This window comes from Martes martes, assembly GCF_963455335.1.
Source record: "Martes martes genome assembly, chromosome: 2".
Taxonomy (NCBI): Eukaryota; Metazoa; Chordata; class Mammalia; order Carnivora; family Mustelidae; genus Martes; species Martes martes.
Window position 1 is genome coordinate 53,378,505 of NC_137889.1, and position 288,358 is coordinate 53,666,862.

General features: G+C 39.0%; 5 protein-coding genes and 1 long non-coding RNA gene across 8 annotated transcripts; 3 read left to right on the top strand and 3 right to left on the bottom strand.

Annotated features, from left to right (window-relative positions):
* Positions 1 to 15,933: 15,933 nt before the first annotated feature.
* GALNT7 (polypeptide N-acetylgalactosaminyltransferase 7) lies at positions 15,934 to 152,526 on the top strand. Of its 3 annotated transcripts, XM_080797181.1 has the most exons (13): positions 15,934 to 16,124; positions 84,750 to 85,210; positions 122,928 to 123,094; positions 127,294 to 127,424; positions 127,675 to 127,754; positions 129,779 to 129,961; positions 130,103 to 130,285; positions 133,191 to 133,308; positions 135,038 to 135,160; positions 140,808 to 141,026; positions 145,436 to 145,534; positions 146,269 to 146,397; positions 150,074 to 152,526. In XM_080797181.1, the coding sequence occupies exons 1-13, from the start codon at positions 15,999 to 16,001 to the stop codon at positions 150,209 to 150,211; spliced, it is 2,157 nt and encodes a 718-aa protein (XP_080653307.1). In that variant the 5' UTR covers positions 15,934 to 15,998; the 3' UTR covers positions 150,212 to 152,526. The 3 variants fall into 3 exon arrangements, with proteins under 3 accessions (XP_080653307.1, XP_080653306.1, XP_080653305.1); XM_080797180.1 differs by lacking the exon at positions 130,103 to 130,285; XM_080797179.1 differs by lacking the exon at positions 129,779 to 129,961.
* A 6,237-nt stretch (positions 152,527 to 158,763) lies between these two features.
* Positions 158,764 to 164,039, bottom strand: HMGB2 (high mobility group box 2). The gene is made up of 5 exons (XM_080796472.1): positions 162,757 to 164,039; positions 161,997 to 162,165; positions 161,533 to 161,678; positions 161,286 to 161,460; positions 158,764 to 160,739 (listed from the first exon to the last, which is right to left on the bottom strand). The coding sequence occupies exons 2-5, from the start codon at positions 162,144 to 162,146 to the stop codon at positions 160,578 to 160,580; spliced, it is 633 nt and encodes a 210-aa protein (XP_080652598.1). The 5' UTR covers positions 162,147 to 162,165; positions 162,757 to 164,039; the 3' UTR covers positions 158,764 to 160,577.
* Positions 164,040 to 164,657: 618 nt separating this feature from the next.
* On the bottom strand, positions 164,658 to 191,713 carry LOC308338746. The gene is made up of 5 exons (XR_013966429.1): positions 191,544 to 191,713; positions 190,573 to 190,644; positions 172,655 to 172,744; positions 169,118 to 169,239; positions 164,658 to 165,538 (listed from the first exon to the last, which is right to left on the bottom strand). It is a non-coding gene; the product is annotated as an uncharacterized lncRNA (long non-coding RNA).
* A 220-nt stretch (positions 191,714 to 191,933) lies between these two features.
* SAP30 (Sin3A associated protein 30) lies at positions 191,934 to 197,503 on the top strand. Its single transcript, XM_080797187.1, has 4 exons — positions 191,934 to 192,542; positions 194,179 to 194,304; positions 194,745 to 194,843; positions 197,168 to 197,503. Exons 1-4 carry the CDS (start codon positions 192,225 to 192,227, stop codon positions 197,288 to 197,290), a joined length of 666 nt encoding a protein of 221 aa, XP_080653313.1. The 5' UTR covers positions 191,934 to 192,224; the 3' UTR covers positions 197,291 to 197,503.
* An 8,298-nt stretch (positions 197,504 to 205,801) lies between these two features.
* Positions 205,802 to 229,947, bottom strand: SCRG1 (stimulator of chondrogenesis 1). The gene is made up of 3 exons (XM_080797681.1): positions 229,891 to 229,947; positions 208,447 to 208,702; positions 205,802 to 206,349 (listed from the first exon to the last, which is right to left on the bottom strand). Exons 2-3 carry the CDS (start codon positions 208,686 to 208,688, stop codon positions 206,295 to 206,297), a joined length of 297 nt encoding a protein of 98 aa, XP_080653807.1. The 5' UTR covers positions 208,689 to 208,702; positions 229,891 to 229,947; the 3' UTR covers positions 205,802 to 206,294.
* A 48,905-nt stretch (positions 229,948 to 278,852) lies between these two features.
* On the top strand, positions 278,853 to 279,080 carry LOC308338719 (putative protein BRICK1; the record flags this gene model as incomplete). Its single annotated transcript, XM_080796981.1, has 1 exon — positions 278,853 to 279,080. One exon carries the CDS (start codon positions 278,853 to 278,855, stop codon positions 279,078 to 279,080), a length of 228 nt encoding a protein of 75 aa, XP_080653107.1.
* Between the last annotated feature and the right edge of the window lie 9,278 nt (positions 279,081 to 288,358).

Genomic DNA, 288,358 nt, shown 5'->3' on the forward strand with positions numbered 1-288,358 from the left:
GAAGTAAAGGGAACCCTGGACTGGAAATTTGCAGAAATGGGATCAAATCCTTATTACCAGCCCGATGTGCTCTCAGGGCCACTGTGACCCTGGGCCCCCTCTTCCAACAGAGCAAGTAAAAGATCTTAGTTTATTTGCTCGCATCACGGTTCATGAAGCTAGGAGAATCTTGCACCATGATGAGTGGAGGGGAGGTACTTCAGTGCAATGCAGCTACAGAGACCAACAGCCAAACAGTAGTTTTTCCCACAGGGCAGTGTGAGGGTTGCCCTCAGTTATGCAACTGGACCTGCTCCATGTTAGCGGCGGGTCCGCAGCTCCGCCTCTTGGGAATTACTCCCCGCCACCAAACAACTGAAATGTACATTTGTAGGCCTCTGTGATTCCCATCTCAAGTCTAATGAGGCCAGTCAACACGAAGGCCAAATTATTTATTATTTACAATTTACATCCAATTTAAAAAAAAAAAAGACAAAGCAATTCAGAGCAACACATGAAACAGGCTGTTTAAATGATGCCGTAAGAACAGAAAAGGTGCGATACTGTTAGAGGAGAGGGAGAACGGTGCACTAGGACATGGGATCACGGGAGCTATCTATATAGAATAGGAGTGAGGGTCCAAGCATGTAACGCATGGGGTACATGGGAAATTTACTGTGGACCCTCAATCCAGAGTGTGTCATCCCTCTAGGATCTTGCTCTTTACCTTTGTCTTATAGATGTATGATTTTTTTTTTTTTAGATAACAAGAGGGGAAATAAACAATTTATAGCTCCTCACTGGCAGGACAATCCAGAAGAATTGGTATTTCTTCTTAGGTGTCCTCCTTTCCAATTATTCACTTCTTGGCTCAATAATTAAAATACACCCAATGGTCAAATCACATGATGGAATGAGTAATGTATAATAGAAACTCTGTCACATCTAATTCGTAATAATAACAAATAGCCCAGCTAGTGTGTTTATGGCCATCAGTATTCAGGAAAGTGCTTATTCCAGAAGTCTGTGCTTCACAAGGAATGCTAATGTTCATCAGTCAGCTGTTGTTCTACAAAATCCTCCAAAGTCTTTGTAGGTGGGGTTTTTGCTGAAGATTCTCATTTTCCTTTAAAAACACAGGAAAAGAAAATATTGTAGAATTTTCACCTTAACCCACCTAACGGAACCTATAAAGTCGTTCTGCTTGGCTATGCATCTCCACTATAATTTTCCTGACTTTGCCCTGCCTTGACTTGATCCCATCCATTTCTTAACACTTGGCTTCAAAACCAAACCAAAACAAAACAAAAAACACAAAAAAACACAAAAAACTTCCCAAAACTGAGACTTAGTAATAACGACCACAAAGCCAGAAATAACAGAGACCACATCCTTACTTTTGGACAACACATAAATCATTCCAGGCAGGTCTCTATGGTAAGGATTTCTCCAGACATAGATTCTACAATTCCCTCTATATTTTTTATTTAAGTGTCAAAACTCCCAGCTTGTCTTTTCTTTGTCATTCAAAAGGAAACCTCATATAAAGTGCAAAAATTTTACTTTGTTACTTATTTGTTACTTATCATCTCTGAGAGCAGGATTATGACCTCAAGAAACAGTAGATATCTCTTTATTTTACTCATTTCGGCTAGGTGCAAACCAAAGAATTCTGGTCTTTACAAAATGTTCCCTAGAGAGGGTGCCTGGCTGGCTCGGTTGGTAGAACGAGTGACTCTTGATCTTGGGGTAGTGAGTGTGAGCCCCAGGTTGGGTGTAGAGATTACTTAAACAAATAAATACTTCTTAAAATTATTTCTATATATTAACTAACTTATTCTGTTTGCCATGGGATGCCTGGGTGCCTTGGTTGGTTGACATCTGCCTTCAACTCAGTTCATGATCCCAGGAAAAAGATAAAAGAAATATTCTATGTTATGTCAGTGGGCTTCCATTGAAAATGGGGTGGGTGTATGGAAGAGGGAGTATTCGCTGTTTAAAGAAATTGTTGGGCGCCTGGGTGGCTCAGTGGGTTAAAGCCTCTGCCTTCAACTCAGGTCATGATCTCAGGGTCCTGGGATCGAGCCCCGCATCGGGCTCTCTGCTCAACCGGGAGCCTGCCTTCCCCCTCTCTCTCTGCCTGCCTCTGCCTACTTGTGATTTCTGTCTGTCAAATAAATAAAAATAAAATCTTTTTTAAAAAGTTTAAAAAAGTTAACTTATATGTATGACTTATTAAACATTTGCTTTTTGGTACTTATCTATGAACAGAGTCACAAAATTAGGTCATAAATAATAAAACTAGATAGTCTACCTGGTGGGAAAAACCTGTGTTAGTCATGGTCCCCAAACACATAGAAGCTTGAAACTAAAACATGCAACTGGTAAATGTAACATAGGATAGATCAGTTATTTCCGAAGGGTAGTAAGCTTGGGGGTAAAAGAGATGATTAAGTAGAACACAAATTTCATTTCACAGTAGAACACAGATTTCATTTTTAAGTAATTTCTATATTTTTAAGTAATCTCTATACCCAACACGGGGCTCGAACTCACAGCCCTGTGATCAAGAGTCATATGCTCTACTGACTGAGCCAGCCAGGTGCCCCATATATTTTTTATTTTTATAATTATGTGTTTATTTTAATATGCATAGAAAAACTAATACCACAATCCTGTGATTTTACTGGTATTGCTTAGTATGAAGCTAAATTTAGGTTTATAGAAGTATATAATTTTAGTGAAAAATATTAAAGCAATAATATATGTATTACTCCAGGTATGACTAAGAATAGTGTAAAAAGTACCAAGATGAATAAGGTTCAGGAAACACTAACACAGGTTATTCCCTAGTATTAGTATTACATCTAGTATATGATTTAAGTCATAAAACTAAAGTCAAGCTATCCTAAAAAGAAAGTGTGGTAATTTGGCTAATCAGTTGCCACATTTAAATAGCATCATTAGGGAAATAACTGCTCTTAACATTTTGTTCTTAGACTTACATTTAATTATTCTACTCAGTTGTACTGGTTCAATCAATAAATATGTATTAAGTATCTACTATGTATAAGGCTTCTGATAGGCAATTTTCAGGAATAAAGAAATTGTTACCATTTTCCTTCTTTAAATATTTTTGATAATGTTTCTTTTAAGAGGAGAAATTAATATTTCTTTTGTAGGGAGAGGGTAGTTGGGTTATGGATATTGGAGAGGGTATGTGCTATGGTGAGTGCTGTGAAGTGTGTAAGCCTGATGATTCACATACCTGTACCTCTGGGGCAAATAATACATTATGTGCTAATTAAAAATAAATAAACAAAGTAACACTTTTATTATTAATAACTTAGATAAGATAATCTTGAGAAGATTCCCAGCAATCCCACTATTCAGATAGAGATCAAAATGCTAATGACTTATCTGCTTATAATCTTTTTTTTAAAAGATTTTATTTATTTATTTGAGTGAGAGAGAGAGCACAAGCTGAGGGTGGGGTGGGAAAGGGCTGAGGGAGAGAGAGAGAAGCAGACTCCCCACTCAGCAGGGAGCCTGATGCAGGGCTCGATCCCAGGACCCTGGGGTCACTACCCCAGCCAAAGGTAGGTGCTTAACCAACTGAGCCACCCAGATGCCCTCCTTATAGTCTTTCAAAAGTGAAAATATAATATTTCTCTTATTAACAGAGTCAGAACAAGAGTACACTTACTTTTATCTCATTTTTTTCCCCACTTTATTTTCTACTTTTTCCATTTTCCCATGTTACCAAATATTTTCTAAAACATGGCTTGAAGGATCAGGTATACTATTCATCTACCAGTAGACATGTGACTGAATTTTAGTCAATAAAATCGGGCAGAACGACTGTTCACCACCCCTTCCTGACTCTTAGAAACACCTCCTGGGCATCCTGTATGTGCTCTCTTTTTTTTTCCTAAATCACCAGCTTGATGCAAAGAACATAGTAGAGAACTTGGATTGCTCAGGGGATGGTAGAGGCACTGAATGGGAACAGCATGCCTCTAGAAGGGAGATCTGCTTGGGGACAGAGTCCTTTTCCTGCCCCTCAACCAATGCACAGAGAGGAGGGTATATTTTGATTGCATGGAGCCCCTGAAACTTTGAAATTGTCATAGTAATTAGCCTACCCTAATTCATTTATGTTCTTCCTCTAACTCTTGAAAGCTTCCTTTAAAAAATATATATTTTTAAAATATATATATATTTTTTAATATTTTTATATATATAAATATATATGTGTGTATGTATATGTATGTATGTATGTATGTGTGTGTGTGTATATATATATATTCCCCCCCCCCCAAAGACTTCCAAACTCGTGTTTCCTTATTTTGTGGCACTCTTTTCTATGGGCCTTATCTTGATTTTTTCAGTTTACTTAATCCCAGGTGAAGTCATCTGTCTAGTGGTCAGCTGGTTGTGAATGTACTTGATTTCACTTTCTGCCACTTCTCAAATCCAAAGCAGAAAGAATAGATTGCTGTGAATGATTTCGCCCAATAAGGTCTAGAAATGCTGACTTGAAAGTTCCAAGTAGGAAGTGTCCTGTGGTCTAATGCTCCAAAAACAAGTCTGTGCTGAAAGTTTAGGTGTGACAATTATTAACATAAATGAAACCTTGTGAATGGGTCGGTCTATGCAAATATTAAAAATGAAGGAAAAGAAAATAAACTAGAGTGGAGTTCTAAGTGATACTGCTGGGATACCTGCATGGTTCAGTCAATGAAGCATCTGTCTTTAGCTCAGGTAATGATCCCGGGGTCCTGGGATGGAGCCCCACACCAGGCTCCTTGCTCAGCGGGGAGTCTGCTTATCCCTCTGCCCCTCCCCCAACATATGCTCTTTAACAAATAGATTAAAAAATCTTAAAAAAAATTTCTTAAAAATAAGTGATGCTGTCTTTAATTTAGATTATAGAATTAGTGACCAAGACTGAGAATGAGTGGCTGAAAGATGGAAAGAGAGCTAAGAGCCCAGAAAACCAAGGGATGAGAGAATGTCAATAACAATTCTAATATGCTCTTTAATCCATCCATTAACTTAAAATTTTTTATCTATTTTTTTTGTTTCTGGAAATTAGATCTCTTCTCAATTTTACTCATATTTTCAGAGCTCTTTTCATTTCTGAAATATATTAAATATGATTGCTTTATAGTGTCCAATAATTCCAACTGCTAAATTTATTAACAGTGTATTTTGCAGTGTATTTTTCCTGCTAAACTGCCCTTACGGGACCTTGGGTGTTCAGTGATTTTCTACTGTGAGCCACTCATTTTCTTAGGGGCCACAGGAACAGAACGTTTTTCAAAGCATGAAGGACAGAGGGTTCTTTCAAAACAGAGTCGTTAAAAAAAAAAAATGGGGCACCTGGGTGGCTCAGTTAGGCATCTACCTTTGGCTCAGGTATGATCTCAGGCTCCTGGGATTGAGACCCACATCAGTCTCCCTGGTCAGCAGGGAGTCTGCTTCTCCTTCTCCCTCTGCCCCTCCCCCGCTCATATTCTCTCTCTCTCTCTCTCTCTCTCAAATAAATAAATAAAATCTTAAAAAGAAAAACAAAAACAAAAAATGAAAACCAAAAAGGAGTGTATTTGCTTTTCAGATGCCTTGTGAGATGATTCATCTGGGACCACTTTAAACTAAGTTCTTGGTTTGAAGGTTTTCTAGCCATCCAGGTGGTGTGGATTTTGGTTGCAAACCAGCACGATGGTCAATTTTTAATGACTAATTTCTTAGATAGATGGTGTGGGGTATGTGCAGAGGAAGGTTTCTCTTTAGGGGATGAGGGGAATGGGTTTAATTTTAGTTCTCTTTCACCTTGGGGATGAAACATTTTGGGGATCCTATTTTTTTGTTTTTTGTTTTTTTACATTTATTTATTTATTTGAGAGAGCAAAAGTGAGAGAGATCACAGAGGAAGAGGGAGAAACAGACTCACCGCTGAGTGGAGAGCCTGATGCGGTACTGGATCCCAGCACCCTGAGATCATGACCAGAGCCGAAGATATACACTTAACCAACTGAGCCACCGAGACTCCCCCCCTGGGGATCCTAGTTTTTGAGGTACTATTAGTCTTTCCATTTTGGGTAGATCCTGAATTTGTTTTCTGTTCCTAAATCTGTTCCTTGAACTCAGAATATAAGTGATACTCGTACTGGGTTTGGACAAAGCCCTTAAGGCAAAAAGTCAGCGTTGGTGTTTAACTGACCCTCTCTATTCCATGTATGTTCTTAGTGTTCTTTATTTTCTTGTTACCCATGGATGCATTTAGAAAGATTTAAAAAATACTTTACTGTCAGATCAGTTGATTCTGGCATTGTTGCATGGAAGATTTTATTTCCAAATAGAAGTTGTTCCATTTGAAAGTATATTGCATATATGAAATTCTAGAACAAATTGCCAAGTAATTGCTTACATAGCTTCTTAAAATAATGCGTGCTGCCAGAACATTTAAAGAGTTTGTTTCACAGACAATTAATTTAACTACTTACAGAGAGTCTGGAAGCAAAACAACAAGTTCGATTATATGGAACCATAATAGTTGAAGAATAATCAAAACATATTCATATTCTGACCTATTTTCACCAATCGCGCTGTCCTAATCCTAGTTCATGCTACATGATCTCCCATCTGGACTATTAAAAACAGCCTCCTCACTGATCCTTGCTTTTATCTTTGTTCCTTGCCATATTAAATCCAGAAGCAAGAGGCTGTGATCCTATTTAGATGTAAATTAGATCTCACCACCCCTCTGCACGTCAATGGCTTCCCATCTCACTCTAAATTAAAGCCATAGTCACTACTGTGCCCTGATACCCTCCTCTTACTTTCTCAGCTGTAACTCTCCTTTTGTCCTTGCTTTTCCTAAACCAAGAAGGAATGGTCTTGCCTAAGGGACTTTGCACTTGCTGCTCTTTAGGCCTGGAGGCATCTCCCTCAGATATCCATTTGGCTTGTTCCTTCATCCCTTCAGGTCTTGTTCCAGTATTGTCTTCTCAATGAGACCCCAGACTACTGCATATTGAAACCTTCCCTCACTCCCACCCAGCATTCCAAATCCCACTTTCCTGCTTTATTTTTCTCCCTGGCATTTATCTTCTGATATGCCATGTAAATAAATGAGTTAAGCTTGTAAACTCAGACCAATGCTTGGCCCGTGATATTCCAGTTTATTTGGTAATAATAGATAACGCTTTACATATCTCATTTATTGTCTGATTCCACAAGAACAGAGATATCTGTTCTTTTAGTTTACTGTTATATCCCATCATCTAGAGCAATGCCTCGCATGATACATGCTTTAAAAAAGTTGAATAGAAATAGTTATGTATATACAATAAAATATTATAGAAAATGATTCAATTTGTTAAAAATCATTTTACACAGTCTGAGAAATAGATGACATCCTATGAGACCAAGTCCTCAAAGACCATTCTCCAAAAAGAAATATAATTAAAATTCAAATTTCAAAACTCTTTGCAATAGCCAAAAGGTACATTTATCTAAGTGACAGTATTTTAAGCTTCTCCGAAGATCAGCACTCTCCGCTCACATCTCCCTGGTGTAGTTCTCCAAATACTCATTTAATGTAGGACCACACATTCGGATAAAAAGAAAATGCACCTGTTCATTGCTCAGTTGTTAGAAAATAAGTGAAGGAAAGAGAAAGTTATCAGGTCTCAGCAAGATGTAGTATGGCCCAGTGGGGAAATAGAAGGTTTGGAATTACTCCCTGCCTGACCCCTGATTCCTGGATCATTCAGGATAATCTTCCTGCACATGCGGGAATCTATACTTCAGTTTCTTTATTTGCATGCAATTTGGTTTATCTCCTTTGAAATGTCTGAAACAGCTTCAAGGTACAGTCCATTACTAAAAATAGCCCATTTATAATTAATCAAAAAAACATTCAGAAAATGGTGTGGAGAACTTCTTTGTGGTTCCTGTCATGTGCCTTTTAGGCTGTAGTTTGCCTTGGACAAGCATCAAAATGTTCCTTCCTCCTGGTCTACATGTCTTCACATCCTTCTAGAGATCCTGTTTATCCAGCTACACCTACCACAGTCAGGCCAGAGAGATTCAGCAAAACACATCGCCCAGAATCTCACCTTCTTTAATGTGGGAATCCGATATCTTCAAGACAAACTGGCCTCTGTTTTTGTCATACTGATAATCTCTTGGAGCATCAGTCTGATGGCAACAGGGGTGTAATGAAAAGAAACGGGTGTCAGAAGAGGGACAGAGAACCCCACCTGTCAAATGTAAAATGAGAGATTTGACTAGACTCTAATTTCCCTTGAAGTGCTAAAATTTCATGAAATTAAAATACGAAATCCACTGAAGAAAGACTCAAGTTCTCAGCCGAGTGTGGTTAAAAGACATGGAAAGTCTTTAAAACTGAAATTTGTCAAGGAATTACTCTAAGTCCTATTACAGTTTGTGCATATAAACCTCTGCATCAGTGAGCAGATAGGTAGTTTCAAACGGCTATCAGTTTATTATCTAGGAATCAAAGTACTCATTTTTGTCAGATAAAAATGTACAACAGTGTATCCTCCTATCCCAGCTCCTTAAAAAGGGCAAAGCCACTCAACTCTAAAATACTTTTGCAAAACATTTAGCTATTATCCCCTCTTAAGATCTGTTAATTAGAAATTATTAAAGCATGGGGGAAGAAAATGGAGATTTCTATACACATTATCAAGCTATAGAAAGACACCAAAGCTCACAGAGATGACAGAAAACTGAGGTAAAGAATTTCATCGCTGAGGTGGAGTGGGGGCAGTGTGTAGCAAGAAGGGAGCTTCAGTTCCCAAGATTTTTATTTTTTAGTGACAGAACTACCTGACACATTTTTAAATTAGTTATAAGTAAGATTAGGTTATTTTTAGTGATGGTCTATATCTAGAAGCCTTTTCAGACATCCTGGAGGAGATAAGCAGAGTTACACATACTAAAGAAGAAACTGAGGTACAGCCTGCAGAGAGATTGTGCAGAGACATCACCGGAAATGATCCAGGAATGAGAGGCTGGACAAGACTCCGTTCCCAGTAATTAATTCCAGACCTTACATTTCCCCACTGTGCCTTACTGCATCTTGCTGAGGCCTGGAAATTTCATCTTTTCTTCTGTCATTTTCTAACAACTGAACAATGAACAAGTATATTTTTTCTTTATGGGCATGCATGGAATAGGTCTTTTACTACACAATGCTTCCAAACTTCTCTATGCTTAAAACGCAGAGTGAACATATGATGCAGTGAACATAAGAAAGCTACTTGCCCTCATCTATCTCAAAAACTGACCATCTCCTGCGAGCCAGGCACGATGGGCATATAGGAATATAATCACAAATGACAAGAATGTGGCCCTTACCCTTAAGAAATTTGGCCCAAGGTGGGTGACGGACCACTGAAGAAGCAGTAACAAATGCAGGACGCTATGTGCTACAATGGAGAGGGCACGGGGTGCTCCGAGAGCATGAAGCAGAGGCTCTTAACCTCACCAAGGGTGGGGTCGGAAGAGAACATTGGAGAGGTTTCTGAAAGAACTGATGTATAAATTGGACAGAAGATGATCAGGAGTTTGGCAGAAGGGAGTTGGTGCTGAAACAGTGTCCCAGGTAAGGGGATACCATGCAAGAAGGCTTAGAAGTGAGAGACCATGGCCTGTTCCAGAACTGGAGAGGTCAGTGTAGCTGTAGTTTGAGTTGGAAGAGCTCCTGGACCAGCCGTGAAGCTGTGGAGGTAAGAAGAGGCAAGCTCACAAAAGTCTCTATAACACATAGAGAAATTTGGATTTAATGCTAAAAGCAGTGGGACACTGGGAGACAGGTTCCACGCAAGTGTGGTAAGAGATAAAATTTGCTTCAATCACCTCTTAAGTAAACGGTTAAAATCAGAAGAGTACTTCTGAATTGTGGGAGTCCGAAAACAGCGCTGAACTACGAGGAGGTAATGCTCTACAGTGTTAAATCTAAGAGGGCTTTTAAATAAGCATTTTTGCCTTCGAAACACTCTAGGAGACGATTAACCTCATCAAATGGAAGCCCTAGGGACAACAGTTTTTTATTCCAGATGAGCACAATTTAGGAATTATCCAGCTCCTAAACTCATGCTAGAAACAGTGTCAGGAAGAAAAGTATAAAGGCAGAATTTTAGTTTGCCAGATTCCACGCTACAGTATAAATTTAAAAGTGTCAACCATGCATCAACATCACAGGGCAGTATTAGAATTTCAGTATTGAAAGGAATTAAGATCATTTGGTCTAATTCCTTCATTTTATGGTTGACAACAGTCCACAGAGTATTTCTTTGTGAGATAACCAGAAATAAGTAATTATTTAAGATCTGGATTCTTTCTGAACGATTTCAGCATATGATAATGAATATTACACAACTGAATTAACACAAACAGTAAATGAAAAAACTAGTATTCTGACCCAGATACTTGATTCCCAGTGTTGTTCTTAAGCTTCCAAGGTCCCCTACCTCTTAGTATCCACACCCTTGTCTAGTCTGCCCCCACACTGTACCAAACTATGACTTCAGTTTTGGGCTTTCTCTTGCCCTCAGATCTTTTCTTCTTGAGGAAGACAGCTGCCATGTCATAAGCAGCTCTCTGGAGAGGCCCTTGTGATGAGGAACTAAAGTTTCCCACCCAAAGCCTGTGAGGAAGTGAGGCCTGCCTGTTGGCTTTATGAGTGAACTCAGAAGCAGTTTCTCTAAGTCCAGTAGAACCATGAGATGATTATCACCCCAGCTTGTGGCCTGGCAACAACCTGGTGAGAGACCTTGAGCCAGAACCACCCAACTAAACCACTCCTGAATTCCTGACCCTCAGAAACTGTGTGAATTCAGTTTGTTGTTTTAAAATGCTAAATTTGGGGGTAGTTTGTTACGCAGTAAGAGATAACTAACAAACACTGCACAAATTAATATATTCTTTTTTCTTTTTAAGATTTTATTTTTTGAAAGACAGAGATCACAAGTAGGCAGAGAGGCAGGCATAGAGAGAGGGGGAAGCAGGCTCCCTGCTGAGCAGAGAGCCAAGTGCAATGAGGCTGGATCCCAGGACCCTGGGATCATGACTCGAGCTGAACGCAGTTTTAATCCACTGAACCACCCAGGCGCCCCACAAATTAATATATTCTTAACAAACAAACTATCAACACTTTAAACATATCTAAATAGTAGTTCTTTTCTAAAAGGTAAAATACGTTTTTGACTTGAAAGTACTACCACTGGGGTTCTTTGAAAAGAGGTGATTAAATGTTTACAGAATAGGTAATAGGAGATTTACCCAGTAATTTATAAGTCACTGATTCTGACTTAACTTGAGTTCTTGGCAGCCAAACATAGTTAAAATTGAAATTTCGTTGCAGATAGTAATTGCCCATGGCTACATGTTCCCATTTCAATACAACTTAATCTCTTTCTTTGCAGGGGTGGGGGTGTGGGGGATGGGGGGGTGGGAGTGGATTCTCAGTAGATACAAAAGTCTCAATTTTAATTAAAACTATCCCTTTCGGGGCGCCTGGGTGGCTCAGTGGGTTAAAGCCTCTGCCTTCAGCTCAGGTCATGATCCCAGGGTCCTGGGATCAAGCCCCACATCGGGCTCTCTGCTCAGCAGGGAGCCTGCTTCTCCCCCTCCCCTCTCTCTGCCTGCCTGTCTGCCTACTTGTGATCTCTGTCTGTCAAATAAATAAAAATAAAAATATTAAAAAAAAAAACTATCCCTTTCCTCTTGTCTTTAGTTGCCCTAGTAGGATGCGGAGTAAAGGGGAAACAATAGTCTGCCAGCTGCCGCTGTTGATGACAACATGCAAAATAATCGCTTTTCTAATTAGATGAAACCTCTAAAGTTTTATCCTCAGAAGGAGAGCCTCCAGGTAAGGAAGAAGAGCAGTTGACAGAGCTCTGACCCCTCGTCTACCTTTCGTCTTCACTGTACAGTCTCCATCCGATTATTCATTCAACATTTCATCCAAAAAATAGTTACCGAACCTTTCCTACACCCTAGACACAGGAATGCAATGATGAACCAGATAGACCAAACTCCGCTCTCCTGTACCTCTTTATCTGGGAGTGGAAAAAAGAAATTAAGCAATTACAACGTAGTGGTAATTAGTAGAGAAGGAAAAGTGTGGGGTGCAGTGGTAGCACCTAGGGAGGGTACCTAGGGAGGATATTAGTTAGGCAGGGACAGGGGTGGGGGGTGGGGGTGGGGTGGGGAGGGATGTGAGCAGGAGTGTGGAAAAGCTTTTTTGTTGTTGTTGTTGTTAAGGTATTGTTTCAGACCAAAAGAACACCCTTTACAAAGGCCTGAAGGCAAGGGAGATCAAGATACACTTAGAGACTCTCGGGTTCAGCTTGGTTGCACCATAAAACAGAAAGGAGAGATAAGACTCTCCCTCTTCCTCTGCCCCTCCCATTCGTTCTAGCTCTCTCTCTCTCAAATAAATAAATCTTAAAAAGAAAAAAAAAAAGAAAAGAAAGGAGTGGTGAGAGCCCCAGGGAATGCACTACACCTTTAAGCTGCAACCCAAGCTTGGCCACAATTCCTTTCCGTGGGTTCTCCTTTAAAAGAGCAGGCACCAGGAAGAATTAAAAAACCTAACAGATCTTTAGGCCTTGACCTTTTGCATCCCCTCGAAGAAGACTTATTTATATTCTAGGCCCAGAAGGCTAGCAGGGCTGGGTGAGGAGTATGCGTGTGGTGGCGAGAATCCGGGGCTAGGAAGATCTGCTTTGAATCCCAGCTTGAGAACAGCAGAATTACCAACCTCACTCAGGTTGTCAAGATTAAATGAAGTAACGAATGTGAAGCATCTTGCACACACTAGGCATTCACAAAAATTTTCTCTTCTGTCCCATTCCATTACCTTGCTTCTGAGCCCTCTGCTGGCCTGCTAGCCGAAGGCACCGGGTTATGGCACACCACATCGACCCCATGCCTGACAGAGGGCAGTGCTACCTTGGCGATCCTCTGTGTCCCCCCAGTGCAGTTCTAGTCTCTACCCTCTTCCTCGGTGAACCCAGGATTAGACAAACCGGAAAGATTACACAAATCCCTGTCATATAACAGTAGCATCCATTAAAAAAAATGTCCATACACAACTGAGTCTTGTTCTACCACCATATATTTACATTTCTCATCTTTACAAACACTTTATGGCATATGTCCTTGATCTCCATTGTCCCTTTGATAATATTGTGAAATGGGTATTGTAATCATTATTTGGCAGGTAAGAGCCCTGGGTTCAGAGCGGTTAAGTGACTAACCTTGATGTAAGCTTTGCATGTAGCTCATGTTCTAAACAGAGTTGTGTCTCCCAGGCTGCCTCCCAGCAAATATTGCAATGGGCATATGTTTTTAAGGCATACTTTTCGTTTCTTTTAAACACTGTGAGGACTCAGAGAAACATGGGGTTTTACAACTCTACACCCATTTGTCAATTTCCAACTTTGTATCTTTTCGCACATATTTTAAGTTCTCTCTGTGCAAAACTAAAGGGGGATGGCCGGATCTCTGAATCTTATTTCTGCACAAGAATCATTCTCATTACTTTAGTGAGTAATAAGTATCACTTAAAATTTGCATACCTGTGCAACTATGCTAATAGTAAAAATAAAACTTCCTATTTTCTTAATAATAAAAAGCTGTCTTCTCTGTGAAAGTGAGAGGACAAATGAGAGATTCAACTTCAGCAGCTGATTTCAAACAGAATTATTCCCTCATGTGATCAGAGTAAGATCCCTTGAAGGTCACCTATTCTAAGCCCTGTCTTTGTCTAGGGAACTGTCTTCCCAAGTCTCAACTTGGACTCAAGTTGAGTCCACAAATGATCCTATTCCTGCCTCCCAAGAATACCTAAATAAATCTTTCCCCAAGCACCCCTTCCCTGTCACTGTTTCTCCAAAGGTGGTGCACAACTTATCTGGATCCGAATCACCTCGGTACTTACTAGCGGGTGATTTCTGGGTCCCAACATGGACCTGAATTGACCCAACAGTGGGGCATTATTTTTCTATATTACCCAGCAGGTTCATACTTAAGCAATTAAATATTCAGGTCTTTTTCACCAAGAAAGTCTTCAGCAAAATCTCCCTCATCTTAGGGGCACCTGGGTGGCTCAGTGGCTTAAAGCCTCTGCCTTCGGCTCAGGTCATGATCCCAGGGTCCTAGGATCGTAGCCCCACATCGGGCTCTCTACTAGGCAGGGAGCCTGCTTCTCTGCCTCTCTCTGCCTACTTTTGTGATCTTTCTCTCTGTCAAATAAATACTTTAAAAAAAATCTCCCTCATCTTATACTAAAAACAACTAGTTCTTAAGTGACTGATAAAAATGCTGGGTTGGGTAGTGATTTGTGTTCAACACCTGATACCCCTTCTCCAGGTGACCTGTATATTATAACGGCTTATATTGCAACTGTGTACAATTATTCATTCAGCCAAACAAGAATATGCCTAACTATATTGTCATCCATTCTACATTTCCCTATGTTGTTCACAAGGACATCACTTCAAATATTTTGTGGAAATTCTGAAATTATGGCATCTACGGAATTCCTCAATATATAGGTAATGTAACCCAAATTAGGAAGTACATAAATTAGTTTGGTACAGTTCTTTATCTGGATGATTCAAATTCCTTATTTCATTTTTTAAAAATTTAAATAACCAGTTTTTACTTTTTTAAAAGTCCTTTTAGATATGAGGCATTAGGAAAAAGGATGAGCTTTCACCATCCTAAATATTAGGATAAGATATTAAACATTCTGTTTAACTTAAATTAGGCAGTTTAAGATATGGCCCACTGATAACGTAATCACATACGCTTGGCAATAAAGTGACTGTCATCTTTATTGGGAGATATGGACGTAAAATTACTTCCAGGGTGAGGCATTTGGTACACGTTTGTCGATATCCTTTCGTGTATAATTTAGGTCTCACAGGCAGAAAAGGGTTGAAAAACAGAAATCAAGGAACGTCCACCAAGTGGTAAAAATCAGGTCTAAGGGAGGCAATGAAGGTAGAGCATTGTTTAATAAATCCCCAATCCTCGGTCCTCCAAATAGAAACAGCTCATGAACAAGGTTGATATTATTAGCACGAGACAAGCATTCTTCTAATTAGCTCCAGAGAAAGTGAATATTGGCTTTGCAGGTGAACCCCTCCAGTCCAGTGATACGTGCACATCACACCTGGGCCCTTCAGTTACAAATTCACCTCCTTAAGGAGCCGTGTGAAAAAGCAAGAACAATCAATAAGAAAAAATCCTCCCAGCTATAAATCAGCCACGTGGAGCTGCTGCTGCGGCAGCAGTAGCCCTGACTTCCTGGTTTGCTTCCTGCAAGCCTTGCGGCTGGGGGCTCCGGGTAGTGGGTGTTAAGAAAGGGAGGGGCAGCCAGGAGCCGCTCCAGGTCCGCGGGGAGGGGGGCGGCGAGCCGGGGGATCCCGGAGGGTACGGGCGTTAAGGACAGAGTTATGGCCCATAATTAAAACAAAAGTTTGGGAATCTGGAAGCTTTCAGAGCTGAGCAGTGGGGCAAAGGCTAAGGACCAGACCCGGGGAAAGTGTAAGTTAGTTACAAGGTAACAGGGAATCGCCAAGAGGATTCTTGGACATAGTGGGGAGAGAAGAGGAGGGCTACGGGCCGGGAAGAGGGCAGGGACACAAGAGAGGAAGCTTGGAAGAGCGAGGCACACGGGTCGGTTGGAGCTCTGCGGAGGCCGACGGGGGAGGGGGGGGCCGCGGCGGCGGAGCGCAGTCCGAGCCGACGAGCCGCGGGGAGGGGGCGGAGGGAAGAGCCAGGGGGAAGGTAGAGCCAAGGGGAGTTCCGGATCTGGAGCTGGAAAGGGCAGGCGGCGGAGAGGGCGGCAGCCGAAGCGGTAGGGGTGGGGGAGGGAGGAGGTGGAGAGCCGGAGGAGGGGGAAGGAGGGAGGGGAGAGCTGTGGCGGCGGCTGCGCCGGGCTCTGTGTCTCTCGCCGCCGGAGGAAGATGAGGCTGAAGATTGGGTTCATCTTACGCAGTTTACTGGTGGTGGGAAGCTTCCTGGGGCTAGTAGTCCTCTGGTCTTCCCTGTCCCCGCGGCCGGACGACCCAAGCCCGCTGAGCAGGATGAGGGTGAGTGACCCGCCCGCCCCCTCCGGCGGCGGCGACCTGCAACTTGTTTTGTTTGCGCGCGCGCGTGGCGGGAGCAGGGGCGGCGGGGTCGCGGCGCGGCGTTGCGCCGCAGCTCCGCAGGTGGTGCTGGCGGAGCGCGGGCCGATCGGGGGCGCCGAGCCCCGAGCACCCGGTCCCGGCCACCAGCCACCGGCCCGCCCCCTCGCCTCCCCTTCCTCCCGCGCTCCCCCTCCCGGGGCTCCGCTGCCGCCGCCGCTGCCGGCGGCCGCGCTCCACGCCGGGACTGCGGGGCGGAGCGGGAGGAGAGCCGGAGCCGGGGCCGCGGCCGCCCAGCCCCCCGACTCCTCCGTGCCGGGACCGCCGCGGTCGCGGCTGGGGGCCGCGGGGTTGGTCCAGGCTGCGGCCTGTGGCGCGTGCAGGCCTGTAGGAGGCGAGATGCTGCCGCTGCCATCACCGCCGTTCGGGACCAGGCCCCTCGGTGCAGCCTTCCCTCCCACCACCACCCGTCCGGGGATGCTCGCAGCCCCCGGCTCCCCCGGCCCGCCTGCCTGCCGGGAGTGGGAGGGAGATGGCGCCCCGCCTCCGGCTCGTACGGAGAGCGCCGCCTCCCTGCCCCCCCCCCCCCCCGCTCTGGTGGCCGGGAGACGGGGTGCGATGTGCGGCCGCGGCCTCGCCCTGGACCGGCCCTTCCTCCCGCTTCCCGGGTGAGGGGAGGGGCGGTTGGCCGGAGGTGGCGGAGGGGCGTCCCCGCCCGGCTCGCGAGCCCCTCGGCCGCAGTCCGCACAGCGCGGGGGAAGTCCCTTCTTCCAGAGCCGCGTCGCTCGCCCGCCCGCCTGCTCCCGGCCGCTCTGTCCGGGGGGATGTGGGGCCGGTTCCTCCAACCCGGCTGTGGCAGGGCTCCTCGGGCCGGAAAACTAACTTGTGCCGGCGCCCCGCCGCTTGGTTTTGGCCGCCAGCTCGCCCAGCCGGACGCCGAGGGGCGCCGCGGAGCGGAGCTCCCCGCGGCTCCGCTGGGACGCATTTGTCTTCCGCCCAAGGCGCGAGTGTTAGCTTTGACACTCCCTTGCTTTTGAGGGTTTAGTCAGGCGCCTCGGAACGTTAGTTACCGTGAGCCGCGCCGGGAAGGGGCCGCCGCGACTGCAGCTTCGCTGACCCAGTTGGTTGGCTGCACACCGGCTTCTCCCAACCCCCCCGCCCGGATTCCGCTCCCCGAAAATGAGCCGCCGCACCCCTCTCCTTCCTCATCCAGGAGCACGGGGTAGCCCGCTGGGCCCGCTGCCCTTGAGGGTGACGGAGGGCGTGAGGAGTTCAGGGCCACGGAGTGGCCCAGGGGCCTTGGGAGGAGTTAGGCTCTCTAGTAAAGTGCCTTTTGCAAATATCCACACTGCGTCTGTGTGATCTCCTTTATTAACTTTCCTTAGCATTAACTTAGCATCAGGAAGTTGAATGACTAGGCTTCCTTTTAAGAATGAGAATCCTAGGAAGAGATTTCCTTAGCAGTTGCCGTCTATATGGTGATATTAGATTACTCTTACGTTTTAGTATTTGAAGTCTCGACTGAAGTGGAATTTCTTTATAATATCTGGGGTGGGTTCCCATCTAAGTCATCTGAGTACTAATAATAAAAAGTCCCAAGTTTTCCTTTGAGTGTGCTTGTGATTTTAAGCTTCTCAGATCTCGTAGGCTGATGGTGACCTTTTTATGATTTTTGCTTTCAAAGTGATTGACAGGATAACTGAATATCGCAATCGAGAGTGTTTAAGTCATTAAATGGCCTTTCACAGAGAGCTAGGAATGTTAAAACCCCATTTTCTGGGAGAGAAACTGAGGAAAGTCTGACAAAACTAGTCATATTCAGAATGTCCTGTAGTTCACATGACAAGTCTTTTAAAGAGGTGATGGAACATCCACACCAATACCCATCTCTTTTGTAATAAGTCTTTATTAAAGTGGTTCTATAATAACTACCCAGCCACAAGGCTAGTCATTCAATAGCAGGTGACATCTTGATTTTTGGTTCAACTTATTTGATAGTTTGTCACTGGGTCCACTGTCATTGCTATCACTTGCTAAAGACAGAAGCTAGTTTTTTAAGACTTTTAAATGTAAATTAACACTGAGAAGAATCCTTCTGTATCAGGAAAATAAAATACAGGCAGTTGTTAACTGCAATTTAAGGCATAGCTTGTGAATCATTACGAGCATAAATAAGGGACTTTTGCCTCCTTTTATTAAAAACTAGTCTGAGCACTTCTGAGATCTGGCACTAGAAGAACATTTCCTTTAGGGAAGGTTCTGACCAGCACACAGATTCTGACTCCTGAGTTTCTCTTCTGCCTTCTAGTTCTTTTCCTTTGATTATCATGGTAGACACCTCCCCGCACTGTGACGCACCTCCCTTTTCTTTAATGCTGATCCACCTGTAGGCTTTTTTGGATCTCTCTAAATCCCTGTAAATGTCTTGAAAGAGGCTAGAACAATCTACCAAATAAAGGTTCTGCCTCTACTCTGACAAGCTTGTACTTGTGGTTCCACCCTGTGCCATTGTTTGTCTTGCGCTTTCAGTGTGCCTGCCAAGCAATAAAGTCTGTAGCAACCTCGTTTTTTGTTTTGTGTTTTTGTTTTTGTTTTAACCCGGACTACTTCTTTATATCTGCCCAGCTGTGGAGGTCATTATTACAAAACATAATACCCATGGTCAAGATGAGAAACACATTTCTTATCTCCTTCCTCATTCAGGGCCTCTCACTGTTTTTCTTAGGTAAATGATGTGAAAGATGATCTTACCGTTCAAATTGTACTCTGTGGTATATGATGTGATTTAATCAATAAACATTTTTGAGTGCCTGCCATATACTAGTGCTAGTTATTGAGGAAGTACTCCTTACCACTAACCCTGGATCTTACAGCTTTGTGAGGAAAAAAGCACCCCACTTTAATCAAAACTCCACAAATATGCAAATAAAAATTATGCTACATGCTTTGAAGAAAAGCCATAGGGGATAAGAGAACAGAAATTTGGTCATAAAAGCCCCTGAAGAAATGACATAGTGAGTTGAAATCTGAAGATCTGAATACAGATAGTTGATATGGATGTGGGAGGAAGGCACTCCTGAGAGGGAGAAGTATGTGCAAAGGTCCTGAGGTAGGAGGTAGTATGTTGAACTGAGGAACTGGAAGAAGACCAATATAATTAGAACATGGAGAATGAGAGGAGAGGTAGAGTGAGGATGTAAATGTTTGTAGACCATGCTAAAGATGAGGTCTTTAGAGCAGCAGGAAGCCGTGGAAGGATTTTTAAGTGGGGATGGGGGGACTTGATTAGATTTGTTGATTAGATTTGTCTTTTGGAAGGATTCTGATTGTCTGCAGGAGGTATGAATTGATTTACAGCAAGAGCAGAGTGTAGGAGTCCTGTTGGAGGTTATAATGGTTCAGGTGGGACATGATGTTGCAGGGTAATAATAGAAGTAAAGAATTGATTCAAGAGCTATTAAAGATGCAAAGGTATCATGACTAGTGATTGGATGTGGGAGTAGAGAAGGTGTGAGGAGGTTTAGGCTGATTATTTGTCACATTGAAAGTTCTGAAGACAAACATACATTTTCTGTTCTATTTTATGCTTATGAGAAGGCTTACTTTTTTAGGCTTTGTCCTCTGGATATTTTGAGGTCAGCATTTATTAAGACCATCTGTTTAGTACTTGTGAAGTGCAGAAAGTTCCTTTAATTAAATATAGTATCTTCCAAACCATACATCCCAAGTTTCAGCCTTGAGTTTTTAAATTTTTTAAAGATTTTATTTATTAGAGAGAGAGAGAGACAGTGAGAGGGAACAGAAGGGGGAGTAGGAGAGGGAGCCAGATGTGGGAGCTCTATCCCCGGACCCTGAGATCATGAATTGAGCGAAAGGCAGACACTTAACAACCAAGCCACCCAGGCGCCCCTAGCCCTGAATTTAAAATTGAACCATAAGCTCCTGACAATAAAGGTTTGTAATGGAAATGTTGAGGTCTTCAGTGGTTTTATTATAGCTAATCCAGTACTGATGAGAAGCTGCTGGTAAATGGATGATTCTTTGTATGTGCAGATACTACCTTAGTCAAGCCATTAATGCCACTTAGGTTTAGAGCATACATAGCAGGGCTAACTCAGGAATCGGTCCTAGGCAGAGAGGTTTTAAGTGATCAGCTAAGAACCGTTGAAAGGAATATTGCTTAAATGAGGCTGAGTGACTGAATTATTACCCTGTCACAGTCAAATTCCACCTTACCAAACCCTTTTATCTCTGTGATGATTGATGGCAACCTGAAAGACTTTGCCCTTGACCTTAAGACTTTATTTCAAATGGAAGCTCCATTGATATTAGGAATAGAGCTATCACTTATCAAGAGTATAGTTTCTTAAGTGGTAACTGTTGTCTCACTTCCCCAGTTGAATGCCTTGGGATTTGTTTTTGTTCAGTATTGCTGTCCTCCCTCACATCCATAATGAAAAACTCCAAGTCTATGAACTCTGGGCGTTAACAGACCTCCTGAAATTAATGCAGACTTGTATGTACATGTGCTTTCTTGGGGGGAGAGAATCAGAAGCTTTCTCATTTCACTGTAAACCACTGACTGAGTCCTTTGAAGGCAGGATTTAGGTTTCTTGGAGTAGTTCATGGAATATCTCCCCCATTTACCAGGGTGCTGAAGCATTCATTCATGTCACCCCCTTAGGTCTGGACACCCCAGAAATGCAAACATTCCTAAGAATTCAAAATCTGTGCATTTTGGTCAGGCATCAACCTTGTTACAACCCCGCCTCTTCACCTCCCTCCCAGGAAGACCCCATTGTAGAGTGCCAAGAATACCTCAAGTAGAAGTCCCTGCTTTAAAGGGATCTCATCCTAGATGAAGAGATGCAATACTCACACGGCCTGGGTTTCGTTCCTTTCTTCCTTAATCCAAGTAGCAATAAGGAAACACTGAGAGCTGTCACAGAATGTTTTGTCAAGAGCCAAATCCATAGGTGGAGAAGGTGGAAAATAGCCATTCAGGGAGTGCACAGTTATTCATAAGGAAGGAACGAAAACTGTTCAAGAGCAGGTTGAATTTGGATAACTATTTTGTGATCGAGGCTGGCTGCATGGAATAGGAGATAAGGTGTGGGCTGCAACAATTTGGTTTTAGTATAAGCTGCGTTAGATCAATCAGTCCTAAATTGGAGACAGAAGGAGAGAGAAAATAATGCAACATGAATGAAAATCAGAATTCTGAGTGTGGACCATTTTTAAACAGAATATTTGTAAATTCTAACTCCAGAGTTCTAAAAAGGAGTTGGTCAGCAAGATTTGAGTGGCTCTTGAATGTAGGAAAATGATTGTGATTATCTGACTTCAACCTAGATCATCGTCTTTACTCGTGTTTTGAATTCTAATTTTCATGCCTGAAGAATGAGTGTACAATCTGACAGAAGAAGTGGTTAAATTAAGAATTTATAATCTCTAGAGTAAAATGGACATAGCTTGAGTCTATGAAAGGAGTGATTTTATGGTTGGGTTTTGCATGGTGGAAAAGCGGAAGGGGTGAGAGGGTGAACTATGCCTTAACAATGTGAACAGAATTCTTTGTAAGAATTTGGAGATATATTTTTATTAAAAGCATGAATCATTGGGCGCCTGGGTGGTTCAGTCATTAAGCATCTGCCTTTGGTTCAGGTCATGATCCCAGAGTCCTCGGATTGAGGCTTGCATCAGGCTCCCTGCTAATGGAAAGCCTGTTCTCCCTCTCCCACTCCCCCAGCTTGATTCCTTTTCTTGCCGTGTCTCTCTCTGTCAAAAATAAATAAAATCTTTAAAAAGGGAAAAAAGGGCGTGAATTGTTTACTCAACAGGTGTCAGATGAGTGTTTACTACTATGCCATCCGTGGCTCTAGGCATTGGAGATGCTGTACTGGACAGTGGAAGAGATAAGAACTGTTGACATAATAAACGTGTTACTCAGGTTTCGACCTAACAACTGCACAGTAGGTGTTGTGTCCATATTGCAGATTTCTTTTGATATATAAAGCTGGCCCTTTTTATAATACCTCCCAACCTCCAACCTTCCATTTGCTGCAAATAATGTATCGAGGGCTTGCTTTCCGCAAGACACTGGGCTGGGCACTGGAGATGCAGAGATGGCAAGGACACAGACTTGGAGCTCCTTTTGTAAGTGAGATGATCTGTGGCAATATGAACGGTTGTAAAAAGGAGGGGGTTTTTTGGTTTGTTTTTTTAGATTTCATTTAATTACTTGAGAGAGCACCAGTAGGAGCAGAGGGAGAAGCAGGCTCCCCGCTAATTAGGGAGCCCGATGAGGGGCTCTATCCCAGGACCCTGAAATCATGACCTGAGCCAAAGGCAGATGTTTAACCGATGGAGCCCCCCAAGCGCCCCTAAAAAGGAGGTTCTTGCACAGCTGTAGGAGGTGAATGTTCAGAGGCAAGAGCATGACATTTGGCTAGACCTAGAGTGTCCGTGGGATCTGGGAGGGATGCAAGGAAGAACAGTCTACACTAACAGAATAAGGTGAGACCAGAAAAAGTCTTTTTTTACTAGAACAAAGTGTTGGAAATCAAGATTGAGAAAGTAAGTTTGGGCCACAATTTGAATGGAATTAAATGGTAGGCCAAGGAACTGGGTTGGGGTTTTATTAAGTCAGCACTTAGAGAAGATTTTTGGAAGCTTCTGAAGTAGAGTTGGAGTGGTGACATCCATTAATCATCAACTCTTGATTCACTAATTCGCTCGAGTATTTCAAATATTTATTGTCTACTAAGTACCATCCATTGCTGTAGGCATTGGAAATGGTCTAGAGCAGTAAATAATAATAGCATTGATAACAGATAACATGCAAGAGATAAAATACCTTGACTCTTCTTTGCCACGAAAGCATTCTATATGTATTATGTTGTTTAATAGTAACAACAACCCTGTAATGCAAGTCTGATGTAATTTTCACTTTATAGATGAGGTGAACTCTTTGCCTGAGGTCATTTACTTATAGTAAGTGGTAGAGCCAGAATTGTCTCCTGTATTTGGACTTGAGCTTGGCTCTGACCAAACACTATAGATTTTAACAAGTAGGTGTGCTCACGTGGGCTACATTGAAAGGAACATAGAGACAATAGAGCAGTAATTTCAAATATTAACACTGAAGACAGTACAGAGTAACATGAAGGAGAAAGGGGCAGTGGGGACCATGCAGGGAATTTCAGGGGGCCGGTGGTTGAGCTGAGACCCAAAGAATGTTATACCCAAAGTATAACCCTGTAATGCAATTCTGAAGGATAAACGTTCCAGGCAGAGGGAACAGAAGTGCAAAGCCCCTGATGTTGGAATGAAAGGCTATAATGTTTGAGAAATAGAGGGCCAGGATGACTAGAGCCTGGTGAGTTTGGAGGGAATATAGTACTTGATAAGCTTGCAGATATAAACGGGGTCCTGGGTTGGATGATAAATTATATAGTCCTCTATGTAGGGTCCAAGATAAACAAAATGAGTAATGGCTTTTTTTTTTTTTTTTTTTTTTTTCCTGACGACCTGTTGTAGTGGTGAGGCAAGAACCATATTAGCCAAGTCTGCTGGGTCCTGTGGGATCACAGAAGGCAGCATCTAGTCTGTAAGGCCTGGGTGCCGTCAAGAGCGCTTTAGAAAGCATGTATTGGAGGGACAGGTGTGTGAGGACAGAAGAGCCGTATGTGCAAAGTCATGAAAGATTATAGCAAATCCCAGGGACTGCATGGCTGGAAGATGGGATTGGGGTGTGGAAGAAGGGGAGAGCAAACCCTAGAAAGTCAGAGTCTGAGCCCTGAAAGATTGAATACTATGAACGGCCAGAGCTGGGCTATCAGGAATAATCTGGAAACCGTGCAGGCTGGATTTCAGTGAGGAGAGAAATGCCTCCTAGGATATGATGAGGCCTAAAAACTAGGAGGACCAAGACCGTGAGTATGAGGAGAGCGAGATTGTGAAAGTAGAATTAGCTGGTGTAGAGTGTAGGTGGAGGAACCCTCTGGATGGAACTGGAAGGGGAGGATGCTGATGCCTTAGAAGGAACAGAACTGTTTAAAGCTGTGGTTCTTAAACTTCAATAGGCCTCACAGTCACCTAGAGGATGTGTTAAAACAAAGTACTCCAGCCTCATGCCTAGAATTTCTGATTCAGTGGGTCTGAGGTGGGGCAGAGATTTGGCATTTATAACTGGTTCCCAGGTTGCTGGTCCAGGGGCCCTACTTTGAGAAGTGCTGGTCTGGGGGATGGGGAGATTTGGGGGCTGTGAAACAAAACGTTGGCTTGGTTTGGGCGTGTAGATTTTTTTTTTTTAGTGGGGGGGGGGCATGTCACATTTTATAGACCGTGTCTACTGGGTAGGTGGAGTTCAGAACTGAATCAGTACTGGATGCAAAGTGTGTAAATCATTGGCAGGAATACGTCTGAAGCTTGAGGACCAGCTTGGTAAACGAAGGAACTATGTATGGATAGAGGAGGAAAGTGTGGGTAGGAAAACCGAAACCTGGAAAATGCCTCCTTTCAGGTGCCGGGTGGGGGAGAGATGAAAGGAGCATAGGCAGAAGAAGATTTGGAGCCTATTGCCCTGTAGAAAACGTGGGCAAAGATAATTTAAGGGCAGGGCCATCAGCAGTATTGGATGTTGCAGCATTTGAGCAAGAGTTGATCACCATTAGGGATCTGGAAAGTGGCTGCAGAAGCACGCTTACCGGCCTGGTAGACGAACCCATAGCACCTGGGTCCTGGGAGGGACACAGTGGCGTCTTCAGTGGCATCCCTGTAAGTGGGATGACCCAGCGGAACCGCCTAGAAGAGAAAGAAGTTCAAGTGGTGAATAATCACCTTCACGAGATGAAAAATACAAGAAGAGGAAGGGTTTTAGAGAACTTGACTATCAAAGGGGAACTTAACACATGTTGGATTCTATCTGTTCCGCCTTAATTAGGTGCCTCTTTGTACCCTCCCCCCCATGTGTGTATATAGACGCATCTGTACATTTTAAGCTAAACTGTAATCATGTGGGTGTAGTAATATATACTTCATATGCTATACATACGTTCTGTTAAAACGATTAGAATTCAAGGCAGGCATTTTTTTTGCGCTCTTTTGGTCTGAAATCCAGTAACTTATAAGAAGCTGTGACCAGAGCAATACTTTAATATTTGAAGTTGGAAAAGAAACTTTATCCTCAGAATATTAGGCAGTTTTTAGTTTTTAGCACATTAATTTGCCTGACGTGTAATTACAGGAAGAACCAGAGTAGCAAAATTGTCTGCTCAGCATTTCAGGTGATGTTGGTTTTTTGACAGTGTGGTCCACTGTTTCATTCTAGCTCAGTCCTGGGATCCTGAAAGCAATGCTGAGGCAGCGTGAACTGCAGTTTTCCAGGCCTTAAGTCTGTTCGGGAGAGGGAAGGACTACCTTCCGGGTGCTTCCTTTTGCTAAGAGTCCTGAATATTTCAAAATGAGAAATGTTCTCATTTCTGCTCTATTATAAATTCCCTTCTGGGCTTGGTAGCATTTTAAAGCGTTACTCCTAAGAAACATTTAAACATGCCAACCGGGAGACCTGATTTGGTTCACTGAATATAAGAACTGGTACTCTGAAACTTGAGGAAAAAAATTAACTTTGCATTATCTAATTAGTTTTATAGAACTGCTACAGAGCAGCCTGGTTTCCCAAATCTAGAAGGTACAATTAACTGCTGTATAATATCAATACCAACTAGTCTGCTAATAGGTTTCCAAGCAAAGCAATTGGAATTTGTTATTACCAAGAATATTTTAAACTGGATGGATTAAAATTAAATCACATACTTGTGGGAACAGTTCTGTATGAGAATAAAATAAATGACCTAATCATTTTTTAATCTTTAATCTCTTATTGAGTCCCTGGGTTTAAGAATACATCTGGGCCTCAAGAAGTATGCTACTTTTCTTTAATAGTAAACTTACATGCTTAATGATTATCTGGCTTAAATATAATTTTAGCATTTGTAGTTCTTTATAAAATATTTTGCTATATGTGTTAGCACTTCAGTATTGAAGTACTTCGAAGGCTACCGCATATTCAGTGGTAATGGGTAAACCTTGTAAGAAGAATTGGTGTTGAAGAGTAAAGAGCACAGGGTGTTCTATACAACTGATGAATCACTGAACTCTACCTTTGAAACTAATAATATACTATGTTAGTTAATTGAATTTAAATAAAATAAAACAGTAAGTCTTAAATAGACATTAACTGAGAAATTGCGAAAGCTTTTTTTTTTTTTCAATCACTCTTAGGAGAAGGTGGGTGTGCCAGCATTTGTTTTTTAGACTGTCTGTAATTATCCTTGACTCTTGATTTTCCTTTTAATAGAAACACCCCCCCCCCCACACACACTCTCTCTCTCTCTCTCTCTGTGATACGATACTCTTTGATGCGAGCAAGGTTTGCAAATAGCTTTTACAACTGTGTGAATGCCTAACTCCTCCAGCTGGAACCCTTGATTTCAAACCAAGCCATTGAGGCTAGCTATTGAAGTGAGACAGTAGGCTCAGGTTCACAGTGGAGTATAAGAGACACTTTTGCACAGTTTTATAGAATTTTAAGAACTAACACTTGTTGAAGTAATATCGTAATTTCAATGTAATTTTTATGCTTCTAAGAATTTCTTTAATTCTCTAGAAAAGCTAAAGAGAAAAAAATAGAATAGGGTGCAATTTACATTATAAAACATAGTCCTTAAGTCATGATATTTGAAGTGCTCTAAGGGTTCTTTATTTGTCAGCACTTCTGCATTTTAAATAATTTTATCCTGTTGAATTTTAAAGTAAATATTTTATGTGCATTTTTTTAACATCTGTTTTTGGAAAAATAGTTCCCTTAAAACCCTGGAAAAAACCCAAAAATGATCAGTATACTGAAGTGAGTCACGTAAGTTTAGTTTTGCCAGACTGAAATCAAAGGCAGATATAATAGATAAGAGAAAAAGATGTTCAGATACAGAAAACTGGGAAGTAGCAGGATATGTAGACTCCATTTCTGTTGAGATATGTAGTTTATTAGTCAACTGTATAAACATTTCAAAAATGACTCAGGAAACATCTAATAGGGTTAAATCAATTAAATTTTTATTTCTTGATTGTTAAATGCAGCTATGACACATACCTAGAAAAATTTGCCATACAGTATATCAAACCAACTGGAGTTTTTTGTCAACAGCTCATGTACCTATGAAATCAAAGATTCACTTTAAATAGCCATTTTAAAACCTGTCTTAAGATATTTTCTGAAATAGTTGGCTTATTAGCTATAGGTTTCAATTATGCTTACTTGGGAGGACTTAAAACCAAACCTCTTCCCCCAATATTTCCTCTGGCAATTGAATATTTTGCTTTGTAATTCTTATTAGACAATTTAATCATTATGCTTCTTAAAATTTAATCCGCCAGGATTAGTCTTTTAATCTCTAATACAGTGAGGTGTCTTCCATGGAAGTCAGTATTTGTTACCTTTACAATCTATTTGCAGGGTTTTCCATCTTTTCTTTTGAAAGAAAGCATTTAAAACCTCCTGTTCAAAAGTCTGCTGACTCTTGCCAGGGTGATTTAAAATGAATAAAAAATCCATTAGATTTTTGGCAAATAAGCTCCCAATTATGGTACGGAATAAATGACTACAAAGTGCTTTTAAGAGTAATGGAATGGAAATGACTGAAATCTTACTACTTCGCACATGCAGATTTTTCTCCTGTTGTTGAGTGTTTAGTTTAAGCTAAAAGATCACTGTCAAAATTGGAAATTTTGATCATTTAAAATATATAATTACATTTTAACATTTAAGCAAAGGATTGGTGGAAGGCAGAAATACAGGCATGTGGTTTCATTTACTGCTGCTCTCTGTGTGATGGGCCTAGGAAATTTGAAGTCCACTGTTTGTAAAAGAAGGTTGGAGGAGAGTGTTGCATTGTGGTGGTCAATTAAAATAAATTTGCTTATACAGTTCAGGGAGATCCTGGTGGGTGGCAAAGAGAAAAATACTTATAGCAAATAGTTCTCTGAAATTCTCTCTTCTAAAAATGTGCTAAATACGGTGATTTCCAAATGCCTTGGTATTTCAAAGAAATACATTTTCTGTATGAAATTAGGAGAACTCTTATTCTTTTTTTCATGGTTAACATTTAGGCTGCAAACCCTGGCACATACAACTTCTATTTTAAAATAAATGTAGCGTGCATGTGATCACAGTTGTTAACTGAAAATTTTGAAGAGTGCCGTCAAACCTGCGAAGGTAGTAGAGCCCCGAATACCGCACCTCTTGCCAGGTCCTGCTCTTCTCTTAGTTTAAGAAGAGAACTGGCATCTGCAGTATGGTCAAAATAGGTCTGTACTACATGGATGTTCTCAGATTATTTTTTTTCAGCGTCCTCTTTGACGTCTGAGGAAGGTTTCAATGAACCGGGACTTCATTTCACTTTCCATGAATTAGCACGGCAGGAGTTGTTTTGCTCTAACAGCCCCATACCTTTGACTAACCTGAAGAAAATCTCAGCCAGAGAATCTAATAAATAGTTTCACTGTGGTACAGTCATGTTTCATAGAGGCAGGTATCCTCCTTGACCTCTGCTCAATTAACTGGTAACACTAAGAGAAAAGTAAATGTTCAAATCATTATTACACCTTGGCAAGAAAAAATCACTTCTGGAAGATTAAGTGAATGGCTTCAAACGTGGACTCATTTGCCTCTACTTCTCTAGCTTAAACAGGTGCTTGTGTTCAAAAGCAAGTATGTTTTGTGCAATGATTTGTGACTCAGAAGGGCTGATGAAATGAAAGAGTTAGTGGAAATTAAGGAATAGATTTTTAGTATAAAATATCAGAAACTTACAGTAACAGTAAAGGCAATAAGTATATACACATATATATGTGTGTGTATATATATATATATATATATATATAGTGCTTTCTAATGAAATGTGATAACATTCCTACTGTTTTTTTCAAATCATGAAAAACACTGAAATCTGTTTTTTTCCTCCCTTGGGATTCCTTTTGTTGATTGTGAGACATTTGTTGAGCAGTTGGTCAGTTTCTTTGGGTCCCAGTGGGTGCTAAATGTGAGAATGATTCCTTCAAGGTTAGAAAGGTCAGCCACGTAGTTTATTGACCTCAAGGTAGCTGGAAAAACCCAGCCTGCGGTGCAGACAACGCAGTGCGTTGTCTCCGAATGATGAAGCCAGCAGCTTGCTCCTAATTTTCTAACAGAGATTGCATTTTCTGAATATACCCCATTGTTTTTCATTAAAGACAACTAAACCTTCATAGTCCTTTATCATACCTGTAACTCTTGTGGTGAATCAGCACTAATGAAAAAAAAATTTCATTGCTAAAATAGAGATAAAACGAACTTTTTAAAAAGAACTTTGTACTCTTTTTCTGTAATCTCTATACACCCCTACCCATAACTCCTCTTATACGTCTCACTTTAACAAAATGCTCTAAGAAGCTGTTACATCCTGTGAATACAGACTAGGAATGGAAGAAAAATTAGAGTTTTGGTTTTCTTGCAGGAGATTGCTTTCTGTCAGAGACTGCAGATTTTCCTTGGTTGGCATGGGCGTAATTTAAAATTGCCTCCTATATGCAGTGATGAAAATCAAATCAAACTTAAAATACTGTGTGGAACATTTTCCTGATAATGTTTTTGGGAAAAAGATTTAGGATAGTGATGTTGAAATTTTGAAATGCTACTGTTCTAAAATTGAAGTTTCCATTCCTTCCATCTCTCGTCAGGTGACTGTAGACACTGGTTATTTGTCAGAGTTTAATGGTTAAAAAAAAAATCAGAAAATATGCAATGCCTTATGAAGTGAAGTTCCTGTTTATTTCTAGTATCTCCCATTTAGATACAGATTTGATTTACTTGTTTCCTAAATTCATGGGCCAGTCCTGATATTCATAGTTGTACACTTGGGATATCTTAAATAAAAACACTTAAAGACAGTTGTAATAGATGGCTGACACTCAAAAAAGTAAAACAATAAACGTAACCCAAACTGTCGTGCTTTAGCTGGTTTATGGTGAAGCAGAAAGCATGAGAAATTTGCCGTGTTTCAGTCTGCTCATCATCGCTTGGAAATCACCTTTGCCTTGCCCAGAAAAGACGCAGATTGGCTGAATTCTCTTCCCTGTTCTGTGAAAGCATGTGGCAGTGTGCATGCCTTCATGAAATACGTTTAGAGAGTGACTGGTACACATAGTGGCACCTGGAATCTTGAAAGGACAGTGTCTCTTATATGCTTTATTTATTGCTAAGAGTGAAGATGAGTAAGTCTCAAAAAGAAAAATGGAAAAATTCCTTTTGGGGAGGGGTAGCTAATGTCCTCTAGGATTTGGATTACTACAGTTTCTTCACTGAGAGAATTCCTTGATCTTCTAAGAATACAGGTACTACATTTGTATAATTTTACAAATTACTTCAGTGCTTCCTGTCACAGGCAGTGTAATGAATTAAAATGCACAGATATTTAGCACATGCTAGAACTCAGGAATACTCAATATAGAATTTCATCCTGTAGGCCAGATATCAGGAAGTAGTAGAGGTCATATCTGCTGCCTGGGAAAGTTTATTTCCTTGAGTGAGCCTTAGAGCCTGCGGATCTTTGATTTTGCTGTTTTGTGAACTGTAACAGTTTTTGTTCTGTAAATTGCCTGCTAGTCAAGTAAGAGCCAGAAACTCTGTTTAGGTTTGAGAGATTCAGCAACCTCATGGTTTTGGAATAATCTGATATTTTAGTGGGGTTTTCTTGTCACTGTCTCATTGAGATTTTGAAAAACCTACGTAAGTCCATAATTAATCAAGATTCCTAGAGAAGGTACATTCAAGTTGATTACAGTATTCCTTACTAGGAAGGGCAGGGAGTTTGAGCTTGAAGGTGTGGGAGGAAGGAAGATCTGCCGTGGAAAAGGAGGAGGAGCCTTGTACATTACAAGGTCCTGGTTTGGACCAATCATTCGTCTTGGCAGTGGGGAGTAGGAAAGACAGGGATTTAAACCACATACGTGTTTTTAATTTTTAAAAAAATAATTGGGTTGATAACTGACTAGTAATCCCCATAAATAATGAAATATCCTGGGGACATTTTATTATGTTAAATTATTTTGTGGCATGTGGCTCCTCAAGAACAAGGTGGATTAAAAAGAAAAGCTGATGTCCTTGTGTAGTAAAAGTCCACATGGACTCTGACAGGAGTTGGAGTCCTGTTATAAATACTATTACTAGCTTCGGTGAGCCTGGCCTAGTGACTTGACGTCCCTGAGCCCCCTTTCCCCTCTTCTGTAAAGGAGACAAGGCACTGTTCCTGTGTTTGCCTTAGGGTGAGGTTACCAGAGCTCCTAGGAAAGCATTTGACTTGCAGTTTTAAACCTGTTGTTGCCCCTTCTTTCTCTTCCTTCTTGGATGAGTGTAACAATTTGTATATAGTTTCAAGAGTGCTTAAAAGAATGAAAATACTTACATGAATTTGTTATGAATTCATGGCAAGGGGCTGAGTCTTTCTCCTAGACTGTGACTTTTGCCTTAAAAGTTGTGTCTTTTCGAGGAACCAATGTTCTAAAACAGGGAAAGAGGAAAATGCTATTGTTTATTTACTTTAAAAATATGCTCTTTTGGGGGGCGCCTGGGTGGCTCAGTCAGTTATGTGGCTGACTCTTCATTTTGGCTCAAGTCATGGTCTCAGGGTCCTGGAATTGAGCCCCGTGGTGGCCTCTGATTCTCTCTTCTCTCTCTGCCTCTGTCCCCGCTCATGTGTGCCATCTCACTCTTTCAAATAAATAACATATTTTAAAATATACTTTTTTCTGTATATAAATATGTATTCATTGTAGAAAATATTAAAAAGTAAAAACAATTAAACTAAATCCCCTGTAATTCATTTTACTCAAAGCTAATTATAATCTGTTTGGTGTATTTCTTGTCCAAATTTAAGGGTAGACCTAGACTACATGTACACGACTTTGTGGGTTGCCTTTTTTATTTTACTCTAGAAATATCTTAATTTATATATTATTTTTAGGACCTACATTGTCTTGTAAACTCACCTTTTAATGTCTGGTTATTTAGGCTTGGAGATGGTTTTAGGGAAGAGGACTTTGGGAAGAAGTCCTAGAAAAAAAAAGTACCGGTGTGCTGGGAATTGCAGATTCCAAATTGTTGTGTACACCATATGTGCAAAATTGTTTTCCCACCTGCCCCTTTAAAAAAAAAAAATAGGTCTGACTCCAAGTTTTGCTGTTTAAAATAATTTTGGGTGCCTCTGGCTGACCTGCCCATTAAATGGAGTAAAACAAGTGATCTGAGGGAGAACAAAACCGGGAGAGCAACTATTGAAGCTACTTATTTTCACTCTCTTCCTTATTCTTCCCAGAAGCCTAGTCCCCAACTTAATGTTGAGTTGTGGTTGTGGAACATTCCAAAGCTTTTAAACTTCTGCTTAGTGAGTAAGTATTAAGAAATCCAAGTCACTGCCATCGGGTTAATTATGAGGTGTGGTAAATACATTGTTTTCTTGATTTTATTAACTTTGTTCCTATTGTCTCTGTGTTGTGAAAAACAAGTTTTCTTCCTGCAAATTCAACTCAGCCATTCCTGGATTTTTCTTAAATATTGTGTTCCATTTTCATATTTAACGATGAAAATTATGCCCTTTCTTTTTAGTCATTGTGTTGTTGGACTACACTATGTCACTGTGCAGCGATAAGGCTTTTTATTTTCCTTGAATCTTCTTTTAAGCACACACCTTCTGTTTGTTTAAACTTGTATATAGCAACATAATAGGTCAGCACTGTGGGAGCGGAATTCTAGTGTGAAAATTGATTGAACATCAAGTACTAATAAGGAACTTCTATTGAATTCTTGCTATGCCCTCTGCTAGGTGTGTTTAAATTCTCAATTTAGCTTTGTGACATTTTATAGATGAGAAACCTTGTGGCTTAGGAAAGTTCAGTGCCTTGCCTGTCACCTGGCCAGAGTTCAAACCCAGGCTGGCAGCAGAGCCCACCCTCTCAGGCTGGATTCAGTACCACCACCATGCTCTGTGAACCAAGGGGGTTCCTTTAAAAAGGGTTCTTGGGCCGGTAAGGTTGAGAAATGTTGCATGTCCTATCACCCCCTCAGAGATCCACAGGGCACATAAGTATGCTAGAAGCGCTGAAAAGTCCTGCAGGAAATAAAATTTTAAGACTTTTTTTTAGCTCGTCTTTCCCAAATTGACCTGGTCACCGATTGGGTCTGTAAAGAGCTCCAGCATCCTGAGAGAATGGTTGGCTAGTAGCCGAATCAAAGTAAGGGAGCTATTTGAGTGATGTTACTGGTTCATGCTCTGTGGGTAGGTGCACCTGTGTCAGAGGAAGACTTTAACTGCCTGGACCTGCTGAATTCTGCTGCTAGACTGTTATTTACGTGTTCACGGTTGGCACGGCCTCATCCAACGGTCTAAATCATACCATCCTTCAAGGTCTATCCAGGTTTAGCCTCTCTGAAGCTTTCCTTAAGTACCTTAGTCCACTCGGATCTCTCCAGTCTCAGATAGATTCGTCATTATGGGACAGGACTATAAATGAGTGTAATACTCTTTAGTACATAGCTGCTTTCCTAGTTGGTCTTCAGCTCCTTGAGGGTAGGCCCTGTTCTGTAGTGCTCTCTTGGTTCTCTGCTAATTAGCTGCTGGTCCTGTTGTCCTAGAAAAGAGATCCAAGTTGTTCTAGTAGTGGTTTGTTCAGTTGATAAATACTCATTGTCTCCAGGTCGTGACCCCTACTGGAACCTGCATTCATTCTTAATCCTCAAACTTGAACTCATGTAATCATTTCATAATGACATTGGCAATCCTGTTCCCTGTGTTGCTTTCCAGTAGGACACAAACTCACTGATCTTGCTCTGTTTATCAAAAATGACTTCAGTTCTGTTGTAAATTCTCAGACACAGTGAGTACTTTACAAGGCAGAAACATCCTACTGATGAGTTAAAATAGGTTTCTTACAACAGCCCCTGCATTGCAGTCACCTACATCTTTCTCCATTGCTTTAGCAGTCCAGTGACTCTGACAAGTATTTATACTGAGGAATTTTTTTTTTATAAAGGGAATCCCAGTATAAGTGGTTCCTTGACTTTGGTTGCAAGACAAATGGTTTTAAGTATAACTCATATCAGGTTGCTGTTGGTATGGAAATAGGTGTCCAGTGCATAAATTGTGTTTCAGTTACCAGAAACTCCTTTCACATCATGAAAATATCAAAACAGGTCCCCTAAACCAAATACATGCTTTTATAAATATTTAGCAGGCACATAAACCAAAGCCATATCGTGTATGTTACGTGGATAAATTTTTCTGCATAGGCAAGATTGAGTGATGCTTCTTAAAATATGAGTCTAATAGGGTTTGCACCGAAAGCACCACCTTTTCTTTTAGAAACTCCCTATAGTAATTATGGATAGTCTTTCTTTGCTCCAAGGCACTTTTGTGTACAAAATTAACATCATCTATCTTGACTATTTTCACTCTATTTAGTGCCTAAATGCCTCTGGAAGTCTTTGAATGGTACCTGCTGGGAAATGGGGATTTCTACCACCCCCTCCAAACTTCTTTGAGGAAATACAAAAAGGGCAAACCGATGGTTCAGTTATCAGTTGGTTTTGTGGACTCTCTGTGAATTTTAAGGGGTGGTAACTAGATATTTGGGGTTTATATCCATTAGAATATAGATTTGACTATTGCAGAAATCCAGAAAGTTGGATTTTTTTTTTTTCTCTGATGTAAGTAGCCAAACGAATCTGGCAACTCTTCATAGACCTGTGTGACCTCATCAGAGATCCATGCCCCTTCTCCCTTGTTCTTCTGTTATTCCTAGAGATTTGCCCTCCTCTACATGGTCTGAGATTACACCATCCTGTCCACATTCTAGCAGTAGGAAGGATAGAAACTGAAAGGGGAGTTTGTTTCCTTCTCTCCATAGGCACATATCCTGATCAGCCACATTCCACTGGTCAAAAGATAGTCAAAAGAAAATTGGAAATGTCTCCTTATTCTGGGTGCCATCTGCATAGCTAAAAGTCAGAGGTTGGAGGAGGTGGTTAATATGAGAAGAGGAGAGGAAGAACGTCGGGGAGTTATAGAAGTCTTCGCCACAACTTGATAGTGTGTAAGTGTTTAAGTTTTGTAAAAGCCTCTCTCTCTCAAAAAAGTGTAAAAGCAGGGATGAAAAGGCCCTTGTAGGTCAACTTTTAGTCGTACCCGACTCCTTCCCTAGAAAAATCATCATGGTCTTGGTATCTGGGATAAGTCTGGTCTTCTCACTCAAGCACAAAATTTTATTTTTGAATTACTTAATTGTTGATCCCAGACTCTTTTCAGACTTGTCTGCTAAACTCACATCAACAGGACCAGGTTTTAAGTTTCTCTTCTGTACACATTATCACCAGATTGTGCTATAGATGTTCAGTAAACTTATATCACATCGAATCATGGATTATTAAAATTTTGCCTCCTTTGCTTATTTGACAATAGATTCAGTGGTTTCTTGTCTCCCCCCGCCCCAACTGTAACAGTCCCTACTCTTTGCATCGAACTCCCTGTCCACTATCAGAAAGATGGGAAAGGTATGGAGTTTTGGGATTGATGAAGATGTGTTACCAAAAAGTCACTCTTGGACCCCTTTACTGTTGGCAGTCAGGGAATCACGGAAGGGGTAAATGTCATTGGAGGAGTTAGCAAAAATCTGTGGTTTTGCATAATAGTATAAAGAGGTAGGTCTTACAGCGAGCAAGATGTATTAGAGAACTGAAAAAGGAAAATTGGGATATAGAGTAAAACACAGGGGTAGTGATTGAAAGAGCTGCCATAACTAGGGCAGGTCAAGGGGTGAGGGCGTGGTAAAAAGGAAGAGGTTGGGATTGTCAGAGTTTAGAAGCTCACAGGAAGCCCAGCAAGCTGGGGTTCAGATCTCTGGGCAATAGCATGGTGGGACCCTGGCCAGCTGCCTGTTGGATCTCCAGAATATAATGAGGCTGCTTTGGGGGGAATCTGTAACGGAGCTGGGTTGGATCAGTGCTAGAGGCTAGAATCACTCCAGCTGCCCTGGCACAGTGCCCTAACTTTGACAGCAAACAAAGAAGGAATCCGTTCTGCCTGCCTTTCTGTCTCTCTCACGACCCCTATTGGTGAAGCCTAACAGAGGCAGTTGGCAAAGGAGAGATGTTTGCAGAGTTGCAGACCACAAAGCAGAATATAGAAGGAAAACAAAATGGGGGGTGTGTGTGTGTGTGGTGGGTTTAGTGCTGAGACACAATAATTTAATAGCCAACACAGTACTGGACATAGTCTTCCTTTAGAAAGTTCATGTGGGAAGCTTTAGGGCCAAATAGTATTGTGAGAAAAATTAGTTAGATCTGGACTGGATACTATACAGATATGACTTCTTAATATGGATAAGCATAGACTTTCTTTGCGGAGGGCCACTTAACTTGTATACTAAGTAGAACCGTGGTCTGTCCAGTCTGATACTCTTAGCAAAGTACCAGAGTTGTGTTTATGCAAGAGCGCATGACTTTCATTCTTTTATCCTCATGGGTTGAGGATGCAGCTTAGATTTTCCCTTTCTTTCCTTTGGAAGCCTGTTATGAAACTGTTATACATTTCCTTGAGGCTTTTTTGAGTTTATTTCTAGTATCTGTGACTCACTAAAAACTACGTAGAACTTTTTAGGTGTCTTGCGTTGCGTTGGGCCTTGAGGATGCAAAAATGGCTAAGGTATCATCTGTGTCCTCGGGGATGTGACAACCTTGTTTGCGGTACAAGGCGAATGGGAATTATTATATGTTAAAACAGTAAAATAGAATAAATTGTACCTGGAAAGTGGAAAAGAGCAGGCCCATGGAAGAGAATTAACTTTTGGGCTTATCCTCAAAAGTTGGCTGAGGGAGGAGTGTGTGTAAGTGTGTGTTGTGGGGGAGGGCAGCAAGTAGAAACTATATATTTGAGGGGAAAGAAGGAAATAATTATTATAATGGTATTTGGCATACATTTGCCAGTTTCTGTATGAAGTAACACTATTCAGTTAGCTGAGCTGTACAGAGGCCCTTGTTTTGGCTTCGAGGGATTCTCCTTATTCCAGAATTTTGAATTTGATAGGCATCCTCCCTCCTGCCCCCCACCCCATTGTGACTTTCTGTACTTCTGCCATGTTCTTGCTGAGACAGTCACCTTTATAAGATAATTCCTATTTTACTTTACTTTCAAATGAAAGCTGGCTCATTTGTTTTTATATTAGTTGTCCCTCACAAAATAGTTTCAAGTTTCTGTATGTGAGCCTCCCTACCTATAAAAGGCTGTCTTGAGTATCAGAATCTCTAAGCAATGAAAGATTGGCCCGACTACCATATCCCTTTTATGTGCACAGTTGGGTTCTTGAATTGTTGTCATTGTCTTGAAAGGGAGCATAATTGGGGCATCTGGGTGGCTTAGTCAGTTAAGCATCAGACTCTTGGTTTCCATTCAGGTCATGATCTGAGGGAGATGGACTCAAGCCCCACATTGGGCTCCACACTCAGTGGGGAGTCTGCTTGAGATTCTCTTTATCTCTCCCTCTACCACCCCCCACTCCGTTCTGCTTGCACTCGATCTCTAAAGTAAGTAAATCTTAAAAAAAAAAAAATAGGGAAGAGAATTAAATTGTAGAGAAAGAATAAAAATTCACCTGCCTGAGCCTGTCTCTCTCAGTGTTCCTGTTTGTGCCAGTGGTTAATATTATATCCTCTGTAAAACATAATTCAAGACGGGACGCCTGGGTGGCTCAGTTGGTTGAGCAGCTGCCTTCGGCTCAGGTCATGATCCCAGTGTCCTGGGATGGAGTCCCACATCGGGCTCCTTGCGTGGCAGGGAGCCTGCTTCTCCCTCTGCCTCTGCTCGCTCACTCTCTCTCCCACTCTCTCTCTGACAAATAAATAAAATTTAAAAAAACAAAAAACAAAAAAAAAAAAAAACATAATTCAAGACATCTTATAACATCTTAAGGCACGTCCTGGTCTCAGTTCTCTGTCTGTATCTGTGGCATGGAAAGGAGAGGTCTGTCCCACAGACACAGGTAATTGGAACAGGGGTGTCTAACCTAGATCAACTACATTTTTGGTCCTGGGATTTTGGAGTCATGTGGTGTTGTCTACTAGAGATGATGCAGAGCTGGTCTGTAGGCATTGCACCATGGTCAACTCCTTAAGCATCAAAGTCACATACAAAGTAAAATTAAGGGGGAGGGAAACCTAAAAGTTTGCTGAGGAGGCCAGTATCAGAGAAAAGAATGAAGTAGACTTTGTTTCTAGAAGCAGGGAAGAAAGATTTGGAGAGGGATAGACAAAAGGACTACTTCTGCCTTAAGACCTTCTAATTTCATGAGACTACCTATTCTAACTGCAGATTAAGTTCTGTGACATTTGCCTGAATCCTTACAGTAAGTGCCCTCTTACTTAAATAGGTTTCTGCATCTTGCATAACAAATTGGTAGAGTAACATACAGAAATAATCTCCTGCTCTAACCTAAAGGAATTACCATCATAGACATTTCATAGATAAGCCAGAAGGGAAGATTTTGAGTAGGGCCCTCAAGTCACATACCAGAAGTTGTTTTGAGGTGTGGTGATAAAGGAAGATGAAGCGTGTTTTTGTACAAGAGTAAAACTCATTTTGGAATTTAAGATGTCTGCCTTTTTATCCTTTTTTTTTTTTTGACAAAAAATCATTAACTATGATATGTAGAATGACTCTGTGTAGTATGTATAATATGAAATTTGGAGAAATTTCTGTGTAAATGAATGATAACCCAGAGGGCAAACAAAATAGAAAAAGGAATTCATAACTTCCCAAATTTGTTAGCTTTTAGTCTATTGCTGATGAGTACATTTTCTTTAATCAAGATCCCTAAACTTTATTTTATATATATATATATATATATATATATATATATATATAATAGATAGGTAAAAGTTTACATATATATGCATTTTTTTCCCTTGCTAAGGAAAAGTATCATTTTAACTTGATTTCTTTGAAAGAAATTTAGTCATTTACTAAGGAGGTATCTGAGTGGCTTATGAAATAGATGATTGGACCAAAAATTGTAGTCCACTAAGTTAAAAAAAAAAAAAGATTAAACGTATTCATATTCAGTAGTTAACCGTAGTAATAATTTATTGCTGTTTACTCTGAGTTTTGGGTTCATATAAATTTTGTTCATATGCTGTATAGTTATAGAATTGTACTGGGAAAGCAATTAGACTTAGTTTTCAACTTTCCTATTTGTAAATGGATTTAAGTTCTTTTTGATAGTCTAGGAACCAATTAAATATTTCCTTAATGGTTCATCTAATTGCTTCATGACTTTATTATTTTACTGTATTCACTTTACAGAATGTTAAAAGCATTAAGAGATAATAGAATGTTAAAGAGACTTATGATGTAAACTAATTGGAGTTCTTATTGTCAGATTTAATATAGCATGTTAATATACAGTATTTATAGAAGCCTATTTAGTACATGCCTTGGGTTGTTTTAAGGGGCATTTAAATTTAAAGTAGGCAATTTACTTATCAATGTGAAAAGCCTGTCTTATTGCCCGAGGCTTAGTATACAGTGCATTGTAACTCTTAAGAACTGGAAAGCTGTTGGGAATTTTGTTTGCCAACACTTTCACAACCCCAGTAATATTCCATAGCTTTGAGGGTAAATTTAAGGTTTCATTATCTTCAGAAACAGGGAGAGATGATGTTTGCTGATGATAAAATGAAACTAATATCAGGTTTTGAATCTAATTACTTTTTGGGAGGTGGTTTCATGTGAGTCTTTGATTAAGATTTTATTTTACAGGAGATAAATGTAATCTGGCTTTTAGCCATAGGAGCATCTAATCTGAACCCTGAGAACATTCTCTCCATTTTTTGTTGTGATTGAAGAGATCAACAAAAGGTTTTGTAAACCCGGGAACTTCTAGATTAGATCTCCTTAGCTAACTTTCAACCTAGAATCAGTGGCTAGGTAGTAGAGGTTGATTTTCAGTACTGGCTGAGTAATGAAAACTCAACTTGTTCATAAAATTCGGTTTCATAACACACAAAGTATTTATAAAGCCATTTATTTCCTTTAATTTCAAGACCAGAATACAAAGGCTGTCTTTGAGATTTGGAATTGAGTGTGGATTTAATAAAGTGTCATTCACCAAGTGTGTCATACCTCTTACACTTATTTTTACTTGTTCAGCCTCATTTTGGAGTATTTGTAATTAAAATTAGTTGTTTGTTTTTTTTTTTTTTTTCTTGAAGCATACTGAAATGATCTATAGCATGGATAGACAGAATGATCTTCCAAAAATGGAAGGGGATCTGTGATTGGGTTTAGTTCTAGGCTAACTTTGAAGGGAGTTTCGTATTTGGAACCGTACTCTGAACTTAATACCTTTCCATTCCAGCAGGCCTTTAAGTGCTTGAGTTGGTTCTCCACCTTCTGGAGTAAACTTGATAACTCTTCCAGGATCCTAGGATCATTCTACAAAGGAACGAGAGTGGCATAAAAACACCCCATTCCCTTTACCTTCAATATCTGGAGTATAGTCCAAAAACATATTTTCTTCTCTAGGAACATTAGATCCTGAAGACAATTTCTCAGTGTAGGAGCAGAGTTGTCCTTATCCTGACAAATCTCTTTGGACAATCTGTAATGTCCGTTAAGAATTTCTGTCCCATGCTTTCTATGACAGTTGTTCCTCTTAAACAGCTGTTTAAGTTAAATTGATGACTTGGATGAGATGGGTAAAGAACTTATGTTTGGTTTCCTGGATGTGTAGTCTTTTAGACAGTAGACACTAGATCTCACATGGAATCCAAAGAAGCTTTCAAAAATGTCACATGGGACTTAATGAGGGAAAAGAATACATACCACATGTGGCTTCGATTGACGTTTTAATTTAAGCCCTAATACTAAAACACGCCTCTTGTTGATGTTATACAAAGAGTAACTGAAACTGCCTTCAAATTGATAATGGAAATTATGATAACTGTTTATTTGTTTTCAAGTGTGAATGAGATACTTATTTGTTAATTCCCTAATTAATAGGAAAAAAATTAACCCTTAAGTGTATTACATCAAATTATATAAAGCTGGATTACAGTTTCCTAGTTCACATTTTACTGATGGAGAGAATCCTAAGTTGAAATGTATTTAAGTTGTTGTTTAAAGTGAAAACATTTTAGGTGTTCCACACGACCTTCTAAAAGAACTTGGATTTTGGAGCAGGGATAGGCACTACTAGTTGGTACTATGAAGATTGTTGTTTGGTTTCATGAAAACAAATTAATTTGGTGATTGTGGTGCCATTGTGTAATGGACCTAACCTCTGAGCCTTTTCCATGTTTGTACTTTGCTTTGCTTCTTGAACATTATTGTCCTTTATTCCTTTTGTTTAAATATCAGATGGAGGCATATCAAAGTTGGGTTCTTTGCTGGGACAGTCAGAGGTACATTTGAGAGGTATATGTGTTTCAAAGAAGATGAAATTTTTAGATCCTTTTTTGGGGGGGAGAAGGGAAACAGAAGGAACCATATCATTCGGTATTATCAAGATGATACGGATAGTAGGGGTCTAATTCTGTGAATGCTGCCTTTTTACAAACTCTGGAAAGTAACCCCAGAGTTTCAGACTCTTATCACTGAAATTGTATTCTTCTCTTAAACCAAATAGTACTGCTCTGCAAAATTTCTGTAATCCAAGCTTTTATAAATTTATGTTGCATCTGGAGCCTATTTTAACATGTTCTCTTAGAACAGTAAAGAAATTTTATGTATATGGGGGAAAAGAAAGCATAGGGGTGACTTTGATAAACCATGGACCAGACTTTTATGATAAAAGTAATTCATTTCCTAATCAACTTTATTCAGAAATATGGAGACGACCTTTCTCTTCTTAAGTCTTATCTCCTAGAGGGATGAAAAATGGTTGTATTACTTGTCCAAGTTTTTTTGTTGTTGTTGTTTTTTGAGCTTCAATTCCATAGGACCTAATAGTGTCAAATATTACACTCTGGACCCAGTTTATTCTTGTCTGGGACTTGTACACCCTACAGTATAAACGCGAGGGGGAATGCATGATCCTCTCTTTGTGCTACATCTTGGCTGGCCACATCTCACTCGGGGTCATCCCAAAGTCCAGGCCCCGGGCATGTTCATTCAGGCTCTGGTTGAAGAGAAGCTGGGAGATGATATTGCACATCAGTCATGGGAGATGGATGGGCTTTGGAGGCAGAAAGTTCTGAATTTGAGCCCTGGTTTATCTTCTTAGTTCTTAGGTGTAATGGAGTATATGACTTAATCTTTCAGAGCCTTACCCTCATGGTCTGTAAAATGGAGATTGTCCCATCTCACAGAGCTGCCAAGAGGATTAAACACAGCTTAATGCACGTTTCTGTGTTATGGTTCCTGGCCTCCCTTCCATTCTGGGGAGTGGTTGGGGAAAGGAAGAAGCAGATATAGTTGGGTGTAGCAGAAGCGCGGGGCTCTGTGCATGTGAGGAATTACAGGAGGAAAGTGAGAAGTGGTCTCTGCGAATATAAACCCTAACTTAACCCTAGTTTTCATAACTTCACAATGATGGAAAATAATACAAAGAAGTCGCACGTATGAGCCAGTACTTTTAGTTGAGAGTAAAATACTCTTCCCTGCCTTTGGCTACTATTATTTGTTCTTCTCCCCCTTGAGAAAATTATCTAAAGGAAAAGCCCTCCTTTCTTTGGTTGGTTTTGAGTTTTCAGATTAATAAAAATGTGAGAAAGGGGAGGTTCATCAAGGTTAGGTGGGAAGTTTATCAGGTGGGAGATACATAAATAAGTTAGTATTCAGCTTTGTGACCCCAAATTCTCTTCCTTACATTGCTGCTGACTTGCTTCAGTGACCTTACTGAACCTGTTCCTTTAGTGAAAAAAGGCTTGGGGGAAGGCCACTTCTAAAAGCAGCGTCCAGAATCTCTCATAGAGTAGATCTCTCTCTCTGGCGCTTCCTGGAGTGTCCCCCTGTGAGGGGCTCCATTAAAAATAAAAAATTCCCATGGCCAAATAAGTTTAGCAAAAACTGTTTACTAGTTCCCCACCCCTTTAACGAGTCACAAGTCTGAAAAGTCTTGAAGAAATTTACTTAACTTTAACCCTGTTAGTTCAGTAAATACTGTTTGAGAATTTGCTGCGTTCAGACCCTGTCATAGGCTGCCTCTAGGAGGGCTAGGAAGAGACAGGTAAAGAGTGAAATGATGATTTCAGATAACGATAAATACTCTGGACATCTTAAAGCCGTGTGAGTGCCGTGGGTGAGAGGTGAGAACTCCTTTTGATCGATGGTCATAAAAGGCCTCTTGAAAGGGGATGTTTGAGCCAGAGTCTGAAAGGTAAATGGAGTGAGGCAACAGAACTAGACTTGCAAAAATCTTGGAGGGTAGGATCCTCTAGGCAGAGAGAGCATCTGAAAAGGGATTCGTGTTTTCTGGAGCACACTTTGAGGAAAATAAAGGCAAAGAAATACATGTGAGAAGGATTTCGTAATCCCGATTTTGCATGCATGATATATATTTAATCTCTGTTGAGCATTGTGTGCTGGGTACTCTGTGCTATAGACACAGAGAGCACAGTTCTGTTTTAAAGAAGAGAGTCTTTCAAAGGAGAAAGATTCAACAGTTAGGGGACAAGGGCTAGGTGGTACAATGGAGGCAGCATATTGTGGTGGCTGAGGCCAGAGGGAGCCCGACTGCCTAGGTTCAAATCCCAGCTCTGCCTCACACTCGCTTTAAAACCTCCGGCAAGTTACTGAGCCTCTGTGACGGCATATTAGGAACACTGTGGTGTCTCTTTCAGCAGACTATTAGTATATGCAGAGTTCTTAGAATAGTGCCTGTAATGTAGGCCCACTTGCTAAAATAGATGACGATGGTGTGCTATTCCTAACACAGTCATTGTCATATTGTCCCCATCATCAGAAGGCAATGGTGACATCATCATAGTAGACTACCTAGTGCCCCACATGGCACAGTCCAGATGCCCGGATAGCTTTCGTCCCCTCCTAATAGGGCCCAGACTTGCCCATGAGAATCCTATAGTGATCACCCACCATGTATGAACTGTCCTTACCCAGCGAAGGAGATTAAAAGTTGCTTCATCGACTTTTCTTTCTTTCCTTTTTCATATTGATTTATGCATTTGAGAAAGTTAGCACTCTTGAGTGGGAGAAGGGGCAGAGGGAGAGAATCTTTAAGCAGACTCCCTGCTGAGTGTGGCTCCCATACACAGGGCTGGATCTCACCACCCACCCCCACCCCACCCCCCCCCGAGCTGAAACCAAGAGTCAGTCACTTAACCAACTGAGGCACCCAGGCGCCCCTCGTCTACTTTCTATCCAAGTTACCTTTTTTAACAACGAAACGTTTTTTAAGGGTTTGTAAGCCTTAAGTCAGATTGTCTTTCATTTTGGGCAAGGGTGGAGGGTAGGAAGGAACAAATCAGAATCTGCAGTCCACCACTTTTTGGATTAGGTTAGACAAGAATCATAGTTCTAGAATAGTAAGGGATCATCACAAGCGACCTTAAGGCACTATAAGATTCAGCATGTTCCTTCTAAATCAATAAAAGTTAAAATTTATTTGGAATAATTTTAGCGTTTTTTTGATATCTTTGATTTTATTTATTTGTCAGAGAGTGCGAGTGCACAAGCAGGCTCCCCACTAGAGCAGGGAGCCCGATGCAGGACTTGATCCCAGGACCCTGGGATCATGACCTGAGCCAAAGGCAGATGCTTAACTGACTGAGCCACCCAGGCATCCCAGCATTATATTGATTTCTAATTCCTAAAAAATTAGCAATCCCTGTATAAAATAAGAAAGTCCCAGTGGCTGCAAACATTCATAACCTGAAGAATTAATTCCCTAGCCATTTAGATAAAATGAGAGATTTTTATAAAGCTAAAGAAATTATTAAACTTCTATTTTGTACATGGAAGAAGCGATTTAGCTAACCAATTATATATCTAACTTCCGTAGCAGCCCTTTGGAATTAATCTAATTGCATTCATTGAAAGTCACTCACCTTTTGCAACATGACAGTTTTATGCCAGGAGAACGAAAATGTCAGGTCTTTCCATTACAGAGAGCCAGATTTTTCCCTTGATTATTTAAGGCAGAAAGAAAGCCAATGAGATTAATCTGTTTTAAAACTATTTTTAAAACATGCTCCCATGTTCTAAGACCACTTTGTTCTTGGATACTGCTTTCTAAAATCTGTAGGTTTCTATTCTTTAAAAAATAAAAGAAAAAAAATGAATATCTCACTTGACATGCCATTTTATTGTGGGGAATCCTAATTAACACACTAATATCAAAGAGCTGACAACCTCCTACATATTATTTTAGGATTCCATGTGCAAGACTGTGATATTCTAGTTATTTGAATAGCATATATTCTCCATAGCTTGCTAATAGCAGTAATATGTATTCTTTTTTTATTTATGTCTATCTGGTCTTTAGAGTATGCTAAGGAGTGGGAGGTAAATATGTACTCATAAAGGATGTTGCAGGAAATAGATCTTGTAGGATACAGTTATTTCCATTTTTTAAGTACAAGATTCTAGAGTCCCAAAAGTCTATATGGTAGAATATTGAGTGCTACTTTTTATTTCGGTGAAACAAAAGTAATGTTCCAAATGAGAGAAAGATTAGAGGAGCATTTCTCAAATACCATTTTTGAACCTCAGCTTAAAATAGATGTATCACAGAAAATCTTAAGTGAAAACAAAGGAAGAACATTTATGAGACAGCTAACTATATGCTCAGTGTTTTCATAGAGGATATGATTCTTAACATAAAACTTCAAGATCTGTGATCCATTCCAAATTTATTCAGATTGAGTAGTTGCCTGATGGCTTTGTGAATTACTATTTTGACTTTGTTTTAATGTTTTTAAAGTTCAAAGCTAAAGTTTTTGCTTACTTTTAACAATGGTTGTAACACCTTTTAGAACGAAAAAAAATTAAGATTTCATTTTTTTAAATTTTTTTAAAAGATTTTATTTATTTATTTGACAGAGATCACAAGTAGGCAGAGAGGCAGACAGAGAGAGAGGAGGAAGCAGGCTTCCCGCTGAGCAGAGAGCCCAATGCGGGGCTCGATCCCAGGACCCCGGGATCATGAACTGAGCCAAAGGCAGGCACCCCTAAGATTTCATTTTTAAGTAATCTCTGTATCCAGCATGGGGTACAAGCTCATAACCCCAAGATCAAGCTTTGCATGTTCCATCAGCCAGGTGCCCCTAGAATGAATTTTCTATTTTTTCCCCTCAATTTCTTGCCTTCATTTCACCTTTTTGCTTAATATTTTAAAAATTGTATTTTTAGGACACGTTTTTAGATAGACTACCTCATATTCTTTTCAGTATGTGGTAGAATTATTTAATTAAATAATTACAAACTTGACCAAATTTACCCACCTAGGAATTGAAGAGCCAAATATTAATACAAACCCTCCTATGATTAATTGCAGAGTACATGCTGTTCTAAATGCACCTTGCTGCCTTACGGAATCCAGATAAAAATAAAGAAGAAAACTTAAGTGCTCTGAACGAATTCACAGCTATTTGTATGACTAGAATGCAATCTATTTTGAGCAAAGAGAACTGGGTTATATTCTATTTCTATATTGAGCCCAACTAGTAAGTCATCTTCATTCTATAGGATTCAATTCAACATTGTATTAACTTAATGAAAATGCCAACTCCCATTCAGGGGATATGACCAACAAGTGATATCAAATAGGACATCTTAGAAAGAGTACCCTTTTTCTGGTAATTGCTGATTGTGTCCTACAACCTTCCATGTTAATTGGCTTAGAGTGCCTCGTCATGCTTTAGCCAGGTTGTCCAGAACCCTGCAAAAATCTTTTCATCAGCTCTCATTAGGATGCCATTCTCAGTCTTTCTGTAATAGGAAGACAGAGAACTTCCAGACTTCTGTGTCTCTTAGTGGGTTTTGATGTTTGGAGAAAAGTGACAGTCCTATTGTAAGTGGATGTCTGATCTTGCACTTCTAAAGTGAGGAAGAGAGAAAGATCTTTCTGAAAGAAAACAGCAGATCCTGTCTTTATGAATTGTTTATTAGGAAGTCTGATTTTCAAGTTCATAATATGCATTGATTTTTTTTTCTTCTTTCTGGTGGTGATATTGCTCTTTCATAGCAACCTTGATATTGTATGGTATCAAGTGTTTTCATTTTTGCCAAGGGGAAACACTCCTATATTTCCAAAACCTTGAGAAGCAAGCCTTTAAAAAGGGCTTTTCCTGGTTCATCCTTACTGCTGGGCTACACAGACTGCTAGCGTGAATGAGCATTCTCTCTGAAAGATCCTTGTGGGTCTAGCCCTGCACCAGACATCATGGAAGGCAGAAGTCGCCGCCACCTACTTCTTCCTCAGCTGGTGAGCTCCTAAGCCTAGTGCAGATCTACAGTGATTAGAGCCTGAAATATCACTTACAGAGGGATTGGGTCTGTCTTCCTGCCCTGGGTCCTGCAGTCGCGTTTTCTGGGACTACCCTTTCTTTACTTTGTTTCCTACCTCGTCAGTCCTTACCTTGCTGTCAAAGTCTAGTTCAAATCCTCTTCTTCTGGGAAGGCTGGCCTGCCCATTCCAGCTCCCAGCGACTTCTTTTCCTGGCCAGTTACAGCTTTTGTTGCACCGTCTGATGGGACCCTTGACGTGGCTACCGTCTGGTATTTCTAAATAAAGGCTGTCCTTGTGTTGGATACGAACCAGGGAGGAGCTCTTAAGAATTTTTTTTTTTTTTTTCCAACTGAGCTGGAGAAGTAGAACTTCTGTGTTACATTGGTTCCTTGTCCAGAACTAGTCTCACTTGCTCCCAAGACTAGAACTGGAAAATGCAGTACATTGCCAGTAACCCTAACTCCTCTCTGATTCTGTGAACATATATAATATCTCACTGACCAGTGCTTGTGCAGTTCCTTGGAGCCAGAAGGAAAATAATCACATAGCCAATTTCACTATCAATACTACAGGTGGGCTTCCCCTCTCTGGTACCTATCAGTAGACCCCCTCTTTCCACCCCCCCAGACACCTGCTCTCCCCGTCTCTGGCAGTCTCACCCAGCCTCCTTCACTTTAGGAACGTGTACATGCCCTGAGGCCATTTCATCAGGTTCCTTTCTCACTGCATCTGCCAACCCATCCTTAGCGTTCCCCCATAGGGTGCCAGCACAGAAAGTTCCTGACCTTGCATACCTCTGTGCTCAGGCAGAACTGGGCACCTAACAATTCAAGAAATATTTAATTATCCTTACATAGAAACATTGCAGTGTTAACATGACTCATTCCAGCCAGAAGAATGAGCACTTGTTTCCTGGCAGGAAGGATGCCAGGAAACCTATACTTTGGAGTCCCTGTGGGCATGGAGCATGTGTTTGAGGTAGATAGAATTTCAACGGTTGGAAAACTCACCTACACGGACTCTTTCATAAACCTACCTAGAGCAAAATGAAAAATGGCAACCTGTGCCCAAATCTTTATCAGGAGACGAGGAGAGCAGAAAATCACCTTTATTCTTTTTCCTTTTATATTTGCTTTATTAGTCTCACTCTTTTTGATTCTTCAACAAAAATTGAAATGTTAAAAATTAAATATTTTCTGTAGAAGATACTTTATTGAAACTCTATTCTGGTGCTGTCCAATGGAAAAACAAATGCAGGTCACACAATTCAAAGTTTCTAGTAGATGCATTGAAAGGTTTTGAAAACCCAGGTGAAATTAATTTTAACATACGTTATTTAGCTTAATATATCCAATGTCCTGTCAGCATGTAGTCAATGTAAAAAAAAAAATTGAGATCCTTCAAATTTTTTTCCTTTGAAAGGTGTGTATTTTATAATTACAACTCATCTTAAGTTGGACTAGCCTGTATTTTAAGTGTTCAGTAATCACATATCAGATCATTTTCTAAATTTTGGGTGCTTACTTTGTCCTTGAATTGAAACTAACCAGTTCTAGGGGTTCTTAATCTGAGGATGCTTGTCTAGAAACACCTCAGAACTTCAAATTATACATTCCTGTCTGTACCACCATTAGATCTGCTGAGGTAAAAATCTATGAGTCTGGGCATGAAAAAGATACATAGGTGTGGGGTGCCGTGGTGGCTCAGTCGATTAAGTGGCTACCTTGAGCTTGGGTCATAATCCCAGGGTCTTGGGCTCCCTGCTCAACTAGGAGCCTGTGTCTGCTGCTCCCCTTACTTGTGTTCTCTCTGTCAAATAAAATCTTGAAAAAAAAAAAAAAAAGATACATAGGTGACTATAACAAGTACCTTTAAAAACCAAGCTAGTCCCATTTATTCATTTTTACCTATGACTAAACATACCCAGTATAATGAGCTTTTCCACAGGGTAATGATACAGACCTGAGTCTTTGAATGACAAATCTGGTACCCTTTTTGTTACATTACACTGCTTGTCCTTTCTACCATACTGGATAAGAATGTAGACTAATATTCTATGTGGATTTTTTTATAAATAAGTTTTCTTAAAGATTTTATTTATTTATTTGACAGACAGAGATCACAAGTAGGCAGAGAGGCAGGCAGAGAGAGAGGGGGAAGCAGACCCCCACTGAGCAGAGAGCCCGATGTGGGGCTCGATCCCTGGACCCTGGGATCATGACCTGAGCCAAAGGCAGAAGCTTTAACCCATTGAGCCACCCAGGCGCCCCTGTGGATTTTTTTAAGAGGTGGGGGGAGGGGCAGAGAGAGAATCTCAAGCAGACTCCATGCCCAGCCCAGAAGCTATTGAGGGGCTCAATCTCACAACCCTGAGATCATGACCTGAGGAGAAACCAAGAGCCCAAGATCCAGAGGATGCTTAACCGACTGAGCCATCCAGGTGTCCCTATGTGGATTTTCAATAACAAAAGGGATTGGCAACAAAATGGATTTTCAGATTAATCTTCAGTTTTTGAGGAAATTAAGTGTAGAATACCACACTGGTAACGTGTGCAGGTGTGCACACAAACAAATTGCCTAAATACTCTTACTGATTGAAATTTCATTGTGATGGGCATGACCAGATTTTATGTGTACTTCCATTCTCCATGTCTTTTCGATATTAGTGTTAGTCAGTAGAGCACCATGGGCTGCTATTTTAAAACTCCTTTTCAAAATCTGTATCAAAATAGCAGTTGGGTTTATAGTAATTATTTTAATATATCTCTGGACATCATGGTCTAATATATAGGCTCCTCAGCCTATCAGTTTTCAAAGTGTGAAAAACACATTCAACTCTTGTGCTTTCAGGTTAAAATTTTATCTTTAATGACAAGACTGCCACATCTCAGCAGGCAGTATGGTTGACTGCTCTGTAATTTTATGGGAATTCTTTATAGGGTAAATCACAATGGCTTTCTTCTTTCTTTTACATAGAGCTGACAAGGGCAGCACAAGTACTACACTGAAAAATAAATCTGAGAGGTCATCCAAAGGTAATGCCAGGATTATTTTAGATTAGTTGAAGACAAGAAAAATGTTTGCTTTTTAACACTAGTTTTAGAAGTGACTAAACTTTAAAGTTAGATAAATCCTAGGCAAGTGAATTTAACAACTAAATATTTTCAAGTTATTTAATAATTTTTTTCTTAAAAATCATTTTAAGTTTACAGAGTACAAGTAATTAACAAGGCCTATTAAGTAAAGGAATGGTATCCATAGTGCCCTCCTAATAACTATTAGATTTTTAAAAAGCATCTTAAAGTTCCAGATCGTTTAAAGTCTGTTTAAACAGATTTTTTAAACAGTGGTCAGAATGGTTATATGGCTCCCAGTTGAGAGTCTTGAGTTTAGAGTATCTAGACTATATTATATAGTCTAGATAATTTTTATAGTCTAGATAATATATATGCTTTTAATTTCTTTTTAAAGACTTTTTTAGAGCAGTTTTAGGTTCACAGCCAAATTGAGAAGGTACAGATTTCTCCTATACCCCCTGCCCCCACACTTGCACAGCCTCCCCTATTATCAACATCCCCCACCAGAGTTGTACATTGTTACAGTCGATGAACCCCTCCCCCATTGACATATCACTGACCAAAGTACATAGTGTGCATTAGGATTCACTCTTGGTGTTATACATTCTTGGGATTTGGACAATATGCAATGTACAGTTGATTCTTGAAAAACCCAGGGTTAAGGGCCCCAATCCCTGTACAGTTAAAAAAATCCGTGTATAACTTTGACTCCCCAAATACTTAACTGCTAATAGCCTACTGTTGACCAGAGCCTTACCGATAATAAACACTTGATCAACACATTTTATATGTATTATATACTGTATTCTTACAATAAAATTAGGGAAAATAAAATGTTAAAAAAAAATCCTACACAGCACTGTACTGTATTTACTTAAAAAAAAAAAAATCCACGTATTTGTGGACCTGCACAGTTTAAAACCTTGTTATTCAAGGGTCAACTGTGTAGTGACACCCATCCGTCATTATAGTATCCTATAGAGTATTTTCACTGCCCTAAAAATTCTCTGTACTCTACCTATTCATCCCCATCCAACACCTGGCAGCCACTGATCCCCCGCCCCCGTCTAGTTTTGCCTCTCTCTTTTTACAAATGAAAAGTTCAAACTGAGATCCAAAGAGATCAGTGGATTAACTCCAGGTCACACAGAAAGTCCTCTGGTCTGCCACTGCCTTCTGATTCACTTCACTGACTTGTCTTTTATATTGGCTATGATGACCTTTTTTGTTGGAATGTAATAAGTTTATTAAGATGTGATTTGCTATAACAAAATGATTAAAACTATTTTAAGATCAATTGGACTTACAAACACAATATGATGAAGATAATAGCATGACTTCAGTGTTTGAAAATTACATCTGTATTTCCTTCTTTTTATCATTGGGCATTAAATAGAGAATGATTATTTCTCCAAAAATAGGTTTCTTAAGACTGAGTACAGTAACCGAAGTTTTAAAATCCTTTTTATGGAAAATACTAAAACTTGAAAACTGCTTTTCTTTTTTAACATTCTTGATCATGTCAGGAAAAAATTTTACATTAGGCAAATGTGTATAATTGTATATATAAGGTACTGGGACATACAGGTTGCCTAATTGACTTTTAATGTATTAAGTGAGAAAATTTACCTATTACTAATTTTCAGTTGACCAAATGAAAAAATGGATGACTCCTTGTTTAAGTGTTCTGTTGTATTCTTAGTATTCAAGATCCTTAAGCTAAATAAGAAAAAACATGATTTCTCTTTTTACATTCTCTTCTTACTCAGTGGTAATTTTCTTTTTAATTCTGGACAGTGTTTTTACTGCAAAATTAAAGCTGATAAACCTGATCTTTTACTCTGTGTGCTGTTTAAGCTGCTTCAGTAAGGAACTGTTCCCCATAAACCTGGGAATTTGTTAGAAGAGAAGCATTTGCCATTTGAGCATATTAAGAAGAGCTAGACTGAAAGCCGGTAAGAAAAAAGGAATTGTTATTTTTCTGGCAGCGTTTGTAAAAACTGATCAGGCAATGAGCAGTAGTCTCTAACACAATTGAGCTGTGATGAACAAATATGAGTAATCATACATTGTCTTAGAGGAGTCCCGGATTGATACTTTTATTATGCACTGTACTTCACAAATAAAGGAGCCTGTTTGCACATATCCTGAAAACTATAATTTGATAAGTATATGGTGATTACTTCTTAGTAATTTTTGAAGGTCTGCCAACCAAAAAATTTGTAATAAAATTCAGTCTTATGAAATTAAAGATTAAATGACAAAAATGCAGCTGTTTCGATAAATATTAAAGCACTGCTATGCTTAGAGCACCTCAAATGTAGTTGTTTTTACCAACTTCAGTTTTAAAAGGCTTTTTTCGTTAAGTGAATTATATGAACATCCTTTCTCATTATTACTACGAAGGATTCCTCATAATTTTTCATAGTAACTTTGACTTTGGACTCAGTTTTAGGAAAGTTTAAATGGATTCTTCTATACATTTTCAGAAATGTTGACCACTGTACTTGAGTAATGTCTATTTTACTTTATAAAGTTAACTAACTTAGGGGCATTTATATTACTCCAGGCAAATTTGGTAAACCTCAGTCTCTGATTTGGAAAAAAAAAAAAAAAAAAAAAAGATCAGGATACCTCTGAAAATAATACACAACCCAATGTTGTTTATTTTTTGGAAGACCTAGCTAAGATATGATCATTAGATTATAACCTTTAATTTTGATGTTTTAATAGATGATCAGGTGTTTCCTTTAAACAACAAAGTTCAATTTGAAAGACTGAGTACAAAGCTCTTTAAAAACTCTTACCGAGTCCACCTTTGTGACAAGTATTTCAGCCATTGGATTTTGATAACCTAAGAAACTTTCTTTAGAGAAGTCATTAACTTGTGATTTGACCCAGATCACTCTTTAAGGTCATGATGGCTTCAGGCTTCTTATCTCTAACTAGCCCTCTCCGCTGGGACACAGAGTGTGTTCCAAGAGAAAGAGCAAGATCTCTGTGTGATTAAATTGAGTCAGTAGGGGACCAGAGGCACCCAAGAAAACACCAGAGTTTAAGAAATCTTCAAACAGAAGAGAGACACAAAGCCCAGATGAGCCCTAAGGAAAAGTGAAGTATTTGGTGCAGGTTCACCTTAGGTACACACTCAGCAGAACTGTTCTGACCAAGAATCCAAATCCAGGTTCTCAAGCCCCGTATAGAGTTAGATTACCAGCCCTTGGCAGTATAGAGTTTGTAGAATTTCTTGGTGGTATCCGGCAGTAAGTAGTAACCTGTCACCCTGGCCTTTCACTTATTCCCAAATTTGCAGTTTTATGGATTTTTTTTTTTTCCTGTTCTCTTCCCGCCAGCCCCAGGAGCTGGTCAGCATTTTCCAAAGTGCCATTCAACACTAATACCAGAGGCAGTACCAACACATCCTGGCACCTAGCCCGTGTTCGTACTTCAGGAATACCCAGCTGCCCTGGTGATGGCCAAGTGCCAACTCATGTAGCCAAGTTGTGGTTTGGACACGTGGACCCATTCCTTTCTGTAACCCTATCAGAATTGCCGGCTTGCTTTCTCCCCCCACCAGAATCTAAGCTCCTAGAAGGCGGATGCCATGACTTTTCTCTCTGTTACCTCCGGGAAAATGGTGGGTGCACAAAGGAGGTTAGTTGAAGGAGCAAATTCAGCTATCCAAGAGGTTCTGAATTAACCCCTTCAAGACTGTTTTTCCCTTTTTAATACACTCACATACTAGGGGAACTGAATTAAGTAAGGATCAGAGCTGCTAGCCAGGGAAGGGCTGGTTGCTGACCTGAGTACCTGAGAAGTCCAGGATTTGGAGACCTTTGGGCTCAAGGAAGCCTTTCAAGGAGCATACTGGGATCACAATTCCAGCAGCAGTGATATAAGTTCTTTCTTAGTGAGTACAGTAATTTTATATTAAAAAAACAAACAAAAAATGTGTGAATCTGTTTCTCTGGAGAGTCTTACAAAGGCATGAAATTAAAACATGCCTGTGTTTTCATTTACGAGAAGGATAAAATTACATGCAACTGAAATGGATATGAGGAAATTCAGGAAGTAGGGTCACTTAATTATAGAAAATTTAATACTGCTTTAGGTTTAACTATTTTTTTTTTAAGATTTTATTTACTTGAGAGAAGAGAGAGAGTACCCTGGTGGGGCGGGGAAGGGGAGGAGGGCATGGAACAAGCAGACTCTCTGCTGAGCAGGGAGCCCAATGCGGGACTCCATCCCAGGATCCCCGGTTCATGGCCTGAGCCAAAGGCAGACACTTAACTGGCTGAGCCACCCAGGTGCCCCAGGTTTAAATATCTTGAGAGAGTGCCAGTCTCAGTTCTTCAATTATGTGACAATAAACCTTTACCTTTTAAAATTAACTAAGAAGCTCATTTCTACTTAATGAAATGTTAGAATTACAGAACCATCTAAAAACTACAGTTTTTCTTGTCAATTGTTTTGAAGCTGTTGTAGTATGTAGGTTTGAGATAGACAATATCGACTGCATTTTGACTGACATTCAGATATTTAAAACTGGATTACGGAGAATGCTGTTTCTAAGATTATTTTCCTCCTTTAATATTTTTTCAACCACTGATTCACTTTAGCAAACACTTTCTTTGTAAAAAATTCAAAGGTAGAACTTGTAACTAATCAACAATTCCAAATCAGTAGGATCTAATGAAGTGTTTTATCCATCCTACTTTAGTGAGAAATATCAATTTTTATATCGTGGCAGTAGTCCTTTAGTTCGTCTACTAATAACTAGTAAATAGAGCCATGAAATGACAGCGATGAAATTTGCTACACCAATTGACACATCCTTTCATGACCGATTTCTCTGTCGCATAGGATGCTGTTTGATAACATTTTACCCACGACGGCTTGTTTTGAAATTGGAGTCTATCCTCTCAAACCCTCTGCTGCTTTATCAACTAAGTCTGTGTACTATTCTAAGTCCTTTTGTTATCATTTCAGCAATCTTCACAGCATCTTCATCAGGAATAGATTTCCATCTCAAACCACTTTCTTTGCTCATCCATAGGAAGCAACTCCTCATCCATTCAGGTTTTGTCATGAGAATTGTAGCAACTCAGTTATATCTTCAGGCTCCATTTCTAATTCTAGTTCTCTTGCTTTTTCCACCATATCTGCAGTTACTTCCTCCACTGAAGCCTTGAACCCCTCAGTCATTCACGAGCGTTAGAATCAAATACTTACAAACTTCTCTAAATGTTGATATTTTGACCTCTTCCCAGGAGTCACAGATGTTCTAAATGGTGCCTAGGATAGTGAATCTTTTCCAGAAGGTTTTCCGTTTACTTTGCCCAGATCCATCAGAGGAATCACTATGGCAGTTGGAGCTTTATGAAAGGCATTTCTTAAGTAATAAGACTTCTTGATCTGTGGGCTACAGAATGGACATTGCATTAGCAGGCATGAAAACATTAATCTCGTTGTCCATTTCCATCAGAGTTCTTGGGTAACCAGGCACATTGTTAACGGACAGTCATTTTGAAAGGAATCTTTTTTTCTGAGCCATTCTCAACAGTGGGCTTAAAATGTTCAGTAAACCATGTTGTAAACAGATGTATGGTCATCCAGGCTTTGTTGTTCCATTTATAGAGCACAGCCAGAGTAGATCCAGTATAATTTTTTCTTTTTTATATATATAAGATTTTATTTATTTATTTATTTATTGGATAGAGATCACAAGTAAATAGAGAGGCAGGCAGAGAGAGAGGAGGAAGCAGGCTTCCTGCTGAGGCTTGATCCCAGGACCCTGAGATCATGACCTGAGCTGAAGGCAGAGGCTTGACCCACTGAGCCACCCAGGCACCTGAGATCCAGTATAATTCTTAAGTGTCCTAGGATTTTTGGAGTGGCCCCTCACAAGAGAGTCGGCCAATGCTTTGAAGCTCTGAAGTCAGGCATTGACCTCTCCTCTCCAGCTAGGAAAGTCCTAGATGACCTCTTCTTCCAACAGAAGGCTGTTTCATCTATGTTGAAAATCGGTTTAGTGTAGCCCCCTTCATGAATTCTCTCAGCTGGATCTTTTCGAGAACTTGCTGCAGCTTCTCCATCTGCACGTGCTGCTTCCCTTTGCTTCTTCTTTCCTTAAACCTCCTGAACCAACCTCTGTTAATTTCTAACTTTTCTTCTGAGGCCTCCTCACCTTTCAGTCTTCATGGAATTGGAAAGAACTAGAGCCTTGTTTGGGATCAGGCTTTGGATGAGCAGAATGTGATGGCTGGTTTGATCTTCTGTACAGACCACTGAAATTGTCTCTATCTCAGCAATAAGGCTCTTTAACTTTCTTATTCATGTGTTCCCTAGAGGAGCTCTTAGTTTTAGTTTTCTTCAAGAGCTTTTCCTTTGCATTCAAAAGTCTATTTGGGGGCGCCTGGGTGGCTCAGTGGGTTAAAGCCTCTGCCTTCGGCTTGGGTCATGATCTCAGGGTCCTGGGATCGAGCCCCGCATCAGGCTCTCTGCTCAGCGGAGAGCCTGCTTCTCTGCCTGCTTGTGATCTCTGTCTGTCAAATAAATAAATAAAATCTTAAAAAAAAAAAAAAGTCTATTTGGCGCAAGAGACCTAGATTTCAGCCTGTCTTTTCAGCGTGCCTTTCTCACTAAGCTTGGTCATTTCTAGTTTTTGATTTAAAGAGGAATGTGTGCCTTCCTCTCACCTGAGCACTTAGGGGCCTTTTAGGATTAGGTAATTAACTGACCTAATTTCAGTATTGTAGTGTCTAAGGGAATAGGGAGATCTGAGGAGAGGGAGAGAGACAGAGGAATGGCTGGTCAGTGGAGCAGTCAGAAGACACATTTATCAAGTTTGCCCTTAGATGGGTGCAGTTCATGGTGCCCCCGAACAATTACAATAATAACAGTCAAAGATGACTGATCGTAGATCACCATAACAGATATAGTGAAAAAGTCTGAAATATTGTAAGGATTACCAAAATATTACAGGGAGACGCAAAGCGAGCGAATGCTCTTAGAAAAATGACACTGATAGACTTGTTCGTCACTGGGTTGCCTTAAACCGTCAATTTGTGTTTTTATAAAAATGGGGTATCTGTGAAGTACAGTAAAACAAGGTATACTTGGGTCTGACATCTACAAGAACATAAGGTTGAAGTGAATTCATGTTTTAGTTTTACAGAAAATTGTTTTAAAATGCACAAAGAAAACAGCCCAAATCCCCGCGCATAGCCTTCTTATTTAAAGTGGGGTTAGCATCTGTATTGCCCAGAGATTCAGGCCTCAGTCTTCTCTGTTTCTTTACCTAAATGACAGGAGATGGTGGTTTTGCCATCTGTATTTTTTCTTAGACCTGAGGCACAGATACTTTGCAGCCTGACTTCCTTCCCTCTGTCACTGAAGGTGGGGCTGATAAACTTGCAACCTTGCTTACTGAAGATAGTCCCTTGTATTAGATACTGTCTTAATTCGAAACAATGCTAAGAAGGCTGACAGTTGTTTATAAAATACCATCATAAAGCCATCAGGCTCCAGAGAGTTCTGATTACATTTCATAATAGCCTTAATTTCTCTGGCTGAATCACCTCAGTACATTTTTCTCCTGGCTTCTGGAGACAGGGTAGGAAGAAAACAGATTAAATTCCAATACCTTAAGCTATTTGTTGGGCCTGCAGTGTTTCTTTTAAAAGTTTAAATGATAATGTAGATTAACAGATTGGTTTATCCTCAAATCTTACCATAGATGTTTTATGTAGATTGGAAGTCATCTCATTTGTGAATGAAATATGGCATCTTATAGAAAAAAATGAGTCTTATGCAAATCCAGGCTTAGAAGCAATTGTTGGAATTCGGAGGTCGGGTGAGGAGTTTTATTTTAACTCTTTTCTAATGTGAGATGTTTTCTGAAAGCTAAAAAGCTTTATTTTAAATTTGAGAGGACTTTTTCTTGTTTTGTTTTTTAATCATGGAGATCAAGATACTATCACACTTACCTCAATTCTCCCTGAATATTTTGTGTCCTTGACTTTAGAAACAACATCCAAGCAGTGGCCATTGAGAAGGGTATGTGTATATAGTAGATTTTAAGTGCTCTTTGAAGGGAATCATATACATATACTCTAAAAAGAGCAATTGCGCAAGTTTCTCAGCCACTAAGATTTTGTTTCTTTTTAGTTGGAGCATTACTATTCACATTGTGTTAATTGTAGAAGGATGGTTAGTATCCAGCATAAATAATAGAAAAATAAAATTTCTGCTCAGAATTAGAGAGTTAATATTAAATACCTTATGTAGAGAGTGAAAAGCATATTCTTTTAAATGTTGGCAGTTGCCTCATGGTCCCATTCATTCATTCATTCATTTTATTCAACAAGCATTTACCAACTCCTGTTGTTTCTAGCACTAGCTAGTTGCTCGATGTGCAAAGATGAATGAGTTATGGTCCCCCATCACAAGGAGCCACCAGCTTCCAAATGCTTGGCCATTTGACTGTTTTATTTTTATTTCTTTTCATCAATATCCGTCTTCCTGGAGATCTGCTTAGTACTGGAGATGTAGCAGAAAAAAGACAGGAACACTCTCTTTCTTTATGGGATTGTTCTCTAGCCCAGTCATAAGTCAGCATGAATGAAATAACAAACCAACCAGTACTGAGCCGAACCTGTTCATAGAGAGTGAGCTACCAATCATACTAATATAGAGACAATCCTTGGGGGTGCCTGGGTGGCTCAGTCATTAAACGGCTGACTTTGGTTCCAGTCATGATCTCAGGGTCTTGGGATCGAGCCCCACATCGGGTTCCCCGCTCAGCTGGAAGCCTGCTTCTCCCTCTCTACTCCCTCTGCTTGTGTTCCCTCTCTCACTGTGTCTCTGTCAAATAAATAAAATATTAAAAAAAGATAGAGACAATCCTTTGATGATAGTCTAATTAATAAATGAAATAATATCAGAGGGTTTTTTTTTTAATAGACTTTATTTTTTTAGAACAGTCTTAGGTTCACAGCAAAATTAAGAGGAAGGGACAGAGATTTCTCATATACTCCCTGCCCCCACTCATGCCCAGCCTCTACCATCAGCATCCCTCACCACTGATCTTTTTCCTGTCTCTGTGGTTTTGCCTTTTCTAGAGTGTCCTAAATTGCAATCATATAGCATGTAGCCTTTTCATACCGGTTTCTTTTACTAAGTAATAGGTGTTTAAAATTCTTCCATGTCTTTTTGTGGCTTGATAACTTATTTCTTTTATGGCGTTGAGTAATATTCCATTGTTTGGTTGTACCAGAGTTTATTTATCCACTCATCTACTGAAGGACATCTTGGTTGTTGCCAAGTTTGGGCAGTTACAAATAAAGCTGCTGTGAATGTGTGTGTGTAGCTTCATGGGGGACGTTAAGTTTTCCACTCCTCTGGGTAAATACCAAGGGGCACGATTGCTGGACTGCATGGTAAGAGTAGGTTTCATTTCATAAGAAGCTGCCAAACTGTCTTCCAAAATAGCTGTACCATTTTGCATTCCCTGCACAGCGAAGGAGAGTTCCTGTTGCTTCCCGGCGTTGTCAGCCATTGGTGTAGTCAGTGTCCTGGATTTTGATCCTTCTTGTGGGTGTGTAGCAGTGTCTCATTTTTACAGTTTGCCTTGCCTTGATGACATAGATTGCAGAGCATCTTTTCATGTGCTTATTTGCCATCTGTACATCTTCTTTGGTGAGGGTGAGGTTGTTAGCCCATTTTTTGAAATTGGGGCGTGTTATTTTTTTAAGTGACTAAGTGAAGTTATGGCTGCACCAGTACAGCAAAATCACAAATCTAAAATAGCAGTCTTTAGACACAGGCTTGGGAGATTGTTTACTTAGCATTTGAGTCATTGAGAACTTTAATATTTCAGTAATATTTCACTAGTATTAACTCTTAGTTCTTAATTTAATTTTATTTGGAAAAAGGTGAAAGGCAGGTACCAGTTTTAAAATACAGCTCTGACTCAAATGTTGGCAAGTTTCACTGTCACATCAGACTTTATTAAATATGCAAGGAGATAAATTGCAGTTACCTCACTGGTGTGTCAGTCAGATTTATTTGACTCTGTCCACTCTTTAATTACCACTGTTCAGGGGGATTGATCTAGTGAGAGATATACTTAAATTTTAGCATGAGTCAAAAGGGGCGAGGCACTTTTTTTTTTATCACTTCATGCTCTCCAGTACGGCTCCCAAAACAGTCTGTGTTGAAGGGCTGTGTTTGTTTTTTTGGTTTGTTTTTTATTTCTATCAGGTCACAAACCGATACTCTAGATCAGTAAAAGTGAATTGAGAGAAAAATGACAATTTTAAAAGGAAGATGCAAAATATGAGCCTGCATTAGATTGAGAAGACATAAAATGAAGCTACCTGATTGCCTTAAAGATTGTAAATCCTGCCTTTTACCTTTGTACCTGCGTCCTCAGAGAGCGCTGACTGGTCCTTGAGGCTGCTTTTCTGTGGCATCAATACATCCTTAGGAGCCCCTCAATAAACATTCACATGAATGGAGGGCTTGTTGCATGGAGAAGATCTCAACATTAGTTTAATAATCTGTACATTTGGTGTTGCTTTGCCTTTAAATAGGTGATTTTAAAAGTTATGCATATGAAACAAAGATTTTTATATTCCGATTACTTCTTTTAGAAATTTTAAACGGTTCCTACCTCTTCTAGATTAAGTACATTTAAATAGGACTTTATGTAAAGTGCTTTCCCACACTTTAGCTCATATGATGCTTGTGACAGCTCTGCGAGGTTGGACACTTAACTATTTTCCCCATTTTACCGATGACTAAACTGCAATTTAACTGAGATTATATAGCTAATTAGTGGAAGATGTGGGCTGAAAACTAGAATTCCTGACTCCTGTTTTAGAGCTGAGATTGAACTCCTTCATCATTGACCTCTATCAGTGTTTGAAATAAAATTGCTATTAAGGTCAAAGCACCGGACTGTTAGTTTCTGGCTCTGGATCTTTTTGGCAATAGTAGTATAATTTTCTTCATAGAGACACTCATCCTTTAGGGGAAAAAAAAATTCCATCAGCACTTCTCTGAATCAGTTCTGGGAGCCACTTGTACTTAGATGGGGATCCTAAAGACAAGCAGTCTTTCATTTTTAACAAAAGAGGACCCCTTCAGAGGTGTCTAGTAAATGATTCTGAGAATTTTGACCACTGATACTTGCTCTAATCACTTAAAAATCAAGTCAGGGGCACCCGGCTGGCTCAGTCAGTAGAGCATGAGACTCTTGATCTTGGGGTTGTGAGTTTGGCCCCACATTGGGGGTAGAGTAAAATCAGTTCATGGCTTAAAAAATAATAAAAGTCAAATTAGATAGTCTCTGTATTCTGCATATGATTCCTTTCGTTGCATTTTAAATGCAGTAGTCCTTCCCGTCCCTTTATTATATTATATCCTGGCTTGTTTTAACCCATGTTAAGTGTCAAATAATTCACTGCATAAATTTAGTGGAGTTTTTAAAAGTTAGTACAGCAAGATTCTAAGCTTGCATTCTATTAGTTCAACTCTGACCCAAGAAAAACAGATCATACTAGTTCTGATAAAACAGTTCTGTAGTTCTTGAATATATCTGTTCAATAACGGAAATGTTATTACTGAATTAAAAAGAATCGCACAGTATTGTATTTGCTTTCTTTAGGAATTCCCTTACCTCACTCATCCAAAATGTGTCTAATCGTTCAAAGAACTTAAAGAAACATTTTACTCTTAAGCATTTTATAAAGGAAATTTTCTTCAAATGTACAAAAAGGGGGTGGGGGATAGGCAAATGGGTGAAGGGGAGTGGGAGCTACAGATTCTGTTACGGAATGAATCAGTCACAGGGATGAAAGGCACAGCACAGGGAATACAGTCAGTGGTATTGTAACAGCATTGTATGGTGACAGATGGTAGCTACACTTGTGAACATAACAGTGTATAGACTTGTCTTTTCACTATGTTGTACACATGAACTAATGTAACACTATGTCATCTTCAATAAAATACACACACACACACACACACACACACACTTTGAGAGAACAGTACAGTGAACATCCATGTGAACACCTCTTGGATTCAGTTAATATTTTGACAAATTTGCTTTCCTTCTCTTCTTCCCTCTCCCTCTATATAGGTCTCGACTTGATTTAGGTAAAACATGATTGATTATTAAAAATCCCTTTTTGATGTGTGGACTTTATATCGCATCACATCAGGAGGCAAATGATGTCAGATTATTCCATTATTAATGATACTATTTAATCATTTGTATATAGTGGTAAACTGCCAGATCTCTTTTTTGTAAATAACAAATGTGTGTGAGTACTACTTTGGTACCATGTGCATGTCCTGTTCTCCCAACAGCCTTTCACCCAAAGGTTTCAGCATCATTTGGCCCCTGCCAGAGACTAGTGTTCAATCAGGATTGAGTATTTCATCCACATGGTTAGCTGTTTGTTTTTCTGTAAAGGTGAGCATTCCCTCACCTTTAACAGTAGATGATCTGTAGTTCATGCTAAAAATCAGGGTAAATGCTTAATTCTTCCCTTATATATACCTTATATATATATTCCCTTGTATATACCATATATATATATATATATATATATATATATACACCCTGTTTGGAGTAGATTTCACTAAATCAGATCCCCCCCCCCACTTTTTTTTTCCAGTGCTGCTTTTCTTTCTGACACAACCAAATTGGCTCACCTTGTGATTTTCTACTTCAGATCTGGAATCAGCCACTTCTCCAAGGAGCTGAGCTCCTTTTAGTGGGGCATGGTATTTAGAAATCAAGATCTAAGGGTTGGGCATGTTTATTCTTTTGTATCACTGCTTTCAGGCCCTTTCAGCAAGTGGGGCAAGGAAGTATGTTTACTTCTTTTAATCATCATGTTGATATTTCTAATTAAATTAAGTTTAGCTTTTTGAATACATCTGTGTCTCTTATTCTGAAAATCTTGGTTCTTATTTAAATATTTGCTTATTTCCTTCATATATACATACGTTTAAAATTACGCTATCAATATTACTGCTACTAAAAAGAAAACTCTGAAGTTTAAGATTTCTTTGCAGTTTTTCTTATACCTGGGGAGTTTTTAAACCTACAAATTCCCTTACCCCCAGACCATTTGCATGAGACTCTTGGAGGAGAAATTGGTGTCAGCTCATAGGTTTGTGTTTTCAAATAACAAATCCATGACCTACTGCCCTAGTCAGTCTCAGGATTGCTGGAATGTGTGATATCTGTTTTGCTTTGAGTAATATCCCCACCTCCTTTCTCTCCTCCTAAGACTTTTTCATAGTTTGATTATAATGTAATGTTGAATAATTGGCACAGAGAGAAAAATGTGAACAAATGGGAAAAGGTTTGACTGGGGAGCAAAAAATGAACAATAACTTTTTGCATTTTCAGAGTCTCATTCTTTGCAGTATCTTCCCTACATCCCTTCAGGAGGTTTTAAACGGTAATCCTGATTTGAAAAACATTTTAATATTTATTTAATAATGGGATAACATTATGTTGCGTATTTGGTGTTGCTAGGCACTCAGTGTTTTATACATTACCTCATTTAATCTTTGCACTCATATATTCAGTTTTATAAGTGAGGACATTGATTTTAAATATATATAGTGTCTGCTTATGGGATGACTTTTCAGGGAAAATACTCATCCTACCTTCTGCCACACCTTGGGCAGAAGGTAGTACTCCTAGGAAGTACTCCTAGGAAGCTGACTCTGAGATGGAGGTGTGGTTGCAGGTTCTATTGTTTGGGGGGGGGGGTGCTGGTTCTAGGGATTAACACCTCTGAAAGGAGAGATTGGAAGCGTAAATGCACAGAGAAGTTGAACCTCGAGACTGCCCTCTACCCTCAACAAAGCAATACACTGTTAAAAAAAAAAAAAGTTGATGCATACTGTCTCTATGAAGTCCTTAGCTAATCCCATGGTGGGGCAGGGAGAGAGGGAGGCCTGGAGCTAGGATGGTCCTTCAGAGTTGTTCCAATTTGGAGTGGAGAAGCTGGGCTTTTTTACCTCTGCAGTGACCAGTGATTGTGTACAGATTGTCCCTGAAGGAGGCTTGACTTTGGGCAAGGCAGTTTCTTTAGCAGAGATGATCCCAACAAGGGCTGGCAGCAATCTCCACCAGCAGCTGGGGGAGTGAGTCCTTTAGTTCTGGAGGGGTTATGGGAGGTTACCATGGTGTCCACAACCTCTTCTATGGATTTGCTATAGTTTCTCCAAAACAATTTGTTCTTGACAAAAACCATTTTTTTCCCATTGGTTATCTTCTTATTTTTTCTGTTAAAGAATCCATGTTCAAGGAAGTTTGTTCTCATGCCTTTTATCATAAACCAAAAGTCTTCCTTTTTAACCTAGTTTAATCAGCTTTTAGCTCCCTGCCTTGTATGATGTTGACGGGGCCAAAATTTTTACATGCAGATAACTTTTACACTGTTTTTAGACATCACATGTTTATCATCTCTAATCCAGTCACCAGAATTTTACTCTATTTCACTTTGTAACCACACTTGAGAAGGTTCTCAAAAAAGTCCATTCAAGTGATAATCTTTATGGTAACTCAAGCTTCCGGTCTTATGAATTTCAAACCCTTCTTTGTTAAAGCACTCTCTTTGACACTCAGCATGCATCCTTCATCCCATGGTTTTCTTTTTTCTTTTCTTTTCTTTCTTTCTTTCTTTTTTTTTTTTTTTTTAGGATTCTCCTTATTTATTTGACAGAGATCACAGGTAGGCAGAGAGGCAGGCAGAGAGTGGGGGAAACAGACTCCCTGCTGAGCAGAGAGCCCGACGCGGGGCTCGATCCCAGGACCCTGAAATCACGACCTGAGCCGAAGGTAGAGGCTTAACCCACTGAACCACCCAGGTGCCCCACCATCCCATGATTTTCTGATGAAGAAAGTGACTTGCCTGCTCCCCATCTGTCCCAGCTGTCTGTCCCTGTGAAGTTGGAGGTAGAAAGGCAGCCTGGTTCACAAAGATCCACGTCCACCTGTTGGCTTAGATCTGTGGATGGCGAGGGCTGGAATATGGTGTCCCTGACAGCTGACTGCCACATGCCTCCTACCTGGTGTACCTCAGTTCTCTTCTTGGGGGAAGGTGGAGAGTAAGTGTTCTCAGTAAAAGAAATGCTTGATTTTGAGTATTTGAATTCGGTTAGGCTGCATATTGTAAATGTAGTTCTTGTTATCTTACATTAGGGGTGTATCTAGTCTTCATTTTTATTGGAGGATCTCAAAATACTTTCATTATGTTCTGTAAGTTTTAAAACACAGTCATTTCTCCTTTTACTGAACTTTAGCACCCAACAACATAATTCTTTGCTTTACAGTGTTCTCTAACCTACAAATGAAATGCTTTTAATCAGGCAGCACTCTCAGGTTCCCTCCCTCCTTGGGAGCTTTGTAGTATCACTTTGCTATCACTCAGTTAACCTTGCTTTGCTGCCTACCAAACAGAACAAAACAAACCATACACACACACACACACACACACACACACACACCACACAAGAAATGCTTTTAATTTTAACCTCTTTAATTTTTTGATTTAAATAAAAATTTTTAAAATTTACCTGCCTTTAAAAAAGTGTCTTGAGGATGAACCAGAAGCAAGTATAAGAGGGAGAGATCAGTGGAGAACAAGAGTGTGATAAAGTATTCTGTTTGAAAAAAGTGTATGTGTCTTTGCATAAAGCCCTTGGGCTTCTGCCTCATGAATGCCTCATTTTAGAGGATGTCCTACGACATAATCCCTCCTCTGTGCTTTTAAGGAATTGATAACCGATGACCAGGTGATGCTTCATTGGATTCACTCTGTTTTTTGTACTTTTAAAAAACTTACTGAAGGTCTTTTTGTTTTGTTTTCTTAACGCTACCTTAAATTTTTGGTAGTATACTCAAATGAAAATTATTCCTACCTATGTCCTGTGTGTGAACTTTCAGCTTAGGCTTTTTGTGATCCTAAGTACTGTTCTCTGAGCCTTCCATCAGCTGTGCTTGGTGTGTATTCTCTTTATCACCAAATTACTTATGGTGACCTCTTTGGCAATCAACCAACTTCACAATTTATTGTTGTAGAACCTCCTAGCGGAAAACAAAATCTCAAGTTACTGTTATAGACTGTTTTCTAATGAATTTTCATCAGTAAATCTTAAAACAAGTTTGAGAAAAAGGTAATGATCTTTTTAAAAACTTTATATAAGCATATGCTCAAGATAGGAACCAAGGAATGAGAAAATATATCTAAAATCTCCCCACCAGACACAACTACTACTTTTAACTTTCTTGCTAGTCATTTCTGGTTGTTTTTTTCTCTTTCCATATTTGAGATTATATGATATAAGCAGTATGTATCTTCAGTGCATGTATTCTAATTTTAAAAAACATATCATGAGGATTTTCCCCAGGAATTATTTTTCTTAAACATTTTATGGACGGTCCAGCTGTATAAGGGTAACATTCTTGGCCGTTCTCTTGTTAGAAACATTCTGTTTGTTTCTAGTCTATTTGCTAGTGTATGCTGCAGTGGACATTTATGCATAATGTCTTTTTCTGTAATTAGAATTATCTCCCTAGAATATTTTCCCAGCTCCCAGAATATTTTCCCAGAAGTTTTGTAGTTAGAAAAAAATGAATGTTTTTAAGGATTTTGATACCTACAGCCAGGTGGCTCTGCCAAGAACTCTATCAACATTGTACTATTCTTTTTTTTTTTTTTTTTTTAAGAGAGGGTCCAAGATCTTCATGACCCTAAAAAGTTTGAAAACCACTGATACGTTTATAAAAAGAGATTTTATGGTTCCTGAGGCCATCACTGACTTTTAGCTTTCTAGAAGGCTAGCAAAAGCATAGCCTGAAGAAGCTGTGCAAGAAATTTGTTGAAAATATGATCTCAGTGAGACCTGCAGGTGATCAGACTGAGGATGCCTTTCAGGAATACTCTGGACTTCAGGGAGTAGAAGTGGTGGTAACTCTTCCTTCGCGTCAATTTGAAAAGCCCTCTTTTATTTACTTCCTGTTTGTCAGTGGCAGACAAATAGAAGATATTTGAAAACCGTTCCATGTTTCTGTGAAATCAGAAGAGCAAGCATAGCAGCTCTTATGGGCCTTATGTGCCCAACAGACTAACTGAAAATAATTTCTGTTTTTCTCAGTAGAAGTAAAATCATACGAGTGTATCATTCTAATATTCTGATATTCACCTCGGCTAGTGGGCCTCATAGTAAGTCATTACTCCTTTTTGAAGTATGAATTGGATTTCCGGAAATTCACTTCTTTCAAAATAGCTTTTTCTGAACTATCTTATTAATAGCATTATACTGGTTTTGTAAAAAAGGGATTTTTATTAAAATGAACTTCTGAAATGAACAGATTCTAAGGAATATATTTAGGTTTTGATACTTAAAAAATCTGAAAGAAAGCTATCAATTTATATAGCTAAAATTTATGAGAACCTTGTGGATGCCTTCCCTGCTGGAGAGAGTAATGGTTAATTACATGTGCTGTGGAGCTGGAGACCCTGGATTTGAATCCCTGCCACCTCCGGAGGGTACGGCTTTTGGCAAGTTACTTAAACTCTGTGCCTCTATTTTCCTCATCTGCAGAATGGTTCCCAGCTCATATGGTTATTTCAAGGATAAAAAGAGCCAGGTGGAATGCACTTGGAATAGTGCTGGTAACATTGTAAGGGCTCTTCTACCTGCTGTCACCCTACTATCATCATCGTCGTCATCATCACTCTGAGTTGAATCAGCACTCAATAAAATACTTCCAGTGGCAAACTGATTTGCCTCTGTTTTAAAAATCTGTTCCGGTTTCCTGTTGAAGACTTTGGAGGTTCTTTGCTAATTTTGCTAATGTTGACAAAGCTTTGACTGACACCTTGGCAGGCTGTCGTTGGCATGTGCTGTGAAGTAACAGTGAGCATCCTTTTTCCATTCATTCATAGATAGAAAAATAACTGTTTTGCTTACCTTAATTGTGCCAGGTGAAAAAGGAACTCTTTTTCACAGAAAAACAAAAATACTTCTAAATGACTTAGGGTCATCAGAAGATGATGTCAAAATAAAATTGAGGTGTTTCGTGAGACTTGACCGTTCCAAGCACTGTTTTTGCTGGAATTTCGCCTTTAGTTGCAAAGGGATCTCAGATTTCAGTTTACTACTTTGGTAGCTTATGTGAGACCCAGTGGAGTTGACTGGAATGTGTTAGAGCAGCTAAACTTAGCATGTGCCTGACTGACCCTCGCCTCTGCTGTCTGACAGAACCGCTTTCCATGGCTCAGCAGCTGCTGCACGCACTTCTCCCAAGCGTTTCTTGAGCTTATCATCTTAAGGTGTTCTAGAAAGAGGTGTAAGTATTATAAACATGGTTGTGATAAAATTAGGACACTACTTTTAATTTCCAGAAAGTGGTGGTTAGCATGATTAAGAAATGGAACTGGAAAGAACTGGAAAGTTAAAGTGAACGGCATCACATTGTTAACATTCTAATGTCAGTATAAGCTACTTATCCCATGATATATCAGAATGGATTAGGAGAACACCGTGTCTTATTCTCCATGAAAGCAGTGTCTTGATATGCGATTCCTAACCTGCCTTTGGATTTCACAGGGCACATCCTCGTGTCTCCTAGAAAACAGACTGTGGTATCTGTGGGTACCTACTCTGTGAGGCTTTCTTCTCCTCTCCCTGAGTGATCCCTTTTACACCATGAAAAGGATAAAAAAGACCATTTTTTTTTCCTTTCATGGTCTCGTATATGGGCAGCCCATCCTGAAAAGCATAAATAAGCTCCCTGTGATGGTGTAATTCTTTTCTATTATGGAGCCATTTTTGGATAAGTTTTTGGTTAAAGTGGAATATTAGTGAAGCCATAGTCGTGGGCTTATGAATAATTTGGTTTTATTCCATGGCTTCAGCGATGCTTTTAGTCACAAAAAGGCAAAAGTATTTTTTAGCAGGATTTTGAACAGCTCAGAATTTAAAGATGTAGTACATCAGTCAGAAGAGTCAGCCTAACAGGACCAAAAATACTTTAGTCCTTACTTATGAGAGAGGCTGATTTAATTCTTTGTGTAAAATTAGTTCAAAATGTCTTTCCCTTATTTCACATGCTGTCAGGGGAAATCATCGTCTAACACATTAAAGGAGCGAACAAACCGTTGACAAGGCACATCTCATTGTTTAGAGTGTCAGAATGGGCCATTTCTTTGATGTAAGTAAGTTGCCAAAGACAGACTGTATAAAATGTGATAAAGAAGCAGAATAAAGAGACATGAAAGTATATATTAGTTGAGCGTTTTTAAAGGCCTCTCAAATTTTTTGTACATTTCTAGAAAGTAGAAGTCGTCATCAAGCAGTTGTAAGTCAGGTGGCTCAGCACTGGGGCTAAATGCTCAGGAGTCCGAGTTATGCAGACCAGGGTTCAAGTACCAGGGAGTCCCTTCTGAATTACGTGACGTTGGATGTGTTAGTCTCTCTAATCTTTGATTTCCTCAACTATAAAATGTGAAAATAAAATTACAGGACCTGTCATACTTAGGATCGCTGTAAGCATTGGAGAATGAAACCTACTTACCAGTGTCCGGCTATTTTGTTTTTTCTATCAGACTTTTCATTGTTGTTCCCCCAAGATCCATCTAAACACCATATGGCACACCCCCCTCTAGAGACATGGAGCTCCGGGGACATCACGTTTCCTATTGAATCGGTGTTATTTTACATAGGGGGTTAAGAATTAGGAAAATAGAAATGTCAGAATTGAGAAGAAAGGGAGACACATAATACCAACTCCTGCTGCACAAAAGGAGTAAAAGACTAAGACCCTCCTCGGCTAGAACTTTTAGTCGGGGGCGGGGGGAGAAGACGAGCACATGGGACAGATAGGGAATTATAAAAGTATTAAGGAGTAGAAATTCATGCGAGGGAAAATATCATTGGAACTAGAACAGATGGTGGGGCTGGATCCTATCAAAGGACTTGGAACTGAACCTAGAAAGAAAGAGGCGGGCAACAGGGCAGTGCTGTAGGCTAAGGCTTGCTAGCAGGAGCCAAACGAGAGGCCAGGCTGACAATGTGTTTCTATGATCTCCTGAAGGGTCCAGCTGACTAGAGTATGGGGACAGCTTGAGTGAGTAACCAGGGATGACAGAAGGCCAGGCAAAGGATTTTGAACTGACATGTTAGAAAAAGATGGGAAAACTTTCATTTTTTTTTTTTTTTTTAAAGAACTCTCTGATATGCACTGTGAGAGCGTTGTTTGACATAGGTAAGTCTGATTGCAGGAAGTAGAATAGGTTAAATCAGAATGGGTCAAATTACTGTTGGAGTAATTCAGACAGCAGTAGCGAGGGTTTGGGTCCCAAGGAAGAGCAAAGTACATGTGTCTGCCCCAGCTGCATGTTCCCGTTACCGCAGAGAGGCTGCCCTCCTCCTGACCTGGCTAACCCCACCTCTGCTTGGGCTCCCACCAGTCCCCATTCTCAGGAGTGCCTCACTTTTAATGATTCCTCCTCTCACATATATTTGAATGTCTTATCCTTGCCTTTCTTTTAAAGCTGCTCAGAACTTTCCCATTAAAAACAAAACCAACCAAAACCCCTCACCCCACCTCCTTTCCTCCAGCTCCCTCTCCATTGCTGTTCTCTTTACAGGCAGAGCTTTCACAAAGGTAGCCTACTTTTGGCTTACACCATTTCCATACCTTCCAACTCCACACCTCAACACCACTGGCCCTGGGCTCTTGACACTTCCTACCACCGGAATGGCTCTCGCTAAATCCAGTCCTCCTCTCACACGGCCTTTAAGCAGCATTTAACACTGTTGACCATTCCTGCTGTCCCACACGTGCTGTCTTGGTTTTGGTTTTCTTCCTTCATCCTGGGCCAGTCCTCTGTCTCCTTGGTAGTCCCACCCTCCTCCTCCACCAGTCTTCTAAGGGTTAGATTCCTCAAGGTAGGGTCAGGGGGTCCTCTCCTCTTTTCACTTTATGGTCAACTCATAAATAGCATCCGGGTACTTATATCAGTTAGGATCTATTTAAGATGTCTACCAAATTTTTGTCTTCTCTAGTCTAGTCACTGAGATACAAATTCTATGTTTCCATCTTCTTTTGAATGTTTCAGAGGCACCTCAAAGTCCAAATACCCAAGAAGGGCCTCGTCCTCATCTTCATTTTCAGTCTTTTTCAGTGCTTTCCCTCTCAGTGAATAGTATCTAGTCACACCTTAGAGCCATCCCTGAGGCTCCCCATATCTAGTCCATCATTAAATATCTCCATTTCCTAATTAACCCTCATCCACTCTGGCCTCTTTCCAGTCTCTTGCTCCCCAACCAGTGGGCTCTTTTCAGAGTGCTCCTGTCTCTAGTAGGAGCATTGAAACTATTAACTGGCTGCTCAGGCTCCCATATTACAGCCAAAGTCATGACCATCATACAAGAGCCCCACTTGGTCTGGCCACTACTTTCCTCTGCCTCGTCTGGCACCAGGCTCCCCTAGCTCCTTGCACTCCAGCCATATTTAACTCTCCCTACTTACCATAGAACTTCTTGCTGTAGAGACTCTACACATGTTCTCTCTGAATACTTTTTCCTCTTTTTAATATTTATTTTAGGGGTACCTGGGTGGCTTGGTTAAGCGTCTGCCTCTGGCTCAGGTCATGGATCTCAGGGTCCTGGCATGGAGCCCCATGTCAGGCTCCCCACTCAGCGGGGAGTCTGCCTCTCCCTCTCCCACTGCCCCTCCCCTGCGCTCGGACACACGTGCATGCTCTCTTTCTGGTTCTCTCATTCTTGGATAAATAAAATCTTTAAAACATTCATATATTTGAAAGAGAGAGAGTAGGGGAAAGGAGTGGAGAGAGAGAATCTTTCAAGTAGACTTCCCACTGACAACCTGACTCAGGGGTCAGTCCCATGAGAGCATGACCTGAGCCAAAACCAAGAGTTGGACTCTTAACTGACTGAGTCACCCAGGTGCCCCTCTTTCCTCTTTTTACCAACTTAGCTTCTCCTCATCCCTCAAACCTCTACTCAGCAGTCCTTCATTCTCAAGGAAGCCTTTCTTAGCATCTTAGATTAAATTGACTCTCCCCAAATCTTAGAGCACCAATTCTGTATGACTGTCGGATTATATGTCTCCCTCACTGGACAGAGCGCTCCATGAGAGCAGGGATGGGTTTGCTCATCACGTGTCCTGGTAGCCCTGGAGCAGCATAAGTGCTCAACACATACTTGTCATCCATCAATTAGACTATTTCAGAGAAATGCCTAGAGCCGAACAAGAGGATCACAGAAATGCCTCTAGCCTTCTAGCTGAGAGAAAATAGGATACTTCCATCTGCAGCTGGGTAGGAGATAATGGTGAGGAGTCCTGAGTCCACTCTAGATCCGCCCTCCTGGGGCCTCTGCCAACGTTGTAGTGAGTCATGCTGCGGGACCGGGACTAAAATACCTCCTTTGCCTGTACCTTCAGACCTTGGAATTCTCATTAATTTAACATCTTGCCTGCAGTTTTTAGTCTCGTTGTCCACTCCTTGAAATTCTCTCCTGTATTGATTTTTCCCATATTTTCTACATTTTTTTTCTTATCCCACTGCAAACATCTTGGCACCTCTTCCCATTCATTTGCTCCATCAGCAAACTCATTCCAAAATTCAGCTTTGATCTGGCATGCTCCCCTCTCATGGCTCCCATAAAGTCTGAACTTACTGGTGTTTCTTAAGAGGCACTCGCCAGCATCTCAAGTCTCCTCTCCTGCCACCGCCCCATATGTCCCCTGCACTCGTTACATCAAACCATTTTTTCTTTTATGCTTCTGTGCCTTTGCCTCAGCTGCCAAACTCCACTTTCCACCCCCACCTCCTTTACCTACCAACCATTCCCCATCTCATGCTGGGGAGTGTGTGCTGCTTCAAAGCAAGGATTCAGTCACTTCCAGCCCATTCAGACATCCCTTTTCCCAGGCAGCGTGTCCTTTCATGGTAGGGCGTGCAGTGCCTGGCGGGTAGCAGACCTGGAATATTTGGAAAACTGAAAGGACAGCTCTTTTACCTTTAATAATACATTGAAATACTAATCGGAATGCCAAAGAACAATTATGATAAACTAGACTATCCCTGGATAAGCATTCCCTCTTGAAATCGAACCTGCCGATGGTCGAAAAGTAAAATATCCAAACGTTTATTTATGTAAATGACCTCCATCCACCCTGAGTGTATTTTTTCTGTCGCCCACAGTTACGTTTCCTTGACACACCCTCCTAAAGTGGATTCCTAGTCCTGACATGGTAGTAAAATGTTGTCCCACACTATAAGATGACAGCTTTGCCCTGAAAACTTTGAGATACTTTCTTTCTTGAGGTGATTTTTTTTTCCTTAAGATTTACAAGAGGAGTTTCTTATACACCAGTCAAAATGTGTGTGTTCTGAAGCTGCACATTACAGTGCTTTTTCGTGAGCTGTTATGAAAGCCAAGCTTCAGGGCAAAGCAAGGAAGCACTAGAGGAAAGTCTGTTTTATGCATTTCCAGCTGCAGAAAGTAGTAACACTTCATGTGGGAGTGCTGTATTCATTCTAGAATTTCTCCCCTAGAGGGATAATAGGACATTGCTTTTTCAGCTTTCAAAGGGTATTACAAACATTCTCTCCCAACACAAATACCACATTTGACCTCATTCTTCTCTCACTCAGTAAAATGTTTTCCTTAGTGTCATAAGAATTATTAATGGTTGTGTTGGTGACATAATTTCCAATAAAGTTTTCAGGAAGATTTGGAAATCATTTCATGCTTTCACTGGCATTGCCAGATGTGAAGGAGAATTAGGAATTAAACTGTCTGCTTTTGGCAGGTATTAGATTATGAAGTGCATTGTTGTACCAGGAACGAAAATCAAAGGATAGGACTGAATAAACACTTGTCCTGGATTTAAGAAAAAGTGTTAACAGTGTCATTCCCCAAGGATTGGTGCCTGGATTGCTCTTTTGAAATATTTTAAAGATGATCTAGGAAAGAGAGTGAAGAGATTCTTAGCTCTTCTAGGTAAAAAAGTAGAATTGATTGACATAAAGCAAAAGAAGGTTCCAGAACATCATGTGAGTGGGCAGAAGAGGAGCAGATGGGACCTCATTTTCAATCAATTCAGCTTTTAAGTAGTTCCTCATTTCTCCACCTGATGAAATGCCATAATTGTTCTTTTGAAGGGTCCATTCAGCTGGGTTAATTTCTTATTTCTTATCCTGCTAAGCTATTTGGTTTTTAAATGTGTATTTCCTCTCTCCATGTGCATATATCATATGTATGCATACATAAATTATTCATGTGCTAAAAAATCTTCACAGATTTTATTTTATAATCTTCCTCTCCTTGCTTTGCTTTCATTTTTCTCTCCTCTTTAATACCTTATTTTTAGGCAGATCATTTTGTAGGAATAATGTGGTAGAATATTTATTGTAAAATACCAACAATCTTATTAAGATATTTTGCATAACTTACTTACATGCTATTTTTAGAATGAAAATGCCTCTTAGGAGCTTTCTTTTTAAAACTCAGTAATTGCTTAGCTCCCAAACAGAGAGAGTTAAAAATCTACCCACTATATCCTTTTATGATTTCTAAGAGGTATTATAATCTGCCTTTTAGTACCCATGGGAGTTGGAGCTTTTAAATGGCATTGGTGCGCCTTGTATTTATAGCCTTGTCTTGACGTCGGTGCTCTTACCACCGAAATGATGGCATAGATTTTGACAACTATAGCTTCATCACCTTTTGAAACATACTACAAAATGATTTATTGGCCATTGCTTCATACTCATGTTTGATTCTTAAAATTCAGTTCAAATCAGTTAAGGATTTAATATTAAATATTCATAATAAATATTTTTTAAGCCTGTGAAGTATATCTATGACTCAGTTCATGAGCTAAAGCATGCATTTTTCATAAGGTCTCTGGAAAATAAAAATTATTTGGATTGCATAAATATGTTTAAATTTCATGTTTCATAGACTTGGTTAGTTGTGTGTGATATTAACTTTGATCCGGGCCATTAAGCAGTGGTACAAATAAAAGTTTTTTTGTAAAGGGATAACCAATTTGTTACTTTACTATTGTAGACATTAACCTACATTTTGGTCCTTTACTTGCTTATTTCTTTTAATTTATTCCCCCTTGAGTATTATCTGATACTTTCCTGACCTGATTTAGAATCTCTATCTTATTACTGTTTTAAAACAAGCCCCAAATTTAGCAGGAAACCATTTGCAAGATGAATTGGCTTAGAGGACTGAGATGAACACCAGCACATATACTTTCTCGTGTTTAAATAAAGTACTCATTTTCCATGAAGTAACAAATTTCACTTGCAGACACGATTTATCCAAATCTGAAGAAGAGAAGAAACTAAAAAAAGGATTATTCGAGTTTTGGATTGGTAGGGAAAGCAATGTTGTTAGCAGAGAAAATAATGTTTTTAGTTATTTCATTTGGATTCTCAAAATGCTAGCTTAAATCAAGCCGAGCAGTGGGATAAGACAGAGGCTCCAAAGTCCGTTTATATTCTAGCAACATAGTAAGAGATGACCCGCAGCTAGGTGTTCTCCACTTACTCGTCTGTGAAGAAACATGTGCTGAGTACCTGCCCTCCACCTGCCCCCCACTCCCGGCCACTGGGGACACGCAGGCACACACTCACTGTCTTCAGAGAGCCCTTAATCTGACTGGGGAGAAGCATGTACACAGATACTAGGGCAATTCAGGAAGAGCAGTATCAGAAATATTCATGGGACTGTGGGGGAATATACCCGGAGCCAATTGCTGAGTTTAGAACTGCTCGCTTGAACTACTGGTGCTTAATGGTAATTTCACATTTACAAAATAGAACCTTGGAGATAATGGTATTAATACAGAGAAGGATTTTGCATGAAGTCTCCCTGTTTTCAATTACAGTTTTAACTTTGCTGTTGAAAATTGAAAATGTTGATTACTGAGGAGTTTGTAGTTTAGTCTGATACCTTTAAAAATGCAATGTATTGACATGGTTTTTGAAAAAGTAACTATTGTGGGGGGACGCCTGGGTGGCTCATTTAGTTTAAGTATCTGCCTTCCACTCAGGTTACGATCTTGGGGTCCTGGGATTGAGCCCTCTGTTGGGCTCTCTGGTCAGCGGGGAGGCTACTTATCCCTCTCCTTCTGCCCCTCTCGTGGTTCTCACTCTCTTTCTCTCTCTTGAATAAATAACAAAATCTTCAAAAGAATAAATTTTATAATTTTTTTTTTTAAGATTTTACTTATTTGACAGAGACATAGCGAAAGAGGGGAACACAAGCAGGGCAGTGAGAGAGGGAGAAGCATGCTTTCTGCCGAGTAGAGAACCCGAATGGGGCCCGATCCCAGAACGCTGGGATCATGACCTGAGCCGAAGGCAACCACTTAACGACTGAGCCACACAGGTGCCCCTAAATTTTATAACTTTAACCAATTTAGATGTTTACTTTGGTTGAACTAAATTTTGTTTTGAATTTTGAAAAGAGCCCAAGACTTAAAATTTGCCATATCTAGATATTCTATAGTTGACCATGATTATTCAAGATGTGCGGAGATCTGAAGAAAATTGTCAGTGCAGATGGATACTTCTCTTAAGGATACCATATGATATGCATGAAGATCCAAATCTACAAAAACAGACTAGTCGCACAATTATGGGATTTATTGGGAGACTCTTTTGTAATGGAAATTCTCTTCTGTTAAGATGATTAAATGTTCACAATGTAATATAGCTAACTTTTTAGGAAGACACCTATTGATTTCAGTAGTATTCACGACAGTACTGGGTAGATCTGTATTATATACTGTATTTTTCTTATTTGGTTAAGGAGAGGTAGCATCTTAATTAACTCAGACTGCCCCCATATGAACCTGGTAAAATCTTTCCAGTGGGTGGTTAATACTACAGCACTAACTTACACATTTGTAACTATGCTTGCCATAGCGTATTAATGAGTTTTAAGAGAAAATAAAAGGATTGGTCATTAGCTATTATGTAATAGGCAGCTCTCCACAGTCCAGTATCAGTGCTATAGTCCCTAGAGGAAGTCTGGGTCCCTCTGGCTTACTGTGACTAGTGGCTACCCTGCCGAAGTCCAATTTCTAGTACTAGAAGTGCTGACCCACATTTCTCTTGGTGGGGCACTTATCGTGACGCCAGCTGTGCTGTTTTCTTGGTTCTGTTACCTTTTGGTTTATAACCTGGCCTGGGGGGTGAAGGGGAAAAAGAAGAATTGAAGTCCCTGCAATGGGAGTTTATTTCTTTCCTCTTCTTTTTTCTTTTCTTCTCTTTTCTTTTTTTTTAAGATTTTATTTATTCATTTGACACAGAGAGAGAGAGAGAGAGAGGCAGGCAGAGGGAGAAGCAGACTCCCTGCTGAGCAGGGAGCCTGATGTGGGTCTCCATCTCATGACCTTAGCCAAAGGCGGATGCTGAACCAACTGAGCCACCAGGCGTCCCATGGCCGTCTATTTCTTTCAGAAGATAATTCTTCTATCAGAATGTAATGCTGATAAGCCACACCCTTCTTCATTTTCAATTCTGCCCTAGTTGCTAACAGAGGCCTTGCCGTGGGTCTTCAATCTCTTTCTAGTTCATGAGTCTTTACTCGTAGTTGGGATAGGTCTCTCTCCTTAAGGGAGACCATCTTAGATATTCAAGGACTGAGAAGGTCTCTGTTTAATCTTGGGTTTTTCCATTTCTGCTCTACTTAAACACAGAGAAGTCACTTGACCCCTGCCCCTCCTCTCATGACCCCCCTCCCCTTCATGCAGTCCCTATCAGTCCTCTGAAAGGAGCAGGAGCGAATGGTCTTCCGTCAGCACAACATGCCGGCAGGGATGGGTTAGCTGAGAATCCAGCTCTAGCTAAGCAGAGGGAAACAAGGGTACTGAGGGTGGAGCACCCGCTTTCCCACCCCCTTTTTGCCACAGGTGGATTGGAGTCTGGGGAGGTCCAGCCTTACAAGCACACCCAGTTTCTTCTGGGGCCTCCCTGTTTTGCCTATCTCCCTCCCTGATCTTTGTTCCTGTTGCTCACTCACCTAGGAGCAGAAGAAAGTGGAGCTAGAAAGAACATGCTGGTGTCATTCTTCTAATTAAAGGTGCTCCTTGGGGTGCCTGGGTGGCTCAGTTGGTTAGGGCTTGGACTCTTGATTTTGACTCAGGTCATGATCTTGGGGTCTTGGGATCGAGCCCCCATAGGGCTCCATGCTTAACAGACTGTGCTTGAGATTCTCTCCTCCCTCTTCCTCTGCCCCTCCACCCCCAAAATAAATAAAATCTTTTTTTTTTTTAAGGTGTTTCTTATTGAGAGGGTTTTTAAATCATGGTATTAAATTTGACTTATGTTTTTAAGTTCTGTGGCTCATGTAGCATGATAACCAAATAGTGTGAATATTGTTAGCCGTGGCCACTTTCTAAAACTAAATTGTAATTTCTGCAGAAATCATTGACTTTAGGAGCTCATGATTAAGAGCTTAAGTTTTCTAGGTTCACCTATAATTTCAAATCCAGACAAGCCTATATCTAAAAACTATTTTTCTAAATCCCTTTGTATTCCTATCGTTTCTACCAAGGCATGATCATCTTGGGAAAATACCATACTTAAGTAGAATCTGGGGGTGAAGAGGGAGCTTTGTAAGATAGAAAGTGAGTAGTCTGACCTGATTTCTGATCATACCATATTTCCATCTCATGGTAAGTGATTCTGCTTTCCAGTATATTTCCACCTTTATGAACATGGTGATCTTAAGCAGTTATCTACCGATTGTCTTTTCCATTTCTAGTCAACAGTGATTCATTGACTTTTGACTGCAGAGTAAATCAGCTGGTGCTTATGAAGATATTATAGTACCAGTGAGTCACAAAGGCACCTCCTGATTCTCATTCACTCTCAGGATGGAGTGTGTAGTTTTCCTTCTCGGGGGAGTTGAGTATTCTACGGCTTTGTAGCCATTCTTTGAATCCTGTAACATTAAGATTTGACATGATAATTTTTAATTGACTTGAGGTTAGACAGTTCTCATATTTGGTTTTGCTTTCAGATTTAATGCCATACAGGCTTTGAGAAGTGAGCAAATTCAATTTTTCTGGTGACTAGTATAGCATTATTAAGAGTACATTACTGTGGAGAAAGTATGAAGTTACATCCTGTTCTCTTGCCAATTTTGTAAAGTATTGCCTGATGTACTATCTGATCCAAGCCCCTCTTCCCATTCCCATTCCGTATTCTCCATTCTCTCTTCTCCTTTTCTTCTCTCATAACCAAAGCAGAAATTTTAGGGGTCATTCATTTATTCAGTAATATGAGGAATTAGCGCCAGGATAAACATGGGGAATGCAGTGGTTCATATGATAGATATGGGACCTACTTTTTCACAGAACTGACAGTCTAGTGCAGGGGTTGGGAGGGGTGGTGGTCACAGATCCATCCTATTGCCTGTCTTTGTGAAGAGTTTTATTGGAACACAACCATACCCACTCATTTACACATTATTGGTGGCTGCTTTTGCACTATAATGGCAGACTTGAATGATTGCAATGGAGACCCTGTGCTGTGCAGGGCCTAAAATATTTACCCTTGACCCTTTACAGAAAAAGCTAACCAACGCTTTTCCTAGGGGTATGGTGAAGGAAAAGAGTGTAAACTCTCCTTCTTAAAGAATATAAACGCTCCTGAGGGAAGTGGACCGGCAGTGGAGTGTTGTAAGCAGGGAATGTAACATGTTCATATTTGAATTTTAGAAAAGTCGCTATGGTTGCTATGTAGAAAAAAACAATGAAAGCAAGAGTACATGTATGCATTAGAAGGAGAAGCACTCAGTGTAGTGGTTAAGAGCATGGACTCTTTAATAAATGTTCAATTAGCCAACATATAGTACATCATTGGTTTTCGATGTAGTGTTCAATGACTCATTAGTTGTGTATAACACCCAGTAAGAGCATGGACTTTTTTTTTTTTTTTAATGATTTTATTTATTTATTTGACCGACAGAGATCACAAGTAGGCAGAGAGGCAGGCAGAGAGAAAGAGGGGGAAGCAGGCTCCTCGCTGAGCAGAGAGCCCAGTGTGGGGCTGATCCCAGAACCCTGGGATCATGACCTGAGCCCAAGGCAGACGCTTAATCCATTGAGCCATCCAGGTGCCCCAAGAGCATGGACTCTTGAGCCAGACTGCCGATATGCAAATTTTGGACCTACCATGTAAAGATTCTGATGTTGAGTAACTTTCTGTCAGATTTTCTACTGGTAAAATGGGAACGGTAATCACAGACCCTAACTCTTGGCAAAATACATAAATAAATCGATATATACAAAGCACTTAGAACATAATGTTTACAATCATTACTATTATCACTATTGTAGTAATCCTGTTAAGGGGTGAGGGTGGTCTGAACTGAGGGGCAGTGGTGGAAGTGGTCAAATTCAGGCACTACAAAGTCAATAGAATTGACAGGTATCAGGGATTGATTGGACATCAGTAGGCAAGATCAAAGAGAACAAGAAGTTGAGGATGAAATGCAAGTGTTGGATTTGATCAGTTGAGTAGATGGTGGTTCCTGTCCCCAAAGCAGGGAAAGACCATAATCGAAACAGGTTTGTGATGTGAGGTAAATAGAAGTTCAGTTTGGGATATCTTAAGTTTGGGTACTAGGTTGATATAAGTAGAAGTCTAACATGGGACTAGATTAATATATATATAGATGTAAGATAGATTGATAAAGATTGATACAAGTAGAAATTTGAGAAGCAGCCAACAGTAAGGATTAGAGGAGTGTGATGTGGGCTAAGGAGAGGGATGTAGGAATGGTTGATGTAAATCTGGTCATAATGCTTCAAAAAAAAGGACAACCCAGAATGAAGCTGGAATGATAGGTAGATGTCTAAGAGAACTATGAGGAACACCAGCAGTGGAAGATCAGACAAAGAACCCTTAAGTCAAGAAAAGATCTAATTTGGTGGAAGATAAGCATGAAGTTTAAATCCATTAAATATTCTCTTGTTGAGGCGGGTGAATTTGAAAAATATTTAAATTTGCAAGTTTTGCATTAGCATAGGCCAACCTAAACCATAGTGTGTATTTCACAGTGTGGGTCTTTCATGTACTACAATTTCATGTACTGCCATATTCCATTCTCTTCCAGTATACACCATGCACTTTATGGAATTTTAGGCAACGGTAGAGTGGTTGCTGGGGTTACAGATGCTGACATCTGATGACCTGTTCATTCTGCTTTTCTGTGTTTGACATTTCCTACCCCTCATTTTCTTTTTCTTTCTTTTTTTTTTTTTTTTTTTTTTTTTTACCTCCTCTGTTACAGATTCACTGGAGCCTTGATGTGCAATATTGAAGTGGGGGCGATGGTCTTCTTTATGTGTTATACTTGGTTCAGCATCAATATCTTAGGTCCAGTATCTTAGAGTTTTGAGATCTTTCTGTTTTAATTTGCCTACAACACTGCCACAACACTTTTCTTTTAGAAAGAGCTGGGAGATAAGTTGGAGCACCATACACTTTTTCCATCCTCTGAGGCAGTAGGGCTCACAGGTTAGGCTCCAGCTAAGTCCTTGCTACTGAGATGTGTGATGATAGAAGCCTGATCCAGAAGCCTTATCTCCCTTATCACACATGCCTGAAGAAAGGTATCACATTTATACAATCAGGCTGAGTGTTGCATTTTAAATTTGGTTTTGTGTTATAGGAGGAAAATTATGGAAAAACTTCAAAGTGGACCAAAAAGATTATTAGGTATACTCTCTGGCGTGGCTTCTAGATTATCTTGCCCTTTCCTTATCGTTGAGCTATTTGACAGTGGCTAGAAACAGCAGAATACTGAGATAATGCAAAAGATTCTCGTCCATTGAAATGGAAATTGTGTACAGTGAGTGCAGTGGGTTATTGCCTTGTAGGTATTGACCAACATTACCAGTCGTGCATCTGTTTATAAACCCTCTGCAGCATCATTGATGTTTAGATATTTGTTCTTTGGATTCCCCTTCGAACCACTTGTAACACCATACCGGTTTCCTTTTTAAATAACGAGTTAATTAAAATCTATGTCCCATGCTAAAAACAATTGTTTTGTTACCTACACACATGTGTTTATATGTGCATATAACATCTCTAGAAAGATTCCCAAAGTGCTGCCTGTGATTGCCTCTATAGGAGAGGAGGCCAGAAAACATGCTTTTCATTAGATGCCCTTTTGGGTCCTTGGAATATTCTATCATATGCTTATATTACCTAAACAAATAAATTTTAAAAATTCCTTTTTGAACTCCCCCAAATCAATCCTTAGCTAGCGCTTACCAAAACTTCAAGTAAATTCACATTTAAATTAACTGGCTGGGTGATGGACCCTGGGGAGGGTATGTGTTGTGGGGAGCGCTTTGTACTGTATAAGACTGGTAGAATTACAGACCTGTACCCCTGAACCAAATAATACATTATATGTTAATAAAGATTTTAATACTAAAAATAAATTAATGAACTGGCTTTCTAAAGAGATCTTTCTCAATAAACTCCCAGCAGATAGCAACCTACATCTCAGTGTCATACCTAGCACTTTACTTCCGTACTCTTTATGAGACTGACGCGCTACCTACTGCGCTAACGAGGCACCTTACTTCCGTACTCTTTAAAATCAAGTTTTAAACTTTCCTCTTCAAGATAGCTCTAACACTGTAGCCACATTTTGGTCCAATAGCCCTAATTCTATTATGAATCTATGAAGGGCTCCGATAGTCTCAGTGTGGAGGGGAGCTGCAGACCCGTTCGCCTGTTTTGCAGTTTGAAGTTCACCTTGCTTCTTCCCCAGCTGTGCATACTCAATAATCCTCTTGTCTAATTATAGCCAGCAGCTCTTCCTCTGAGCTAAAGGTTCTCAAGCTTGGATGCATATTAAAATCACTTGGGGGAGCTTTTGAAAATGGGAATGCCCAGACCAATTAAATCACAAGGTCTGGGGGGGGGGGGGACACAGACATCAGTATTTCTTAAAGTCACTGAGGTGATGCTAATATTGGAAAACACTGTCCTGTGCAATGAATGGTACTGATTTAGCAAAAACTTCACATAGGATACCTCAGCAGCAAAAGCACTCAGGATTTCTGACCGAAAGATCTGTGCAGGTGGTGAGGAAGGTCCACACGGACACAGGAGGCAGCCTTCCAGAGTATCTGTATGCCCCAAATCTGTTTTAACTTAGACTACCTCTGGAATGGGGCAGACTAGGTATTTGGTGTGGTTTAAAAGCCTGAAATGACTTGGTCAGTCTTTAGCATTTTGTTTTTGTTTGCCTTTAAAAAAAAAAAATAGTTCTGAATTCAGCTAACCTCTCACTGAGTAGAAAACACCGACTGTTGAGTGCATTTCCCTGCCTTTTCCTCTGCCGTGAGTGGCACGAAGCCAGCCTCGTGGTGGGTGACATCTAATACCACTGCCACCATATGGCTGCATTCCTGACAAATAGTTATATTTATCACACACCGGACATCTGGGAAAACCACATACTGTACATGACCTATTAACTGTCTGTTTTTGTCAAAGCTCCTAGAACCCCATTGCTTTCACCCATAACAGTGTACTTTAGTAAGACGTCTTTGGTGGGAGAGCTAGTTTTAGAAGGGGAGAGGTTAAAGAACATGTATCCATTCATTTATTTTGGAATGGTAAGGCAAGGAAATAGTCTATTTCTTGGGATGTCCTCCCCTCGCCCCAAAGATATCTTTTTAATGGGAAGTCCTGATGAATAGCCTGCTTCTGTTTAACATTTTAAATCATTGTATTGTTGCCTCAGCCTTTTATTAAACATGAAAATTCGTATCATAAACTCTGCTGCGATTGCCTTCATGCACTTATTGTATATCCCCCTCCCTTTTGTATAGGAAGACAGAGATGTCAATAACCCCATGCCTAACCGAGGAGGCAATGGATTAGCTCCTGGGGATGACAGATTCAAACCTGTGGTACCATGGCCTCATGTTGAAGGAGTAGAAGTGGACTTAGAGTCTATTAGAAGAAAAAACAAGGCGAAAAATGAACAAGAGCGCCATGCTGGAGGAGATAACCAGAAAGACATAATGCAGAGGCAGTATCTCACATTTAAGCCTCAGACATTCACCTACCGAGATCCTGTGCTACGTCCAGGGATCCTCGGTAACTTTGAACCCAAAGAACCTGAGCCTCATGGAGTGGTTGGTGGCCCTGGAGAGAACGCCAAGCCATTGGTTTTGGGACCAGAATTCAAACATGCAGTTCAAGCCAGCATTAAAGAGTTTGGATTTAACATGGTGGCAAGTGACATGATCTCGCTGGACCGCAGCGTCAATGACTTGCGACAAGAAGAGTAAGCACACATCCTCTTCTTTCTAAAATTGGGGCAGCTATTGTTCTGATAGATATTTATTTAGATTGTTAGACTGGAGAAAATATCTTTGCCTTTATTTCAAGGAAATAAAAGGCTCTTCGGTCTGCAAAATGGCCAGAAGGAAGAGATCGCTTCATTTATGCCGTTAGATTGAAGGTATGACCTATAAAATTCTGGGGGTTTTACATCAGTGCTACTCACGTGTGGTCCCTGGACTGGCACCAGTCTGTGAATTTTTGTTACCAGTCCACAATGAAAAAGTGAATTTGTGCCAGAGTGTAAACCAACCAGTAAATAATTTGTTTAGGACAAGTGACAATCTTTTAATAACAAAACTTTCTCGATGCATTGATTTTCACTATGGATCAAGCACGTTGTCTTGTTGGAATAATAACAAATAGTAACGCTACTCTAGATGAGTCCTGTAATTACCTAGATGTTGATTTTTCCCTTAACTTTTTTTCTTAGTCCTGCACCTGGAAATCGGAACTCTGGGTCTATGCAAAAGGAGTCCCCAAGCACATAAAACTATGGCCTAAACTTCCAAATTATTTTCATGGAGTTTGATTTAAAATAAAGGATCAAAGGATCCCCAACTCTTAACTTGATAGCCAGTGGTTACTGAATGAACTCAAAGCTTTTCTCTTTCAGTTTATTTAATAACCTGTTCTACCTCTGTAGGATCTAAATAGCCTCTATTAACATGATGCAAATTTAATTCTGTGTTAGTAGAAAGCTCTCAAAATGTATTCTGATGATGGATTGTTAATGTAATCTTTGTCCTAAAAGGTTAACACCTTTATGCTCACACACACAGACCCCATTGCAGCGTTCCTTATGACCGTTAAGAAAGATTCTCTACTTAATATAGTGCTACTCAATAGACTTTTTTCCTTTTTAAATTTTTGTTTAAATTATAGTTAAGTTAACATACAGTGCAGCATTGGTTTCAGGAGTAGAATTCAGGGATTCGTCACTTCCATACAACACCCAGTGCTCATCACAAGTGCCCTCCTTTAGCCCCATCCCCCATCTTGCCCATCCCCCACCCACCTGCCCTCCAGTGGCCCTCAGTTCTCTATAGTTGAGAGTCTCACATGGTTTGCCTCTCTTTTTCTTTTCCCCATCCCATACATTCATCTGTTTTGTTTCTTGAATTTCAAGACTTTGGACATTCATATATTAATTGGTAAGAGTGAGAGGGGGTGAATGAAATGTGCAAAGAAAGCAGAGGAGTAGAAGTACAGAACCATCACGAGCATCTCAAGGGACAGTGAAGGAGAATCCTGGAGCAATTGATTCTAAATCAAAGTAGAGGCTTGCCTGGTCACAAGGTTGCCAGATTTAGCAAATAAAAACAGAGGACACTCGGTTAGATTTGAATTTCAGATGAATAATGAAGAACATTAAGTATAAATATATCCCAAATGGTGTATGGGACATACTTTAGAAAATAATTGTTTCTCTGAAACCTGAATATAACCAGGTGTCCTGTACCCCTCCAGTCGGGGGTGGAGGGTGGTGGTTATGGAGCTAGAACTGCCACATGAGTACCCTTTAGGACCCCTGTGAGGCTCTGCAGTCCCTTATCCGGAGTGTGTCCCGGTTATCTAAAATATAATACTTAAACATACTGTTTATCCCTGTGACAGAAGGTTCTTTGAGAACCTATCAATGGCATTCTCATCACTGAGAAGGGAAGGGGAGAGTAACACAGATTGACTTCCCACTCCATGCCAAGTCTTACTATAGGTTCTCTTACTTAAATTCTTACAACCAAACCTTGAGAGTTTTTACCTGTGTAGGTAGTCTGAAGCTTGGAGCTCTGACTTCCCTGTGTTTGCCCAGCAAAATGGCAGAGTTGTGGTTCAAGCCAGGGTGATTTGGTGTGAAAGCCCTATCTTTCCACCATATGTCGTTACCTCAAGGTAGGTCTTCCCCAGGTGACATGCCTCTGTGCCATGTTACAGTCTGTGGGTGAACTTAGTGTAGAAATGGAGGTTTTTAGCACTTGGGCAATTTGTAAAAGATAGATCATTAAAAACACCAATATAGGGGTGCCTGGGTGGCTCAGTGGGTTAAAGCCTCTGCCTTCCGCTCAGGTCATGATCCCAGGGTCCTGGGATCAAGCCCCGCATTGGGCTCTCTGCTCAGCAGGGAGCCTGCTTCCCCTCCTTTCTCTTTCTGCCTGCCTCTCTGCCTACTGTGATCTCTGTCTGTCAAATAAATAAATAAAATCTTTAAAAAAAAAACAAAACAAAATACCAGTATAAATCTGGCTCACTTTTCAACATAAGAAATAGGCTAAGAAAGTCAAATGACCTACAAGACAGAGAAGTACACGCCTGTCTGTCTCCCTCTCCTTCACCCCACACATCCATTCTGTCTGCAGGCCTCTAGCTTCTGCCACCAAAACAGGTCTCCGATTACTTCTGAGACGAGTTCTTTCATTCCCACTGCCACCACCCAAGTCCGGGCCACCATCATCTCTCTTGAAATTCTGCAAGAATCTCCCTCACGGTTTCTCCATTTCAACTTCTGCCTCCTACCTTTCCCCACAGAAGCCAGTATGGTGTCTGAACCACACAACTCTAGCTTTATCTACAATGATTCTTTGCCTTCCCCGTGCACTTAAATAAAACCCAAACTCCTAAGCGGCAGCTGCAACCCTTCCTTGTCTTGACAACCTCCTCTTGTTACTGTGCTCTGGCTCAGAGTGTTCTAGCTGGGCTGGCCTTCCCTGTCTCTTTGCCTGTGCTCTTCCCTCCTCTGTGAATACTGTGGCTGGCTCCTTCCCATTCTTTAGGTCTTAGTAGAAGCTCTCTAACCATGCTGTCTAATTTGGTAATGCCCTGCTTTATTTTTTAGTACTGCTCTCTGGCCATTTCATTCATAGTGCATATCCAATTTTATAATTTATCAAATTTATATAGGTATTGGTTTATTTCGTTGTTTATTGACCATCTTTCTTACTGCATGATAAGGTCCTGGGAGTGAGGAGTTTGCCTGTTTTCTTCACCAGCCGCTTCCAATAGCTGACAGCCAGTTGATAAATATCTGTTGAGAGAATGAGTGAATGAATGAATGAATGGAATCTGCTAGGGTTCAAACCTTGATTTCATTACCAGATGTGAGATCTTTGACCAGTTACTTATACTCTGTTACCTAATCCTTAAAATTAGTCTAACAATACCTGTCTCCCTGGATTGGCATTGGAATTAAATGATATAATAGGCTAAAAGTCTTCTGTCACAGGCCTGGTGGTTGGGCACTTAAGTGTTCTTGAATAATAATAATAATTATTATTATTATTATTATTATTATTATTGCGGCACTTTCTTCAGGTCATATACCATCTTGTCAAAATTTTCATGTTTTCAGTTCTATTTAACTTTGAGGTCCTCTTTTGCTTTTTGGAAAATGTAAATGTCACACACTCCCTTATCTTCATCATCTTGCTTCTACTTGTACCTTCCATGATGGCAACGCCTTCCCCTCTTCTGTGGTAAGTTTTTTGGACATACCGATAATTGCCGCCTAAACCTCCAATCTCTCTGAGTACTCTCTGCTCTCGTATAACTTCCTTCCTTCCTTTCTCTCTCCCTTGTCCTTTCTTTCCGGCCTTCCTCATTGCATCCCTCTTTTCCTCTCTTTCCTCTCCCTTCCTTCTTTCTTCCGTGCCACGCATAGGCTGATCACTTTCTGTGCTCTTTTCTCTTGCATAAGTACTTAGAAATAGGATATTGCATGTTTCTATGTATCATTCTTTTAAGTACATTGTCCCCAGTCAAACAGAAGGACCCAAGACTATCTTAGCAAATGCTCCTAAACCCCTCTTTAAACTTCTATGCTGGTGAGAAAACTCTTTTATGCTTCAAAGTACTCAAACATTATAACCCCCAGAAGGTTTTTTTTGTTTTTGAGAGAGAGATCGTGCAAGCAAGCTTGTGGGGGGAGAAGCAGCAGAACAGGGAGATAGAGAGTCTTAAACAGATATCAAGCTCAGTGCGGGGCCCAGGCAGATCTTGATCTCATGACCCCGAGACCATGACCTGAGCCAAAAATCAAGAGTTTGATGCTGCGCCACCCAGGGAGTCCCCCCAATTTTTTTTTCTTTTTTTAAAGATTTTATTTATTTATTTGACAGAGATCACAAGTAGGCAGAGAGGCAGGCAGAGAGAGAGAGAGAGAGAGGAAGGGAAGCAGGCTCCCTGCTGAGCAGAGAGCCCGATGCGGGGCTTGATCTCAGGACCCTGGGATCATGACCTGAGCTGAAGGCAGAGGCTTTAACCCACTGAGCCACCCAGGTGCCCCCCCCCATTTTTAAAAAACTGAATCCAGATCCGCCCCCCCTCCAAGATTTGATTTATTTATTTTAGAGAAAGTACTCGAGCAGAGCAGGGAGGGAGATAGAGGGAATCTGCAGTAGACTCCATGCAGAGCCCATCATTGGCTCCATCCCATCATGACCTGAGCCAAAACCAAGAGTCACTTAACTGACTGAACCACCCAGGTGCCCCAAATCCAGATTACTTTTTAAACTTGATTCTTTCTCATACTTAAAAAAAGAGAGAGAGAGAGATAGGCTTCATTCCTCTTTGAACACTGAAAATTCAATGTAGAAAAATAATTTCAAGTAGAGTTATTTGTAAATTAAGATGTGGATAGTCTTAAGAATTTAATGTAAAATTTAAAGGCCAGCAATAAATAAAACATCCCTAAATTTTTACATATTATCCAATATGCAAATTAGCACTTTTCTCCTTTTCTGGGAAATGTATTGAAAACAAACATGCATCCATATCACACATACAACCTCCCTCATGCTCATCCCACATGGAGAATGTGCTACATAGAGCCCACCAGAGACTGACTTGGTGTTGCTGACTTTCTGCAGCTTTGGAATATAGGCCTTATCAGCCCTGTTCTCTTGCATCCATCAGACATTTATTCATTTTTTTTTAAGATTTTATTTATTTCAGAGAGAGATAGAGAGGTAGAGAGAGCACGAGCAGGGGGCAGCAGGGAGAGGGAGAAGCAGCTCCCCACTGAGCAGACAGCTTGCCATGGGGCTCAATCCCAGGACCCCAGGACGATGATCTGAGCCAAGGGCAGCCACTTAGCCAACTGAGCCACCTAGGCACCCCTCCATCAGACATTTAAATGAGCCAGCTGCCAAGCTTGGAAACAGTCTTTGGGGCTATTTGTCCAGCTGTGACATCTGACACTGTGGCTTGTTTGTTCTTGTGGCTGTTCATCGTCTTTTCAGATGACTGTTCTCTACCTTAGAAGCAAGACAGAACTGCCCAGCTGCCAACATGACTCATACTTATGTATGTTACAGCTTTGAATTACATGCACTGGCTGAGTAATTTACTGGCTGTTGATTGCTTGTTAAGAGTGAGTAACTGTATTTTGAGTGAACTGGAGGCCTACTTCTTTTTTAGAAACTTGATCCAAGAATGACTTCACCTGCCTTCACACAAATATCCTATAAAAAACACAGTTTTTTTTTGACAGTTTGACAGTTATCGAGTATCTCCAATAAGCAATGCACTGTGCTAATCCATTGGTTGACAAGACACAGTCCCTGCCTTTAGACACCTCCCCATCTGCCCCTGGGGGAAGGGAAAGAAATCTATAACATAAGAGTCCTAGGAAAGGGGTGAGCCAAATAATGTGGTTCAGAGTGGGGAGGGGTACTTGACAGGAGTCTGAACAAGATGGAGGGAGGGGGAACACCAGGGCTGAAGCCTGGAAGATGGGTAGAGTCTCCCCAGGAAGAGTTCCAGGTTTAGAAGACTTCAAGACAGCCAGTGACTAGGAGAGAAGCAAGTGGTGTAATATATACTTGGGTCAGGAAGTATGTGTAGAGATACTGGTAGGATAAGTAGGTTCACATTTGGGAGACTGCAGGGTCACACACAAAGTCATGGGTTGGTGGTCAGGAAAGACCCACCAAGGGTTACACAGAGAATCTTAGGAATATCAGATAGGTAAAGGTGTTGAGAACGGATTACAGGGTGGAGACCAGTTGGAGGGTTAGTAGCTCTAGACCAGGAGCTTCAGTGAAGGGTATAGAACCAGAAAAAGGAGACTCTGTAAGAGAACAGAATCAGTAGGCCTTGGCAGCTTGATGGAGTGGAAGGAGGAATCAAAGAGAAACCCAGTGCTTGGACGGGCAGCAGCACAAAGAATGGCGCCCTTAGCACGGACACGTGGTTGGAGCGGAGCAGGCTGCTCTGCTCAGAGCTCAGTGGCCTGAACCACGTTTCTCCCAGCTATAGGTGAATTCCCGCAGAGCCCAGCAGGATGCGGAGGCCACGTGTGGGAAAAGGTGGCATGGTCTGTTTGTGAGTATGTTAGATTTCCTTCAAATAAAGCTCCAGATTTTATTTCCCCTGCTGGGAACTAACTGCCGATGCAAATACATGGAAATTATTCTTGCCCTTTTTCTGCCCAAGAAGACAGACAATCAGAGGTATATAATCCAAGCTATTTTGTTTCAAACAAATGAATTAAATATTTTGACTTGTTGAGCAAATTCATCTGCTTCTAATACTTAACCTTTCCTCCTACCTACGTACCAATTGCATTTTTATTTTGTAGAAAGCTATCTTCGTTGCATTTACAAAGTGAAATAATAGATGTTAAAGTGCTCCAAAAATTCTAAGAGCTATGCAAATATTAATATGATTAATTGTTAATAACTTCCTTAAGCTTGTCTGTGGGAAATTGAAGGTTTTGTTTTTTTTTTTATAAGAAATTTTCACTTACACTCATGCCTTATATACCAGACAATTCTCTTCTTACCTGATACCAAAATATTCATGTTTATACTCTTATTTAAGGTGAATTGTGATCATGAGATTTTTTTTTTCTTTTTCTATTTGTGTTAAAGGCTTTCTTTAATACCTTTGGAATATAGTGCTATAATTTATAAAACATGCCATTTTCAAAACATTTATTTTGTTGAAATGGTATAGGGTTCCTTTTAAATCTCAGTTTCTACCAATGACCCATAGTTTTCAGTTAGAGCTACCTAAAACTCTGAGCCAGTCATCAGAAGTTAAAACAAATTATTAGAATGTATAAACCCGATATACACATACATATGTGAATCATGTACGTGCATATGGATTTCAGCATTATGTCCCTATTTCTATTAGAATATATGGTGGACCCCATCCAAACTGCACTGATCACAGTTACCAACACCTGGTCGTTTTCTCTCATGATTGGCCCAAGATGTGTCTCATTTTTCAAACTACAGTTTGGGAACCCTAGGTCTGATCTGCAGGAAACACATCTGAAATTGGTTTCAGATGACCCATGATGGACATATTGCTTCTTTTTGGTCTTCAGAGGTATTACTTTCTAACTGGCTTGAAAATTTTTACTCTTAGAAGTCACTTTTTGTGAGTTTAGTGGTTTTCCAGACTAACTTTAAAAATAGCGTTCTAATGCCCAGATTCTCTTTTTCCTTTTCCTCTAAACCCACATACACACATGTGCACAGACACAAGCACACACACAGGTGCACACTTTGCACGTTGGCGTTTTCTCAATACGGTAGCATGGCTGATTTTTATTTAAGGTCCTGGCTGACAACGGGAGATATTATTTCGCTGAAGTGGAATTATTACAGATCGGGGGCAAGTTAGGTCATCCCAGTTTCCAAAGCAGTTGAAGAGGGTCCCTTGTTCATAAATGAGCCTACAAAAACTGGAGATAGAGGGAATTCGCTCTAAGCCATCATGAGCAGAGTAGCAATCTTGAGTGCCACTCTCCCCTTGATCATATGCTGGGATGGCTCCCTTCCTTCGGTGGAAACATTCCTCTCCTGCCAAGACTTCATTTGGTTGATAAAGTCGTTCCCATTCTCTAGTCATTATCCAAGTTGCTCTGTTGAAAGGGACTTTGCTCCATTTCCGCTGCATCCCCACCACTGGCATTACAGAAGTGTGACTAAGAAATGCCCGATGAAAAACTAAATCAGGTGACTCTTTTTGTTTTTTCAAGCCCTCCACCGCCAACCAGGAATTTAGAATAAGTTAGAAAAATACGTAGAGAGACACCACTGGATAACCCATAACATCCCACTCCAAAGACAGACAATTTCAGCAAAAGAAAATCTTGACTCTTTTTTCCCCCCACTTTAGGCTAAGTTTCCCACCCATGAGGAGCACTGCCATGGAGGTTAAGGGATTTTTTTTTTTTAAGATTTATTTATTTGACAGTCAGAGATCGCAAGTAGGCAGAGAGGCAGGCAGAGAGAGAGGAGGAAGCAGGCTCCCTGCTAAGCAGAGAGCCCGATGCAGGGCTCCATCCCAGGACCCTGAGAGCATCACCTGAGCTGAAGGCAGAAGCTTTAACCCACTAAGCCACCCAGGCGCCCCAAGGGATGTTTTTTGTGCCCACTCCTACTAGAGCCTCTGAGTTTTGGAAATAACGATCATTTCACCGTGTTTAGTCCTTGTCCTCTGCTATAAGGTTATCAGATCCCACCCACCCCCCCACCCCCTCGGGAGAGCTCCAGACGCAGATCCAGGCAGGCCACAGTGCGGTGTGGGTGCCGAACACCAGTCCCTCCCCTGGGGGGGTTGCACAACCTGCTGTGGTAATTGAGCAGCTCAGATGAGTAGAGGCAGCCAGACTATTAGGTACAGCCTGTTAATTCCAGTGTGTGTTCCCTTAGTGAGTGTGGACTTGTGTGTGTGTGTTGAATAAGAGAGATGCTAGAGGCACCAGCTACACTCGCTACTGTGTTAAGCTGCCAGTGGATCCAGAGACGCTGAGAGGAAATGGACTGGGGAAGAAGGGTGTCTCCGGATCAGACTTTTAATTTTGGCAAAGCTGCTCTGTATTAGAATCAAATGTCCCCCAGGACCTACAGGAAGGAAAACACAAGCCCCTGGGGTTTAAAGGCTGCAAAGGATGGCTCATGAATGTCAGTGGTGATTTTAGCTAAGATTTTATTCTCAGGGCTCTCGTCCCGACGTTCCCCATGCTTGGAGTGGTCTGGTCCTATCTCTGTTTTAGGTCCTATTTGCTTCTCTTTCTTTTTTGAAATACATGATTTTGCAAAACAGAGTTTTACCTGGAGATTATCTATCCATCTCTCTATGACCTTGTAGCAGAAGTGTTTGTATTGTACCTCAGGGGTAGTCAAAGCCAAACTTGCGGACATAGGATCATAGTGTGACTGCAAAGTCATAATATAGGGTGTTTTCCACATTTAAGATGAATTCTGTACATGGAACTGGTTAACTGTTAAGCCAAGCATGAACGGACCTTTAAGGAAAGGGACAACTCTATCCCTTATTTATTCCGGAAGCCCCTGCAAAACTCTGGGAGGTGGTGCTCTGTAAGGGAGTGCTCATGTTGGGCCGCACACTAGGGAGAAACTTTGGCCAGTTGAGAGCCAGGTCTCGCTACTGTCATATTAGGCTGTAAAAGCCGGAGGTGACAGCCTCACCCCTTCCACAGAGACACGTGCGGTTACCTCTGGGATAGCTGGTAGAAAGGACTAGTTTGGGAGAAAAGCAAAAAGTAGGCTGTGGGAGAGATGGCAGTCTTTAAAAGTGGTTGTACCAGGTCAAAGCCTTCCTTCCTCTTGATTGGTTGAGTTTCAGGCTGACATCCACTCCTCAGTCTGTGGGCCAATTGTGACAGCCCCCCAACGGCAGAGACAAGTCCTTGGGCGGGGGGGGGGGTGGGGTGGGCTGTAAAGCAGGATCATCGGTACCAATTCTTTTTCATAAGCATGTATTGTAGAAGTAGTGAGATGAATAATTTGCTGTACAACTTCTTGAGTGCACTTGTAAATTACTTATCTTTGCCCACTTTAAGCTGAGTATGTTAAAAAATGCACTTGGTATGTTGCAAATAGAATTATCACTCTTGGAACACAGAAGGTGAACATGCTAAAAAAGTAAAAAAGTCAAGCGAATTGCATGAGTTAAAATTATGTTAAAATACAGTGTAAGTTCAATAATATCTAGGAAATGGCCCGTAGTTTTTGCTCTCCTCTTCACGGCATCCCTGCAGCGAGATTCCACTTTCCAAAGTGTAGTCAATGTGTAGGAGGAAAATCACATTTTTAATAACCTAGTAACTTATTTTAGAATGAGCCGTGCCATTTTAATCAAAAGGAAGATCTCTGCTCCTTCTCCAAAATAGCAGGTCCCAGTGAGCAAATCAAAAAGCAGGATAAAGGGCTCTGGGGAACGATTTGAGAATCTACACTGTGTGTTCTTAGACCCTGGAGATGCACTACTGTCACTTTAAGGAAGGAGTTGGAAAGTCTTCACCAAAAGCAGACGTGAGTGAAGAGCAGACCAGCGGCAACCAGCAGACCGCTGTGTTTCATCTTTTGTGAGGCAGGAGCTCCCCCCAGAGCCACAGGAGGCTCGCTCCAGGCCTGCTGGCTTGGGTCCCTCCCTAGGAAGATGGGCAATGCTCCTTCTCACAAGGAGAGTAGGGAGGGAGCAATGGAGGAAGACAAACTACTAAAAGTTTTTGTTGATACACGTGGGACGCACCACTCCCTGGGAATGTAGCATCAGGTAGTCAGTCTTAAGACCAAAGAGGGGACGCCTGGGCAGCTCGGTCAGTTGAGCATCTGCCTTCAGCTCAGGTCATGATCCCGGGGTCCTTGGGATCGAGCCCCACATTGGGCTCCCTGCTCTGCGGGAAGCCTGCTTCTCCCTCTGCCTCTCCCCTCTGCTTGTTCTGTCTCTTTCTCTTGCTCTCTTTCCCAAATAAATAAATAAATAAATAGTCTTTTAGAAAAATAAAAGCAAGCAAAGAAGAGTCTGTCTTTCAGGCAGACATGAAACAGCCTAGATTGGGTCTGACTGCTTCGTAACCTTCTCTGGCTTCTGTCCTATGTGCTCACATAGGACAACTGCCTCCACAGTTGTCAGACACTGGACATTAGGGCTAGGGGCAGGACGGGTTGGAGTTAAGGGTCTGCTAGGGGTTACGTGCCACAGACCTGGAAAGACACAGAAGGGCAGGTTCCAGCCCTAGGGCATTTATTTATACTTTTTTATATGGTTTTGGGGAAAATATTTCTCGGTCCCTATTTTTTTAAAAAGATTTTGACAGCAAACACAAGCAGGCAGAGTGGCAGGCAGGAGCAGGCTTCCAGCTGAGCAGGGAGCCTGACATGGGGCTTGATCCCAGGACACTGGGATCATGACCTGACAGATGCTTAACTGCCTCAGCTGCCCAGGTGCCCCTTCTCAGTCACATTAAATGCAATATAAGCTATGTTTACCACTTGGGCAGAATTAACTCTGTCACTATGATGGTGCTTTGCTCCTGTATTTCTCCCATACAGCAGGTCATGAAGACAGAGGGTCCTCAGTAAGTGACAGGATCAATAACATCATTGTCCATTTTATTGAGCACCTATTGTATGTCTGGCAATGTGCCAGGGGCTTTTTAACTGCACTGTCTCCAATCTTTACAACCGTATTGAAACAGTACATATTTTTTGCACTGTGTTTTTTGGTGATGTACCCGGGGCTCGGAGAAGTAGGTAATTTGAAGGTCACATAACTGTAAGATGGTGGCACTGGGATTCAAAATCTGGCTTCTAGAGCACGTTGCCTTGTTAGTGATGCTGAACTAATGGCCGAGGGGTTTATGTTACGGGACACTAGAGTGTGCTAACTTTCTTAAAAAGAAAAACGGAGAAAGTTAGGAAAAGGTAAAAGGCAAAGACTTTTTTTTTTTTTTTAAGATTATATGTATTTATTTGAGAAAGAGAGACAGAGATAGGGAGAGAGAATACCAGTGGGAAGGAGAGGGAGAGGCAGGCTCCCCGCCCAGCAGGGAGCCCAATGAGGGGCTTGATCCCAGGACTCTGGGTTTATGACCTGAGCCTAAGGGAGAGATGCTAAACCCCGACTGAGCCCCCAGGTGCCCCAGGCAAAGATTTTTTATCTCATTATTGCAGAGTTTTTTTCTGCCTCTAAGACAGGGTTTCTCAGTCTCAGCACTGTCACATTCTTTGTCATGGGGGCTGTCCTGTGCATGGTAGGGTGTTTCTCAGCATCTCTGCAGTCTAGATGCCAGGGGCACACGCACCCTGGCCCTGGTTGTTGTGACAGCAACCACAGATCTCTGCAGAGTTTGCCACGTGTTCCAGGTAGGGCAAAATCTCCCCTGATTAAGAACCACTTTCAGGGGCGCCTGGGTGGCTCAGTGGGTTAAAGCCTCTGCCTTTGGCTCAGGTCATGATCCCAGGGTCCTGGGATCGAGCCCCACATGGGGCTCTCTGCTCAGCAGGGAACCTGCTTCACCCCCTCTCTCTGCCTGCCTCTCTGCCTTCTTGTAATCTCTTTGTGTCAAATAAATAAATAAAATCTTAAAAAAAAAAAAAAAAGAACCACTTTCTAAGAAGTCAAGGGAATGTTTTGGTGGGTAGAGTGAGGGCGGTGGTAATACAGTGGAAAGAACAGAGATGAGATTTCATTGTGGGAAAGAATAAGCACAGGTGGACTGAATGAGCCAAATAAATAGGAAGGCCTGATCTGTGGTAGAATGAAGTTAGTTATTAGAGGTGGAAGATGTTATCATGGGTCTTAGGCTACCTTGAGGCAGAGTATCAGTGACATTACAGTAATCACTCACAGGTACATGGATATCTCTTCTGATTTTTTTCCGTGTAACAAATACTGGGGGTACAAAGCACAGAGCCACGCTTTATTCCACTGTTTTAAAAAAAAAAAAAAAAAAAAGGACCAATCCTGCGTTTTATTTAATCCCGCCTTTCAGTCAGTGCTGGCCGCTGATGACATTTTCAAAATTGAGTGCATTTTGTCTGAACTTTATCCTAAGTTATTCAACTCATCCTTCTCTCGAATTATCTCCTATTTCTATTCCACCCCTTCCTTTTAAAATCTGGACGATTACTAATACTTGTGGAGGGAAATTATTCTAAGAAATAAATATTGACAGTGCTTGTGTTATTAACCTGCAAAAACAATTTTATGCTCATTAGGACCGTTGTAAGGCAGTGATATTTTAGTTACGTATCAGCAAGTATCAGAATGAATTATGTAAAGGTAAAACCTGTAATAAAATATCTGGTGCCTTGGCCTGTTCAGATTCTCTGGACCAGCAGTTCTTTACCTTTTGGTCTCAGGCCTCCCTTCAATGCTTAGAAATTATTAAGAGCCCCAAATTATTACATATCTATCAAAATTTACCATATTGAAACTAAAGAAGTTTTAAATTACTCAGTTAATAGTAATAAACCCATTGCATGTTAACACATTTTTATCAAAAGTAAATTTTCCAAAATGAAAAAAATGTTTGGTAAAAGTAAAATTATTTTGCATTTTTACCAGTTTCTTTAATGCCTGGCTTACAGAAGGTATCTAGATTCCAATATCTACTTCTCCATTCAGTCTATGCGCATATGTTGTTTTGGTTGAAATATATGAAGAAAATCTGGCCTCACACAGATATGTAATTGGAAAAGAGGAATATTTTTAATAGCCCTTTCAGATCATTGTCGATATTCTTCCTTGATACTGTGCTAAAACGTAAGCCATAATAGTTTTTGAAAGGTAGTTGCATTGTAGAATCTGCAACTATACCAATGAGCCTTGAATACTCTGTTGTTAGTCTGTCTTGCACTTTAGTCTTTTCCCGGTGAATGATGCAACATCACCTGTTCATATCCCGAGTAATGCAGAGCTTCCAAATATTGACAGTTTCATTACATATGTCATCATCAGATCTCATCAGAAAGGGTTTTAACTGCTGGGAAGCTGTCCTAATTCCAGAATTCTAAGTTTTGCTTGGAAGCTCGGGTTTTTCCTTTTTTTTTTTTTTTTTAAATTTATTTATTTGTTAGAGAGAGAGAGAGAGCGCGAGCACAGGCAGACAGAGTGGTAGGCAGAGGCAGAGGGAGAAGCAGGCTCCCTGCCGAGCAAGGAGCCCGATGTGGGACTCGATCCCAGGAGGCTGGGATCATGACCTGAGCCGAAGGCAGCCGCTTAACCAACTGAGCCACCCAGGTGTCCCGGAAGCTCGGGTTTTATCATCAGAAACAAATGATGTCAGCTGTTTTCCTTAAAAGTGACAGGCTCCCTTCATCCACACTTGAGAAAATGCCAAATAACCAAAAATTTCGTTCTATGAAAAAATTGTCAAGTTCAACTGGGAATTCAGTTATATTTTGCTTTTCCTTGAGACAACCACCATAATGGAGCAGAAGTCCTCTTTGCATACTTCCCATTTTGTCTCATAGAATATTAAAAAGTCATGTACTCAAGGGCAGGATTTAATTTAAAAAATTAATTCTTGGGGGCGCCTGGGTGGCTCAGTGGGTTAAAGCTTCTGCCTTTGGCTCAGGTCATGATCCCAGGGTCCTGGGATCGAGCCCCGTATCAGGCTCTCTGCTCAGCAGGGAGCCTGCTTCCTCCTCTCTCTCTGCCTGCCTCTCTGTCTACTTGTGATCTCTGTCTGTCAAATAAATAAATAAAATCTTTTTAAAAAATTAATTGCTTCTTCAGGGACATTCAGTGTAGATGGCATTGTTTTTACTGTGAGAGTGTGACGATGAGGGATACATACCATCAACACAAGTACCTTTTGGCGCTATTACCTTGATTTGTTCAAGGGCACCAACAGTTTTACCCACCACTGCTTTTCCCCCTCAGAGTAAATATCAACACAGTGAAAAAGGTATTAAGGTCTTAATACCATGAAAATAATTTTGATCTAAACAAACTGAAAGGGTCTTAAGGATCCCAGGGATCTGTGGATCATACTTGGGGCACCACTGTTACAGATTTTACAATAAATTAGATAAATAATGAAAACAGACTTCAGAAAAAGTTGTCATCCTCAGTCTTCCAGTCTGATCACCAACAAATTATAATGTTATAAAGTTAGGTTAGAATTCTTATACCTGATTCATTGGTAATTTCACCAGATTCCATGGTTAGTGATGATTTAGATCATTAAGATGCCAGCCTGGTCCAAAATTTAATTGGACCCTGTTTTAATTAACTGATAAAGAAGAACTTTAGATTATGAAAAGTGCTGGAACATCTGCAGAAGGGTAGATGACCTGATAGTATGAGATCCTATCACTAAACTAATTAATAGGACTGATGGGTAAAACAATAAAAAAAAATCCATTCTTAATATTCCTGGGACAGACATGTTTTTAAATGGTGTGATGCAACCAGCCTCCAAATTTGGAGTAGTTTGTTCTTATCATAATAATTTAAATGATTCTAAAAAAAATAATAATTTAAATGATCCAGAAAGGGTCTTGCAGGAGTAAAAAGGGATTCAAACCCAAGGATTCAAAGTTCAATAATTTATTGGCCAGGTACTTTATTATACTAATGTTTTTGTATTGATCATTTTTGATATTTTAGGAATTCACAGCAGAGTGCCCAAAAGCTATTTATATTTACTGAAGTCTAGAGCTAGTACTAGAATATCAAATATATCATGCAGGTACATCACAAAATGAGGCCAGTAGTATTAACATGACAAATTGATCAGACATCATACAGATAACCTAAGTTAGCTTCCAAACTGCTAGCTCATTTGGGATATCTGCAAAGCTCTTTTGCTAATCACTAGACCCTCCCCCCATGCTCTTTTATTGGTATTTTATCATATATATTGTTTATATAGCAAAGTAATTAAGTTCTAAAGCCAAAATTGATCTTGGGACCAGATTTTTAATAAGGAAAATATAGCAACTTTGGGGGGATGCTTTGATTTTTTTTCGGTCCAGCCCACCCTTCCATTTTCAAAAGAAGAAGATCTGTATAATACCTGAGTAGTCAGAAGGCACTTATTATTTCAATCCTAATGATTGTAAAATGAAACAGATACATAGTAAAATCAGAAAAAGCCAACTCTACAAGACTGTTGGTTTGTCTTTTATTTCCCATCAGTATCCATTATGACGTACATTGTGTTCACACTTTGTTGATTCTCATGTCTCTATCTTCAGAGTATGACTTCTTGGAGAAAACACTCCTCATTGCCCTCTCTGAGTCTCAATTTTGGCATCCATAAAAAGAAGGAATTTTCACTGTGTTTAACTTGTTTGGCCACACCATCCCCAGAATCCTTTTTTCAAATGCCTTCCTTATTGACTCTGTGCTTTGGATCTGTGCACCTCCTTGAAACCCCGGACTCCTTAATTCAGTGTGGAAACCCCCAGACATCTTCCAAGGGCTCTTCCGTCTGAAAATTACTTTTTTCTATGTTTCTCCACCCTCCCCTGGGTCTTCCACAATGTTTCTCTAGATCTGAAGGCTGAACAGACCCAGCCAGCGAGCAGCTGGTATGCAGCTGTTACCACTCTAGCTTAGCAGAGCGCTTTCTGTTCTGGCCCTGCCTTCTCTTCCTGGAAGAGCTGAGGAGCCTGGCAGCTTCTGGGCCAGTGCCAGGCTTGACAGCTCTTCTTGGAAAGTAACAATAGACGCGGTATCTGTTAACTTAGCTGTGCTGTATCCCAGCAGAGGCAGGCACTGCTTTGATTCCAGCCCATTAGCAATTTGCACCGTTTGGCAAAACTTGCCCTTGATGTTCAGCACCTCGATGCTGTGCCCATCCTGGCAGAGAGAACATCAGACTGGCTGCCAGGATACCAGGCTCCCCCTTCTTTGGTTTCCCCAGGAGCAGGAAGGGGAACAGAATAGATCGGGTAGAAGACAATCAGCCATTTTTTATTGCCAAGTTCGACCCTGCTGGTGTCCCTCGGATAGAATCCTGCTGTGAGAATGTCTCCTCTTGTTACCCAGTTGTACGCATCCGCTCCAGGGAGGGGAGGAAACCCGTTCTGGCACCTTGACCAAGAACCGAAAGTCCCCGTTCTCCCATTGCAGGGACAGCTGCTGTTTAAATAATTTGTCAAGTTCTTTTCCCATCCATTTTTACACCTATAGCCACACTTACTAGAACTAAACTTGCTCATCACTCCCTATACTTCCTTCTGTACTTCTGTACATCACTCCCTATGCTTCCTTCTGCTTCGACCTCAGCAGCCTTTGCTATGTGATCTGAGGCTTGTGGCATGGTTAGCATCCTACTGGCACCAGCGGGACCATCCCAGGCAGGTGTGATGGGGGGGTGGGCCCTGATTTCTCCTACTCCTTCTCTCACACAGACAGGGCTTACCGTGTGTCCCCGCATGCTCCCCTCTGTGGTTTTGCCTCATCTGATGCCATCCTGCGGCCAAATCTCTGCTTCCCTCTCATGCCTCACGTGGCCCAGATAAACTGCCAGTTATGACAGGGGGAAGCCAAGGGCACAAGATTGCACTTTTGGAGCCACGAGGCCGCTTCTAAAGGCTATGGCTTGGACACCCCAAGAACCTTGCTCATAATACATTAAGTATTTCAGAGACTCAAAATCGTAGAGCTGAATGGAGCCAGAGAGCTCACTGTTTCTTCATTTTATGGATAAAGAACCAGAAGTCTGCAAAGTAAACAATTACCCAGGATGATGTGTTACCGGGGGTGCCACAACATCTCTGGGATGTTTCTCCACACCAGGTAAAAGATCAGAAAAGTCTGGTTATCAGAGCAGTCATTTTAAACTTGAGACATTTTTGTAGTAATAGCATTTCTTACTTAGAAACAAAAGGGGAGTGTAGGTTATCAATTATGTTATCAAACAAAAGGGGAGCGGTGTTATCAATGACTTTGTCTTTCAGTGTAGGCATTTCAAGTCCCAGCTGTTCGCAGCACAGGTCTATGCTTCAATCTAAGTTGGAAGAAGCCATTATAAGGAGAGGGCAGAAAGGCCCTCGAGTGTGGTCAGAGGGGCAGTGTTAACATTGGTACAGTGCCTCTCACTTAGGTCATGCGCCCTGCCTGCCCCCTGAGCTCATTCAGACCCAAACACCAGGGAGATACTATGAGGGAAGTTTTTACTGGAATGTCTGCAGAACTCTGGACAGCAGATTCCCACACTTGAGGGTATGTCAAAGCTGGGAGCATATCACCATCCAGTGGGTTCTGTGGTGACAAGAAACTATGGCCTTGGCACAAATCAGCAAGTGTCTCCAGCATGGCCCTGCCTTACAACAGGTGTAGCAGTGGGACCCACTTCACAGAAGCCAAGGCCCCTTTGCAGTGGGGCACCCCCACCCCCAGTGATCCTGAGCTAGAGGGAACAAAGGGTACTGCATGGTACCTGAGAGTAGGACTGAGTTCATGAGTGTGCCCAAGGTGCCTCTTGACCATATCACACAGAGTTGAAAAGAATGATGACATTTAGAGACTCTTGCTTGCCTCTTCTAACAAATATGGATAAAATACGTGGCCCATAAAGTTATTGTGAGGATGAAATGTGATAACACAAAAGCGTATAAGGTAGTACGTAACATGAGCCCTGTGTGTTGGAGGTCTCCGTGGTTAGAAGCCACCCTTGTCCCTGGTGCCACATAGCCAGACCTACAGCTCTTTCTCCTCCATAGGTCTCTTCTTGTACTTATCATGGTCTTTCGTCCCTCACATTCTATTACTTAAGAGGAGGGATAGTCCCAAAGACAGTGAGAAGACATAAAAGGGGTCCTTAAGGTCCGCACACAATAAAGAACCACTTGCTCAAAAGTACTGGGTGAGTAAATCTACAATAGGCATCGTTAAGAGAAGCGAGGAAAAAATGAAGTTGCATCAGGGCTGTATGTAAATATTTCATAATAAACACCGTCACTTCTAAAAATATAAATGTTTGCTAATTTAGCCCTACTTTTCTTTTAACTCTAAGCATCTTTTTACAGTGTAGACTGTCCTTTAAGCAAGAGACCAAGGGTAGGTTTGTCTGTGCAGCAGACACCTTTCTGACGGGCTGGCTCCTGGTCACCACCACTGCTCAGTGATGAAGACCTCCCTGTTTCTCACTCTCTATCCCTGTCCTGTTTCTCTTCTTTTGGCAGCATCCTGTAATTTTCAGGACACATTTTTTTAAAAAAATATAAATCCCTGAGTAGTTTACAGGCATCCCTGAATAGTTTACAGAATGTTCTGACTTACCCTAATTTTGTATGACCCTACTGGTTAAAATCTTATTCTCTGGCATAATAATAATGGTTTTCAAAGTATAAATTTAATTTTAATTGAGAGAATGTGATGGTCTCTGTCTCTTAAATCTTTGCAAGTTACTTTGGGTCCCAGTGCAGCCTGTAGCGTTTGCCCATAAAACAGAAATCCATCCACCCATCACACTTCTCCTGTACAGTGGGCAGGGCAAAGGAGTGACAAACTTTGTAACTGACTTTTTGTAGCTGTCCTTAATGGCAGAATTGAATTTCTGTCCATGTGTATTTTGCTATGCAGGCAATCCTTGTTATCAAGGTAGTTGTATTCTATCCAGTCACTATGAACTAGACGGGAATACAGAAACATTGCTCCTAGGGGAAACTCAGGGTTAGGTTCTTGTGAACCTCAGCTGATCATTATGTAACCTGGATATATGTGTGGTTCCGTCTACGAACACCCTGTTTAACATGTATTGTTGAACCGTAACATTGAACTCATAGCTGGCACACCAGGACCCATGCCGGGAGGAAGAAATCGAACACCCTATTATATTCTCCAGAAAGCACAACACTGCCTTCTCACACTTAGGAATGCTAGACAGCCTTCAGCAGCAGGCTTGAGAGCTATTGCAGACAGTGAAATCACCAACAAAAACTGCAAGAGACTCTTAATCCCAGGAAACAAACTGAGGGTTGCTGGGTTGGCGGGGAGGGATGGGGTGGCTGGGTTACGGATATTGCAGAGGGTACGTGCTGTGGTGAGTGCTGTGAAATGTGTAAGCCTGATGATTCACAGACCTGTACCCCTGGGGCAAATAATACATTATATGTTAATATAAAAAAACAAACAAACATGGAACTGAGGAGAAGATGGCCCTAAATAGACTATGAAAAGGACACTGTTTATAGTTGTCAGAGTAGAAACTGAAGACAGCGTATCCTCCTGTGTCTGCCTGTAGGCAACTCAAGTTGCAATTCGCTTTTTTTTTTTGGCTGCTTTGCACATGTTCTCAAATGACTATAACAAGTGTCCCAGTATCGATTTGGGGGTTACAAATAAATTTTAGGGAGTGTGCAGTTTAACACACACAGACTCCAGGATGAATAAGGATCTGTTGCATTTTTGTGTATTTGAATATGGAACTCAGGTTAATCACAGAAATATTTAGTATAGGGGCGCCTGGGTGGCTCAGTGGGTTAAAGCCTCTGCCTTCAGCTCGGATCATGATCCCAGGGTCCTGGGATGGAGCCCCGCATCAGGATCTCTGCTCAGCGGGGAGCCTGCTTCCCTTCCTCAATCTCTGCCTGCCTCTCTGCCTGCTTGTGATCTCTGTCTGTCAAATAAATAAATAAATCTATAAAAAAATTTAGTATATAGTTAATGAACATAAGGCCCAATACCCCATTATGGTAAGTGCAAATTTCAGGAACACTGGTAGTTCTAGTAAACCAAGTATTTTTTACCTGCTAGTTTATGCCAAAAAGATAAGGTGATAATGGCTTTTAGAAATGTCAAGACCAAAAATGTAGAACATTAAGTTTTTCTATTCGAAGAACAGAAAGAAACTGGACTAGTTATTATAAGTACACCTCCCTAATTAATCTTTCTTTTCTCCTTCCCACCCCTCCTTCCCTACATCACTCCCACCTCCTTTACTACATCTTACTACTAAAATGACCTTGGGACGAATTTGGAATCCTGACAGGATGTGCTCAACAGGGGCTGCTGCCGGCAGGGGCCCGGGCAGTGAAACACAGGAGGTTTTCTGCAGTGTTTGGAATATTTATTAGATTCAGTGATGAAATCACCTCTGTTGATTAGCACACCTAATCTGAATTTCAGAGGTACTGATGACCATTTCATATGATGGTGTCTTGCTTCCAGGCCCCAAGTATGTCACCTTACCTAAATGGTTAGATGCTGTAGTGAATCTGTTTAATTTCCTATAACTAGCTTAGACTTTTCTCAGGAATACTTATTAATTTTAGATTTTATCTCCCTTCCTCAAGAGCAGTGATTTAAGTTCTTTCCAGGTAGTACTTCAATGAAAGAACATCACACCTGTTAATTCAGTCTTGGTCTCAGAGGAACAAACAACAGAGTCTTCTAGACCGTAGCCACGAAGTCCCAATATACAATAATGGCAGGAGAAGAAATGTGGCTTTTGAGGATCAGAAGTTGTGGGCACGATGCTGGGAGAGTTCATATGCTCCTGGGTCCAGTATAACGAGAGGCCTCGTTACACTGCTGGTTGTGGGGGAGTTATTTACAAAAGTCCTGTGACTAAAAGAGAAAGACAATACAAATGTGTGTATACTTCTAGAACCTGAACATATAAAATGCTCATAAAATGTGCTTTGAAGTAGAGCCACGAGTTTTAACAGTTGTGCAGAGGTACAGAGCTAATGTTACTGCCAATAGGTAAGGATATGGATAATTTCCTAGAGAATTTTTTTTTTAAGTGGGGATAATTTGGAGGGTAAATAGAAGCATACATTTTTTCCCCCTTTAAATTGTGACAGTGACCCTTACAGTTAGTTACTTGTTCTCCCCAGAATAAAGCTGTAATGGATTAGTGTTCGCCTCAAAAAATGAGTTTAGGTGTGCAGAGATTGAATTAAATTGCTCCTGTGAGGTCTTGGGTTTATCAATTTGAAAAAAGAACGCTTTTTATTTTGATGACAAGTGTTTCATGAATAAAAATTTTAGGGAAGAAATGGTGTTCTGTGTTCTGGTATCTCAGGTAATGAGGAAGCTGCAGAAGAAACTTCCTTTCTTTCTTGAAGGCTTTAGTATAAAAGCTCGCCATGGCGGCCAGCACTCTGATCGTAATCTGGGGCTGGCAGACACAAGCAAGCTGGCAGCAAATGGCACAGCGGGTCCAAAGGACCCTTGAGGAGTGGAGGGGCTAAGAAGTCAGTTCATCTCTTAAATCAATACAGGTCTTTAGATGACTCTGACATGATGTCCACTCAGAGCTCTCTGTAAAGGAATTCATAAGTCGGACTTTTTTCCTCTTGAGAAACATAATTGGACATCTTTGAAGCACCCTGAATTGCTTCAGAACATTGAGGATTTCTAAGGCTTTTGGTAGATTTTAAAGAGGTATGATTTTTCCACCACATGAAATACTTTATTTCTGAAATGGTGATAATTAAACACACTTAGCCAGTGATATTTGAAACATTATATTGGAACTCAGAAGAACTAGTTTTCCCATTTGGATTTATAAACTTCCAAAAGTTAGCAGCTGGTCCTCATAAAAGATTTCTTCCAACAGAGCTCTTACATCTTTCTTTGTGTTTTCCTTTCCCACTTCAGCACATTTGTCTTTTCTTCTGGCTGCTCCAGCATTTCTGAGCAACAGTAGTCTTCTTAGCAGCTCTGTTCTGAGGCGACTCCTTTCCACCCTGACAGGATGGCTTTGCAGTCAGATGGAATGAAGTGGGGTAACCAGCTAGCGTCAGGAAGGAAAAGACTGGCAGAAATGAAATGCAGAGAGACACCTTAAGTATGATTCACGAATCCCTCAAATATCTTCATATTGAATCAAAATGCAGATGGGTCTAAATAGGAATGTTTTTTTAAAAACGTGTCCTCACGTCTTAGAAGAGAGAAATTCCAGCCCAGCCATCTACGAAGCAAATGCCAAAGTTTGTTCTAATTCCGTTACTGAGGTAAAGTTCTAGCCCCATAGCGGGGTATAAGGAATAACACAGATGACATTGGGAGTTGGAGAGGAGAAGTGAGTTGGGGGAAATCGGAGGGGGAGACAAACCAGGAGAGACTGTGGACTCTGAGAAACAAACTGAGGGTTTTGGAAGGGAGAGGGGTTGGGTGAGCCTGGTGGTGGGCATTAAGGAGGGCACTTACTGCATGGAGCACTGGGTGTGCATAAACAATGACTCTTGGAACACTGAAAAAATAAATAAAATTTTTTAAAAAAGTTCTAACTCCAGGGAAAGCCTTAATGTGATAGTTCTCATAAGAAAAGAGTTAGGATGCACCTGTTGCCCAGGGGTTGCTGATTAGGAAGCTGCCCAGTAATGTTCTTTTCACTTGCAGTTGTCTGAAGTAGCCATTTTAAAGGTTTCAAAAGAGGAAAGCATATGCTTAAAAGAAAATATAAAGGAAGGAAATAAGAATCACCTACCACGAGGCTGGAAATTTTCACTTTTTTAAACAAAGATAGTCCACTGCATAGATGACCAGAATTTATGTCCCCAGTCCTTCATTTGGGGACATTTGGGTTGTTTCCAGTTTCTCAGTATTCTAAACGATGCTGAGATGAACAAGTTGTGGCCCATCATCGTGTCCACTGTTGCGGACTTCAGTAGGACAGATGTCTTAGTGGAATCCCTAGATCAAAGGTTTAATACCTGTTTCCTTTTACTTGGTAGTGTTTTTTTGGTACTGGAGTCCCCTTCCACTGTCTCCTGTTTCCCTGGTCTCCGCTGCTCTGTCAGTCTCCACCTCACAGAACAGATTCGTTTTGTTTTGTTTTGCTATTTGGCTTCCCTTGTACGTGGCCTATCTATAGACCTATGAGAAACACAGGGGCTTCGAGGAGAGAGGGTAACGCATTGATCATGTACTGTCTTCAGCTGACAACTGACTGTACGTCACTGCTGGTACTCACATGTGCTCAGTTCTTGGGTTTCCTGCCAGATTTTAATGAACTAAAATGTTTTCCAAAATTATGGCTTGAGGTTTCCTGTCCTCTGCCTTCTTCAGAGGGGGCGTTGGCATATCCTTTCAGTTCTTACCTTAGAAATTCCATCTCCTCTTTGAGCCATAAACCTTTTAATAATGAACTTCAAGTTACTTTTGGGGACTCCTCAGCCTCCCAGTAGAGGATCTGATTTTCTGGAAAATTACAATGAAGCAAAGATGTAAGAGAGAGGTAAAGGTAATTCAGTTAATGCAGGAAAAGAGGTAGACTGATTTAATGATTTCTTGAAATAGTATTACCAGATTTCTTCACCACGGTATTTATTAAACATCCCGTATGTGTCAATTATATTACATGCTAAATGGATAACCTGGCTTCCTAATACCTTAAACAAGATAAATTACTCAACAGTTCATATATTCTTATTAGCCCCAGAAATTGCCTGCTCTGTGAATTAATAAATATTAACTGTTGTATGTTACATACTCTTTTCCACATCTGTAATCATAGTTTTCTAGTTGGGAATCTTTAAAAAATGGTCTAGTGCATCTCCTCATTTTGCTGTAGGAGTGTTACGACCAGTCAGTGTTGAAGACTTCCATGAGTAAATATTATACAGCCTATATCGATAACTCTCTCAATATCTCACACTTCTCTCTGTTGTGTAATTTTTTACTAACTCCAACCTAAAGTTACCATGCTACCATCGCAAGCTTACACCTCTTTCGTCATTAGCAGTGTTGAAATTTGCTCTTAGAAATATGAGCCCTCCATATGGTCGATGTGATTTCCTTCTTGTAATGAGAGTAGCGAAGGCACACACTCACTCGCTGAGTGATGAAACATGGAATAGGAGATGACTCAATAAACATTTTAAAGAATGTTTGCAAAGTGTGATTTTCAAATCTGTGTTGAACTGAAATTCCCAACTTGGTCTCTGCACAACTGTTTTTACTAACTTGTGTTTTGGTAGAATGCCATTGGTCTCCATTGACAGCCTTCATGAATAACAGCCCAGTGAAACTCACTGCCGCATTTGCCATAAGGAGGACCTCTAGGAAAAAAAAAAAAAAATCCCATCTGGTCTTCACACCAAGATTATTGTACTTCTTCAGAACAACTGGTTTGTTAAAACACAGATCAGACCAGGTTTCCCTGCTAGGCAATTCAAGCCAAACTGTGGCCTCCCCATTAACAAGAGGGGCTACAGCAACCAAGGCCGCTATGTTGCCTGACTCAAGGCAGCGCTATTAATAGTATGTTCTTTGCGACTGGTGCCTCAGGACTGTGCCCGCAGGAGCCCTTGGGCCTGCTGGTAGGTACTTTTAACACCTCATTCTTGATTCTTCCTTTTTTCCCTCGTTCTTTGTTTATCCATCTTCTCCCCCTCCTATTTTTAATTTTCATAACATTGTCGCGTTCTCTGGGTGTGTGTAAGCTGCCCAGAGTCCTTTGTGGAAAGAGGTGCGGCAGAAACGAATAGGCGCAAACCTGCGTTCATGCCTTTACTGTTCTTATCCCTGCCCTGACACCTCACCGGATCCTTACTCCTGTTAGAGGCGGTTGTTTTGGCTCAGATATATTGGTTTTTTGATGAGCTGGTGCCTCTGTAAAGTCAGAATATGGCATGTAAGCTCATATGTGAAGTGTGAGTCCAATATAGCTGTAAACATATGGCTCACACTGTGAAATGTTCATTTTCCCTTCCCAGGGAGTTCTGAAGAAATGCACATGAACATATGTCCAGTCATAGGATTCCCTGCCAGGTTTTTTTCTTAAATTACGGTTTGACATTTCAGATCATTAAGTGGACACATCTGTCTGCATATGTTTTCCTTTTCAAGAAAAAAAAAATCAAGAACATTTATCCAATGACATAGCTCAGCATTCTTCGCTTGCCTGATGTATTCTTCAGTATTCTCAACCTTTAAAGTCAGGCAGAAATCGACAGAACTGTGTGCAGTCATTCTGTTAGTGTCTGTGCAGTCCCTGGGTATTAAGTGAAAGTAAGAAATTCATTCCCCCCTCTCTTTTTTAAGGCATATATCATGTGTAATTCTTAGTAAATCTTTGGTTTAAGGGGAAGAACCTTGAAGTTAGAGTCAAAAGGATTCATTTTTAAATCTTGCCTCCATTACTATGAGCAAATTGTACACCCTGATAGCGGCTCGGTCCCCTGATGTAGAAAATGAGTAGCACCAACGCCTGTCCCACCTACCCCAAAGGGCTCCTATGGGACTCAGAGGAGACAGTGCGTGTGGAAGTGCTTTGGAAACCGTCGGAGCTGTTAGAAGTGCATTCCCCCACTCTGGGATGAAATGAGATCACAATAACTAATAGCAAAAACACTATTTATTTGGCTCAGATACTGTCCGTTCTGCTAGAATTTTGCCTCCTTCAGATTCCTCCCACCTGGTTCTGGAGGTCATCTGGGCTTGTTGAACACATGCTTGGGTTCCTCAGGGGGCATTCGAGTTCCTTCTCTGTGGCTCACTGAGGTGAGAGACTTTCCATAGCTGCTCACACAACTCGTAGTGCTCACTAAATCCTTGGCCGGAGGCCCTTGAGGCCAGTAGTGTCTTCACCAAAGGGACGTAGTCATCCCTGTGTAACCACTCTTGACACCTGTCAACTGTCAAGTTCCCTCCTACGTCACTTCTTGGAGTATCTCAAAATGGAGAAAATACCTTTCACGCCCGGTTGGTTTGTCAGGACACTGAATGAGGTGGAGTATCAGCAGGATGGCTGAGAGGGAGGCATTCTCTAAAGCCAGACCCGACGGTTTCTGTCCCAGACTCTGTACACATTATCTCAGGCAGTTTCAGGCAGGCTCCGGCTGTTCTGGAGCTGTGCGTTCTCACCATACTGCGGCTGTGTTTTGAAGATCATTGGCAGATGAGCTGTCATGGCTAATGATTAGACAGTGGTCTCCCACGAACTATGGGAGTGCCAGGAAACTGGCTGCCTCAGAGAAGCTTGGAGAGAATGGGAATAAACACGGATACATGCTTTTTGGAGCACCCTGGGTGACAGGTCACAAGTGGTCCAGGCAGATTGCCTAGGCCTCCTCTTTGTTACATAAACTACACAAAGCAGTGGTATTTACTAGCTCTTTTTGTGGCTTCCTGCCTTAGGAATCAGCTGTGGTGAGCTAAAGAGTTTCTGGTCCTTATTATTCTGCTCTGCCAAGAATTCCACCCCCCTTCCTCTAATACATTAATCGTTTGGACATGAAATAAACTTGTGCACCTCAGTTCTGCCTTGGAAAATGAAATCCATCCCAGGAAAAGTTTCAGTGCAGCTACTTGGATAGAACGGGGGGCACTTGTCCTAAAACCTGGCACACATAGCAAGCATGTGTTTTTTATTTAGATCAAGCTGACTGGGAGGCTGGGCCTGATGGAGGGTATGGGTATGAGGAGCTAAGCAACCCATTTTCCATTCCTTCATGCCCATCCTGGTATCCCACCTTCCGATTATGGCACCATATACTATACTCCAAAACAAGTATGGCAAAGCTATATGTTTTCACTTACCTAGTTTAATCCTGAAAGATGGTATACTTGAAAAACTTTTGTAGACCCAACCATTCTGTGTTCATTGATTTTGACTTTTAACCTCAATAGAGAAGAAGCTAAAGGCTTATTATTCTCTCTGTCATCGATACTTAATTCATTAATGAAGAGAATGTGTGGTACTCTTTGATACAGTACAACACTGAGAAGAGAAGCATTCCTAGAAAAGTTTTTGAGATCAAATCAACCAATATGTATTGGGTATTAACATAATACAGTCTGGCTAAGAGCAAGACTTCTGGCAATCAGCTATGGTGTTTTCATCTTGTAGATGGTTAAGGAGGAATGAGTTCTGTTACTATAGACTTAAGTTTGACCTTCAAGGGAAGACTAATTAGAGCAATTGATAAGAACATTGAGGAAAAAGAACTAGATCATCTTAGGGCTTCTAATAATTGTGGAAAGGAGCATAAACTCTTAAAGACATTAAAGTAGAATTTTGATAAAATCATCAAATTAAAAAAAAAGCTTCTATTTTATTGTGCATAGTAAAAGACAGAATATATTATCAAGAAGGAAATTGTCTACATGGGGATGAGAATAGAGGAGCCAAAGAAACTCTGTGATCATTGTACCCGCAGCTGTCCATGAGAGAGGGGACCTGGGTCAGCCAATTTGAATTTACTCTGTTCAACAAACCCTTCTGGGGACAAAGATGCACAGAGCTCTCAAAACCAGTAAGACTGTCAAGATTCCACGCTCACCAAGCAATGTTCCTATTGTAATCAGAATTTGTAGGCAGATTTTTCTAGTGATGACTAGGCTACATGAAAATTTGTGGGTTGTTTTTTCACATCAGTTTAATATATCAGCCTCCTATTTGGTTAGCTTATGTAATTCTCTTAAGCTCAATTTTGTACATTCATAAAAATTATTTTTAGGACCTTCCGAGTAATATTGGCCTCTGGTAAGGCCACCTCTAGTTCATCTTTTTGTAACTTCAGCAGTGACCATTGAGGAATAGCTCCAGTAGTCTCAAATTTTAAGAGATAGATAGTTTGATTGATTAAATGATCGTGAAAATCTCTAAGTTTAATTCTGTGGAGACATATGCGTAATGAACTGAAGTTTACCAAAATATCAAGAGTCACATGTTAAACATGGATTATTTGCCAGGAATGATTCTTGTCAACTAGCTCAAGCTTAAAATAATAATAATAATAATAATAATAATAATAAGGTTGGAAGTGTGGGGTGGCAAGCAATTAATTGAAAGGATGTAGGAGTATCTCATGGAACCTAAAGTCAGGAAGTGTACTTGACTGGACCAGGAAATGAAAAGTTGAGAACCAAAGTCATATGCTCTTCCTTTTTTGCGGTTCATAGACTCTAATCTCTACTTCTTTTTTTCTCTGCTCAGCCCATGCCTCACAGGATCATTCAAGAGCTTAATGAAAACCAACTGGAATCTCAGAAGCTTAAAGTTCAAGGGGCGGGGTGCCTTTGGCCCAACTTGGCCAAGTGTTCCCTGTTAGGCCATCCTCCTGGGCCAGGATACTTCTACTCAGTAACTGTTATTTAGGGAGACTCTCACAGAAGTGGACTTTGGGCAGGACTGAGTGATGGGCAGCTTTCAGAGAAGCAGGAGACATTCCAGAAATGCATCCCCAGTGGCATCTGCCAAAGATAACCAAAAATAATTTTAAAAATCTGTTTGGAGTTAAAGAAAAAAAAAACAAAACAAAGAGTAGCCAGATGATTCGGGCATATTATGTGGTTTTACATATGAGAAAAAAGAGACATGTGCATATTCTTGTTTCTTTCTTAGATGCAGGAGTGATCTCCATATTGAAAGTTTTATAATAACATGGTAAAGAGGGAATTAAATTCCAAAATGGTGAGCATGGAATAAGGAAGCACCTAAATACATTAAATTTTTGAGGCTTTTAATAGCCTCTTCTAGGGGCGTCTGGGTGGCTCAGTTGGTTAAGCGTCCAACTCTTGATTTTGGCTCGGGTCATGATCTCAGGGTCATGAGATCTAGCCCATGTCAGACTCTGTGCTCAGTGAGGAGTCTGCTTACTATTCTCTCTCCTCTCCCTCTGTTCCTCCCCCCCAATTTGCTCATGTGTTCTCTTTTTCTCTCTAAAATAAATATATCTTTAATAAATAAATAAAGTCTCTTGTAGCACCAGATACTGAGGAACTTACCCCATGAGTTTGAGAAAAAGTGCTGTCAATAATCCAGAAGTATTGTGTAGAAGAGAGATTGTAGGAAGCCGGAGGTGGGAAAATAGTTCCTTGCATTTTCCAAAAAGGAGAGAGAAAGTTTGCTTCTGGAAACTTGGCACTGATGTACTACTGTTAAGATTCCAGGAAAGATCACTTATGCATATTTAGAAAGTAACCTTCACTAGGTACCAGCTTGGGTTTATGAAAAGGAATCAAACTAACAGCAACTATATCTTAAAAAAAAAAAAAAAAAAAAAAAAAGGAGTTTACACCAGTGGACCAGGAGACTGTGTGATACCTAATTCATCTTGATGTAGCTGCATATCTGAGTCAAGTTTTCAGATCCTTGTGGACCAGGTAAAGAAATGTAGTGTGAAATATGGTGCAGTTAGATGAAATTGATGAGTGGAGTGATGGCAGCCTCTCAAGGATTACACTTAGCTTTTAGGCACTGTATTTGACCTTCTCATATTTGTCCATATAAACAGTGGATACAGAGATTGAAATCATACTAATTCCAGTCTTCCACATAAAAAAACAGGAGGAATGATTGTATACACCAATTGACAAAATCCTCAAAGAGAGCAGAACCTGCTGGAACATGCACCCAAGCCAAAATGTAAAATGCCATAGGTGTAAACACGGTGCTTTATGTGGCGTTCAGCTGCAGAAACACAGAATGAAAAACATTAGTCTTAATGTTAATCAGGAGAGAAAAGTTGTAGGGGTTTGTGATCTAGCAGTATAATACGGTTGCAGAAGATATATCCAGTGCCGGTGTGATTTTAAATTGTGTTTGTAAAGGAATCTTATCCAGAGTAGGGGTTGTAATAGGGCACCTTTATGGGAGCAAGTCCACATCTGGATTATAGCAAGCTTTTCTGGGAGTGACATCGACAGAAAGGAGCATATTCAGAGAATGGTGATCAGGAAGCCTAATTTATAAATTTCTTTGATGCTTTGGTTCTTTATCTCGGTGTGTGTAATGAACTGTAAGGAATACATTCTACTGTAGCATGTTCTCAAGGATCCTACTTCATATCATTCCAATCAAAGTGCATGGATCCTGAATACTGGGGTAAATAAAATCCACTCCCCTCAGTCTGTTGAGCTTGAGCGATTTGGTTTAACAGTGGTAATTCTCCTTTCATTGAAAATGTATATTGGTTTCTGAATGCTAAGTTAAATTTTATATTCTACATTACTAATTTATTCAGCCATTGGGTGTCAGCACTGTTTCATGTAAATCATAAGTAATTTTCTACTTTTATCATGGGAATGAGCAAAAAATGTTTTAGATAGAGATAGGAAAGATCCCTAATTTATTTAAAAATAAAAGTAGATAATTTTAAAAAGTGTTCCCCAAATTGAGGGTTTGTTTCCCATGCCTAAAAAGCTTGTGCATGCATGTGTGAACACACATACATACACACTACCATAGATCAATGATAGTCTATATGGATTGCAGGGGTTGGCAGCCTAAGAATGTTGTTTTTCATACTCTGCTGAATTAGATATTATTTACTGATAAAGTCTAAGTACAACAAGACCATATATCAAGTTACAGATCTTAAAAACATAACTGGTACAGAGAATACAAGTGAATTATACATAGGTATTTCACTTTTGGTTTTGAAATCTACTTTTTTAAGTTATAGAATAACAACCATGAGAATTTTTATTCCCATCCTTTCTTCTGATCCCCAGGACCTGGTCCACATTGCCACTATGATCATACTTTGTTAAATGACTTTAAGAATAACTGTAGCTTTAAGCATTGCAAACCCGTAATCTGAATGTGAATATTTGTGACTTTGATTTGTCCTTGATGTTAGAGGATTTATAAACTGTCTTGGAAACTGAAGCTCCAGAGAGAAGAAATTAGTCAAAAATCTATAAAATGTCAATATGAATAAAACTAACTAATTGTTAGCTAATGGATTTATCATAGTTTTTCTCTGTTTCAATAAGTCTATAACAAAACCCACCCCTTTAAATGTAGCATTCTTGGTTCAGCTGACCTTGCTTCTCATTCGAAATTATAAACTCTACACCAGTAAAGTGAGGGGAATGATGCAAAATAGGGGGTTTTACCTCAATACCTTGGGTGCTTCTTTCAATACTAAGGCTTATGTAGATTATGAGCTCTATTTCCATATGCTCCAGACAATGGACTTACCTCACAATGGGAAGTCAGAGAAGCTGCCCAAGAGCTAAACTTTCTCGTGAACCTGCATTCAGGCTGATGGTGGCCAATGAAAGCTAGTAATTAAAGGGAACCCAATCTGCATTGGCGTAAAGGTCTCCTTTGGGCTAGTGTCCAGTCAGCCTGAAGTTCATATTCCGTCTCTGGGCTGTTTCTTCTCCACAGTGTCTCATCTCTTCCTTTCCTTTCTTCTGTCGCATCCAGGTGATAGGACAGTCTTGCATTCTTGAGGTGTTGTGGGCAGCTCTGGACTGTTTACCCTCGGTCTCTGCTGCCTCCTCCTGTCTTCCCAGGTGTATTGACCTCTTTTCATTTGCTGCTGAAGGAAGCCCTGCTGTAGTAACTTCTGGTCAGTTCTCTCCTGCTGTCCTTGGGACGGATGGCCCCTTCCCCACCTGCCCCACTCCAGGGACTCATCTCCATTTTGGCTTTCACTGGCACTGTGGATCCTCTGAACCCTGAGGGCCAGTCCCTGGCTTAAGCCTTCTACCCTCTAGCTCTGCTACATATCATCTTACCCTTCCCATGGTGACTCTTGGCAGGGCCCTAGATCTTAACACTTGGCTGCCTTCTGTGCTCCCACTGGAAGCATGTGGAAATACCAAGCTCTCCGGTTCCATCCTAGAGCCAAGGGAGACTGCAAAGAAGAGGTGGGAAAGGGGATTGTGTTTAACCCTCTCTGCCTTAGTACACCTCAACATTATTTCTGTTCTGTGCTACAGCCGTGCTGGGCGATCTCCTGCTCAGGTTCAGAAATGGAGGCCAAACACACGTCCTTTCGTCCATCTGCTTTCATTCCCATCTTGTTCCCTCCAGATTTTCTATCCCTTGCCACTAGAAATGCTTTTCCTTCCCCTTTCTGTGGAAGAGGAATGTCCCCTCTTCCACAAGCCAGATGGACTTGTTCTTGAGGGTACCTCAAAATAGAAGGGTTGTAGAGGGGAGGGTGGACATTACTGAGAAAAGAGAATGCATCAAGAGGTCCTCCAAAAATATCCCCAGAGCAACTGAATAAATATTTATGGAGCAGATATTTTGTGTTAGATTATGGTGAGCAAAATAGATGAGACTCCTGTCCTTAATGAGCATACAGCCTTGAGCATTTTATAGGAAAGATGCCTACGCAAAGGCACAGAGGTATATGCATAAGAATGATCATTGTAACATTATTTTTAGAGTCAACTGAAATGTCCATCAATAAGGAAATGGTTAAGTAAATTATGGGCCAGCCATACTGTGGAATATTATGCAGTAGTTAAAAAGAGTTAGATAATAAGATAAATCTGTACATAATCACATGAAAGAAAAATTTATACCTACTTATCTGAATATATGTTGTGTGTGTGTATGTGTATATATACATATATACATACACATTTATACGTCTGTGTGAGTATAAGAAAATTTCAAAAATACACAGCCAGGGGTGCCTGGGTGGCTCAGTGGGTTAAAGCCTCTATCTTGGGCTCAGGTCATAATCCCAGGATCCTGGGATCAAGCCCAGCATCAGGCTCTCTGCTCAGTGGGGAGCCTGCTTCCTCCTCTCTCTCTCTCTCTCTCTCTCTCTCTGCCTGCCTCTCTGCCTACTTGTGATCTCTGTCAAATAAATACATAAAATCTTTAAAAAAAAATACACAGCCAGCTATTAGCAATGATTTCCCCTAAGAGGTGAGATTTGACATAGATAGGGAGAGGTAAAGGAGGGAACTTTCACCTTCATACACTTCTGTATTGTACAGTTTGTATATTGCTTTGGTCATTTTTGAGACAAACAGGAAAAATATACACCGGGAGTTGTTAACTGTCACACAATCTAAACATCTTTGGAGTTATTTCTAAACTGTATGTAGGCAAGAGGGGATGAAAAGATGAGACAACACACTCTATTCCAGCTCTCTTGTCCCCTGTCCTGTGGAGGAAGGCAAGGTGGCGTGTCCAGACCTTTAAACTGTCTCTACGTGCAGCGCTCCCCAGGACAGTGATGGTGTCCCTCAACATACACTGTCTCCTGACTTCACTCTACCTCTCCCTGCTCCCCTTCAGTCCCTCTGTGTTTTCAGCTCCTTTCTCTTCCATTCAAAGTCCCTGTCTGCTCGTTTCCCCAAGTTGTCATCCGTTTTTAAAGATTTTATTTATTTGTTTTAGAGAGAGAACAGCGTGAGCAGGGGGAGGGGCAGAGGGAGAGAGAGAGAGAATCTGAAGCTGATTCTGCACAGAGCACAGGGGCCGACCTGGGGCTCAGTCCCATGACCCTGAGATCCCCACACAGCCGAAATCAAGGAAGTCAGATACTTAACTGACTGCAACACCCTGGTATCCCCCAAGTTGTCATCTTCTGCCTTAAGAAATCAGCAAGTCCCAAATGTCCTATCATGTCTTAAATATTTTCACCAACTCTGGTGTCTGTTATTAATCAAAACTGCTGTCTGTGCTCTCCGGTTCTGTTGCTTTAAACTCAGTGGTTCTACTCAGAGAAAGAAAAAGCTTGCCTGAACTTACATCAGGGTTAGAGTTTGTTTGGGGGACTATTATCCCTACCCATTTAAAATTAAACCTGTGGGGCGCCTGAGTGGCTCAATCAGTTAAGTGTCTGCCTTAGGCTCAGGTCATGATCCTGGGGTCCTGGGATCGAGCCCCCCATCAGGCTCCCTGCTTTTCCCTCTCCCTCTGCTCCTCCCCCCTGCTTGTGCACTCGCGCACACTCTTTCTCTCTCTCTGTCAAATAAATAAAATCTTTTTTTAAAAATTAAATTAAATTAAACCTATGTGCCCAGATTGGTTTCTCTCCAGAAACGCTCATCACATCTTTCAAGATATGCATTCTTCCACTACTGTATTTTTTAACTCGTTCTGAAAGAGCATTTGCCCATCTCAACTTTGGGTTACACTAGAAAGCCCTCTTGGGTTTAATCTGTTGCTAGATGCTGCCACACCGCACTACTTCCCCATTTCTGGGGCCATCTCCTCGCTGCAAAGGGGAGGGAAAATAGTTCCCATCACATAACAGTATGCTCCATGGGTGCCTTGTATGGAGATGATACTCGCTTTCTTCAATTCTTAGATCTTAGGTCAGTTTTTAGCCATTCATACACAGGTGTAGCTAGTATTTTTTTTTTTCATTTGTTTTATGCTTAACAAGATTTCTTATAAATTCAAGATAGTCTAGGTTTATTTCCTGTCTTCATTACTTACTAGCTGTATGATCTTAGATAAATCATTTCTCTCTGAGTCTCAGTCCCCTCGTCTGTAAAATGGAGACATTTATAGTACTAACCTCAGAGTGGTATTGGGAGATTAAATAAGTTAATAAAAGTAAAGCATGTAGAACAGTTCCAGGCATATAATAAGTTGATATTTGTTATACTGCAAATGCCCTTCTTTGTAACTTTTCCTCTTTAACTTATGTTTATCTTTCATATTTTAATTAACTAATGATACAGATCTTCCAAGTTCTTTTTTTTTTTTTTTAAGATTTTATTTATTCATTTGACAGAGAGAGACACAGTGAGAGAGGAAACACAGCAAGGGAAGTGGGAGAGGAAGAAGCAGGTTCCCTGCTGAGCAGGGAGTGCGATGATGTGGGGCTCTATCCTGGGACCCTGGGATCATGACCTGAACCAGAGGCAGACGCTCCAGAACTGAGCCACCCAGGCTCCCCGCTCTTCCAAGTTCTTATAGTATCTGTATCATATGCACATGATTCATTCTTGTGCTTTTATCTTTCCTCCTTACTCTCTCCCCACTTTTTGAGGATCAGTACTTTTTTTTTTTTTTTTTAAATCATCTTTCTGGTCTCACCCTCAAATCACTGACTGTAGGAGCCCTCACTGACTATATGTCTTGACGCTAGGTGAGGTCCATCTGTCATATATACCCTGGTTTTTGCACCAACATGCTCAGGGAAAATACAGATATTTGTTTTGCGTCTTGATTCCCCTGTAGGACCATGGCTTCGGAAGGGCAGAAAGCATGTCGAACCCCCTCAATGGCATAGCCCTAGGGCCTCGCTTAGAGAGCATGGGCATAATAGGTAATTAATATTTACAAGTATTTACAAGTATTAATATTAATACTTGTTTAATGAGAAAATGCAGATGTAGGAAATGGGACTTAAATGGATTACCAGACTCAGTCTGCATTTCTACAGAAACCCTCTAAAAACATAGATAATTTAGAACAATTTTGAAAGGAAAATAAACACCTAAGAAAAGGCTGTTTCCATCTGTATTGGGTCAGGCCCCATTTTAAATAACAGTTACTATTCTAAATGCTGGGATAGGTTATCAAGCTGATAATGTTAATTATTGCTCTCATGGTTTTAAATTTAATCTTGGAAACAAGCTTATTTACTTCAAGAAAAGCTTTGGGGTTAAAAAACAAAAATAAATGTGCATGAATATATACACATGTATGTATATATCTGTATAATATATAGATATTTTGTGAAACTCATTGAATCTTCCCTTGCTCCTTGAGTATTTATCAGGCCCTGGTTGGACTCTCCTTTCAATTAGAAAAAGGCTTTTGGGAACTTTATTCCTACTACAGTTGTTTCAAATAATTTTGTGTAGACACATGAAAAAATATTTCACATCAGTGTCATTGGGGAAATACAAATCAAAACCACAATGAGATACCACCTTACGTCAGGATGGCTAAAATTAAAAGACAGGAAACAGGTGTTGGTGAGAATGTGGAGAAAGGGGAACCCTCTTACGCTGTTGGGGGGAATGCAAGCTGGTGCAGCCACTCTGGAAAACAGTATGGAGGTTTCTCAAGAAGTTAAAAATAAAGCTATCCTGTGACCCAGCAACTGCACTACTGGGTATTTACCCCAAAGATACAGATGTGATGAAAAGAAGGGGCACATGCACCCCAATGTTCATAGCAGCAATGTCCATAATAGCCAAACTGTGGAAGGAGCCGAGTTGTCCTTCAACAGATGGATGGATAATGAAGATGTAGTTCGTATAAACAGTGGTATACTACTCAGCCATCAGAAAGGATGAATACCCACCATTTGCATCAACATGGATGGAACTGAGGGTATTATGCTAAGTGAAATAGGTCAATCAAAGAAAGATAATTATTATATGGTTTCACTGATCTGTGGAATATAAGAAATAGCACAGAGGATCATAGGGGAAGGGAGGAAAAACTGAATGGGAAGAAATCAGAAGGGAGACAAACCATGAGAGACTCTTGACTCTGGGAAACAAACTGAGGGTTGCAGAAAGGGAGGTGGGTGGGAGGATGTGGTAACCGGGTGATGGGCACTAAGGAGGGCACGTGATGAGGTGAGCACTGGGTGTTACATGCAACTAATGAATCGTTGAGCACTATATCAGAAACTAATAGGTACTACATGTTCACTAATTGAATTTAAATTAAAAAAATAAAAATAAAACAATAAAATGGCTAAATATCCTTTAGCTAATCTAATAACTAAACCTTACTAGAACCTTTAAAATTCATTCAACAGTAATTTTTTTTAATGTCTGCTATTCTGCTATATGCCACAAGTCAGCCTATTTAATGGGTTTTGTTGTTTTTGTTATTTTTTTCTGAATATTTTAACTGTATTAGAATGGTACAGCTTTCAAACACAGCTACCTAGTGGTTTATACACGGCAAGTGAAACAAATCCTTTGCACTAGAAACTCAAGTTTTAAAAAGGAAAATAAACTGAGATCTAAGTCATGGAAAAAAACAACCCAGCCCTGATAGCTGTAAATAATATCTGAAGCATCCCCAGCTGGGAAGCACATACCCAGAAATTAATTCTCTTTATCCACACAGCAAGTGCCAGTTGATTAGGAAGGAGCTCTGTCGATGAGTCCCTGCATCTCATAGCATCTTCTCTCTTCTGTTTTGTGCTTCTGTTAAGACACAAAAGGTTGTGTCTCATCCACTTAGGTCGGTTAAGTCAATGATATTTAATCCAATCAGAAAACATAATCATAGTAAGTGTGGAACCCCGCGTTATACATTTCCTCTAAATAAACACGGTGAAATTTTCCTTTTGCAGGTGCAAGTATTGGCATTATGATGAAAACCTGCTCACTTCCAGTGTTGTCATTGTCTTCCATAACGAAGGATGGTCAACCCTCATGAGAACTGTCCACAGTGTAATTAAAAGGACTCCAAGGAAATATTTAGCAGAAATTGTGTTAATTGATGATTTCAGTAATAAAGGTAATGGCTATAGAAAATTGACATTTTGTCTATGAAATAAGTTAATTAGGAACAATTACAAAATGTAATTTTAAAATTAATTAGCCTTTAAAAATTAATAATTAGCATCCCTTGATAGCATCTGTTACCAGCAAGTTGGCCATGTGCCAAGCATTGTGTATGGATTATTTTGTTTAATCCTGACAATAATCCTTGAGGCGGAAGTTGTTATCATCTTTATTTTACACATGAGGCTCAGAGATGTTAAGTAACTTGCCAAACACCACAGAGATAGTAGTTAACAGATGCATCCAAATCTATAGGCTCATAAATCTGTGTGTTTAGGTGCCATCTTACATGTTACCAATTTTCCGGGCCTTGGATTTTATAAAAATTTGGTTTTGGAGATGATTTACTGAAAGATCAAAAAAGTGTAAGTGTGTGTATATTGCAATGCCACCTGATGCTCCATCCGTGGTCGTCAGAGTGAGACCCACGTACCTGTTTAATAGCCTGTATTTTGCACTTGAATAGTGATGCAAATATGGAATTTGACCAGAAACTGTGGGCCATTGTTATTTATAATACAAAGTAGCTACTGGAGCTTATTTTGTCCTATATTTGATGTAGTACATTGACTAAAAGGAAATTGTATTTTATTTTTTATTCTTTTTAAGGAGTCAGCTCTTATCATTAGGGAGATATTACGTAGTCTTGGTTCAACTTGGCAAGACAGAGATTGAGCGGTGGTTTTCCAGATAAGTGGGTTTTTTAAATTAACATTTTTTTTTTAAAGTAGATCCATTATTGTAAGCTGAATGTATCTTCTTAATGGCACAAGTATGAGAAGATAGATAATGCTATAGTTCACACCCCAAATCAGCATGCTAAGTAAAAAATGTAATTGTGCTGCAGAAACCCAGATCTGGATATTTACTTACTCCTCTTCGCCTGTCATAAAACTGAGTTGAATTCTTTGAAAATTGACCGAAGAGCTCAGGCTACTCGATAACAGCAGGATATTTGCTTTTCGGCAAATAAGTTTTGCAGAGAATTTTTGTGTACAAGTAGTGATACCACTGAATGTATTCAGCACAGACAGAACATGGGTAGCATGAAAATACCATTCAGAACAGCTTTACAAAAAAGCTTTCTCCAAAACTTAATTTGTAACTCTTGCAGTCTAGATAAACCTCTGCTGTTTTGGCAAGGACATGACCAGAATCTTGATCTTGTATACATGCGTTAGCACAGAGAAGAAAAAGAAATATGGCCAATTTCCTTTCCCCGTCATTTTTGTACAACTAATCACTTTTTTCAACTAATCACTTTTAATTACACTAAAGAATGTAAACTTTAAACTTCTTAGTCCTATCAAATGCCCTTTCACTTAGACATCTTATCTTGGTTGCAATTTTCTATGATAGGAGTGTTTTCATTAAGGAGCACATTCGTTGAGACGCATTCCTGTCTCAAGCTAAATATTTGAAAATAGGTTTTAAAGTAATCCTGTTGGTACCGACAATATTTTAGATTTAGGAAAATCTACATCTACAAAAATAACTGAGAAATCTCATGTATGTGATTATGCTGTTTTTAAGAAGCCCTATGTTATTAATACAAGTAGAAGCTTAGCATATCCTTAAAAAAAAGTGAAGAAATGCTAAAATATGTTTCCCATCCTAAAATAGCTGCTTGGCTTCAGAAAAGGAGCACAAAATTTTAGACTTCAGGTTTTTTGTCCATTTTACGCTAGTATTTTGGTGATCAGTGTTTCTGTTGTTACAAACCTCTAATATTCAGTCTCTTATAACACATTTTAACAGCAATCAAGTGCAGAGCCCACTTCACTTACAGAGTACAGTGAAGGCTGCTCGTACTATCTGGGTTTCTGGAAAATACAGTGTCCTCTCTAAACAAGGTGTGGGACCTTTAAATAGAGCACGTTCCTGCATGTGTGTATGTCAGGCAGCTTGAGGCTAAGTGAGGCTGAGGCCAAATGGGGCTCCACACTCTCAGTGGCTTGTAACCACAAAGGCTGTATCATTCCCTGGCTCCTACTGCGTGTTTTCTGTGGGTCAGCCCAGCTCTGCCCCACATCACCATTGCATGGCACCCTGATCTCAGACATTTCCTGCCTTGTGCAGGGAGAAGCTAATGGTGAAGCACTAGTGGGCTTTTAGCCCTTGTGCTCACAAGTGCCTCACGTCATTTTTGTCCCCATCTCACGGACCGTGGCGAGGTACATGGTCTGGCCTGCCCTCAGTGGGTTGGAAAGAAAAAATAATCCCCAATTGTGAGCATTCTTAGAATCTACCACAGTGCGGATCCCAAAGAAGCCAGAAGTCATTTGATTGACCAACTGATCTGTTGGATCACCTGAACTAAGAATCTACTATTGGAAAATAAGCTATCAGCTCATTTCTGGCCATAGCAGTTTATTTTAGATTTATGCAGATTGCATAGCCCAAAGAACACCAAAATGCAATTCAGAAAGACTTTTTAAAAAGTAATTTAGGATTGGGGCACCTGCGTGGCTCAGTCAGTTGAGCGTCCAACTCATGATTTCAGCTGTGATGGGGATCTCAGGATTGTGAGATCAAGCCCCGTGCCAGGCTCCCCATCAGTGGGGAGTCTGCTTGAGATTCTCTCTCCTCCTCTCCCTCTGCCCCTCCCCCTGTTCTCTCTTTCTCTCAAATAAATAAATAAAATCTTTTAAAAAAGTAATTTAGGATTGTTACTGAGCTGAAAAAAAATCAAAAGGTAAGATTTAAAAACAAAACAAAAAAAATCACTTAAATTGAAGGGAAAAGTACCTAGATTTCTCTGGGGAAAAAAATATAATTCAGCATGAGAATTTTATTTGTAATACTCATTAAAACTGGATGCCAAAATAGAAAAAGGTGGATTTTTTTTTCTTCTCAATTCTAAATACCTGTACATAGATGTATTTCTAATTATAAGCTCCCTAAAAATGAGTCAAGTATTAAGTGTATAGCCTGATTTGACCACTTAAGCACCAGCACAATCGAGCCAATGGGACACCTGGATGGCTCAGTCAGTTTAGCTTCCAACTCTTGGTTTTGGCTCAGGAATGATCTTGGGGTCCTGAGATAGAGCCCCACATTGGGCTCTGTACTCAGGGCGGAGTCTGCTTAAGTTTCTCTCCCTCCTTCCGTATGCTGTCCCTTCCCCCTTGCACATGCTCTGTCTCACTCAGTCACTCTCAAATAAGTAAACAAATCTTTAAAAAAAAATAAATAAAGCTTTTGTTGTTGTTGTTTATGTATTCATGGTCCAAAATTTTAAACAACTTAAAAATATTTTTTGTGTCCCCAAGAAACATCTTTAGAGATCCAAGAGCTAGTTGTGGCTATGATGGGTCAATTTCAAGGGCTCATAGTGACACAAATAAAAACTACTCTCTAGCACCTGGAAAACCAAGGTGGAAATTTTGGCAAATGTGTCTTGTTTTTCTAACAGTTTCCTCCACCAGATTGCAAATAAACACATGTATGTTTATTCGTTAAATATTACATTTAAATATTCACTTATATATTAAATAATATATATTAAAAAATATATATTTTTATATGTATATACATATGTATATGTATATATATACATAATACATACATACATACATACCCTTGTTGATACCCAAAATAAAGAGAAAATTGTACTCTTTGATTATTATTTGCTAACTTGATCGGAACTATATAACACCAAGACTGCAACCTTGAACGCTGATCACAGCGGGAGGAAGATGGCCAAGAAACAAATGTTAACCTATACCTTGTATAGACGCCAGTAAAGTCACATAATGTTACGTATAGTCAGTGTATCTTCAGAAATCTGGAGACTTTTCTTCTGCTGAAACAAACAAAATGTTTGCCTTAAAGCTTTTAGATATGACATTACGTATGTGAATTTTTTATAAAAACGGTTTCCATGTCAGCTAGCCTAGTCATCATATATTTAATGTTTGGAGAGATCTTTGATAACTCTCAGGCTAAACAGTTCTCTGTAGGCGTATTAAGCTCAAATATTAACTCAAATAATGCACACTACCTGAGTTTCCCACAAACGTTCAGTCTATTTCAAATCGACTGCCCAAAGGACCTGTTGCCCATTCCTGTTCCTTGAAAAAAAATAATAGTCTGACTGGTTTATAGACATCAATATAATTTGTAATGTTGATTGAATTTTTTTATTCATAGAACACTTAAAAGGAAAACTAGATGACTATATTAAGCTGTGGAATGGCTTAGTGAAGGTATTTCGAAATGAGAGAAGAGAAGGTTTGATTCAAGCACGAAGTATTGGCGCCCAGAAGGCCAAACTTGGACAGGTAGGAAATGTCAGATATTTGCCATGTCAGCATCTTGGATTTGCTAACTAAACGATCATATATGTTTTGAAGTACCCTTCAGATTTTTTTTTTTTAATTGAAATGAAAATGCTGGCTAGATTAAACAGATAACTCGTATATCAGAATGGACTCTCATGCTGATTTATATTAGCATCTAATTTTAAATTGTGTGTGATACACGATGTGCCCAATATGAGGAATGTTCTTTCACCTGCCTCTTTTCTTTAAGGTTTTGATATACCTCGATGCCCACTGCGAGGTGGCCGTTAACTGGTATGCACCACTGGTAGCTCCCATTTCCAAGGACAGGTAACATTACCTTGCTTTGTTTTCTTTCCTGGGGGAACAGTAAACCTTGTCATAGAAAGACAAATCACCTTCTCATTCTTCTGATTCCAGTTCCCCTCAGTGCCTCAAGCATTGAGGAGGAGCATAAGTGCTCCTTCAGCTCGTCTGGGGGGGCGGGGTGGGGGGCCCGCCCAGCCTTGAGGGTGACTCAGACGCAGTCAGGCATTTGGGATGAAAAGCCAAGGGGGTCTCACTCAAGAATGGTCTTGTGGTCAGGTTATTGAACAGACATTCTCTAGCTCCAGCTTTCTCAAAGAGTAACATTAATTGCTCCCTCTACCCTGTGGTAACGGTTCTAAAGCCTGAAGGCGCACGCTCTGAAATTACACCTATTGGTTTTTTATGCCCTTTTGAATTATTACTTCAGACCAGCTGTGACACATGTCAAGGCTTCGGGTTCCTATGGAAACTCTAAAGTTTAGAAATCGACAGCTACTCCATGGAAATGTGTCAGTCGCCATTACATTTACAGAAATGTCTGAACAATGGAAGGCAGCATCAGTCTCCTAGTTCCAGAAGCCTTTCCTGCTTTTAGTCCAGAATTATGACTATTTCAGAATCGAGGAGGGAAAAAAAAAACATGTCCCTGTGGTGAATAATATGAGTCAAAGGGCGAACTTTAGGGGATTTAAGCATCAGAGGGTTTGGTGTGAAGGCCAATCATAAACATTTTTCACACGCTGTTTTAATCCTCACGGCAGCCCCGCAAGGTAGATATTATTAGCTCCATGGTACTGAAGAGGATATTGAAGCCTAGAGAAATTAATTGATTTGCCCTGATTCAAGCAGCTAATAAACTATCAAACTGAGATCTCTCTAGGACACTTTACACTATTTATTTAGAAATCTGAGAATCATGAGAAGTGAAGAAAGATAACATACCTTCCCCTCTCCAGGTGAAAACTGGCAGTCTCCAGGCACGGTGAGGAAGTGGTTTTCTGCAGGGTCCGCAGCAATCCCACATCTACCCCACAGTGACCCCCGCCCCCACTGTCCCCTGGGAATCCACCCTCCGCAGAGAATAAAGCAGCTGGCTCAAATCCAGTCCCCCCGCATCAGAATTCTAAGCCCTGGAGGTTTTTCTCTTCTCTTTGGCTTCTAAGCCTCTAAAAAGCACCTTAACATGGTTAGGAAAAGCTGCAGTATCTATTTCAGGAAATGCATTTTAAAATCCTGTCCGACAAAGATGACCATTAAAACAAGCTGGGTGCAAAATTATCTTTGCAGACTCGATCCTACACCTAACTGGTCGTATAGGACTAGCATTTTGTGAAGCCCAAATACAAGGTATTTTTTGCTTTGCGTTCTCAGGCCACTACTTAAGTTCTTCAGCAGGTTTTGAGTGATTGTTTTTCTCTCTTTTTAAAAAAAAGCAGGAATACAATACTGTACTTTTTTTTTTTTTTTTTTGCTATGACAGCTGTTTATTGCAATTAAAGGAACAGGAAAAGATCCTGATGCACTAAAGAAACAGAAACAGATTTTCATAATAACTTTTTCCAAAGGAGTACAGAGAGTTGGGAGAACCGCTGAGTATGTAGCTGGTATTATTTCTATGCACACACACACTCACACACACATTCACGCTCATTCACATTTATATTCCTATTCATTTTTATTTAATGGAGGAATAAGGAGGAAAAATAACAGGCAGGAAAATCTTGTAAATAATGTAAAAATTACCAAGAGAAAATTGCCTATAGGACGAAAGTAAAAATGAGAAAGCGCTATCAAGTTCAAAGACATGGCTCTTTGTCCCTGACATTTGTCTGTAAGCCAAGGGAACAGTCTGCTGCGTCTTTCCCTCACAAAAAAGGGCTCCTTGACTTTTAAAGACATTCATTCAATTTCCCATTAGGTATTAAAGTCTTCTAATGCAAAAAAAAAAAAAAAATCAATAATAAAAAGAGACAATATAGCTAGGCATGCTAAACTAGTCAGTTTTGGGTTCTTAAATGCTTTTTCATTTTCTGTAAATGTTTCAGAACTACATGTACTGTGCCTCTAATAGATTACATAGATGGGAATGATTATTCCATTGAACCACAGCAAGGTGGGGATGAAGATGGTTTTGCCAGAGGGGCCTGGGACTGGAGTTTACTATGGAAACGTATCCCTCTAAGCCACAAGGAAAAGGCCAAAAGAAAACATAAAACTGAACCTTATCGGTAAAGATTGCTACTTTATTTTCTTATGTGGAATGTCTATCTAAGTACTTTTTTTTTTCCTTCCCCATGTGCTTGTATAAATATGTGGGTCCATACATACCCTTGCATTTCATCTTTGCTGCCATCATCAACACAATACAGAACCATTTGCACTGTGCCGATTATAGATGTCATAAATGGCAACACATATGAAATTGTACCCCAAGGGGGTGGTGACGAAGATGGGTATGCCCGAGGAGCATGGGATTGGAGTATGCTCTGGAAACGGGTGCCTCTGACCCCTCGAGAGAAGAGAATGAGAAAGACAAAAACTGAACCATATCGGTAATCACTAAATCACTTACATGTTTTTCTTTTCTCCAGTTGCTGCTAACATATTAACCTCTTGCCAAGCTAAAAAATGTGTTATTAGAACTGTAGTTGCTATCGCAGATTCTGTAAGAATTCTTTTCCCTAAATGCAAGCTTCATTTTGCGGGGGGAGGGGATCTAGGGGTGGGGTTATATGGCATTCGTTTCAAATAGAAGTGGAAAAAATCTTTGCCCTCCCGTCCTAGTAGAGTAGACATCAAATTGTATTCTTTTGGCCATAATTTCATTCTGTAAATTTAAAATGCATAAATCATTTCCAGTCCAAGTTTTATGTCCACTTTGATCCCTTGGCCGTAGTGTTAACAATGAAAGGCAAATAGGAGAGAATTCTCGTCTTTTTCTTCTTTTTGTTTTGTATGCTAACTCATAAATAATACTTTTGTACCGGGTTAGGTCTGGTGCGTAGAAATACATGACTTTGGAAAGTATTACATAGAACCCTTTATTACTTCCTTCTCAGAAGAACATTTGATTAAAAGGAAACTTCATTCCAAAGTCAGCTTTTGTCCCTTCTTATGGGACAAATAGAACAGTTTATCCTACCCTATTCTTTTGGTTGTTTAGCTGAAACATTCACTGCCTTTCAAGAGTGACTCCAAATGAAACTTTTTTGTCTTATGTTAGTATAGCTTCTAAATGTGTCTAATTTTTTCAGATCTTATGGTTCTGCTTTTGGTCTCTCTCTCCTTGTTACACTACTGATAATGTTAGAACCCTGTTTTGGGAAGTTGCTTCCAATGTCACGCAAATGCTAGCAGGATCTGGGTGGGCCGTGATATTCAAATACTGAGATGGCAAACATAAGGAAATTATAGAATTTTAAGCTTTGATGCTTTCCAAATTTCCCTTTGAAGTTCTTTTTTTGAAACAGTCCAGGAATGTACTGCTTACCTACTTGATTCGACAAGAACTTCTTGGTGTACAAAATAAAGGGTAATGATTATATTTATATTTCTTCCAATTCCATGGGCTTGGCTAGTAAAGGAATTTTTTAAAGCAGGCTAGAAAAATTCATGGGGGGTCCCTTTAAATAACTCACCGGTTTTCATGTTAAGATGAATCTTAAAATACACACTGAGATAAACAGGAATACATTGAAATATTTTATTTTTATTTATTTTTTTGAGAGAGAGAGACAGTGAGAGAGAGCATGAGCGAGGAGAAGGTCAGAGGGAGAAGCAGACTCCCCATGGAGTTGGGAGCCCAATGTGGGACTCGATCCTAGAACTACCAGGATCATGACCTGAGCTGAAGGCAGTCGCTTAACCAACTGAGCCATCCAGGCGCCCTGTAAACAGGAATACATTTAAAGATCAAAAAGGCATGGTTACAATGGAGTAATTTTAAATGAATTAAATAAATTTGCCATGAAAATAACCAAGAATGTAATAGCTCTGCTTACCAAGTCAGGCAGCATACCTTAAGAGAATGGCTTCGCATGATGTGATTTCCTTTAATATTGAAAGTATTACTTGATTTATTATTTATCCTCTCAACAAATATTTAATGAATGCTTATTGTGTGCTAGGCATTGTTTCCTGGGGGTAAATTTTTCAAAGATATGTTCTCTCGTGGCACTTAAAATATAAGGGGTGAGACAGAAATGAAACAGATCAGTACACGAATAACTCTGGAATAGCAACCACCAAAAGCGGCACAAAGACAAACCACAGGGTGCGTGGAGCTTAGCGGGGAGAGACCCTAATCCAGTTGGGAGGAGCCCGAAAGGCCAGGAGTCAGTCCTGTGGACAGGGAGGAAGAACTTTTCAGGGGAGCGAACAGTCGAGGTGAAACCCTGAGAGGGAGGAGCGTTTGTCGCGTTGGAGGTGTGAGCAGAGCAGTGAAGAACTCTGGCGGAGGAAGCCTGCGGAGCGTGGAGAGCGGGGACAGAGGCTGGCATCCCCGGGCCCACACTGAGTCTGCGCTGCCTGCCCTGAGATTCGATGTGGATGAGGGCAGAATAGAAGAAGAGACAGTCAGGGGTGTCACCATAGCAGTGCAAGTGATGGGAGCTTAGTCTGGAATGGAAGCATCAGGGACAGTATCCAGATACCTTTTCAAGGTGAAATCAGTAGGAATTAGTGACAAATTGAATGTTAGGTGTGGTGATGAAGAAGGTTCTGAGAGGGAGGAGTCTACTTAGGAATCAAGATGCATTAATCATTAATTGTGGGGGAACAGGATGAAAATTTCTTCCTCTAGAGATGTGAGTGGCTTGTCCCCAGAAAGGACCCAATTCAAGATTCCATTCAGGAAGCCCCGCAGATTGCCCCTTTGCATTTCTACCTCCCGACACAGTAAATAGCTAATGTCTGATTCTCCTGTGTCGTTTCCGTGCTACATTTGCAAACTCTGAATGAACTGTGACTGTTCAGCCATGATTTACACCCTTATTTGGCATGCCCCTGAGCTATAAAATTAAAAAATGACAGACTACTTCCATGGTCTATGGTTTCGCTCATCCTAGAATGACTCATAAATCATTGTAGGAGCAGTTAGCAGACCATGGCTATATGGCTCAGTATTTTTAGGAGTGAAAAAGAAAATTCTATCTTAACGAACTCTCAAGGCTTAATTTTCAAACCAACAAGGGAACTAAGGCGCCCTCTCCTGGCAGAATGGTGCAATGCTCTACTTCATAATGAACTGCAAATTGGATTTCAGATAGAAATCAGAGTAAATTCAATAAAGAATTGTAAACAGATTGTTTTGTGAAGGCTTTGTAATTTCTTGATGTTTGGCCATCGGTGTTGTCTCTTCTGTGCATTATTTAGATTGTGTTCCAAACAGACTTGTCTGTTGGTGAAGGGGTACTGGGGGTTTATCTTTAATAGTTACTGCAGTGTTTCTTCCCTTAGGTCCCCTGCCATGGCTGGTGGATTATTTGCCATTGAACGAGAGTTCTTCTTTGAACTGGGTCTGTATGATCCAGGCCTCCAGATCTGGGGTGGTGAAAACTTTGAGATCTCATACAAGGTAACATTTCATTTAAACAAATGCAGTATTCTAAGTACTTACCGACTTTTGTGACTTTCAGATAAGGCTTGTTTCTTTGGGGGGAAAAACTGTTTAATGCATTTCTCTAAATTACAAAGAACAACTAACAAAAATGCGTGCCTTTGGGGAAAAAATAGGGCAAAATGCAAACTCCCGACTTCTTATATGTTTACATGGCTCATCTCAACACTGAAGCCAGCAAACTTCAAAAATGAAAGTTCCAGGGCACCTGGGTGGCTTGGTCAGTCAAGTGTCTGACTCTTAGTTTCGGCTCAGGTCACCATCTCGGGGTCCTGGGATTGAGCCCTGTGTCAGGATCTGCACTCAGTGGAGAATCTGCTTGAGGATTCTCTCTCCCTCTCCCTCTGTCCCTCCTCCTGCTTGCACACACATACTCTCTCTCCCTCTCTTTCTCTCAAATAAATAAATAAATCTTTTTTAAAAAAAGAAAGTACCTCCTCATCCCACTCCCCACGTTACCCCCCAGGCTTTCTGTGCCTTGAAGCCTTTTGTTATAAAAGCCCTTTAGGGAATCTGCATGTGTGGGGGCCACATTTGACCATCCACTGACACAGTTGCCCTTTATCACTGTAGGACCTGGTGATTCAGGACAGAAGCAGACCCCAGCCATGACTGTGCGTCCTCAGACTGACATTGGAGCTGCCTTCCTGCAGCACCCACCCTGTTGTTGAGGCAGTCCTTGGACAGTAATACCGTCCATGCTCCCACCCCGCCCTCCCACTGTCCACAAGAAAGAGAACTATATCACAGTCGGAGTTAAACAGATATTTGTCTCTTGTCTTAAATGTCCAGAGACGAAAGAAGAATAACTCAGTCCCTGCTCTCAAGGAAGTTAGAGTTCATAAGAAGAGATTAGAATTAAATTCATAATACAATAAGAAGGTAGATGGCATTCAGTTGGTGTGATTAAGAAACAGCATCATCCTGGAGGGAGGATTTGAGGAGACTAGAAAGGCATGATATCGATAGGCAGAGATAAAGGGAGGGGAAGGAGACCCCAGGGCAGGTAGACTGGGCTAGCAGGTACAAAGGTGGGAACAAGAAGAATGCATTCAGCAAACAGTGAGAGCACAGTTTAGCAGAATCTGATGGCCTGAGTAAGAAAGACATCCAAAAAGGGAAAGTGGACACATATGTTGGGATTGTATAGAGGAGGCACTCCGATGCTGAGCCAAGAGATTTTTACTGAATTTGATAAGCCGGGGCAACCTATTGAAGATATTAAGCAAGGGAATAACATGACCCAGAGCTGCCCTTCAGCTAGAATAATCTTACTATAAATAAGGATAGCATAGAGTTGAGAGAAGCAGGAAGTGAAGAAGCCAGTTTGGAGGTTATTATAATAATCACCCAGGTGGGAAATCCATTAGCCGTGGAAACGGCGAGTGATATCAGGAATGAAGAATCTGTGTGACTTTGCAAGGTTACACTGTGCGAAGGGTGTTTAAAGCTACAAGTACACAAGGGGCCCTGAGGAGTGGAATATTACTGCATTCCATTCCATACTACCTTGTTTGGTATCATAGGAGTTTGAAAAACACATTATTTTAGAATTCTGTTTCATCCATGAATTCCCCATGGACACTGTATCTAATTTAGATTTTACATTTACATTTATAAGACAAATTTTCAAGTATAATTTATTTTGATATTTGAAACAACTTCCACATGTGTTTTCCCCCGATAGATATGGCAGTGTGGCGGCAAATTGCTGTTCATCCCCTGCTCTCGCGTTGGACACATCTACCGTCTCGAGGGCTGGCAAGGGAATCCTCCACCCATTTATGTCGGCTCTTCTCCAACCCTGAAGGTGAGTCTTTGGATACCAGGAGAGTAGCCTGGGGAGCTCTGTACCACACGCCCCTCCACTGATAGCCCACATGTTGAAGTCATTTCAATGGCAGCTCACTGAGTGCGATAAATCTTTGAAGTAGTCAACGCCGGTTCTCCCTTCTAGCTTAAGCTGGACTTACTCATGAAACACCTTATCATTTTTGTTTTGTTTTGTTTTTATTTGAAGTAGAGTTGACATACAGTATTATAGGTGTTAGATTACAGGTGTACACAGGTATTCAACACGTATATACATTGGGAAGTGATCACAATAAATCTCGCTACCATCGTCACCATTGAAGCTGTTACAGCGTTATTAAATCTGGTCCCTATGCTGTACATTGCCTCCCCTTCCCCCGTGTCACCCATCTGCCCACTTTGCTTTGTTTGCTTGTTTGTTTGTTTTGTCTTTTAGATTCCACGTAGAAGTGAAATCATATGGTATTTGTCTTTCTCTGCCTTACTTATTTCACTTACTATAATACCAGCCATGTTTTCCATCTGGGTCCATTCATGTTCTAACAAATGGCAAGATTTCATTCTTTTTTATGACTGAGTAAAATTGCACTGTGTGTATATGTGTGTGTGTGTGTGTGTATGTGAGTGTGTATTTATCTATATATTCCACATCTTTATCGATCAGTGTTATCAATGGACACTTAAGTTGCTTCCAGAGCTTGGCTGTTGTAATTGTAAACTGTATTATAACTAATGCTGCAATGAACATAGGGGCACATATATCTTTTTGAATTAGTGTTTTTGTACTCTTTGGGTAAATACTCAGAAGTAGAATTCCTAGGTTGTAGGGTAGTTCTGTTTTTAATTTTTTGAGGAATCACCATACTGTTTTCCATAGTGGCCGCACCAATTTTCAAAAAGCAGCACACAAGGGTTCCCTTTTCCTCCTATCTTCACCAACGCTTATTTCTGGTTGTTTTGACAATAGCCGTCCTGACAGGTGTGAGGTGATATCTCCTTGTGGTTTTGATTTGTGTTTCACTGGTGATTAGTTAGGTTAAGTAGCTTTTCATGTGTCTGTTGGCTACGTGCCGGTCTTCTTTGGAGAAATGTCCATTCAGTTCATCTGTCCATTATTTGATTTTTTTTTTGCATTTTTATATTGAGTCATATGAGTTCTTTATCATTTTGGATATTAATTTCTGTCTGGTTGGATCATTTGCAAATATCCTCCCATTCAGAAGGATGCCTTTTTATTTTGTTGAAGGTTTCCTTCACTATACAAAAGCTTTTTAGTTTGATGTAGTCCCATGTGTTTATTTTTCTTTTGTTGTACTTGCCTGAGGAGATAGGTCCAAAAAAATATTGTTCAAGAGCTTCCTTCCTATGTTTTCTTAGGAGTTTTATGGTTTCGGGTCTTATATTTAAGTCTTTAGTCCATTTTGAGTTTATTTTGTATAATGGTTAATAAGAAAGTGGTCTAGTTTTATTCTTTTGCAAGAGGCTGTCCAGTTTTCCCAACACTTATTGAGGAAACTGCCTTTTCCCTTGGCTTCATTTGTCGAAGATTAATTAACCACATAAGCTTGGGTTTATTTCTGGGCTGTCTATTCTGTTCCATTGAGGTATGTATCTGTTTTTGTGCCAGTACCATACTGTTTTGATTACTATAACTTTGTGGTATAATTTCAAATCAGGGAGCATGATACCTCCATGTTTTTCTTTTTCAAGATTGCTTTGGATATTCAGGGTCTTTTGTGGTGCCACACAAATTTTAGGATTATTTGTTCTCATTCTATGAAAAATACTGTTGGTATTTTGATAGAGATTGTACTGAATCTATAAATTGCTTTGTGTAGTATGGACATTTTAATAATATTGATTTTTCTAATCCATGAATGTGGTATATCTTTCCCTTTTTTTATGTGTTATCTTCAATTTCTTTCATCAGTGTCTTATAGTTTTTGGAGTGTGGGTCTTTTGCCTCCTTAGTTAAATTTATTTCTCAATTTTTTGGATACAATTATAAATGGATTATTTTCTTAATTTCTTTTTCTGATAGATTATTAGTATATAGAAATACAACAGACTTATGTATATTAATTTTGTATCCTAAAACTTTACTGAATTCATTTATTAGTTCTAATAGCTTTTTTGGTAGAGTCTTCAGGGTTTTCCATGTAAAGTGTCATGTCATCTGCAAATAGTGACCGTTTTACTTCTTCTTTCCCAATTTGGATGCTTTTTATTTCTCTTCTTGTCTGATTGTCATGGCTAGGACTTCCAACACTAAGTTGAATAAAAGTGGCAAGAGTGGTGCATCCTTGTCCCAGATCTTAAATGGAAATCTTTTGGCTTTTCATCACTGAGTATGATGTTAGCTCATGGGCTTGTCATACATAGCCTCCATTATGTTGAAGTACGTTCCCTCTATAGTCACTTTGTTGAGAATTTTTATCATAAATGGATCTTGGCTTTTATCAAATGCTTTTTCTGCATCCATGGAGAAAGTTACATGATTTTTGTTATTCTTTGTATTAAAGTGGTGTATCACGCTGATTGATTTGTGGACATTGAACCATCCTTGCATCCCTGAAATAATCCCATTTGATCATGGTGTATAATCCTTTCAGTGTATTGTTGAATTCATCTTGCTGATATTCTGTTGAAGATTTTTTGCATCTGTGTTTATCAGGGATCTTATTATTTTTTAAGATTATTCTTTGTATTCCATTCTGATTAAGATTTTTATATTGAATGTTCTCCATGAGAAGACATCTCAGAAAATTTTTAAAAAAGAAAAAAAAACCTGCCACTCTGTCAGAAAATAGTTGAAAGGAAAATGTTAGCTTCTACTATTTTCACACAAATAAAATATTATTTTTGTTTGTTCTAAAACAATCCTATTAGGAGTTTGTGCAGTAAGCAAAATCAGATTTTTGAACAATGCTTGCAAAAGATTAATGTCTTTTGTCCCTCAAACCAGGAATAAAGCAGAAAAGCTTCACACAGAGGCCAATATCCCACTGCTAGGAAGATGAAGTCCTCTATTCTTGACCGAGCAACTTTGAAGTTTTTCTAGTTGGGCTGCTTTCATAAATTCTAAGTGCATAGGAGTCTGAGTCCATTCATTTTCTGGAGCCCTAAGCCAAGTCAAAAGCAGAAGAAAGTTTATTATTGGCTGCAGATGCACCTTGGAACAGTTCCTTAAAGGGAAGTAGATAATAGAAGCAGAGATGGAAAGGTCTTAAGGAATGAACACAGCTTTCTAACTAGCAAGATTATCATAGAAATGGCCAAATGGAGCCCCAGCTACCAGAGGAGATGAGATTAAAATACCCCGATAAAACAAAGAGCACCAAATTAACACCAGGGCTCACTGGCATTGCAGGAAAAGAACCTGTCCTTGGAGCTGGACCCATAATCACAAAGAATTAATGGAAAGTCACATTGATTCACGAAGGCCTGTGCTACAAGGGAAAGAAAAAGCGATGAGAGGGAAACCTTTATCCACTCTAAAAATTAACTGTACATATTGGGAAAACGACTTGATAAATGTAACATTCAGTTTACACTCCATGAGTGCCTAGAATGTGCCAGGCCCTTTTTCCCTCCATCATCCGCTTCAGCCACAGTGTGCCAATGGCTTACATCTGTTTATCCAGCTCTTTTGTCGTCTCTGAGCTGCGGTCTTTGATAGGCAATTGTCTCCTAGAATTAACTTCTTAGATGTCCCTCGGGCATTTCAGACTCAATATGGTCAAAGCTGAACATTTTAACTTTTTCGCAAAAGCAATCCTTTTCCTGCATCCTCTGTTTGCCCGTGAATGAAACTTTGGGGGGGATGTTAGTGTAGTCTTCCTCCCTTCCCTCCACCTTACCGAGCCCTGAAGATTCTGCCTCATACATATCTCTGAAATCCTTCCTTTCTATGCTTTGCGCAGGTCCTCGAATCCCATGGATATTAAATAGCCTCCTACTTGGCTCTCCGCCATCAGCCGCAACCCCCTTCGGTCCATCTCCCACTCACCACCAGTGTCACTCCCCTGAACATTAAATCCGATGTCTGTACCTGCTTAAAGCCTTTTGATGGCTCTCAGCCATCAAATACGAAGTCCTTAAAAAAGAAGAAGAAGAAGAATAGCTAACACTTTTTAAGCGCTCAGTGTATGCCAGACCCTAAATGCTTTTTAATTTTCACAAAGCATGACAAGCTATGGTGTGAAAAACTACTTGCAGGATTCCAAATTCACCACGATAAGTCACACTTCTTTTGAGTTTCTCTTTGCCCTGAATACCATTCCCACATAATGAACCACTCCTTCGAGGCTGAGCTGTCCCTTGCTCCTCCAAGCTGCCCCTCCAGCCTTCTCCTTCCCAAACAATGAAATGCCCCTTCTTTGCATCACTGTAACCATATGTGTGTGCCCTGAATTCTTCCTGTGCATTCATATCTAGAAGACATGGGCTGTATCCAATTTTGGGTGACTTTGCAAAAGTTAAGACAATTTAGCAGTAATATTGTGTGTTACGTTACGCTACTACCGCATACAACATTCTTGGAATCCAGGGGCTTTTGCAACAGAACGCCTACATTCACCCTGTGGTAGTCATAGCCTAGGACAATCTTAATCTGAACACAAGGTGTTTTCCTTTTTTTTTTTTTTTTAATGTAAATTCAATTAGCCAACATCAAATATGCCATTAGTTTCCAATGCACAAGCTGTTTTCTACTCCTGATGTAAAACAGGGCTCAGCAACGATGGCCTTTAGACCAGATCCAGCCCTTTTTAGTAAATAAAGTAATAGGGAAGCACCAGCACACCCATCTGTCTGTCTGTTGTGTAAACTACACTCTCATGACAACAGCAGAGCTCAATAGTTGCTGCAGAGACTGTGTGGCCCGCTGTTGCCAAAGATCCTTACCCTCTGGCCTTTTATAGAGAAAATTTGCTGTTGAACAATGTAGGAGACCAAGGGACTAGATTGAGTATGTATTCCATCTGTCATAATATTCACGCCCGCGTGCATTCATTCTGTTAAAACTTACAAGATAGGTCTTTGTCAGTTATCACAACATCAGCTTATTTTATTGTTCCTTAAATGCTGTTCCTCAAAGTGCATCAATTGGGAAAACTATCCGGTTAATTCCGGGTGATAGCAAAATAGTTCTATTATAGTCGTACCGTGACCCAAAAAAGCCACTTGCAAAAAAAAAAAGTGTTTTATTCAACACAGCTATTGTTTTTTGTGATGGTTTCTGAAATGAGCCTTTTCCCTACACATGCTAGTAGTGTGGTTCTAATAGAAAGAGATCATTCTGGGTGAAGGAGCATCTGTGTCCAGAAGCCCTCTCCTAAACCCTCGCTGAACTTCACCTTCTTCCTCTAGAAGGTGGACAGAACATACGATCTTAGAATATATGATTTTTATAGCTCGGTGGTGTCAGATTCTGTGTCCATCACTTCTTAGTTGAACGCGTATGACATTTTATCTTTAGCAATTGACATATTCGGGTCATTAACTGACTTGCATTTGTTTAATTAAATATCAGGTCCTATCAAAATGAGTTTGTTCTATGTTGGTCATATTCCGTGTGTCTAAGATGGCTGTTTATGGCATTGCAGATATTTTTCTGTTTCTTAATGATGTCTTCTTTTTCACAGAATTATGTTAGAGTTGTAGAAGTTTGGTGGGATGAATACAAAGACTACTTCTATGCTAGTCGTCCTGAATCAAAGGCCTTACCATATGGAGATATATCTGAGCTGAAAAAATTTCGGGAAGATCACAACTGCAAAAGTTTCAAATGGTTCATGGAAGAAATAGCTTATGACATAACTTCACACTACCCTTTGCCACCCAAAAATGTCGAATGGGGAGAAGTAAGTACTGGCAGGTATTCCGATCTCAAGATGTTTAGAGACTGAGTTTAGGAAAAGGCAGAGGGAGATGGAAATATGTGAGTGAAAGGAAAGACTTCTTGGAGTAAAGTTTCTCCTCTACCTTTTCACCTGACCATGACACCTTCCTTGACACCCTGCCCCCTGGCCCACCCACTGTGTCCCCTGCTCTCAGCTCTTGGACTTACGGCTCCATCCTGGAGTGCTGTACACTCCCTGCAGCTCCTCCTGCCCCTTCCCTGCCTCTCCCTCCCAAGTCCTTTTCCTGACTAATTCTGACTTATCCTATTACTCTCAATTTAGAGAGTACCAGTTCTAAAAAGCCTTTCTTATTCTTCCTCAATCCATCCGAAAGACTGAGTTCTTGATCTTTCCATGGGTTCTCGTAACACTCAAAATTGCCTATCTCTCAGCTAGTCTCCGTGTTCAGGACCTGGTTCACCATGTGTCCCAATGGACTAATTAGAGACCCCCCTATACAATAGGCACTCAAACAGTGCTTGTCAAATGAATGAATGAATTAATGATAACTGAAAACAGGTAAAGCAGGCCAAGGCATTGATTGGTGTTGTCATTTGTTTTTTCAGACTTCCCTTTGTAACCTCATTTCTGATTTTATGCACCCATGAGCCTTTATGCTGCTACCTCATGGGTGTATTAAATGTGCCATGAACTTTCAAACTTGGGTACTGTTGCTTAGTTATGTAATCAGCAACTACTGGTCAGGGGCCTGCTATGTCCCAGTCACTCTCCTATACATGAAATAAGACAGGCAGGCCCTTTTCATCAGGGAAAGGCTCTCCCCTTGGGTTAGTGGGGGAAAGAGAACAACAGGGGAGACGAGGAAGGTAATGACAGATGGTGGTGAGGCCCACAAAGGAAATAAACAGGTGATGTTCAGGAGGACAGAGGGACAGATTATGGAACATAATCTTGGAAGAGGTGACATTTAATCTAAGATCTTAGTGATACACCAGAGAGCCAGGAGGGAGTGTTCCAAGTAAAGAAAATGGTGAGGTTGGAGGCTCTGAGTCAGGAAGTGCTTTGCCTTTGTGATATTTAGAAGAGAGATTAATGAGGAGGGAGGCCTTTATCCTGTGGGGGTAGGAAGCCATGGGAGGGTTTTAAGGAGGTAACAGAAATTGATTTAAGCTTTGCTTTTTAATCACCCTGCTGTGAGGGTTTAGAGTAGAAACAGGGATGCCAGTTAGGAAGCCTGGTAGAGTAGTTCCGGTGAGAAGCGATGATAGCGGAATCTAGGAAGTCAAAAATGGAATGGAGGTGAGCAGACCAGTGTGAGATACGTATTTTATCTGGAGGCAGGTCGCTGATGGATGGGGATGTGAAGGATATGGGCCAAGATGACTAGTTTAGTTTTTTCTTTGAGTAGCCGCTGAGGTGGCTGCTGAGATGGGGAGGCTGGTGGAGGGGAAGCGGGGGAAGGGTTGGGAATGGCAAGTTCTTTATTGGCGTTCTGGTCGGGTGAAGCGCCTGGACGTTAGACAGCCAGGTGCAGCCGGGAAACTGAAGGCCAGAAAAGAGGGATGTACATTTGGAGCCATCAGCAGGTAGATTGTTTCATGACACGGAGTGAACTCACGTAGGGAGAGAATAGAGATAGATAAAAGAAGATGGGATCCATGCCTGAGGGATTCCAACACATAGAGTTTGGAAATAAAAGAAGCCAAAACTTATGCTGTTCACCTCTTGGTTTAATACCTTTCCCCCCACCCTCCCATACTCTGTGTTCTAATATAGCAAACTGGGTTTGACTCCCAGCTAGACCGTGAGCCCCTGGAAGTCCAGACCAGATTTCGGTTCTCTTTTAATCTCCAAGAACACCTGATTAATATAGTGCCTTCTTCATAAAAGGAATGAATCCTCTTGGTGATCTCGTCTGGTCTCCTGACTTTGAAACCATCTACATGCTGATGACTCTGGCTTTCTATCTCTAGCCCAAATCTCTCTCCCGGAGCCCAGACAAGTCCTTCCAACATGCTACTTGTGATCTCCAGCAGATTATCTAACAGACACTTCAAACTCAACGTATTCAAAACTGAACTCCTTATGTCCCCTCCCCAGCCTGTCTTTGCTGATTGCTCAGGATAAAAGTTTGGCTTCTCCTTTGAATCCTCTTCTCTCATACGTCACATCCAGTTCCCAAATCTGAGCCTTTCTTACTGTGCTTTAAGCCACTACATCTCTGAGATTAACTTTGCCTTCGTGTGGCCTGTTCTCAGCCGGCAGGCAGAGTGCTCTTTTGAAAATGTGAGTCAGGTCACGGAGCTCTTCTGTTAGAAACCTGCAGTGGAGTGAAGGCAGAGGCCCTCTTGGGCTCGAGGCCAATATGCAGTCTGGCCACACTGGCCCCTCTGGCCTCTCCTGCTGCTACTCTCCCCACTCTGTGTCAGCCCCCCCACCCCCGCCATCCTTCCTGGTGTTCAGTCGGGGCAGGCATGCACCTGCATTTGCTGTTCCCTCTGCCCGAAAGCAAAGCCCTCCTCTTCACACAGTTCTGACGTTTATACAGTTGACCCTTGAACAACACGGTTTGAACTGCCCAGGTCCACTTACACACGCATTTTTTTAAAATGTAGGGAATGTATTTTTTTCTTCCTTATGATTTTTTTTCTTTCTTTCTTTCTTTTTTTTTTTTTTAAGATTTTATTTGAGAGAGTGAGTATGGGCAGGAGTGGGGCCTGAGGGGAAGAGCAGAGGGAGAGGGAGAAGCAGACTCCCTGCTGAGCAGGGTCCCTAATGCGGGGCTCCATCCCAGAACTCTGGGATCATGGCCTGAGCCAAAGGCAGACCCTTAACCAACTGAGCCACCCAGGTGCCCCTCTTCCTTATGATTTTCTTAACATTTTTCTTTTCTCTTGCTGGCTTTATTGTAAGAATACAGTATATAATACATATAACATACAGAGTATGTGTTAAGTGACTGTTTGTTACTGGTAAGGCTTCTGGTCAACAGTAGGCTGTTAGTAGTGAAATTTTGGGGAAATCAAAAGCTATATATACACAGGTTTTTGACTGTGCGGGAGGTTGGCTCCCCTAATCCCTGCATTGTTCAAGGGTCAATTGTATATCCGCTTAAGACTGCTCAGATGTTACCTTCTCAGTGAGAATCTGCCCTGCTGTCCCCTAACCCTCTCAGCCCCCACCTGGAACTTGCTCTTCTTTTTCTTTTCTACACGGCGCTTACCACTTCCAAACATGTTTGTTAATGTTTTCTGCTTATTTTCTGTCTTTCCTTCCCCAGAATGTAAGCTCGCTGGGGCAAGGATCTTTTATCCATTTTGTTCCCTGGTGTAACAGAGCCTTACAACATGCCTGACACAGTATTTACTCACCAAATATCTGATGAATGAATAAAGTCATGAGTGAGTGAATAGTGGAATTTTCTGTTCTCCCTTTATAAGCCACCCCTAAATATATCCTCACTTTAAGCTCTGGCCCCACTCTGGCCCCTATACGTTAAGCCTCACTTCTCAGTGTTTCCTTGCACATTGCAGGGAACCCCTACCAGTTTGAGCCCCATGTCTCCCTGGGGACAGTCTTCAGCGTTCCTCCAAGCAGGGCGAGAGGCTCCTTTCTCCACATGCCTGTCCCTCCATCCTGCTAGACGCCGCAGACACAAGGGCCCCGGCCCATGACTTGATTCTCATTGTATCTTCTAAAGCACTAATCATCATAGGTGCTCAATCAATATTTGCTGACCAAATGAAAGAATAAACATTTTATCCAAATACTGTTTAATTCATAATTGCAATACAAATATATAGGATTTCCAGAGAAAGAAAAAGGTGAGTTTTATACAAAATGGGCTTTCCAAAGATGAAACCCTGTGGTAGCTTCTCACCTACATTATTCATGCTCAGAGAAAAATCTCACTGCCTGGCCCATTTGCCGTGACTTTTGCCTCCCGAGCCTCTTGGAGACATCGGCCAAAATTGTCGCACAGCCATTTGGAGGAGTTCTCTTTTGTCTTTAATTCTGGTGTAGACATCTAGGGCCAGTGTCTGTTAGCACTGGTTAGCTGTGCTCTGTGTGCTTCTCATCCACATGAATTCTCATGAACCTGGAATTGTATTTCATGATACCTTTTTATTTTTTTCTTCTGTGGTATTTTATCAAAATCTATGGACTAGTGCCCTCAGTTGGAGTAATAAGCCCGTTCCAGTGTGGGCTTCAAGACTGTAAATGATTTCAGAGGTGACTGGTATTCCCTGAGCTACTCCAAGACAGACAAGACCATCATCACCTAACATTACACACCCAGATTTCCACTGTGAACTGCAGTATTTAGCATGAAACTCTCTTAACCTGATGCTAGAGCTCACCGAAACTAAACTGTTGCCTGCTTTTTGGTTCTTTGTTCATTTTTGTAGATCAGAGGCCTTGAGACTGTTTACTGCATTGATAGCATGGGGAAGACAAACGGAGGCTTTGTTGAACTAGGGCCCTGCCACAGGATGGGAGGGAATCAGGTAAATAACCATACTTGCATGTTTTTATATTCGGCTGCATTGGGGCAGCTAGTCTTACTGATCATAGGGTTTCATTTACTTTTTAATTTGATCATTTTGTTTGTTTGGGTAAAATAAAACATTCTGTGAAAAAACTGACAGTGTTAAAGCATTTACTTAGATGAAGGGGTTGAGAACGTTGTTGAGTTTTCACACAAGCAATCCGAATCTAGAATTTATGTCTGATATAAGAGATTAGAATATATTCCTATGTGAGTATCTAGCCATGTAAGTCTAGCTCTGTAGTAATTTTACTTGTAAATTGTGTTCAGTATTCCACATTTCCCCCTAATAAATAAGCTAGGATGTTACTGCGAGTAAGATAACATTTCACTAATGTATTCTCTTACTTCCTTATGTGGGTGGTGTTCTTGCCTCTAACTTAGATTGTCAAACATCATCAGCTCTGTTTCCATTTTTTCATCTGCTCACACTGTTGGTGCATAAGAAATATGTGTTGATAACCCATTCTGTGCCTAAAAGGCTAAAGAACACAATCCTTAAAGTGTTAGCAGGAGTCTTCACTAATATCAAAATGAATATAGTTTCTATCTTCGGACATAGAATTCTGAACATACAGAAAAATTATAGAGAAATAAAGTCATTGAGTTTATGAGTTAAGTTTCTTTCTTTTTTTTTTAAATAATGCAGATCAGCAGAGAAGGTGCATTGATACTTTCTTTTTTTTTAAATAGCTTTTTCGAATCAATGAAGCTAATCAACTCATGCAGTATGACCAGTGTTTGACAAAAGGGCCTGATGGATCCAAAGTTATGATTACACACTGTAATCTAAATGAATTCAAGGAATGGCAGTACTTCAAGGTATTAAGCATTTCAACATTTCGGTTGTGCATTATTGTAAAATAATATTATTTGCTATTTCATTTTAATAATACCTACCATCTGGAATTAAGATATATAAATCTTAAAATATATATGTGTGTGTGTTTATATACATACATATTTATCAAGTTTCAATATGCAGTGAATTGCATTTATAGTTCATGTTGTCCAGCAGGTGGAGCTATGGACAAGCAAATAACACTTAGAAGGCTGGGTCTTCACATCTTATTAACAATGGGAGAAATACTGCTTTAAAAGTCATGTTTAGTTATTCACTTGACACCACAGGAACGGGTTTTTTTGTGTGTTTGTTTGTTTGTTTGTTTTTCCCCCAGATGTGAATCTTCCAGGTTCTTTGCCAAGTTGAAGATCCCAACATATTAATGTATTTATGTATAATTTTCTGTGTCTAGACTTGACTAAATCAATTTATTGTGAAACACGAAGTTGGGAAAGCTGCCCCAAACTGAAAGGACTTGGCAGTCCTCCCCTTTATTTATGCATCTAGTGGTCATGATCATACCATGTCTGTCATGCCAGCACTTACTTGCTATGTAGTGACATTGTTATGACCCAGCTTAATATTCCCGGTTATCATCATTCACAAATAATTACTATCAAGTGGTATGTGTCAGTTGCCGATTTTTTTCTTATAACAAGTTAGAAAGGAGAAAGTTAACATAAACCTTGAAGAACGGAGCCTTTGTTTCTACAAAGAAAGATGAATAATAACAATAAATGATGGGCTAAGTGAGAACGGTATTAGTAACTAAAAATATTAAAAGAAGGCTAAGGCAGACCAGAAACTACCATCCAGAAGTAGTTTAATGGACAAAAAATGGAATATACATATTTTAGCTGTTTTAAAAGCCACAGCATTGAATATGCATTTGTGCATCAGACATTACTAAATATTCCTTGGGGCCCGATGACGTGGTAACTTCAAAAAGAAGCCAAAGCACATCATACTCTAATGGCAGAAAAGAAAAAACTGCAGAAATGAAAGTAAGTAAAATGCCATAGGTTAACAAAGGATCGATTACTAGGAGGAATTGTTTATCATGAGTTCCATAGAGGAAGTATCATCGTACCAGATCTTGAGATAGAAAAAGGCTTTTTGTAGAGGGTAAATAAGAAAACTGGAGGAGCAAAGGCATGGAGTAAAAGTGTGTAATAGAGTCTAGGACTCTTGTTGAGTTTGGTGTCCTTAAGTTATAGTCCACGTGGAAGAACATTGAACTTCATTTTGCAAGTGAGGAACCCAGTGAGAGGGAACAATGGATACTTCAGGAAAATAACTCCAGGAATACTGTGAAGTACGGACTGATGAGCAGATCAGTTCAGTCTGTAGTTCTCAGACTTCCGGTCTCTAGATTCTCTCTGCACTCTTGAAAATTACTGAGAACCTCCCCCCAACAATGGCTTTTGTTTATCTAGGTCATAGCTAAAAATATTTTCTGAGTTGCAAATTAAACCTGAGAAGTTTTGTAAGCATGTATTTGTATTGTTTTATATTTGTATTTATATATTAATTCATGTAAAAGTTAATGATAACCCTACCACATGTTAATAAAAATAACATTTTGAATAACAAATTACTATTTTTCAAAAAAAGTGAGAAGAATAACATTGTATTATGATTTTTCAAATCCCTTTAAATGTCTGGTTTAATAGAAGACAGCTAGATTCTCATACTGCTTCTGCATTCAATTTGATGCGATAGTTGTTTTAGTTGAAGTATATGAGGAAAATCTAGCCTCAAACATGCAGTTAGAAAAGAGAGGATTAATTTAATAGCCTTTTCAGATAATTGTATTCTTCTTTGATGCTGCAGCACAGCTAAGTAAATGGTAGTTTCTTAAAAATTATTTGCAGTGTAGAATCTGAAACCATATCAGTGAACGTTTGGTCCTATGTTACATTAAAATCCATTGGTCTGTCTTATACTCTGAAAGGATCTTTTACTCATGTCTGCTTTTGTAACATCGTGCATTGATTGTTTGGAAAATATTGGCTCACTAAGTGATGTAGGTCTTCCAAATGTTGACACATTTCATTAAACAGTGTCCAAAAATCACAAATATAACCACTGATTTCATGGTAAAGCTGTCAGGTTCATGGTGGTGGGTACAAGTTTTCCACCACTCTAATTTTTGCTTGAAAAGTCAAATTCTATCTATCAGTGGCAACAAATACTGTCAGATTATCGTTGCTGTTTTTTTTTTTAAGATTTTATTTATTTATTTGACAGAGATCACAAGTAGGCAGAGAGGCAGGCAAAGAGAGGAAGGGAAGCAGGCTCCCTACTGAGCAGAGAGCCCAATGCAGGGCTCGAACCCAGGACCCTGGGATCGTGACCTGAGCAGAAGGCAGAGGCTTTAACCCACTGAGCCACCCAGGCGCCCCTATCGTTGCTGGTTTTTTAAGTGATGGACTTAACTTCATTTTCTAGAAAAAGTCTGCCCAGTCCCAAGTTGGAATAATCATAGTTTGTCTAGAGTTGTCCTTTGAAGTCAAAATGACATTACTTGAAAAAAGCAGCTAGTTGGACTCTCAGGTCAAACAAATGTACATGTGCTTTCCTTCTGGATAACCACAGTACTTCACTATATGGAAGTGCTTTATCCATACTATCCATCTCATCTCAGAATATTTTTAAAAGGGTAAGGACGCCTGGATGGCTCAGTTGATTAAGTGTCTGGTCTTGGTTTTGGCTCAAGTCATGATCTCATGGGTTGTCGGACCAAGCCCTGCATAGGTCTCCACATTCAGCAGGGAGTTGGGAGAGTCCCTCTGCCCTCCCACCCCCAACCCTGCACTTGCACACTGTTTCTTGCTCTCTCTCTCTCTCTCCGTCTCTAAAATAAATAAATCTTTAAGAAAAAAGTATACTCAAGGGTCAAGATTTAATAAAACCAGTAAGTTTAATGGTTTCATCACAGACACCTTTAAATAAAACCAGTGTTTTCTTTTTTAGCTGTTGGTATGTGGCCACGAATACTGAGACTAGCACACTTACATCACTGCTTGATTTATGCAAAGGCCCCAGCATTTTAACCTTCCATTGCTTTTGCACCATCAGCATAAATGTCCAGGCAATGAAAAAGGCAAATGGGATCTTTGTATTATTACAAAGGTAGTTTTGGCCTTACAGATCCAATTTTAGGTAGTCGGAGGATTACAGTATGAGAAGCCCTGAGCTCTATTGAAGAAATCTACAACAGAGGACGAGCGCTAAACTAAGGTACATGCAGTTGGTCTGGGAAAGGATTCAGATCAGAGACATTGCAAGTATCAGTCCTCAGTGATTGCGACAGTTGGAAGGAAGGAAGGAAAGTTTAGCATGAAATGCCTCTGTCCTGAGCCCTGGAAGGGTGGTACTGCCATTAGCCAGGATGGGAACTGAAGAAGTAGGTTTGGAGGGGAAGACAGTGAATTGAAGTTTGTATACCATTGAATTTGTACATCACAACTTAATAATAAAAGGACTTAGAAGACTGACAATTGCGAAAAATCCTAAGTCTGAGGTATGGTTGGTTTAAGCCTGTCCGATTTGCTGGAATTCTCTTCTTGTGAAAGCCAGATAATGACTTCGAATGTCAATGATACCAAAAGAAGTACAAATTTAAAGTTCCCTTGTCCTCTTGTTTTCCAGAGCCTGTACAGATTTACTCACATTCCTTCAGGAAAGTGCTTAGATCGTTCAGACGTCCTCCACCAAGTGTTCATCTCTGACTGCGACTCCAGTAAAATGACTCAAAAGTGGGAAATGAACAACATCCATAGTGTTTAGAAAGAATGAAAGAAACCAATAACCTACCTACTGACATATAAACTTACCTAGGACTGAAAACCGCCTGAAACCTGCTGCAACTATTGTTAACTCTGTACAGCTCCAAACCCAGAACCTCCTGATCAGTTTGAAGGACGTTGATAAACTGTGATTTTACAATAACATTATCATCTGCAGTTACTGTTTACAAAACTGCTTTTACCTTAAACTTTGTAGATGTTTACATCTTTTTTTGTTTTGTTTCAAGATGATGTTGGTAATTTGTGCATTTAGCTCTGTTTTATTTAGAACAGAGTTAAAAGCATCAATGTCTTCTTTGGGATTACACTCAGGGGTCTGAAAGGCAGTTTGATTTTTTTTTTTTTAAACACACTTGAAAACAAGGTTGGAGTAACCAGACTTTCATATATAACTTGGTGATTATCAACCTATTGTGTCTTTATTTAATTTTACATCTTTACGAAGCACTGCCACAGGTTCTTAGCCAAGGTGGCCTTCCTTCACAGTCATGCTGCTTTATTGAAAGGTGAATTTCAACACATTTAGTGCCTCTTTCATTTCTCAGTATATATTTCAAGAGCTTTTGATGAAATTTGTAGGGTGGTAATGATGGAATTGTCATCTGGATGAGGAATACTTTCACTACTCAAAAATGAATTTATGTGCTACCATTTGCTCTGAAATGGAATGGTGTATGGTTTGAAAAAGAAAAGACAGTATAGAACATCCAAGGCTATTTCATAGGGTTGAAGATTGTATGACATTAACTCCCTCACTACCTGGCATGCCCAACACTCTCCACTGATTTGACTCCGAAGATAGCAGAGGGGGTCTACCAACTAGGGAAAAGTTGTCCACTGACATCTGGTATTCACTTTTCCCCAATACCTATCACTACAGAAAACTAATTCTCAGTTTTGAAACCCTGAAGTGTGGGGGTAACAAAAACAACAAAATACCACTGTCAACACATCCAGGGCTCATTCTGACCATGGTAAGAATTTCCAAGCCCTTGTTAGATTAAGCCTTACAAAACCCGTGTGCATTACAACCCTAAGCTGTGGAACCCGGAAGCCAAGAGTGAATGGATGTTTCATGTATGTCTTCATCCAAATGAAATCCCCTGCACATTGTTTTAAGTTAAAAAAAAAAAAAGGCTATTTAAAAATACAGTTCGTTAACAAATATGAACTTCTGTTAGGTTAGGTGTTCGTTCCCTAGTGTTTCTTTTTTGTTTTGTTTTGTTTTAGGAAGCATATTTCTATTAGTATTTTTCCAGTGAAAAGAAGACGTGTTTGGATTTAACATTTATTAAGATAGTACCTACTATAGGAAAACCAAATAGTGCAAATAGTCAATTAAATTCTAATTTCTAAATAAGAGTCTTTTGCTATCCAAAAGATTAAAATGCTACACTGAGTGGATAAAAGAAAAAAAAAAAAGGAAAAAAAACTAATGAAGTGGGGAATGGCAAGTAAATGACGCATTTTTGATCCTTTAATCATGATATCATTACAATGAGAGGAATTTCACAAACTACTGCCAGAGGGAACTATTTTTAATTAAAGCTTTAAAAAGGAAAGAAAAAAATCCACATTTGTTTAGAAGAAAAGCCTACAAATTTGTTTCTTCCAAGCTTAGCTCTTAAATTTGGAGAGTCAGAGTTAAACATCCTGAACAGAGTCTTAGTTATAATTTTGAATTGTCAATTTATATTTTGCTACTGATCTGTGATCAACCATTTTAACTTTCATTCATCTCTAGGGATGTTTAAAAGGAATACATTTATATATGCTTATACAACTGCAAAATAAATCAGCTATTAAAAGGAAACTAAGAGAATTGGTACATTAATTACTTGTGTCTTTGCAAATAGGCTCCATTTTCCTTGTTGAATAGATTATAACCTTGTTAACTATGCATAGGCCTAAGAAAGGTGGCACATAAACTGTGCATGTAAATTTTAAATGGGTATTTTGTGCAATTCGTTGATACTCTGAAAATGATTCTATATATTGAAATCAGAAACCTTACCAAACATGAAAAACATCAGAAGCTGCTGCCATATGACTATTTTCTACTGTAGGCTGCTTTGGAAATAATTCCCATATCCTTGCTTTGTAAGTTGATAATATCACTATGCATTTCTACACATTTTATAAATTTGATTTATGCAGATTTTGATACACTGTATGTTTCTGTAGAAATTGTATAAATATTCAAATTTTATTAGGGATAAATTTGAGAAGTTTATGTATATCTTAATTCTGGGTTGCTTGTTTTTTAGGTGAGAAAAAAATAAAATATTTTAATCCATGGGTTTTTTCAGTACTTGTAATCATTTCTAAATCCAAACACTGCATGCTTGAATTTCATCTATAAGATACACGAACATAATAGCTAAAATATCGTATACTATGGTTATATGTTGAGTATGTGCTTGAATATTGGTTATAATTATGCTTAGAATATGCTTGGAATACTTGGAGCATATCTGTAGGAAGGAAACATAAAAGTTTTATTTTGGTCTCTAGTTCCTTATATATAGCAATTTTTTTTTGAAGTAACTTATCCAAGTATAAAAAACCACCCCAGCAACATATATCTTTCTTGGCAGTGTATTCTACTATAGAATTGCCTATTGAAAGCAAAAATTTCTTTAAGTCAAAACTCTTTACAACCTGACAGGTCAAGTGAGTAGAGAGAAAGGAAGCCTACCAAAAAACAGAAACAGGCCATAAGACCTTGTGGCACAATGTGCGACATCTCAAGAAAAGATATGGCTACTAACATTCCAATACGTGGCAGTGTTGATTTGGGAAACTTTCAGTTGACTTGGCTATTGTCACATCCTCTAATTCTCAGCTACTGTATCAAAGAAATTTGAAAAAGTCATCTAGGACCAGACTGGAGTAAATGGGGGCTCACTTATTTCTTAAGATACAGTCTCACAGGGATCTTGGAATATACTTCATTTCTGGACAGAAACTAACTTTTTTTAAAAATCCACTTATAATTTAGTGGAAAACATGGTAAGTACTTGATCTGAGCCAGAGCCCCAGTAGGCCAGTCATTTGGGGACATGAAGATTAATCCATGTGAAACCAGATTTTAAAAAGTATCAAGCACTATGAAAATGCTTATCATTCATTAGAATCAGTGAGTTGCAGGAAAATGGACAGAGAGTGGTTTTTGTGGACCACTATTCCCTGGAATTGAGATTAAAGGAAGGATGGATTCTAAGCTAAATCCAATAATTATATAGCAATTCTCATGTTTAAGATTTTGAAATGCCCATAATTGAGTCTGAGCAGAGGTGGGATGGGGAGGGCTCCTTATTGTCCTAATAAAATGTTACAGTCTACTCATCTGAATGAATATAGTAAGGTGGACCAATCTGTTTTGAATCTCTGTTCCACTACAAATTACTCATATAACCCTGGGAAGTTATTTAAACTCTGTCCCTCAATTTTCCCATTTGCAAATTGGGAAAAATAATAGTGCCTATTTCACAGATTTTATTAGGATTGTATGAATATACATGAAGTGCTTAGGATAGCTCCTGGCATATAGTCAGGATAATATAAGTATTAGCTATTATTCTCTGGTTTCAAAGCCTTTAAATTTGTTTTTAATCATGGGGTACTGGGTGGCTCAGTCAGTTAAACGTCTGCCTTTGGCTCAGATCATGATCCCAGGGTCATGGGATGGAGCTCCACACTGGGCTCTCTGCTCAGCAGGGAGTCTGCTTCTCCCTCTGCCTGCTGCTCTGCCTGCTTGTGATCTCTTTCTCTGTCAAATAAATAAAATCTTTTTTAAAAATTCGTTTTTAATCAGAAGACACCTACACTGGAAGCCCTATATAAAGGCTATGTGTGTGTACCTATGTTTCATATATGAGATAACATTATCCACACTTTACAAATGAAATGAAGCTCAGAAGTTATGATGCTTCTTAAATTGGAGGTGAAATGTTTATCCATAAGGGAATAAATAATCTCTACCTCACATCATTTATAGCATGTGTAAAATAGTTTTTAGTGGTCTAATTTAACGCTTGGATAGAACCAAGTGCATCTTAACAAATGTAAGATAATGTCTTTTAAGTTATCTCTAAATGAAATTTCGTAGGTTTTTAATATGGACAAATAAATTCCAACTGTATTAATGTCTAAATGTTCAAAGAAAACTAGAACTTTTAGTAGAAAATTGAACTGAATTGACTTCCATGCCAGGCCATGACATACTAGTTGGTATTGGACTTATGGTGCTGTCCTTAAACCAACTATAACCTGGATAAAATATATGGGCTGTTTTGAGGAAATGGATAATAGGCAAAGCAGACTGTGATACTTGAAAGAAAGTGAAACATGCAGGTAAACCCCAGGTTTACCATGTCTGTCTGGGAGAACTTTGATGATAATGGTACAGGAAAATGGAGCTCAGTGGTGATATTGGTGAGCTGCGGAGACTGAGAATAGAGTTTGGTGCTGCTGAGACAGCTGGACTTTATAGGGAAGGTTACTGGAGGGGAGTGTATTGAATACCAGGAAATTGGTACAGGAATTTTTATAGCACTGCCATTTACAATAGCAAAACCCCCAAGAACCTAAATACTCATCAATATTACACAGCAATGAGCACACAGCCATAAAAAAAAAAAAAAAAAGAAATCTTGCCATTTGCAACAACATGGACAGAGCTAGAGAATATAATGCTAAGCAAAATAAGTCAGAGAAAGATAAATACCATATGATCTCACTTGTATGTGGAACTTAATCAGCTAAGAAAAAAAAAAAAACGAGAGACAAACCAAGAAACAGACTCAACAAACTAAAGGTTACCAGAGGGGAGATGGGTAGAGGGATGGGTGATATAAGAGATGAGGATTAAAGAGTACATTTACCATGATAGGAAAAAAAATAAGATGATTTAAAAAAAAATCTCAGAACTGAATCTGATACTCTTACCATAGCAACTATCTTAACCCATATATATTGGTATGTGTACATTTAGCTAACATTATTTACTATCACTTGCCACCCAGAAAAGTGTCTTAAATATATTGCCTCATTTAATCCTCAAAATTTCTTAATTTTATAGGTGAGGAAATTGAAAGGTTATATGACTTGTCTGATGTTACGAAATCAGTAAGAAACAGAGACGTATTCAAACTCTAATCCAAGTTCCAAGTGTAAGCTCCTCATCTCCTCACCCTTAATCTCCTTCATAACCTTGCTTCTTCCTTTGTCTGTTTGCATTTTATCTTAAGTGATCTCTGTGCCCAACATGGGGCTCAAACTCATGACCCCAGAATCAAGCGTCTCATGCTCTACCAACTGAGCCAGCCAAGTACCCCTGTTACTTTAATTAATCCCTTGCATAAGCCATCTCCTCTTTATTGGAAAAATATAAAGAATCAAAGAATAACATAACAAACGTAAATGAATTAGTGTTTTATTATCTTACCTGCTGCCCTAGAATAAATATTGTCTTAGTTGAACTGCCATGTCTTTCTGAAGGAAGGAAACTGGATCAGTTGATATAAAGATCATTTCCAATTCTTAAGTTTGCTGTTCCACGTTGCTTGAAAGTTATTTTACTTTTCTTTAAGTGTGACACTCTGTGCTTCTGAGTCCATTATTCTAGATACGGTAACTGTTAGGATGAGGCTCAATGAGGGAAAAGTTAGCACTGTAAATCCTGAAAAGAAGCCCAGGAGTCCAGTGAAATTCCATTAAAACCTCAGAAACAATGTCTATATGTACATTTACTACAGGATAAGAAGTCAGAGGAGTTTCCAGTCAGAGTGAAAAGTACCTTATACAACTGTAAAAACAATGCTCAATTGGAAAGCGTACATAAACTTAACAGTCCTAACTCAAATATTATTAATGATCTTACATTTACCTATTTAATTTACAGAATTGGCAAACTGGTAACCCTTGGGTAGAACCTTACCTGTAGACATTTCTTTTGAACCCGACATTTGAATTCATTGCCAACATTTGATTCACATTTCACTTTTTAAAAAATATCTAGATTTCTGGTTCCTGGAAAATTTGGGATATTTGGGAATCCTGGACCCACATTTCCATCCAACAACAGGACTGAGCTAAGTAGGAGCTGCCCTCTTTATCCTCGGCATATTTGTTTATAGAGCACCTACTAAATTTCTGGCACAAGGTATAGAGAATTATACAAAAATTTTTAAAAATGGGGTACCTGGGTGGCTCTGTGGGTTGGGGCCTCTGCCTTCAGCTCGGGTCGTGATCCCAGGATCCCGGGATCAAGCCCTGCGTTGGGCTCTCCGCTCGGCGGGGAGCCTGCTTCCCTTCCTCACTCTCTGCCTGCCTCTCTGCCTATTTGTGATCTCTGTCAAATAAATAAATAAAATCTTAAAAAAAAAAATTCATTGCCCTCATAGAGCTTACTTTCTTGTATGCTCATCACTTTACCACATATAGCCCTTTTTCCTGTCTACACTCTATTTATCTTTGGATTTTCTGCCCAATATCCTACCTTTCTCTGAAAATGCCACAGTTCCCAATAGGAATCTCATGAGAATGAGTCCAAAAACTTATTTCTAGAGAGATGTTTTATTTTAAAAAGGATTGGATCTTATGCGGTGACCTAACAGCTCCTTTATTTTTCTTTAGCACCCCAAGAAATAAAATCATTGCTGTTTTGTAAAACATTTTTAGTGGCATATGTAGTAATAGGTTTAAGATAATGCTATATTTGTACTAGTCTAAGACAAGCTTATGATTTACTACTTACAGTAAATACTGCTGTTAAAAAACTTACAAAAAGGCATACTGTCATCTATTGGGCAAGTTTGCAATTGACTGCTCCAATATGTAAGAAACCTTAGGATCTTCTAACCCAGCTTTTACAAATAAAAAGACCCAAATTAGTAGCTGCTATCTGGAAAGAAAGAAATTTAACCCCCTACCTGAGTCCTTGACCAAAATAAATTCTAGAAGGATCAAAGAATTAAATAATAAAAGAAAGCAGATAATTTTTATAATCTTTGAGTGGGAAAGACCTCCCAAAACCACTAAAAATTTAATAAAATTGCCTACATAAATCTTTGCATAAAGAAAACAGCATAAAGTCAAAAGAAAATTGACAAGGAGAAAAACATTTACAATGCAAGTCACAAAGGGTCACTTTCCTTAATCTCCACAGATTACTAAGAGACCCATGAGACAGAAGACCACAGGAAACAAATGGCTGTTAAACATAAAAACATGCTCAACTTTTAATAGGAGGAACCACTTTTTATAAATCAAAATAGCAAAGACTAAAAGTTTGATAACTATTATGTTGCTGAGATGAGGAAATAGACACTCTAAAACATTCATTGCCATGGACTATGTATTAGTACAAGCACTGAGAGCAATTTTGGCAGCCTTTACTAAGTTAACAAAACATAAGAGGTTTCCAGCATATGCCAGGTACAGTTGACCCTTGAACAAAGCAGGTTTGAACTGTGCACTGTCAACTTAGATGTGGATTTTTTACAGTACAGTACTGTATTTTCTCTTATGATTTTCCACTAACATGTTTTTTCCAGCTTACTTTAAAAATACAGTATAAAATATAACATGAAAAGTATGTGTTGATTCACCATATTACCAGTATAGGTTCTCATCAACAGGCTATTAGTAAAGTTTTTAGAAGTCAGAAGTTACACACAGATTTTCAACAGTGTGAGGGGCAGTTTAGCTCCCATAACCCCCATGTTGTTCCAAGGGTCAACTATACAGGTTTTAGTGGTTATAATCATCAAATCTTAAAATGTACAAACTTAAAATTTTTACTATTTTTTTGAAACCACATACAAGGGTATTCATGGCAATATTATTCATAAATATGAACTAAATTATGATCTATCCAATGGGATACTATGCAGCTAGCTACTGAAATTAAAGCGTCAGCTCTTATACTGATAGAACATTCTCTAAAATGAGAATAAGGGGCAAAGCGTACATATAGAAAGCTTCCATTTGTTTAATGTTAATTTATATATATATATATAAGGATATTATTTATAAATGTATATTTAAGCAGAAAGCATCATATATTTATATATACTTACAACATATATATAAGTACATATGAATACATAAATATATATATAAAAATATATATGATGTTTTGTGTGTCTTTCTTGAAGGATGAATTATTATTATGGTTGTCTCCTGGGAGAACCAGGTAGTTGGGAATCAAGGATATAGACTACCCACTACATGGCTTTTACATTTTGTATCACTAAGATATAACTTATTTCTTAAAAGAAAAAAAAAAGGGACTTTTCATAAACACCTCCATATACCACCTGGTCTGGAATGAAACCTAATTCTTATCCCTATTTCAGTTTCCAACAGAACCACTCCTTGAGGTAACCTAATCTTGAAAATTTACTGATAGAATCTTTCAGAGAGATTTGAAATCTTGATCCACACTTAATGGATGATGACTCACCCTAAATCCTGAACTTATTCTAGAGCAGCTTCTAATTAAAAGAATGAGTCGTTCTTAGCTTAGACATGTAAAAAAAAGTTTTATATAAAGAACAGAAGTAAAGTAGTCACAAAAACTTCCAAAAAGATGACAAGAAATCCAAGAGGTCTGCCTCGCGGGTCTTAAAATTTAGATTTAGAAATCCTGAAAGAAACAAGACTTTTACCCTATTTCAGTTTTAGAAACTTTTTAAAATCTCTTAAGCACTAGGAAGTATTTCAGATAATTTTAACTTTCTCCTTTAACATTAAAACACTGTGAACTGAGTACTGACCCCATATTACAAATGGAGAGACTGAAGGTCAAAAATTAATAAAGCTAGTATTTATAGAGCAGGGGAACTGGGATCCAGACCTAAACTGTACCTCTAAAATATATTACCCTGATTTTAAGTGGCACTATTAAGCCACTTAACATCAGAAATTATTTTTTTTAATTATCAATGTTTTCATTTTCATCAGCAAAAGCTCCAAATTTAAATGTGCAACTACTGAGGTTAAGATTAAGAAGGCAATCAGAGGTCTGCAAATTTTGGTAATTATGCTAATACCTCACTTCCATTTAACAAAACTTCAGTATTTCCTGTTTAATGATATAATCCTTACCATTAATACTTATTCAAATATGGCATAAGGCAGACAACCAAAACTCACATGATTGGGTAATAAGAGTTTTGACTATTTTAAAACTTGGTAGGTAATAAGGAAACTATCAACAAATAGGTTTGTTCTCTCACCAACTCTACAAATTCATACCTATTTCTAACTTGGCCAAAGAGGTTGACTTTCACTAGAAGCCTCTGGTAACAATTCAAAATAGTAATCTTAACTCGAACAGAAGAAATTGCTCCCTCAAAGGAGCATTTCTCAACTCCTTTCCCCAATAAATAAAAATCCTAGTGAAATTTAGTCATGGCAGGATCACAATAACCACCTCAAATGGTTTTGTAGGGTTACCAAAATTCTAAAGCTTAAAACCATAAATTTTTAAAGATATAACCCAAAATTCGTTCTGCTATTCTACTTGGAACTAGTTTATAATCAAAAGAAAATTTAACCTGTTACTAATGATGCTTTTAAAAGTTTAGGTTTTCAGGGATGTACTCACTGTATTAGCTCCTCTGCCTCATATTAAAGAGAAAGTTTCCCTAAAGATAGCGTCAAGGGACAAGTTAGTAATAAATAGCAACATCAAGGAAAAAGAAAAAACACTCATTTTGTCAAAACAGCACCAATTTTAGAAGTTCATTAAATTCCAGATCTATTTTTTAAATACTCTGTAATTCAGAATATGGGCATGTTTTAAGTTTTTTAACCAAACATTTTACAAAATCAACTGTGTCTGAGAACTATTATTAGGCACAAATACAAGAAAAAGTTGATGTGGTTCCAGACCTGGAGCATTTTTAAAGTGAAAATTAACCTAGCACATTAAGACAAAGACAAAAGAAATAATATACATAATTTTATTACAAAAATTTTTTTAAAAAAACAAAATGCAACATTCTAAAAAACCCAAAATTTACTATTGATACTAATTCCTACAAGTTTGCTGTGCTACAATACACAAGTCAAGAAATTAAGAAAACCATTAAATATTTAGAAACATTCAACATCAGAAGCTTTAAAATCTAACTGTATGTAGTAGCCCCTCAAAAAGCTACAACCTGCACTTTTAAAAAAGTATTTTCTCTACAAAGAATCTTATCAGCTATACAAAAATCTGTACAGTTTTTATACTGAAGCTAATATTGAGCTGCACTTGAATTCACATTCTTAGCAAAACAATTGCCTGAGCACACACACACACTCCACACATATCATTACAGGATAGCCATTTATTCTTCATCTTCCTCCTCTTCCTCATCATCTTCATCTTCTTCCTCCTCTTCCTCTTCCTCCTCATCCTCTGGTTCATTCTTCTTCTTTGAACCTGTTGGCCTGCCAGGGCCCTTCTTTCCAGCTTCACTTTTGCCCTTGGCACGATATGCAGCAATATCCTGAAATATTGTCAAAAAATAAAATCAGCATCCGGTGTCATTACTCAACTGTGAAAACCACTAAGCTGTAAACATTCTAAGCTTATTGACCAATAACCCTGATGACTATCCAAAGAGGTATTCAAAGTCTAATAACCCAGCTTTGAGAGGCTTTAGAAAGCTAATGATGTAAAATGAGGGGGTTGGAAATGTCAAAACTTTCACTATCACTGTCCAATTTACCTCATATTGCCCACCTCTGCTTATTTTAGGTACATCTACATAAAACAAAGTATTTGGCCCTCCATTTCTTAAAACTAAGAGACCCAGAACTGCAAATGAGTCTCTATGCAGGAATCTACCAATGCTACAAACACTGGTTTCAGTCAAAAGAAGGAAGTTTCAAATAGCTAACAGTCTTAAATGTACAGTTTTCACTAGATCTTCTCCAAATACAGGTGACAACCATAAATACAAGAGGAATTAAACTTTCCAACTCCACAGTTCATACCTATTTCTAACATCCTTATTTAGAAAAATATCTTGGGCTTAAAAAAGACAATGTACCTTTTCATATTTCTCCTTTAGCTTTGCTGCTTTCTGTTCATACGGTTGTTTATCTTTGGCTGACTGTTCAGACCACATTTCACCCAATTTTTTTGCAGTATCCCCAATGGATAAACCAGGGTGTTCACTTTTGATCTTTGGGCGATGTTCAGAGCAAAACAGGAAGAAAGCAGACCTGAAAGGAAGCAACGGAGTTAATAAACTGAGTGGAAAATTAAGGGGCAATTTGATTTGAAAATCAACTTACGGAGGCCTTTTAGGAGCATTGGGATCTTTTTTCTTTCCTTTCTTGTCACCTTTGGGAGGCACATAATTTTTCATCTCCCTATCATATCGAGCTTTGTCACTTTTTGCCATATCTTCAAATTTCGACTTTTCCTTTGCAGACATGGTCTATGGGTATGAAATGAGGAATGAAAGTACAGCAAAACTATAAGCTACACGCATCCAAAAAAGATCAAGGTCATCCTTAAGGGCCACATTTTCCGTGGTTAGCAACATTTTACTTTTAATCTTGGAAGTAAACGAAAACCTAAGGTAGTCTGCCCCAAACTCAAAATAAAATATCTGGACGAGTCACGACCGTAGCCAAGTTGAAGGTTGCAAGTCACCAACCCGTTTAAGGTCCTAGCCACCGCCCCCCCAACAACAAAACAAAAAAACCCAAAACACCTGAAAAAACCCTTAGCTCTGTCCGAATTCCGGTCTCACCTTCCATCTCTCCGAACATTTCTTGGAAAACTCGGCGAAATTGACGGAAGAGTCCGGGTGTTTCTTCTTGTGCTCTTCCCGGCAGGTCTGCACGAAGAAGGCATACGAGGACATCTTGCCCCGCGGCTTGTTGGGGTCTCCTTTACCCATGGTGACAGGCGGCGTCTACCTAGCGGGGAGAGAAGCGGTGGGTGGACGCTGGCTGGGCTCAGCTTCCCGCCCAAATACGCGCCCGCCCCCTCTCGGGAGGAAGGCGGCCCGCGCCAGGCTCCCCCGCCAGCCCGCCCCGGGCGGCCGCCTCCGCGCACACACCCTCCTCCCGGCACCCAGCAGAACAGCCGCGGCCGAGCCGACTCACGCGCGATCACCACGTAGCTCCCGAAGGCCCGAGACGCCGCCACCCGCCGCCCGCCCTCCGCCCAGGCCCGGGCTGAGGAAGCGAACGCCGAGGGCGCCGTCGAAACCTTTTTCCTGACAGAAATGTTTCCCAGGCTTCTACGCCGCCGGCCCCACTCAAAGAGTTGTCGCTTTGCGACCGACATTCAAAAAACGACTGAAACCGGGCCCGGACGAGCTTCCCGCCCTCCCGCCGGCCCCGACCGCCCTCCCGCCACAGCCCCCGGCCCTCACCGGCCCGCACCCCAGATTCCGCTCGCCAGGTCGAACCCCGAGAGCCATAGTGCCAGGCCCGGCTAGAAGGCTATGAGGAAAGGGGGAACGACAGGCCCACGAACTCGAAGGGGCTAGAGGGGATTCTTGCCTGGTGGTAGCTTTTCTGAGAGTCCCGCGAAGAGGCCGGGTCCAACAGAGACGCTTTCTTCCCAGGGCTCCGGCGTGAACTGGTTTATCGCTAACGCAATCCTCAGCCTCTTGTTTTGCAGAGTTCTCCGCGCCACGGCAACTTGACGAGCCGGGCCACAGGCCACACCCCCGCCTCTCTGATTGGCTCTGATGATTATTCAAACTCCCGTAGGCCACGCCCTACCGCCACGAAGTCCTCCGATTGGCCGGTGTCTCGCCAAGCCCGTCCCTTCAGCCCCAGCCTAGCAGGTTCGGTGGGTCGCCCAGGTCGTTAACTCCCAGACCCGTTAGAACCGGTCAGGAGAGGAATGTACTGCTCGATCCTGATTGGCGGCAGGAAAAGGGTTTGAAAAATGGCGGGCCTGGCGCTGACTGGCTGGGACGGTAAACGGGGGGAGTGGTTGGCCTGAAAGGGAAAGCCCCGCCAGATTTAAAAATACTGAGTCGGCAAACAGGGTTGTTAGGGGGTCGGCGGCGGCTGTTTACAGATGCTGAGGTTACAAGCAGACCGCCCTACCCTTTCTCTGACCACTGTCCGGGTCGCGTCTCTCTTCCGCCCCAATTCGGCCCCACAGTCTTGTCTCCTGGAAGCTGTAGTCGTTCGGCCTTGTAACCCCACAGGGCGTCCTCTGTCCGGTCCGAAGAATAACAAATAGAGGCTAAGGAGCTTGCCCTGCGGGCCGATTGCCCAGCTCCGCCCGTTGTCGCTGAGGCTAGAACAGAACCCCAGGAAGACCGGAGGTGGCGGGGAACCTGGGAAGGGGCGCGGGGGGGGGGGGGCGGGAGGGCGGCTGTTCCCGCCTCTCGTGTGGTGTTACCAAACGGTCTTTCAGTAAGGCGTTTCCCTCAGAAGGTCCCCTCCCTCCCTTCCCCCTTTGTCTCGGGTGTCCAATGTCGGGAGGTAAACAAGGGCGCCCCTGGGGTCCCGAAGGGGCGGGGGCGGGCGTTGTCTCCCCTGTCTCCGCCCCCTCCCCCGGCTCCGGATTCCCGGTTGCGACCTCCTGGCTGGGCCCTGACTCACCCTCGCACAGCCGCTGCGCCAAGAAGTAGGATTCCTGGACGCCGTCCACCTTTGGCTATCTTACCTATTCACTGTCTCGTCCCCCTTACATCATAATGTAAAAACTTTTAAATCAAAGATCTTTCTGAGACCCCCATAAAAGCAATGAATGCTTCGCACCCCCCAGCTGCTTATATTCGCCAAGTGCATATTGCATTTACACACTTCTCCAGGCCCAAGTTAAGAACCTTCATTTTAGTGTTTAGTAAGAGCACACCAAAGCTACCTTAACTGCTTACTAGCATCACAGGCTGCTTTTCCCAAAGTAGCAGGACTTTCACTGACATCTTATTATGCTATTTCTGTGTCGTATTTAGTTTTAAGGTCTGTTTTTTCCATGTTTTGCGCTTACAGCTTCAACAGATTTTAATATTGTCATTTTCTCAGTAAATTCTCTGGCATTTGTTAGACTGTGTGTGCCTGTTTGGTTTGTATTCAGTAACCCTGACCAATAATAACTCAAAAGCCAGCAGCTCTTTATCTAGATTTACTAATAAAAGCAAGGTTTTTAAAAATGATTTTTCTGGGGCGCCTAGGTGTCTCAGTGCGTTAAAGCCTCTGCCTTCGGCTCAGGTCATGATCCCAGAGTCCTGGGATGGAGCCCCGCATCCGGCTCTCTGCTTAGCAGGGAGCCTGCCTCCCCCTCTCTCTCTGCCTGCCTCTCTGCCTACTTGTGATCTCTGTCTGTCAAATAAATAAATAAAATCTTTAAAAATAATAATAATAAAAATGATTTTTCTTTGGAAATGGATATTGGCTGCCCAACATTGTGCATATACTAATGCCACTGAATTTAATAATAAATTTTAAAAGTCAGTTTATTGCTATTTCAATAATATAGTATGATTTGTCAATTTGGGTTTTTAATCTGCTATTTATAGCACAGTTGTAACTGTGACCTTATTTGAAAATAGGGCCATTGCAGATGTAATCGGTTAGGATGAGGTCACATGGAGTTGGGTAGGCCCCTAATCCAATGATTGGTGTCCCTACAAAATTAATAGGGGAATTTGGACACAGAGAAAGGCACAGAGGTTAGACAATGTGAAAAGACACACGGAGAAGTCGGCCATCTACAGGGTAAGGAAAGAGGTCTGGAATCTTCCCTCATAGCCCTCAGAAGAAACCAACCCTTTCCACTTCAATTTCCATTCTTTACTGCATCACAGTGAATAGGAATACATTTCTGTATTTAATCTGCTTTTACCATGGATGATAAGACTTCACTCTTACGCTGTACTTCCTGGCCTAGAAGTAACATCAAAGAGCACAGTGAAGTGATAAAATTTAAATAAGATCTAGACAATTGTTGGTTATAGAACCACCTTTTTTCCTTTTGGGAATAAAAACCTATGCAGAATCTGGTAGCACACATAAAAAATCTAGTACCAAATCTGGTTCTGTAGAGATGGGTTAAATACACAAGAAGTTTGGTTCACTATTATGAATTACCTGGCATACTGTTATAAGTTTATCAGAAAACTAAAATGTCCTATAAAACTTTTTCTTTAAAAAAAAACAACACAGGGGCGCCTGGGTGGCTCTGTGGGTTAAAGTCTCTCTTCGGCTCAGATCATGATCCCAGGGTCCTGGGATGGAGCCCCACATCGGGCTGTCTGCTTGGCGGGGAGCCTTCTTCCTCCTCTCTCTCTCTGCATGCCTCTCCGCCTATTTGTGATCTCTGTCAAATAAAAAACAAAACAAAACATTTATTTGAGAAAGAGCCAGTCGGGGGCTGGGGGGGCTGGCAGAAGGAAAGGAAGAAGAGAGATAATTCTCAAGCACATTCTCTACTGAGCACGGTCCTGGGCCTGAGTACCAATCCCGAAGACCCTGAGATCAAGACCTGAGCCAAAATCAAGCATCAAATGCTCAAGAGACAGATGCTCAACTGACTGAGCCACCCAGGTGTCCCTAAAGGTGTTTCTCTTGTGTCTACTATTGTTATGGTTCTAAATGGGAAAATAAGATTGTTTTCTAAAATTTAACCTTCTTTTCAGGAACACATTCTTTTCAGGAAGTGTTTATGTTCTTCATAAAGAATGTATAAATTGAGAGGCACCTGGGTGGTCCAATCTGTAGAACATCAGACTTCTTAGTTTTGGCTCTAATCATGATCTCAGGGATCCAGCCCTGTGTTTGGCCCTGCGCTCGGGGAGTCCACTTGAGGATTCTCTCCCTCTGTCCCTCCCCCTACTCCTTCACACTCTCTCTAAAATAAATAAATTAGTCTTTAAAAAACAAAAGAATATAGAAATTAAAATCCAGCAAGGGCTTATGGTTTTGAACAGTACACTTAATATTTCTAGGCTTTTGACTGACAAACTGTAAAATGAGATTTGGGGGATAATCTCTAAGGTAACATTCAGCTCTTAAACTGTATGATTCTATAATTCTGTGAATATTTGTTCATAATGTGAGAAAATAAAAACTTTTGCTATTGTTAGGTGGTCAAGAGATTATAATTAAAAATTTAAAAGATAAATAATTCAAGATCTAGGAAATCCTTTGGTTTTAAGAATATCAATTAGTTGTGAGCCTAGTTGTTTCAAAACAGTATTTGTTGAAGTAAGAGTTTATAGCTGTTCAAATGTAATAAATTATATAGACCAAACTTTAGATTACACAATATTACTCAGTCTTCTTAGTCTTCTAATAAAATGATTTAACCAGGGGATCCCCCTAGATGATATCAAAATAAAATTTGATTTGTCAAACTTTGCCTAAATTCAGCTTCTCACAAATTCTAGCAATGTAAATATTTAGCAATAAGCTAATGCTGGGTTAGGACTGAAGTTGTTTCCAAAGTAGGTCCTCATCCTACAGGTATGAATAGTTATTCTGTAGGTAAACTGGAATTTATCTGCAATGTCAATCTGACAGGATTGTGTAGAAATGATCTTAGTTGTAGTAACTAACGCAATTCCTATTATTTTTTTCATTAAGTTATCCTAAAAATTTGGACTTTTCGTAATCTGATCATCAAACCACATTGGAAAATCCTGATAAAAGAGTATATTATATATCCTTTTTTTGTAAATTCCCCCCCACACAAAGCAATAAATAATAAACTCAATAATTAGGTTTTTTTATTTCTTGATTAACTCATATAGTTAGCCAAAATTAAGATTCTCTACATAAGATTAGGTACATATAAGATAATTCTTTTTCTCTCGAGTTGCCTAGTTAATGTAAAAAACTGAAAACCGGGGCACCCGCGTGGCTCAGTGGGTTAAAGCCTCTGCCTTCGGCTCAGGTCATGATCTCAGGATCCCGGGATCAAGCCCTACTTTGGGCTCTCTGCTCAGCGGGGAGCCTGCTTCCCTTCCTATCTCTGCCTGCCTCTCTGCCTACTTGTGATCTCTATATCTGTCAAATAAATAAATAAAATCTGTAAAAAAAAAAAATTTTAAATTAAAAACTGAAAACCACTATCCTGCACACATATTAGTTTCTCAAATATTAGTCTTATATTGAAATTTATTATTTTTAGGTTGTTTTTAAAGGTGTAAGAGGGGAAGGATAACTGTACTAGAGTATTATCAGATAGGCACATCCACTCATGGGGAGACCACTGGTTCTGAGGTCTAACTATATACTAACTCCAGAGATTCAGTGTGGTGTAGTAGTAATGTAGTTAGTGATATAATTAGTGATATAGTTCAATAGTACATTTCATTTCTTTTTTAGGATTTTATTCATTTGACAGAGAGAGAAAGAGAGAGAGCGAGGGCACAAGCAGGGGGATCGGCAGGGAGGGGAGAAGTAGGCTCCTCACGGAGCAGGAAGCCGGATGAGAGCCTCAATCCCAGGATCCTAGGATCATGACCTGAACCAAAGGCAGATACTTAACTGACTGAGCCACCCAGGCACCCCTCAACAATATATTTCTGAAGAAATGAAAATGCAGATTAAGAAAAAACAAAAACCTTTCATTCTACTGCTAGCAATTTCAATGAAAAATAGTAAGAAAAAGTTATTCTGTTTTTCTTCAAAACTATTTTTGTGATTCAATTTGAACTAAACGTCCACCAAAAAGTTATTTACTTTTTAAAAGCCTCCACTGCCACAATCAGGATTAAAAAAAGGATAAACTGCAAAAATCATGTTTTTAAATACACTATAGATCAATTGAAGCAATCAGAAAATAATTCAAACTAAAATTCTGGACAGGTGTGCTGTCTACCCTAGGTGTGCTGATGACATTTGAGAAGAATTTATAGATTTTAGGTGAGGCACTGAGGATCAGTTTTGTCCCAGGTAAAAGGACCTTCACTAAGGGAAAGAGAATCAGCAAGCTTTTGGTAATTGTGCGGGGTTAAAACAACCAGTTGGAAACTAGGGGACCCCTAGATATACATAATGATCTATTTTCCACCTACATGGACTGAATTCTGAGGTGGTACAGAAGGACAGAAAATTGTGCCAGAAAGATCTAAAAACAAAGTGAAATCTCCCAGGGTTTCATGGTGCTTAGTGGACAAAAGTCTGGAGGGAGGGAGAGGGTCTGTCACAAACATAAGACTGATCTCTTCCTGAAGATACTTCCCATTTTTTGAAGCTATGTAGGTGGATATGTTGAGAAACTCAAAACCATCAAAACGCTGAAATGAATCTTCCATAATCTTTCTGGTCTAAGGAGACAGAGACAGACCACCAAGCCCTCAATCAAAAGCCCATCAAACAGTGTCTGAAGAACAGGAAAGAGCCAGAGGTGAACTGGGTCTTACTGAAATTTTACAGCCCAGCCTGGATACACACAGCTCATTCCTTCACTGGATTAAGATAAATTCTTATCCTTCTACCTATTAAAGGAGTTGATTCTGCCTAATAGAGGAAAGGTCAAATTCTCTTTGGTATAATATATCATCTGGAGCACATCATAATACAAAAATTTGAAAACTAAAGATAGAGAAAATCGTAAAAGGACTGGAGAAGAAAGACATAGTAAATTTTAAAAAGCAGTAAGTGGATGCTGACCCTTCAATAGAAATATGAAGGCCAAAGAATGACATTTTTTTTTAAGATTTTATTTATTTATTTGACAGGCAGAGATCACAAGGAGGCAGAGAGGCAGGCAGAGAGAGTTGGAAGCAGGCTCCCTGCTGAGCAGAGAACCCAATGCAGGGCTGGATCCCAGGACTCTGGGTTTACGACCCAAGCTGAATGCAGAGGCCTTAACCCACTGAGCCACCCAGGCACCGCAAGAATGACATCTTTAAATGGCTAAAGAAAAAACAAAAAACAAAAAACTGCTAACCTTGAGTTTTATATCCAGGGGAAAAGCTTTCAGGATCAAGGTAAAATAAAGATGTTTTTGGACAAACAAAAGCAGAAAGAAGTCATGGTTGGCAGTCCTGATGAAGAAAAATGATCCTAAATCTGCAGGAGGAAAAAAGAATAAAAGCAAGGGTAATTATGTACATTTTAAATGACTATTACTTGTTTAAAATTACAATAATAATACTGTCTTGTGGGTTTTTATAATGTATAAGTAGAATATATAACAATAGCAAATGGTAAGAGGGATAAGGGTCTTCTTTCATTGTTCAGAAAGTGATAAAAGTTAATAATATGTATTAAACTGTACGCCTTGCATGCTATATTTTGGGGTTTTATAGGTATGTTTATATATATACCTACATATGAGATATGTACGTGTGTGTGTGTGTGTACGCGTGCAAAAACTCACCCTTCTGCACATAGGCTACCAGTTCTTCAATTAGTCTATGCTAAAAAAGTCAATGATGAATGGCTATTAAGCATATGAAATATATTTAACATCATTAATCATTAGGAAAATGCAAACTAAAACCACAATAAGATTACCATATCATACTCACTAGAATGGCTATAATTTAAAAAGAAAAGAGCAAGTGTTGGTGAAGATGTGGAAAAAGTGGAACATTCATTCATTACTGATGGGAATATAAAATAGTAAAGTCACTATATAAAATAGTGTGGCAGTTTCTAAAACTGAAACATATAGGGGCGCCTGTGTGACTCAGTGGGTTAAGCCTCTGCCTTTGGCTCAGGTCATGATCTCAGGGTCCTAGGATCAAGCCCCAAATTGGGCTCTCTGCTCAGCAGGGAGCCTGCTTCCCCCCTACCTCTCTGCCTCCTTGTGATCACTGTCCGTCAAATAAATAAAATCTTTTTTAAAAAAATTGAAACATGTATTTACCCAGTAATTCTACCCCTAGGCATCTTCCCAAGAGAGATGAATACCTATGTCCACAAAAAAACATAAAACAAAAAAACCCAAAAAACTTGTATGTGAGGTTTTACAGTAGTTTTATTTCTAATAGCCAAAAACTAGAAACAAACTAAATGTCCACTGGCTGATGAATCAATAAACAAAAATGTGGATATATCCATATATTAGAATACCATCTATTAATAAAAAGGAGTGTAGGGAGAAAAAAGAAATGAACACTGATGCAAGCTATAACACAGATGAACCTTAAAAGCATGCTAAGTAAAAGAAGCCAGACACAGAAGACAACATATTTTATGATTCCATCTATATGACATTTCTAGAAAAGGCAAATATATAGACTCAAAGCAGAAGTGTTTTGCTCTAGGGCTAGAGGTGGGAGCAGGGACTGACTGTATAGAAGCATGATGGAAAGTCTTCAGGTAATGGAAATGTTCTAAAGCCAGTGACTTATTTTTCCAGTTGCAGAGCACTATGTCAAAATGGTCAACAAATTAGACTTTAACAGTGAGAGCTGCAGAATACGATATGAAAATATAGGGATCACTTGAGAGGAAGTGAATATGACTTTTCTATTTTAGGAAATGGTAGTTAAGTGTCAGCAGCTCTTGAATTGTAATCGCATTGCTTGGCCCATATTTGGCTGAGTATCTATTGTTTTCATGCAGTAAAAAAATAATTCTTTTGTAGATTCTTTTCAAATTATCTACTTTTTTGTAGGTGTTTCCACTTAAAGTAAATCTGTGGTATATTAATACTATACTGATCTTATATATAGCCAAAGATAGTTTTGATTTTGGTAATGACTAAAAATTTCAAACTCTGATGTAAATATGAATATAAAGGTGACATAACTTTGTCCTCTAAATAGTTTTGTTATTATGCTTAGTAATTTGTATTTTAAAAAATATTCAAGGGACACATGGGAAGCTCAGGCAGTTAAGTGTTCGTTTCTTGATTTTGGCTCGGGTCTTGATCTCTGGGTTGTGAGTTCAAGCCCCACACTGAGCTCCATGCTGGGCATGGAGCCTACTTTAGATAGAGAGATAGATCAGAAAGGAAGGAAGGAAAAAAGGAAGGGAGGGAGGGAAAGATATTCAAAAGCAATATGAGATTTTCAGATGTACTTTTACAAATACCCATCTAAATTTAAAGCCTAGAATTCTAATTAGACTAAAAAATGCACTTACACATAGTTGAAAATTGGACTTATAAAGAAAAAGAAGTACAGATTTCCCTATTGTTCAAAAGTAAAACATTTCTATGAGACCTTTCATAAACTGAAAAGGCATACTGGGAAGAGTATCCCTGACTTTCTGAAAATTCGTTACACTTCACTTTCATGAAAGGCCTGTGGTACAGTAATGGCTTTTTTTGTGAAGCAAAAATCCTCTTTGGGTTTCTTTTGCTCAGTGAAAACAGGTACTGACATAGTTATTTCCTAAAAGCAAAGTCATGTAACCAACTTTTGGAAACTGAGGGATACCTGTATATAACATGTACCTAGTAGGACAAACTAAAAAGTTTATAGGACAGTAAAAATTGACGTGATCTTACTTTGTGGAGAACTTCAAAAATCATTCTAGGAATTTCTGTGACCCGTTCTCTGGACAATGATCCAACATTTACATAGACACAGGAGTATTCTGTTTATTCAGTAACTTCTAGGTCTAACTCATTCCCGCATTTTTTGTTTTATTTTGTTTTCTGGAAGGTTTTGGTCTCTAGGATCTTGGGAATGGAGTAACTGTAACCCAAAAATCTGCATCGGCTTTCCTTATTGAGTATGAAATAAAAAACAAGATTATTCTCAAATCCCTAAATAGTCACCAATGAAAGAATTCCATACAAATGTAAAATAATCTTAATATGGACAAGATTTAGCCAAAAGAATCTGTATCTCTCAAACATTTCTGGTACACGAGGTCCCTGATGTCCCACTCTGTAGATTCAGGATTTATCTTCAGGTTTTCATGCTAGTCTTCCACTGCCAGTGCTGCTTCCTACCCTGCATACCCCTCTCACCACTGCACATCCTACAATACAAAACTTCATAAAAACATTGAAACCTATGGGCCTCCAAAATGTCTATATTATGTCTAAAGCAAACGAGAGAAAAAGACACTGAAAAGCATACATGCTGATTTAATGACAGAAAAGATGCACAAAGAAGATAGGGCATAGAGGTCACAGGCAGGGAAGTGATAGCAATAAGCAGTAAGGACAAGAAAGGATGGGGGGGCAGGTGACACAAAGTGACAGATGTATGGAGAGGGACATTAGATTTTATAAACTTAATGGCTAACACCATATGTATTTAACAACAGAATATGATACACAATACCACTTACTTTAGCAAACATAGTGTCTGCTTTGTGCCAGGCACTGTTCTAAGTACTCTAAAAACATTAGCTCATTTAATCTTAATAATGCCAATGAGATAGGTTACTATTCTTATCTATCTTCATTTTATAGAGGAAGTTACTGATGCAAAAAGTTACTTGCTCAAGGTCACATTATTAGTCAGTATCCAGTCAGGAAAAGAAAACCACTTTGGGTATTTCAGAGATAATGTATCACCTCTATTGTTGAGGGAATCCTTATCTGGAGGAGCAAAAAGGAGGAAGGTATAATCCAAAGGGAACTGCAAGCAGAGCCAGCATCCTAGCACTGGAGGAACAAAAGAGAAAGCAGTGTTATCCAAAACCCACAAATACTGTGCTTCAGAAGCTTTTGGAACTTAACTATTGCATTATTAGAACTATTACTGCTACCTGCTTTGCAAGAAGCCAGCAGCCTTTAGAGGCCCCCCTCCCCACTACTCCTGGAACCTGAGTAGAGGAGCACAGTGTGCCCAGGCCACTGGAGCCTAAAGAAAGGAAAAATGCCTCCCATCCCCTTCTTTCTTTTCTTTTTTTTTTTTTTTTAAAGATTTTATTTCTTTATTTGACAGACATAGATCACAAGTAGGCAGAGAGGCAGGCAGAGAGAGAGAGGGGAGGAAGCAGGCTCCCCGCTGAGCAGAGAGCCCGATGCGGGGCTCGATCCCAGGACCCTGGGATCATGACCTGAGCCGAAGGCAGAGGCTTTAACCCACTGAGCCACCCAGGCGCCCCCCCTTCTTTCTTTTTAATCTCCCATTAGCAGAATGGAACTGGTGACCACCTGGCAAGTGAATCTGGGAAATGATTTTTACGACTCCAGAACCCTTATGATACAGAGGAGAGGGTAGAAGGAGCTGGGAGGCAGTGGACATAACTAACATAGTCAAACAACTGGCAACTGGCAGAGCTTAAATCTCAGGTAGTCTGGCTCCTACGTCCATGCTCTCAACTGCTGTACCATGCTGTAGCACTGTGATCTACTATAATAAGAGTATTTTATATGTCTTAAAATTAAGATCTGCTCATAAATACAGTCGGCAGCAAAGAAGTTATAGGAATTTTATTTATTAAATATTCAACAAATATTTAGCAAGATCCTACTTTATGCCAGGCTCTATTCTGAAAATACAATGATGGAGAGAACAAAAAAAAAAAAAGAAAGAAAAAAAGAAAAGGGGGAAGAAAGCTCCTTTCTCCCTGTTTCAGACTGAACGAAATTCCTTGGGAAGGATTCCAATTGGCTTGGCTTGAATGATGTCCCCATGCATTGAACTAAGCATTTTAGCTGAGGCGTGGGTATTGGGGAAATAACCTGGTGGAAATGCCCACTATAATCCTGAGACAAGGATTTGAGTGCAGGTAGTTTATCTGGAGGATTCAGGAAACATCAGTAAGAGGTGGGAAAGTAAGACAAAGAAGGGAAGGCAATAAATAAAGGGTACCTTATCAAGCCAACAACCACACTGATAATGACTGGAGCATAATCCCATGGGAAAACTCTAGGAAATGATATGAAACACATACCCCAAAGTTAACCACCTGAGGTTCAAGAGGGCTGGGGTATCTGTATAATAAATCCCATCAGTCCTTTGGTGAATGCTGCTGAGATAGGAAGTTAATAATTCTCAGGCATTTGTAAATTGCACTGAGTACACAGGGGCAGAGCTGCCTCCCGTGCTCGAGAGAAAAGAGGTGCAAGTACTGGTAGCTAGAAATCTGCCTGCGAACCCTGTAGTGGTAAAAGCCAGAGAGGTATAGGTGGGAGTCTACAAGGCCTACTACTCTTAATTTTTTCATCAGATAAAAATTTTCCTTGTACATAGTTGTTCTGACTTCAAAAGAAATAATGCCTGTGCAAGAGTTATAATGTAGAAAGTATAATACCAAGAATTATTGTTTAGAAGTTTCCTGAAGACTGGGAATGGGTATCATGTTTTATATCTCTCATAGAACCTAGCACACTGCTATATATATGTCCTAGGCTTAAATAGTCACTGAGTGGATTTGTCAATGTAATTAATACCTGAACATATTACTTTGTAGGTTTACGAAGGTAGAATTATTTTTAAACTGTGTTTATGATCAAAAAATCAAGTTTTTGTCTGTTTCAAGAATTTTAAGTACCATGGTCTTGTTCTGTTCCTTCTTCTATCATTCTTCTTAAATTTAGACCACTATAGATAACCTGTTAATTGTCTACCCAATAACCATTTTCTTCTTTCATCTTCCTTTAAAAAAATATCTTGATTACAAAAAGGGTATTGATATTGCTGGTTCAAACCAATCATGAGAATGCTACTCTGATTAGCATGACGAAAGGCAAGAAAACCATAGATGCCAACCCTGACACCGTTGAACTACTGAAGCAATACCAACAGCAATCTTCCTTCAGCCTTTCTTATTCCATCAGAAAAATAAACTCCTATTAATACTGTTAAACAAGGGCACCTGGGTGGCTCAGTCGTTAAGCGTCCTCCTTCAGCTAAGATCATGATCCCGGAGTCCTGGGATCGAGCCCCAATCAGGCTCCCTGCTCAATGGGAAGCCTGCTTCTCCCACTCCCACTCCTTTGCTTGGTTCCCTCTCTTGTTGTGTCTCTCTCTGTCAAATAAATAAATAAAATCTTTAAGAATATATTTTAAAAAATACTGTTAAACCGGTAATCTGTTACACATAGCTAGTGATTCATAACTGTTTAAATAGCAATTTTTTTTCCCTTTTGCATAGCAACCCCAAGACAAAGTCATTTTATTTCTGGAGTAAATTATTTAAGATAGTAACTCATCAGAAAACCCAGAAGAGCAGTAGGTATTTGGGCACACTAGTTTTAATCCTTCTGGATTCTCCTCTAAGGAAGGATCATGGTATTCCTCACAGCTCTCTACCTGAGCTCTACCCTTCAATATTCACTTAGATATTTTAAAACTTACATTTAAAGAAGCTCAGGAGGGCTGTATCACTGAGAAAGTTGTCGTGAGATGATAGCCTTTCAGATATGACATAATGTAGCATAACCATTGATGCATGATCTCATCCTACACAGCCACTTTGCTTGCTCAGCTATATTTAAAAAAACACATTCTCTTTTCTCCCTTCAGAATATATTCTGAATCTCTCTATTTCTATCTCTATTATCATCACACAAATTCACAAGTTCAAGTTCAAGCACAGTAATTTCTTACCTAGAATGTAACAATAGACTCTGAATTAGTATTCCCAATTCCAGGAACTCTTGCCCTTAACAACCCATCCTCCATGGAATTGTAAGAATGATCTTCTCAAAATATAAATCAGATCAGTTACTTCCCAGCATAAAACCTTTCGATGGCTTATCATTTACATAAGACAAAATCTAACAGCTTATCATTGCACACATTGTCCTCTATGTTTGGCCCTCTCCTCATATCTTTACCTTCAGCCACTACCACTCTCCCTCTCACTCACTATGCTATAGCTGTATAGACAATCTTTCAGTTCCTCAAACATATCAAAGTATTTTTTGCCTCAAGGCCCATGCACAAGCTATTCTTTCTGTCTAGAATGTCCTGACCTTTTTTCTCATCATGGCTGGTTTAAGCTTAAATATAAAGTCACTGCCCAGGCGCCTGGGTGGCTCAGTTCGTTAAGCGTCTGCCTTCAGCTTGGGTCATGATCCCCAGACCCTGGGATTGAGTCCCACATCGGGCTAAACAGATTAGAGAGAGTTGAAAACAAAATTAACAAACTGCAAGTTATTGTTGAAATTGCCTAAAATGAAGCACAGAAGAATGAGAGGAAAATATAAATTATGAAACTGAGAAAGTCTGAAAATATAACAGTGTTCATCAATATTCCAATATGGTTAGTCCTGGGTAGGGGAGGGAGAGTAAAGCACAGAATGGTATTATTTTAATTTAGTGGCTGAAGTTTTAAATAATAAATGACATGAGCTTAAAATTAGGAAGCATAAGGTAACTCAAGTAGTTTAATAAAAAGATACTGTATGATATCAAAGATAAACAATTTTGAAAGAAGCAAGAGAGGAAAGACAGCTTACCTACAAAGACTGATAGCAGTTCTCAATAATAACAATGGAAGACAGTGAACTAACACCTGTCAAGTGTTCAGAGAATGACTGTCATCCTAGAACTGTATAACCAGCAACTTATTTTTCAAGATAAGGGCAAATAAAAATATTTTAAGGTTAAAGAAAATTGTGAAATCAGTAGACTAGCTCTAAAGGGACTTCTAAAGTATGTACTACAAGAAGGAGGAAAATAATCCCAAAGATACAGTATGAATACAAGAAAATATAATGAGCATTAAAAAAAAAAAAATAGGTAAACAGAGTTGCCAGTATGAGAAAAGGAAGATAAGTAAGAAGAAAATAACCAGTCAGGAGCACAGAGAGAAACAAGGGAAAATGTAAAACAGAAAAGAGCCTGAGAGATAAATGTAACAAAGTAAAAAAGTCTAACATTCATATAACTCTAGTCTTGGAAGGTGAAGACAGAAAATGGCGGAAATGTACATTTGAAGACATAGTAGTCAAGAATTTGCACAACTGATAAAAGACACCCCTGTAGGTTTAAGAAAAAGAATGAACTTCAACCTAAGTGTCCCACCTTATACCCTTACAGAAAAATTAATTCATTTTGGATAATAGAATTAAATGTAAAATGTGAAACCATAAAACTTAAAGAAAAAAAAGGCACGAGAAAATCTTTGGGATCTAAAGCTAAACGTTCTTAGAGTTAACACCAAAAGCACAATCCATTAAAGGATAACCTGATCGGGGCGCCTGGGTGGCTCAGTGGGTTAAAGCCTCTGCCTTCAGCTCAGGTCATAATCCCAGGGTCCTGGAATCGAGCCCCGCATCAGGCTCTCTGCTCAGTAGGGAACCTGCTTCCTCCTCTCTGCCTGCCTCTCTGCCTACTTGTGATCTCTGTTTGTCAAATAAATAAATAAAATCTTAAAAAAAAAAAGAAGGATAACCTGATAAACTGAACCTCATCAAAACTAAAAAATTTACTCAGTGGAGAACATAAAGACAGGATGAAAGGCAAGTTACACACTGGGAGAAAACATCTGCAAACCATATATCTGACAAAAGACTAATATCTATATTACATAAAGAACTCTCCAACCCCACCAATTTTTTTTTTTTAATCCAGGTAGAAAATGAAAGAGATGAACAGGAACTCATCAAAGCAGGTATTCGGATGGTGTACAAGCAAATGAAGAGATGTTCAATATGATTAGCCATTAGGGAAATGCAAATTAAAACCATAATGACAGATAACACTATACGCCTATCAGAATGGCTCATATAAAAATTGTGAAAACACCCAATGTTCATAAGAATACGGAGAAGCTGGATCAGTCACACATTGTTGGTGACAATGTAAAATGGTACAGCCACTCTGAAAAACAGCTGTAGTTGTTAAAAACCTGAATATGAAACTACATACAGCCTATTACACAGAAATGACTTTGGCCCAGAAAAATGACTTGTGTTCACAAAAAAACCTATACACGAACGTTTATAGCAGCTTTATTCATAATAGCCCCAAACTATAACAACCCAGAGGTCCCTCATCTGGTGAAGGGTTAAACAAACTGTTCTACATCCATACTACAGTACTCAGCAAAAAAGGGGAACAAATTTTTGATATATGCAACAACCTGAATGAATTTCCAGAGTATTGTGTTGAATTAAAAAAAAAAAATTTAGGGGCACCTGGGTGGCTCAGTGGGTTGGGCCTCTGCCTTCGGCTCAGGTCATGATCTCAGGGACCTGGGATCGAGCCCCACATCAGGGTCTCTGCTCCGCAAGGAGTCTGCTTCCCCCTCTCTCTCTGCCTGTCTCTCTGCCTACTTGTGATCTATGTCTGTCAAATAAATAAAATCTTTAAAAAAAAAATTCCAAGTGTCACATCTGTATACTTCCATGTATTTTTGTATATTTTGTTTTGAAAAGACAAAATTATAGAAATGGGGAAAAGCTTGGTGGTTGCCAGGGGTCAAGAAGTGTGTGGCTATAAAGGACAAGATGAGAGATCCTTGTAGTGATGGTGATGGAAACATTCTGAATCTGACTGTAACAATGTCAATTCCCAGTGGCAAGGTTGTACTACAGTTTTGCAAGAGGAAACTGGGTAAGGGTACACAGAATCTCTCTGTGAAATATCTTACAACTGTACCACAATCTAAAATTATCTCAAAATAAAACAACTTCATTTTAAAAGCTATAATAAGCTAATGGAGGAGGAAATGGAATTTAAAAAAATATTAAATTGGTTAGAAAAAGGCAAGAAAGAAGAATGGTAGCATAGAACAGATGGAACAAATGTAAAATAATGATAAGATGGTAGTTTTAAATTCAGAAACATTTAGGAAATGTACTAAATGTTTCAGTTAAAACACAAAGATTGTCAGACTGATTACAAAAGCAAAACCTAATCATATATTGCTTAAACAGACACCATAAGTATGGCACATAAAAAATGAAAGTAAAAGGATGGAAAAAGATATATCATAAAAACATGAACCAAAGAAATCTAGTATAGCTACTCAAATGCCAAAAGTCAAATTTGTGTTAATATTACTAGAAATAAAAAGAACATAAGAATCGACTTATCAAGTGATTATAATGATCCTACATATTAAAATATAAGAAACAGATGGCCAGGGCACGTGGATCCATTAAGCGTCTGCCTTGCACTCAGGTCATGATCCTGGGGTCCTAGGATGGAGTCCCGCATTAGCCTCTCTGCTCAGTGGGGGGCCTCCCTCTCCCTTTCTCTCCCCTTGTTCCCCCAACTCCCTGCTCATGCTCTCTCTCTCTCTCTGTGAAATAAATAAGTAAAATCTTAAAAAAAAAAAAAAAGAAAAGAAAAGATAGAAAGAAAGAAAAAGAAACAGCATGGCCAATCAACTTGAAAATTTATATGAAATGTACACATTCTTTGAAAACATCCTAACAAAACTGACAGGTGAAGAAATAGAATATCCAAAGGTTTATCTATTAAATAACCTTAGTCTGTACTTAACCTTCCCATGAAGAAAACTCCAGGCACATATTGTTTCACCAGTAAAGTTTATCAGGCATTTAGGAAGTTCACAAATTCCTCCAAAGAATACAAAAAGAGGAAACATTTTTGAACTTGTGAAGTAAACAAAACCTTGATAGCTAGGGCTCCCCAGTTAATCCAAATCTCAGATAAACAATGAATGATGTTTTAGTGTAAAATATTGCACAGGATATACACAAACTAAAAAAAAATATATTGTTTATTTGAAATTCAAATTTAACTGAATGTCCCATATTTTATTTGCTAAATCTGGCAACTCTATTGGTAACAGTACTTGATAAGCGCTTTCCAAGAAAAGTAAATTATAAGTCAGTATCTCACGAATATACAGGCAGCAATCCTAAACAAAATATTGACAAATTAAATCTAGCAACACATAAAAAGGACCATGTACTGATCAATTTGGCATTATTCCACAAATACAAGATGAGTTTAATGTTGGAAAAAAATAAGTAAAAGAACTAGAAACAAATCTAACATGTAATGTATAAAGTAAAATTTTAAATATTGTTTAAAAATCCAAATTGAGGGCGCCTGGGTGGCTCAGTGGGTTAAGCCTCTGCCTTCGGCTCAGGTCATGATCTCAGGGTCCTGGGATCGAGTCCCGCATCGGGCTCTCTGCTTGGCAGGGAGCCTGCTTCCTCCTCTCTCTCTCTCTCTCTGCCTGCCTCTCTGCCTACTTGTGATCTCTCTGTCAAATAAATAAATAAAATCTTTAAAAAAAATCCAAATTGATTTGTAGATTCAACACAATGGCAATATAATTCCCAGCAGGGTTTCACAGTGAGGAGTCCTAGCACTGTTTCTTAGGTCCCCCAAATTCTAAGAGGATGGTTTCAGAGATAAGATGATTGCATAGTATGGTGTAAAGGATGAGTAGAGTGGATAGTATAAGAGAAAGGGATGGCAACTGCCAAAGAAGGATATGGTAGGTGAACAGCACAGATGCTTTAAACAGTATGATTTGCTCTGGGTGGCTGGCTAATATAGAAACATAGTGTAATGTGAGAAATGGTATCAAAGAAGCTACAGAGACAGGGGCGAATTTATAAAGGGTTCAGACTTTATGCTGTAGGTCATGGGAAATAATGGGGGTGGGGAGAGAAGGGAAGAAGAGTTTGAAGCATGGGAAGTGGTCGAAGGCAAAAATGTGGATATAGTAAGTGTATATACACCACTCTTTTAAGGAGCTTGACTATTAAGGAAATCAGAGTTTTGATAAGTATCTAGAGTTAAAGGAGGGTATTGTCTTGCATGAGGTGTTTGTTTTAATAAGGGAGAAACTTGCAGCTTGTAGAAAGAGGCTGAAGATATAGAAAGGAGGGAAAGATAATTAATGGAACAAAAAACTTTGGGAGACAAGAGGTAATAAAGTAAACAAAACAAAATAAAACAAAGAAGTCTTTGTGAGTTTTGTTGAGAATGCAGATTGTTTTGTTGGTAGGCACAAGACAACTAGGGAATTTCTGACAGCATAATTTTTCTTTGTTAAATAGCAGACTGGTCTTTGGGTTAAAATAAGAGGGGAGATAGTGGGATGGGAGGTCAGAAAAAGTACTGACAATTCAGTATTAACTAGATATGGGCAGAAGAAGGACCTACAGTGAAGCACTCTGGGGGAAGAACTCTGTAGTCAACTAAGACTAGATGGAAATAGGGTTGATTTTTGCTAAGCAGGTGAGAAGGGAGGTTTTCAAGGGAACTGAAGATAATGAAAGTGGCTAAAGTGAGAGAACACAGGGTAAGAATAGGAGAAAAACCTGAAGAATGTTACTTTCTCATTATGTCCATATCCCGAAATCACTGTTGCTAGGTATAGGAGTAACTTTCTCTAGTTGTTCTGAATTGTGTATTTTACATACTAATGGCAAAACCAGACATAATTATTTTGTCTTTCACCTTATCAATACAGTATCAATTTGCCCTCATTTTTTTAAAACAGGAAAAGAGGCTTTTTTATGGACCAAATATATTATCTAAATTAAAGATAACATAGGATTAAAATAAATGGAGCAAGAACTATTACAAGCAGAAATTCATAGAAGTACACAAATAGTCCACACATAAACCCATCAGGGGCTTTTCTTCTTTTTATGATTTTATTTATTCACTTGACAGAGAGAAAGAGAGAACACAAGCAGGAGGACCAAGAGAGGGAGAAGAAGACTCCCCACTGAGCAGGGAGGCCAACGCAGGACTCGATCCCAGGACTCTGGGATCATGACCTGAGCCGAAGGCAGATACTTAACTGACTGATCCATCCAGGCACTCCAACGGGGTTTTTCAGTATAAACACAAAATATACCCCAAAATCTAATGTGTTTTATGGCCAAACTTCAAAGCTTTCCTGCAAAGTTAGGGAAGCAGTCCCTATGAGATCATCCTCACTTTGACACCAACTTCACAGTTTAAAGTGAAGTTTAAAGGTTTAAAGGTTCCCAGGATCACCCTTAGATTTAATAATTTACTCAAAGCGTTCAGAGAACTCACTGAAAGCTGTTATACTCACAGTTGTGATTACAGCAAAAGGATGCAGATAAAATCAGCCAAGGGAACTGGTGCACTGGGTAGAGTCCAGGAAAGTTCCCTACATGAAGCTTCCAGTTGTCATGTCCTTGTCGAGTTGTGGACATTGTTACCCTCCCAGAAATTATGTGCAACAATACACAAGAAACACTGCTAACCAGGGAAGCTTATCTGAGCCTTGGTTTCCAGAGATTTTATTGGGACCCAACTATGTAGGCATGGTTGGCTGCCCTTCTGGCAGTTTTAGTACCCAACCCCTCTGTGGGTAGAGATGAATCCATGTGGCCCAAAGCTCCCATCATAAATCACATTGTTAGACTGTGCAGTGTGGCCTAAAGCCTCCAAGTAAATGAAGCCACTCTTTTTGGAGATCACCTCCCAGAACGTGAAGGCAAAGACCAGACCTCTCTTTGGGTAAGGTTAATTCTTTACTGTGCATTCCTAAAATGTCACAATAATCAATTCTCTGATTGCGTTCTTATAAAAGGTAGACATTAATAACCTGTTTTCTGGCTCCCTGCTACCTGACTCTTATATTATTTTTTTGATTTTTAATTCACGGGATGATTGCTTCAGTTAAAGTTTTTCAAATTCGTGTTGGGATGCAGAATCATAAATTTCATTTATGATAACAATTTTCTGTTAAATTTTCATCTTCCAGGGGCACCTGGGTGGCTCAGTGGGTTAAGGCCTCTGACTTCGGCTTGGGTCATGATCCCAGGGTCCTGGGATCAAGCCCCGCATTGGGCTCTCTGCTCAGCAGGGAGCCTGCTTCCTCCTCTCTCTCTCTGCCTGCCTCTCTGCGTACTTGTGATCTCTGTCTGTCAAATAAATGAATGGAATCTTAAAAAAAAAATTTTTTTTTCATCTTCCATAGGAATATTATCTACCCGATTTCAGTTTTCTCATTGTATTTTTGAGTGGACGTTGTACATATGACTTTCATAATCCTCATATTTGAATGAATTGAATTTTCCTGGACTAGAACCAGGAGTAGAAAGGCCAAGGTAGCTTTACAGAATTCATCTCTCATGGGTTCTCCTCTGTTGCTATAGCAAAAGATTACTTCTTTAAAATATGGCAACTCTATGAAGCCACACTTACTCTGCTTCTCGTTATCTAACCTAGTTCTGAAGAGATTCTACACAGCATCCTGGACTTCCTGATTTATGCACAGGCCACAGGGAGACACAATTTGCCTTCAAAGATATTATTGCTTTTAGAAAGTTACTTTCCTGATGCTTTCTAAGATCTGCTATCTCTGATTAGTCACTTTCTATCCTTCTCTCTCTCCCTTGTCAGTGTTTGGAATCTATGTAGTCTCCGTTCTTTCTCAAAATGTTCTCTTGATTTCCAGTATGGGCTTCCTGCCCAGTGCTTCTGGTCTCAGTTGCCTACTGTAGCACTCACATGTGATTTTGGAGTTTGGAGGGTTTTCTTAGTCAACTGCTTGCTGAAAATTCAGTTTCTTTGAATTTATTTCCATTCTCCTTTTTGCTCTGGATCAGTCAATGGAAAATGAATGAAAAAGTTTAGGACTAAGCAGACCCTATGTTCTTACAGAATGCTAATATACTTAATTTTTCTCCCACGTTTTCAAAAGATATGAAGAAATTCTCTGAAAGATTATTGGCATCAGATAATGAACAAAATTTTATAGTTGTCAGTAGCCAAATTGAGCTAATTATTTAGATGTTCACATCTGCTATGACATTAAGATTATGTACAGAAATAATGCAACAAAGTAGCTTCAATGAAAAAACATTTGAGGCATACAATGAAGAAAAAAAAATTTAATGGAAGCAGCTCAGAGAGAAGCAGCACTTTATTCTGCTATGTTAAAAAGAGAATTTTTAGTGAACTATTCTTCCTGAACCCACACAACTTAAACATTGTACAGGAACATTTGAGAGGATCTTATCGGATTATGGATGAGGGGATGTCCCAAGAATGCTTTTTTGATCCTGGGGATTTAAAGCTATGTTCAGATTCTTTTTGATGGTTAATACCATTCCATCTTGGTAATCAGCCACATATAGTTTTCTATCCAGAGCAAGCTCCAGCATTTCCTGGGTACTACATTGATTTTTATATGCTTCACATTCTGATGAGAGGAAAATCACAGTGGAAGAAGCAGAGATACGCCAACCAAAATATTACACTCTGGACAGAATCAGAATGTGAATGTTATTTTAACATAAACAGTCCTAGTTATAACCAGGCAACTTAACAAAGAAGGTGAGAGGAAAAACTGAGCATTTGTAAGTCACTTGGATGTAGGGCTGAAGTCCAGTATGTATTAACCCTGGTGAAACACTCCCACCCTGTGACACAACCCTAAGAAACAGCCCAAAAGTGAGGATATGGACTGGAATCATTTGGTTGGATCAGAAATCCTCCAGCATTGACTTGGGACTACTGGCACCCCTTTTATGGAGATGAGAGAAGGAAATGAAACTCTATCTGGGGGGACCTAACAGTATCCAATGCTTCATATTATTTCTACCATTAATTTTTTAAATAACATCCAGAGCAAACAATCAAAGATAACAGAATGCAAGAAGAATCGAGTATGAGCCAACACCAGTAGAAACAACAGACAAACAACAAACATAATCTAAAAACCACTCTGTTTGCTATGGTCATGGAAGTAAAAGTCAAGCTTATAAATTCTGTCAAGGAACTAGAAACTACAGAAAGTGATACATCTTAATCAAAGATAAATTATAAAATGAAGAGGATAACTAAAAGTATAAAAATTATGGGTGAATCTTAGAGCAGATTTGGCATACCTAAAGAGAATGAATAATTGGAAAGTAGGCAAAAGAAATAATCCCCCATGAGGGAAGGAAAAGCAAAATAAAAAATATTGAAGACAGAGCAAGAGACATAGAGGATACAGTGGGATGGTCTAATATATATTGGAGTTCCAGAAATGGCATGAGAGCAGAAATTATGTGTGAAGAGATAATGGCTGAGAATTCCTGAGAATTGATTAAAAATATTAATCTATAATTTGAGAAGCCTAGTGAAATACAACAGGATTCTTTAAAATAAAAAGTATATTACTGAAGTAAAACCACAGAAAATCCAAGAGAAAAACTTAAAAGAAGCTGGGGGAGGACATTACCCTCAAAAGAACCTTGTACTTTGTGGAAAGAAAAGTAAAGATTAATTAATTAATTAAAGAACAGCAAAGTAGAGTAAAGATTAATATCGGACTTTAAAAAGTAAGGATGTATGTTATACATTTTAGGATCAGAAGAATAGAAAAAGAATTTATAACTTCCAAACTAATTTCAAGGAAACTGAACTATTTCAAAATACCCTAAAACAAAATAAAAAAAGGAAAATAAAACAAAGCAAACAGTGTAGGCACAAAAAATAGAAAGCACAAAAGATTATGGACAGTAGGTTTAAATCCAAGTATATCAGTAATTCATAACTATAAATAGAAAAAATGTCCTAGTTAAGACACAAAGATTACTAGATTTTTTTTAAAATGCAAAATCATGTGCCCTGCAGACACTTTTAAGTTATCAGGATACAGAAAGGCTGAGTAAAAAGATGGAAAAATTTGGCTGATCCTTGAACAACATGGGTTTGAACTTCACAGGTCCAATTATATGGAGACTTTTTTACAGTACAGTACTGTAAACGTGTTTTTTCTTCTTTATAATTTTCTTAATAACATTTTTTTCTTCAGTTTACTCTTTGTGAGAATACCCTATATAGCATATATAACATACAAAATATGCATTAATCAGTTGTTTATGTTATTGATAAGGTAAAGTTTTGGGTAAAGTTTTGGGGGAGTCAAAAGTTACACATGGGTTTTTGACTGCATGGGGGGTAAAGTCCCCATAAAGCCCCCTAAAGCCCACAATTGTTCAAGGGCCAGCCGAATATCATGCAAACACTAAGTAAAAAGCAGGTGGTGTAACTATATTAATACCAGCCAGACAAAATAGAATTTAAGGCTAAAACCATTACAGAGATAAAGAAGGTCATTTCAGAATGCTGAAATACTCAGTTCCCGGTTCATATAACAATTCTAAATCTGTGTCAACTAAATAACATGGTCTCAACATATGTAAAGCAAAAAATGGACAGAATGAAAAGGAGAAATAAACAAATTTATAAGCCTGTGTAGGATATTTTAACTTACTAATTTATAGAACATGCAGACCAATAGTCTGTGAAGATATATAAAAGTGAACAGCACAGTTAATAGGACCCAATAGACATAAATAGAATACTAACCTAAAAGGAGAATATGAACTGTTTTTAAACATAGAATATTTTAAAAAATCAACCATGATAGGGGCACCTGGGTGGCTCAGTTAGGTAAGCACTGGACTCAGGTCACGGTGTCAGGGTGGTGAGATCAAGCCCCACCTCCCGCTTCATGCTCGGCAGTGAATCTGTTTGAGATTCTCTCTCCCTTTGCCCCTTTCCCAGCTCGCACATGTATTCTCTTTCTTTAAAATAAATAAATCTTTAAAATAAAAATCAAACATGTTCTTCGTTCAAAAGCAAACCTCAATAAATTTTAAAGGATTTAAATCATATATATTTCTGTAACAACAGAGCAAATGTGTTGGAAATCAGTAAGGGTAACAGATCATCTGCATATATTTGAAAATTAAGACATGTACACCTAAATAATTACACATCAAAAATAATCCTGAGGGAATTTAGATAATATTTTGACCTCAATGATAATAAGAATAATACATATTAAGACTTGTGGGTGCAGGCAAAACAGTATCCACAAGGAAATATACAGGTTCTAATTCCCTTATTTGTAAAGAAGTTAGTAAAACAGCAAAATAAAAAAGAAGGAAATAATAAAGAAAGAAATAGAAAACATATAATAAAAACTAAGAATAAAACTAGTATTTGTCCTTTAAAAGGTCCAATGCAATTGATAAAATACTCTGGTGAGGTCTGATCCAAAAAAGAGAGAAGGTACAAATAATTGAAATCAAGAATGAAAGGAGAAACAGCAGTACAAATCTGGCATACATTAAAAACACAAGAGCAAGTAAACAGTATAAGAAACAAAAATATCTGGGGGCGCCTGGGTGGCTCAGTGGGTTAAAGCCTCTGCCTTCGGCTCGGGTCCTGGTCTCAGGGTCCAGGGATCAAGCCCCGCGTCGGGCTCTCTGCTCGGCGGGGAGCCTGTTTCCCCCTCTCTCTCTCTGCCTGACTCTCTGCCTACTTGTGATCTCTCTCTCTGTCAAATAAATAAATAAATAAATAAATAAAAGAAACAAAAATATCTGTCATAAAAATTACATAAAGTGGTGAAACATAGAAAGTCCTTATTTTGAGACTGGGAACAGGACAGTAAGCCTGCTAATACCACTTCTTTTCCAATATTGATCTGGAGTCCTAGCCATGTAGTAGAGTTAGAAGGAAAGTAAATAAATTAGGAATAAAGGAACAAAGCTCAATATTTGCAAGTGACGTGATTGGGTGCTTTGACAATCCAAATGAAATAAATTACTGTGAGTAGGAAATTTTATGATAGGGAAGTTTGCTAAATTTAAACATTATTTTGGGAAAAAATCAGCTTAATTTCTATATATTGGCAATAAAGAAAACGAAATATTAAAAAGATGCTATTTATAATAGTATCAGAAATATCAAGTATGTATGAACAAGTCTAACAAAAGATATGCAAAACTTCTGCAAAATGACAAACTTCTGTTAAGAGACATTACAGAAGATCTGAATGAATTAAAAAATACATCATGTTCACGGATTAAGAGGCTCAGTATTGTAAAGGAACCTGTTCTCTCCTAGTTTGGATCCTATGGATTCAATGCAATATCAACCAAAAATCCCAAAAGGTTCTATTGTGGTTGTATTGTTTGTTTTATTTTTTTTCTGCACTTGCATAGCAGTTACATACATGTTTGTTTTTCCATAACTACTGAAACTGGACACTTATGTTTTATGCACTTTTTGTATGCTTGCTTTATTTTAAACTAGGTAAAAAAAGCACAGTGTAAAACAGTGTAACAGAATTATTCATATATAGAGATGTATATACTAACATAAACAATTTTTTTCTAACAGGAAATCCAAGAAATTGTTAACATTGGTTGCTTTTAGGGACAGGGATTTGAGAAGATGAAAGGAAACAGGCTTTTATTCATATTGAATCTTTTGTATTATTTAGATTTCCTAATCATGTTCATGTTAGGATTATGGGTCAATTTGTAAATTTTTATAAATTAAATAAACTTATTTAATTACTTATTTTAAAGTAAAACCAGAAAAATTAAATCATGTTAAAAGCTCCAGAGGGAAGCAAGTCAGGGAAAAACACTTTTTAAAGAATCATATTATAATCATTTCAGAAAGCAAATATTTTAATGACATCAACAACCTCCCTATAACTTAGGTTTCATAGATCTGTATATCCACACTGTCTACATGGTAGGATTACCATGAAGCTAATGGATTTAAGCTTCAGAGTCCCTCATTTGGACAGGCCCTTTTAAACGCTTGTGCCTAATTTCGTATTTATAATTTTAAATAGTTTTTCTTAAAGAAGACTCCTCAAATTATGTAAGTTTGAAGCTACCCAAAGCCTGATTCCAACATAGGCTGTGAATCATCTTAAAGGAAGAAATTCTTACCTGCCCTGAATATGAAGATTTGTAGAAATAATGAACTGTGGTTGTAACAAAAATTTGTTTGTCTGAATAATGGATTCACTGAAGATAAACTTGTATCAGGCATTGAGAATTTGCAGTTCACCTACTCCAGGAATGCCTTCTACTTGCCAGAGGTGAATCACCGCCTCTTATACATAAATCTGTGCTCTTTCTCTAATTTTATTGAGGCATGTATTTTAGTCTATTTGGCTTATATAACAAACACCATAGACTGGGTGGCTTATAAACAACAAAAACTTATTTCTCACAGTTCTAGACACTGGGAAATTCAAGACCAAGGCACTAGCAGGTCTCTATCTAGTGAGTCAGCTTTATATTCATAAACTGCTATCTTCTCACTTGTGTTCTCACATGGGTAAAGGAGCAGGGGGGCTCTCGAGCCTCTTTTACGAAGGTACTAATCCCATTCAGGAGGCCTCCACCTTAGGACCTATCACCTTCCAAAGATGCTACCTCAGAATACCATCACATTGGGGGATTAGGTTTCAACATACAAATTTGGGGAGGACACAAACATTCAGTCTTTGGTGTTTATAGTGTGTATAGTGTGCTTGTTAAGCTACTCTACTACTAAACGGTGAGCTACAAAATGGCTAGGACCCTGTTTCAATTATTTTTATACCCCAGGGCCTAGAAAAGATCCCAGCATGCAATAAATGTTTAATTGGATCTTTTAAAAATACCGTATTGTGTGTAAAGGAAGCCTAACCACAATTCAACACTTTAGTAAAATTCATATGAAAGAGATACATTGCTAAACCATACACACATACATGAAGTAATTTGGTCACATTTTACATAAGATAGATTATAAACTTTTAAGACCAAGGACCAAACAATATTATGAATCATTTTTAAAACAAAAGTATAAAAAATGTGAAAATCCAACATCCTAACACTACATTTGTTTCAAAATTTTTTTAATAAATAAAAACTTACACATATAACAGACTCCACCTTTAAACCATTCCCTTATACTACCCCTTGGCCTCTCTCCTGAGAGATGAAGTTGGAGTGTATCCATCCTGTCCATATGTTCTCGTTTTTAACCACTTAAGAAAATATATGCACAAACAATAGATACCAGTATTCTATGTTTAATAGATTAAGCCAGCATTATCTAATACAAACACCTGAGCCACATGTTTAAACATTTAAACGTCCTCATAGCCACATTTAAAACAATAGAGACAAGTAAACTTTATTTTAATGTTATATTTCATTTAAACCAGTATGCTCAAAATATTATTATTTCAACATGTAATCGATATAAAAATTATTAATGAGCCATTCAATATACTTTTTGAAAAATTTCTGGTACTAAGTCTTTGAAATCCTGGGTGCCTAGGAGGCTCAGTGGGTTAAGCCTCTACCTTGGACTGAGGTCAGGATCTCAGGGTCCTGGAATTGACGCTGAGGCCAGAGGCCCAAGGCCGGCATCTGGCTCTCTGCTCAGTAGGGAGCCTGCTTTCCCCCTCCCCTGCCTGCCTCTCTGCCTACCTGCGACACCTCTCTCTCTCTCTCTCTGTCAAATAAATAAATAAAATCTTAAAAAAAAAAACAAAAAAAAAGAATTCTAAGTCTTTGAAATCCTGTTAGTTCATACAGCACATTTCAACTTGAATTCAGATTTCACAAAATTTAAATTGAAAAAATATATTCATATATTCAAGTTGTTCCAAACACACTTAAAGGTTTTCCAATAACTGAAATCCGTTTTTAAAATTTAGTTAAAATTAAATTAACAATTTAGTTTTTCAGTAGAAATAACCATCAGACACCCTACTGGAGAGTGCAGCTTAAAAAAGTAACAAAATACTCACCATTCATTATCTTTCTTTCGCCCATTCAATTTATGTAACATTTTAATGTTTCTTTTTTCCCTTTGCCATATCCTAGAAAAGACAAGCACAGAAGCAATGGATGCCTTTGAATTTCAGGGCAGATAACATTTACGTTTTTTTTAAAAAAATCATCTATCCCTAAATCCACTCAGCAAGCCTAAACTTTTATAAGAACCAGCTCGGTATTTTTGCTTCAACAATGGGATTGCTAAACAGGATGCATCTGATAAAAACAGTGACGCGCTGCAACTAGCAAAGGTGCAGCTTTCGTATCAGCCGCTCCCATTCTTCTACCCCGCCCTCCACAAGCACGCGCCCACAGGCACGCACGCACACACACGCAAAGGCGCACACACACACGCACTCTACACGCACAAGCACACAGGCACTGGCAGGCACAAGGAAATGCAGTTTCTTTCTCGCCTCTCATTATGTAGAGAGAACGCCAGAAGTTTCTGACGAGCACTCGCGCTAACTTGGTATTGGTAGGGTTCCACGTCCCCTTTTATAGGATATTGGACTCCGCCCTTCTCCAGGTCCATTAGAGGAGAAATTGTAAAGGTTGGAGGTGGAAGCGGAAAGAAGCCCTGTTAGAACCAGTCAGCAGCTCCACCTCAGGAAGCGACCCACTTTGCGCACCCAAGAATGAAACCTGATCCTCGCCGGAACGTGCAAGGATTTAAAAACGGCCTCAAGCTGTAGCACTTGGGTCACGGTCGGGTTCCGGATGGGCGTTTTTGCCTAAGCAGGAGCCCCTAGACAAACTGGTGCGTCAATGAATGGAACTATTATCCAGCGGCCTTGTTAGCAGCAGAACCTGCAGGACCTCCAGGGCCCGAAGAGCGCCAGCTTTACTGAGTTGTACTTGGTTTGGGTTTCCCACAACAGCATGGCCACACCAAAAATTCTTTTTTCCACAGATAGGAAAACGGCTCCGAAACTTTTTTTACCCCAACACCTTCACTCCCGTCCCCTCCTAGGCCCCGCTCGGCGCATTTTGGCCTTCGCCTCAGGAGCTGAGTGACCCCTTCGTCTGGAATGCCAACTCTGCAAAATTCCGGTAGCCAAACACAAACCAACTTCCCGGGAGAAACAAGAAGCGAGAAACACCACAACCCCCAACCGCACGCTAGTGTTTTCCAAAAAAAAAAAAAAGGAGCCCGACCCATTGCCACGCGATGCATGCTAGGATAAGTAGTTCCTCCAAGCCCCAAGGCGCCGAGTCAGGGAGGACTCAGGTTGATTGTCCCCGCAGAGAACTACAATTCCCGTGGTGCCCCGCTACAGAGTGGAAGGGGCGGGACAGGAGAGAACGCATCGCGCTTGCGCAAGTCGAGGGGCCGGAGGGAGGCGGAGGCGCTCGGGTCCAACTGCTGAAGCGTCTCCATGTGACAGTGAGCGGGGTCCTAACTCCTGGCGCCGCCCCACTCTGGTTCTTGACCGAAAGCACTGTCCCCTGTCCCGGCGCCAGCAGACAACAACAGGCTAGGACGCTTGCTGTCTGGCCGTGCCGCCGGAGGAATTGCCTCGGCGGGGTCAGGTGTCTGAGGGATCCTGCGGAGACCCCGGAGTCTCCGGAGAGAGGCGGAGCGGGGATTTCTGTCAGCGCCGGCGTCCCAAAGCGCGGAGACATGAACGGCTTCACGCCTGAAGAGATGAGCCGCGGAGGGGACGCGGCCGCCGCAGTGGCCGCAGTGGTCGCTGCCGCCGCGGCCGCCGCAGCTTCAGCCGGGAACGGGGCAGGGGCTGGCGCCGGGGCTGAGGTGCCCGGTGCCGGGGCCGTCTCTGCTGCTGGACCCCCGGGAGCGGCTGGCCCCGGCCCCGGACAGCTGTGCTGTCTGCGGGAGGACGGTGAGCGGTGCGGCCGGGCGGCTGGGAACGCCAGCTTCAGCAAGAGGATCCAGAAGAGCATCTCCCAGAAGAAGGTGAAAATCGAGCTGGATAAGAGCGTAAGTGACGGCGGGACGGCCCTGCCCTGCCCACCCCCTTGGGGCTCCAGGAGCGGTGCCCACATGGATTGTTGGGCGAACGGTTCAGGGTTCCCCTCGACCTGGCTGCAGTGCGAACCCGTTGTGTGGTCTCTGGTAGGAAGCAAACAACAAAGTCGCTGCAACTCCGACCGCCACCCCCAACAGACACATACTTGTACGCCGCGGTTCTGCTCCTCCCCCACCCCTACCGCTCCTGCCCCCCACCCACCCCCACGCTCCCTGAGTCCGTTCTGCTCGCTGTCTAACCCCTTCCCCCTTCACTGAGATCGGGAAACGAAACAAAGGGGACCGTCGCTCGGAGGGCCCGGAGTAGTTTTCTTGCAGCCTGGCAGCTCCTTCTGGAATGGAGGCGCCTTCTTTGTTTTGCTGCCCTAGCTGGCGTGTGGCCGCAGGGAGTAACTACCCTCGTGTAGGCAAAAGTGGAGTCCTACAGAGACCAAGGACCTGATACTGCGTAAAGAAAAACCCTTTTCCTTGTTCGCCGGAGTACGGAGTGAGGAAAGCCGAGCTCGCCCCGCGCCTTGCTGGGAGCGGGGATTGTGAACGATGTCAGCATGTAGCGCAGCTGCTCCGAACGTGGGGAGCACGTAGCCTCTGCGGTTTTGCCATCCCTTTGGCAGCCATCGGGATTTCTTTTTCCGTCCTTTTGCGCGTCTGTTTTTGTTTGTTTGCTTTTGACCATTCATGAGGTTCTTAGGAACAACCATTGCCACTTTTCGGGGCTCTGGCTGGCGGTAAATGAATAAATAAGATGCAAGAACCTAGCACATGTCCTGCATAATTTTAACTTGGATTTAGTTTAGAAGTTAATTTAAAAGCCTTAGTCTTTAATCGTTTAGTTTTTTAAAGGAGTTTAATTGTGTTAATATATGCAGCCCAATATTTCAAATGTTACCGTACAGCTCTCAAGACTACATTTAATTGAAGCTTTTGCAAAGTTCGTGATACTTTATGCTTGTTAAACAGTTCTTCAGTCATGCTCATAAGAAACTTTTCAAGCAAACTTGAATAATTTCACATTGCTTTGGTCGGAAAAACGTAATACAAATAAATACATTTTTTAAATACTCAGAAGTTTATAATTCAAATTTAAATACAAGTAGTATATGAAGTCAGCTCATGTGTAAAAATGGGTAGTTTTGTATCTGTATTATAATTTGAATGTTGAGAAATAATAGGAAGCATACATCATGCTGCTAAAATATGCTCTTTAAGTAGAGAAAATATTATCAAATATTTTGGGGGGCAACATCACCTTTCCCCTTGTTAAAAAACAGCATGACCTACCAAATCTACTTCACCTTCACTGCAATTTAATGACAAAATCCAGAGTTGGAATTTCTCATTCTGCTTCTCTGCCTCCCTTCCTCCCTTCCAATCCTCCACCCCCACCCCAATCCTCTTAACGGTATTGCCAGACTTGGTGTGTTTGTTCTAACTGAATACAGGATTTAAGCATAGAAACATGGTTTTGCCTTAACAATGGCTGTTTTGACTGTTTTTATTTTTAATAATTCACTGTGCCCTATGTATTTTACTAATACGTGGACACATTACATAATCATAAGTAGTTTGTGAAACTTTTCTGTTTCAGGCAAGGCATCTTTACATTTGTGATTATCATAAAAACTTAATTCAGAGTGTTCGAAACAGAAGAAAGAGAAAAGGGAGTGATGATGATGGAGGAGATTCACCTGTTCAAGATATTGATACTCCAGAGGTAAATAAAGTTTCTGTATGTTAAATGTAAATCCTAAGTATTCCATTCTGAAACTTATATTGAAAAAATAAATTTTTAAAATACTTAAAGGGAAAAATCTGAAAATGAAAGCAAAATTAAATATAGCCAGTTAACAGGCAGTTGTAGTTTGACTTATGTTTTCAGTTGACAATGCTTATGGCTCTATTGACTTGTAACTTCTTTTTTGCTCCCAGTTTTCAATATTTATCTTCAAAAGATTAAAGTGTACAATATATTTATAGTTTTGATTCTGTAAAAGTAATAATGGAATTAAATAATGTAACTTTTGTTATTTAGTAATGGAATTACAGAATTACATTTTTACTGTGCCAAAATTGAAATGTTATTATATGTATCAAAGATAACTTTTAAATATTGCATGAACTAATTCTAATTCTTACACCTTTGTTTTTTTCTAGGTGGATTTATACCAATTACAAGTAAATACACTTCGGAGATACAAAAGACACTTCAAACTATCAACCAGACCAGGACTTAATAAAGCACAACTTGTTGAGGTATTTATGAGTTTTAAACTATACTTTAAATGAGCCTGTTTATACAAAAAAGAGTCACAAAAGCCTAATGAAATTGTTAATGTAGTGTATATAACAGTACATTTTAGTTAGATAGATCAGTTAATAAAAAATCTATTATGGAAGAATGTAGTTTCCTAGAAAAGTTTGTCTACCTCTTAAATTCCTTTATGTAACAAACACTCAATGGATTGTATGTAATTTTCTAAGCATTTTTAAATACTGGCTTTCAGTATTCAGTATTTCTGTTGGCTTTGAAATTCCACTTAGTAAACATTTATTGAACACTTAATTGAGGCATAATAAAAGAAATTGATAGACTCTGTTGTCTTTATTAGAATTTTTTAAAGTTTTTGACAGATTGGGTCTACGGATTAGCCCGTAAATAGTATTCCTATAACTTGTTGATTTAACTGTTTCAGAATTTGTCCTTGTTGATGTTAGTTTGTTTTAGTTGAGGCATCTGTGCTTTCTTTACCTAGAAGATGCAAAGACTTTCATTCAAGACGTTACTTAGTTTGCTTTGATATAGAACTTCTATTTCTTTCTGTAAATTTTGAAATATGTGTCTTCTCAGGAATTAATAGAACCAAGAAATCTGTGAATCATATTAAGGCATTTATAGACTTACATATTTGTACTTTAATCATTTTAAGTAAAAATATTTAATCTATTAGAATATAAATTAAGTATATAAATCAGTTTTCTCATATTTTTCAGCTTGGGTTTAGTAATGCAACATTTTCTAAAATGTGCATATTGAATAAGGTAAAAGGTACAGAAGGTTCAATTCTTTGGCAGAATGCTTTTTTAACATTGTTAAGAGCTAATATATTGACTTTTTAGCCAGAATTTCTTCTTTCCTTCTTGCCTAAGCAACAAAAATTCGGTTTTTCTTTTAATTTGATTTAAAAGATCCAGTCCTTTTTAGATTGTATAGTATACTAATATAATGTAAACATAGATATTATCTACCATGATAAAACTGTATCCATATAGACAGATACTCATCAAGTGGAAGTTACCTTTGTTCTGGGACAAATGAGAATCAGAGAACTGATTATTATAAATGTTACATATAATGCACAGTTGACCCTTGAACAACACAAGGGTTATAACGGAACATAGTCAAAAATCTGCATATAACTTTTGATTCCCCAAAAACTTAACTACTAATAGCCTACTGTTGACTGGAAGCATTCCTGATACTATAGTCAGCATATTTTCTATGTCATATGTATTATATATATTCTTACTATAGTCTCAGTAAAGTAACCTAAAGAAAAGAAAATGTTAAGAAAATCATATGGAAGAGAATATACATTTACAGTACTGTACTGTATTTAATGAAATAAAAGTGTGTAAGTGGACCCTCACAGTTAAAATCTGTGTTGTACAAGAGTCAGAAGTATGTATTCTTTAAGTGCACCTGAAATATTTGATAATTTGATTTTTAAAATTTACATTATTTCTAAAACTACTTTCTTCTTTAGAAATGAGAAGAAGTCCAAATGGCAATGAAAGTTATAGTTTACTTAGGAGTGAGTCCAGAGTTAGGTGACTGCCCTCTTTGAATCTCTTAATTATTGTATGAATAACATTTTCTTTAAGAAGTTCTGTCTTCCACATTCTAGATATACATAGCAACACCCCAGTTTAGTCTGTTGCATTTCTCTTGGTTGCTGTGCATCTAGATGTTAGATAAGCAGAACAAAAACGCCAGGAAATAAATATTCTTCAGTGAACATCTCTCTTTCCCTTCTCATTTTCCATCCATAATCTTTATTCAGAAAAACTTTCAAGGAACCTTAAGAAAGAATACTGCCAATGAATGAATGAATATAAGTTACGCAAATATATTTGTAGTTTATATATAGTTTATAGTAGTTTATATATAGTTTATAATTTGTATAGTACCAAAATTTTTTCAACTTCTATATCCTTTTTCTGTGGGAATAGGGTCTACGTTCTATTTTATTTCATTGGTACTTAAAATTGAAAAATATTTACCTCCTAATGTAGATTCTAGTTATAAAATTTAAATAAAAGTAAACAATTTCTAATTAATGTATATTTAATTGACTGGATTAGAGGGTTCTGTGAAGTCACACTATCTCTTGTTCATAACATCTTATTCTTACATGCTTTTCATCTTGTTGGTATTTTGTTAAATAGTTTATTTGTGAAAGGAAATAGCTCTTATCAAGTAGCACTTTTTCTTTTGATGAATGTATATTTTACCTAGTATGACATCTGTCAATATCTATAATTTCAGGTGGTTTTTTTGTTTGTTTTTGTTTTTATAGATAGTTGGTTGCCACTTTAGGTCTATTCCAGTGAATGAAAAGGATACCTTAACATATTTCATCTACTCAGTGAAGAATGACAAGAACAAATCAGATCTCAAGGTTGATAGTAGTGTTCACTAAAAGAGATGGAATTGAGACTAAGACTTGGATGTTCCAGTGTTAAGACTGTTTACTCTTTTTTCACATGTAGAAATGTTCCTTGTGTATTTTTTTACAGAGGATTTTCTCTGGTTTTATTTTCTTTGTTTCTGACTCTAATAAATTAGTTGGAAACTCGTGTAAAATGAGCTTTCCTAGATTGAAAAATATTTTAAATAAAGCTGATTACTATTATAGTTGCTTCGGTGTATTTATTTTGTGAAATTTGATTTTTATATTAAACTGCCAAGGTACTAGCTTTAATTGAGAGTTTAAAGATCATTTTGTTACACCACCCCCCCTTTTATTTTTAATTCCAAGAAATTAAGGTCAAGGAGAAGTAACAAATAGCACGTTTGCTTTCTCTGGGACAAGCTGATTTGGAATTAATATCCTAATGCTATAAAGTGCTTTTTGGTGCTAATGGGTTTGAAAAATACACTTCCTTTGTGGTGCAACTTCTTTTTTACTTCCTTTTTTACTATTATTATTACTTGATAAAGTATTAGGAATAACAAAGAGTTTAATTTATATGCCTATCTCCTTCCAAAGAAGACTTAATATGCCAGCAAAGATAAACACAGTGCTAAAAGTTGAAATAACATAGAATTAGCTTTATTTGTTTCTTAAAATTTTGTCTTAGGGAAAAGATGTTTATATGGCATGAACACAGAAAGAAGTTCTACAGTGCCCTTTAATTTTCAGTCATGTCCTGTACTGTTTACATTGCAGATTAAAACTAGTAAGTTGGAGAGATCTAGAAATCTAAAAAGATCTTAAAATTTTGGTCCATATATAGCTCTAACTTGATTCATATTCTGCTTTCTTTTACATTTCATTCACTATCAGTTTTTGATTAAAGTTCTCATAATTGCAAATCAAATTTATAGCTTATGACATCAAAACAAAACAACAGCTTCAGTTAATGTTCTTGATTATGGTGCAGATTTTAGGCTGGAAATGGATCAGAACATTAATGTAGCTTAAGGTTTCCCTCAAAGGTCGACATTTGGGCCTGATAATTCTTCACCAGAGGAGGCTCTCCCATGTGTTGTAGTTTTAGCAGCATCATTGCCGTCCACACTAGTGCCAGTGGCACTCTGAAAATGTGAAAACCAAAACTATCACTAAATGCTGCCAAACGTGCCTGGGTAAGCAAAATCACCAAAGGTGAAGAACCACTGATGTATCTAAATCTATAAAGTAGTGGTTTATTAGAAAGTCTGTGTGTTTTTAAGTCCTCTGAGTGTATTGACAGCTGGAAAATGTGAAAAATACAGCACTGGTCTTCATTCTTGCTATACCATTTAAAGATTTACAGTTTGATCCTTAGACAATGAAGGGGTTGGAGCACAAACCACCACATAGTTGGAAATCCATATACAACTTTTGACTCCCCCAAAACTTAATTACTAATAGCCTACTGTTGACTCAGTCCTCTCCAATAGCATAAACAGTCAATATACATTTTGTATGTTACATGTATTATATACTATTCTTAAAGTAAGCTAGAGAAAAAATGTTTTTGAAATCATAAGGAAGAGAAAATGCATTTGCAGTAATACCGTAAAGAATCTGCATGTACGTGGACTCACACAGTTCAAACCCATGTTGTTCAAGGATCAACTGTACTTTATTGATGAGCAGAGACTATGATAATTGGTATTAAAAAATCCTCTCATTTTTGGCATTCCAGAAATCTCTGTGAGAAATTTTTTCTTAGCTGTCTGAAAGTGAACCACAAAACTACAAGATGTGGTGGTGGTTTATTTGGAGAAAGTATTCCTTCTGCATATGTTTCTCTAAACCTATAATCTGTAAAAACTTCATTTTTTTTAAAAAGATTTTTATTTATTTATTTGACAGAGATCACAAGTGGGCAGAGAGGCAGGCAGAGAGAGAGAGGGAGAAGCAGGCTCCCTGCTGAGCAGAGAGCCCGATATGGGGCTCGATCCCAGGACTCTGAGATCATGACCTGAGCTGAAGGCAGAGGCTTTAACCCACTGAGCCACCCAGGCGCCCCAAAACTTCATTTTTTAATAACACTTGACTGTAGGCTTACTTTTTCCTAGAAAAACCCTCCATTCTTGTGAAAGACGCTTGAAACCATTTGCTTACATTAAATTACTTGTTTATGGATATAACCTTTGACTAAGAGTGTTGATTTCATAGTTAATTATTTGCATAAAATGTAGTTGGGTAAAAGTGAAAATAAGAGTTCTGGGTGTTAGTTATCCAATGAAATTAAATCCTTGTTAGAGCAATTTAAAACATGAAAAACTGAGAGGACTTCATCAAAGCTCAGAAACTCAAGATGCTACAATGTAAGTTTTATATAAAATTTTTAATTATTTGCTCTTAGGTATGAAAAATTCACTAGAAATCTTTTTCCCTGTTTATCTCTGAACCAAAAAAAGTACATTTAAACTCTTACCTCTATAAGGGTACAGGTTACTTATAACATTAGAGCATCAGAGGAATCCAAAATTGACAGAGGTGGAAGGAAGAAAACATAATGAGTAGCAGATACTCAAGAAATAAATCTTGATGGTTTCCTTGTCAATGAGTTAGATAAATCTTTGACATATGCTCACTAGAAAAAAAAAAAAAAGATAAAAGTCAGTTATTCGGTAGAACTACTTTTTATTGAACATTTAAGAAAAGGCTAAAAATACCTGAAATAAAGTTCTTTACAAAAACAAGCTCTATATTATTTTTACATAAAGTTTTTTTAAAAAAGATTTTATTTATTTGAGAGAGAGCATAAATAGGGGGAGGGGCAGTGGGAGAGGGAGACGAAGTCTCCCCCTGAGCAGAGAGCCCAATAATGGGCTCTATTCCAGGACCCTGGGATCATGACCTGAGCCAAAGGCAGAGACTTAACAAACTGAGCCACCCAGGTGCCTCTTACATAAAGTTTTTTTTAATTGAGCTAAAATTTATACGGTAATATTAACCATTTTAAGCTGTAAAATTTTCAGGTAAATATTTAGTGTATTCACAATGTTGTAAAACCACCAGTTCTAATTTCAACATTTTTCATTACCCCATAAAAACACCCATGAGTAATCACTCCCAATTTCTCCTCTTCATCCCCTGATACCTCTAATCTGCTTCCTGTCTCTATGAATTTGCCTATTATGGATATATCCTATAAAGGGAATCATACATGTCCTTTTGTGTTTGGGTTTTGTTTCTAGTGTATGTAGCATATGTGTTCAAGGCTCATCCAAGTTGTTGCATATTTACCAGTACTTTGTTCCTTTTAAGGGCTGAACAATATTCCATTGTGATCACAATTTGTTTTTTCATCCATAGATGGACATTCGATTTCCACCTTTAGCAATTAATAATACTGCTATGAACATTTGTGTGCAAGTTTCTATGTGGACATGTTTTCCCTTCTTTTGGGTATATATGTAGGAGTAGAATTGTTGAATCACATTGTATTCTGTATTTAACTTTTTGAGGAACCTCCAGATTTCCATAGTGGCTGTAATATTTCCATTCCCACCAGCAGTGTACAAGAGTTTCTGTTTCTCCAAATTGCCAATACTTGTATTTCCTTTTTTTTTTTTTTTGGAATTGAAGACTTCCTGGTGGGTGTGAAGTGGTATCTCATTGTAGTTTTGATTTGTATTTCCTTACTGATCAATGATATTGTATGTGTTTTCATGTGCTTATTGCTAACTTGTATGTCTTTAGAGAATATTTATTTAAATCCTTTGCCTATTTTTCAATTGGACTGCTTCTTGTTGCAGGAGTTTTTAATTCTTGATATGAATATTAAGTCCATACTTGATACATTTTTCCCCCATTCTGTGAATTGCCTTTTCATATTCTTGATAATGTTCTTTATTGCACAAAAGTTCTTAGTTCTTATATAGTCCAGTTTATTTTTGTTACTCATATTTTTGGTGTCAGATCTAAGAATTCTTTGCCAAATCTGAGGTTATGAAGATTAGCCCCTATTTTTTCTGTGTATGTGTGTGAGAGAGAGCGAGAGAGAGAGAGATAACTTCAGCACTTAATTCAGCTCACTGGCACATTTTGAGTCAACTTTTGTATATAGAGTGATGTAGAGGTTTAACTTCATTGTTCTGAGTGCGGTTATCCAGTTGTCTCAGTAGCATTTGGTGAAGACTATTCTTTTTTCACTGAATGGTTTTGGCACCCTTGTCAAAAATCAATTTGCCACAGATGATTGGGTTTATTTTTGCATTCTCAATTCTATTCCATTAGTTCATATTCCTATTCCTATGCCAGCACTAAACTCCTTTGACTGCTGTAGGCTTGCAGTAAGTTTTGAAATCAGGAAATGGGAGTCCTCCCACCTGTTTTCCTTTTTCAATATCATTTAGGCTATCTGAGGTCCTTTGTAGTTCCATACGAATCTGAGAATCAGTATTTCCATTTTTGCCAAAAAGGCCATTAGAATTTTTTTTTTAAGATTTTATTTATTTATGACAGAGAGAGATGGCAAGAGTGGAAACACAAGCACAGAGGAGCCAGAGAGGAAGAAGCAGGCTCCCCACTGAGCAGGCAGCCTGATACGGGGCTCCATCCCAGGACCCTGGGATCATGACCTAAGCTGAAGGCAAATGCTTCATGACTGACTCACCCAGGCACCCCAACAATTAGAATTTTTTTTTAAAGATTTTATTTATTTATTTGACAGACAGAGATCACAAGCAAGCAGAGAGGCAGGCAGAGTGTGTGGGGGAGAAGCAGGCTCCCTGCTGAGCAGAGAGCCCAATGCGGGACTCAATCCCAGGACCCTGGGATCATGACCTGAGCTGAAGGCAGAGGCTTTGACCCACTGAGCCACCCAGGCGCCCCTAGAATTTTTAATGAAGGTTTTATTGAATCTGTTGATCACTTTAAGATTGCCATATTAACAATATTAAGTACTCCAAGCTGTGAATATGGGATGTTTTTCCATTTATTTTGGTTTTTAAAAATTCCTTTCAGCAATATTTTATAGTTTCCAGTATGCAAGTCTTTCACCACCTTGATAAAATTTATTTCTGATGCTTTATTCTTCTTGATGCTACTGCAAATAAAATTGTTTTCTTGATTTCTTTTTTGGATTGTTCATTACTGCTGTACAGAAACACAACTGATTTTTGTATGTTGATTCCTTACAACTGTGCTGAATTTTTTTATTACCTCTAGTGGTATTTATGTATATTCGATGAGATTTTTAATGTGCTGTTGGATTTGATATATTAATAATTTTTTAAGATTTTTACATCTATATTCATAAGGTATATTGGTCTGGAGTTTTCCTGTACTGTCCATGCCTGACTTTGGCATCAGGATAATGCTGATAGAGGTTTTTATTTGTAAAATTCTTAGAAGATAAGGGCTACATATATGCCACATATTTCTCTCCAGGTATACCACTCTGTAAAGATGAGCCCATTATGGTGATAAGCACTCTATAGAAGTAAAAGGGGGAAATTAAATCAGTGTCAATTTGTCATGATTTTCCTTTTTTTAATATTTTGTTTATTTTAAAGAGAGAGTAGGAGTAGAGGAAAAACAGGCAGGGGGGGAGATATAGGGAGAAAGAATCTCAAGCAGACTACACACTGAGTGTGGAGTCCAATGCGGGGCTTGGTCTCAAGACCTTGGGATCATGACCTGAGCTGAAACTAAGAGTCAGACACTTAACAGATTGAGCCATCCAGGCACCCCAATTTACTATAATTTCCTAACATCAATTTCTCTTAAAATCTTTGAGAGAAAAGTTTAGGCTTAGGCTGTTAATGCAAAATGACTTAGAAATACATGAGTTTAGTTATTTTTTTCTTTTTGGGAAAAGTATTTTAAAACCTGTAATGCTCTATTGATGGAATTATTTAAGTTTTAAAACCACCTGTCATAATATTTTGCAAAAATGATTTATTTTGGAAGGAACTCATGTATACCTGTTGACAACCATAAGAAAGTTAAAGTTTCAAGATATGTGAATGTTCTTATCTGTCTGTCCTTCCCTACCTCCAGTAGTTGTTGCTCGTTATTTGGGTTCCAATTCTCTAATAATCTTTTACGATTAGTACTTAATCCCAGCAAATACTCAAGGCATTCTGACAGATTTGATGAGGAAAAGAAATTTTATCAAGAAGAGATGAGCTGTTAGTAAGTATTACTCTCAACTCTGTGCTCAGATTCATAATATGGAAAAGGATATAAAACATCGAAGATAAAAATATAGAAATTGTTAATTCAGTAAGCATTTAGCTTATACGAGCTAGCTGAAGTGTACAATCATGTGTCCCATATCAGTAAAGGTTTGTTTTCCTAAAAAGGAAATAGATTAGATGATGTTACTAAATAACATAGCGGTTAAGATTCTAGATGCTAGAGTAAGACTGGCCCTATTCAAAACCTGGCACTAGTGCTCTGATAATGTAACCTTATGCTCCTTAATCTCTCTAAACCTTGGTGCTTTGGCAATAGAATAGGGTTCATGACAATACCTACCACACTCAGTTGTAAGACAGTGTTAAGAAAAATAGTAAATTTTTAATAAAAGCTTAATTGTTTTTTCTTGTAGCTAAAAGTTATGGAAAAAACAAAGATATAGTTATTAATATAACTGAATGAAGTGTTTGCTTTTATAAATATATTGACGTACTTGGGAAAAGTTACATAAGGTAAGTTACGTGAACATTCATATTTTTATACCTATTTGATAATATAAAGAAGAATGTGTGCTTCTGTTATACATTCATTTCTAAAACAATGTAACTTAATCTCATATTAACAAAAGTTATTTCCAGAAAGGGGAGTATACAATGAAGAAGAATCATAATAATCTATAAAATTCCATTAAATATTCAGCTTTTTTTTCAAATACGATTTTTCTCATCAGTTTTTGTTTGCAGTAATAAGGGAACATTCCTTCAAAAGGCACTGTTGCCTCACAGATGCTCTCACACTGATGTGTCATTTACAAATAGGGATACTGAATCCTTAACACTTTTTTCCTCCCTCAAAAGCAGTCTATACCAAGTAAACAACGAAGCAGGTTTACTAATGATTTTCTTATTTATCTGTTCTATGCACTGTTCTAGAAAGGATATAAGAATTAAATTATTTAATCTGATTTTAATACCAATTAATTCACTGAAGAAAAAAGCCCAATCAAATCATATTACATTGATGAAATAATGAATTAGTTTTTTTAAAACAATTCTTCTTCATGTATTTTTGTAGGAAGTCATACTATTTGAAAAACATATTCTAACTTATTTTTGTATAGATTTTAAGAGGGACTAAATACTGACTACTTCAGAATTGTTTGGTCTAGCCCATGAACACTTACTGGATACTGAATAGACAACAGGGAACTCCAAATATGTATTTCAATTAAATATTGTCACTTTTTTTTTCTTTTTAAAGAGAGAGACTGTGACTGGGGAGGGACAGGGGAGAGAGAATCATAAGCAGGCTCCATGCCCAGCACGGGCCCATCCTGGGGCTCAATCTCACAACCCTAAGATCATGACCTGAGCTGAAATCAAGAGTTGGAATCTTAACCAACTGAGCCACTCAGGTGCCCCTAAATAATGTCACCTTTATTGACAAAATGATATCTCTTGGTTTACTACAGGGTATGGTACTTCTCAAACTTTCCCCCTTAATAATACTTTGTATAGCCCTCTACATGTCCCCTTTTAAGCAGGGTTCACATTTATAAATAAGTGTTTGTAATTATTACACTTTTGTTAGAATACCCGTTCAAGAGGACAAGCCCATCTTATTACTGCATCCCCAGATCTAAATCATAGCTGGCGCTTAGCAAGCATTTAATACATTTTTATAGCATGAAGGACTTTCTGAAATTACCTCTGATGGCCACTAGTCAATGTATACCTCCTAAGATATGGGGCATAGTCCAAAGCTGCCTCTATTAGAAAATATCTTTCAAGGGGTGCCTGGGTGGCTCAGTCGGTTAAGCGTCTGCCTTTGGCTCAGGTCATGATCCCAGGGTCCTGGGATTGAGCCCTCGCTCAGTGGGAAGCCTGTTTCTCCCCTCCCTGACTCCCCCTACTTGTGTTCCCTTGCTCGCTCTCTCTCTCTCTCTCTGTAAAATAAATAAATAAATAAATCTTAAAAAAAAAAAAGAAAATATCTTTCAAGACATCTGTATTATTTACTTTCAACATTCATGTGACTTTAATCCTGACCCATTACATGTTTCTTTTAATATATGTTATTCTAAAGAAGAATCGATACATCACGGATAAACATAATTTTAAGGATACAGCTGTGTATGAATGTTTGTAGTGTATGGGCTACATTTGATTTTTAGCAAATATCTTAAGCTTAAGTTAGTATCTAAAAAATCGGTTTAAGAATACTTACTATGAAGGTTTTTATTGTTTTTTGAGACAGCAAAGTAAAAATGCACTTAAAATTCTTGGCATGCATAATAAGTACTTAAATATGGGCTTCCTTTATCTTTTTTTTTTTTTTTTTATTAAGTAAACTCTATGCCCAACATGGGGCTGGAACTCAGGACCTGAGATTGAGTTTCATGCTCTACCAACTGAGCCAGCCAAGTACCCCAGCCCTTTTACCCTCTTACTAGAAATCTTCTAGATTCCCTTATAAGAACCTCAATTTATATTTGATTCTTCCCATTAAGTATACATGGTCAACAACTGTCAACTAAGAAGTAAAAATTCTCAACCTTTGAGCAAAGATTATGGCTATCAACTATTAAAAAATCCTGAGCCTACTGAACACCTCATAGATAAAAATTTTTTACCAGTGCCAACAATGTCCACAGAGAATTTAAATTGAATTAATTTTTATTACTACTTATACTTAACACAAGTTTACTGTCTTAGACAAGTAGGAATTTATGGAATCTGCTTTATTGCACTGGACAGAAACTTGAAATGTAGTTATGTCGACATATCGCAATTTGTGGGAAATGAGAGATGGTGTTCTCTGGAATATATGAAGATTCTCAATGATTGTTGCAAGGAATCACAAAAGAGATCTTTGGTCCAAAGAAGATATCTCTGAAAGAAAACAGGACATCAGTTAAATTCTGCTGAAAACTAAGATATCTATTAGTCTTTGCTGGGTTAAAAATGGACAATGATTTCCAGGATTTCAGACGTAACTATTCTTTTTTAGGGAATAAAGTACAGAGAGAATGTGTGGGAGGATTTGCCACAGGAACAACAAAGACCAAGAAGGTAATCAAGTTTTCTACTTTCCTCCCCTTTGCCATTGATATTATGCTATCATTTATCTATTAGGAAAAGGAAAAATTAAATGATTTCAAAACCTTATGATCATACCAAAAGTATTATTTCTCTGATATGAGTGGGGATGGGCCATGAAGTTTAAATCCATAGATAAGAAACAGAAGGTTAAAAAATTCTTAGAAAGTCAATAAATAAATTTCTATGTTTTATAGGAAAAGGACAAATGTTAAGCTATTCAACTCTACTGTTATTGAAAAGATTACATTAGGTAAAGTATAAAAATGCATGAAAATAATATAAAATTGTATCATGATTATGGCTCATTAGAAATATACTTAGTATGTAAACTGTAATGTAAGTACTGTGTCATATATTTGAAAGTTGCTAAGAGAGTAAATTCTAAAAGTTCTCGTCACAAGGATAAAAAATTTGGGGTAACTAATGAAGTAATGGATGTTAACTAAATTTATTATGGTAATCATTTTGTAATATATGTCTGTCAAGTTATTATGCTGTATACCTTAAATACAAACAGTGCTCTATGTTGATTACGTCTCAATACAAATGAGAAGAATATAGGATGGCAAATTAGAATTTCTGTTTACAGGGATAAAAAAGGAAATATACTTAGTAAGATAAATCTGTTGGTCCTGGGGAAAGGGTAACCAAAATCAGATAGAAATTACTTTTGTGTATCCAGACTTCTACTACCCATTAACACAGATGGTCAAAAAATTATATCATAAATTAAATATAAGTACTTCTCAATAAATTGGCTTCAGGTCTTAAAATTACAAAAGAGCAAAAATGGTATTTTAATATTAAATAGCATTTCATTTATGTAGTCTGGGAAAAATTAAGTCATTTTAACAGAATCATTTCGCTGATGTTCTTGATATCATTTAGTACAAGTGATTCTTAAACTTTATCATGCATCGGAATCACCTACAGGATTTGTTAAACCATAGCTGCTATGCCTCACGTCCAGTCTTCCTAATTCAGTAAGTCTGGTCTAGGGCTCGAGGATGGATATTCGTTTTTAAAGAGAACTAGGTGATATTGAAGCCACTGATCTGGGAACCATACATTAAGAACCAACTGCCTTGGTAGGAAAAATATTTGGTCCAAATCAGAAGACCTGGATTTTAGTTTCGGTACTGATATTAGCAAGTTGTGTGGGATGATGCTGGTCATTTTACCTCTCTGCATCTTTCCTTGATAAGATGATTCTGTCTTTTCTATCTCATATCTCATGTAGGAAAACATGATGACATATGTTGAAAGTAATTTGAAAGAGCTAATTTCAGTATGAAATAGCCAAGATCATTGTATTTGAGGCTCTTCAGTAACCAGAAGAAGATGATTTTAAAAAGAGGAAACAAACAAACAAAAAATACTGATTTATCTGCCTTTGTATTATACTTAAAATGCATCTATTTTCCAAGTCAGTAGATAATTTTTATTTAGTTCATTTCTGGTTAACTCATACATAGAGCTAGAAATTCTTTCTTTGACCATGACCACTTCTCTGTCCAATTACTTGGCCCTGCTTACTAGGATCTTTTATCTAAAACCTTTTATTGGTTTTCAAATTGATTTAAGATATCAACCTTGAAGCTGACCTTTCTGGTAGATTTGTGTGTGTGTGTGTGATAAAAGTCAGATAGGGAATTTAGAATTTCATATATTGGAGTGTTATTAATTTTCTGAATTATATTTAGTTTTATTAAAATCTGCCAAACTCTGTTTCACACACAATGGTGATGATCCTAGAAAATAGCTGAGATTTAAGTAGGATTTTACTAAAAAAGGAATTAATCTCAGCAAACATTATAAAGTTATCTTAAAAAGGACTTGTTATGCATACATTTCATACCCATATACTTTGTAATTACATTTCCTTACTTTGGGCAGCAGAGCAATTCGCTGAAGTTGCAGTAACAGATCATTTCACATCCCTTCCCATCCCAGAAGTGATCCTGGACGTTTACATCGATCTTTGTCAGGTCAGTTACTCCCTCCGGAAGGTTGTGACAGTTGCGATCTTTTAGTGTCTTTCTGTAGCAAGAGAGGCGATTGGCAGGCATGGCATGGACTCCTAACAGCAAAGTTAGCCCAACAGTGACAGCAAGTACTATAAATTTCATTTTGGCTTTTTGACCTAAGATAGAAGAGAAAGCAAAATGTGTCAGTGTTTGTTTTTTAAAAAGATGGAATTCATCTGAACATAAAGTTCTGTAGCATTCTCATAAATATTTGGAAAGAAAGATTGGGAGTTGATCTTTTCTACTCTCTTCTTTGCGTTTCTCAAAGCATAATTTTGTGACTGTTGACAATAAAAATCCCTTAGAATATTTGTTAAAAATCAAATGCCTGGGTTCCACAACAAAATATTAAATAAATGCTGGGGATCAGGAGGAGGTGATAGTAAGAGCCAGAATCTGCATTTTTAAGTACCCAAAGTAATTTTTAATTTTTAGTATATTCAGTAGAGAAAAACTGCTTTTTAAGGTGTTAAAACTCCAGTGAATTTCTGGAACAAATACCATCATTAAGTTCAGTGGTTCTTTTTTTTTTTTTGTCAAAGAGAGAGAGAATGCAAAAGCACGCATAAGCATGGGGAGTGGCAGGCAGAAGGAGAAGGAGAATCAGGTTCCCCGCTGAGCAGGGAGCCTGATTTGGGACTCAATCCCAAGACACTGGGTTCATGACCTGAGCCAAAGGCAGACACTTAACCAACTGAACTACTCAGGGGTCCCAAGTTCAGTGGTTCTTGATTTGGATATCCTAACAAAAGCAATGTCAAAGAACTTGGGTTCCACTCTAACAGGAACAAAAATCCTATCTATTATGACATTGAGAAATAATATTCTATACATATACTTATAGTTTAATTAAGTTTTTGAAACCTACTAGAAATATTTTGGGGGTCATTTTTCTTGCAAATTTTTAGTAATATTGTGAATTTTTGTCCCATATAGTTTACTTCATTGAAAACAGAGGCTTGAATTTCCCCTAATAAACATTTAACCTGTTCTTGAACAGCTACCATGCCAGGGAGATCATTATTGACTAAATCAATATATTCTACTGATGCAGTTCTAACATTTCCCTGACTGTAAAATATTTTTCTATAGCTTCTACCAACCAGTCCCAGTTTGAGCTCTTGGGGGTCATACCAAACAAATGTTTTTTTCTTTCAGGAGAGAATTCTTTAAATATAGTATTTGCGTACAACTGTGGAATATTCATCATCTACTCCCCCCCCCTTTTTTTTTCATCATCTGTTTATTCAGGCTTCTCTGGCTTTCAGGTTAGACTTGAAAAGAATGGAGGCTATTGTAGCAAAGGAAAACTGGCAAAATAGTGGAGGAATCAGAATCAGAACCCTCAGCCATTCAGATTTCATCTTGTTGACAGATGCCAAAAGATCCTTCCTACCACGGAATATTAAAAAGAGGAGAAGTTGGGGCGCCTGGGTGGCTCAGTGGGTTGGGGCCTCTGCCTTCAGCTCAGGTCATGGTCTCAGGGTCCTGGGATCGAGCCCCACATCCGGCTCTCTGCTCAGCGGGGAGCCTGCTTTCCCCCCCACCTTCTCTGCCTGCCTTTCTGCCTGCTTGTGATCCCTGTCAGTTAAATAAATAAAATCTTTAAAAAAAAAAAATAAATAAATAAAAAGAGGAGAAGACACATACATATATTGTACTTTGAAAGAAAACAGTGTTGTTGGAAAGAAATTTTTGTGTGAAGTTTTCAGTGACTAGATACATCTCAAAGGTGAATTAATTTAGGTAAGATTATGGATTTTTTAAAAAGACAATTATTTTTAGAGTAGTCTTTGGTTTACAATAACATTGAGAGGGAGGTACAGATTTCCCACATACCCTCTATCCTCACACATGCATAGTCTCCTAAATATCAACATCACTCATCAGAATGGTAATTTTTTTTCCCAAAGATGAACTTGCATGGCACATCATAATCTCCCAAAGCCCATAATTTCATGCACGGTGTTGTACAGTCTGTGGGTTGGTCAAATGTATAATGACATTTGTCTATCATTACAATATCATATAAAATATTTTCACTGCTGCAAAAATCATCTGTGATCTGCCTATACTTCTCTACCTCCTTAAATTCTGGTAAACTACTGATGTTTTTTATTGTTTCTATAGTTTTACCTTTTTCAGAATGTCATATAGTTATAATCTTACAATATGTAGTCATTTCAGATTGGCTTCTTTCACTTAGTAAAATGCATTTAAATTTCCTCCATGTCTTCTCATGTCTTGACAGCTTGTTTCCTTTAGTACTAAATAATATTCTATTGTCTGCATGTACCACAATTTATTTATCCATTTACCTACTCAAGGAAATCTTGGCTGCTTCCAATTTTTGGCAATTATGAATAAAGCTGCTGTAAATACCCATGGACCAGTTTTTGTATGGTCATCAGTTTTCAGCTCCTGTGGATAAATACCAATGAGCACAATTGCTGAATTATATGGTAAAACTATGTTTAGTTTTGTAAGAAACTTCTAAACTGTATTTCAAAGTGACTGTGCCATTTCACATATCCACCAGCAACATATGAGTTCTTGTTGTTTCCATATCCTCACCAGTATTTGGTGTTGTCAGTGTTCTGGATATCGGCCATTCTAAGTAGGTGTGTAGTGATCTCATTGTTGCTTTAATTTGCATTTCCTTGATGACATATGATGTGGAGTGTCTTTTCATATACATATTTGCCATCTGTACATATTCTTTGCTGAAGAATCTGTTAAGGTCTTTGGCCTATTTTTAAAATCAGGTTGGTTGTTTTCTTATTGTTGGGTTTTTAAGAGTTTTTTGTATATTTTAGCTAACAGTCCTGTATTAACTGTCTTTTCCAAGTATTTTCTCCCAGCCTATGGCTTATCTTCTAATTCTCTTGACATTTTCTTTCACAGAGATATTTTAACTATAATAAAGTTTAACTTATCAATTATTTCTTTCATGGATTATATCTTTGGTGTTGTATCTTAACAGGCATAACCATATCCAAATGTTGATTTTACTCAACAGAGTTTTATAGTTTTTCTCATATAAATCTTCTAAATATTTTGCCAGACTTATACCTAAATAATTTATTTTGGGGGGTGGTGCTAATGTAAATGGTTTTGTGTTTTTAATTTCAAATTTCACTTATTCATTGCTTGTATGTTGGAAAGCAACTAATGCTTGTATATTAACCTTGTATTCTGCAACTTTGCTATAATCACATACTAGTTGTAGAAGGTTTTTTGTTGATTCCTTTAGATTTTCTGTATAGACAGTCATGTCATCTGAAAAGACAGTATTATGTCTTCTTTCCTACTTTATGTACCTTCTGTTTCCTTTTCTCGTCTTATTATATTAGCAAGGACTTTCAATATGAATTGAAAAAGAGTGGTGAGATGGCACATTCTTGCCTTGTTCCTGAGCTTAGTAGGAAAGATTTAAATCTGTCGCCATTAAGGATGTTAATTGTAGGTTTTTTGGTAGATAGTCTTTTTTTTTTAAGATTTTATGTATTTATTTGAGAAAGAGAGAGAGAGAGCACAAGCCAGGAAAAGGGCAGAGGGAGAGAGAGAAGCAGACCCCCTGCTGAGCAGGGAGCCCGATGCAGGGCTCCATGCAGGGCTCCATGCAGGGCTCCATGCAGGGCTCGATCCCAGTACCCTGGGATCATGACCTGAGCTGAAGGCAGACGCTTAACCAACTGAGCTACTCAGGTGCCCCTGTAGATACTCTTTATCAAGTTGAGAAAGTTCCCCTCTATTTCTCATTTACTGAGAGTTTTTATCATGCATCTGTGTTAGGTTTTCTCAAATGATTTTTCTGCGTCTATTGATACTATCATGTGGATTTTTTTTAGTCTACTGATGTGATGGATTACATTAATTAATTTTCAAATGTTGAACTAGGCTTGCAGACCTTAATCATACTTGACTGTGGTATATCATTCTTTTTATACTTGTTTGGATTCAATTTGCTAATATTTTGTTGGGGATTTTCGTATCAATATTCACGAGAGATATTAGTCTATAGCTTTCTTTTCCTGTAATGTCATTGTCTGGTTTTGGTATTACAGTAATGCTGGCCTCATAGAATGAGTTAGGAAGTATTCCCTCTGCTTCTATTCTCTGAAAGAGATTGTAGAGAATTGGTACAATTTCTTCCTCAAATATTTCATAAAATTTAGTGGGGAACATTTTTGAGCTTGGTGCTTTCTGTTTGGGGAGGTTATTAATTATTAACTCAATTTCTTTAATAGATATAGGTCTATTCAGATTGTGTGAATTTTGGCAAACTGTGTCTTGCAAAGAGTTGATTCACTCATTTAGTTTAACAGATTTATGGGCATTTAGTTTAATAGATTTACGGGCACAGATTTATGGTTCTTAGTATTGCTTTATTATCCTTTCAATTTCCATGGGATCTATAGGATGTTCCTTCTTTCATTTCTGGTATTAGTAATTTGTGTCCTCTTTTTCTTAGTTTACTTGGCTAGAAGCTTATTGATTTTTTTAATCTTTTTAAAGAACCAGCTTTTGGATTTATTGATTTTTCTCTATTGATTTCCTGTTTTTAATTTCATTGATTTCTGCTCTAATCATTTTTTATTAAGGTATTGATTTTTATTTTCTTTTTATTGTAAAAAACTTCAAATATATACAAAATAGATATAATGTTTAATGAACCTCAGTGTACTCATCTGTTAGCTTCAACTTTTATCACCCCATAGCTTCCCTTATTTCACCTATACCTCCACTTTTTTTTCTCCCTCAATATTGATTACTTTGAAGCCAATCCTAGTCATCTCATCTTATCCACAAACATTTCAGCATAGTTCACTAAAGGTAAGGACTTTTAAAAATCATAACACAATATCCTTTAACATAGCTAAAAAATTTAATAATTTCTTCATATCATCAAAAAGCCAGTCATTGTTTGTTTTTCCACTTGAATTCCTAGTGTTCTCCTCTTATTTTTTGATTGAAATATAGTTGACATATATTAGTTTCAAGTGTACAACATAGTGGTTCAGCAGTTATGTACATTATGAAATGCTCTCCATGATAAATATAGTTACCATCTGTCATTATACAAAATTATCACAATATTATTGACTATATTCCCTATGCTGTACTTTTTCATCCTTGTAACTTATTTATTTGATAACCAGAAATGTGTACCTCCTAATCCCTTCTACCTATTTTGCCTATTCCCCAATCCCCTTTCCTCTGGCAACCACTGGTTCTCTATATTTATAAATATTGTTTCTCATTTTTTTGTTTGTTTTTTAGATTCCACATATAAGTAAAATCATATGGCATTTGTCTTTCTCTGACTTGTGTCACTTATCTGTTCTAATTCTTATTACTCCTTTTCACCTGCTTACTTTGGAGCAAATTGAATTTGTTCTAGTTTCCCAAAGTGGAAACTGAGATAATTGATTTTAGATATTTCTTCTTTTCTAATATTTGCACTTAATGCATTCATAAATTTCCCTCTAAGCACTGCTTTTGCTGCATCCCACACATTTTGATAAGTTGTTCTCCTTTTCATTTAGTTCAAAATATTCTAAAAGTTCTCTTGAGATTTCTTTTTAACCCCAACGTGCTATTTAGAATTGTGTTAATCTCCACCTATCTGGGGATTTTCCAGTTATCTTTCTGTTATTGATTTTTAGTTTAATTCCATTATGGTCTGAGCGAAGAAATTGTATGATTTCTATTCTTTTCACTTTGTTAAATCATGTTTTATGGCCCAGAATGTGATCTGTCTTGATGTATGTTCCGTGTAAGTTTGAGAAGAATGTGTATTCTGCTATTACTGGGTGAAGTAGTCTGGAGATCTCAATTATAACCGGTTCATTTATGGTATTGTTGAATTCTACTATGTCCTTACTAATTTTCTGCCTGCTGGATATGTTCCATTTTTGTGGGGTGTTGAAATCTATGATACGTGGATAGTGAATTCATCTGTTTTTTTCTCACAATTCTACCAGTTTTTACCTAATGCAGTTTGATGCTCTTTTGTTAAGCACATACTTGTTAACAATTGTTATGTCTTATTGGAAAATTAACCCCTTTATCATTATATAATATTTCACTTTATTCTTAATAACTTTCTTTTGATGTCTACTCTGTCTCAAATTCATATAGCTACTCCTGCTTTCTTTGGTTAGTGTTAGTATGGTGTATTTTTCTCCATACACATACTTTTTAACTATATGTCTTTTTAAAAAGTTTTTATTTTTAAGTAATCTCTACACCCAATGTGGGGCTTTAATGTACAACCCCAAGATCAAGAGTCACACTCTCCTCCAACTGAACCAGCCAGGTGTCTTTATATGTGTCTTTATACTTGAAGTAGGTTTTTTGTAGATAACATATAGTTGGGTCATGTTTTGTTTGTTTGTTTATTGTCCTTCATAGTATCATTCTCAATTCTTCACTAACACCTGTAATAACTGCTATAACAAGATACCACAGATTGGGTGGCTTAAACAACAGAAATGTATTTGTCACAGTTCTTGACATTAGAAGTCCAAGATCGCAACAGATTTGGCCTGCCATCAGCTACCAGATGGCCCCTTTCTCACTGTGCCCTCATATTGCTTTTCTTCTGTGCATATGGGGAGGGAGAGAGAGAGAGAAGTGTCTGGTGTTTCTTCCTCTTCTTCAGTCCTATTGGATTAGGATCTTGTGCTTATGACCTCATTTAACCTTAATTATCTCCTTAAAGGCCCTATATCTAAATAGTCACATTAGGGGTGAGAAGTTCAACATAGGGATTTGGGTGGGGGGAGCAACTGAATATTACTTGCCATAAAAAAGAATGAAATCTTGCCATGTGCCACAATATGACTAGAGCTAGAGAGAATAATGCCAAGTGAAATAAATCAGTCAGAAAAAGACAAACACCACATGATCTCACTCGTATGTGGAATTTAAGAAACAAAACAAATGAGCAAAGGAAAAAAAGGGAGAATGAGAAACCAAGAAACAGATTTCCAACTACAGTGAACAAAATATGGTTAAGAAGGGAGGTAGGTGGGGGAATGAGTGAAATAGGAAATGGGGGTTAAAGAGTACATTTACCCTGATGAAAAAAATATTTTAAAATGCTTTTAAATTATAAAGCACTATATACATAGTTTAACATTGGGTCATATTTTTTGAACTACTCTGATGATCTATCTTTTAATTGGGACATTTGGACCATTGACTTCCAAAGTGATTATTGATATATTTGGACTAATAGCTACCATATTTGTTTTTGTTTTCTATTTGTTGCCCTGTTCTTTGTTCCTATTTTTCTCTTTGACTTTTCTCTCTGCCTTATTTTGTGGTTTTAATTGAACATTTTATATGATTCCATTTTCTCTCCTTTCTTAGCATATTGGTTATACTTTTTTTTTTCACTTTTTTTTTTAAAGTGGTTACCCTAGAGTTTGAAATATACATTTTCAACTAATCTACCTCCCCTTTCAAAAATACTATAGCTTGGGGTGCCTGAGTGGCTCAGTCAGTTGAATGTCCAACTCTTGATTTGAGCTCAGATCATGATCTTAGTTGTAAGATTGAGCCCCATGTCAGGCTCCTGGCTCAGTGGGGAGTCTTCCTGAGATTTTCTCTCTCCCTTTCTCTATCCCTCCCCCCACTCTGTCTCTTTCAGATAAATACATCCTTATTTGAGTGGGGGGTGTGCGTAGCAGGAGAGGAAGAGAAGCAGACTCCCTGTTGAGCACGGAACCCAACTTGGGGCTCGATCCCACAACCCCAAGATCATGACCTGAGCCAAAATCAAGAGTCAGATGCTTAAAAGAGTCAGAGCCACCCAGGTGCCACAATAAATAAATAAATAAAACGCCACACACACACACACACACACACACACACACACACACTCTACCACTTCATGGCAGTGTGAATATCCTGTAACAACAAATTATCTTAATTCCTTCCTTTCATTCCTTGTATCATAACTGTCATTTGTTTCACTTGTATATAAACATACATATGCATGTATATGTGATCTATACATAAACATGCATAATTGAATACATCATTGCTATTATTTTTTTATTATTGCTATTATTTTTTTATTATTGCTATTATTTTGAACAAACTGTTATCTGTTAGATCATTTAAGAATAAGAAAAATAAATTTTTCTTTTGCTTTTACTTATTTCTCCTTCCATGCTCTTCCTTTCTTTATGTAGGTTTGAGTTTCTGACCTATATTACTTTCTTTCTCTCAAAAGAACTTATTTTAACAATTCTTGTAAGGCTGGTTTACTAGCAACAAATCTCAATTTTTATTTGAGAAAATATTTCTTTTTTATGTTTGAAAAATAGGTTTGCAGAGTACAGAATTCTGGGTTGCAATTTTTTTTCTGTCAACAGTTTAAATATTTCATCCATTCTCTTCTTTTTTAAAAATTTAAATTTAATTAGCCAACATATAGTACATCATTAGTTTCTGATGTAGTGTTCAATGATTCGTCAGTTGTGTTTAACACCCAGTGTTCATCACATCATGTGCCCTCCTTAATGCCCAATTTCCGCATCCCCCCACCCACTTCCCTTTCCACAACCTTCAGTTTGTTTCCCAGAGTCAAGAGTCTCTCATGATTTGTCTCCCCCTCTGATTTGTTCCCATCCAGTTTTCCCTCCCTTCCCCTATGATCCTCTGTGTTATTTCTTATATACTCCATTCTCTCCTTGCTTGCATGGTTTCTGAAGAGAAGTTGGATATAATACTTACCTATGTTCTATATAAGTAAGGTGTTTTTTACCTCTGGTTTCTTTAAGGTTTTTTTTTTTTTAACCTTTGATTTTCTGTAGTTTGAAAATTATATGTCTGTGTGTAGTGTTTCAGACATATATCCTGTTTGGTGGTCTCTGAGCTTCCTGAATTTGTGGTTTGGTTTCTGACATTAATTTGGGTAGATTCTCAGTCATTATTGTTGCAAGTATTTCTTCTGTTCCTTTCTTCTCTTTCTTTTCCTTCTAGTATTCCCATTAGGAGTATGTTATACCTTTTGTAGTTGTCCCACAGTCCATGGATATTCTGTTCTCTACCCGCCCCCCCCCCCCACCCAGTCTTTATTCTGTGCTTTTGGAGGCTTCATTTATTATATCCTCTACTTTAGTGATTCTCTCCTCAACTATGTCCAGTCTGGTAATGAGCCCATAAAAGGCAAACTTTATTTCTTTTAAAGTGTTTTTCATCTCTAGCTTCCTTTTTTTGGTTCTTTCTTAGAATTTCCATCTCTCCGCTTACTTTGCTTATCTGTTCTTGCATTCTGTATACTTTATCCATTAAAGTCCTTAGTATATTAATCATAGTTTTTTTTTAAATTCCTGGCCTGATAATTCTAACATCTCTGCCATATCTGGTTCTGATACTCATTTTATCTGTTTTTAGTATGCCTTATAATGTTTTCTTGATAGCCACATATGATGTACCAAGTAAAATGAACTGCTGAAAATAGGCCTTTAGTAATGTGGCAAGATGTGAGGGAGAGGAAGCATTTTATAGGCCTATAACTAGGTCTCAGTCTTTTAGCAAGTCCATGCTTCTGAGCTGTGACTTTCATAAGGGTTTCTCACGGTTTTTTTCCTACTTTCCTTGGTTGGACAGCTAGCCTAGAGCCAGCTGCAGTTGGATGTTTCTCTTTCACTAGGTCAGTTAGGCTCTGATAATACCTCAGCAGGCTAAGTTTTGGTTAAGTAGTTTCTCCTGAGGGCAGGCCTAATTAAGAACAGAGCGCTCTGGCATATTTCAAAATGGTTCCTTTTTCTTCCCCCTGATGAAACCCTGGGAGGATTTTTCTCTGTTACTCACTGTGTGTACTTGGTTCACTCCTAGAGGTAAATCTCACGATATTGTGGGGGATCCCCATGACTGGGTCCTTGTGGAGCTGTTAACTCTCAGAGTTGTCCACAGTGAGCCTCTACCAATTCATCAATCAGGTTCAGGTTTTTTGTCTGGTGGTGGGTTTTTTTTGTTTGTTTTGTTTTTTACCCTGGCACTTGTTCCATGACAGCTTCTACTAATGAGTCTTGGCTCTGGGAAGATTTTAATCCCTATGTTCATCTGCCTGTCTTCCTAATTTTGGGGGCATGGTTTCCCCTGTGTCCTCCCCTCTCTTATGAATCCAAGAAGAGTTGTCGATTTCTCAATCCGTTCAGCTTTTTAGTTATGGTTAGGACAGAATAGTGATTTCCAAGCACCTGACATGTGGAACTGGAAACCAGAAGTCTGATAAAAATGTTTGAATAAACATATTCACTGCTTTTTCAAAACTTAGAAACTAAAAATATTTCATTATACTCCAAAGGAGCTTAATATTTTCTTTGTTTCATAATCTAATTTGAATTAGTTATTTTGGGCTTTTCTTATATTTTTTTAGAATTTTAAATATTTAATTTATTTCCAATTCCAAACATTAGTGGAAAGAAAGATGAACATGAGATCTATTTCACTTTATATTTTTTCTGATTTGATAGAGCAAGACAGTGTTGTATTTCATCACAATCTAATATATAGACAGATAATAATGCCTTCCAACAAACTTTTTACAGATCATAGTTTAAATTTTATATTTTTAAAAATATAATTCTCTGAGGTGCTCTAGTTCTCAATTACTTCAGTTTAGAGCCTACTTTATACCCATTAGATAGGTGATATTTTTTAAAGAGCCACATTTCTTGACTTTTTTTTTTTCAGGTTAATCTTCAAAGAAGGTTAATTATACCCTCTATTCACTGAACATTTACTGTGGCAGGAATCACCACAACTATTAAGCTTTAAACAATATATTAAGATATAAAACAAAATTCTACTATAGTTTTTAAACAGTTTTATTGAGGTAAAATTGACATATAATAAACCATAAATATTTAGAGTATAAATTTTGATAAGCTTTGCCATATGTATATTCCCATGAAACCATTACCATAATCAAACTTATCCCTAAGTTTCCTCATGCCCTTTTGTAGTTTGTCACTCTTACCTTCTCCCTTCCCTCCACTCTTATACAGACAACAACTTATTTGCTATCTCCAGAGATAAATTTGCATTTTCTAGAGTTTCATATAAATAGAACCATAAAATATGTACTCTTTTTTTCTGACTTCTTTCAGTCAGCATACTTATTTTGAGATTTATATATGTCATTGCAGGTATCAATGCAGCTGATTTCTTTTTATTGCTGAGAAGTATTAGTGTTACATTATATAAGCTTCAGCTTGTTTATCCATGTACGTGTTGATGGACATTTGAGTTGTTTTGGCCTATTGCAAATAAAGCTGTTTTGAACACTTGTGTATGAGTCTTTGTAAGGTCATAGCTTTCATTACTCTTGAATACCTAGAAGTAGAATAGTTGCATTGAATGATAGGACTATGTTACTTCATAAGAAATTGCCAAATTGTTTTTCCAAAGTGATTGTACCATTTTACATTCCCACCAACAGTGTATGAGAAAGTTCCAGTTTCTCCACATTCTCTCCAAGGCTTGGTATGGTCAGTCTTTTTCATTTTTGGCCATTCTAGTAAGTGTCTCATTGTGGTCTTATATTGCATTTCCCTAATAATTAATGGTGTTGAGCCCCTTTTCATCTACTTATTTGTTCATCTTTGGTGAACAACCTGTTCAAATCTCTCGCTCTTTTTTAAAAATTGGGGTGGTTTTCCTGAATTTTAAGAGTCCTTTACACATTTTGGATACAACTTCTTTATCAGATATATACTTCCTAAACATTTACTCTTTATCTATGACTTTCCTTATCACTTTCTTAACAGTGGGCTTCAAAGAGCAAAAGTTCTTAAAATTGATGAAGTCTGATTTATCAATGTTCTTTTTTTCTTAAAAAAACTTATTGCGTGGAGCACTGGGTATGGTGTAAAAACAATGAATTCTGTTATGCTGAAAAGAAATTAAAAAAAAAAGTCCTGAAAAAAAATGCTTTCATTGTCATATATAAGAAAACATTGCCTTATCCAAGGCCACAAAGTTTTTCTCTTATGTTTTCTTCTAGTTTTATAATTTTAGATTTCCCATTTAGTTATGTGATCTATTATAGTTAATTTTTTTATTTAGTGAGTGGTGTGGTTGAATTTCCTTCTGCATTTTTTTTCATATAGTTCTCCAGTAATTTAGTACCATATTTGAAATTATTGTTTTTTCTCCACTGAATTGCCTTTGCATCTTTGTCAAATATCAGTTTTCAATTTAGCTGTGAGCCTGTTTCTGGGCTCTATTCTTTTTCATCAATTTATTTCTTTATCTTTATGTGACTACTATAGTTTTGATTACTGTCACTTCATAATAATACTTAGAATCAGGTGGAATTAGCCCTGAAATTTTCTTCTTTCACAAAGTTGTTTTGGCAGTTATAGGTCTTTTGCATTTCTGTATAAGTTGTATTATCAGCTTCTCAATTTCTACAGAAAAAGCCTTCTGAAATTTTGATTAAGATTGCATTGAACCTATAGATAAATTTGGAGAATAATGGCATTCTAATAATATTGGATTTCCTGACCCTGAATATATCTTTCTATACTTTTATTTTTACTCATTTTAGATTGCAAATATGTTTCTTAGAGGTAGTCTATCACTTGGTCTTTTTTTTTTTTTTTTAAGATTTTATTTATTTATTTGACAGACAGAGATCACAAGTAGGCAGAGAGGCAGGTAGAGAGAAAGAGGGGGAAGCAGGCTCCCTGCTGAGCAGAGAGCCTGATGCAGGGCTCGATCCCAGGACCCTGGGATCATGACCAGAGCCGAAGGCAGAGGCTTTAACCCACTGAGCCACCCAGGCGCCCTGGTCTTGTTTTTTGACAATCTCTGACTTTTAAGTGGAACATTTAGGTCATTTACATTTAATGTGATTATTGACATCATTGGATTTAATCCACTGAGCCAGCCAGGTGCCTCGACATCATTAGGTTTAAATCTATCAACTTGAATTTTATTTTCTATTTGGTCTATTTGTTCTTTGTTCCATTTTTCCTCTTTGTATGTGTTCTTTTGGATTAATTGAACATTTTTTGTGTGTGTGATTTCATTTTACTTCCTCTATTGGCTCATAGCTATAATTCTTCATTTTGTTATATTAGTGGTTCCCTTAAGATTTATAGTGTATATACTTTAACTTACCATTTCCCTTCAAATGATATTATACTTTACATATAGTATAAAAACTACAATAGTATACTTCCATTTCTCTTCTCCCATCTTTTATGCTATCACTGTTATGTAATTTACTGATATATATGCTGAAAACTCAAAATATATTATTGTTATTGCTTAAACAATTGTATTTTAGGGCATTAAATAATGAGAAAAAATCTTATGTGTTTATCCATGTAGTTTCTATTTCCAATGCTCTTCATTTTTCTGTGTAGATCCACATTTCCATCTGATATCATTTTCCTTGTGCCTGAATGATGTCCTTTAACATTCTAATAGCGTAGGTTTTCTGGTGAGGAATTCTTTAAATTTTTGCGTGTCTGAAACTGTCTTTATTCTCCTTTTTTTTAAAAAAAATTTCTGCTGGTTATGGAATGGTAGATTGATAGTTTGGATTTTTTTCAGCACCTTAAAAATGTATCTGTTTCATTATGCTTTGCTACTAATACTAACAAATGTATCAATTCTGGGTTGCCTTTAATTGATAGATTATTCTAGTTATGAATTATGTTTTCCAGCTTTTTTGCATCCTGGTAGTCTTTGATTAGATTACAAACAGTTTAAATTTTGCATTGTGGGGTGCTGGATATTTTTGTGTTCTTATAAATATTCTTGTGCTGAGATGTAACTAAGTTACTTGGAAACAGTTTGATTTCTTCAGGACTTGGTTTTATGATTTGTTAGATGATTCTAACTCAGCCAAGGGCTAATTATTCCTCACTACTGAGGCCATTTCTTCCTGAGTATTCTACCCAATAGCCCATGAATTACAAGCTCTTTTCAATTTGTTTTTGTGAGTAAATCTGATTTTTTGTGAGTGCCAGACACTCTGTTCTCTAATCCTCTCAGATTTTTCTCCCTGGTCATAGATAGTTTTCTCATTTGCATGCGCGAACCAGTTCTCTGAATATTTCAGTGGGGCCCTCTGCAGACATCCAGCATTTTCTACGTATCTTTCTTCTCTCCAACACTCTGTTCTGTGAATTGTGGCTGTTTTATTCTCTCTGACATTCAGCTCCATTTTCTCAATTCAGGGAATCTGCAGGATTCTGTGTTCCCTCTCCTTGGAAATTATACCTCATTTGTTTCCCATCTCTCACAGGACGATGTCCTTCCTTGCTTGAAATCCAGTGTTTTGACAGAGGTTGTTTCAAATGTTTTGTCTGGGTTTTTTTGTTGTTGTTGTTAGTTCAGAGGAGTGAGTAAATCTGGTTCTTTCTACTCCATCTTGGGTGGAAGCAAAGCTTTCTATACTACTATTACCATTTGCACCTATTTTTGGAGGAATATGAAGGACAGATACCCAAACTACAGATTCTAAAAGTGAGCTGCGTGGTACTCTGGTAATTTTAATATTTAAGCCAAAGCCTCAGAACTATGTTTTTCCTTTCCACAACCTTTCCTAAATTGGATTATGTTTGCTCTGACTCCCATCTCTTGGATAGGGTAAGAGTTATAGTGTTCCAAAACACAACAAATAAGACCCATTATGGTTTGCACAAGGAGCCATTCAGTCTGCCCTTCCGATTTCTGGAATGATGCTTGTGTATTTTGTTCTAGTTGATATAGCCTGCTGAAAAACAGCCTGAAATCATTTTTTATCTTTGGGCCCAAATCTTCATATACTGCTTCAGGTGACTTAGAATTCCTCTGCCCATACCAAGACCAAGCTGGCAAGAGTATTCAGGAGAAGAGCAGCCAATATTGGGAAAGTGAGGGAGTCAAAGAATAGCACTGATATAGGACTCACTGATAAAGTGATTAAGTAATCATGTGTGAGAGAGAAAAACAGGAGCAAGGTGGTTTAATTCGATTCAATGTAACAGACATTTTTTAGTATTTCCTTTATACCAGGCACTGTCCTAAGTACCAGCAGTACAAAGGAATTAAGAAAAATATTAATAACTACACCTATCCTCTTCCAAGCTCTCCAATAACTTCAATTAACACTAAAGTGATTGTGGTGGCCTCCATATGCAATCTGGCTTCCTGCTATCTCTCTCTCTGAAATTATCTACTCTTTTACTTGTTCTTTCTCTTCTAGCTAATCCTCAAAAATACTAGACACATTCTTGCCTTAGGACCTTTGCTCTGATTAGTTCCTCTGCTTGGAAAGCTCTTCCAGCAGATTAACTGCATGTCTGCTTCCCTCAGCCTCTTCAAGTTTTTGTTCACTTTGCTCCTCAGTAAGGTCTATTCTGTTTAAAATTGTATCTCCCCTCACATACTCTCAATCTGCCTTAGTTGCTCTACTTTTCCATGGCATTTATGAACCTCTAAATTGTTAAAAATATTCTTATTATGTCTCCCAGAACTTGAATGTAAGCTTCAGGAAGACAGGGTTTTGTCTGATGTGTATTCCAAGCACCTCAAACAATGCCTGGCATGTTAGTGAAAGAATGAATAATATATCCTAATCTCTAGATGCTTATATATAGTCAGAGAAGGAGGAATTTCTCAGATTTCTAAATTCAATATCAAGTTGCAGGGAACGATTTAGTATGGGAAGATGTTAGTGAGCTGTCAAATTCTTAAATTTGGATATCATCAAATACTATTGTTTTGATTAAATTCTATTGTATTGCATTTTTTTCTAAATAGTCTGACTTTAAGATGTACTTCCCAATTTCTGGTTTGTTTCCCTTTTTAATCAAAACTATCATTTATTCTAGTCAGCTCTTACCTGAATTAAAAATATATAGTTATAGGGGAACCTGGTTGCCTCAGTTGGTTAAGCACTGATTTGATTGCCACTCAGGTCATGATCTCAGGGTCATGAGATTGAGCCCTGGGTTGGGCTCCGCAGTCACTGGGAAGTCTGCTTGGGATTCTCTCTCTTGCTCGATCTCTCTAAAATAAATAAATCTTAAAATTTATTTTAAGTGTGTGTGTGTGTGTGTGTGTATGTGTGTGTACTTTTATCAGAAGATTCAACAACAACAGGGACGCCTGGGTGGCTCAGTTGGTTAGGCGGCTGCCTTCGGCTCGGGTCATGATCCCGGCGTCCTAGGATCGAGTCCCACATCGGGCTCCTTGCTCAGCAGGGAGCCTGCTTCTCCCTCTGCTTCTGCCTGCCTCTCTGTCTGCCTGTGCTCGTTCTCTCTGACAGGTAGATAAATAAAATCTTAAAAAAAAAAAAAAAAAGAAGATTCAACAACAACAAAGACCCCTCCCCTTTTCTCTAACCTCCCTTACCAGATTATTCTCTATCAAAAAATTGAGTATAGGGAGCAGGGTGGAGAGAGAGTTGTAAATTCTTTGTAACCTTTTTACCAATTGTGTTTGAAGAATTTTTGTATTATATTAGTCATTAGCATTTTTCATATATTTTACAGTTTGGGTCTCCCTAGATTTTGTGTTTGTTTGTTTGTTTGTTTTCACTATGCAATCATATTGTTCTTATTTTTAGTAATTAGCTTAATTTTGTCTTAATTCTTGTGGCTTTTGGAAAAAGTCATGCATTTACTAAACTTGGACTCTTATTGCTTTTTATATGTTTCCTGCATATAAGTATAGTCTTGAACTCATTTCATGACTCTTAACTGCTTAAGCTTTCTTTCCATTAGATGGTTCTAATTATAGCCAGAAGCCTGATTGAATTTTTTAAAAAAACTTTTTAAAAAAGTAGTAATACTCAGTCTAAAACCTGGAAAATACAGAAAAGAATAGATAAATAAAATACAACTAGTGTTTCCATGTAGAGATTAGGGTTGTTAGCATTTTGGTATATCTCTTTTTGGTATGCGTAAGGCGAGGGTGTTAAGGAGAAACTAACCTTTGTAGACTGGGCAGAAGAAAAGTCAGAGAAAGATGTTGTACCAGCAAAAGGTATTAAGAAGGAAGTACAGGGTTATAAGATAATGAGAAAAGGGGGAAAGGATAAATGGGTGAAAAGCTGAGGACAAACTCATCCCAAAGATTTGTATTAACTGAGGTATATTCCTCAGAGTGTCTCCACTACACCCTGCTACATAAAAGCAGATAAGTTCAAAATCCACATATCACCACTCCCTGACCTCTTTCACAGTCCTGTGTCCCTGATTATATACATGACATTGAAACTCAGATGATATTTGATATTGTTAAAATATAATTGATAAAATATAGGATACTTAGTTAAATTTAAATTTCAGATAAATAATAAATAATTTATAATATAAATATGTCCTAAATATTACATAGTTTCTATCTCTTGAGTTATTTTTGATAATTTGTTTTTTGTTAGAAGATAGCTCATCTGACCCATTTAAAAAATATATTGCAATAAAGATACATAGAGTATTTCCTTATAATTAAATAGAAATCTTTCTTCCTCCATTAAGATTTTTATATATGCTAGAAGGAATGCTCTTTACTTGCCTGGCTTATTCTTGGCTTTCAGTTCTCAATTTAAATGTCATTTTTTCAAATGCTTTCTCTGACCATCCAATCTAAAGTAGTTTCAACTTGATTCTTTCATAGTGTCTTCTTTTTTCTAATGATATTTATCACATTTTAAATTATATATTTATGAGTTTACTCATTTGATGTCTATCATTCCCTTAAGACAGAAAGCTCCATAAAAGCAGTCTACTTTGGCTAATACAATGCATGGCCCCTGTATGTGGTATTATATGAATGATTCTCTGAAAACACTTTTTTTTTTTTTTTTAAATCCTGAGGAAGTTCCTGCAGTGGTTTCATGGTATCTAAAAGATGGTTAACTTCCTAAGGCTAATCCTAAGGCCTTCCTTCCACTTCCCCTCCACATCTATCATTTACTATTGCTCAGCTAGTAGTCATCTCTTCAGTCATCTCTTCAACCCTACACATATGTCTTTGCCTTATTGTTCCCTCTCACCTCTTCCCTTTATACTAATTTCTGACCAAACCATCTATTGAGGACAAACCTCAAACTCATCTCTTCTAAGAAGCCAGATCCAGCCTGCTGTTCTTAATAGCTCCCTTGTTCTGTGTGCCTATAGCACTCATGTGTAATCTTTTTTTTTTTTTTTAAGATTTTATTTATTTATTTGACAGGGAGAGAGGGAGCACAAGCAGGAGGAGTGGGAGAGGGAGAAGCAGGCTTCCTGCTGAGCAGGGAGCCTGATGTGGGGCTCAGTCCCAGGTGCCCAGGATCATGACCCGAGCCGAAGGCAGACTCAACAACTGAGCCACTCAGTTGCCCTGTGTAATCCATTCTTTAAGAACTGTGAACTTGACTGAATAATGCCTTGTAATTGTCAACATTTTTCATAAACCATTTAAGCATAGAGAATATGGCTACAGTTGGGAATCGGAAGTTCACCAAAAGGCATTTGGCCATTGAGTAAATTTGTTGTTCTGAGTATTTACCTAGAATCAGGAAGGAAGATATGGAAATGTCATAAAGGGTCTTATAGAACATGATTAAGAGCTTATATTTTATTTAATATATTAGGAAACCATTGTAAGATTTTTGATAGAATAGAAACATGATCTGATGAATGACTTAAAAAATAATCCCTGACTGCTTTAGAAAGATGTGTTTTGGTGGGACAACATTGGAGGAAGAAAAAGGCTATTGGTGAAAGTTGATGGAAGATAAGAAGCAAGGATGACTCTTAGGTTTTTGACATAAGTGATATTGACATTTTTTGAGTTGAGGAAGAATTAGATGGGGTCAGTTTGGGGAAAATTTAAGAGTTAAATTTGAGACAAATTAAATTTGAGATGCCTACTAGACATCCAAGTGAAGATGTTGAGTAGGCAGTATGTGTCTGAAGGTTAGGGCTAGAAATAAAAATTTGAGAGACATCAGGATGTTTATTAATCATATTTATAGCTATGGGACTAACAGGGTAGTGGGAATAGATTAAGAAGAGAAGCGACAAAAGACTGAGACCTGGGGCAAGCCAATATTCAGAGGATTGGAAAAGGAGATGCCAGCATCATCAAGGCAAGGACTGTAACTTCTTTTGCATCTCTCAGAGTGCCTGCTTTAATACTGGGCTCACAGTAAACGTTCCAAAAACATTCACTGAAGGAATGAACAAATAAATTTCTGGAAAAGTGGGTATGTTGCCATACCATGCACCTTTTCTGAATATGTCCTTGCCAGAGCACAAAATAGTGTTTCTGTCACAGTCTCAGTCACATACTAGGATGGAAAATTCCACACCTGGCAAGAACTTACTGGTAGTATTTTTTTTAACACTTAATAAATTACATGTTTGAAATGAAGTTTTCTCTTCTTCTTTTACTTGAGTGCGGCAAATGGAAAAATATCTCAACCAGTATGTTCTAATGTGATTCACTGATTATTTTTTTCATTAGAAGACACCAAACTTAATCCTTGGCAATCCATCAAGACCATATATTTTCAAGTGCCAGTAAGAGTGAGATGACTTTGGCAAATCTGAAGTAAATTGCTCTATTTTCTTTTCCATTTCAGTTGAAGTACGTGCACTTAAAATTCCTCCTGGAGCACATCCAAATTACAAAAGAAAACAAAGCTAAAATCTGAATATCGAAAGGAATAAGCAAGAGATCCTTAGATAGTTATCTATTGGTTTTTTGGATTCAAATTTACATAATTAATTTGTTCCTAAAACTGTATGATACTATTCATATTCGAATAGTGGCATAATTTTCAAAGGATCAATGCAGAGGATATAGAATCATGGGCAAGGTATTTCCAAAACCTTGCAACAAATCATGGTCACTATCATAAAATATAGAATTGCAAATTTTGATTATGTGAGGGTATTTGCCATCAGAAGGCTTTTGAATCATTGAGTTAAATGAAGACTTAAAAAGAAAAATTATCCCATTTAATGGCCAAAACTAACAGGGCTATACAGTTTAAGTGTTCAGAGATTTATGGTGCAATGCTCATACAGGCAACTGATGTCAATTCTGGGAACTGGTATTAAGAGCAGTGGAGTGAAACAGAGTTGATGAATTAGACAGAAAGGGCAGTTCATTTTCAGATTTCTTTCAAAACACAGCAAGAGAGAAGCAAAGGCTGCAAAAACAAATGAAAATTCTGGCCCAGAACTTGACATTTAAAATATCAAAAATTATAGTTGGAAGAGATTAAAATTGCCATCTAGCCTTTGATGTTTCCCATTCATCTTTCTTGGGTGATGAAAAAAAAATGTCATTTCAAAAAATCTCTCTTTCTTACTAACTGTGTTTGAAGAAGTTTGTGGTGAAAAGCACCGTGAAGTAGAACTTCTTAAAGTGTGTGTTACAGAAGAGTGGTACGAGAAAGTGGATAAGCCTTTCAAACATCATTAAACCAGGCACGATCCACTCAAGTACCCAAGAGACGTTCATCAGTGGAAACATGAAGTTCACATCTTTCCTGAAAGTAATCTTCCTTCAGAGAATGCGTTCAGAGAATGCTGTAAGATGATATTAATATTCAGTCTTGCATCATTCTACTTATTTTCCTGGCTATAATAGATCATCAGCATTGGAGAAAAGGACAAGTATTGGGGGGAGATTTTCATAGCTTGCATGACTAAGTTAAGGAATCTTAAAGAGGAATTTTTATAAGCCTGAAAGGGAAAAAGTATTCCCTTTATCTTAGCAGTACAGACACTGTAGTGTGTTCTATGATGGGGACACCAAGGATGAATTCAGTGAATTCCCTCTTTGTATCACACATTTATACCAGTTCCTTTTTAGGAATCAGGATTTTAAGAGCAAAAAAACATTTCCTTTCTTAGACACTGCAGTTAACTTCACATAGAATAGGTAATATAGAGATATATCTACTGCATTAAAAGACTAACTTTATATACTTCATTATTTGCGTATGATTCTGAGAGTTGGAATAATAAGGTCTTATTACATGGGATCAGATTCAGAGTGGCCATAGGCAGTAATCAGGAATCACAGTGAGGGAGCTGTCTCCTTTTAAACCTATGATTAAGTGACTCTCCCAGCTAAGGAATGTACATTTTCTAGTCCCTTTTAATCTGACTATTTTCTTTTATCCTAGGAAGCATTATCTTTTTCAAAGTATATCCATCTCCTTAGAGAATCCCTTTCTCTTCTGATTCAACACATAAATGCATTTCTGCTCTAGTCTATGGCAATAATTTGTAATAGAATAAGTGATACAAAATGATATTTAAGAAAAAATACATACCCTTTCTTCTCTGTTCCTTTTGGTCTTCTTGGCAGAGGAATCTTCTTAAATGCTCCAATTCACTGGGTGAGTTTGGGCAAAAGGAGAAAAAAGGAGGTGCTAGAAGGAGGTTCTTTACAAATAAACCTTTGTCTGCCTTGTCTCTTGCCTGGGATTGACAGACTCACTGATCCAGCCAGGACTGAGGAGGAGGGGAGTGGAAGAGAGACAGGCCTGAAAGAACTGCCTCCCTTGGATTCTTCCAAGCCAGGCAAGGCAGAACTGAACAGCTTCTTTACAGAGGGAAATAACTAGTCTATACAAGAACTTCAGGGAGGCAGACTCTTGGAGCAATAAAATGTAAAACCTGAGGGATTTAAAAAGAACACAGAGTAATTTTAACCTGAGGAGAAGTGTGTGTGTGTGTGTGTGTGTGTGTGTGTGTGAGAGAGAGAGAGAGAGAGAGAGAGAGACAGACAGACAAATAGACAGACAGAGACAGAGAGAGACACAGAGACAGAGAGACAGATGGGGCCAGAGAGAGCAGGGAGAGAAGAGGCAAAGGAGAGAAGGAGGAGGAGAAATGGCTAATGTGATTTAGGCAAATAGCTGAGCACTTCTTCCTCTTTCACAGTTTCTTTGTGATTTTTCACTCAGTTTTCCTCACCATCTAGATCTTTTATTATAATATTTTGGCTGAATGTATGTTCAAACGCTCCAAGTCCTCACCCAGTGAGTAATTACCAGTCAAAGGAAAGTAGAAAATAAAATGACTGAAAAAAGAAATCTGTGTCTCAAATAAAGGCACAAAAGGAATTTCACTCTGTTTTGAGCAAACTGCACTAGAATCGTAGCGTCTGCTAACTATCCTTTAATTGTTGGTTAATTTTTAAAAATTCAATTTGGAGTAACATTGAAGGAGTTGGAAAAATTAGAATCTGGATTATCTAGACAGAGAATGGAGGGAAGAGCATTCTAGGTCATATAAAAAAAGGCAGGAAGGTGAAGGAGAGGGGAACAACTCTGGGGATCACAAGTAGTTTAGTGTAGCTGGATCTAGGGACGGCAGAGGAAAAAGAGGATTAGAAAGAAGCAAGTTGATAAAGTACCCCATATGCTACACTGAAAATTTTGGATTTTACTCTGAAAGCGAATGGAAAGATGAGAAAAGTATTAAAAAGGATGAAAGCCCTAACTGCAGTGTGAAAGAAGGATGATGTAGGAAGAAGGAAGCTAGGGACAGAAGAGCGGCCCTTGTGGTAACCCAGAAGGGAAGATAAGAAGCAAAGCTAAAAATATTTGGCAAGCACTTCGGTTTTTATGTTTAGGGTAGAGGTAGTTGAAAGAAGGGAAGAAGACTTCATTAACTTGTAGGAGCCTTGAATGGATAGTGCATTATTCATCTAGGGAAAAGAATACAAAAGGAAGAACAGTTTTGGTAGAGCAGGAGGAGAAAACAGAAATGAGTGAGTTTATTTATTTTTTATTGAGTTTCAAGTGTTTTTATTTTTTATATGAATTCCAGTATAGTTAGCATACAACGTTATAGGTATTTCAGTTGTACAATATAGTGATTCAACAACTCCATGCATCTCCTGGTTTTCCTCATGACAAGTGCACTCCGTAATACCCATCTCCTATTTCCCCCCATCCTCCCACCTACCTCCTCTCTGGGAACCATCACTTTGTTCTCTATAGTTAAGAGTTTGTTTCTTTGGGCGCCTGGGTGGCTCAGTGGGTTAAGCCTCTGCCTTCGGCTCAGGTCATGATCTCAGGGTCCTGGGATCGAGCCCCGCATCGGGCTCTCTGCTCAGCAGGGAGCCTGCTTCCTCCCCCCCCCCCCCCCCCCGTCTCTCTGTGCCTGCCTCTCTGCCTACTTGTGACCTCTGTCTGTCAAATAAATGAATGAAATCTTAAAAAAAAAAAAAAAAAGTTTGTTTCTTGGTTTGTCTGTCTCTCTCTCTTTTTTCCTTTGGTTATTTGTTTTGTTTCTTAAATTCCACATATGAGTGAAAATTATATGGTATTTGTTTTTCTCTGACGAACTTATTTCACTTAGCATTATACTCTCTAGCTCCATCCATTGTTGCAAATGGCAAGATTTCATTCTTTTTATGGCCGGATAATATTCCATTGTGTATATATATGCCACATCTTCTTTATCCATTCATCAGTTGATGGACACTTGGGCTGCTTCTATATCTTGGCTATTGTAAATAATGCTACTGTAAAAATAGGGGTGCGTATATCTCTTTGAATTCACAGTTTTGTATTTTGGAGGTAAATACCCAGTAGTACAATTACTGGATCATAGGGCAGTTCTATTTTTAACTTTTTCTTTGAGATTTTATTTATTTATTCATAGGGACAAAGAAAGAGAGAGAGAGGCAGAGGGAGAAGCAGGCTTCCCATGAAGCAGGGAGCCCAATGCAGGACTCTGTCCCAGGACCTGGAGATCATGAAGGTGAGCTTAAGGCAGATGCTTAACCAACTGAGCCACCCAGGCACCCCTATTTTTAACTTTATGTGGAAACTCCTTACTGTCTTCCACAGGGACTGTACCAGTTTGCCGTTCCACCAACAGTGCAAGAGGGTTCCTTTTTCTTCACATCTTTGCCAGCACTCATTGTTTCCTCTGTTTTGGATTTTAGCCATTCTGACAGGTGTAAGAAGATATCTCATTGTAGTATTGATTTGCATTTTCTTGATGATGAGTGATGTTGAGCATCTTTTTAAAAAAATATTTTATTTATTTATTTGAGAGAGAAAGATAGCATAAGCAGGGGGAGCAGCAGGCAGAGGGAGAATCAGACTCCCTGCTGAGCAGGGAGCCCGAAGCGTGACTTGATCCCAGTACCTTGGGATCATGACCTGAGCCAAAGGCAGATGCCCAACCAACTGAGCTACCCAGGCATCCCTACTGAGCATCTTTTCATGTGTTTGTTGGCCAGCTAAATGTCTTCTTGGAGAAATGTCTGTTCAGGTCTTCTGCCCATTTTAAAATTGGATTATATGGGTTGTGGGTGTTAAGTTTTATAAGTGTAAGAGGAAAATAGAAACTAATAGAAGCTATTCAGCCTTCACTCCGTCTTAAGAGCTGTTCATCTTGTTTCCCCCATGTCCGTCAATCTAGACTAGAAGTATAGTGCCAACCCAAATTGCTTTTCCTATAAACAGATTCTCTTTTTCTCTGTTTTACTGTTATTTCCCTGTGTGTCTAATTCTTTTTTATTTCCCTTATTGCACTGCTCATTTTGTTTCCTTGCATTTATTCCACAGCTAGTGAGAATTGTTAACTCATTTTTATATTCATCAATATTCAAATCCTAATATGCCTGCCACCATATTTCTTACATGCCTGCTTCAAGTGGTGCCAGTAGCTCTAGACAATGAAATGACTACCTAATGCCTCTGGATCATGTTTCTAGACACTTAGGAAAGATTTCCCCTAAACACCACATTTTGATCTTGGCTTCCTAGTCCCTTGTTGTGTCTCAAACATTTATTTATTGCTTTCTAGACACCCCACCATTTCTAGGGAGAATTACTGAATGTTGTTAAATTTAAAAACATCTTCTATTATTTATCCTGATGTCCTTCACACAGATTTGCCCATTTGAAAAGCAATGGAATTGCAAACCAAGGCCTGCAATTGGAGAGGTTGCCCTTGTGACTTTTAATTTGGCGTTCAAATTTGAAACCACTATTTATCTTCTTATATATGGCATTTTGTTTGTTTTTGTTTTCTCTCCTGACTATCAGTTACCAAGACCTTGTCAAACCCTGATTTATGTTGTTCTGGAGACCATCTCTCTTTTTGAGACAGTCTCTGGGGCCTCCCAAAGTAAACCTCTTAGGTGTGGTAGGTTAGGACAGTTAGATATATTGTCCACATTTCTAGAAAATATGTTCTGCTAGATTTTCATGTGATATTTACTACATGTGTGTGTGATTTATATAGGTTATATTATCACCCTTAGGTCCAATCAGGTTTGTTACAAATAGAAAATCCTGCAAATTAATGACAGAGTCAATTCATGAGTAGAGAAACATTTGACATAGAACTGAAGCAGTTATGTTAAAAGTATTGTTATTAAATTTGAAAAGCAAGCTGATTAGTATTTTATAAACAAACAAACAGGAACAACAATATCCTTCCAATCATCTGAAGTCTCAGGAGATGTCTTAAATACAAATAATTTTAGACATCAGACATCCTAAGCTTATGAAGAAAATGGGAACACACATAAGCTCTTCTTCCAATTTCTAGTTGGGAGCTCATGCATATGCCCTGATTTAGAATCTGCTGCTCCTCTGTTCTGTAATTGACCCCTTTCTCTTATCTCCCTCGGGCCCAAATCCTTCTGGAGTCACTAAGATTGGCAGTGCAGGGAGAAGCAGCAGCTGGTTTCAACCTTCACACGTTCCTCCTAAGAGAGAAGTAGGGCCTGTTTTTTGTGACTATTCTTGACAAAAGGAGTTTCAAAATAATTATGCTAGTTGAAAACGAATCCTCAGTCTGCTTGTTGCAATGATAATGAGCCACAGATAAAATGATCTTTGAAAATTCCTTTAAAATCAGTTAAAAAGAAACAATTAACCTGTTGTGTTAACTTAATTATTTTTGAACCCTGTAAAAGAATATTCTTTTTGATTAAAACTGTTTAAAGTTTCCTTTAAGATTTCCTCTGAAGTTGGAACATTTGTGCTTAAAATGGTTTTTGCAACTGAGTTGAACAAGATAACCTCTATTACTCAAACTTAGCTTTCTGCCGCTGAAGTAGAACTTAGGAAAGCAGACTCTACTGAGTAGCCTCAAGGGAGGCCCTGGAGGAGGCAGCAGAAGTACCAAGGAGCTGTTGTGGGAGGTGCTGAGCTGGTGCCACCAAGACAGGCAGAGAGCACTGTTTCCAAGAGGCATTCCTATGTGCGTGCAGTCTCAGAGGGCTGATGTCTTCCGGAACTGCTGGGATTCCCACACAGGCAGTCGGGGCTCTGGTGGGGATTGGAGAGGGAGACTCCTTGCTCAGGCACTTTTAGTCAGAATAGCAAACACAAGCCCTCTTTTACCTGGGCATGGAGAGGGAGGCACCCTCTGGGAGGGCTGGACTTTTTCTCAGCATTTATACATAGAGGTGGTAAGCACCCTGAGTAATGTGATCTTTAAATATGATAGAAATAAAGTAAAAAAGATAAACATCAGGAGAGAAATTTATCAAGAAAAACTTACCCACGTTTAGGGAGCCCATGGAATATTTAGAATGAATGATAATGTTAACATGAAAACAAACTTGGGCAGGGAAAGAGGCCAAGAAGGAAAGGAACTTGAAAATAACCCCTTTAGTTTCCTAGCAGTCTAAAAGAGGCACTGGACTGACAGTAAATAAAGTCATAGCCCAGATCCCAACAATAATTCTGTGGTTTGTTGGAAACAACCCACTTATTAAACCTAGAAAAATCAAAAGATTAAGTGTGCCAACATGTGTTCTTTGTAGTTCCTGAGTTATTGCCCTAAGTTATTTCAGAGGTACAAGCATCTGGTTGGTTGGTAAAGATAACAATGATAGTAATAATACTAGTAGTTATAATGTCATTGCCAAGTGTGTTAAACACTTTAGAAATGTTGGTTTATTGAAACTAAGCAACATTCTTTTATGAGGTAATTTTTCAGATGGGGGAACTGAACCTCCAAAAGATTAGGTAACTTGGCCAAGATCACACAGCTGAAACTGGAAAGCAAGACAAAACTATACTCTTAGCTTATTGTCTCAGTAGGTAGTAAAAGGAGTAGAATGAGAGATTGGAGATCCTAATACTATTCAAAAACGCTGTAGCCCATAACTTGAGTGTGAATGAACCACACATATTCTTTGTGACTCCTAAGAGCCATCCTTCTCTTTTCATGCCTCCTCATTCTATTTCCTGTTAATACGTGGCTTGAAACAATTCTTCCTTGGACACTTACAAACTTGAATCAGCTAAATAGAGTTTCCTACAAAGTCAGATATGGAAAATTGCCAAAATGACATTCCTTTGGTAGAGTTTCTAAGTAACCATAGTTCCAGGAGTAAAATTATGATACCAGACACTCAGCAAATTTATTGAATGAATGAATTAATAAATAAACTGAATGGACAAAATACTTGGGTAGAGGGTAGGTTTTTGGAAATTATTCACCATTCAGTAATTATTTATTGAGTGTCTATTATGTGCTATGACAATATTATAGTGTCACTGAGGGCAAAGTTCAGCAGCTAGCCATCAATGTTTATTTAAGGCCTTTTCCAAAGTGCAGGCCATTAAGTTCTGCTAGGCATCCTGTTTTCTCCCTTATAAACAGAGGGTTTAACTGGTGATTTTTATGGTCCCTTCCACTTCCCACTTTCTATGGTTGTATGATTCTCAATATTATTTTAATAAAGTTCTAAATTTTAGAATAGTTTTAGATGTACTGAAAAAAATGCGAATATACAGAAATTTCCCATATACGCTATAACCCGCAGTCTCTATTATTTAACATTTTGCATTAGTGTGGTGTGTTTGTTATAGTTAGTCAATATTGATACATTATTATTAACTAAAATACATACTCTGTTCATCTTTTTCTCAGTTTTTACCTAATATCCTATTCTAGGATCCCCTCCAGGACACCACATAATATTTACTTGTCATGTCTACTTAGGCTTCTGGCTGTGATAGTTTCTTAATCTTTTCTTGTTTTTTGATGATCTTGACAAGTTTTTTTTTTTTTCCAAGTAATCTCTATATCCTACATAGGGCTTGAGTTCACGACCCAGAGATTAAGAGTTACATGCTCTATTGACAGCCAGCCACGCACCCCTGATCTTGACAAGTTTTGAGGAGTACTGGTTAGGTGTTTTACAGAATGTCCCTCAAATGATATTTGTCTAGTATTTATTATATGATTAAATTTGGGTTACACATTTTTGGGAAGAAGACCACGCAGTTAAAGTGCCATTTTCATCACATCATATGAAGGGTACATACAGTGAATGTGACTTATCACTGTTGATAGTAACTTTGGTCACCTGGCTGGGGCAGTGTTTGCCAGGTTCCTCTACTGTAAAGTTATTCTTGTCCTCCCCCTTTCCATACTGCACTCTTTGGAAGGAAGTCATATGTGCATGCAGCATACACTTAAGGAGTGGGGAGTTATGTTCCATCTCCCTGAGGACAGAGTATCTATGTAGATTTTTTTTTTAAAGATTTTATTTATTTATTTGACAGAGAGAGATCAGAGTAGACAGAGAGGCAGGCAGAGAGAAAGGGAGAGAGGGAAGCAGGCTCCCTGCTGAGCAGAGAGCCCGATGCGGGACTCGATCCCAGGACCCTGAGATCATGACCCGAGCCGAAGGCAGCGGCCCAACCCACTGAGCCACCCAGGTGCCCCTCTACGTAGATTTTTTGAAATTCCTCTGTACATGAGATTTATCTATTCTCCCTCATTTATTTATTTATTCATTTATTTGTTTATTTATCTCAGTAGGAACTCATGGATATTTATTTTATACTTTGGATTATAATCCAGTATTATTTTTAGAAAGCGTTTTGTTGCTCTAATTGTTCCAGCTTTGGCCGTTGGGAGCTCTTTCAACTGTATCTTGTGTCCTTTTGATATATACCCTCATCAGGTGTTTGGGTTTTATTGTTTTTTCTTTTTTTCCCCCCAACATTTACGTTCTGTTGCTCCAAGGTGCTCTAGGCTGATCTTGTATATTTCCTGTCCTAGTCTCAGAATCAACTATTTCTCCAAAAAGCCCTGGTTTCTTTTATTAGAGAATGGATTAGAAATCAAGTCCAGTTACTAGGTAGGCTCAATGCTACTGGTTGGTCATAACTTCTAGGCCCTGCCAGCTCACAGAGCAAGGAAATATATATATTTTTTCCTTGGGTATACTAATCCATATATGTACATATAGCTATACAAATTTCTCTATGTAACTATTTTATCTGTATCAAGCTAAACCTGAGTTTATACTGATGTCTCCAACTTGAATCCATTACTACATGAAATGGTCTAGCCTCCTCCCTTTGCTTCTCTGTTACCTCCTCCCACCCAGACAGTGAGAAGCCTGTCCTTCACCATTTGCCATTTATTCAGTCGTTAAATTACAGTATGCATGTATAGCAGTATCAGAGTTATCAATCTGTATCCTGTGATAAATAATTTTATCAAGTAGAGTACAGTACTTGTGTATAGTATCTTTCTTTTTAAAGATTTTATTTATTTGTCAGAGAGAGAGAGAACAAGCTGGTGGGGAGCAGCAGGCAGAGGGAGAAGCAGGCTCCCTGCTAAGCAAGGAGATCAACATGGGACTTGATCCCAGAACGCTGGGATCATGACCTGAGCCGAAGGCAGACGCTTAACCGACAGCCACAGGGGGTGGGGGTGGGGGTCACTGCGTAGTGTCTTTTTGCCTTCAGTCTTACAGATTTTACTTCCAAAGTTACTTAGGTCATCACCTTTCCCTCCACCACACCCTTCAGTAAGGTTTTTTTTTTTTTTTTAACATGTTAAATATAGTTAGATTGTGTTGTCACATTCTGCATTCCATCCTGGGATACCCCAGCCTCTTAATATTTTTATTTGCATGCAGTGCTATAAAGGTCTATGATGCTATATACACAGAATCATGTATCCATCATTATTACATTATGATACAGAATAGTCCCACTGCCCCAAAATATCTCCTGTGCCTCATCTACTCGGCCTTCCCCTTGCTCGGAACTCCAGGCGACCGCTGATCTTTTTACCCTTTCTAGTTTTACCTTTTCCAGACTCTTATATAATTGGAGTCATGTAGTATGTAGACTGTAGAGACTGGTTTCTTTCACTTAGCAGTATGTATTGAAGAGTTATCCTCATATATTTATGGTTTGATAGTTGATTTCTTTTTAACACTGAATCACATTCCATTATATAGATATGCCACAGTTTGTTTATCCTTTTGTCTGTTAAAGAACATCTTAGTTACTTATAGCTTTTGCAATTATGAATGAAGGTGCTATATATATTTATGAGCAGGTTTTGTTTGGACATGAATTTTGAAAGAAGTTGATCAATATCTTTTTGATATTTATTTTTCAGTTTGTTGGTTTGTAATCATCTAGCTTTTATATGGCTTCTCAAATATAGTTATTTATTTATTTATTTACTTAATAAGATTTTATTTATTTATTAGACAGAGAGAGAAAGAGAGAGAGAGCATAAGCACAGGGAGTGGAAGAGGGAGAAACAGGCTCCCCACTGAGCAGGGAGCCCAATGCAGGACTTGATCTCAGGACCCCAGGATCATGACCTGAGCTGAAAGCAGTCACTTAACCAACTGAGCCACCTAGATGCCTCTCAAATATAGTTATTTAAAAAATAATGAACAGTTGCACATAAAAAATCTGTTCAGAATCAGGTACCATCTTTTATAAAAATATAAATAATGAACACATAAATATTTTATAGAGTAAGAGAACTTTAAATACAGGGCAATTTAGAAATATTACATTTAATGTTTTTTAGAATATGAGCAGACCTGTGGCCTACCAAAGCCATTTCTTTCATATTACAAATAGGAAATTTATAGGTGTTGAATTAGCTGCAAAATGTTCCTTTTATTGCTCCCTCACTAACAAAACATGTTGAAAATTACATGTTTGGGAATCCAAATACAAGACTTTGCAACTTGAAGTAATAAATACAACACCATATTAGATAAGTAAACCCAGCTTCCTTTTTGTGTGTGCATGTCAGATAGGATACATGAAGTACCAAGAAATAGTAAGCAATGGAAATATTTTCCCTGGACATTTCATTTTTAACACATGATATGTTTTACATACACTGTCTTCCTATAAAAACATAACTGTGGTTCTATAGGATATGGGTATACATTAGAGTGGGAAACAAGTATGTTCACTAGAAGTTTAAAACATGGTAGCAGTTCTACCAAAGGAAAAGGAAAAAAGTCTTCTGTAACACTGTCTTCTATGAAATTGCAAGTTAGTCTTTGCCTTTAATACTAGTATTCAAAGGTTGTTCCTTCTTTGGGGATGCATTAACAAAAATTGCCCCCACATTGTTACCACCTTACAGAATTTTCGCTGTATTTTCCCACAGTATCCAAGTGGCTTATGCTGATTGGTCCAGCAAAGCTCGAGTATAAAATATCCTGGCATCAAGAAAGCTTTAACATTGAAGGGTATGTTTTATTTTGTGTATTTAGTTACCCAACATAAAATATTTGAAAAACTGGAGAAGACCAAGTACCAGTGAGAATGAGGGGCTTAACAATATACTAGTTCACTGGGTGGCTCAGTGGGTTAAGCCTCTGCCTTCAGCTCAGGTCATGATCTCAGGGTCCTGGAATCGAGCCTCGCATCGGGCTCTCTGCACAGCAGAGCCTGCTTCCTCCTCTCTCTCTGCCTACTTGTGATCTCTCTCTCTCTCTCTGTGTCAAATAAATAAATAAAATCTTTAAAGAAAAAAGAATATACTAGTTCAATACATGACTTTTTTAGTATCAGAAAATTGATGGTTCTAAAGCCATGTTGGCAAATGCTGGCATTCCCTGACCTACAAGGTTCTGGGATTTCTCTCTTAAGAGCTTGACTCACTGAGAGTTGAGGACTGATTTACCAAGAAGCCTGGAGGATTTGAGGGCTTTAGTTCAGTGGAAGGAATTTAAGAGAGAATTCATGGGAGTCTGATTCTCTCTGAAGCAGAACGTACCTTACGACGTATTACATGGGTGCTTCTGTAGATTGACATGCACCCTTTAATGTACAAAAAATAAAACAGGGAAAAATCTCTCTCTTTCTTTCATTTTCTCTTCCCCATGTAACAGGGGGCCATTCCGATGCTTAATTACTTTCGACTTCCTAGAATCTCTTTCTACTCTTTGTTCCCATTAAAATTTATAAGAGACAGGCTCATATACTCCCATGTTTTAGCTACCTCTCAAATAGGGCCAAACTATTTACAACCAATAGTTTTTAAGTGTTCCAATTTACCAGAAACATTCACAGTGATTTGAAACTTTGTTCCTTTGTTTGTTTAGGTGGAGAAGCAGCAAGACAGAATAAGACATTTATTCCCTGGATCTTCTTTAATAGTTCCCTGAATACTCTTAATTATGCCAATATGAGGTAAGTCGATATATATGTCTCTGAGGAAAGGAAAATACAGAGATTATTCTTCCCAGTAGCCCCCTGATATGCTAAATTAAACTTAACTAAAGCCAAAGATCCTCCAGGAAGAAATGGATTAAGACCCTTTATGGATTAGATTAGAGCTTTCTGAAGGGCTGAAAAAACCCTGACAGAGATCCCCTAGTAGCAAGACCCATTGAAGTTGCCCCAAGAAGAAATAAGGAATGTGGCATAGTGACTTAGGCTTAACACCAGGCCCCAGAGGTTTGTGGGGGACAGCGTGTTCTAGATACAGAGTGTAGCTGTGGTTAGAAACCCAATTATGCCTGGCCACTTTGGCAAAGCTGTCATGTTTGGGGAACAGTGGCTGATTCTGTGAGTGTAAAACCAGTAAGCTGTCATTTTGGGAGTCCATGTCCTCAGTGCCACTCTGCTGCCTGCGCAGGGCTCTACAGCTGAAAGGACATCCTTATAAGCAAGTCAAGGACACATTAAAGGCTTAGGAACCGGTTTTCAATAATGACACAGTGTAGAAGTGATGAAAATCAGAACTTTAAATGGTTAAAGTTAGTTAACTAAATAACTAGTTCTTCCCACGTGGGGGATTAGTTCTTCCCACGTGGAACTTTGAAATGATACAGCTCCTTTTGGACTAAGTAACTTCCCAGGGTTCCTGGACAGTTTGAGGAACAGTGAGTCCTTGAGAGAGGGAGACATGAAATCACCTACAATAAGGAGGGATGGAGGCTTAAGCAAGTAATTAGAAAAATAAAGAAGATGCCCCGTTTTGCAATCCAAACTGGGGGAGGTCATGCAGATTATATGTAATGTTAGTTTATTGTGAATTTCCAAGAGATGAAGTGTTTGTCAAATTTATTTAACCACCAAACATTTTTTTCTCTAAAGTAAGCAACTTGAGGGACTAGATTCCAAGGAACACTTGGAAAATGCGTCTCAAATGGTAGAATTTTAGATACTAAAAGGACCAACACACCTGGGACAAGGACCTTTTCCTGGCACTCACTCAAATGATTGTTAACTGTGAAAGACTGAGTTCCACAGTTCTGTGATGCTAATGACAGTATTCTAGTAACTCTAATTCAAGGAGGGCAGAGTGCACAGGGAGAGGGTGCTGAAAAGAGATCATAGCTTTCTCCTTGATTCCTTCTATCCTTTGCCTTTGTATAATGACCACCGCCGGCAATCTCTTGTTGGCTCCACGAGTAAGGATTTTTGTTTTATTGTGTTAGGTATCCTCAGTGCCTAGAGCTCTGCTTGGCACCATGTAAGTGTTTAATAGCTATCTGTTGAATGAATGAACTTCTGGCCTTCACTGCACTGGCAGTTATTAAAAACTTAACATGGCTGGGACACCTAGGTGGCTCAGTCAGTTAAGCGTCTACCTTTGTCTCAGATCATGATCCCAGGGTCCTGGGATCTAGTCCCACATCGTGCTCCCTGCTCAGTGGGGAGCCTGCTTCTCCCTCTCCCTGTTGCTCCCCCTTCTTGCTTCCCCTCTTTCTCTCTGACAGATAAATAAATAAAATCTTAAAAAAAAACTAAACTAAAAAACAAAAACAAAACCAAAAAAAACTTCACATGGCCTTTTTTCTTTCCTTTCTTTTTTTGTCTTTCTTGTATGTGTGTGTGTGTGTGTGTGTGTCTAGTTTATACCTTGCAGCTGCAGAGCAGATCCTTCTGAAAATTCGAGAAGTATGAGAAGAGTAATAACTGGGAAATCTTGGCTAGGTTTGGTAGGCTCAATTCTCTGAAACAAATGGAAAATAACATTTCATTTAAAAATCAATTGAAACCCACATTGCCCAAGTCGAACCAACCTGGGGTTGGGAGGAGGGGTACAATGAAACCATTTCAAACTCCACCAGCTGAATCACTATTCCCCAGCTCCACTCTGTGCCCACTCTAAGGACAAGTGTAACATATTTAACAATTGTAAGTTGTATAAATAAAGTGAATTCAATAAATCAGTATATAGGTAAAACATTAAAAATATTTCCTTTCTGCTCTCTAAATTATCATTTGACTACTTACCATGTGGTATAAGGCAAAATGGTCATCAAATCATTCTAATGATTTCTTGTCATTATTTTTTAGAAATTACTTGTGTAGTCTTGTGTTTGATAAGCAATCACGAAACTAAATGTTGCCTGTCTCTAAGCTACGGTTTTACAGAGGAAACTGCACCAAACTCTTTCATTGACTTCCTCATGAAATTGATGATGGTTGGTTCTGGCACCAGGCACTTGCTGCAGTGTGAGGGTGACTGGGTGGGCTGTCCATCATGTTCTAGAGCCTATACCAGGGGGGGCCTTGCTTCTGCCCCCGCCTACAAAACTGCTCCTATCAAGCCTGTCCCACACTCCTGCCAAACCTTGGTTCCTCCTGGGCAGCAGGCAGGGGCTAGATTCCTCCCAGCTACCATCTTGGTCTGCTCAACTCATGCCCCGACGTCTAGATGCACTAATCCCTTTACCCCCTACTTAGCGGCCATTGGATGATGTCATTCAGTAATATATGGTCTAATTTAAGCTACTTACCAACATTAGGTCAGTATTTCTATATTTTAACCTGTAAGAATGCTATGCCAGTGTGTATTAGTTGAATTATCAGCCATGGCGCAGTTTCTTCCTAGTAGTTCAGAAAATCTCAGTCTTCTCCCAAATATGTTGTTCTTGCCAATGCTCTATCTCTGAGCTACTGTTGGAAAAAATCCCCTTCATTGGCCTGAGTTGCCCAAGGTTACCAAATTAAGGCTGCCTTACTCTCTTGGTGATTTACTCCTATTACAGTTCAGAGTCTCTGGATAACTATATCAGAAAACAACCTGAGCCTCAAACCACCCTCTGTTTGCTTTGCCTCCCATAGCTCGCCATCTTTTAGACCAAGCTTGTACATTTCTTTTCTGTTTTATTGAGATATAATTGACATACATCACTGTATAAGTTTAAGATGTATAGGATAATGACTTGACTTATATTTATTGTAAAAGGTTTACTACAATAAGGTTAGTTAACGTGCATTACTTCATATAGATTAAAAAAAAAGAAAAAAACATTTTCATTGTGATGAAAACTCTTAGGGTCTACTCTCTTAACAACCTTCAAATATATCACACAGCAGTGTATAGTAATCACGTACCTTACATTCTCAGTACTTATTTATCTTGTAATTGAGAGTTTGTACCTTTTGACCACCTTTATCCAGTTCTTCCCCCCACAGCCCCCACCTCTGGTAACCACAAGTCTGATCTCTTTTTCTATGAGTTTGGTGTTTTGTTTCTTTTTTAAGATTCCACATGAAATCATACAGTATTTGCCTTTTTCTGTCCAACCTATTTCACTTAACATAATGCCTTCAAGTTCCATCTATGTTGTCACATGTGGCAGGATTTCTTTCCTTTTTTTAATGGAAGAATATTCAATTGTATATATACACATACCACAGCTTCTTTACCCCTTCATCTGCCTATAGACATGTTGTTTCTATGTCTTGGCTATTGTAAATACTGCTGGTGTGAATATGGGGGTGCAGATATCTCTTTGCCATACTGTTTTCCTTTCCTTCCCATATATTCCCTGAAGTGTAATTGCTGGGTCATAGCATAGTCCTATTTTTACGGAATGAAAAGTAGAAGCTTGCCCATTTTTTAATTGGATTATTTGCTTTTGTTATTATATTTTGCTGTTGAGTTGCATGAGTTCTTTATATATTTGAGATATTAACCCCTTATCAACTATATGATTGACAAATATTTTTCCCTTTCTGTAGGTTATTAATCATTTCTTTTGTTGTTCAGTCTGTAGATGTTGACACTCATTTTGTCCTAGATAATTTCTCCCCAATAGCTTGAGAGGTTAGGTAGAGATCTTTGATCCCCAGTGGTTTAGGAGCATTGTTCTCAACATGGCTGGGCCTCAGAAGCAGTTAGTTGTGTGGGACAAGGCATGAAGACTGAAAATTCCATAGGTCAGTTGGCTCCGCATCCAGGGTTGGAAACCCTTAGCTTAAGGGGTCTGTTTTGGCTCCAAAGCAGGTACTCCCTTTTCCCCTCCATTTATTAGGCCCACTGCCAGATGTACCCTCATGCCTCAACAGGATTAATTCTTAGGAAATTCATAAACAGTTTGGTTACTTTGGGATTCTTGCCACTCTGTGAGCCACTCCTATGAACAGTGATGCACAATTTCCTTTAGGGTAATTCCATAAGTTACATTTAAAAAAAAAAAAAAAAAAGGCCCTGACATCACAAGGAAACCACTTTTAGTTGCTCCATTTCCTGGAGCCTACAGCTGGCAAAATGCCTGGGACAAGATGTATTCAATTCTACTCAAAGCAGAGCTGTGTTAGGAGAAACAGATGGCCCACCTAAGGTGAAAAAATTACTTTCTTGGGGGGAAGGCAGGGTGGTTTATTCATCTCTTCCTCTAGGAAAGCAAGTACGTGTGGAGGCAAAATAAACAAAACACATTACAAACACATTCCACAGATGAACAGAATAAATGGCGCTGAACGAGCCTATGGGAGGCATCTTCCTGCCCCCAGGCAGGCTGTAGGAGCTTGTCATATGATTATTAAAGTGCCCCCAGCTCTTGAAAATCATTCTGTCAGAGGAAGTAATAAGAACCAAAACATAATTGAGGAGACAACCCATCATTAACCTTCTCTGAGAGCTGGTAATGAGGGACTGAGAAGACTGGGGATAGTCAAGATGAACCAGATACTGGTTCAGGAAAATGACTGGATATAAAACAAAGCAGTATAGGTCATCTGCATTTGTTTAGAACAGGGGCAACCATGCAGTGAGAATTTGTTGCTGATCATCTCACATTTTCCAGAGGAGAGGGACCCCTTTCCTGGAGGTTACCAGGGTTCAGATCACTCAGAAAGCACATTCCCTTCAGAAGACTTTTCTACTACCAAGGTGAAACACTCCTTAAGTTTATTCAACTCTTTTGTTCTAGATGTTCATTCAACAAGGAACATTCTGATTATGAATTTGGTTTCTCAGTTACCCTAATAATGGGCAGGATTGAGGGAACAATTTTGGAGGTCACTGGAGAGATTTATTATACACGTGTTACAAATAAATACATTTGTGTCAATCTTTTGAGGGTTTGGTTAGCATAAGTTAGTTCTGCAACCTAATTTCCTAACAATATGAACAAAATCCACTCTTTGGACCTACACAGCTGAATATCAGACCCCACAACACCAGGACCACTGCCCCCATATTTCCATCCTGTAGACTGTACCCAAGCAGCCCTGGGCCACCTTCTGTAACATCTGTGCTCTCTTTTTTTTTTTTTTTTAAAGATTTTATTTATTTATTTGACAGACAGAGATCACAAGTAGGCAGAGAGGCAGGCACAGAGAGAGAGGGAGGAAGCAGTCTCCCTGAGCAGAGAGCCCGATGCAGGGCTCGATCCCAGGACCCTGAGATCATGGCCCGAGCCGAAGGCAGAGGCTTTAACCCACTGAGCCACCCAGGTGCCCCTGTGCCTCTCTTTAAATTCAACACAAACTATCCCCAAAAGTCATCTCCTTACTTGCTTCTTTAAAATCAGCAGAAGATAATTCTAAATTATGTTCTCTGTAATGTGTTCTAGAGTCTCATAGCCCTGAACCTCAGGAAACAATTCATATTATATGTGACCATGCAGTTTCACTGAGTACACTGTAACCATAGAATTTTACCAAGTAGCAAACTTCTAGCTTCTTGTGGTCCTTGCTGTCCTCTTCATCTCGAGAGGGTGGGCCAGGGTGAGGCCACATGATGATGTACCCAAGGTCCTTCAACCAGCGGGGAGAAAGGAAATGTTACACTACCAAACATAGTTCCTATAAAGACCCCCTCATGTGATCAAATAAAAGGGACAAGTAATTTGAAAGGGAACATAATTGGGTTAAATGAAGAAAACAGGGAGTGTTCTCATATAAAAGAGCAAAAATCAAAGTGTATTTTCTGCCAGCGGTGCTCACTGGAGCTGTGGGAGAGTGCGGCACATTGCCCATTTCTCTCCATTAGAGAGAATGTGTGCTTCTATGACGTCCTGGCATTCTCATCCCCGACTCTTATAAAAGTGGAACACCAACACTTCAAGTACTCTTGCTTAGTTGCCTCCCTCCTAGGGAGTAAACGGTTGGCACTGTGCACCCCTTGGTGGATACTGTATACTTGTTTGCTGTCGGGCATTTGTCCATTGTCTTTTGGTGATAAATTATTTTTGCCCATCTCCAAAATGAGATGGAAGCAGCAATGACCCAACTCTGGAAATTCTCTATTAGTCTTACATCCCAGAAATTGCCCTGTGTTCCTTGAAAAGAGCAAACTACCTTCCCTTTAAATGCAAAATAGAAATAATAGTGTTGCACATTGATTTCTTCTCCCATACTGGAGAGTTGGCTGAAATACTAAGGATGACAACTATTGTGAAACTGCTCTCAAAATATTCATTTCATAAATAATATAACAGATACAGTCACTGGAACTGAGATTTCTCAGGGTTCTGTGAGGTGATAAAATGGGGTTTGCAATTCAGGATGTTTATTGCTCTCGGGGGCTATGGCTAATCTCTTACGAAGCAAAGTTTCAGTTGGGTAGAGATTGAGCAATTAGAACACAGATGCATTGTGTAACTCCTTCTTCCTCTTTATTTACTGTGGAACAGTGAAGATCTTAAGTCTGAAGCTATAGGCCAGCTTCATAGATTTAATTTTTGAGTATCTTGGATCCTGAGAACTCAGGATTTCTTATTAAAAAGTAGCTACAGGTAATCAAGGCTGTGCTGATACTGAATTTATCTGACAGAGTTCACATAAGAATATCCTAACAGTTTTTTTCTTTAAAGGGAGAGAGAACGGACATTTATTGATTACTTACTCTGTAACCACACTACCTTTATTGACAAATCTCAGAGATTGATGCTCTTTCTCTTATATTACAAATGCGATTGAGACTCAGAGAGCTTCAGCAATTTATTGAAGACAATAGAGTAACTTAGAAGATGATTTCTGGCCAATTTTATACAGAAGTACAGTGATAATACTGTAGAGCTGGACTTTAGGGTTTAAACCCAGTCTCTCTCACCCCTAAACCACTGCTCTTTTCATGATACCATGTTGCCACATTAACATACAAGAAGCTAGAGAATGGCCACAGAATTCGTTTGTTCTTTTTTGAATTTTACTGGGTTTTTTTTTCATTTTTTTTTTTGTGGTAAAATACACATAACATACAATTTACCACCTTAACCATTTTTAAGGGTACAGTTCAACGGTATTAAATATAGTCATAATGTGCAACCATCACCACCATCCATCTCCATAACTTTTTTCATCTTGTAAAACTGAAACTTTATTTCCATTGAACAATAACAGCCCATTCCTGCCGCCCTCCCCCCTCCTTGGCAACCATGATTGTACTTTCTGTTTCTATGACTTTGACTAATCCAAAAACCTCACATAAGTGGAATCATCCAGTAACTGACTTTTTGTGACTGCCTTATTTTGGCATAATGTCTTCAAAGTTCACGCATGTTGTAGTATATTGAAGAATTTCCTTCACTTTTAAAGCTGAATAATATTCCGTGTATATACATCCCACATTTTGCTTATCCATTCACTTGTTGATGGACTCTTGGATTTTATCTATTGTGAATAAAGCTGCAGAGAACATAGGTATACAAATATTTCTTTGAGACCCTGCTTTCAATTCTGTTAGGTATATATCTGGAGGTAGAAGTGTTGGATCATATGATAAATCTATTTTTAATTTTTGAGGAACCTTTATATTATTTTCCATAGTAGCTGTCCCATCTCATATTCCCACCAACAGAGGACAAAGGTTCCAATTTCTCTACATCCTTGCCAGTAGTTGTTTGTTTGTTTGTTTGGTTGGTTGGTTCATTATAGCCACCTTAATGGGTATGAGGTGGTATCTCATTGTGATTTTGATTTGCATTTCCCTAATGATTAGTGATGTTGAACATCTTTTCATGTACTTACTGGACTTTTGTACATCTTGGAGAAATGTCTATTCAAGTGCTTTGCCAATTTTTGATGGGATTGTTTTTTTGTGTTGTTGAGTTTTAGGAATTGAGTTCTAGATATTAATCAAGTTATTAATCAGATAAATTATTTGCAATTATTTCCTTCCATTCTGTGGTTTGCCTTTTTACTCTGTTGATGGTGTCTTTTGATATACAAAGTTGTTTAGTTTTCATGAAATCCAATATGGTATCACATTTAAAAAATCATTGCCAAATCCAATGTTGTGAAGCTTTTGATTATTTTCTCCACAGAGTTTTATTGTTTTAGGTCTTACATTTAGGTCTTTAATTCATTTTGAGTTCATTTTTATATATAATACTAAGTAAGAATCCAACTCCATTCTTTTGCATGTGGATATTCTGTTTTCCCAGCACTATTTGGAAAGTCTGTGCTTTCTCCATTGAAATGGTCTTGGCCCCCTTATCAAAACCCAGTTGACTATATATGCAAGGGTTTACTTCTGGACTCTGTTCTATTCCATTGGCATATATATCTGTCTTTCTGATAGTACCACACTCTTTTAATTATTGTAGCTTTGTAATAAGTTTTGAAATCAGGAAGTGTGAGTCCTCCAGTTCTTCTTTTTCAAGATTGTTTTGGCTATTCAAGGTCTTTTGAGATTCTGTATAAATTTTAGAATGGGTTTTTCTATTTCTGCCCCAAAAATGTTATTGGGATTTTGAGAGCAATCACATTTAATGTGCAGATTGCTTTGACTAGTATTGATATTTTAACAATATTAAGTCTTCCAATCCATGAACACAGGATGTGTTTCCATTTGTCTTCTTTAATTTCAAGAGAGTTTTATATTTTTCATTGTACAAGTATTTTCCTTCCTTGGTTAGCTTAATTCCAAAGTTTTTTTTTTTTTATTCATTTTCATGCTATTATAAATGGAATTGTTTTTGTAATATTCTGTTTAGTTTGTTCATTGCTACTATATAGAAACAACTAATTTTTTAAAAAGATTTTATTTATTTGTTTGACAGAGAAAGAGACAATGAGAGAGGGAACACAAGCAGGAGGATTGGGAGAGGGAGAAGCAGGCTTCCTGCCCAGCAGGGAGCCCCAGTGTGGGGCTTGATTTAGGACCTTGGAATCAGGACCTGAGCTGAAGACAGATGCTTAATGACTGAGCCACCCAGGTACCCCACAATGCAACTAATTTTTGTGTGTTGACTTTGCATCCTGCTATTTTGCTGAGTTTATTCATTCTATTATCTTTTTTTTTTTTTTTAGGTGTGTGTAATCTTTAGGGTTTTCTACATATCGGATCATGTAATCTACAGAGACATTTTTCTTCTTTTCCAACTTAGATGCCATTTACTTATTTTTCTTGCCTAATTGCTCTGACTAGAGCTTTCAGTAGTATGCATAGTAGAGGTAGTGAAAGTAGGTATTCTTGCCTTTTTTCCTGATTGTAGAGGAACAGCTTTTAATCTTTCACCATTGAGTATGATGTTTACTGTGTGTTTCTCATATATGCTTTTTATTGTGTTGAGGTAGTTTCTTTCTATTTCTAGGTCTTTGGAGGGTTAGGGTTTTGTTTTGTTTTTGTTTTTTTACCATGAAATGGTGTTAAATTTTTGTTAGGTTCTTTTTTGGGGGGCATCAGTTGAGATGATCATATTCCCCCCACACACCCTTTATTCTGTTAATGTGATGTATTATACTGACTGTTTTTTTGGATGTTGAACTATCCTTGCATTCCAGGAATAAATCTCTTTTGGTTATGGTGCATAATACTGTTAATATACTCTTGAATTTGATTTGCTAGTGTTTTGTTGAGGCCCTTTGCATCAATGTTCATAAGGGATATTAGTCTTTAGTTTTCTTTTAGTGCCTTTGTCTGATTTTGGTATGTGGATAATTCTGGCTTCATAGATTGAATTAAAAAGTGTTTCCTGGGGTGCCTGGGTGGCTCAGTGGGTTAAAGCCTCTGCCTTCAGCTCAGGTCATGATCCCAGAGTCCTGGGATCAAGTTCCACATCCGGCTCTCTGCTTAGCAGGAAGCCTGCTTCCTCCTCTCTCTCTGTCTGCCTGCCTCTCTGCCTACTTGTGATCTCTGTCAAATAAATAAATAAAATCTTAAAAAAAAAAAAAAGTGTTTGCTTCTCTTCTTTTTTTTTGAAAACTTTGAAAAAGGATTGGTGTTAATTCTTTAAATGTTTGGTAGAATTCACCAGTAGAGCAATTGAGTCCAGGGCTTCTTTTTGTCAAGAGGTTTTTATTGTTAATTCAATCTCTTTATTAGTTATAGATTTATTCAGATTTTCTATTTCTTTGTGACTTAGTCTTGGTTGGTTTTGCATTTCAAGGAATTTGTTCATTTCATCTAGGTTATCCAATATGTTGGCATACAATCATTCATAGTACTTTCTCATACCTTTTTATGGCTGTGGAATCAGTAGTAATGTCTCCATTTTCACTTCTGATTTCTTTTTCTTTTTTTTTTTTTTTTAAAGATTTTATTTATTTGACAGAGAGAGCACAAGTAGGCAGAGAGGCAGGCAGAGAAATAGGGGGAAGCAGGCTCCCTGCTGAGCAGAGAGCTGGATGCGGGGCTCGATCCCAGGACCCTGAGATCATGACCTGAGCCAAAGGCAGAGGCTTAACCCACTGAGCCACCCAGGTGCCCCTCACTTCTGATTTCAGTCATTTGATTCTTCTCTTTCTTTTTTTTAGCCCCCCGCCCTTTTTTTTGTTCATCAATTTTGTTGATCTTTTTGAAGAAACAGCTTTTGATTGTTTGTTTTTTTTAATTTTCTCTGTTGTTTTACTATCATCTATTTCATTTATCCCTGCTCTAATCTTTATTATTTCCTTCCTTCTGCTAGCTTCTGATTTAGTTTGTTCTTCTTTTTCTAGTTCCTTAAGTTATAAAGTTAGGTTGTTGATCTGAGGTCTTCTTTGTTTTTAATGTAAGTACTTACAGATACAAATTACCCCATTAGCACCACTTTCTCTGCACCTCATAATTTTTGGCATGTAGTGGTTTTGTTTTCATTAGTCTCTAAGGATTTTTAAATTTTCCTTGTAATTTCTTCTTTGACTCATTGTTTGAAAATATATTGTTTAATTTTCACAATTTTGTGAATTTTCCAGTTTTCCTTCTGTTACTGATTTCTAACTTTCACCCATTGTGGTTGGAGAGGATATTTTGTATCATACCCAACTTTAAAAAATCTATTGAGACTTCATTTGTGGCCTATTATGTGATCAATCCTGTGAAATATCCCATGCAAACTTCAGAAGATTGTGGTATGCTGTTGTTGGGGTTAAGTGTTCTGTATGTTTGTTAGATTGAGTTGGTCTATTGTGCTAAGTGTTTATTTCCTTACTTATGTTCTGTCTAGTTTTCTGTTTATGATAATGGATATTAAAATCTCCAACTATTGTTATAGAACTGTTATATTTTTCCATTTAATTCTGTTAGTTTTTACTATATATATTTTGATGGTCTGTCATTAAGTACACAAAGGTTTATAATATTATATCTTCTTGCTATATTGAAGCTTTTATTAATACATAATGTACTTCTTTGACTTCTTGTAAACTTTTTCAATTTAAATTCTATGTTGTCTAATAGCATATCCACTTGTGCTCAATTTGGCTTCTATTTGCATGAAATATCTTTTTCTGTCCTTTCACTTTTAATCTTTTTGTATCTTTAGATCTAAAGTGAGTCTTTTGTAGACAACATATAGTTGGATCCCTAGATTGGGTTCTGCCAATCTCTGTCTTTTGATTGGAGAGTTTAATCCATTTACTTTTAAGGGAATTACTAATTAGAAGGTTTACTTCTATTATTTTGCTATTTGTTTTCTAAATGCCTTATAGATTTTTTTATCCCTCATTTTCAACATTACTGTCCTCTTTTGTGTTTAGTTTAATTTTTATAGTAAAGTATTTACATTTTTTCCTCATTTCCTTTTCTTAATATACTTCAGCTATTTTCTTTGTGGCAACAAAGGATGTGGTTAATATCCTAAAGTTATAATATTATAATTTGGTTTTATTTTAAAAAGATTATATTTATTTATTTTAGAGAGACAGAGAAAATGTGTGTGCATGCTCATGAGTTGGGGGAGGGGCAGGGGAGAGAGAGAATCTTAAGCAGGCTCCAGTACAGAGCCCTTTGGGGGGCTCAGTCCCACAACCGTGAGATCATGACCTGAACTGAAACCAAGAGTCAGACACTCAACTGAGCCACCCATGCATCCCTATACCAGCCTAACTTTAATACACAAAACCTCTGCTCCTCTATAGCTCCATCCTACCTCTTTCAGCTATTAATATCTTAAAAATCACATCTTTATACATTGTGTGCCCCAAAACATAAACTGATAATTTTTTAAATGCATCAGTTTCTTAAAAAATATAAAAAGCAAGATTTGGAGTTTCAAACCAAAGTTACAATAATACTAGCTTTTAGCCTTAGAATTTTTCTTCTTTAATTATATAAGTTTCTTCATGTAGAAAACAAAAAGTACAATTACAAACCATTGTTATAATAATATTAGCTTTTATAATTTTTCATGCAATTACCTTTATTTCTCAGTACAGCTTTGAGCTATTGTTATGGCTTCAAGTGTCTTTCCATTTTACCTTGCAGGACTCCCTTAAACATTTCTTTCAGGACAGGTGCAGTAGTAACAAATTCCTTCAGCTTTTGTTTATCTTAGAATGTCTTAATTTCTTCTTTACTTTTGAAGGGTATAGAATTTTTTGGATATAGGATTCTTGGTTGACAGGTTTTTTTTCTTTTAGTACTTTGACTCTATCAGCCCAATGCCTTTTGGCCTCCAAAGTTTCTGATAAAGAATCTGCTTATAATCTTATTGATGATCCCTTTTATGTGATTATTTGCTTCTCTCTTGCTGTTTTCTAGATTATCTTTTTGGTTTTGGCATTTGAAAGTTTGAATATAATATGTCTTGGTGTGAGTCTCTTTGAGTTCATCTTACTTGGAGTTCATTGAGACTCTTTGATGTTTATATTCATGTCTTTCATCAAGTTTGGGAAATTTTCAGCCACTATTTTCCTTAAATATTCTTTCTGCCCCTTTCTCTCTCTTTTTCTTGGACTCCCACAATGTGTATGTTGGTATACTTGATAATGTCCCACAGGTCCCTTAAGTTCTGTTCGTTTCTCTTCAATCTTTTTTCTTTCTGTTCCTCAGATTCAATCATTTCCATTGTACATTCTTCCAATTCACTGATTCTTTCTTCTTCCTGTTTAAATCCACCTTTGAATTCCTCTAGAGAATTTTTTATTTCATTTGTTGAAATTTTCAGCTCTAGAATTTCTTTTCTTTTCTTTCTTTCTTTCTTTTTTTTTTTTTTAGGTTTTGTATTTCTTTTTGCTATTTCCAGTTTGTTCATATATTGTTTTCTCAACTTTCTCACATCTTCCTTTAATTCTTTGAGCATCTTTAAGATAACTATTTTAAAGTTTTTGTCTAGTATTTCTGTTATCTGGTCTTTTTTAGGTTCAGTTTCTTTCTTTCTTTCTTTCTTTCTTTCTTTTTAAGATTTTATTTATTTGTCAGAGAGAGAGAGAGAGAACACAAGCAGGCAGAGTGGCAGGAAGAGGCAGAGAGAAAAGCAGGCTCCCCGCTGAGCAAGGAGCCCCATGCGACACTTGATCCCAGGATCCTGGGATCATAACCTGAGCCGAAGGCTGTGGCTTAACCGACTGAGCCACCTAGGCATCCCTTACTTAGGGTCAGTTTCTAAAGATCTATTTTTTTTTCTTTTGATCTTGCTTGTTTCTTTGTATGCCTTGTGTTTTGTTTTGTTGTTGAAAATTGAACATTTGACTCTAATAATGTGGTAACTCTAAAAATCAGATTCTCCTCCTTTCCCAGGGTTTACTGTTTTTGTTGTTGCTGTTGTTGTTTTTATTGTATTTGTTCGTAGTTTTTGTTTTTGATTCTGTAGGCAGTCTCTGGGCCAAGATATAAATTTAAGGTCTTCTTAGATCTTTTCTAAGCCTTTCTCTGGGTGCCTGGTTACTTTCTGAGTTTCCCTATATATACAGTTGCTTTTTAATGTTCTGGTCTTCATTGTCTGTCTACTATGAGGGGAAAAGGAAAATGAAAGGGGTATAGAAAGAGTGCTAACCTTTTAAGTCTCTTGGATGTCATTTCACCCAGATGGGGAGAGATTTGCTTAATGGGGGAGGTGCAACAACAATGGCTGCCTGCCTCTTTGTCTGCACCTCTGTGATCAGAAGCAGCAATCAGTGATCAGAGCACAGATCCCTGATATTTGGAGGATAGGTCCCTCTTTGCCTACCATAGCTCCTGCAAGCTGTATGCAAGCTGCTTAAGGAGCATGTGAACAGCTGCCTGCCTCATGGCTGGGGGTGGGGAATGAGTAGCTGCTACTGTGCTAAGGCCCACAACTGAGACCAAAATTAACTGTCCAAGTCTTCCCCCAGACATTAAAAGCTTTCAGTAAACTGTCCAGAGTTCCAAAATAGTTACATAAGACTAATTTCACCAGTGCCTAGTAGAGGGGACAGATGCTCAGTGCTTCCTACTCTACCATCTTTCCAGAATCCTCTAGGATTTTAAAAAATAGATTTCATTTTTTAGAGCATTTTTAAGTTCACAGCAAAATTGAGCAAAAGACAGATTTTCCATATACCTCCTGCCTTACATGCCCAGCTTTCTCCATTATCAATAGAGAAATGCCTCAAGATTTTAAATAACCACCAATAAAATGGGTAAAAAACCATCTCTTAAGAAAACTCCAGTTGTTGTGTGGGAGCCTTTTAATGCTCTCCACAGCAGGCAAGTCTGGCCCTTTTAGGACCAGCGTTTGCATACCAGGGGTGGCCTCAGTACCTAATAGGCAGAAACACTCATGGTTTCTTCTCTGTTTATGAGACGTACAGGAATAACAGCAACACTGACAACTCAGAGTCATTCTGCCACTTTCTGTCAGTGACTCTACCATTTACCTAGTTTTCTAATAGTCATCTTTCAAAATGACTTTTCCTACTTAAATCTTCTTTCTTTTTTTATTTTTGTAAAAGACTTTATTTATTTATTTGAGAGAAAGAGAGAGATAGTCAGAGCATGAGCTAGAGCCAGGGAGAGGGAGAAGCAGGTTCCCCCTGAGCAGGGAGCCTGATGCAATATGGGGCTCCATCTCAGGACCCTGGGATCTTGACCTGAGCTGAAGGCAGATGCTAAACTGACTGAGCCACCCAAGCACCCCAAGGATTCTTTATTTAAATAGTTGCCAAGTTCTAAAGATTCTTTCATTGTAGCATCTTACCATGTCTATGCTCTCTCCTACTACTCGATTTCAGATCCTTGTATGCGGATTCTGGTCTGTTATGAGTCTCCTAAATAATTCTCCCCCTTGATAGACACTCCTTGCTCCCGTAACATGGCTACTAGATGTATCATCCTAAATCACAGCTCAGAGTATCTCATCCTTCTGCTAAGAAAAAAAGAAGCTGACAAATTCCCAAGTCGAACCCTAGAAATTGCCTGGGGCAGTCACTAGTTTCCTCAAGTACAAGGTCCTAGGACTAGAATGTTTATTTTCGTTTGGGATGCCATTTCCTCAAAATGATGCTTTCTGAGGCTGTTTTATAACAAGAGTTCTGTTTTATAACAATCTATAAGAAGAAAATAATAGTCTAGAACTCTCCAGTCTTCACCACAAAAAAAGCCTTTGTCTGCTTTCATTAAGTTGTTGTCTAGCGCCACCTTGTGTTAGAACTAAACAGTGGCTCTAGAGACAAACCACCTGCTGTACACATTTCATATTGCAGATCTTTAGCAGAAAGGAAATTTAGAGATTATTTAGACCGCTGCCTCATTTTATAGATTAGTAATTCATTCAGGATTTAGAGGAAGAACTGAATCCAGATTTCTTGAATTCCATGCTTCTCAATTTTCTAACACAGTCTCATAGCCTTTTCAGCCTCCAACGGAATTGGGCCAGAGTGATGATGCCACCTTTGGAAGAAGACAAAATACATAATAATTGATCCCTTACCATAATCCTGTTATTATAATAAATACATTTAGAAATATCTCATTTATTCTTTACAGGTAGTCTGTTCTTATTTCTGTTTCACAGATGGACAAGCTACGATTCAGAGATGTCGAGGAACTCATTAAAGTTTTATTGTATTATTTATTCACAATTATTCATTCCCTCTTTGCCCTTGTCATACTTCTATGTACAATCCAGAGAGATACTCTCCTGTCCGTATTGACTTGGGGCTTGGCCAATTCAACTTTCTTAGGTCAATAGAATGTGAATGGACTTGATATCTGCCACATGTGAGCAGAAGCTTTACGTTTTGTGGTCTGACTAGGTATATTTCAGCCTTGCCTCCTCCGTGAGAGCAACATAGCTTAGAGAGTGTCTGTTGCTTCAATTATGGCTTCTGGAATGAGATGACACATGTTGCTGAGCTGAAGCCAGATGAGCTGACCCGTCAGAGTTAAGGCTGACCCACAGCCTGCAGCCCTCATAAAACGTGAGCAAAAAATAAATATTTGTTTTGTAAGCCCACTGAGAATTTGGTTACTGCAGCAAAAGCTGACCAATACTGGTCTGAACACAAATCGGGCTGACTTGAAAATCTCTCTGGAAACTATGTAAAAAAGAACCCTGCTCCTGGGGTGATGTTAATTTAACTAATTTTAGAACCTATGTGTTAGGTCTTAAGTTGCTGAGGTTCTCACCTCCTTCAAGTCTGCTTCATTCTACTCTCTGACACTTAGTCTGAGCATCTGATTTAATTTTTCAAATTGCTTCTCTGGCTCTGCCTTTGCAGTGCTTTTGATTCCCTTTACCTGATTTATCTTTTCTCCTTTTAAAAGCACTCATAACAGTGCTTTTATTTACCTTCCAAAATACTCTACAATTTATTTATGAATGTAGGTTAGATGTCTCCCCCGTTGAATTTTAAGAGGGAAGGTTTTTTTTTTTTTTTTAAACCTCTTTTGTTTACTGTCCTTCCTTAGACAGTGCTTGGTACTCATTTGTTAAATGAATGCATGAAAATGTAAAAGTACTTCTGAAAGAATGGTAGATGTTGTATTTTAATAGGATGACCAGTAGAGGTCAGAGATGAGTCCTTTAAATATCTTGTTAGACCAGCAACCAGTTTTATATCTGTATTTATACAAGGATCTGTTCACCCTGGATGTCTCAGGAATTAGTGTAGATTGCTACATAATCAATATAGTGGTAGCAATTGGCATATATCATGAAAACCACTGAAAGGTAAAAGCTGATAATGCCTCAGATTGGTTTCTCCCCCATATGTGACCTAGTTTTGTGAGCCAAGTGTGGGGGAGTGGGGACAGGTGGGAGCAAATAGAAATAGAAAATAGAATACAAGGGGCTTCTGGGTGACTCAGTTGGTTGGGTGCTGGATTCTTGGTTTGGGCTTAGGTCATGATCTCATGGGTCTGTAGCATCAAGCCCTGAGATGGGCTCCCCAGTTGGCAGTGGGGAGTCTGCTTGAAGATTCTCTCCCTCTGACCCTCCCCCCACATATGTGCACTCTCTCATTCTCTCTCTCTCTTAATAAATCTTAAAAAGAGAGAGAGGTAAAAAGGATGCAAGATGGAGCAGAAAGTGTTGGTTTCAAGGTTATGTTTCTTTATATAAACTGCTTGTAAATAAAAGTTACATTTGGTCAGACAGCCAGAGAAGATGCTTATTTTCAATTACAAAGCTATTGCCTAGATTAAGAACACAGCTTCCCAAAAGTGTGTATGTGTGTGTGTATTTATGGATACAGCCCATTAATACTAGAACACTTGACTGACTTTTCCTCTCCTCTTTTACAGCACAAAATGGCAAGCCAAGAATCACAAATCATGATGCTGCCAGAGTGTGTTTTAGTCTCCCTGGCTTAATAGCTCAGGCCTAAATGTCACAGTATGCATCTGCATAGAGGGAGGGTTTAAAGGAATGATACTGGATTGGAAGCAAATCGTTTTCTATAGTTTGCATATTGGTTTTGATTGATTAATTCAAGGATAAGAAGTTGAGGAGGAAGGAAATTTGCTGTTATTGGTTACCTCGCACATGTCAGGCCTGTGATAAGTAGTTCTACTTGTTATCTCACTCACTCTCTGAAGTAAACAATGTCAAAGATAGCGCCTAGAATTTAGTAGAAGCTCGGTACTGAATATATGAATGAGTAATCACTTTCAGGCAAAAGAGCTCTTTCTCTGTTTTGCTTTAGTTTGTCTGAGAGGGTTGATTTGTTGTGCTTCCTTGATAGAACTGAATCCAACTTAAACCCGGGATGTGGGTACATTTATCTTCAGTGTTCCTCTTTTGTTACATGTGTCCATTTACTGGGCACTGGAAAATATGCATACAGTATGGTTCACTAAGATACTGAAAGGTAGGCATGGATAGAAAGCTAAATTAAATGGATGTTAATTCTGGTCCTGCCATGCAACGTTTCCTTTCCCATAGATTCTGCACAATGAAAATAATAATTACATAATTCCCACCTTTCCTATTTTACAACACGTCCTGAGATAAATACGAGATGCCATATATGAAAGGTTTTGAGGTGATTAAATTTTGGGAACGTGCATAGATGGGGGCCTGATGAAAATTTTTCTATGATGTCCTTTGGGGAGGGAATGTGATGATGCTCTGGCTGTCTTTGTCTAAATGAGTGGACGAGCAAAACAGAACAATAATCTCAAGATCATATCCCACCTCCACCTCTTCTGCCTTTAGGGGTGGTGTGGATTTCCAGACTGAAGAACTCCATTGTGTTTGAATATTAGAGATGAAGGTTTTCTTGAGTTTTGTGTTGGTGAATAGCCAGATAACGTAATTTTTTTCTGAAGCTTGTTGGCCAGATACATACAAAGGTAGATTCTCTTAGATGATCATATGAAAGAGAATACACGAACTACTCAAAAATACTTTTAGTGGGGGGGAGGTCGGATGGGCGGATGGGCAAGAGTGGCCACTGGAAGAGTTTTCTCTAAGAGTTTATGGAGGTTCATTCTCACTCCAACAGAAGTGAAAAGGAACTTTCTTCCTCTTCTCTCTCCCTTCCTCCTCCATTGCACTGAGAGCTCTAGTTGACTGTTAAGCATGTAATATATTCATTGCAAGCATAATCACCACAAAGAATGTAAAGATGCCAAGTACACATGAACAAATTAGAGGTTCTTAGTCAAATCCAAACAAATATATACCTGATAATGGCTTTGGCTGAAATATATTTTTATGTTTTATAGCATGTTCACATTTGCCAGTGGTTAGCAAAGATTAAGCTTGCCAAACTTTAATGTGGTACAAATGCCATGTTCAAGGCAAAGTAAGTGGACTGTTACAGGATCTGGCAAATCAAAAGCATTATCAACAGCTGTGGTTTTCATATGCTTTGTGAGACTGGAATAATAAAGCACATGTGCATTTAGAGTGGGTATTAATTCTCACATTAATTTTTTTAAAATTTGATTTATGCTCACTGGTAGTTTCATATGGTATTAAGTTATAATCAACTTCTGGTTAGATATGGTAATAACCAGAAGGCAAAATTGATTGGTTTTTAATTAATTAACTAATTAATTAATTAAGGATTTATTGAGAGACTACTATGTTCAGGGTCAATCCAAGAGCTTTACATGTGGAACAGGAATTCTTCCTTTGGGGGTTCCTGGATTGCTCAGTCAGTTAAGCATGTGTCTTCTGCTCAGGTCATGATCTCTGGGTCCTGGGACCGAGCCCCTCGGCGGCGTCTCTCCGCAGTGGGAATCTGCTTCTCCCTCTCCATACCCCCAACTTGTGCTCTCTCTTGCTCTCCTTAGCATTCTCTCTCTCAAATAAGTAAAATGTTATTATTATTATATTTTTTTAAAAGAGTACTTCCTTAGGTCTAGCTATCAACACTCCTGCGCCATCACTTCCATGCCCCTGGGGGCAGGGACCCCAAGCTAAAAGTTCTCCCCAGGTAGGGTTGCCCGAGTTCACAAATAAAAATACAGAAAGCCCAGCTAAATTTGAATTTCAGATAAGCTGTGGGGGAAAAAACAAAACAAAACAGTGGAAGTATATTCCAAATATTGCTGGGGTGGAGGGTACTTACATTAAAATTATTTATTGTTTATTTGAAATTCCAATTTAACTGGACTTTCTGTAGTTTATCTGGCAACCCTATCTGGGAGCCTTCCTGTGCTGTCTGGGGGAGTGAGCCGCAAACCCGGATGTCCTCCAGCTTCTCCACAGCCGTGCAGGTGTTTGAGGTTCTGCCCAAGGAAATGAGCAGCACAGAGGACAAAAACGCCACGGCCTGACTTCCTCTTCTCCTCCCCTTTCTCCCTCGGACTTTCAACTTCCTCCACCTCATATCCTCCTTCTCATTACTCCAGGTATACTGAAAACTCTATAATCTCATCAGTCAGTCTTCTTGATTGGGTTTGCTAAAAAACACCTGGGTTTCACAGATTACTATCCGGCTGGGGATTTAGAGGTCCTATTTGGATGTTAGCAACTAAATACTCTTTAAATCATTTTGTATTCCAGCTCCATTACTGGATCTCCTCCCCCAATCCTTGATAGATAAATGGCTCTGAGAGGATACCAAGGAATGCAAAATAGAAATTCATATTGATGTATCTGTGAGGGGAGAAATTTTGTCTATTAAATTATACATATATTTTAGCTTCTTGTCTGTCTTTTCCCTTTCCTCCCACCCCAATCTAGAATTTTTTAAAAGATTTTATTTATTTATTTGACATACAGAGATCACAAGTAGGCAGAGAGGCAGGCGGAGGGGGTGGGGAAGCAGGCTCCCTGCTGAGCAGAGAACATGATGCGGGGCTCGATCCCAGGACCCTGAGATCACGACATGAGCCGAAGGTAGAGGCTTAACCCACTGAGCCACCCAGGCACCCCCCAATCTAGAATTTAATCTCCTTGAGAATATGGACCTTGCCCTGGGAATATTAAAACAATACCAGGCACATAGTAGTCGCCTACAAAGTATTTGTTGGATGAATGAACAAACTTGCATTTTCCAGTGAGGAAAATGAGACTTAGGAAGTTAATTGGCCCAATTTGCACAGCAGAGCTGGGCCTCATATGTAGATCTAACCAACTGGTGAGCCCCAGTACTTCAAAATTTAATCCGAAAAAAGCAAAAGTAAGAATTGTATTTCTTTAGTTCTTTAGCTGAAAAATGGAAACTTTCCCATAATAGCAACAACAACACCAAAAACTTTAAAAGAAATAAAATCTCAAAAGCATAAAACTATTATGTTTATATAATACTACTTTCTGATTCTACAATAACCAACAAGCTCTGTTCTACTCCCCAGAACAGAGAAATGATCTGAGGGTCTGATATAAATGCTCTGATCTTGAGGTAATGATTTCTTGGGCCACAGGTAACATTTACAATGCCTTTGTGTGGATTAGGAAAGGATGCTCCTTCTGCTAACAAGGCACAGAACAACTCCATGGCGCACAGCTTGGTAGGGGGAATGCAGCCTGAAATTCAGTCCCCATTTGCCGCCTTGGCCAGACACCTTCATGGAATGGACAATCCACTCCTCTATAGGCAATAGCTCCTTTCTTGGCTTAGCTGGCCATTGGTCCAGAGTTTGGCTGGAGGAGCTGTTACAAGTTGGGAAATTCTTCTTTCCTCTCAGATCTTTGTTTTTTAACCACTTGCTCTTTGGGTATCTTACTGCACATCCCTTCCAACTTGAATTGGGGTTCTCTCCCAGGAAAATTAATCAAAGATTTCCTTGTATTCCCCATATCCAACCTCAATTAGTCAGGAAAGGACAAAGTCTCCCACCATCCTAATGCCCTCCCACTCATGACTTTTCAGTTGCCAATTAATGTCCAGAGCAAGGTGACTGATGCCCTTGGCACCAGTGAATAACCTTGCCTTTCCCAGACCAGGTCAATGGTTCTTCTACGTCTTAAGCTTTCTGTAGTAACTCTTGAAACATTTTGAAATGGTCTTCAGCAAGTTCTCCTCAGGAAAAACAATATAGAAATACCTTGACTATACCATTTTAGGTATAGTCTGTAAGTCCATATACAATGTGTGTGTTTGTGGATGCTTTCTTAGATACATAGATGAAAAAAAGTAGCTAACAACTTAAATTTGGAGACAGTGTGATATAGAGGAAAGGACCCAGCCTTTCGAGCAAAGCAGATCTTTGTTAAATGACAGCCTAGCTCTTACCGCCAGTGTGACTCTGGGGAAGGTCTTTAATCTTCCTAGTCCTCAGTCTCCTTGTTTACAAAAAGAGCCTGAGGCTTAAATTATAGGGTTGTGCTTCAGTTTTCTAGGGCTGCTGTAAAACAGTACCACAAACTGGGTGTCTTAAAAGGCAGAAATTTGGGCACCTGGGTGGCTCAGTGGGTTAAGCCGCTGCCTTTGGCTCAGGTCATGCTCTCAGGGTTCTGGGATCGAGTCCCGCATCTGGCTCTCTGCTCAGCAGGGAGCCTGCTCCCCCCACCCTCTCTCTGCTTACTTGTGATCTCTCTCTGTCAAATAAATAAAATCTTAAAAAAAAAGGCAGAAATTTATTCTCTCACAGTTCTGGAGTTTGCAAGTTTGAAATTGAGGTATTGGCAAGGTTGGATCCTTCTGAGGGCTCTGAAGGAAGGATGTGTCCCAGGACTTGCTCCTCAGACTGTAGATGTCTGTCTTTATATTCACATGGTGTTCTCCCCATATGTGTGTGTCTGTGTCCAAGTTTCCCGCCTTCTATAATCATACTCGTCCTAATGGGTTAGGACCCATCCCAATGACCTCACTTTAACCCACTTATCCCTGTAAAGATCCTATGTTCAAGTAAGATCACACTTTGAGGTCCTAGGAGTTAAGATTCTAATGTATCTTTTTGGAAGGAATCCAATTCAACTCATAACAGGTTCCTAAAGGAATGAAATACGGTAACTTATTTAAAGTACCTAATGGAAATCTCTGGTTGTGAGAAGTACTTAAGTAGCAATTGTATACTTACTATTGATGGTTTTACCTTTTGTTCTTTGTAATGATCTTATAAATACACAGTTACTCTCTGGGATTAATAGACCTATAAAGAGAGGGTCTAGGGGCGCTTGGGTGGCTCAGTGGGTTAAAGCCTCTGCCTTTGGCTCAAGTCATGATCCCAGGGTCCTGGGATTGAGCTCCGCAGTGGGGCTCTCTGCTCAGCAGGGGGCCTGCTTCTCTCCCGGCCTCTCTGCCTGCTTGTGATCTCTGTCTGTCAAATAAATAAATAAAATCTTTAAAAAAAAAAAAAGAAGAGAGGGTCTATATGGGGAAAATGTATAAATATACAGTATATGTCAGACATAAGAATCAATTATTGAGAATAAAAGGCTTTATATTTATGCATGTATTTGGGGTGGAGCTGGGAAAGAGCAGGGATATAAGTAGATGGTGAATGAAGGGCATAGAATTTAATTACCCAGATTGATTGATTTTGAATTGATTAACACTGGGTTCTACTTCACTTTGAAAACAGAGTTAAAGGGAGATACAGAATGAAAGTTTACCCTTGAACAATATAGTCTGTGCCAGAAACAGTCTGAATTATTGTGTTTGTAGAGCAGAGTCATTAGAGAATCTGCCACATTCTGATGACAGAAAAACACAGACTATAATTTTTCTACAAACAGCATTAGTTGGAAAATGTTTACTATAGTAACATTTTCAAGCCTCTATGGGATTTAAAAGTGATATGTTTTCTGTGCACGTTTGGTTTTAGAGTGTTATTTGAAGAGAAATTTTCACTGTTAATAAAACTAGAAAGGAGAAAATTGTATTTGCTCTTTCATGAAGAGAGACATCTCGTTTGATCTTGAACTTTTCCCTTCAGGATATCCTCCATGGCGGCTGGGTAACTAAGACAATGCAGTGGAATGCATGGCTGAGAGGGTGAGTCTTCAAGAAGATGAAGGGTTATTATGTAAGAATCTGGTCTCCATTAAGAATAGAACAAGAGGAAATATGTTTGATTTGCAGAAGGAAGAATTTAGGCTAGATCCAAATACTCTCTGTATTGGTAATCAGTAAAATAGATGCCCAAGAAAGGCTAAGTAATACCATTTCTAAGAAGATCTGTAAAATTATGACAGAAATTGCATAAGGACTTATGAATATTCTATCCAGCATATGAGATTTGCATTACCCTAGGCAATTTTTCAAAATAATTATTTTCTAAATAATATTACTCAGTGTGTGTGTGTGTGTGTGTGTGTGTGTGTGTATATGTATATATATATAAAATGGGTGGTTGAGTTTGATTAAATTGATCAATTTGGAAGTTAATTTTTTTTTTATTTATTTTTTTTTATTTTTTTTTTAAAGATTTTATTTATTTATTTGTCAGAGAGAGAGAGAGAGAGAGAGCAGTGGCAGACAGAGGCAGAGGGAGAAGCAGGCTTCCTGCCGAGCAAGGAGCCCGATGTGGGACTCGATCCCAGGACGCTGGAATCATGACCTGAGCCGAAGGCAGCTGCTTAACCAACTGAGCCAGCCAGGCGTCCCTGGAAGTTAATTTTAGAGTTATAAAGACATGGTCTTATAATTTTCCCACTCAAAGATTTCCATTTAAGTCAAGCCAAAGAAAAATTGAAAATGGAGAGAGTTTTAAATCTTAGATTTAAGGTCTAAATCCTGATTTTCCCAGGAAGAGCATAGATTTCTTTGAGGATAAGAATCTCCCTTCCTGGGCACCTGGGTGGCTCAGTGGGTTAAGCTGCTGCCTTCGGCTCAGGTCATGATCCCAGGGTCCTGGAATCGAGCCCCGCATCAGGCTCTCTGCTCGGCAGGGAGCCTGCTTTCCTTTCTCTCTCTCTGCCTGCCTCTCTGTCTACTTGTGATCTCTCTCTGTCAAATAAATGAATAAAATCTTAAAAAAAAAAAGAAAGAAAGAATCTCCCTTCCTTCCTTCCTTCCCTTTCTGTCTTTCTTTCTTCTTTCTCAAAGCTGATTCCAAAGAACCTTTCTCATAAGGAAGCATTCATTATATCTATTTTGTTTTGGAGAGTACCAGAAAACTTAGGAACAATATTTGTGAGAGGTGTACAGAAAGGGGTGCTGCACTCTCCATATTGATTGTTTCTGTTGATAGAGGCCCGCAGATAACGGCACAAATCTTTTCATTTTGCCTAAGAAGATATAAGTCTATAAGGGATCAAAAGTGGTTACCAAGCAAATCCGTTTTCAGAAGTGACTTCTTGACTGTTCTGGATTTATTTTTTTTACCAGTCTTTTTTTTTTTTTTTTTAGGATTCCATTTATTTATTTTGACAGAGAGAGAGATCACAAGCAGGCAGAGAGGCAGGCACAGACAGAAGGGGAAGCAGGCTCCCTACTGAGCAGAGAGCCACCCAGGTGCCCCTTTACCAGTCTTGTTAATAATGCGTTTGAGTTTTAATGGCTATGAAAGTACAGGAGACACATTTTTGGGTCTATGAAGGGCAGAAATTTGGATGGAAGACTGTAAAGAACACTTGAATGACTGGACTTATCTGTGAAAGAGAACTGAAAATGTTTAGCCTCTCCCAAAGTGAGGTTTAAAGCAAATTCTTTTGTTTAGCCTGATGGAATGGGGAAGGGGGGAAGGAAGGAAAATCCTGAGACTCTGAAGAAACATCTGAAAACCTCAGTCTCCCCTCACTCAAATTTGAAGTTTGAATTTACACCTTCTGAAAGGCCTACGTTCTCTAACAAATAAAAACAATCTCAGGCTAATAACAATACCCGTGCCCTCAATAAAAATAACTAAAAGTCTTCTCTAGAAAGACATATTTTCAACACTGCACAGGATTCCTCTAGATAAAGTGCCACTGAACACGAACTCACAGTTCTAAATTACAAGGAACATGAAGAAGCAAACCAGAATCATTAACAGTAATCATAATCAATTTCTTAGACCCTAAAAACTTCAGAAATAGATTACAAAAATTTAAAACTATTAAGGAGAAGAAACAAACACTGCTAAAATATTTACTAAGAGTAATTTTTTCTGGCCTATCAAGGGGTTAATTTGTGTGTTCTTTCGCAGGATGTTTTACTTATGAAATAACCCAGGACCAGAGTTCTGCTTCTGGGTAAGAGGGGACTCCATGTATCTTCAGAATATTCCTTGTTACGTGTGCTGGGTCTCCATGAGCATGCCTCACTGGGAAGGGGCACAGCTGCTAGCCTTCAACTCCAGGCCAGTGAGCAAAAGGAAGTTCAAATTTGTATTCCAGCTGAAGTCAGGTTTGGAAAGCAGACTAATTCCAAAAGGGTGGAAAGAGTGAGAACCAAATAAAAGAGAAGCAAGAGAAAACCAGTGAATTTAGGAGGTGAAGGTTGTGGTGTTCTTTAAGGCAAGAGAATACAAATGGGAGATGAAAACAACCCTTTGTATGTCACCTTCAAAGGAGACTGTGGTTTGGGGCAATATTCAGAAATGTTTTGGCTATGAAGTGAAGCCAGATACAGTGAAAGAAACCTAATTTCAGAAGGAGACTGTGTCTGCTAAAATAAGAGATCTTATTTTATTTTATTTTTAAAAATGCTTTATATTTAAGTAATCTCTATACCCAACATGGGACTCAAACTTATAACCCTGAGGTCAAGAGTCACACACTTTACCAACTGAGCCAGATAGGTGCCTTTGTAGATTTTAATCCCTAGAATTGTACATTTTTGACTAGGCTTGGTTTCTTCTTTCTCTGTCTCAAGAACGTCTGTCCTTTGTCATGTTGTTGTTGGAGACACAACTATCAAAGTCTTCTGTCTCAACTGATCAGCTTCCAAATGAATGGAACAGAAAAAACTTTCTCAGAACCAGAATTGGGTCTTAATATCATATCCTATTATGATTTAATATCTTGTCAGGTCTGTAGGTGGCATGTCATGATGAAAGGACGTGTGCTCAAGTCATGTGGTGGCTCCTGACATTCACAGTCAGTTGCTTGGAACATTTTGGGACCTGTTTTTAGGATAAGGAATGGAATAGATAGAATTAATTTAAACTGCTTTTGCTTAAGAAATTTCCAGATTTCCAGACAAGAATCAGCTGTCTTCATGAACAAAATCCAACTCAAAGGTAAAAGCCAGATTAGCAGAACTTGATGGAGACACTCATATTAGTTGGACATTGTGGTGTTATAGAATGAAACATTCTAGTTAAATAGGGGTAATTTAGAGTCAATCCCCAAGGAAACTGGAAAATCATCAGACAGTTATTTTTAATTCTTTCCTTCCTCTCTCCCACCATCTTTCCATTCCGCACTCCTTTCCATTCTTCCCCTACCCTCCTCCTCCTTCGCTTCCTCCCTCTCTTTGCCTCCTCCCCCTTCCCTCTCTCTCTCTCTCTCTCTCTCTCTTTTTCCTTCCCTCTCCCTCCATTCTTGGCTGTTCCTTTTCTCTCAGCACCCACCTTTGCTGACAAACTTTTCTCCCCACTCATCTGTATCTGCCACATGGTGGCCTCAGACCCACTCCCAAAGTTTACCGTGCTGTATTCTGTGCTTCACACTCAGTCTGTGTCCGGGGTTGCAGTCAGACGCCTCTTCCAGCCGGAGGCAGACATGGACAGGGTAGAAATAACCATAATCCTAAAAGGTATAGACTTTCTTTTTATCACCTTAAATACAGAGTCATTCTTTGCCCCTGGGGTAATTTTCCAGCTACCCTGTGTATTTAAGAGCAGTTGGTATCCCAGGGCTCTTGAGATGATTCATACAGTTTCCTGCAACACTCCCTTGTCTCCTTCAGATTTTGTTGAAGCTGGTGGTTTCTGTTGCAAGTCATAGTTAGTGAGTCTTCTGGGGGTTGAGTGAGGAATTCTTTTCCTAACAGTTTGCTTAAAGGCGGAGGAGGATGTTCCTTTTACGGATATCAGGAAACATGAAAGAGAAATAGATCTAATCCTTTACAGATAGAATTCTGTTTGTCTTCCTATTTCACTTGGATGTGTTCTTTTTCCCCAGCTTTAGAAACTAACAGATAAGAAAGCAGTTTAGACTTAAGTAGTGCCTTTTTTTTTTTTTTAGAACAGCGTTTGCAATCCAGTTTGTATGTTCTGAAGAATCTTACATCTGAAAAAATAAGGCATTCACACTAAATACACTTTAGGAATAGCTAATTAAACAAAATAAAGCAAGTTTCTTTACTGCAAGACTTTTCAGTTCCTTTAATATACTAATGGGCATATTGTGACACTTCAAGAGTGCATTATACTTTTTCTGAAAATTATTTGACCATCAAAAAAGCATAGTCCTGGAAACAAAAACTTTTAAACTTGTTCCTGCCAATGCAAGTTTCACGGCTCTCGACTCAAAAGGGATTGCTTGTTGGGGTGCCTGGGTGGCTCAGTGGGTTAAAGCTTCTGCCTTCGGCTCAGGTCATGATCCCAGGGTCCTAAGCTCTCTGCTCAGCGGGGAGCCTGCTTCCCTTCCTCTCTCTCTGCCTGCCTCTCTGCCTACTTGTGATCTCTGTCAAGTAAATAAATACAATCCTAAAAAAAGAAAAAGAGGTTGTTTGTTGCTGTGCTTGACTACCATACTATCCCCCAGCTCCAAACCTTCCCTACTCTACTCCACTTTGTGGTGCAGGGCCAAGACCCTGGAGAGCACATTTTTCTTTAGTTCATCTGGCTTCCTTTTGGGATACCCTTGAGAGAGACTGGGCAGCAGGAGGAAGGGATAGGGCTTTTCCTTCTTCCTTTCTGTGGGCTGTTTCTAGATACCACCCTACCAGTGGCCTTTCACTTGGCAGCAGTAATTCGTTGCTGTCTTCACCTTCTCTCCACACTCGCAGAGCCTCATTGCAGTCTGAGGTGAGGTAGCTGCGGCTCTAGGTAGGGGGCCCCTTCTGAGTCAGAGCTCCAAATCCAAGAGGCCTCTCCTCAAAGCACCCACGTACCAACAGTGGCTTGTCAGAGTCCCAACCTGAGCCCTGGGTCCCACCTCCACGGGGCCCTCCCCCAACTTCCAGCCCTGGAAATTCCAGCTTCTTCCCCAAGAGTAGAAAGCCTCTGGCCACCTAACTCTGTTATCTTAGTGTTCCTTTGTGCTGCTTTTGAGCTCTCCAACATCTGCAAAAAATTTCCCATATCAAATTCTCTCTGTTAAAACACCTAGTGTGGTATCTATTTTCCTGACCTGACCTCAATGGAAAAAGAATGCCCAAGAGAGCTTCTCCTCCACAGGAGTGCCTTTGGAGATGGAGGGAGGCTGGGAGAGTGGGTAGAAGAGGCAGTGGAGGAAAGGACTTGCATTCTTGCCTTGAATCTAAAGCAGTGGTTTTCAGACTTTAGAAATTCAAGTGAACTTAAAGAAGTTTCATTTTGAAAATTTCACAGCACCCCTTGAAATAATAGGATATATTCTGGGGTGTTATTAAAATAGTATTATGAATTCCTTTTTCATCTATTAAGTTACTCAGCGATTTTACTAAAAATATAATGAAATGTAACCTTTCTGCAGGGCCATATTTGCCATAATTTTAAACACAGACTAACCATTCCAAGACACTGGAAAGAGATAGTGTGACTTGGTAGGGTATTGGAATTAGAATATTGAAAATGCAAGCATATGTTCTCGTGGAATCTCTAGGGATACATTTAAAAATATTTGGTTTAAAAAAAAATAACTAAATCTCTGTGTCTCAGATTTGGCCAATCATTAGAATCACCTGAGAGGTCATTAAAATTTCAGATGGCCAAATTTGACCCCAGGACCAGGGATTCAGACTCTACTGGGTTGGGCTCCTGGAATTGTTATTTTTGGAAAGTACCATATGATCAAGAGATTCTGATAATGGACATTTAGGATCCATTATTATATAGAATAAAAATGTTCTAATTTGTTTTTAGAACTTAGATCCAAAATCCAGTGTTTGGGTCCCCCCCCCACTATTAAAAGTCTGAGCTAGGAGCCCTGGTGCTGACAGCCTCTCTATCCTAGCAGGGGGCAGCAGGGAAACCCTGGGCTGGAAGAGACAAAAGACATTGGAGCTTCCCTCCATGGCTGATTTTTAAGGGCTTTTGATCATCTCCACCCAGTGTCAAAACCAATCATGGAACCTCAGAACCAAGGCAGTTCTGACAGGTTGTTTCCACACCACAACACCATTTCTGTCTGCTTGTGAGGGCTCCGGGGTGGGGTTGGGGGGTTGCTGTCGGGGTGCTGCGATTCTAAGTTACAAGTGGGTCTTCCACAATGGGTGCAGAGTTTTTCCCCAAGTCGTTACCTTCCTGGGATTCTAAGATACAATGGCCAGGCATCTGACTTCTGAAATAAACAGCCATCCGTGTCCACAGGTCCTGCCAGGAGCTTCTCAAGTAAATGGACAATGAAATAAAGGAAAGAACGTAGCCAAGGTGAGCAGCAAGAAAGAGTCTCATTTAACTTGGCCTCAGTTTTCTTGCTTAGAGAGCTTCAGTATTTTATTTTTTTAAAGATCTTATTTATTGATTTGACCAAGAGAGCACAAGCAGAGGGAGAAGCAGGCAGAGGGGATGGGAGAATCAGACTCCTCACTGAGCAGGGAGCCCAAGCAGGGCTCCATCATTGCACCTTGGGATCATGACCTGAACCGAAGGCAGACGCTTAACTGACTGAGCCACCCAGGCGCCCCTGGAGAGCAACAGTATTTTAAAAAACGTTTTGTAGAAAAGGTGAAAAAGGGCATCTATCTGGCCATGCAAGTCCTTTCTCCCTCCCTGTGAGCCTCCTACTCAAAACTAGCAAAGTTGAGGAAATCAAGAACTTCCTGCTTAAGGCCAGGGGAAAGGATGCGAAATCTGTTAAGATGGAGAAAACCAAGGATAATGTCGCATTTGCAGTTTAGGACAGCAGATACCTTTACACCTTGGACAGAGGGAAGACAGAGAAACTGACGCCTTCCCTGACCCTAGGTTACAGAGTGAAGGAGCAGAAGTGAACCAGACATGCTGATTTAACTGTATTGCAATTTTTTAAAAATTCAAACAAATGAATAAATAATTATTTAAAGGGGTGGAAGGGAACTTGTTTTCCAGTTGCTCCAGTCGGCCAGTTGCAGTGGCATCCAGTTTGGATGAATATTGTTGGGTTGCTTGGGATCGTGGGTCCTGGATTTGATCAGGGAACTCCCCAGTCTTGTGGCTTTTCAATCGTGGAATCTGTTGACACAAAAAATCCTCAGCACTTTGGGTGATTCAAGTGCACTTTCCTAATTTGCTCTCATTTTACCCTCTTTGTTATTTCCACATTCCACAAGAATCCATCACTCCCTTCTGAATTATGTGCTGCTTAGGACTGATGCTCATACCACCCACTCTGGGAGGGCAACCTCAGCTTCTTGAACTCACAGAACCTATTGTTCCGTCCCTTTCTTACCCAGCGCTGTCACTGCAGCCCTCTACTCCAGCTGGGAGGGCATGGAAATGACTCCCCAGAGAGCCATTCATCACAGTAATAAATGTTCTGTGTTTTACTAAGTTCCATCAAAGTTCACCTCCACACCGAAGCAAAACAATTGTTCTCTGTGCGTTCTTTTCTGTGTCAAAACATAGCATTCCCGAAAGTGCATAAGCTATTTGTATATGTGTGGTGGATCAACTTGAAGCCGCGTACACATCTGTACACGGACCACTTGTGGATGTGTTTGTTTTTCAGTGTATTTGAGTCCTGGTGAGAGACTAGCACTTACAAGACCCCTCATAGCTGGACTGAACCACCACCTTCACAGGCTTCATATAGATGTGACAACTGCTTTGATGTGTGCATTTTCAGTATTATTCTCCAGTTTGCTTCCTAGCCTCCCAGGTGTGTGTGTTTTTTTAATTGCTTCACTTATTTAAACATCTCTAAAGACTGCTAAGTTAGTTAGCGGTACAAGCCTGTCGCTGGCTTTCTCCTCTCCTTTTTTTTTCCTTCTTTTTGTCCACATGCCAAAATTAACTAGAAACATTCATTGCTCAATCATGAGGGTGGGATTCTTCTCTGTAGAGTCCAGGAGGACATAAAAAGCAGCCTGTCTTTATGTTAACATAGACTGTTTTCATTGTCCTTTTCTTACCAAATGCTCTCTGCCGACTTACTTTAGAAAAGAAGCAAACACTTCCCTTGCTTCTCAGAGTATGCAGTCCTGTTATCCAGCAATCTTGGAACAATTTACTATGTAAGCCATCCAAAAGAAAATAAAACAACACACACACACACACACACACACACACACACTCACACTCCGTGTCAAAACAGAACAGCTTGGACATCCTTTCCTTGTTTTTTAACCTCATTTGCTCAATAGCATGTTTAATAAGATATATACCAACTTATTTTGTCCAGCACTATTTAATGGAATAACCTCCACACACAAAAAGGCCTAAGCATTTAGCCACACATGTCATCAAATAAGAGATTTGGTAATAATATTCTGTAATTTAACATTTAGATTTTAAGATATGCCTTGTTAAGAAAAACAAAAGGGCTTATTAACTCATTTGCTTTTCTTGTTAACTCTATTTTTTAACTGCCTGAGAAAACATCCAATTAGAGGGGTAACTTGTTAGGGTCATACATTAACTAAAAAGAAGAGGGAAAAAAAACAATTGTAGCAGAAGCCAGGAATTTCCAAAGACTTATTTTGTTTGAGTTAGGATATGATGTCTTTTATTATTTTTATTTATTTTTAAAAGATTTTATTTTTTATGGGTGCCTGGGTGGCTCAGTGGTTTAAAGCCTCTGCCTTCGGCTCAGGTCATGATCTCAGGGTCCTGGGATTGAGCCCCACATCGGGCTCTCTGCTCCGTGGGGAGCCCGCTTCCCCCTCTCTCTCTCTACCTGCCTCTCTGCCTACTTGTGGTCTCTGTCTGTCAAATAAATAAAATCTTTTTTTTTAAAGATTTTATTTATCTATTTGAGAGAGAGTACAAGTTGGGGGGTGGGCAGAGAGAGAGGAAGAAGTAGGCTTCTCACTGAGCAGGGAGCCCGATGTGGGGCTTCCTCCCAGGACCCCGGGAATCACAACCTGAGCCAAAGAAAGCCACTCAACCAACTGAGCCACCCAGGGGCCCCAAGGATACGATATCTTTGAAGTGGGCTGATGACAATCTGTCCCTTTACATATTAAAGATAAATGATTTAGACATCCCTGTCTGGCTACCTCAATCTTAATTGCAGGAGAAGACAAAGTGGAACACAGATTAAACGAAGAAACAAAAAACAGACTGTGCGAATGAGCATAAGGAAAGCACAGTTCCAAATTTTGTGTTGAATTTAACTTTTCCTCAGTTGATCCGTACAGCCTGCTATATCACATCATTCCAAGAAACACCAAAACCTCGGGTTTTGATATGGATGCTCTCAGAAGTTCAACTGGTTTGATCAAAGTTATGGTTGTTCAGACCCACTCATTCTTAGAGCAAAAGTAGGTAACCAGGTTACTGGTTATAAGCTGACCAACTTTTTCTAAGGACTCAGAAGTGTATAACCAAATCCCACATTAAAATCTGTCATGAGTTACATTGGCATTACTTTAAGTTCTAAACTTTTTCCCCTAGTTTTTTTGAGAAGTAATTGACATCCATCACTGTAGAAGTGTAAGGCATACAAAGTGATGGTTTGATTTATATATACTGTGATTACTACAGCAGATCCATCTTTTACAGAGACATAATAAAAAGAAAAGACAAAAATTTTCTCCTTGTGATGAGAACTCATAGGATTTATTCATTTAACGATTCTCAACTATGTATCATACAGCAGTGTTAGCTCTAGTCATCATGTTAGATATCGCATCCCTAGTAGTCATTTGTTTTACGGCTGGAAGTTTGTCTCTTTTGACCGCCTTTCTCCAATTCCCCTTCCCCACACCTCCCACCTCTGGTAACCACAAATCTGACCTCTTTTCCTGTGAGTCTGTCGTTTTTGTTCTTTTCTTTTTCTTTCTTAGATTCCATATAAGTGAGATCATACAGTATTTGTTTCTTTCTATATGACTATTTCACTTAGCATAATGCCCTCAATATCCATCCATGTTGTTGCAAATGGTAGGATTTCCTTATTTTTTTTTAATGGCTGAATAATATGTCATCAGTGTGTATGTGTGTATGCACACCCACATATATACATATAAAACATGCATACATACCTGGGGGTGCAGATGTACTTTTGAGTTAGTGATTTCATTTTCTTTGGATGCATTCCTAGAAGTGAAACTACTAGATCATATGGTGTTTCCATTTTTAAGTTTTTGAGGGTGCTCCATACTGTTTTCCATGGTGGCTGCACCAGTCTACAGTCCCACCAACAGTGCACCAGAGTTCCCTTTTCTCAACATCCTCACCAGGGTTTGTTCTCTCTTGTCTTTTTCATGATGGCCATTCTAACAGGTCTGAGGTGATATCTCATTGTGGTTTTAATGTGCATTGCCCTAGTGATATTGAACAAGAAATATTGAACATCTTTTCATGTACCTGTTGGTTTTTCATATATCTTCTTTGGAGAAATGTCTATTCAGGTCCTTTGCCTATTTTTTCACTGGGTTAGTTGGGGATTTTTTTGTTTTTGTTTTTGTTTTTTGTTATCGTATGAGCTCTTTACATATTTTGGGTATTAACCCTTTATCAGATGTTTGCAGGTATTTTTTCTATTCCATAGGTTGTATTTTTACTTTCTTGATGATTTCTCTTGCTGTGCAGAGCTTTTTAGTTTGATATAGTCCTACTTGGATTTGGCTTTGGTGCTTGTGCTGTAGGTCTCATATCCAAAAGATCATTACCATCACCTATGTCAAGGAGCTACATCCTTAACGTTTTCTTGTAGAAATTTTATGGTTTCGCATCTAACAATTAAGTCTATAATCCATTTTGAGTTAATATTTTATTAGTGGTGTAAGGTATGGATCCAGTTTTATTCTTCTACATGTGAATATCCAGTTAGCCCAGCACCATTTATTGTAGAGACCACTGAGTATTCTTGACTCCCTTGTCAAATATTGGTTGACCATATATGATTGAGTTTATTTTGGGGCTCTCAATTCTGTTCCATTGATCCATTTGTCTGCTTTTATGCCAGTACCATACTGTTTCAATGACTATAGCTTTATAGGGTAGCTTGAAACCAGGAAGTGTGGTGCCCCACCTGTGTTCTTTCTCAGGATTTCCTTGGCTCTTCAGAGTTTTTTTTGTGGTTCCAAATAAATTTTAGAAGGTTTTTTCTATTTCTGTAAAAAATGTCATTAGAATCTTGATAGGGATTCAGTTGAATCTCTGGATGACTTTTAGTAGTATTGGCATTTTAACAGTATTAATTCTTCCAATCTATGAATATGGGATGCATTTCCATTATTTTGTGTCTTCTTTTATTTCTTTCATCAATGTCTTATAGTTTTCAAAGTACAACTCTCTGACTTTCTTAATTAAATTTATCCCTAAATATTTTATTGTTTTTCATACAATTGTAAATGGGGACAATGTCTTTATTTCTTTTTTGGACAATTCATTGTTAGTGTATAGAAATGCTACTGGTTTTTGTATGTTAATTTCATATCTTGCCATTTTATTGAATTTATCGAATAGATCTAACAGTTTTTTTGGTTGAATCTTTAGGATCTTCTATATATAAAATTATGTCATCTGCAAATAGAGACAGTTTTACATTTTCTTTTCCAATGCTGAAAATTTTATTTCCTTTTCTTGCTTGATAAACCTGGCTAGGACTTTTAATGCTATGTTGAATATCAGTGGCAAGAGTGGGCACTCTTGTCTTGTTCCTGACCTTAGAGGAGAAGCTTTCAACCTTTCACCATTGAGTCTGATGTTAGCTGTGGGCTTGAATTTTGTCAAATGATTTTCTGTGTTTTGTGTCCCAGGGGTAAATCCCACTTGATTACAGTATATGATCCTTTTAATGTGCTGCTGAATTCAATTTGCTAGTATTTTTTAGAGAATTTTTGAATCTTTTTATATTTATCAGAAATATTGGCCTGTAGTTTTCTTTTTTAGTAGTGTTCTTTTCTGGTTTTTGTATCAGGATAATGCTGACTTTGGGAGTGTACCCCCTTCTTTGCTTTTTGGAAGAGTTTGAGGAGGATTGGTGTTAATTCTTTAAATGTTTGGTAAATTTTACCAGTGAAGCCATTTGTCTGGGCTTTTCTTTGATGGGAAAATTTTGATTACTGATTCAATCTCCTTACTAGTAATTGGTCTATTCAGATTTTCAATTTCTTCCTGATTCAGTCTTGGCAAATTGCATGTTTCTGAGAATTTTTACATTTCTTCTAGGTTATTCAGTTTTTTGGCTTATAGTTGTTCATAAAAGCCGATTACGATCCTTTGAATTTCTGTAGTATCAGTTGAATATCTCCTTTTCACTTACAATTTTGTTGTTTGGGTCTTTTGTCCTTTCTCCTTGGTTAGTGTAACTAAGGTCTTGTCAATTTTGTTTATCTTTTCAAGGAACCAACTCTTAGTTTGGTTAATCTTTTCTATTATTTTTCTGTTTTCTGTTTCACTTATTTTCTCTCTAATCTTTATTATTTCCTTTCTTCTGCTAACTTTCAGCTCAGTTTGTTATTTTTCTAGTTTCATAAGGCATAGAGTTAGATCATTTATTTGGAATCTTTCATGCTTCTTAATATAGGTATTTTGTTACTATGAATTTCCCACTTACAATTGCTTTTGCTGCATCTTATAAGTTCTGGTATGTCCATTTTAATTTGTCTTAAGAAACTTTTTATTTACCCTTTAGTTACTGTGAAGAAATTTGTTGATCTATTGGTTGATTAAGAGAATGTTGTTTAATCTCCATGTGTTTGTTAATTTTCCAGTTTTCCTCTTGTTAGTGATTTCTAGTTTCATGTCATTGTGATCAGAGAAAATACTTGGTATAATTTCAATCTTGAATTTGCTAAGACTTGTTTTATGGTCTACAATATGATCTATCCTACAGAATGTTCTATGTGTGTTAAGAGGAATGTGTACTATGCTGTTTTGGATAGAATGTTCTGGATATGTCTTTTAGGCATTGTTCAAATTCACTGTTTCCTTATTGATTCTCTGCCTGAATGATTTATCTATTGTTGAGAGTAGGATATTAAAGTCTCCAACTATTATCATATTACTGTTATTTTTCCTTTAAGCTCAGTTTTTGCTTTATATATTTAGGTGCTCCAATGTTGGGTGCATATATAGTTATAATTATTATACCTTCTTGATGTATTGAACCCCTTATTAATATATAATGAATTTGTCTCTTGTTACTACTTAGGTTTAAAGTCTATTTTGTCTGCTATACATATAATAACTCCTGGTTTTGCTGTTGCTGTTGTTACCGTTACCATTTGCTTGAAATGTTTTTTTTTTTTTTTTATCCCTTCATTCTCAGTCTGTATGTATCTTTAAAGTGAAAGTGCATCTCTTGTATGCAGCATATTTTTGGATCTTACTTTCTTGTTGTTGTTGTTTTTTTTTAATCCATTCAGCCACTCTCTATGCCTTTTAATTGGATAATTTAATCCATTTACATTTAAAGTAATTACTCATAGATAAGGACTTACTGTTTGCCATTTTGCTCACAGTTTTCTGGTTGCTTTGTAGAACCATTGTTCTTTTTTTCTTATCCAGCTGTCTTTTTGTTTTGTTTTGTTTTGATGTTTCTTGGTATCAGTATTCTTTGCCTTCTTTATTGTGGTCTTTCCCATAATTGCTATAGGATTTTCCATCGTAGTTATCATGAGACTTAGTATCTTAAACTTACGAGGTGGCAGCCATGGCGGGTCAAGAGGATCCGGTGCAGCGGGAGATTCACCAGGACTGGGCGAACCAAGAATACATTGAGGTCATCACCAGCAGCATCAAGAAAATCGCGGACTTTCTCAACTCGTTCAATACGTCTTGTCGTTCAAGACTTGCTACACTAAACGAGAAATTGACAGCCCTCGAACGGAGAATAGAGTACATTGAAGCTCATGTGACAAAAGGTGAGACCCTCACCTAGAGCTACGCCATGCTGCTGCTGGGAAGTTGCTTCATGGATCACAGGCCGACGTGGGAAAGACCCCAGCAGCCTTAGCTCCTTCCTCTCTCCTTAAAGAGCAACGGGGCTTATTCTTGTTTTTGTTTTTTTTTGTTGTTGTTGTTGGTTTTTTTTTGTTTGTTTTCAAAAGCGTGGCCTTTGGGTTCTGCCATGTACATTGGTGTGTGATGTGGCATGTGGGAAGACATCCAGGGAAGCTCTTGGAACCAACATTAGGCATTTTATCTTTTAAGTAACATTTTGTAGAACTATCCGTCAGTGTATGAGGCGCTCAGAGCCAGACGCCTGGGACTCTTTGTTAAGGTCCTCTCCACCTCTCTTTCTCTCAGACTTTCCTTGCAGCTCTCATTGCCTCTGCATTGATTCTAGAAACAGTCTTTGTCTCCTTTTCACCTTTGGTGGGGGTTGGGAGGCAGTTCTGGCCGAGACACTTATGCCCTGGCAAGGTGGCCACCAGAGAATGTTGTTGCTAACCTACCAGTTTCTTGTCCTTTTGGGGAGGTAAAGGCCAGGCCCCCACTTGGCTTGAAGGGACATTTTCAGAATTTTCTTTCTGTCACTTGGGGTATCTTTGCCTCTCATATTTCCCTAATAAACTCCTCAACTTTATCTGACTGCTGTGATTGTGATGGGGAGAAGAGCTACAAATTGGACATGTGTGATTATTATTCTAACATAAAACTTTCAGATGTATCTCTTTGATCAAAGCCTAGGTGGCTTACTAGCTGGAGGGACTCCCCACCCCCATGTTTGGACTTCGAGCTAATTCATCCTGGGGATCATTTGGTCATTCAGCAGACATTTATCTAGTACTTACTATGTAGGTGCATTATGCTCCAATAAAAGATAAGCATTGAATCAGGAAAAAAAAATCTTAAACTTACAACACTATTTTAAATTGATCCCAATTTAACTTCAATAGAACTTGTAAACTTTATACTTTTATTTCCCCTCTCTCTCACATTTTAGGTTATCACTGATACAATTTATATTTTTTATCATATGAAAATAATAACAGATTATGGTAATTATGGTTATTTTTTATTACTTTTTTAAAACTTTTAAACTACTATTGTAAATGAATTACGCACCACTATTACCATATTGCAGAATATAACTATGGCTATATGTTTACCATTACTGGTGAGATTTACGGCACCTTTTTATATTTTTATGATTTTAATTAGCATTGTTTTACTCCTACTTTCTGTCCCTTTCTTTTACTCTTCTCCTTCAGGAAGTCCCATAATGCAAATATTGTTTCTTTTCTTTGTGTCCTGTAATTCTCAGAGGTTGCTTAACTCTTTTAAAAATTTTTATTTAGTTTTTCCTCTTATAGGTAATTCCAATGTCTTATCCTCCAGGTTACTGATTCTAGGATTTCTATTTGTTTGTTTGTATGCTGAACACAGACTTCAGCCTGTTCTACCAGGAAATGTAACCAGAGCATATGAAAGCTGCATAACCCATTCAACACCCCTACATACAGTGACACTTAAACAGAAAGCACAGCCAATGGTGTCCCCCATCTGCAGAGCAAAACTGGTGTCCTCACCTGACCAGGGAATTCAATGCACACTGTGGCCTGATTTAAGCCCCCCAAAAATGAGCTGTATAGCCCCTGGGTACTGTCCTGCTGCTCTTCCAGAGAAGGGAAGCTAATTCATAGTCCCACCTATTACTGAATATAGTACCCAGTCCTAGCTAGTAAACCTGACTGGGATCCACATTCTTATTTAGATAGGGAACCAAGTTTCCTGGTTGAGTGTGCCCATGACACAGTTGGTTCTGCAGATGAGCAAAACTACTGGTTGGGATTACTACTTGGGCACTGCTGGTATGAACTCTGCCTGCCGAGATCTATGTGCTGGTTGTTAAAAGACCCTTCTCTCTCTCTGTCAGAGTTTTTAGATTTCCAGTGGTTGAGCCCTGCAGATTCTCCTGCAATTCCTGTAGTGTGAGATCAGAGGAAGAGCTCCTGCAAAGCCATCCATAATGCTAGGGTTGGCTGATTGTTCCCCCTGGGTTCTCTTTTCCCACTGGATGAACTGAAGCCTTCCCTGAAGGCTCAGGGAAGACCTCTCCATGTGGTGCTGCACTGATCTAGGGGACAGGCAGTTTGGTCAATATGTAGCCACTTCTCTTACCCTTGTAATGCAGTGTGTCTTGATCCCTGTGGTACAGGGAGGTGCTTCAGCCTTACCCCCATGTTCTAGGGTTCTCTCAGTGCTGTCTTGTTCTTAAAGAGTTATTAGTTCTGTTTGTGAGAGGGAATGAAGTTAGGAACAAAATATGTCGCCATCTTGTGACATGATTCCCTAAATTCTAAACTTTGGAGAGGATAAGGAATACACACACACACACACACACACACACACAAAATAATGGAATCTAAGAAATATATTGATTAGCCAGTGACTAAAATATTAATCACAAGCTTTTTAAAAAGATTTTTATCTAGGGGCGCCTGGGTGGCTCAGTGGGTTAAGCCGCTGCCTTCGGCTCAGGTCATGATCTCGGGGTCCTGGGATCGAGTCCCACATCGGGCTCTCTGCTCAGCAGGGAGCCTGCTTCCCTCTCTCTCTCTCTGCCTGCCTCTCTGTCTACTGTGATCTCTCTCTGTCAAATAAATAAATAAAATCTTTAAAAAAAAAAAAAAAAAAAAAAAAAAAAAAAAAAAGATTTTTATCTATTTATTTGACGATTGACAGAGCGCACAGGTAAGGCAGAGCAGCAAGCAGAGGGAGAGGGGGAAGTGGACCCCCCTAGTGAGCAGGGAGCCTGACTTGGGGCTCAATCCCAGGACCCTGGGATCATGACCTGAACTGAAGGTAGATGCTTAACCAACTGAGCCACCCAGGTGCCCCTTCTTTTTTCTTTTTTTTTTCTTTTCTAAGTTTGTTTCAGTAATCACTATACCCAATGTGGGGCTCAAACTCACAGCTCCAAGATCAAGAGTCATATGCTCTTGCAACTGAGCCAAACAGGCCCCACAATCACAAGCTTTTTAATAAAATATCTAGAAAAAAAGTTACAAAACTTTAATCCAGATATTTGACTGATGGATTCTAAAGATCAATATACCTTGTTTTTGTCAGTTTATGTTTTTCAATAAATCTTTCAATTTTTAATCTAACTTTTTCTTGTGATACTTCATCATTATATTTTGCTTCTTCTGATTTAAGACCTAAACTTTTTTGAGATATTGTAGTGGAAGATAATTATAAGTGGTAAGACATGGACTGTTGGTTATCCACCAAACCAGATTCTCTTCTTACTGAGCTCACACATAGTTTCCAAGGCCCTTTTGCTATTAGACATGGCCCTGAGCCTGTGTCCTGAGCCAATGGTATGTATGCAGAAGTTATGCGGAGCTTCTGGTCTTCTTCCCCTGAGAGCTTCTGAGTAGTTCTCTATGTTCTTTCTTTCCTCTTCGGCTATATTAGGTGCAAATAAGTGCAAGGTCCTTGGAAATCATATACTGAAAATGGCAGAGACAAAAAGGAAGGAACTTGGGTACCAAAAATTACTGCTTGAAAGAACATTTCCCAAAGGACAAGAATACCCATTTATGTGATCAAGGAGTAAAACTTTTTGTGGCTTAAAAGATTTTTGACTATATATGTCACTACAAAACACAGAAAGTTCTCCAGCACTTAAAAGCCTTCTTATTTGGGGCAAATATGTAGTGACAGGTCTTCACATACTACCACAATAGCTGAAGTTAGATAGATATTCCTTGTCTCTCCTTTCTGTCCGGAATAACATGGTATTTGGTCTTCATCTTATCAATTAGATGCTCCTGCCAAGGCTTTGGCACAGAATGATATTCTTAATTATTATTTCTTTGTTTTGAACAAGGACATGTGACACTGTCTTCACAGAATTGATTTTCCTTGTAGATTTTATATGGATAGTTAAATTCTTTTATGGCTCTTACTTCAACTAATCAACAAGTAAACATCTCTAGGTCAAGTTTCAGAGAAATTCTAAGATGTTAGAAGTATTTCTGCAAAAGATATTTTGATATTTCTGTCAAAATTAGGAGATTTATATTTTAGTATGTACTTAAATGAACTTCTTAATCTCTCCCTATTTTTGCTGTCTGGCAACTGGTAAACCTTATTTGTTTTGTATTAATTTGTTAATACTCTATGGCTTGGGCAAGTCGTTTTTGGCATGTCTACCATAAAGAATTCCCTTTCTAATGTTTGCCCTTTTCAGAATCTATGTAGATTGAAGGAGTTTAAATCACTAAAGACTTTTATTAAGTGATAATAAATTTGCCTTTTTTGCATTTTTTTAAAAATTTATTTTCAGTCTAGCAGTATTCATTGTTTTTGCACCACACCCAGTGCTCCATGCAATACGTGCCCTCCTTAATACCCACCACCTGGCTCCCCCAACCTCCCACCCCCCGCCCCTTCAAAACCCTCAGGTGGTTTTTCAGAGTCCATAGTTTCTCATGGTTCACCTCCCCTTCCAGTTTCCCTCAACTCCCTTCTCCTCTCCATCTCCCCATGTCCTCCCGTGTTATTTGTTATGCTCCACTAATAAGTGAAACCATATGAAAATTGACTCTCTCTGCTTGACTTATTTCACTCAGCATAATCTCTTCCAGTCCTGTCCATGTTGCTACAAAAGTTGGGTATTCGTCCTTTCTGATGGAGGCATAATACTCCATAGTGTATATGGACCACATCTTCCTTATCCATTCATCCGTTGAAGGGCATCTTGGTTCTTTCCACAGTTTGGCGGCCGTGGCCATTGCTGCTATAAACATTGGGGTACAGATGGCCCTTCTTTTCACTACATCTGTATCTTTGGGGTAAATACCCAATAGTGCAATTGCAGGGTCATAGGGAAGCTCTATTTTTAATTTCTTGAGGAATCTCCACACTGTTCTCCAAAGTGGCTGCACCAACTTGCATTCCCACCAACAGTGTAAGAGGGTTCCCCTTTCTCCACATCCTCTCCAACACACGTTGTTTCCTGTCTTGCTAATTTTGGCCATTCTAACTGGTGTAAGGTGGTACCTCAATGTGGTTTTAATTTGAATCTCCCTGATGGCTAATGATGATGAACATTTTTTCATGTGTCTGATAGCCATTTGTATGTCTTCACTGGAGAAGTGTCTGTTCATATCTTCTGCCCATTTTTTAATATGATTATCTGTTTTGTGTGTGTTGAGTTTGAGAAGTTCTTTATAGATCCTGGATATCAACCTTCTGTCTGTACTGTAATTTGCAAATATCTTCTCCCATTCCGTGGGTTGCCTCTTTGTTTTGTTGACTGTTTCCTTTGCTGTGCAGAAGCTTTTTATCTTGATGAAGTCCCAAAAGTTCATTTTCGCTTTTGTTTCCTTTGCCTTTGGTAACATATCTTGAAAGAAATTGCTGTGGCTGATATCAAAGAGGTTACTGCCTATGTTCTCCTCTAGGATTCTGATGGATTCCTGTCTCACGTTGAGGTCTTTTATCCATTTCAAGTTTATCTTTGTGTACCGTGTAAGAGAATGGTCGAGTTTCATTCTTCTACATATAGCTGTCCAGTTTTCCTAGCACCATTTATTGAAGAGACTGTCTTTTTTCCACTGTACATTTTTTCCTGTTTTGTCAAAGATTATTTGACCATAGAGTTGAGGGTCCATATCTGGGCTCTCTACTCTGTCCCACTGGTCTATGTGTCTGTTTTTATGCCGGTACCATGCTGTCTTGGTGATCACAGCTTTGTAGTAAAGCTTGAAATCAGGTAACGTGATGCCGCCAATTTTATTTTTATTTTTCAACATTTCCTTAGCAATTCGGGGTCTCTTCTGATTCCATACAAATTTTAGGATTATTTGCTTCAGCTCTTTGAAAAATACCGGTGGAATTTTGATCGGAATGGCATTAAAAGTATAGATTGCTCTAGGCAGTATAGACATTTTAACAATGTTTATTCTTCTGATCCAAGAGCATGGAATGGTCTTCCATCTTTTTGTGTCTTCTTCAATTTCTTTCATGAGTGTTCTGTAGTTCCTCGAGTACAGATCCTTTACCTCTTTGGTTAGGTTTATTCCCAGGTATCTTATGGTTCTTGGTGCTATAGTAAATGGAATCGATTCTCTAATTTCCCTTTCTGTATTTTCATTGTTAGTGTATAAGAAAGCCACTGATTTCTGTACATCAACTTTGTATCCTGCCATGTTACTGAATTGCTGTATGCGTTCTAGTAGTTTGGGGGTGGAGTCTTTTGGGTTTTCCATATAAAGAATCATGTCATCTGTGAAGAGAGAGAGTTTGACTTCTTCATTGCCAATTTGGATACCTTTTATTTCTCTTTGTTGTCTGATTGCTGTTGTTAGGACTTCTAATACTATGTTGAACAAGAGTGGTGAGAGTGGGCATCCTTGTCGTGTTCCAGATCTCAACGGGAAGGCTGTGAGCTTTTTATTTATTTATTTGACAGAGATAGACACAGCGAGAGAGGGACGAACAGGGGGCCCGATGCGGGACTGGATCCCAGGACCCTGGGATCATGACCAGAGCGGATGGTAGACACTTAACCACTGAGCCACTCAGGTGCCCCCCCCCTTTTTAATTTTGTTGCTTTTCTCCTACTTCTCACTCTGGAATAAATTACAGGGTAAGGTGGGGCCTTTCTAAGGAGTGGGGATGGCTTTAACTTGGGCTAGTAGAAGTTTTTAATTTTGGCAGACATCAGAAATTAGAATTTTTTTAAAAGATTTTATTTATTTTTTTTTGACAGAGAGATGCAGTGAGAGAGGGAACAGAAGCAGTGGGTAGTGGGAGAGGGAGAAGCAGGCTTTCCACTGAGCAGGGAGCCCGATCTAGGGCTTGATCTCAGGACTCTGGGATCATGACTTGAGCTGAAGGCAGACGCTTAATGAATGAGCCACCCGGGCGCTCCAGAAATTAGAATTTTGATGTACATTTAAAATTACCAATCATATCCCAACTAGTTCACTTTAATAACATTTATTTTTCTAGGTATTATGTGAGTGCTAAGGACACAGAAATGAGTAATTTATGCTCTCTGTTCAAGAAATCATAACCTTGAAGAAGAGACATATACACAAAAAGAAATATCCAAAACAGTGTGGCGGCCTTGTATGTAGGTGAATATAAAAGGAAGAGGGTTCTTTATTAGTCTCCTAGGGCTGCTGTAGCAAATTACCACAAACTGAGTGGCTTAAAAAACAGAAATTTATTCCCTCACAGTTTTGGAGACTAGAAGTCTAAAATCAAGGTATTGGCAGGGCCATATTCCCTTTGAAGTCTCTCAAATAGAATCCTTCCTTGATTCTTCCAGCTTCCGGTAGCTCCTGCTAATACTTGTCACCCAGTGTCTTAGAGATGAGTTGCTGCAGTCTCTGGCCCCTTCTTCACATGGCCTTCTCCTCGGTGTCTGGGTCAAATTCCCTTCTCCTTGTAATGATACCAGTCATATTGGGTTCAAAGCCCACCCTAATTCAGTATGATCTCATCTTACTTTGATTATGTCTGAAAGAGCTTATTTTCAAATAAGGTCCCTTTCACAGATTCCAGGTGGGCATGAATTTTTGAGGGGACACTGTTTAATCCAGTACAAACTTCCAGGGCAAGTCAGAAAGATGATCAAAGGGTGTTTCCTAGAGGAAGAAGGAGATGAGAGCTGAGCTGCACCTCGAGGGGTAAGTGGAAGTGAAAGTAGAAATAAGATGGTTTATCACCTAAACATGTGTGTTACCACATAAAGCAGATTTTTTAGAATGCCTTCTACACGGAAAATTTTATTGTAGTCCTTATTTTAATTAAGATAAGGTTCAGTCTCAAACACTTACTTTGTCTTTCTTTATAGCAATGTCTCCTTCACTGCTTTAATCCAAGCAATCCTACTTTATTCTCAGCTGTGAAATATTTAGAATCCATGTGCTAAATACATATCACATTAACACTTCCTAGTGCAAGAATCTCTCTGTAATCCCAGCCTCCTGGCCTTATTCCAACTGTAAACATGAAACACCTGTAGGCCTCTCATTTTCCTCTGATTTGGAGTCTGAAACTATTCTCACTCATAAGGAGGTAGAAAAGATGCCTGCATTAGGATCAGACCTGAGTTCATTCATTCATTCATTCACTCATTCATTCAATCATTCACTCCACAAATTTTTTTAAGTACTGTGTGCAAACCACTGTGCTAGGTATGGAGAAGATTAAAAAGATAAATATAATATATGTCCTGTCCTCCAAAATTCTACAGTCTAATAGGGAGAAAGAAAACATTAGTAATATACATCATTTGTGGCACACAATAATTACTCAAGAGGTATTTGATGTAGTGAATAAAAAGATTTAAACATTATGGGGCAGAAGGAATTATTCCTGACCTTAAACTTCTTGAGAGCTGGATTCTGGGAACTTGCCTGCTTAGATTTTTTTTTTTTTTTTTTAAGATTTTCTTTACTTGGGGCACCTGGGTAGCTCAGTGGATTAAGCCTCTGCCTTCGGCTCAGGTGATGCTCTCAGGGTCCTGGGATGGAGCCCTGCATCCGGCTCTCTGCTCAGCGGGGAGCCTGCTTCCCTTCCTCTCTCTCTGCCTGCCTCTCTGCCTACTTGTGATCTGTCTGTCAAATAAATAAATAAAATATTAAAAAACAAACAAACAAACAAGAAGATTTTCTTTATTTGACAGAAAGAGAGAGAGAGAGAGAACAAGCAGGGGGAGTGGCAGAGGGAGAGAAACAGGCTCCCCACCAAGCAGGGATGTTGACACAGGGTCTGATCCCAGGTCCTCAGGATCATGACCTGAGCCAAAGGCAGACACTTAACAGACCGAGCCACCCAGGTGCCCCTGGCTTGGGTCTTTTAAGTGTACTTAATTCCTTAAGCCATTAAGTCATTGCCAGCTTTCAAATTTAGTATTTAACCCTACTGGGTCCCTACCACCTTGTTTTATTTCCATTCCACCCTCCACCTATTTTAGGCTTAAATAGGTGTGCAACTTTCTAGAAACAACCATTTCTCAGATGTGTCTCTTAGAGCTTCCTGCTAATAGCTTGAGAATCACTGCTGGGCAAACACACTGTACTACTTGGTGGGACAGATGACGATCTTTTTCTTTCAAACTTGCTATGACTACTTCCCACCTAGTTTTTCACCTCATAAAACTTATGAGAAATCTGAAGTTATCACCTTAACTTCAAACTTAGTGTTCTGAGGGGACCTATAGGACAGATGGAATGGGAATTTGAAGAA

Excerpts from the sequence above, each read along its gene's own strand:
- HMGB2 (XM_080796472.1), bottom strand. The coding sequence starts at position 162,146 with ATGGGTAAAGGAGACCCCAACAAGCCGCGGGGCAAGATGTCCTCGTAT. Across the intron at positions 161,461-161,532 it reads AATGCTCCTAAAAGGCCTCC|GTCTGCTTTCTTCCTGTTTT; the intron begins GTAAGTTGATTT and ends GCTTCCTTTCAG. Across the intron at positions 160,740-161,285 it reads TAAAGGAGAAATATGAAAAG|GATATTGCTGCATATCGTGC; the intron begins GTACATTGTCTT and ends ACAATATTTCAG.
- SCRG1 (XM_080797681.1), bottom strand. The coding sequence starts at position 208,688 with ATGAAATTTATAGTACTTGCTGTCACTGTTGGGCTAACTTTGCTGTTA. Across the intron at positions 206,350-208,446 it reads GAATTGCTCTGCTGCCCAAA|AGATATCTTCTTTGGACCAA; the intron begins GTAAGGAAATGT and ends GTTTTCTTTCAG.
- SAP30 (XM_080797187.1), top strand. The coding sequence starts at position 192,225 with ATGAACGGCTTCACGCCTGAAGAGATGAGCCGCGGAGGGGACGCGGCC. Across the intron at positions 194,305-194,744 it reads AAGATATTGATACTCCAGAG|GTGGATTTATACCAATTACA; the intron begins GTAAATAAAGTT and ends GTTTTTTTCTAG. Across the intron at positions 194,844-197,167 it reads ATAAAGCACAACTTGTTGAG|ATAGTTGGTTGCCACTTTAG; the intron begins GTATTTATGAGT and ends TTGTTTTTATAG.
- GALNT7 (XM_080797181.1), top strand. The coding sequence starts at position 15,999 with ATGAGGCTGAAGATTGGGTTCATCTTACGCAGTTTACTGGTGGTGGGA. Across the intron at positions 130,286-133,190 it reads ACAAAAACTGAACCATATCG|GTCCCCTGCCATGGCTGGTG; the intron begins GTAATCACTAAA and ends TTCTTCCCTTAG. Across the intron at positions 133,309-135,037 it reads ACTTTGAGATCTCATACAAG|ATATGGCAGTGTGGCGGCAA; the intron begins GTAACATTTCAT and ends TTCCCCCGATAG.